At 55.7% G+C, this 265,616-nt stretch overlaps 88 protein-coding genes across 88 annotated transcripts; 41 read left to right on the top strand and 47 right to left on the bottom strand.

Annotated features, from left to right (window-relative positions):
* Positions 1-26,299: 26,299 nt before the first annotated feature.
* UV8b_07318 (uncharacterized protein) lies at positions 26,300-28,468 on the bottom strand (the record flags this gene model as incomplete). The annotated part of the gene is made up of 2 exons (XM_043144815.1): positions 26,300-28,068; positions 28,156-28,468. The coding sequence occupies 2 exons, from the start codon at positions 28,466-28,468 to the stop codon at positions 26,300-26,302; spliced, it is 2,082 nt and encodes a 693-aa protein (XP_043000750.1).
* Positions 28,469-30,013: 1,545 nt separating this feature from the next.
* On the top strand, positions 30,014-30,509 carry UV8b_07317 (uncharacterized protein; the record flags this gene model as incomplete). Its single annotated transcript, XM_043144814.1, has 2 exons — positions 30,014-30,033; positions 30,134-30,509. 2 exons carry the CDS (start codon positions 30,014-30,016, stop codon positions 30,507-30,509), a joined length of 396 nt encoding a protein of 131 aa, XP_043000749.1.
* Positions 30,510-30,777: 268 nt separating this feature from the next.
* Positions 30,778-31,185, bottom strand: UV8b_07316 (uncharacterized protein; the record flags this gene model as incomplete). Its single annotated transcript, XM_043144813.1, has 1 exon — positions 30,778-31,185. The coding sequence occupies one exon, from the start codon at positions 31,183-31,185 to the stop codon at positions 30,778-30,780; it is 408 nt and encodes a 135-aa protein (XP_043000748.1).
* A 3,066-nt stretch (positions 31,186-34,251) lies between these two features.
* UV8b_07315 (uncharacterized protein) lies at positions 34,252-34,738 on the top strand (the record flags this gene model as incomplete). The annotated part of the gene is made up of 3 exons (XM_043144812.1): positions 34,252-34,314; positions 34,499-34,631; positions 34,731-34,738. 3 exons carry the CDS (start codon positions 34,252-34,254, stop codon positions 34,736-34,738), a joined length of 204 nt encoding a protein of 67 aa, XP_043000747.1.
* A 2,670-nt stretch (positions 34,739-37,408) lies between these two features.
* Positions 37,409-38,405, bottom strand: UV8b_07314 (uncharacterized protein; the record flags this gene model as incomplete). Its single annotated transcript, XM_043144811.1, has 3 exons — positions 37,409-37,554; positions 37,662-37,856; positions 37,955-38,405. The coding sequence occupies 3 exons, from the start codon at positions 38,403-38,405 to the stop codon at positions 37,409-37,411; spliced, it is 792 nt and encodes a 263-aa protein (XP_043000746.1).
* A 1,644-nt stretch (positions 38,406-40,049) lies between these two features.
* Positions 40,050-41,798, top strand: UV8b_07313 (uncharacterized protein; the record flags this gene model as incomplete). The annotated part of the gene is made up of 1 exon (XM_043144810.1): positions 40,050-41,798. One exon carries the CDS (start codon positions 40,050-40,052, stop codon positions 41,796-41,798), a length of 1,749 nt encoding a protein of 582 aa, XP_043000745.1.
* Positions 41,799-42,420: 622 nt separating this feature from the next.
* On the bottom strand, positions 42,421-42,723 carry UV8b_07312 (uncharacterized protein; the record flags this gene model as incomplete). Its single annotated transcript, XM_043144809.1, has 2 exons — positions 42,421-42,477; positions 42,544-42,723. 2 exons carry the CDS (start codon positions 42,721-42,723, stop codon positions 42,421-42,423), a joined length of 237 nt encoding a protein of 78 aa, XP_043000744.1.
* A 2,341-nt stretch (positions 42,724-45,064) lies between these two features.
* UV8b_07311 (uncharacterized protein) lies at positions 45,065-47,180 on the top strand (the record flags this gene model as incomplete). The annotated part of the gene is made up of 3 exons (XM_043144808.1): positions 45,065-45,574; positions 45,668-46,136; positions 46,342-47,180. The coding sequence occupies 3 exons, from the start codon at positions 45,065-45,067 to the stop codon at positions 47,178-47,180; spliced, it is 1,818 nt and encodes a 605-aa protein (XP_043000743.1).
* A 497-nt stretch (positions 47,181-47,677) lies between these two features.
* UV8b_07310 (uncharacterized protein) lies at positions 47,678-49,320 on the bottom strand (the record flags this gene model as incomplete). The annotated part of the gene is made up of 2 exons (XM_043144807.1): positions 47,678-48,435; positions 48,495-49,320. The coding sequence occupies 2 exons, from the start codon at positions 49,318-49,320 to the stop codon at positions 47,678-47,680; spliced, it is 1,584 nt and encodes a 527-aa protein (XP_043000742.1).
* A 1,766-nt stretch (positions 49,321-51,086) lies between these two features.
* UV8b_07309 (uncharacterized protein) lies at positions 51,087-52,332 on the bottom strand (the record flags this gene model as incomplete). Its single annotated transcript, XM_043144806.1, has 2 exons — positions 51,087-51,995; positions 52,087-52,332. 2 exons carry the CDS (start codon positions 52,330-52,332, stop codon positions 51,087-51,089), a joined length of 1,155 nt encoding a protein of 384 aa, XP_043000741.1.
* Positions 52,333-54,747: 2,415 nt separating this feature from the next.
* Positions 54,748-55,082, top strand: UV8b_07308 (uncharacterized protein; the record flags this gene model as incomplete). The annotated part of the gene is made up of 2 exons (XM_043144805.1): positions 54,748-54,792; positions 54,897-55,082. The coding sequence occupies 2 exons, from the start codon at positions 54,748-54,750 to the stop codon at positions 55,080-55,082; spliced, it is 231 nt and encodes a 76-aa protein (XP_043000740.1).
* Positions 55,083-56,931: 1,849 nt separating this feature from the next.
* Positions 56,932-57,930, bottom strand: UV8b_07307 (uncharacterized protein; the record flags this gene model as incomplete). The annotated part of the gene is made up of 2 exons (XM_043144804.1): positions 56,932-57,789; positions 57,910-57,930. 2 exons carry the CDS (start codon positions 57,928-57,930, stop codon positions 56,932-56,934), a joined length of 879 nt encoding a protein of 292 aa, XP_043000739.1.
* A 760-nt stretch (positions 57,931-58,690) lies between these two features.
* On the top strand, positions 58,691-59,475 carry UV8b_07306 (uncharacterized protein; the record flags this gene model as incomplete). The annotated part of the gene is made up of 2 exons (XM_043144803.1): positions 58,691-58,906; positions 59,083-59,475. 2 exons carry the CDS (start codon positions 58,691-58,693, stop codon positions 59,473-59,475), a joined length of 609 nt encoding a protein of 202 aa, XP_043000738.1.
* Positions 59,476-59,669: 194 nt separating this feature from the next.
* On the bottom strand, positions 59,670-62,066 carry UV8b_07305 (uncharacterized protein; the record flags this gene model as incomplete). Its single annotated transcript, XM_043144802.1, has 3 exons — positions 59,670-60,990; positions 61,120-61,860; positions 61,921-62,066. 3 exons carry the CDS (start codon positions 62,064-62,066, stop codon positions 59,670-59,672), a joined length of 2,208 nt encoding a protein of 735 aa, XP_043000737.1.
* A 473-nt stretch (positions 62,067-62,539) lies between these two features.
* Positions 62,540-63,810, top strand: UV8b_07304 (uncharacterized protein; the record flags this gene model as incomplete). The annotated part of the gene is made up of 2 exons (XM_043144801.1): positions 62,540-62,650; positions 62,827-63,810. 2 exons carry the CDS (start codon positions 62,540-62,542, stop codon positions 63,808-63,810), a joined length of 1,095 nt encoding a protein of 364 aa, XP_043000736.1.
* A 696-nt stretch (positions 63,811-64,506) lies between these two features.
* On the bottom strand, positions 64,507-67,306 carry UV8b_07303 (uncharacterized protein; the record flags this gene model as incomplete). The annotated part of the gene is made up of 6 exons (XM_043144800.1): positions 64,507-65,346; positions 65,423-65,772; positions 65,839-65,918; positions 65,987-66,322; positions 66,388-67,163; positions 67,256-67,306. 6 exons carry the CDS (start codon positions 67,304-67,306, stop codon positions 64,507-64,509), a joined length of 2,433 nt encoding a protein of 810 aa, XP_043000735.1.
* A 727-nt stretch (positions 67,307-68,033) lies between these two features.
* UV8b_07302 (uncharacterized protein) lies at positions 68,034-69,721 on the top strand (the record flags this gene model as incomplete). Its single annotated transcript, XM_043144799.1, has 4 exons — positions 68,034-68,054; positions 68,876-69,060; positions 69,117-69,298; positions 69,483-69,721. The coding sequence occupies 4 exons, from the start codon at positions 68,034-68,036 to the stop codon at positions 69,719-69,721; spliced, it is 627 nt and encodes a 208-aa protein (XP_043000734.1).
* Positions 69,722-69,906: 185 nt separating this feature from the next.
* UV8b_07301 (uncharacterized protein) lies at positions 69,907-70,530 on the bottom strand (the record flags this gene model as incomplete). Its single annotated transcript, XM_043144798.1, has 1 exon — positions 69,907-70,530. The coding sequence occupies one exon, from the start codon at positions 70,528-70,530 to the stop codon at positions 69,907-69,909; it is 624 nt and encodes a 207-aa protein (XP_043000733.1).
* Positions 70,531-71,085: 555 nt separating this feature from the next.
* UV8b_07300 (uncharacterized protein) lies at positions 71,086-73,728 on the top strand (the record flags this gene model as incomplete). The annotated part of the gene is made up of 1 exon (XM_043144797.1): positions 71,086-73,728. The coding sequence occupies one exon, from the start codon at positions 71,086-71,088 to the stop codon at positions 73,726-73,728; it is 2,643 nt and encodes an 880-aa protein (XP_043000732.1).
* Positions 73,729-74,720: 992 nt separating this feature from the next.
* Positions 74,721-76,992, bottom strand: UV8b_07299 (uncharacterized protein; the record flags this gene model as incomplete). The annotated part of the gene is made up of 3 exons (XM_043144796.1): positions 74,721-74,792; positions 74,860-76,130; positions 76,230-76,992. The coding sequence occupies 3 exons, from the start codon at positions 76,990-76,992 to the stop codon at positions 74,721-74,723; spliced, it is 2,106 nt and encodes a 701-aa protein (XP_043000731.1).
* A 6,755-nt stretch (positions 76,993-83,747) lies between these two features.
* UV8b_07298 (uncharacterized protein) lies at positions 83,748-84,152 on the top strand (the record flags this gene model as incomplete). The annotated part of the gene is made up of 1 exon (XM_043144795.1): positions 83,748-84,152. The coding sequence occupies one exon, from the start codon at positions 83,748-83,750 to the stop codon at positions 84,150-84,152; it is 405 nt and encodes a 134-aa protein (XP_043000730.1).
* Positions 84,153-85,098: 946 nt separating this feature from the next.
* On the bottom strand, positions 85,099-87,096 carry UV8b_07297 (uncharacterized protein; the record flags this gene model as incomplete). Its single annotated transcript, XM_043144794.1, has 1 exon — positions 85,099-87,096. One exon carries the CDS (start codon positions 87,094-87,096, stop codon positions 85,099-85,101), a length of 1,998 nt encoding a protein of 665 aa, XP_043000729.1.
* An 802-nt stretch (positions 87,097-87,898) lies between these two features.
* UV8b_07296 (uncharacterized protein) lies at positions 87,899-88,826 on the top strand (the record flags this gene model as incomplete). Its single annotated transcript, XM_043144793.1, has 3 exons — positions 87,899-88,102; positions 88,278-88,583; positions 88,677-88,826. The coding sequence occupies 3 exons, from the start codon at positions 87,899-87,901 to the stop codon at positions 88,824-88,826; spliced, it is 660 nt and encodes a 219-aa protein (XP_043000728.1).
* Positions 88,827-88,925: 99 nt separating this feature from the next.
* On the bottom strand, positions 88,926-89,464 carry UV8b_07295 (uncharacterized protein; the record flags this gene model as incomplete). The annotated part of the gene is made up of 3 exons (XM_043144792.1): positions 88,926-89,200; positions 89,271-89,295; positions 89,399-89,464. 3 exons carry the CDS (start codon positions 89,462-89,464, stop codon positions 88,926-88,928), a joined length of 366 nt encoding a protein of 121 aa, XP_043000727.1.
* A 1,957-nt stretch (positions 89,465-91,421) lies between these two features.
* Positions 91,422-93,023, top strand: UV8b_07294 (uncharacterized protein; the record flags this gene model as incomplete). Its single annotated transcript, XM_043144791.1, has 3 exons — positions 91,422-91,550; positions 91,637-91,706; positions 91,822-93,023. The coding sequence occupies 3 exons, from the start codon at positions 91,422-91,424 to the stop codon at positions 93,021-93,023; spliced, it is 1,401 nt and encodes a 466-aa protein (XP_043000726.1).
* Positions 93,024-93,278: 255 nt separating this feature from the next.
* Positions 93,279-93,482, bottom strand: UV8b_07293 (uncharacterized protein; the record flags this gene model as incomplete). Its single annotated transcript, XM_043144790.1, has 1 exon — positions 93,279-93,482. One exon carries the CDS (start codon positions 93,480-93,482, stop codon positions 93,279-93,281), a length of 204 nt encoding a protein of 67 aa, XP_043000725.1.
* A 1,633-nt stretch (positions 93,483-95,115) lies between these two features.
* UV8b_07292 (uncharacterized protein) lies at positions 95,116-96,376 on the top strand (the record flags this gene model as incomplete). The annotated part of the gene is made up of 3 exons (XM_043144789.1): positions 95,116-95,233; positions 95,311-95,465; positions 95,609-96,376. The coding sequence occupies 3 exons, from the start codon at positions 95,116-95,118 to the stop codon at positions 96,374-96,376; spliced, it is 1,041 nt and encodes a 346-aa protein (XP_043000724.1).
* Positions 96,377-96,764: 388 nt separating this feature from the next.
* On the top strand, positions 96,765-98,339 carry UV8b_07291 (uncharacterized protein; the record flags this gene model as incomplete). The annotated part of the gene is made up of 6 exons (XM_043144788.1): positions 96,765-96,999; positions 97,080-97,619; positions 97,700-97,728; positions 97,805-97,890; positions 97,961-98,140; positions 98,231-98,339. 6 exons carry the CDS (start codon positions 96,765-96,767, stop codon positions 98,337-98,339), a joined length of 1,179 nt encoding a protein of 392 aa, XP_043000723.1.
* A 248-nt stretch (positions 98,340-98,587) lies between these two features.
* UV8b_07290 (uncharacterized protein) lies at positions 98,588-99,117 on the bottom strand (the record flags this gene model as incomplete). Its single annotated transcript, XM_043144787.1, has 3 exons — positions 98,588-98,751; positions 98,844-99,044; positions 99,102-99,117. 3 exons carry the CDS (start codon positions 99,115-99,117, stop codon positions 98,588-98,590), a joined length of 381 nt encoding a protein of 126 aa, XP_043000722.1.
* A 718-nt stretch (positions 99,118-99,835) lies between these two features.
* Positions 99,836-101,015, bottom strand: UV8b_07289 (uncharacterized protein; the record flags this gene model as incomplete). The annotated part of the gene is made up of 2 exons (XM_043144786.1): positions 99,836-99,890; positions 99,946-101,015. 2 exons carry the CDS (start codon positions 101,013-101,015, stop codon positions 99,836-99,838), a joined length of 1,125 nt encoding a protein of 374 aa, XP_043000721.1.
* A 675-nt stretch (positions 101,016-101,690) lies between these two features.
* UV8b_07288 (uncharacterized protein) lies at positions 101,691-102,597 on the top strand (the record flags this gene model as incomplete). Its single annotated transcript, XM_043144785.1, has 5 exons — positions 101,691-101,693; positions 101,766-101,870; positions 101,947-101,951; positions 102,027-102,106; positions 102,242-102,597. 5 exons carry the CDS (start codon positions 101,691-101,693, stop codon positions 102,595-102,597), a joined length of 549 nt encoding a protein of 182 aa, XP_043000720.1.
* A 1,797-nt stretch (positions 102,598-104,394) lies between these two features.
* Positions 104,395-107,383, top strand: UV8b_07287 (uncharacterized protein; the record flags this gene model as incomplete). Its single annotated transcript, XM_043144784.1, has 2 exons — positions 104,395-104,627; positions 104,770-107,383. 2 exons carry the CDS (start codon positions 104,395-104,397, stop codon positions 107,381-107,383), a joined length of 2,847 nt encoding a protein of 948 aa, XP_043000719.1.
* A 678-nt stretch (positions 107,384-108,061) lies between these two features.
* On the top strand, positions 108,062-109,654 carry UV8b_07286 (uncharacterized protein; the record flags this gene model as incomplete). The annotated part of the gene is made up of 1 exon (XM_043144783.1): positions 108,062-109,654. One exon carries the CDS (start codon positions 108,062-108,064, stop codon positions 109,652-109,654), a length of 1,593 nt encoding a protein of 530 aa, XP_043000718.1.
* Positions 109,655-110,248: 594 nt separating this feature from the next.
* On the top strand, positions 110,249-110,960 carry UV8b_07285 (uncharacterized protein; the record flags this gene model as incomplete). Its single annotated transcript, XM_043144782.1, has 2 exons — positions 110,249-110,287; positions 110,433-110,960. The coding sequence occupies 2 exons, from the start codon at positions 110,249-110,251 to the stop codon at positions 110,958-110,960; spliced, it is 567 nt and encodes a 188-aa protein (XP_043000717.1).
* A 261-nt stretch (positions 110,961-111,221) lies between these two features.
* UV8b_07284 (uncharacterized protein) lies at positions 111,222-113,305 on the bottom strand (the record flags this gene model as incomplete). Its single annotated transcript, XM_043144781.1, has 4 exons — positions 111,222-111,812; positions 112,031-112,323; positions 112,384-112,966; positions 113,126-113,305. 4 exons carry the CDS (start codon positions 113,303-113,305, stop codon positions 111,222-111,224), a joined length of 1,647 nt encoding a protein of 548 aa, XP_043000716.1.
* Positions 113,306-114,966: 1,661 nt separating this feature from the next.
* UV8b_07283 (uncharacterized protein) lies at positions 114,967-121,564 on the top strand (the record flags this gene model as incomplete). The annotated part of the gene is made up of 3 exons (XM_043144780.1): positions 114,967-115,104; positions 115,199-121,474; positions 121,550-121,564. 3 exons carry the CDS (start codon positions 114,967-114,969, stop codon positions 121,562-121,564), a joined length of 6,429 nt encoding a protein of 2,142 aa, XP_043000715.1.
* A 698-nt stretch (positions 121,565-122,262) lies between these two features.
* On the bottom strand, positions 122,263-123,336 carry UV8b_07282 (uncharacterized protein; the record flags this gene model as incomplete). The annotated part of the gene is made up of 2 exons (XM_043144779.1): positions 122,263-123,152; positions 123,270-123,336. The coding sequence occupies 2 exons, from the start codon at positions 123,334-123,336 to the stop codon at positions 122,263-122,265; spliced, it is 957 nt and encodes a 318-aa protein (XP_043000714.1).
* Positions 123,337-126,115: 2,779 nt separating this feature from the next.
* UV8b_07281 (uncharacterized protein) lies at positions 126,116-126,571 on the bottom strand (the record flags this gene model as incomplete). Its single annotated transcript, XM_043144778.1, has 1 exon — positions 126,116-126,571. One exon carries the CDS (start codon positions 126,569-126,571, stop codon positions 126,116-126,118), a length of 456 nt encoding a protein of 151 aa, XP_043000713.1.
* A 3,110-nt stretch (positions 126,572-129,681) lies between these two features.
* On the top strand, positions 129,682-130,272 carry UV8b_07280 (uncharacterized protein; the record flags this gene model as incomplete). The annotated part of the gene is made up of 3 exons (XM_043144777.1): positions 129,682-129,840; positions 129,942-130,024; positions 130,089-130,272. 3 exons carry the CDS (start codon positions 129,682-129,684, stop codon positions 130,270-130,272), a joined length of 426 nt encoding a protein of 141 aa, XP_043000712.1.
* Positions 130,273-130,414: 142 nt separating this feature from the next.
* On the bottom strand, positions 130,415-130,929 carry UV8b_07279 (uncharacterized protein; the record flags this gene model as incomplete). The annotated part of the gene is made up of 3 exons (XM_043144776.1): positions 130,415-130,590; positions 130,638-130,706; positions 130,863-130,929. 3 exons carry the CDS (start codon positions 130,927-130,929, stop codon positions 130,415-130,417), a joined length of 312 nt encoding a protein of 103 aa, XP_043000711.1.
* Positions 130,930-131,693: 764 nt separating this feature from the next.
* On the bottom strand, positions 131,694-132,410 carry UV8b_07278 (uncharacterized protein; the record flags this gene model as incomplete). The annotated part of the gene is made up of 1 exon (XM_043144775.1): positions 131,694-132,410. The coding sequence occupies one exon, from the start codon at positions 132,408-132,410 to the stop codon at positions 131,694-131,696; it is 717 nt and encodes a 238-aa protein (XP_043000710.1).
* Positions 132,411-133,589: 1,179 nt separating this feature from the next.
* On the top strand, positions 133,590-135,985 carry UV8b_07277 (uncharacterized protein; the record flags this gene model as incomplete). Its single annotated transcript, XM_043144774.1, has 3 exons — positions 133,590-133,986; positions 134,161-135,396; positions 135,540-135,985. The coding sequence occupies 3 exons, from the start codon at positions 133,590-133,592 to the stop codon at positions 135,983-135,985; spliced, it is 2,079 nt and encodes a 692-aa protein (XP_043000709.1).
* Positions 135,986-136,654: 669 nt separating this feature from the next.
* UV8b_07276 (uncharacterized protein) lies at positions 136,655-137,377 on the bottom strand (the record flags this gene model as incomplete). The annotated part of the gene is made up of 2 exons (XM_043144773.1): positions 136,655-136,760; positions 136,857-137,377. The coding sequence occupies 2 exons, from the start codon at positions 137,375-137,377 to the stop codon at positions 136,655-136,657; spliced, it is 627 nt and encodes a 208-aa protein (XP_043000708.1).
* A 12,393-nt stretch (positions 137,378-149,770) lies between these two features.
* UV8b_07275 (uncharacterized protein) lies at positions 149,771-150,100 on the bottom strand (the record flags this gene model as incomplete). The annotated part of the gene is made up of 1 exon (XM_043144772.1): positions 149,771-150,100. The coding sequence occupies one exon, from the start codon at positions 150,098-150,100 to the stop codon at positions 149,771-149,773; it is 330 nt and encodes a 109-aa protein (XP_043000707.1).
* A 2,260-nt stretch (positions 150,101-152,360) lies between these two features.
* Positions 152,361-154,733, top strand: UV8b_07274 (uncharacterized protein; the record flags this gene model as incomplete). Its single annotated transcript, XM_043144771.1, has 3 exons — positions 152,361-152,931; positions 153,184-153,316; positions 153,389-154,733. The coding sequence occupies 3 exons, from the start codon at positions 152,361-152,363 to the stop codon at positions 154,731-154,733; spliced, it is 2,049 nt and encodes a 682-aa protein (XP_043000706.1).
* Positions 154,734-156,129: 1,396 nt separating this feature from the next.
* Positions 156,130-156,327, top strand: UV8b_07273 (uncharacterized protein; the record flags this gene model as incomplete). Its single annotated transcript, XM_043144770.1, has 1 exon — positions 156,130-156,327. One exon carries the CDS (start codon positions 156,130-156,132, stop codon positions 156,325-156,327), a length of 198 nt encoding a protein of 65 aa, XP_043000705.1.
* An 854-nt stretch (positions 156,328-157,181) lies between these two features.
* UV8b_07272 (uncharacterized protein) lies at positions 157,182-159,443 on the top strand (the record flags this gene model as incomplete). The annotated part of the gene is made up of 1 exon (XM_043144769.1): positions 157,182-159,443. One exon carries the CDS (start codon positions 157,182-157,184, stop codon positions 159,441-159,443), a length of 2,262 nt encoding a protein of 753 aa, XP_043000704.1.
* Positions 159,444-160,145: 702 nt separating this feature from the next.
* UV8b_07271 (uncharacterized protein) lies at positions 160,146-161,356 on the bottom strand (the record flags this gene model as incomplete). The annotated part of the gene is made up of 2 exons (XM_043144768.1): positions 160,146-160,546; positions 160,654-161,356. 2 exons carry the CDS (start codon positions 161,354-161,356, stop codon positions 160,146-160,148), a joined length of 1,104 nt encoding a protein of 367 aa, XP_043000703.1.
* A 1,002-nt stretch (positions 161,357-162,358) lies between these two features.
* Positions 162,359-163,303, bottom strand: UV8b_07270 (uncharacterized protein; the record flags this gene model as incomplete). Its single annotated transcript, XM_043144767.1, has 1 exon — positions 162,359-163,303. One exon carries the CDS (start codon positions 163,301-163,303, stop codon positions 162,359-162,361), a length of 945 nt encoding a protein of 314 aa, XP_043000702.1.
* Positions 163,304-167,841: 4,538 nt separating this feature from the next.
* UV8b_07269 (uncharacterized protein) lies at positions 167,842-169,346 on the bottom strand (the record flags this gene model as incomplete). The annotated part of the gene is made up of 3 exons (XM_043144766.1): positions 167,842-168,772; positions 168,822-169,233; positions 169,292-169,346. 3 exons carry the CDS (start codon positions 169,344-169,346, stop codon positions 167,842-167,844), a joined length of 1,398 nt encoding a protein of 465 aa, XP_043000701.1.
* A 2,140-nt stretch (positions 169,347-171,486) lies between these two features.
* UV8b_07268 (uncharacterized protein) lies at positions 171,487-172,356 on the top strand (the record flags this gene model as incomplete). The annotated part of the gene is made up of 1 exon (XM_043144765.1): positions 171,487-172,356. One exon carries the CDS (start codon positions 171,487-171,489, stop codon positions 172,354-172,356), a length of 870 nt encoding a protein of 289 aa, XP_043000700.1.
* A 196-nt stretch (positions 172,357-172,552) lies between these two features.
* UV8b_07267 (uncharacterized protein) lies at positions 172,553-172,859 on the bottom strand (the record flags this gene model as incomplete). Its single annotated transcript, XM_043144764.1, has 2 exons — positions 172,553-172,702; positions 172,758-172,859. 2 exons carry the CDS (start codon positions 172,857-172,859, stop codon positions 172,553-172,555), a joined length of 252 nt encoding a protein of 83 aa, XP_043000699.1.
* Positions 172,860-174,620: 1,761 nt separating this feature from the next.
* Positions 174,621-178,923, bottom strand: UV8b_07266 (uncharacterized protein; the record flags this gene model as incomplete). Its single annotated transcript, XM_043144763.1, has 9 exons — positions 174,621-175,007; positions 175,070-175,093; positions 175,163-175,236; positions 175,300-175,735; positions 175,834-175,883; positions 175,934-176,708; positions 176,765-176,963; positions 177,025-177,267; positions 177,647-178,923. 9 exons carry the CDS (start codon positions 178,921-178,923, stop codon positions 174,621-174,623), a joined length of 3,465 nt encoding a protein of 1,154 aa, XP_043000698.1.
* Positions 178,924-179,523: 600 nt separating this feature from the next.
* Positions 179,524-182,712, top strand: UV8b_07265 (uncharacterized protein; the record flags this gene model as incomplete). Its single annotated transcript, XM_043144762.1, has 6 exons — positions 179,524-179,534; positions 179,624-180,660; positions 180,739-181,306; positions 181,374-181,706; positions 181,763-182,419; positions 182,478-182,712. The coding sequence occupies 6 exons, from the start codon at positions 179,524-179,526 to the stop codon at positions 182,710-182,712; spliced, it is 2,841 nt and encodes a 946-aa protein (XP_043000697.1).
* Positions 182,713-183,091: 379 nt separating this feature from the next.
* On the bottom strand, positions 183,092-184,348 carry UV8b_07264 (uncharacterized protein; the record flags this gene model as incomplete). The annotated part of the gene is made up of 3 exons (XM_043144761.1): positions 183,092-183,566; positions 183,742-183,876; positions 184,242-184,348. The coding sequence occupies 3 exons, from the start codon at positions 184,346-184,348 to the stop codon at positions 183,092-183,094; spliced, it is 717 nt and encodes a 238-aa protein (XP_043000696.1).
* Positions 184,349-184,570: 222 nt separating this feature from the next.
* On the bottom strand, positions 184,571-185,769 carry UV8b_07263 (uncharacterized protein; the record flags this gene model as incomplete). The annotated part of the gene is made up of 3 exons (XM_043144760.1): positions 184,571-184,789; positions 184,905-185,332; positions 185,475-185,769. The coding sequence occupies 3 exons, from the start codon at positions 185,767-185,769 to the stop codon at positions 184,571-184,573; spliced, it is 942 nt and encodes a 313-aa protein (XP_043000695.1).
* Positions 185,770-186,856: 1,087 nt separating this feature from the next.
* On the bottom strand, positions 186,857-188,326 carry UV8b_07262 (uncharacterized protein; the record flags this gene model as incomplete). Its single annotated transcript, XM_043144759.1, has 2 exons — positions 186,857-187,121; positions 187,281-188,326. The coding sequence occupies 2 exons, from the start codon at positions 188,324-188,326 to the stop codon at positions 186,857-186,859; spliced, it is 1,311 nt and encodes a 436-aa protein (XP_043000694.1).
* A 626-nt stretch (positions 188,327-188,952) lies between these two features.
* UV8b_07261 (uncharacterized protein) lies at positions 188,953-190,082 on the top strand (the record flags this gene model as incomplete). Its single annotated transcript, XM_043144758.1, has 5 exons — positions 188,953-188,996; positions 189,068-189,087; positions 189,191-189,241; positions 189,298-189,897; positions 189,964-190,082. 5 exons carry the CDS (start codon positions 188,953-188,955, stop codon positions 190,080-190,082), a joined length of 834 nt encoding a protein of 277 aa, XP_043000693.1.
* A 75-nt stretch (positions 190,083-190,157) lies between these two features.
* UV8b_07260 (uncharacterized protein) lies at positions 190,158-191,377 on the bottom strand (the record flags this gene model as incomplete). The annotated part of the gene is made up of 3 exons (XM_043144757.1): positions 190,158-190,620; positions 190,701-191,073; positions 191,224-191,377. 3 exons carry the CDS (start codon positions 191,375-191,377, stop codon positions 190,158-190,160), a joined length of 990 nt encoding a protein of 329 aa, XP_043000692.1.
* Positions 191,378-192,675: 1,298 nt separating this feature from the next.
* Positions 192,676-197,440, top strand: UV8b_07259 (uncharacterized protein; the record flags this gene model as incomplete). Its single annotated transcript, XM_043144756.1, has 6 exons — positions 192,676-192,975; positions 193,046-193,074; positions 193,161-193,209; positions 193,281-193,530; positions 193,592-196,045; positions 196,128-197,440. The coding sequence occupies 6 exons, from the start codon at positions 192,676-192,678 to the stop codon at positions 197,438-197,440; spliced, it is 4,395 nt and encodes a 1,464-aa protein (XP_043000691.1).
* Positions 197,441-197,576: 136 nt separating this feature from the next.
* UV8b_07258 (uncharacterized protein) lies at positions 197,577-198,494 on the bottom strand (the record flags this gene model as incomplete). The annotated part of the gene is made up of 3 exons (XM_043144755.1): positions 197,577-198,086; positions 198,182-198,287; positions 198,346-198,494. 3 exons carry the CDS (start codon positions 198,492-198,494, stop codon positions 197,577-197,579), a joined length of 765 nt encoding a protein of 254 aa, XP_043000690.1.
* A 370-nt stretch (positions 198,495-198,864) lies between these two features.
* On the top strand, positions 198,865-199,653 carry UV8b_07257 (uncharacterized protein; the record flags this gene model as incomplete). The annotated part of the gene is made up of 2 exons (XM_043144754.1): positions 198,865-199,237; positions 199,343-199,653. The coding sequence occupies 2 exons, from the start codon at positions 198,865-198,867 to the stop codon at positions 199,651-199,653; spliced, it is 684 nt and encodes a 227-aa protein (XP_043000689.1).
* Positions 199,654-200,025: 372 nt separating this feature from the next.
* Positions 200,026-201,851, bottom strand: UV8b_07256 (uncharacterized protein; the record flags this gene model as incomplete). Its single annotated transcript, XM_043144753.1, has 2 exons — positions 200,026-200,997; positions 201,162-201,851. The coding sequence occupies 2 exons, from the start codon at positions 201,849-201,851 to the stop codon at positions 200,026-200,028; spliced, it is 1,662 nt and encodes a 553-aa protein (XP_043000688.1).
* A 463-nt stretch (positions 201,852-202,314) lies between these two features.
* UV8b_07255 (uncharacterized protein) lies at positions 202,315-204,911 on the top strand (the record flags this gene model as incomplete). The annotated part of the gene is made up of 2 exons (XM_043144752.1): positions 202,315-202,423; positions 202,504-204,911. 2 exons carry the CDS (start codon positions 202,315-202,317, stop codon positions 204,909-204,911), a joined length of 2,517 nt encoding a protein of 838 aa, XP_043000687.1.
* Positions 204,912-205,244: 333 nt separating this feature from the next.
* On the bottom strand, positions 205,245-206,261 carry UV8b_07254 (uncharacterized protein; the record flags this gene model as incomplete). Its single annotated transcript, XM_043144751.1, has 2 exons — positions 205,245-205,887; positions 206,086-206,261. The coding sequence occupies 2 exons, from the start codon at positions 206,259-206,261 to the stop codon at positions 205,245-205,247; spliced, it is 819 nt and encodes a 272-aa protein (XP_043000686.1).
* Positions 206,262-206,965: 704 nt separating this feature from the next.
* On the bottom strand, positions 206,966-208,221 carry UV8b_07253 (uncharacterized protein; the record flags this gene model as incomplete). Its single annotated transcript, XM_043144750.1, has 2 exons — positions 206,966-207,616; positions 207,766-208,221. 2 exons carry the CDS (start codon positions 208,219-208,221, stop codon positions 206,966-206,968), a joined length of 1,107 nt encoding a protein of 368 aa, XP_043000685.1.
* Positions 208,222-209,513: 1,292 nt separating this feature from the next.
* On the top strand, positions 209,514-210,866 carry UV8b_07252 (uncharacterized protein; the record flags this gene model as incomplete). Its single annotated transcript, XM_043144749.1, has 5 exons — positions 209,514-209,581; positions 209,817-209,844; positions 210,115-210,312; positions 210,404-210,538; positions 210,708-210,866. The coding sequence occupies 5 exons, from the start codon at positions 209,514-209,516 to the stop codon at positions 210,864-210,866; spliced, it is 588 nt and encodes a 195-aa protein (XP_043000684.1).
* Positions 210,867-212,273: 1,407 nt separating this feature from the next.
* Positions 212,274-212,568, bottom strand: UV8b_07251 (uncharacterized protein; the record flags this gene model as incomplete). Its single annotated transcript, XM_043144748.1, has 2 exons — positions 212,274-212,393; positions 212,479-212,568. 2 exons carry the CDS (start codon positions 212,566-212,568, stop codon positions 212,274-212,276), a joined length of 210 nt encoding a protein of 69 aa, XP_043000683.1.
* A 595-nt stretch (positions 212,569-213,163) lies between these two features.
* On the bottom strand, positions 213,164-215,053 carry UV8b_07250 (uncharacterized protein; the record flags this gene model as incomplete). The annotated part of the gene is made up of 3 exons (XM_043144747.1): positions 213,164-213,192; positions 213,317-213,889; positions 214,066-215,053. The coding sequence occupies 3 exons, from the start codon at positions 215,051-215,053 to the stop codon at positions 213,164-213,166; spliced, it is 1,590 nt and encodes a 529-aa protein (XP_043000682.1).
* Positions 215,054-216,064: 1,011 nt separating this feature from the next.
* On the bottom strand, positions 216,065-217,749 carry UV8b_07249 (uncharacterized protein; the record flags this gene model as incomplete). Its single annotated transcript, XM_043144746.1, has 2 exons — positions 216,065-217,471; positions 217,564-217,749. The coding sequence occupies 2 exons, from the start codon at positions 217,747-217,749 to the stop codon at positions 216,065-216,067; spliced, it is 1,593 nt and encodes a 530-aa protein (XP_043000681.1).
* Positions 217,750-220,232: 2,483 nt separating this feature from the next.
* On the bottom strand, positions 220,233-221,309 carry UV8b_07248 (uncharacterized protein; the record flags this gene model as incomplete). Its single annotated transcript, XM_043144745.1, has 1 exon — positions 220,233-221,309. The coding sequence occupies one exon, from the start codon at positions 221,307-221,309 to the stop codon at positions 220,233-220,235; it is 1,077 nt and encodes a 358-aa protein (XP_043000680.1).
* Positions 221,310-221,688: 379 nt separating this feature from the next.
* UV8b_07247 (uncharacterized protein) lies at positions 221,689-222,619 on the top strand (the record flags this gene model as incomplete). The annotated part of the gene is made up of 3 exons (XM_043144744.1): positions 221,689-221,775; positions 221,958-222,144; positions 222,231-222,619. The coding sequence occupies 3 exons, from the start codon at positions 221,689-221,691 to the stop codon at positions 222,617-222,619; spliced, it is 663 nt and encodes a 220-aa protein (XP_043000679.1).
* A 597-nt stretch (positions 222,620-223,216) lies between these two features.
* UV8b_07246 (uncharacterized protein) lies at positions 223,217-223,805 on the top strand (the record flags this gene model as incomplete). Its single annotated transcript, XM_043144743.1, has 3 exons — positions 223,217-223,287; positions 223,419-223,467; positions 223,554-223,805. The coding sequence occupies 3 exons, from the start codon at positions 223,217-223,219 to the stop codon at positions 223,803-223,805; spliced, it is 372 nt and encodes a 123-aa protein (XP_043000678.1).
* Positions 223,806-223,997: 192 nt separating this feature from the next.
* UV8b_07245 (uncharacterized protein) lies at positions 223,998-224,363 on the bottom strand (the record flags this gene model as incomplete). The annotated part of the gene is made up of 2 exons (XM_043144742.1): positions 223,998-224,147; positions 224,220-224,363. 2 exons carry the CDS (start codon positions 224,361-224,363, stop codon positions 223,998-224,000), a joined length of 294 nt encoding a protein of 97 aa, XP_043000677.1.
* A 95-nt stretch (positions 224,364-224,458) lies between these two features.
* On the bottom strand, positions 224,459-224,838 carry UV8b_07244 (uncharacterized protein; the record flags this gene model as incomplete). Its single annotated transcript, XM_043144741.1, has 2 exons — positions 224,459-224,615; positions 224,720-224,838. 2 exons carry the CDS (start codon positions 224,836-224,838, stop codon positions 224,459-224,461), a joined length of 276 nt encoding a protein of 91 aa, XP_043000676.1.
* Positions 224,839-230,818: 5,980 nt separating this feature from the next.
* UV8b_07243 (uncharacterized protein) lies at positions 230,819-232,041 on the top strand (the record flags this gene model as incomplete). Its single annotated transcript, XM_043144740.1, has 2 exons — positions 230,819-230,838; positions 230,997-232,041. The coding sequence occupies 2 exons, from the start codon at positions 230,819-230,821 to the stop codon at positions 232,039-232,041; spliced, it is 1,065 nt and encodes a 354-aa protein (XP_043000675.1).
* Positions 232,042-232,479: 438 nt separating this feature from the next.
* On the bottom strand, positions 232,480-234,478 carry UV8b_07242 (uncharacterized protein; the record flags this gene model as incomplete). The annotated part of the gene is made up of 4 exons (XM_043144739.1): positions 232,480-232,885; positions 232,996-234,050; positions 234,180-234,325; positions 234,433-234,478. The coding sequence occupies 4 exons, from the start codon at positions 234,476-234,478 to the stop codon at positions 232,480-232,482; spliced, it is 1,653 nt and encodes a 550-aa protein (XP_043000674.1).
* A 1,300-nt stretch (positions 234,479-235,778) lies between these two features.
* On the bottom strand, positions 235,779-237,092 carry UV8b_07241 (uncharacterized protein; the record flags this gene model as incomplete). The annotated part of the gene is made up of 3 exons (XM_043144738.1): positions 235,779-236,878; positions 236,937-237,011; positions 237,065-237,092. 3 exons carry the CDS (start codon positions 237,090-237,092, stop codon positions 235,779-235,781), a joined length of 1,203 nt encoding a protein of 400 aa, XP_043000673.1.
* Positions 237,093-237,585: 493 nt separating this feature from the next.
* On the top strand, positions 237,586-238,413 carry UV8b_07240 (uncharacterized protein; the record flags this gene model as incomplete). The annotated part of the gene is made up of 5 exons (XM_043144737.1): positions 237,586-237,678; positions 237,779-237,840; positions 237,907-237,988; positions 238,136-238,226; positions 238,310-238,413. The coding sequence occupies 5 exons, from the start codon at positions 237,586-237,588 to the stop codon at positions 238,411-238,413; spliced, it is 432 nt and encodes a 143-aa protein (XP_043000672.1).
* Positions 238,414-240,277: 1,864 nt separating this feature from the next.
* Positions 240,278-241,332, top strand: UV8b_07239 (uncharacterized protein; the record flags this gene model as incomplete). The annotated part of the gene is made up of 3 exons (XM_043144736.1): positions 240,278-240,728; positions 240,815-241,234; positions 241,301-241,332. 3 exons carry the CDS (start codon positions 240,278-240,280, stop codon positions 241,330-241,332), a joined length of 903 nt encoding a protein of 300 aa, XP_043000671.1.
* Positions 241,333-244,736: 3,404 nt separating this feature from the next.
* UV8b_07238 (uncharacterized protein) lies at positions 244,737-245,591 on the top strand (the record flags this gene model as incomplete). The annotated part of the gene is made up of 1 exon (XM_043144735.1): positions 244,737-245,591. The coding sequence occupies one exon, from the start codon at positions 244,737-244,739 to the stop codon at positions 245,589-245,591; it is 855 nt and encodes a 284-aa protein (XP_043000670.1).
* Positions 245,592-246,765: 1,174 nt separating this feature from the next.
* On the top strand, positions 246,766-249,139 carry UV8b_07237 (uncharacterized protein; the record flags this gene model as incomplete). Its single annotated transcript, XM_043144734.1, has 5 exons — positions 246,766-246,927; positions 247,000-247,452; positions 247,525-248,369; positions 248,481-248,676; positions 248,759-249,139. The coding sequence occupies 5 exons, from the start codon at positions 246,766-246,768 to the stop codon at positions 249,137-249,139; spliced, it is 2,037 nt and encodes a 678-aa protein (XP_043000669.1).
* Positions 249,140-250,057: 918 nt separating this feature from the next.
* UV8b_07236 (uncharacterized protein) lies at positions 250,058-251,782 on the top strand (the record flags this gene model as incomplete). The annotated part of the gene is made up of 1 exon (XM_043144733.1): positions 250,058-251,782. One exon carries the CDS (start codon positions 250,058-250,060, stop codon positions 251,780-251,782), a length of 1,725 nt encoding a protein of 574 aa, XP_043000668.1.
* Positions 251,783-252,210: 428 nt separating this feature from the next.
* Positions 252,211-254,693, bottom strand: UV8b_07235 (uncharacterized protein; the record flags this gene model as incomplete). Its single annotated transcript, XM_043144732.1, has 3 exons — positions 252,211-254,402; positions 254,466-254,602; positions 254,680-254,693. 3 exons carry the CDS (start codon positions 254,691-254,693, stop codon positions 252,211-252,213), a joined length of 2,343 nt encoding a protein of 780 aa, XP_043000667.1.
* A 464-nt stretch (positions 254,694-255,157) lies between these two features.
* Positions 255,158-256,922, top strand: UV8b_07234 (uncharacterized protein; the record flags this gene model as incomplete). Its single annotated transcript, XM_043144731.1, has 2 exons — positions 255,158-255,570; positions 255,641-256,922. 2 exons carry the CDS (start codon positions 255,158-255,160, stop codon positions 256,920-256,922), a joined length of 1,695 nt encoding a protein of 564 aa, XP_043000666.1.
* A 477-nt stretch (positions 256,923-257,399) lies between these two features.
* UV8b_07233 (uncharacterized protein) lies at positions 257,400-259,013 on the top strand (the record flags this gene model as incomplete). Its single annotated transcript, XM_043144730.1, has 1 exon — positions 257,400-259,013. One exon carries the CDS (start codon positions 257,400-257,402, stop codon positions 259,011-259,013), a length of 1,614 nt encoding a protein of 537 aa, XP_043000665.1.
* Positions 259,014-259,379: 366 nt separating this feature from the next.
* Positions 259,380-260,849, bottom strand: UV8b_07232 (uncharacterized protein; the record flags this gene model as incomplete). The annotated part of the gene is made up of 1 exon (XM_043144729.1): positions 259,380-260,849. The coding sequence occupies one exon, from the start codon at positions 260,847-260,849 to the stop codon at positions 259,380-259,382; it is 1,470 nt and encodes a 489-aa protein (XP_043000664.1).
* A 1,360-nt stretch (positions 260,850-262,209) lies between these two features.
* On the bottom strand, positions 262,210-264,458 carry UV8b_07231 (uncharacterized protein; the record flags this gene model as incomplete). Its single annotated transcript, XM_043144728.1, has 4 exons — positions 262,210-262,597; positions 262,731-263,112; positions 263,203-263,502; positions 263,591-264,458. The coding sequence occupies 4 exons, from the start codon at positions 264,456-264,458 to the stop codon at positions 262,210-262,212; spliced, it is 1,938 nt and encodes a 645-aa protein (XP_043000663.1).
* Between the last annotated feature and the right edge of the window lie 1,158 nt (positions 264,459-265,616).

Below are 265,616 nucleotides of genomic sequence, written 5' to 3'. Positions count from 1 at the left end.
CTATAAGCCCAGATAAAGAGCCCGCGCACTATATGCGGGATTCGAACCTATAACCTTAGGTAACTTAGTACAAATGTAATAAAGTGGCTTAATTGGGCCCTAAGCGGGTGTCTGCGCATATCGCCAGGTAAAAACCTACTCTCTTAACTATACGGCCAAAAGAGTACGTATTATACTAAGTTACCATACTTAGTATAATTGATACCTATATCCCCTTGGCACTATGCTGCGCGTATACTCGAGCTTGCCCTTAGTATAATACGGGCGTAGCCCGAATCCTTAATAAAATCTAATATTTATACTAAGATTAGTTTATAGGTCGCAAACAGTCTTATACTATCTAGCTAGCTAGTAAGGCTCTGCTTTTATAGTGACCTTGAGAATTGCAATAACTATATCTTACCTATAGGCTCTATATAAAGCTCTATAATGCTTTAAATACAATAGTGCCTTCCCTATTAGGCAGTAAGTAAAGCCAGCGGAATCGGGATTTTCTATCCACTAATATAAGGGCAACAGGTCGTTTATTATATGGCATAGGTGATATAGCAAAAGTATTACCTTCTATAATATCCAGGCATTTAGCTGGATTAGGTATTGTATTCTTAGAAGGTCTTCTAATCTTTTTAGCCTGGATACAGGCTAAGCAGCGAAAATCAGCATCTTTAACCTTATTAAGGTTAGGCAGACCAGGGGTATTAGCACAAGTCTTTTTAAGCAGCTGAATACCTATATGCCCTTAGCCGTACATGCTAAATACCAGCTAATTGTAATAGCTTCTGATATTCTGTATCAGCAGCTATAGGGGCAGGAGTAGGGTTAGTAATTTCTACAGGGTCTTCGCTAGTCATAACAGCGGAAGGTTGAGTAGTAGGGCTAGTAGCCTCTACAGGTTCCTTACTAGTTGCAGTAGTAGGAGCGGGGGTAATAGTGGTATCCTTAGAATCACTATAATCAGCAGGGTTAGTAGGGCTGGGGACCTCTACTACTATACTATTAGTAGTATAATAGCTGCAAGGTTGATGTAGCAGTAGTGTATCTATTCCTTTCTGTGGAAGGAAAAAGCCGTATTTTTCAAAATTAAAAATGCCGATGCATTTACGGCTTGCTGACCAAAGCTGATTTTTAATTAGTACCCCTTTAGCGGCATAGTGCTTTACACCGCTAATAATATTAATATCTAAGGTAGGAATATATAGGGCATTCTTGAGCTCTATAATACCCTATTTTGTAGGATTAATGCCCTATAGTATAGTAAATCGTGCTGTGCCCTAACTAGTAGGGGAAATAGGGCCACCACTAGTAGTAATTACAGGCTTATCATCCTTCTTAAAATAGTGAAAAGTGGTGAAATGCTTTTTATTATTAACAATTATTGCAAAATGGTGATTTAGAATACTGTTAGAAATGTACTGGATACCGACAGTGGCGTATAAGGCGTTGCAGAATAAAACAAAGAGCTAGTTAAAGATTTAAAGCGCACAAGAGGTTAACCAGAGCAAAGATGTTAGGGAAATCTAATTCTAATTATTAGTGACTATTCTAGCTAGAAAGAGGGAATTTTAGGCATATTTCTACCATCTTGAAAAAGTAGTTGAAAATAATGAAAAACCGCAAAAATAGCGAAAAACCCAACGAAAAGTCGGTCTGCCCAACCGTGCCCAGTCTATGCCCAATATCCTACCCAGTGCCTACCCAATGCCTACCCAACCAAGCCCAGTGGCTTGTAGCGGTGTGCCGGATGCCCTATAACAGCCTGCCGTACAGGCCGGAAGCCCTATATCGGTATGCCATACGGGCCGGAAGCCCTATACCGGTATGCCGTAAAGGCGCGGTGTAGCGGGTGACTATATGTAGAAGGCCGAAAGTGCTGGTATTAGCAAGGTTTGCCCATTTGGTAATCCTGTAGAAATGCGCCGCCTATTGTGGGCCCTGTGGCCCACTATGACCGGCCGCTGTGGCCGACTGTGGGGCGCTGTGCCGGTGCCGTGACCGGCGCTGTGGCCCACTGTAATCGGCGTTATGGGGCGCTGTGCCCCACCATAGCGCCTGGTATAGCCACCGTAATATCTCAACGTAGAGACGTCGTATGGTGGCGAGACCAGTACCAAAATACAGCTAAAAAGGCGCTGATTTCAACACCCCCTCTAATTAGCAACATAGCTAATCCTAGCGTTAGAATAAAAAAGAAAGAAGTCCCGTAAAAAACAAGAAAAAAAAGTTGAGCTATAGGGATTGCAACCCTAATAGCTGCCGAAATATAGGGAATTTCGGGCTTAGGAGTGGTTTAGTAAGTCCATCCGCAGGCATATCTGTCGTGGGTAAATAAGATATTTTTACTAGGCCACCGTGGGCCTTCTCACGTATATACCGGAATTTAAGCAAGGTATGCTTAGTGCGGGCATGCTGATTTGGGTCATTTGCGTTAGAAATAGACCCTTAGTTATCGCAGTATAGTGGTATCGGGCGTTAAATATCGACCTAGATTTCTTTAAATAAATTAGATATCCACTCCACTTCGCGAATCGCTTTAAGCATTGCATTAGACTCGGCTTCAAGCGTTAATAAAACCATAATCAAAGACCGTTTTAACCTCCAGCTAATAGGCCCACCATTTAAGGTAGTAAGATAACCACTAGTGGACTTCGAAGTCAGCCGGCACCCAGCAAAATCGCTATCAGAAAATGCAGCTAATACTACGGTAGCTTTAGCGGCTTAGTGACGGTAACAAATGGCTGTATTTGCCGTACCAGCTAAGTAGCGAAAAGCGCCCTTAGCAGCATTAAGCTGTATAGTGGAAGCCTGTTGCATATATCGTGACAGGTATTGCGTTAGAAAGGCAAGGTCAGGTCTTAACATCATTATCAACCACATCGATATCCCTACCAGCTACTAGAATAAGTATTAATTACTAGCATCCAGCGGCATATCGTTAGCCTCAGCAAGTATACCGGGCTATAGCGGGATTAGATGCAGTCGTGCGTCCTTAAGGTTAAATTTCTCAAGGACTTCCGCAATAAATTGCGATTAGTGCAGCCATAATAGGCCCTTTTCTCTATCCTTAATAATCTGCACTCCTAGAAAGAAAGAGGCAGGTCCTCGGTCTTCTATAGCATAAACCTTATAGAACTTGGTCTTAAGCTGGTCAATATAGCTCAGATCCGGACCGACAATCAAGCAGTCATCCACATAGGTCACAATAAAGGTATACATCCCTTTATTATAGAAGACGGTAGCATTAGAAAGTAACGGCTTAAAACCCTCTTGCACTAGAAGGTCTTTTAACCGTAACTGCTACTCGTGAGGGCCTTATTTTAGCCCATATAAGGCTTTCTTCAATAGTATGACCTGTGATGCAGAGGGGTTATATCTAACCTTAGTAAGTAAGGCTAGAAGTCGACGACGCTGCTGGTCAGACCATAAGGCTGGGTTAGGTGAGAATAGGCTTTCTGCAAATTCTAGAAAACTAGCTAGAATCTCTATATAAATTGTCTCTAGTAGTTCACTATTTAGAAAGGCACTAATAAAGTCGATTTGCTCTATTTCCCAATTGTTTGCAGCAGTAAGAGTAAGGATAATCCTCTATATTGGTGGGATCGAAGTAGAGGCATAGGTCTCCGTAAAGTCTTGCCTAGATACCTGCATAAAGCCTTTAATAACTAATCGTGCCTTATATTTAACTAGGTTATTATTCGCATCTTTCTTAACACGAAAAACAGGCCGGTTATGCAATATTTTCCTACTAGTAGGAATACTAGTCTTAGGAATAAATTAGAAGATATTTAAATCGATTAATTACTCGAATTCCGAAAATAAGGCTTTTACCCAGCTATCCTTATATAGGCTGTATAAGACTTCCTTCCAGCTATTAGGCATACCTTCTAGGGCCTGTTTTGCAGCCTTAATCTTTACTGTATAGCAAATATCGTATATTTGCTGGTAAAAAGCATAGGAAGGGGGGAAATCCTGTGTGGAAGCCTTTAGGGGGCTGCCTAGGTATCCGAAAATCTGGTCGTTTTTCGGCTAGGTAGGTAGGAAAGCACCCTATTGGTTAGTCTGTAGGTCAGACTATTAGTCAGACTATTGGTCAGTCTATAGGTCAGACTATTAGTTAGTCTGTAGGTCAAGTGACTTATAGTATCTGTAGCTTAGGATACCTTGCACGTCTTGTATCTGTGGCTATATTCTTCCTCTAATTTTACCCCTAGTAGCCCTAACCTGGTATGGCTGAATAGGCACCTTTTCTGATACTCGAAATATTTTCTCCCACAGTCTCTTATTTAAGGCGATATCTAGACTCTTGAATTTCAGATATTCTAGTGTAGGCAGCGTTTTACTATAACGAAATGCTGCATTTACTAGGAAGCCGGGCAAAAAGGCAGAATCTATTATATCAGAAAGTCGCAGAAAATCAGTATATATAAGGCTTTGAGATTCGGACTATTAAAAATTTATTATATAGGGCGAGTCAGAATTTTCATATATGCGGGGTATGCCCACTTTTGTGATGGATTCGGAAAATCTCTATGGTTAAGATTCCTAATGACGAGAGCTTTCTGTATTTCTTAGCATTTACAGCCTTTTTGTATGGGAAAAAGGCGCATTTTCTTTAGCCGGTGAAAGCAGACCGTCTTGCCTAAGCTGAAAAGCTAAATTAGGCTGAAGCGATTTAGAATTAAAAGACAGCGAATTGCTAGGAAATATTGCAGAGTGCTATAGCAGGCCAATTAATAGGCCCACTAGTTGTGGTGGATCCGTGTGCTATATTAGGCCCATTTGTAGTGGGCCCGTAGGCTGTATTGGATCCATAGCCTATGGTAGGCCTATGCCTTCGACTAGGCCTATACCGTCGGTTTTAAACGAAATAGGCATATTTAGGCGAGGCGACTTCTAAATAGGCTCTTCTAGAGTAATTTAGTTGATATTTACCCCCTCTAAATTAGAAGGCGGTTAGAAATTAAAAGTGCCCTTTAGGCCACTTAAAATAGGGCCTATACTTTTATTTTAGTAGGTAAAAGTAATAAAAGAGGTCTTGGTGACGATCTAGCAATATGAGATATAGACGAGGTAGGTGCCGTTACCTAGCGTAGCTAGTAACCTACCTGACTCGGTCCGGGGGGCCAGCTTATAGCTAATAACCCGTTTTTCTGGAGGGATTAGCACCTCTATAGCCGCACCAATAGCCCTAAAGCTAGTAAGGTCGGGTAGGTGGTAGTGCGTAATTTCCGGAAAGTCCTTCTTTAATTCCTCGAAAGGTGATAAAGAACGGTTTAAGACTGCTATTAGATTTACCAAGGTAGTAATACTAAGAATTACTATAGACTAAAAGTAAGAAGGTAACCGAGACCAAAGCATAATAGCTCTAAATCGGTTAACAATAACCTATATAGAGCGTTCTACTAACCTATTTTGCTTATAAATGTAAAGGGAAGAGGTTAAAAAATCTATACCCTTAAGAGTTAGCTAGGCTATAATGACGTCGTTAATTTCCTTACCACCATTATAGTGGAATTCAATAGCTGATTTGCCGTAGCGATTCCTAAGACCTTAGAAGAACCCCTATAATACTGGGAATACCGTGGGCCCTTCCTTATTAGGTAGTAAATATACCCAATAGAAGCGTAATTTCCGGTCAACTAAGATAAGGCAAATAGGGCATTTATTATATAGAAGAGGATTAATTTAGAAAATATCACCCTCTATAATATCCAAACAGTATATTGGGTCTAGTATAGCCCCTGATGTAAAACGCCGAACTGATTTTGCCCTTTTATAGGCGATGCAGTTAAAATCAGAATCCTTTACCTTACTGAGATCAGGTAACCCTATAGTTAATATATAGGTTTTCTTTAAAAGTTGGATTCCAATATGCCTAAGCCGGATATACTAAAGTCTGGCTAATAATAGCAGCTTTTGATACTTAGTATCAGCTGCTGGGGCTAGGTCGAGGGTGACCGGGGCCCTCTGTAGTGGTTAGGCTATATTGGGAATAGCAGCCTCTATTAGTACCACCGAAAAACCAGGACTAGCTAATGGGGTAGCTTGCGAATTAGCTGGTGGATTAGCTTGAGAATTAGCTAGTAGATGGTCTAAGTCAGCTAGTGGGGTAGGTAAATCCTCTAGTAGGGGATATTCCTTGTATTCTTCTAGGTTGGCTAGGGCAGGTAATTCGACCGAGATACTGTATAAAACCAGTTGGCTGGTATAGTGTAAAAACGGCGAATCTACCCCTTTTTATTGTAAAAAGAAGCCATACTTCTTAAAATTAAGAAGCCCAATACACTTGTTGTTGCTGTTAACTAGGCTTTGGCCCTAAATACTGCCATAATTTAGATAGTGTTTAACGCCGCTAAAGATATTAATATCAAAAGCTGGTATAAAGAGGGCGTTGGTCAGCTCTAAGGTGCCCTACTGAGGTGGGTTGGTGGCCTATAGCACGGTAAAACGCGCTGTGCCCCACCCACTGGGCTTGATTGGGCCACCACCTATGCTAATGACTGGTCTGTTTCCGGTATAGTATTAAAAGTAGGTAAAGTGCTTTTTATCGTTAATGATATGCACCGTAGAACCAGTATCGTAGAGCAAAGAATCTGTTAGCGTTTTCCCACCGGATTGTGCACTATAGCTGGTAGCTAGAAATTGCATATATTCGCGGTCTTAGAAGGAAGAATAGGCTATCTCATAGGGTGTAAGACTTAGAGTGTTATAATTCCTTAGTACGAAGGAATTAATAGTCTTTTCCTTTTCGTCGGTCTTTTGTGGGGTATCTACTTTATTAGCTGAATCTTTCTTTTCTTTCTTCTTTTTATTTTCCGGCTTGCTTTGTATAGCTAAAGAAGACCCTTATTAGGTAGAAGACCCCTGTTTCTTTTTATTGGCGTTAGTGGTAGTGTTTTTACCACCCTTACTAGTGTTGTTACTAGCTGGCTTGCTACTGTTACTATTAGTAGCGGCACCCTTGACCTTTGCGAGGTGGGTGGTAGCTTTTGCTATTAATGACCCTTTAATGCATTATTCTTCCAGTAAATCAACTATATAAAATTGCAGGTTAATATTTGATGTATTTCCCTGAGTATAGGCGATTCTCATCATTATGCGGTGCCGTTCTGCCTACTGAAAAAAGACCCCTTCTATAGTATATAAATACTGGCTGATTTGGTCGAAAGGTTATATATGGGAGCCTAAAATTTGCAGCCTGGATAGGTAGCTATTAAAGGAGGCGTTGAAAGATTCTAAAGTACCCTTGTAGCCTATAAAATTTAGTTGATAGAAGGCAGGGTATAGGTGGGTCCGCTATACATCTAATAAGTGAGAATACTATTTGGTGAGTAACGTAAAGGCTGACTCTGGGTTAGTGCACTAGTTGATAGCGGTAGCTAGTCCTTTTGTGCAACTATTCTTAATAAGTAATAGTAAAAGTGCTTGCTTTGAGTCGTTAAATTTGCTGGCAATAGAAGGATCTTCGATAAATTTGGCGATATTAAGTGCCCTAAGTTGAATCATAAGGGCCTGTTTCTATTAGTCGAAGTTAGATGCCCCTTTTAGCTTTTGGGATTCCTGGAATCCGTTGGCTGTCTTGGCTAGTTCCTTGATAGCTATAGTGCTGATTTGGCTGCTAATACTGGATGGAACCGGCAGGGGTTGCTGCTAGGCTTTAGGTGGTAATAGTAGATTATTTCCTTTACCCACAGGGGTTTGGAAGGTATCTACATCTATTATATCCTAGGATGGTGGGCTAGCAGCAGGCTTGATTAGTCTATCCACTAAGGTGCCCACCTTATCAGCCAAAAAATCGATTTTAGAATTAATTCGATTAAATTTATAGTTGAATTCTTTTCTCATTTCCTGTTGGTCTTCCCTGAGCTAGGCAATTTCCTGGTTATTATTAGATTCTTCTACCTCTGCCGTATAGCTTGGGTTATCGGTAGGAACATTCTGACTGGCTATTTTTATTATTATTAAATTACTCTAGGGGGCTATTCTAAGCTAGAATTGCCTATCTAGTACTCCGGCGAATAATCCGGAAGGGAAAAACCCGAGGTCCGGGGGGAAAACCCTTCCTACTAGTATAATTACAACGACTGGGGAGTCGGGCCCCCGGGGGGGCCGACGGGTTTCCGGCACGTAGGGAAGGTGGGTGCGCTATCGCTTAGGATCGTACCTGGCGGCAGTGCTGGGAAGAGTGCGAGAGCGATCCAGAGAAAGTAGGTCCGGAAAAAGGTAGGTCCAGTATCCATGGGGGAGGGGTGGTCCCGGATCGGTGCCTGCGTATAGACCAATCGGGCCTCCCTATATTAACAACCCCATATAGAGGCCGCTATCGCCGTGAGGGCGAGTCGCTGCTGCTCGAGCTTTTTAGCTATTTTTGCGCGGTATTTACGCCACTAAAGTTTTCGGTGGATCTTAACCCCTAGGAAATAGGCGTGCTGCTTTGGCTAAATCGTTACGGTCCCGAGTCGGACCGGCGTCTCGTCCGCCTTATAGGCGCGCGTAAAATAGATAAGCTTACTCTTCCCTAGGTTAAAATTAAGCCTGGCTTACTTAGACTACTCTTTATAGATCGTCTATACCTTTTCGAGTAGGGTCTGGGTCTCCCCCATACTCCTCCTATATGCTATAATATTAGTATTATCTGCGAACCTTAGGGTGATAGTAGAGGCTACTTCTTTAAGCCTCTCGTAGAGTAGTATGATATAGACTAGGAAGAGGATAGGGGAGAGGGGGAACCCTTATAGGACCCCGGCGGTAATAGGTAGGTTATTAGTTAATTTGCCCTTAAAGTGAATTTGCGCTATATAAAAGTCGGTAAAGCCGCGGACCTATACCGCAATCTATAGCGGCAATCCCTTTTCTAAAAGCAGATAGGTAAGTTGAATATAGTTTACTATATCAAAGGCTATAGATATATTAAGCTAGAAGAGCGAGGCTATCCTGCTGTAGTGCTATACCGTGCGAACTATTTCCACGAGAGTACTAAGGGCTATATCTATAGAACGATTGGCTTTATTTCCTATCTGAAGGTCTAGGAGTAGGTTGCCCTCTTTAAGGGCGGCGGTAAGCCGGCGCGCTATTGCGGCTTTTAGGATTTTACCGGTTAGGTTAAATAGGGATATTGGTCTCTAGCCTCCCGCTTTAGAGTATTCCTCTAGTTTTTTTCCCGGCTTTCTTAGTATAATTATATAGGCCTCCCGGAACTAAGCCGGGTAATGCTTAATACAATAGGACTCGTTAAGAAGGTAGGTAAGGGCTATAATTAAGGGGGGGCCGTATGCCTTAAGGAATCCTATAGGTAGCCTATCCGGTCTAAGGGCCTTCTAGCTAGCTATATAGTAGAGGGCGGTGCAGACCTCTTTATATATAAATCTCTTATACGGCGGGAACTCTATATTAGCGAGTTAGGGGAAGGTTAGGTCCGGTATATTCTTAAATATTATATAGGACTAGGGAAAAAAACGTTAAGCGAAGACTTATACTTTTTTGCTATATATAGTTACTAAAGGGTGGCTAGGGCTAGTATATTTGAGTGGTAGGATCTCTTTAGACTCAGGGGGGAGGCCGCTATATAATTTAGCCTATCGTTCTAAGGACTAAAGGTCTATATTCTATACTATAGCTTTCTTTAATGCCTTTCTCTAGGAGTATCGTCGCTCTTCTTATACGACCTAAGTTTAGGTAGCTCTTGCGTCTTAGGCGGCCCTATAGTTTTCAGGGGTATAGTATGCTACCTACTTCTAGTATGCTTTCTTTATGGCGATAGCGGCTATTTTTATATGGTTATTCTACTATGGTTCTATAGCGGGGGCTCTAGGGGTTTTCTTTGGGGCTATAATATCTATAATTTCTTAGAGTTAGTAAATAAGCTATTTAGTATATATATCTATTTCTTTAGGAGAGCTAAGTAGGGCCGCGGTAGCGGCAGGCGTAAGGCGGTTTTTAGCTTTTACTTAAGCGAGGTATCGGTCGAGGGATTTCTAGCTATTTTTTAGGTAGGCTTTAGTGGCTTATAGGTTGCTAGTATCGATATAGATAAGCTATAGGATATAGTCGGACCTAGTGAGGTCTATATTACCGAGGTACTTAATAGTGAGGTCTTATATAACCTAGGTATGGTCTATAGTACTATTTCTTTTATTTGGCGTTTATTATATAATTTCGCCGCGGGGGGTCGCTAGGCTGAGTCTCTATTGCATTATAAGGTCGAAAAAGGTATTAATATTAGGTAAGGTTCTATTTAGGCTATCCTATAAGGGATAGTATATATTAAAGTCCCTAATGAATATGCTTTAGGGTTAGGGCGGGAGCCTTACGAGGTCTATAAGGGGGGTGGTCTAATTATATTTATAGCCTGGGGAGTAGATAGAATAAATATTGGTTTTAAAGAGGCGGACTTTATACTAATTAGGTCCTTTCTTAATAGTCTATATGCTAAAACTATACCACTTATAGATATATATCGCCGCTTGTCTGCTATAGGCTACTAATATATATTTGCTAAGGCTTAGGCTCGGCGGGGCATAGCCGGAAGCAATAGGTTTTTAAATCGCTATAATATCGGGTTCGCTTTAGTAGTAAAGCACTATTTATATAAGGGAGGTTTTCTTCTATATATTCTAGTAGAGGATTAATATTATATAGATAGGTGCGTAAGGGTCGGTAGTAATAGTATATCGGTAGTTATAGTAGAGGTAGAGGTTAGGGCTGGAATAGGTGCGGGCTCTAAGGCCGATAGGGTCTTAGTCTATCTTAGCATTAGGACCGGTTATAAGAATGCAGTAAGGGTATAATTTAGTCTAGCATTAAATATTCTTCTAAAGATAGAGCCCCTTCGGCTAGGGTAGCAGCTATATTTATATAAGGAGGATCCTCTTAAGATAATATATTCGATTAGTTCCCTTAAGGGTAAAACGCTAACTACTCTATATCGGTTTTATTCTACAATAAGAGTAGCATTTATAGATATTATAGGAGATACTATAAAGAGCCTAGGTCGGCTAATATAAGAGTTCCTAGCTGACTCTTACTGCTTATTTAAGGTTCTATAGAGGCGGGACTATGCTAGGTATAGGCCTTTACAGTTAAGGTATAACTGCCTTTATCTATAGGAGACTATTAGGTAGGCTTACTCCCCTTCTGGGTGCCTTTCCGCGCTGCATCGGCTATACTATAGGGCCGCTACGCAGTAAGCCGTAATATATCTAAACTTAAAGCAGTTATAGCACTATTTAGGGTATAGGGCGTTATTATAAGGTTTAGCTTCGAATATCTCTACCTAATAGATAATACTAGACTTATAGAGCTTATTAGCGAGGTTAATAGAGTTTACGCCTATAATTAGGGGCATATATATAGCGGTCCTATATAGGCGGCGGGGGGAGGCTCTAATAAAGCCTTCTCTATTTGCTTTAGTAAGGTTTCAGCAGATTTCTTTAATTGCGATATTCGCTATATAGCTAATAGGGAAATTCTTAATGATAAGACTGAATAAGCATTAGTTTAATTCTGCCTCCTACCTAAAGGCGGGTTAGACCTAGGTTGTATTAGCGATAAGACTTTTTGCTGCTTCTTCTATAAAGGTAACGATAGTATCGCCGCTATATAGCCTGTATGCCGCGACCGTAGCGTTCCTAATGGTAGCTCTATTAATGGCATCTATAATTTTGATTAGTATTTAGTTGTATAGGACCTTGCTAATACTATTGCCTTTAATTAAAATTTCCCTATAGATATATAGCGGGACTGGAAGGGGAGCGACGGTATATTAGGGTAGTATAGCAGTAGCGGCGTATCCTTATGCTGCGATATTTGCCTAGGTAGTAGCTAGCGCCTATTTCGGGATATCCTAAAGGGCCGATTTAATAGCTTTTTTGATAGTCTTTGAAATTATATCGGTAAGGGTGCCGATAGGGTCTAAAGTGGCTTTACCGCGGGCCGTATCGGCTACGGTTTCTATAATTTTTCGCATTTATCCTAGTACCGCTAGGGGGATATAATCCTAGAGCTTTTTTATCGATTCTTTAATTATAATAGCAATAGGTTGCTTCCGCTCCTAAGCAGGCTTGGTTTCGGTCTGGTTATATTGCGTGCTATTTGCGATCGTGGTGGTAGGGTTATGGCGGCTGTATGTAATGCCGCCCCTATTCCCTCTATTGATATCTATTACTTCGTTCGCGCCTACTGCGCCTACTTCTTGGACGCGATGCGCTATAGGCGAGGGGGGTAAACGGACGAGAGGAAGTGATTGGGATTATTAGAATTGATTTTTGAGGCGGTTCTGTGCCGCTACCTAGGTGCGGGCGAAATCGCGAAGAGTTCTTAGTTTGTCATAAATCAAAGAAGAATTATACCTTTGACTGGTGACCACACGTTACATGATACCACGCGCGCGACCCTATGTATAACTGGGTATACCGAGTTCCTTTCTGACTGGCTATTATAGGAAGAGAAAAGGTGCCGGAAAGTCTTAAAAATGTAAAGAAAATTAAGACTGAAAATCTAGATAAAACTAGAAGAAAGCTGCGTTAAGGAATAACCTTAGAAAATCCTGTTGCAAGGATGTGTTGCAGCTTAGTGTGGTAGCTGGGTTCCTAAATCTGGGATAATCAGTCCCTTACTGCAGATTAGTAATATCGTTAGTTAGATTTCTAGGAGGTTAGCTGCCAAATGCGTTAAAATCCTAAGTTAGCGTAAAAAAAAGTCTTAAGCTGGAAGCCTTGAGACACCGGGCTTATAACCTGTTGCAAAATGGTGATTCAGAACACTGTTGGAAATGTACTGGATACCGATAGTGGCGTACAAGGCATTGCAGAATAAAATAAAGAGCTGGTTAAAGATTTAAAGCGTACAAGAGGTTGACCAGAGCAAAGATATTAGGGAAATCTGATTCTAATTGTTGGTGACTATTCTAGCTAGAAAGAGGGAATTTTAGGCATATTTCTACTATCTTGAAAAAGTGGTTGAAAATAATAAAAAACCGCAAAAATAGCGAAAAACCCGACGAAAAGTCGGTCTGCCTAACCGTGCCCAGTCTGTGCCCAATATCCTACCCAGTGCCTACCCAATGCCTACCCAACCAAGCCCAGTGGCTTGTAGCGGTGTGCCGGATGCCCTATAACAGCCTGCCGTATGGGCCGGAAGCCCTATATCGGTGTGCCGTACGGGCCGGAAGCCCTATACCGGTGTGCTGTAAAGGCGCGGTGTAGCGGGTGACTGTATGTAGAAGGCCGAAAGTACTGGTTGTTAAAATCCTATAGTAGCCTACTAGGCTGCTGGCCTTATGCCCTACTGGCCTACTAACCTTCTGGCCCTTATACCGCCTCTTGGACTTATGGTAGTATTACCTTAGGCCTTTGCCTTTTACCTTAAGGATTTTCAGTGGATTATTTACTGTATATCAAGTAAGGTAGGCCTTGTTGAAAAGGTGTGGTATTGCTAAATTAGCGTGGTTGCCTACTAGCGTGGTGGCGGCCTACTAGTGTGGTGTGGCATTGCTAAATTAGCGTGGTGGCCTACTAGCGTGGTGGCTAGTCCACTAGTGTGGTGGTTAGTCACTAGCGTGGTGGCTAGTTACTAGTGCGGTGACTAATTACTAGTGCGGTGGTTAGGGTGGTTGGAAAGGTCGGATATAGCGGGGTTGCTGACGTATTATAGCGAGCATTACGGGGAGCCCTCTTACTGGCTTCCCTGGATGCCTGGGCCCACCCCTCCTTCGTGTATATTGCAATTCTCAAGGTCACTATAAAAGCAGAGCCTTACTAGCTAGCTAGATGGCACAAGACTGTCTGCGACCTGTGAACTAGTCTTAGTATAAATACTAGATTTTTCACTAAGTCCTAAGACTATACAAGTGCTATAAAGCAGGGCAAGTATAAAGGCAAGGCAAATATAAGATAACCAAAAACGCAGGGAAGGTGGAAGTTAAGAGGCATGTAGTGCATTAATAGGTTCGATTGTGCTACCCTTCTACTATCTAGAAAGAAGGGGAAAAGCTATCCTATATATACACGAAGGAGGGGTGGGCCCAGGCATCCAAGGTAGCCAGTAAGAAAGCTCCCCGTAATACTCGCTATGCCACGTATATAATACGTCAGCAGCCCCACTATATCCAGCCTTTCCAACCACCCTAACCACCGCACTAGTAACTAGTCACCACACTAGTAACTAGCCACCACGCTAGTGACTACCCACCATACTAGTGGACTAGCCACCACACTAGTAGGCCGCCACCACACTAGTAGGCCCACCACGCTAATTTAGCAATGCCACACCTTTTTAGCAAGGCCTACCTTACTTGATATACAGTAAATAATCCACTGAAAATCCTTAAGGTAAAAGGTAAAGGCCTAAGGTAATACTACCATAAGTCCAAGAGGCGGTATAAGGACTAGAAGGTCAGTAAGCCAGTAGGGCATTAGGCCAGCAGCCTAGTAGGCTACTATAGGATTTTAACACCCCCTCTGATTAGCTACTGTAGTAGCAAGCTAATCGTATAAAGGATAGGGAAAGAAAATGCAGTAAAAAATGCTAAGGAAAAACATAAGAAAAACCTTAGTAAAAGTAAGTTAGTATAAGTTAGCAGGCCCTAAGACCTAGTAACTCGCGGAACTTAGTAAATTTAGGGCCCGGCAGTGGCTTCGTAAGACCGTCAGCAGGCATACTATTAGTAGGTAAATAGGTAATTTTAACCAAGCCCAGCTGGGCTTGCTCCCTAATATACCGGAATTTTAATAGCGTATGCTTAGTGCGAGCGTGCTGATTAGGGTCGTTAGAATTCGAAATGGAGCCCTGGTTATCGCAGTATAGCGGTATAGGGCGTAAAATATCAATTTCTAGCTCCTTACAAAGGTTAGAAAGCCACTGTACCTCGCGGATAGTCTCAAGTAATGCATCAGATTCAGCTTCTAAAGTAGATAGCACTACTAAAGAGGCTCGCTTAGAACGCCAGCTAATAGGACCACTATTAATAGTAGTAAGGAAGCCTCCAGTAGATTTAGAGGTTTCTTTACAGCCAGCAAAATTGCTATCAGAATAAGCGGTTATAATAGGCTGTTGATTGCTTTTAGTAAAGCAAATAGCTAGGTTCTCAGTGCCTTTAAGGTAGCTAAAGCTGCCTTTCGCAGCATTTAAATGCACATTAGTTGCCTTAGACATAAACCGAGAGAGGTATTGGGTAGGAAATGCTAGGTCGGGCCTAGTCATCATCATAAGCCACATTATAGTGCCAGTAAGGCTCTGATAAAGGCTCTGATCAGTAGGGCTGAGGTCTTTTCCACTAGATTCATTTAGAATCCCTGGTTGAAGTGGAATTAGCTGAGGTTTAGTATCCTGTAAGCCGAATTTAGCTAAGACCTCTGCTATAAATTGGGCTTGGTGTAGCCACAATAGACCTTCCTTCCTATTTCGTATAATCTGTACGCCTAGGAAGAAGGAAGCCGGACCGCGGTCTTCTATAGCATAGACCTTATGGAATTTCCTTTTTAGCTGGTTAATATAAGTTATATTTGGACCAACTAATAGGCAGTCGTCAACATAAGTGACGATAAAGGTGCTTGTTTGCTTATTATAAAAGACGGCAGCATTAGATGCTAAAGGTAAGAAGCCTTTACTAGAAATCAGGTCTTTTAGCCGGTGTTGCCATTCGCGGGGTGCTTGTTTTAGCCCGTATAGGGCCTTCTTTAGTAAAATAGCTTGCTTAATAGAAGGATTAAAGCCGGCTTCTTTAAGTAAAGTTAGTAGCCGTTGCCGTTGAATATTAGACTAAAGCTTGCTATCGCTATTAGTTAGTAGTAGGCTCTCTGTAAATTCAAGAAATCCATCAGGAATATCCATATAAATGGTCTCAGAAAGTTCGCTATTTAGGAAGGCGCCTATAAAGTCGATCTGCTCTATTTCCCAGTTATTACTAGCAGCCAAAGCTAGTATAACCCTCCAGGTAGGTGGGATAGAGGTAGAAGCATAGGTATGCTGAAAGTCCTTTCCTTCGACTTGTATAAAACCCTTAATAACTAATCTAGCCTTATATTTTATAGGCTGATTATTGGCATCCTTTTTAACCCGAAAAACAGGCCTATTGCGTATAATTTTCCTATCAATGGGAATGCTAGACTTAGGAATAAATTGGAAGACTTTAGTATCCAATAGCTGCTTAAATTCCTTAAATAATGCCTTTATCTAAAGGTCTTTTTTAGGGCTTCGTAGCACATCCTTCCAGCTATTAGGCGTACCATCAGGGGCCTTTTTAGCTAGCTTACGCTTAGCTACATAGCAGGAATCCCATATCAGGTGGTATAAATCCTGATTAGGGAATAAGTCGGTAGGGCTAGTAGGGTCGGTAGGGCTAGTAGGTATAGCAGGGCCAGCAGGGCCAGCAGGGCTAGCAAGGTCGGCAGGAGTAAGGCTAGTAAGGATATCTATAAGGTCATCCTTTGCAGTAGCCGGGGACTGTAATATAGGACGGTTATCCAAGGTAGCATTAGTATTAATAACGCTAGTATTAGTAGGGTCCGGCATGCTTTCTAGGTCATCCGGTATAACATTAGTATTAGTAATATTAGTAAGGTTAGTAGGGTCCGGCATGTTTTCAAGGTTATCCAGTAAAATAGCAGGTTCTCTGCTAGATACCCCCTCTAAACCTGTATTTTGCCCTCTGTGAAAGTCTCCTTCTAGGCCATTAGAAATAAGGCCTATACCTTTATTTTGATGAATAAAGGTAATAAAAGTTGTTTTAGTAACAACCTTCTTCTTTAGAAGGTAGACTAGGTAAGTATTATTACCTAGAGTAGCAAGGAGCCTACCAGGCTCGGTACGGGGCGCTAATTTACGGCTTTTTACACGCTTTTCGTGTGGTATAAGCACTTCAATAGCTACTCTAATGGCCCTAAGGTTAATAAGATTAGGGTAGTGCTCCGGCGTAATATGGTCATAATCCTTTAATAGCTCCTAATAGGGGCTAGAAGGTCTATTAGTAACAGCTATTATATTTACTAGCATAACAACGCCAGTAATTACAGCAGACCAGAGGTTAGATAGTAGCCTTAACCAGGCCATAGTAGCACGTAGCCTATCAGCTATAACCCTAATGGAGCGCTCAGCTAGGCCGTTTTATTCATGAATATAAGGGCAAGAGGTATTAAAAGCTATACCCTATTCAACAAGCTAATTACTAAGCATTTTGTTGATTTTATTTCCACCATCATAGTGGAATTCAACAGGCGTTTTACTATATCTGACCTGTAGGCTCTGTATAAAGCTCTGTAATGCTTTAAAAACAATAGTGCCTTCCCTATTAGGCAGCAAGTAAAGCCAGCGGAATCGGGATTTTCTGTCCACTAATATAAGGGCAACAGGTCGTTTGTTATATGGCATAGGTGATATAGCAAAAGTATCACCTTCTATAATATCCAGGCATTTAGCTGGATTAGGTATCGCATCTTTAGAAGGTCTTCTAACCTTTTTAGCCTAGATATAGGCTAGGCAGCGAAAATCAGCATCTTTAACCTTATTAAGGTTAGGCAGACCAGGGGTATTAGCACAGGTCTTTTTAAGTAGCTGAATACCTATATGCCCTAGCCGTATATGCCAAATACCGGCTAACTGTAATAGCTTCTGATATTCTATATCAGCAGTTACAGGGGCAGCAGTAGGGCTAGTAGCCACTACGGGATTTTCGCTAGTCGTAATAGTAGGCTCTTCGCTAGTCGTAATAGCAGGAGAGTTAGTAGTAGGGCTAGTAGCCTCTACAGGTTCCTTACTAGTTACAGTAGTAGGAACAGGGGTAATAGTGGTATCCTCAGGATCACTATAATCAGCAGGGTTAGTAGGGCTGGGGACCTCTACTGTTATACTATTAGTAACAGTATAATGGCTGCAAGGTTGATGCAGTAGTAGTGTGTCTATTCCTTTCTGTGGAAGGAAAAAGCCGTATTTTTCAAAATTAAAAATGCCGATGCATTTACGGCTTGCTGACCAAAGCTGATTTTTAATTAATACCCCTTTAGCGGCATAGTGCTTTACACCGCTAATAATATTAATATCTAAGGTAGGAATATATAGGGCATTCTTGAGCTCTATAATACCCCATTTGGTGGGATTAACGCCCTGTAGCACAGTAAATCGTGCCGTGCCCCAACCAGTAGGGGAAATAGGGCCACCACCAGTAGTAATTACCGGCTTATCATCCTTCTCAAAATAGTGAAAAGTGGTGAAATACTTCTTATCATTAACAATATGACAAGTGGAGCCTATATCATAAAGGAGGGCATCCTTAGGGGTCCTACCGCCTGATTTAGCACTATAGCTTATAGCTAAGGGCTGGTTATCAGTGGATATAGTGGTAGAAGAAGAGGAATAGGATATATTAGTATCCTAGGTATTATAATTGCCTATAATAAAGGCCTCGATATTTTGCTGATTGTTGCTAGAGTCCTGTTTCTTCTTCTGTTGCTGCTTCTTTTTCCTATTATTAGTAGAATTATTCTTGCTATTATTAGTAGAAGCGGCATTAGTAGACCCTTTATTCTTAGAGTCCTTGGAAGCCTTAAGCTGCTTGGGGTTATTATTAGTAGCCACCTTATTAGACCCTTTAGAACGCTGTTCTTCTAGTAGGTTAACTATAAAATACTGGAGGTTAAATTTGCTGCTGTTAATAACACCCTGGGCGCTATAAGCCCTAATTATAGAGCGTTGACGTTCCGTCTAGCGGGTAAATATCCCCTCTACAGCCTATAGATACTGGTTAATTTGGTCGAAAGAGTCGATCTTAGAACTTAAGATTCTGAGGCGAGAAATATAGCTGTTAAATTCGCTGTTAAAAGCCTCTAAAGTGCCTTTATAACCGGTAAAGGTAAGGGTGTGAAAGGTAGGGTATAAGTGTGCCCGCTGTACTTTTGGTGAGTGGCAGTACTAGGCCACCAGTAAAAGGTAGGCTTCCTCTGGGTCGTTACACTAGTCTATAGCCTCCGCAGCTTCTTCACTATAGCTATTCTTTAGTATTAGTAGTAGAAGTGCCTGCTCAGACTTATTAAAGTGCCTTGCTATAGAAGGGTTGTTGATAAAATTAGCTATTTTAAAGGCCCGAAGTTGTATAGTAAGGGCCTGCTTCTACTGGTCGAAATTATAAGGGCTTTTTAGCTTTTGGGACTCTTTAAAGCGGTTGGCAGTCTTAGCTAATTCTTTAATAGCCCCATTACTAATTTGGTTGGTGATAGTTGTTGTTGGTGGCGTTGTATAAATAGGCTCTTTACCCTTATATTTTATAGGGGTAGAAGGTTGGTCGATTTCTATAACGTTAGCTTCACTATTATCATTATCTTTAGTAGTAGTCGTCCTAGTGGAAGGTCTAGCTTTAGTGGCTTTAGTAGGCTTTTTATTAGTAGCCTGGGTAGCCTGGGTGTCGTTATTTTGCCTACTAACTAGGCCCTATATAAGGTCAGTTAGTATATTCATCTGGGATTTTATATCGTCCATATCTAGCTGTAGTTGTGCATTAGTATCAACTTCAGTATCGGATTCAGGGACCTTATAGGATCCTGACTCTGCCATAGTGGGCAAAAAGGGTTTAAAAATCCGTTGAAAAATGGTGCCGATAGTTGTAAAAACAGAGGAATAACTAGCTAAATAGCTAGCAAAATAGTTGAATAACTAGTCGGATTGCCAGTATATATAGTGGCTAGTAGCCTACTATAAAAATAGCCGCAGATTATAGCGGCCGGTCTCAGTATAAAAGCACAGATGCCGTAGGCGTTGTGCAAGTCCAGAATATAGCGTTAGTATATAAGGTGCTTATGCGGTGCCGTAATATAAAGGTGCCGTAAGTGCCGTAGGTGCCGTAGGTGCCATAGGTGCCGTAGGTGCCGTAGGTGCTATAGGTGCCGTAATATAAAAGGTGCCGTAAGTGCCGTACCAAAAGTGCTATAAGTGGAAGAGTATAACAGGTGCCGTATAGTGCAGTAGGTGTCGTGCACTAGGTGTAAAGATATTATACAGTGGTATAGTGTGATAGATATCACACTATAAAATCCGTAGGTGCCGTAGGTTACGCCGAAAAATAACGTAAGGTTACGCTAAAAGTGCCGTGAGGTTACGCCGTAAATTGCCGTTAGGTATGCCATTGATTGCCGCAGGGTAATACCGTAGGTAACAAAGGGTAAGCCAAAGGTAATAAGGGTAAGCCAAAGATACCAAAGGATAGCTATATTAGTAGTACTAATAAGCAAGAGAGACCAAAAGGTGAACACAAAAGAGGTAGGGTAAAAACAAAGAAGTAAGAACCCGGGCTCATAACCTATTGCAATTCTTAAGGTCACTATAAAAGCAGAGCCTTACTAGCTAGCTAGATGGCACAAGACTGTCTGCGACCTGTGAACTAATCTTAGTATAAATACTAGATTTTTCACTAAGTCCTAAGACTATACAAGTGCTATAAAGCAGGGCAAGTGTAAAGGCAAGGCAAATATAAGATAACCAAAAACGCAGGGAAGGTGGAAGTTAAGAGGCATGTAGTGCATTAACAGGTTCGATTGTGCTACCCTTCTACTATCTAGAAAGAAGGGGAAAAGCTATCCTATATATACACGAAGGAGGGGTGGGCCCAGGCATCCAAGGTAGCCAGTAAGAAAGCTCCCCGTAATACTCGCTATGCTACGTATATAATACGTCAGCAGCCCCACTATATCCAGCCTTTCCAACCACCCTAACCACCGCACTAGTAACTAGTCACCACACTAGTAACTAGCCACCACGCTAGTGACTACCCACCACACTAGTGGACTAGCCACCACACTAGTAGGCCGCCACCACACTAGTAGGCCCACCACGCTAATTTAGCAATGCCACACCTTTTTAGCAAGGCCTACCTTACTTGATATACAGTAAATAATCCACTGAAAATCCTTAAGGTAAAAGGCAAAGGCCTAAGGTAATACTACCATAAGTCCAAGAGGCGGTATAAGGACTAGAAGGTCAGTAAGCCAGTAGGGCATTAGGCCAGCAGCCTAGTAGGCTACTATAGGATTTTAACAGTGTATATATAGGATAGCTTTCCCCCTTCTTTCTAGATAGTAGAAGGGCAGCACAATTGAACCTGTTAATGCACTACATGCCTCTTAACTTCCACCTTCCCTGCGTTTTTGGTTATCTTATATTTGCCTTGCCTTTACACTTGCCTTGCTTTATAGCACTTGTATAGTCTTAGGACTTGGTGAAAAATCTAGTATTTATACTAAGATTAGTTCACAGGTCGCAGACAGTCTTATGCCATCTAGCTAGCTAGTAAGGCTCTGCTTTTATAGTGACCTTGAGAATTGCAATACTGGTATTAGCAAGGTTTGCCCATTTGGTAATCCTGTAGAAATGCGCCGCCTGTTGTGGGCCCTGTGGCCCACTGTGACCGGCCGCTGTGGCCGACTGTGGGGCGCTGTGCCGGTGCCGTGACCGGCGCTGTGGCCCACTGTAATCGGCGTTGTGGGGCGCTGTGCCCCACCATAGCGCCTGGTATAGCCACCGTGATATCTCAACGTAGAGACGTCGTATGGTGGCGAGACCAGTACCAAAATACAGCTAAAAAGGCGCTGATTTCAACAACAATATGACAAGTGGAGCCTGTATCATAAAGGAGAGCATCCTTCGGGGTCCTACCGCCTGATTTAGCACTATAGCTTATAGCTAAGGGCTGGTTATCAGTGGATATAGTGGTAGAAGAAGAGGAATAGGACATATTAGTATCCTGGGTATTATAATTGCCTATAATAAAGGCCTCAATATCTTGCTAATTGCTGCTGGAGTCCTTTTTCTTCTTCTATTGCTACTTCTTTTTCCTATTAGTAGAATTATTCTTGCTATTATTAGTAGAAGCGGCATTAGTAGACCCTTTCTTAGGGTCTTTGGAAGCCTTAAGCTGCTTAGGGTTATTATTAGTAGCCACCTTACTAGACCCTTTAGAACGCTGTTCTTCTAGTAGGTCAACCATAAAATACTGGAGGTTAAATTTGCTGCTGTTAATAACGCCTTGGGCGCTATATACCCTAATCATAGAGCGTTGGCGTTCCGTCCAGCGGGTAAATACCCCCTCTATAGCCTAAAGGTATTGGTTAACTTAGTCAAAAGAGTCAATCTTAGAACCTAGAATTCTAAGGCGAGAAATATAGCTATTAAATTCGCTGTTAAAAGCCTCTAAAGTACCTTTATAACCGGTAAATGTAAGGGTATGAAAGGTAGGGTATAAGTATGCCCGCTATACTTCTGGTGAGTGGCAGTACTAGGCCACTAGCAGAAGGTAGGCTTCCTTTAGGTCATTACACCAATCTATAGCCTCTACAGCTTCTTTACTATAGCTATTCTTTAGCATTAGTAGTAGAAGTGCCTGCTCAGACTTATTAAAATGCCTTACTATAGAAGGGTCGTTAACAAAGTTAGCTATTTTAAAGGCCCTAAGTTGTATAGTAAGGGCCTGCTTCTACTGGTCGAAATTATAGGGGCTTTTTAGCTTTTAGGACTCTTTAAAACGGTTAGCAGTCTTAGCTAATTCTTTAATAGCCCTATTACTAATTTGGTTGGTAATAGTTGAGGTTGGTGCCGTTGTAGTATAAATAGGCTCTTTACCCTTATATTTTATAGGGGTAGAAGGTTGGTCGATTTTTATAACGTTAGCTTCAATATCATCATCCTTAGTAGTAGTCGTCTTAGTGGAAGGTCCAGCTTTAGTAGCTTTAGTAGGCTCCTTATTAGTAGCCTAAGTAGCCTGGGTAGCCTAAGAATCGTTATTTTGCCTACTAATTAGGCCCTATATAAGGTTAGTTAGTATATTCATCTGGGACTTTATATCGTCCATATCCAGCTGTAGTTGTGCATTAACATTAGCTTCAGTATTAGATTCAGGGACCTTATAGGTAGAAGACCCTAACTCTGCTATAATGGGCAAAAAAGGTTTAAAAATCCGTTAAAAAATGGTGACGATAGTTATAAACACAGAGGAATAACTAGCTGAATAGCTAGCAAAATAGTCGAGTAACTAGTAAAATAGTCGAATAACTAGCTGGACAGCCAATATATATAGTGGCTAGTAGCCTACTATAAGAGGTAACCGCAGAATATAGCGGTAGGTCTCAGTATAAAAGCACAGATGCCGTAGGCGTTATGCAAGTCCGGAATATAGCGTTAGTGTTTAAGGTGCTTATATAGTGCCGTAATACAGGAACCGTAAGTGCCGTAGGTGCCGTAGGTGCCGTAATATAGGTGCCGTAGGTGCCGTAATATAGGTGCCGTAAGTGCCGTAGGTACTATAGGCGCTATAATATAAAGGTGCCGTAAGTGCCGTACTAAAAGTGCTATAAGTGGAAGAGTATAACAGGTGCCGTATAGTGCAGTAGGTATCATACACTAGGTGTAAAGGTGTTATACAGTGGTATAATGTAGTAAATATCACACTATAAAATCCGTAGGTGCCGTAGGTTACGTCGAAAATAATATAAGGTTACGCTAAAAGTGCCGTAAGGTTACGCCGTAAGTTGCCATTAGGTACGCCGTTGATTGCCGCAGGGTAATGCCGTAGGTAACAGAGGGTAAGCCAAAAGTGATAATAGGTAAGCTAAAGTTAATAAGGGTAAGCCGAAGATACTAAATAATAGCTATATTAGTAGTACTAATAAGCAAAAGAGACCAAGGGGTGAACACAAAAAGTTAGGGTAAAAACAAAGAAGTAAAAACCCAGGCTCATAACCTATTACAATTCTAAAGGTTACTATAAAGCAAAGCCTTACTAGCTAGCTAAATGGCACAAGACTGTCTGCAACCTGTGACTTAATCTTAGTATAAATACTAGATTCTTCACTAAGTCCTAAGACTATATAAGTGCTATAAAGCGAGACAAGTGTAAAGGCAAGGCAAATATAAGATAACCAGAATAACGCAGGGAAGGTGGAAGTTAAGAGGCATGTAGTGCATTAATAGGTTCAATTGTGTTACCCTTCTATTATCTAAAAAGAAGGGGGAAAGCTATCCTATATATACACAAAGGAGGGGTGGGCCCAGGCATCTAGGGTAGCTAGTAAGAAGGCTCCCCGTAATGCTCGCTATGCCACGTATATGATACGTCAGCAATCCCGCTATATCCGGCCTTTCTAACCACCCCAACCACCGCACTAGTAACCAACCACCACACTAGTGACTAACCACCACGCTAGTGACTAACCACTATACTAGTAGACTAGCCACCACGCTAGTAGGCCGCTACCACGCTAGTAGGCCACCACGCTAATTTAGCAATGCCACACCTTTTTAATAAGGCCTACCTTACTTGATATATAGTAAATAATCCACTGAAAATCCTTAAGGTAAAAGGCAAAGGCCTAAGGTTGGTAAGACTACCGTAAGTCCAAGAGGCGGTATAAGGGCCAGAAGGTTAGTAGGCCAGTAGGGCATTAGGCCAGCAGCCTAATAGGCTACTATAGGATTTTAACAAAAACGGTTTTATAGGTTTTAAACTTGGTAAATAAGAGAAGAAAAAAGGAGGAAAAAAAAAAGAAAAAAAAGATTAGACTTTAAAAGGTTTAAATTATAAATCAATTTCTTTAAAGACTAATAATTCTTCGATTATTCTACTAATTAATCATAAAAATCGTTAAGTTTATTAACTATTCTACTAGCTTAAACTAGACTAAAGAAGAGAAGAGAAAAGAAAGAAAAATCTATCTTCTAAAAAAAAAAGTTCTCCCTTATATTTTACCTAGGTTATAAGTATAAACTTCTTCCTTCCTTCCTACTTTTTAAGTAATATAGCCTTATATTATCATACTAGGGTAAGTAGTATATCTTTATCTACAATTTCGCTACTTACCCTAACAAATTGCCCTAAAGTTTTAATACCCTATTAATACTCCTTAGTTTGCAATTTAAACTATAGGTTTCTATCGTAATCGGCAATTCTAGTAGCTTATAACTTTAAGTTAATCTAGTTCTATATCTGCCTTTATTACTAGTAGTTCCATCCTTTATCTTAAATATATCTTATAATTTTACAGCCTTATAATAATAAAATCGTATTAAATCGTATTTTCTTGATTTAACTATAGTTGAATTCTTCTAACTATAGCTAGGCATCATTCTGACCGTAGCTAGGTATCATAGGAATAACTACAGCCACCCAATTCGATATAGACCTTTATATACAGCTATCGGTCTAAAATATTTGATTTAACTATAACTGAATTCTTTTGACCGCAGTTAGGGACTCTATAGGCCTTTATGCGTAGCTATAGACCTGACCTAACCGCAGCTAGGATTTTTTTTATTGAATTCTTCTGACCGCAGCTAAGGACTCTATAGGCCTTTACACGTAGCTATAGACCTAACCTAACCGCAGCTAGGAATTTAATTATAATTATTCGGTTGTTTATAGTACTCGATTTTAAAAAAAAGGTTTATAACGTTTTGTACTAGTGTAGATGTCCTAATGGAAAGTAAAAATTTATAGATTGGATGCTTAAACCGGGTATGCAAGACCTATTAAAAAAAAACTTTAAGAAGAAGAAGAAGAAGAAGATCAAGATACCTACGATAATATCATAACGGAATATAATATCCTAGTCTTATCACTATGAATTCCTTCTACTGGCATTAGGGCTAAAAATGTGTTGTGTAGGAGGGTTGATTGTTCTCGAGCTAATCTAGTCTGGAACCCCACTATTTCATCCCTTTACAGCCCCAGCCCCCCACGCCCGAGTCAAGCGCGCCCAGCCCCACCTGTCTGTCGGCCGGCGCTGGCCTCGCTCGGCAGCGTCCAGGCGGATCCCAGCGACGCGAGTCAGCCGACCGACCCGTTCGTTACCATGCGTTACGTTACGTTTCGCCCGGCACTGCCCGCGGGGTCAACACCCGACGGCAGTTACTAGTCAGGCGCCTGGAAATTACCCGGGCATTTGTCTTCGGCAGCAGTGCACGTCGGCATGTGCGGAGTAGCCCCCCGAGGTATTTTAGTCCGGCTTGGCGCTGGCTGCTTGGCGTGGTGCGATCCAAGACTTCTTCTGTCTTTGGCTGTGCTCTGTGTCTGGTACGTTTCCGTACTTGTTTTATTTACAATGTTTTATTTACAATGTATTCCGCTATTCTTGCTGTTTTATTTTTCCCCCGTCCCTGTGGTTTTTGTAGATCATCTTGGCCGCGGTGGCACAAGACAAGACAAGACAGCGAGTCGTGGCGTGACGTAACGCGCCGCTTGGACCTGGCCGGTCCGGTCCGGGAGTTTACGCCTCTCTGCGTCCGCTTCTGCTTCTGCTTCTGCTTCGGCGTCAGGGATGCGGGCCTCGAGCTGCTACAGCTCTTTGCTGGGATCCGCGGCCGCCGACCACCCGTTTGCGTGGTCCCCAGCGGCGCTCGCATGTCCCGGCTCGCGCCCCTTGCGCCCCTTGCCCCCCATGATCCTCACCGCGAACCCGTTGGGAGAGTCGCCCTGCGCCGCCGGCGGGCGCGCAACCTCCACCACCGGCCGCTTCGCTCCCCAAACCCATACGCTGTCGTGCGTCGTCGTCTCGTTGACCACGCTGACGTCTCGCCGGTACACTACCTTGCTGTCGTCGTCGTCGTCGTCGTCGTCGGCAACGCTCCAGCCCTGCCTGCCCGCCAGCTGCTTGTACGCGAGCCTGTAGCGCTGGTGGCTGCTGCCGTGCCCGCCCGTCTGGTTGCCGCCCTCCGTTTGCCAGTAGAAGGCGCTGCTCGTCTTGCTGGTCGCCAGGCTGGATCCGTCGGCCCCGACCGGCAGCAGCGGGGCAAACGGCTCCAGCCCGTTGGGAAAGGCCGTCCGTCCCAGCACCGTCATGTCCATCCCTTGCGTCAGGTCGGCGCGCACCGTGAGGCTGTACCGGCCGTCCGGCGCCGTCTGCTTCACCCTCGCCAGCGTGGGGTACGAGTACGCCGCGTGGTAGACCGTCGACCCGTCCTCCAGCGCCCTGTCCGCGCCCCTGTACGACGCCGTGACGTTCTGGGTGTCGCCAGAGTCAGCCAGGGAGCCCCGGGCGTCCACGGCGAACTCCTGCGTCCAGGACGCCGTGACCGCCCGGCCGTTGCTCCTCGTGATCCGCGACTCTGCCTGCAGCACGCGCCGGGTGGTCTGGCGGTACGAAAGCGACGAGTTGGCGACCTGCACCACGCGCGGCTCGTAGTCGGGCGCGCTGACAAGCACCCGGGGGGGCCGGCCGCTCGTGACGTGGCCCGGGCCGTCGTCCAGCCAGACAAAGATCTTGCCCGAGAGCACCCAGTACTTGTTGGCCACCAGGTCGTCCTGCCCGACCACCTCGAGGCTGAAGACGTGGCTGCTGCCGTCGCAGAGGACACCGAGCCACGGCGTCACGTCAATCTCGTGCTCGCGCAGGTCAAAGGCCTGCGGCCCGACCATGGGCCGGTGCAGGGGCGGCGCGACCCCCCCGGTGAAGACGACCGGGTACGGCCACGACAGGCCCGCAATCTGGCCGTCAATGAACAGCCGGACCTCGCGAAAGGACCCCTTGCCGAGCAGCGTCGTGCCGTTGAACGTGTCGACGCCGCTCTCGGGGACGTTGGTCCACCAAAACTCCTCGTCCGCCTGGCCGGTGGCGGCGACGGAAGCGACGGCGCGCCTCGTGTTGCGCGGCAGCAGCACCGACGCTTCGGCCTTTTGCTCCGGGTATGTCCACGCGCTGCCCTGGCTGCTGCTGCTTCCTCTGCCAGCTGAGATGGGCAGCACGTGGTCTGCTGGACGGCCCGCGGCGCCGGACAGGTCCTCGTCGCGGATGTAGGTGGCCGCGAGGGTGGCGTTGAACGACCCCGTGTACTTGTGGTTGATGAGGTTTCCGAGATCGAAAATGAGCTTTTGCGGCTGCCTCCACAGGGCCAGGTAGTTGGTCATGTCCTTCCAGTACGTCCAGGCGATGCCCGGGTGAGCCTTGGGTTCCGCGGTCGACATGCGCCATACCTCGGCGTCGCCCAGCCACATCGTGGCCAGGCGATCAAACTGGCGGCCCTCGGAGACGACGGTCAGGTTGAGAATGACTCTGTTGTAATGGCTGGCAACGCGGCAGGTTGCGGGTGAGGGCGGTGCATAGTCGGCTATTTTTTTGCCGTCAACCCCAACGGCCCTTTGACCCCGTTCCCTTTTCTTTCACCCCCCCCTTGTGCTGGAGATGCGCAACTTACCCACGAAAGGGTGGCCGTAGCTATTGGCAAATACGTGATCCATCAACGTCACGGTGCAGGATTCGGGTTGCCTTGGCCTCGGGTTGCCCAGGTTCTTGTTCCCGTCCACCAGGCCGTCGGGCGCCAGCACAGGACTGGCAACTTGGAAGCATTGCAGCGGCGTCGCCGGGTATCCAGCTGCGTTTCTCGATGCGATCAACAGCTCCTGCTGATGAGCCTCGTCAACTGCCCTGCGGACAAGCTCGCCGTGCCACACGGATCTGGTCGACAAGGCGGGGGCCACGAGGCACGCGATCCACAAGCGGTTCCGCATGGGCACGACTCCTCATTTACGATGCCGTCGGGACTCGGTGCGAAATGTCGACCGCGCACGGGATTGCCGAGTCTTCTGTTGATGGCAGGAAGAGGCGCCGGCGACGCTGAGTCCCACTGTCCACTGACTCGACGGGGAATGACTCGACGGGGGATGACTTGACGGGAGAAGGCGGCCGAATCTCCTGGGGTCAAAAGGCAACAACAGTCTGGTGAAGGCGGGGGTAATTGCCCTACCTTACCTTACCTAATTAGGTCCATTATCAATATTGACCTGTCAGGTACCTGGGTACATTAGGTTCATATGCCAGAAAATAGTTGCTAGCATAGCCGTTTAGCAGCAGCACTCAACTGCCTTCTCTCGCCGTCTTATTGCTATGCAACGCAGCGCAACGCAATTCACCGCATCGCAATATTACAATATATTAAATACTTGAATATCTCTCATGTAAATGCATGCATTTGATTTTTTGCTCTTTCCCTCCAGGAGTCCAGGGGTCCTACGGGGCCACTGACACGGGCCACCAGCGGCTTGCTCCGCGCCAATAGCAGGCAGGCAGGCTTCTTAGTCAGAAAGCACGGCAGAACAACAACTTCTCACCGCCTTTTATTATATCCGCCTTAGGCACCCTTGCTTGTATCTACTCCGTACATATTAGTTTGATAGTGTAGTAAATTAGTAACGTAAGACTGAAGGCTATTTTGGCTATTTTTGTCGACTGACTGCCGAGAATTGATGGCTAATTAGTAAACAAGGCAATGGGCACATCTCCACCAGACGGCCTGGTCTTACTGCGTTTCAAAGCGGGAAGCGGGAAAGAGCTTGCGCTCTTCGCGCTTGCCTTCTTCGCGCTTGCCTCGACTTTCTTTGCAACATTGAAATCTCCAGGCAAAAGCTCCGCCTTCCCCTGATAAGGTATTTACCCAGCACGACCTTGCAGACTGCACGTGATGTGTGCACACGCCCTGCCCAGCAACCCAGGGGGGGTGCTGCGTAAGGTAGCTACCTAGGTACCTACCTAGGTATGCAACAATTGAGCTAAACTGTTTCGTTGAAACAAAATCACTAGTGTGCTGCACAATAGTCCTGGAACTCCAAGAAAGGCCTGGACCCGAGACGCCTGGCATCCATTGAAGAGTGATTCGTGCTGTAGAAAAAGGCTGCACACCTTACGCTGCTTCTTCTACTGCCGCTGTTCCGAGGAAGCTGTCGGGTTGTTCCGCGGAAAGCCGATGGCTTCGCGCAGCGGTTATACGCAGCCAATGTTAATGTTAGCCGCCAACAGTTGAGTTGGGCGCTTAACCGCCTAGCCTGGCATCCGGAGTTGGCACCGGCACTGTATTTTTAGGTTGTGCATTATCCGCCAAAACCTTGCCGTCTGGATACTACCTGCGGCGCGCGTGTTGATATAGTCTTGCGGGTATGAGACATGAGATAGGAGATACAACCTCTTCAATGAATATGCGTCGTTTGCCATCCCACGACTCAAAACCAGTTTCTCCATCCTGTTTGCATGTGGATTCGGTTTCACCAGAGTGCAAGATAATGTACCAGGGATTTCAGCAGTTGAGGAAAAAATAAATTATATTGAAACGTGTAAAGTACAGTAATCATCATCATATCTCATAATGCGGCTCCATCACCACTGTTCCCATGCTGCATCAGCATCAACAAAGGTCTTAGAGCCTGCGTAAGCAAGCTCCGGTCCCCTTCCTTCTGGCGGGGCTCCAGTCAGAGGCAGTACGGAGTAGTTGGTTCTGGTCGCTATCCCACTTCGAAACTCGTGGGGACATCAAGTAAAGAAGAAGCCGGGGCCCAGGCTCGGCGCGTTGTGGGACCGACGCGTCTCTCTCAAAAGTCTCCAGGCCGATATTGCCGCGGATGCAAAAGTGGCCTCAGACCGAAAGGAAAATCCCGCATCCGTGGATGGTTGCTTGAGTGGAGTGCCGACGAGTCGTTGAACGTTCCCCATCGTCGGTGGCCTCGGCAACCCGCCAAGGTTCAGGCGCAGTGGCGTGGCGGAAAAAAAAAATCTGTATAGGTGCTATTTCAAAAACATGCCTGAGCATGCCAAGCCCGAACATGCCAATGCCCAATCTCTGGCTAGGTCATCTGGTGCCCGGGCGCGTCTCCCTTGGAACTGGAGGTGTCGTGTCATGGCTGACTGTGGAAAAGACCTGGCACTTGAGCTTATCGCGGGGCTTCGCTGGCCCGCCGACCAGCTTCACGCTGTTGCAGCCTTATGGTGCGTGGTTGATGCCAAAGAGAAAACGACTTGCCGAGTTTCGTGTGTTCTCCCAGCTTTCTCTTTAGGCACGGCAGTTGTCCCAAAACCGCTTTCGAGCGGCAACAGCGTCCGTATCTCCGATGAAACGATGCTGGAAAAAGTTGAAGACGGCAAACTCGTCTCTGCTCATCACGTACGAGCTTGGCTGATCTTGCACCTTGCTCCAAATCCGCGACAGAGCATTTTCGAGAATTTTGCTGACGGTAGAGTCTGAAGCGCCGTCAATGCTCTCACGGGCAATCTCCAGCGCTTGGGCGACTGCAGCGTCATTAGTCTTGCCGGGCGTGAGCGTGTCAACACTCACGGGGCCGGGGGAGGGAGTGTCTTCGCGATGAGGCATTGAATGATAGCGCCTTGGTTGAGGTTGAGGTTGAGGTTGGTGATGGTTAAGGTGAAGGTGATGGGTATTTTGAGAAGCAACAGACAACATGTTTTGAGTGCGAGGGCTGGAAACAGCAGGAGAGGCGCCCATGCATATAAATAAACTCGCTGGGTGCTGGTTCTGCCGGTATGGTTCGGCAGGGTTGAAATCCGCGGTTTGGTTGTGGACCTTTGGTGGGAACCAGACAAGTGCTTTATTTAGGAGTGCAAGATGACGGGGCAGGGGATAGGAATGTGGTTAGGCGGCTAGGGACCGAGACAGGAGGGGGTGAGCGAGCAAGGAATTGAGAGTCCGCAAGTCTCGAGGTGTGTGCTCCCTAGGGGGGGCGTGCTTGTTTCACAGAAACCTCAAGGCCTGGCGGCGGGGTTTGCGTGATCGACTTAACCGCCGGGGTTGGCCTGCCTTGAGAAGATAGTTTCTTACTTGGGAGGGATGCTAAGGCCTGGATTGGCGCACCGCCCGACAAAGTTTGGGGGCTTGTGGCAGTTACTACCGCACGAGAAGGACGAGAAGGAGGAGAAAAGGGTAGAGAAACAAGAAAGCCTCCCGAGCCGCGTCAAGGGCTGTACGCTTTGTCGGAGGTGCGTGTTTGTTTGTTGCTAGTCTGGTCTAGCCTGGAAGCTGGGGAGTCTTGAGACCCAAGACCAAGGCGCAGCAGGCAACGGGCGTTCCAACTATCGATTGCTCTAGTTGGGCTTGAGAGAATAAGTGAAAGGCCTTGTTCTGCTGGCTGGAGCAGTCGTCAGTCGTGGTGCAGGGGCGTGCTGGCTACTTTATAGATGATCTCGTTCTGAGCTAAATCCCCTGCAATACCTCATCTCAATGACCCAACGAGGGGAAATCGACGGACGTGGAAAAAGCTGAAAGCCTAAATGCCGTTACTTACTAAGACGTCCCCAGCACAACGGTTTGCCTGCCGGAACGTTGCCGCAACGCTGGAGCCATAGCTGGAGCCATAGAACCCAGGGGCCTGGATCAGCAGATGGAACCGGATTAGCATAGTACGTCCATCTCCACTATTATGCGGGCTGAGGACGGAGTAGGGTACCGAGAATCAGGTCATGGGCCCGCCACTCTGAGGGTCCCGACTCCCAGGCTCCATGATAGGCGGCGTGGGCGTTGTTTAGGCGAGCACTTGATAATAGCACGTATCCATGTGCCGCTTGTTTTGTATTACTGTACTCCGTCTGCTGCCGGCTTTGATCGTACGTGAATGATGAAATTTGCCTGGAACTTCGTTAGCGTCAACGTAGTCTTTCCAACTGGCCATCGGTAATTTTGGATCCTGCGGGAAACTCTGTTTTTTATTCACATGACGTATACGTGATGGAAGGCTCGAGCGTTTTTATTTTCTTCAACCCTAGTTTGAGACAGACTTTGAGACATGGCAGATTCTCGATGATGGCTAAAGCGGTGATGCTTGGACTCTGGAGGGAGTCGGGGACAAGGAGAAGGTATTGTCCTCGACTTTCCAATACCTCATCCCCGATACTCACACTATGGGGGGGAAGGAGGAGGGGAAGGGGGTAGGGGTAGGGGGGGTGCTATCGTCACAGCCGCTAGCTCTTGGCCTCTAAAGTTCACCCAACCTTACCGGGTTGGGACATGGCATTGGAGTGACAGCCGACTGCCGAAGGATGACTTTCCAAAGTGATGGCGGGGGTGACAAATGAGGAGAAGCAGACTGGAGAGTCAAGCTTGCTGTGACGAAGCCGAGAGCCTGGAGGACGCCAGCCGTGGTGTGTTGGCCCATGAAACTCTGCCACCTTTTCGTTGAGGCGTGGGCAAGTGCATTGTCGGTCGATACCATACTGGGTGCAAGAGCTCCTCAGCCGCCGGTGACGCTTCGTCCGCTCAGCAGGGCTTCCGCCGAGGAATGCGTGAGACGAACTCCCTTGTCGACTTGGCAAAGCCAAAGAGAGTCCGTTTCCGGGGGTCCTGAAGCCCATCTCTCCAATGGCCACGTCGAAAAGACCATGGATTGGTAGTAGAGTTTTCGCCCGCCAAATCTTGTCTCTCTAGTCACCATGCGAGCGTGGTACGTACTGCTGAGTGCTGGTAAGGTTGTCCCCAAAAGCCTCGCAGGCCCAAGAATGAAAAGAGGTGGAGGTCCTTCGGCGCATGGAAACTGCGAACTACGGCTCGTACGTTAGCGTTGAATGAACTGGCTGGGCTGGGTCCGGAATACCTACCGCTCGACTTCCCCGCCAGCGCCGAAACAGAGTTTGCGCCATCTTGAGCCGTAGCCACGCATAAATCGGTGCAAGGTACGCACGATCGGGAATTGTCCGCTAATTACTCGCAACGCCACACTGTCGACAAAACAAAAAGCCCATGCAATTTTGTGTTCCACTTGCCTCGGCGAAACGGCGTGGTTGGGGCACAGACTGAGGTGAGGTGGAGAATGGATGGCTCTGTCTCCTCTGCTCGGCAAAGACCACGGAGTCGGAAGCACGGGAAATTAAACGGCCAAGCGCTGATCTTCATTCAATGTTCCGACTCCCCATGGTGATGCAAAAGTCCTTGTTGGACAAGGGTCTCTGCTAGATAGAATCGGATAGAATCCACCGAGTAGACGTTTGACCAAGCACCGTCTCATCTTCTCGGAAGGTGCGACGCACACAGTGCAAGCAGGCAGGAAAAGCATTGGAAAGTCCTGGCCAGATCGTCGTCGAGGCACAAACTCTACATGCCGCAGTCAGCCTTTGGGATCCCGAAATGGCTCACAGGCTCAGGTTTGCTCTTTCGGCTACATGACCCTCAGAGTCGGGACCCAGCAGTCTTGGTGGTCTCGACTCTCGGCATTCTTCCATTTACGGAGCAAGTAAGATGGAGCTCCCTTGGCACTGTGTCTACCTACGGTTGGTAGGTACTTTGTTATTCTGCTTTTGGTTTCCCCCTTCTTTCTTTTACTCCCTTTTCTGATCTTCCACTTACGACCGTAACTAACCCAGACTTTCTGCAAATAGCAGGGGTCGCAGTATCCAGGTATCCAAGTTGCGGAAGAACGATGAATGGACCGAAATAGTGGCCAGGTTGTTCTTGTGAGAAAGTTTATTTTCCGCGGGATACCCACTTCTCATTCATTTCCTCCAACGGCTTTGCTTCACAGAAATGCCTGGACAACTAAGGGCGGCCGCAAGGTTCATTAGGCAGACGCCCTTGGATTCTGAGGCTGTTGGTGATTATTCTTTTATCAGTCGCAAAAACCTTCCCTCCATCTTTCTTGAACAGCACTGCCACACGAGCCGCAATTCTCCCTTTATTTTTTTTTTTATTTTTTTGCCCTTCTCTTTGCTTCACACACCATGTTGGTGCATCTTGTCATGTGCTGACGTTCTGGTCTAAACTCAACCGGCAGGCTGAGCACGAGTATGAAACTATTGAGGATTGCTTGCCCAGCCAAGGTGGCGGCACGTACTCGATCAGTGGCGACAACCACAATTATTGTCTGCCGATTCTGCTCTGCATTGTGGTGCAACCCAACGTCGTCGGTCAGTGTTGGTCAGCATTGTCCCTTCTTTTTGTTGACGATTGATGAATTTGATCATGTCCGTTCAAAAAACTTTGATCACCGCCAACACTACGTACAGCAACTTAAAAACGAAGGCGAAGAAAGTCTATCGCGCGAACTCATGTAATATGTCACCTGGAATACGACATCATTGACACAGCCTCCCTTTCCCAATGCGGCTCAAGTCTTGCTGCGCAATGGACGTTTAACCTCGAAGTCGCCACGCATCTATGAAGAATTGTACGTTGCCACCGAGGATCTCATAGCGTGGTCTAAGTTTAGGCGGTGGAAACGCTATCAACCGTTGCAGCCGTTTCAGGAAGCTCTCTTGGATTTTGGGGCATGCTTGTTGTCGTGTCAAGTGTCTACATGTCGCCCACGAAAGAAAGTCAACTGCATCGTTTGAATGTTATACAAAGAGAGTCGAGTGCAGTTGGTTGAGAACTTGAGAGCCGGCAACATAACGCGCTCGGCGTAAATTATTCGCTGCCATGAGCCCTCATTCGTACCTTGCTGACTCTTCACTGCTGGCTTAGCTGCTCTTTTCCTCGTAATTACTTGGATTTAGCGGCATGAACTGAGAGGCTCTACTCAGCTGCGACGGTCTTCCCTCCGGATGATGCAGCTATTCAAAGCAGTCGCATTGCCTTTCCCATTTACATCCAGCCTACAACATCCAACACTGTCAGGCTGGGACGGATTGGCTCACCAGTGATATTATGGTTGTAGTCTTCAGATGCAGGTACTTTTGCCACGCACTTGGTGACGAACGTTGTTGATACCTTGCACTGCCTACCTTTGGCTTTCTCGGAATCTTCTTTTCTGGAGCTTAGTGCTATCGTCTCTCACGTTGACGGTGAGTGTGCGCCGAGAAAACGCGGCAGCCGCAATCCGACCGGTAGCATCATCATGTCTTCTCGTATCAAGAAGTTGGTAAAGTTAAAACCCATCCATCAGATAGGTGCCACGAACGAAGGCGTCATCCGCCGGTTGTAGGGCGTTGCTGAGCCTCCATGCATTCTAGCCACGACCGGAATGGTGCCCATCCTAAATGTACGGGCCAAAAACCGCCTATCTGATTTTGCCATCCTCATCCCTGGAGGCCATACCATAGGTGTTTCCTTGACTGGTAGGTGCGCCCGCCCCCTGAAATACTTGCTTTGAACAGTCAAAACAGTGCCCTCGCTGAGCGGTCCGGATTAGTAGATGATTGCCGGAAGATGACTAAAGATGACTTGTGGCCGACTGGCAAGCCTCGGACTATTGAAAGTAAAACAACAAACGGCGGGACAAAAAGCACACCATCACCCAGCCAGCTAGGCAAAAGCCAAAACCGCCGTGCCCACCCGTCCTAGCGCGGTCTGCTCTGCTGGTAACCAATCTCGGGAGTCTAAAAAGTTCGTTTTCGACAAGGCTCTTTATTGTGGCCCTGCTTGAAACATGGCTTTGCCATACGCGATATGTACTATCACCACCATTACCATCCGCTCCGCAGAGCAAGCAACGACAGATCTTCAACAGCTGCACCATGCATCAAACTTGTAGCGCGCATTGCCTATCCAGGGAACAGCCGCACGTATTGACCGTCAAGCCTGCCCGCCGTGCAGGAGACAAGTTGCTGATTGCGGCTACAGTGTCGGCGCTTGCTCGAGTGTTAATGCTGTCCAACACCCACGCGGCACGATGAGAACGAAACCAGGGAGAATGGATGGCTTCTTGCGGCATGAGGTCCGACCACCTGTCATCCCTGCGCTACTGTCCTCCGTCACGAAACCTCTGCCTGGCTTGAATCTTGGGTCCGGTGACTCTGGTCGAGACCCGTCTAGTTTGCTTTGGATATCGGCCGCCCTCTCTACCTTGACCCGGCACGTCGGTACTTCTTACAGCCACCCCCATCTCCACCCCCAACACCGACCCCACGTCTTGCTGGTTCAGGACGCTGACAACGCGGATAAAGCTGCTATTTCAGGAAGGTATAGAAGCCCCCAGGTAGTATGCTCCAACCTGCTCAGCATAGCACCAGCACCGGAGAGTTTTTTCTTCGTCTAACCTTTCGCCTCGCCGTGTGGCGCCTTGAGCTGACTCATGTTCGTCATCTCTTGCTCCTTCAAGGCTGCCGTGGCATTTGCCTTAACTCCGGAACACGCCGCGGAAAGACGGGGTTCCGCCGAAACGGGATTCGGCGGGTGATTGCAACGTCGGAATCTCTCGTGATTCGCCCGGTGCGGAATAAGGCAAGCGCCCATGCTTTTAGAACGTGTCTACTTCTGCCATGCAGCCTCAGCTTGCCCTTGCCCAGTCGCGGTGGTGTTTAGTCTCATCAAATCAACGCTTTTGCATAGTACGTACGACTGGGCAGCCACCTCGAAGCCGGATTTTAAAGTTTAATTGCCAGCCGCCCCCCTCACATGACGTCCAACTTGCGCCAATGAACGCGAATCCATATCCCTACATACAAGTGTCAGATCTCTCATCCTGCACAGACTATCAATAGCATTCCCACCGTTTGTGTGACTATGCAACAAAGTTGGATTTTTTCAATTCTAGCAATCGTACATGAGTGTTCTTTTTTTCTTTTTTTTTTTCTTTTTTTTTCTTTTTTTTTTCTTTACATGCTATGCAAGCCCGGCGGCGGACAAGCTGCCACGGCGTTTTAAGCTTTCCTTCCCAGCCAATACTGTACAGACACATTCCCAGGCTGCACCGCGATGCGACGGCATCATCATCATCTGACGGACGCCTAACGGCCATGTCAAGCTAGCGTGACGCTCGTTTCCCAATGTTCCACCCCCAGGATCTCAGGACTTTGACAACCTTGGGCGTCACCGCAGCTGTCAACGGCACCCGAAAGAATATGAAGCTCTTGTGAATGGCGTAGGCAAGAGCAAGCTGGGTCCCCAAGCCTGCAGAAGCCGAATTGTGTTAGTTACCGCTCGATTCCCGCGCCCGTGACCTCGTAGATAGATCGGGCGCTCGTAGTATAAGGAAAGAAGACACGACGTATACATACTAGCTTCTTCTTTATGGTACTCTTGAGCCTCCTTGACACCCCAGCTGGCCATTTCAACCTTGTCGGTAATGTTGTCGTCGCCCAAGGTATTTACTTCGGCATTCTTGAGCGAGCGCCAGTACTCGTGCCATTTTTGCCGGACAGCTTCAGGAATGAATTGCTTGATGCCGGATACAACGTAATGCTCAACCTTGCCTGCATCATCCCAAACAGAGAACGATCAGCATGTTTGCAAGATGCTTGTTATTGCGGCTCATAAAAAAAAGGGGGGGGGGGGGGGGGCCTGCACCGACCGATAGTGTCTGTCCCGACAATCCTTACGAGAAGGAAGCAGAACGGAAAGTCCAGAACGCTAAGAGCAAGGTAAACGCCGACTGCAGACCAGCCGTATTCCTTGGACAGCCTTTTCAACCGTTGGCTCAGCGTCAGCTTTTCTTGCGTCGCGGTGCCCCTCTGCATCGTGTCTGGTCTCCAAGCCGAGAAGTGAAATCCACGCGGGTGCGTTCGCGCAAAGAACAGGCCGGTTCGAGTGCAGGTCGCCCGGTTCAAGGGTCGTAGATTGCGAAGATGCCTCGTGTATTGATGCTGCCGTTGGCCCGGCTTGAGTCCTGTGACGAGCGTCTGTCCCGTTTCCGTGCCGAGCATACGTCTCCACATGCGTATCCATGCCGACGAGGACGTGAGCTGAGCCGTGCCGCCTCGCGCAGGGAGGCTACGGAGCCCGAGAGCTGTACGGAGGAACATTGTCGTATCGGGGGCTGACGTGGGAGGACTCCTTGGCCGCCCTCTTCTTGGAAGGCCAGAGTGAAGTCGGCCAGGACGCTCTCTCTCGCTTGTTCACTGTTGGATTTGCACGCGATGTGCTCAATGGAAGCTTTTCGAGTCGCGGGTGGTGCCAGATGGTCCACGTTGTATGCGGCTGGGGGGGTAGGAGGACCGACCGGGTACGGAGTAAGCTGACGGTGAAACCTTTTCCACAGCCTCGCCAAAGCCGCCGCCGCCGCCGCCGCTGCTGCTGCTTAGAGAATCGGGGGTTTCCCGCTATTCTTGTTGCTTGCCGTGTTGTGATGATTGCGCCGTATGTCGGTCGGGGAGAGCTTCAAGGCCTGCGGGATTTCCGTAGCTCCACCCCTTTTGTTTTCTGGTCCAGACGCAGGGGAATCTGTTGCGAATTTGCACCAAAGACGCCAGCCAGCAGCAGCTGAGCTTATCGTCACCGACAAGTCATGGGGGTCTGTGCGGGCCCGGCCAATCACGTGGCCGCTGCCATGCTAAACCTTGTCGTGCCTTGCAAGCGTAAGCATCACAGCTGAAGCATTCATCACAACTTCCCAGGCCGTGACTTGAACGAGGCAACGCTGCGGATTATCAATCCGGAATGGATTTTTCGTACCAGGGCCGTCCGTAGCTCAATCGATGATTCGTGCGTTGCCGACTTGTACGCTGTTCATCAGGCGATGAGGAACAGTGGTGTTCCAAGGTACGGAGGGGATTGGGATGCCTCTTGTCTGCATGGCCCCGAATCGAAACAGAGGGATAGGTTTTGAGTGCTCCAACGGTGGAGTGGATTTCGTGGTATTCCCAGAGGTCCAACAAGTGACTGGAGCTTCCGATGTGCATTTTCACTGCAGCGAACCCTGTGTGCCAGCTCCAAAGGAGTTTGATGCCGCCTGGTTTCGACTCACTTGGTTGCTCACACCAGATAGAGTCTAGTAGTGATTACAGTCAATAGGACCAATGGATTTGTTAAACTGTCTGGTACATGTCTGGTGCTCTCCAGGATCAGGCCAGGCCTTGAGCAGCTGCCGGCACAGGTCTGGCAGATGCCATGGCCAGCTGGAGGTTGCCTCGAACGCTCCGTAATCGCTCTTCCCCCGCGGGAAATCAAAATTCCCCAGTGCCAGCGTGCCGCAAGCCATCGTTATTCATTCTCAAAACCAAAGCCTCGCTGCATCGTGCCAGTCTTTTGAACTTTGCATCACCTTCACAGTTCTCATGCATGCCGCCTGTCGCCAAGGCTACCCACGTCGTCGCATAGGTCCCATCGTCTGCTCGGTGCCCTTCGTTCCCCCCTGGGACATGAAAACAGCTCTTTCCCGCTTCCTTTTTTTCAGTCACGCGCGTGATGCAACTGGAAGCTAGTAGAATGCATCCCGTCGTGAGCAAGCCTCTCGTCCCTTGACTATATTCAACCATAGTGTTGTCAAGTCCGTCAGGGAGGAACTCTTGAGGCTTTATCCGTAGCTGGCACTCTTTTCCTCGCTGCCCGTGCGCTCGTTTTTCGCTCGTTTTCCAGCTTTTGCCTTGCATGTCTTACTTGTTGCCGCTCGTTTCTGTCTCTGTTTGCCGTCTTGACCCGTTCGTTTCTGCTGGATGGCTCTGGCCGGCATGTCTTCTACGCCCGTCACCTGCAGCAGGAAGAGAAGCCTGCTTCGAACGTTTGGGTCTCTCCGAAGGCACAGGGACCTGGGTCCTTACTCTCCTTCTACTGCTGCTCAGCCTCAAGGTGGGTGCGTGCGTTTGTCTTCATTGCATGCTGTCGGCATACTGATTCAGGAGGCACCCCCAGCCGTGACACCGACCAAGGTGAATCACCAACGCCGGCAAGCAAACAGGCCAAGCTCGCCAGGGCTGCCGCCAGGGGCTGCAGGAGAGGCCGGATGCGTTTTCAAAAGTGATCCCGGCTCATACGGCTGCTCCGCAACTCCACGTACGAATGTCGACACCACCCTTACACGGCCGCCCACCTGTCCAGACCAAGATGTTGGCAGGCCTCTAATCTCCCCCTTTTCTATGCACCCAGTCCTTCTCTTGCATTCGGGACAAACGGACGAAAACTGCGTCAGCTCCACCACTCACAGAAGCTCGCTCAGCGTTCCTCGTTTGAATACAATGACTCGCCATTCGCGTCGCTACACCACCAACTCGTTGCAGTGGGAAAGGACGGGTGACCTTTTGAAACTTGTCGACACCCCCATCATGACCTCGGTGGACAGCTCGACGCGCGAAAATGGTCTTCCGGTCGGGGATGATGGCCATCCCAAGACAGGAACGCCGGAGAAACCCGTCGCTCAGAGAAGGCTGTTTGCCCCGAGCCCGGAGCACAGCTCTCGGGTGGCGAGCGCCGAGGAAATCAAAGACAAGGTCCAGGAAATGCTAGCGGCAATAGATGCTCTCAAGCCCAGCAAATCACCAGCGGTAATCAATGGCTCTCGCTTACTTCCGCGGATAACACAATCAAAAGTGTTCAACAAGGTCTCCCATGTTTTCGGCCGGATATGCCATAAATCAACCGAAATTGGCGTCAGGGTATCTGCCGAGGACAGCAAACCGCAAACCGACGAGATGAAGGCTCCTTTGACTCGGCCAACCGGCGCAGCGAACGCCAGCCAGGCCTCGGTCAGTTCCTCGGAAATCAGGCGCAACGAGGAGGATAACCTTGAGCTCAAAAAGGAAAAGCTCGAGAAAATGATTGGAAGCCACCTATTCCGAGGGTCGGCCGACTCGAGAGAATGTCCTGTGCTGAACCGGCAACCCCACGGGGCAATTCTTGAAGGCTCAGTGGCAAGCCAGAATCACGCTGGAGCAGGAAAACATGGGTTCCAAGACGACAACATGGCTTCTTCTGCACCATCCCCTAATCCGTTCGACGCTGAAGATGACTTTGAAAGCAATCTTGAAGAAGGCATCTTGCATGTGTCGCCGGCGGGCTCGTCAACGCCACGGATACGAATCAACCGAGCTTCCGAGTCCACCCTGGATGATGTCTCGATGGATGATGACATGAGCGCGTCAAGTGTCGGCCAAGTTAATCTCGCAAGGATTGTCAAGCTGGACAAGCAATGCCCCGAAAGCCAACAAGTGCGCCGGGTGAATTTCCGATCCGCCGTCGACGAGCAGAGAGCAGGGCGTGATGTTGGCTGGGTGAAGAAGCATCCCTCGCCGAGTAAAGGAGATCTGGAGAAGCTGGAGCTTGCGTTACGGCGCTATCAGCTGTCGCGGGAGGTAGCTCGGCATGACACGACTGATGAGCTTGCTGCCAACGACACTCTGGCTTCCGAGGTGTTGGCTGTCAGAGATCAGAACAAGAAGATGCAGACTCTGGGACAAGGCGGCGCACATTCCAAGTCAGGCTAGAACCAGTCTCGCGATGAGCCCCCACCAAGCCAAACTGCACTACCGCCCTACAGTCGACCAGCGCAAATGCGGAGAACCCGTGTTCGACTTGCGGCGGATTACAGGCCAAAGAATGCTTTACACGACGAGCTCGACGAGCTACTGTAGTTGATAGCAGCTCTCTTTTTTTTCCTTTTTTCTTTTTTTATTGTCTTTTTCTTTTCTGCCTTTTATTTTGCTTTTCTCTTCCACGACAATTTTTCCTTCCTAGACGGCGTGAATACGAGCCGTACGTGTTTGGTTGTGCTAGGCTTATGCTTATTGTTAGGAGGTGATGACGCTGCGGAGGGGCAAGCGGTATGACGAGGTACGGCGACAAGGTGAAAGCACGCATGAAGGATGATTTCACAATGGTCCGAGAAGACGGCCTAGATTATAGCGTAATATTATATTCAATACACTGACTTGGGGGAGGAAGGCTTCATGCCGTATAAGCTGGGGTATAAATACGCATTGCTGCGCCAGTAACTCCATCATCTTCAGCTCGCTCAGCAGAAAAGCGTGCAAAATCACATGGCCATAAAATCATCAAGCAAACGAGGCGGCGGCGGCGGCGTCTTCACGCCGCGCTCCCCCGCTCGAATCAGCAGCGGTGGGAGCCGCGGCCATCGGTGCCGTGCATGCGCCGCGTCCCAGCAGCCTATTCAAAAACACGGTCAGTCACGCAAAGTCCGTTGCCGGTCGGCGACGCTCTGGTCCGTCATACCTTCAGGCCAGGCCTGCGAGTCAAGCTGCCCCGGAGCTTCATCAGAGCGCCGCTGACCTTGTCCCCGATGGAGGGCTTGCGCTTGTGGTGGTGCACAGGCTTTCTGCGAGCAAAGAAGCCGCGTCGGGGGGGGGTGGTGGTGGTGGTAGCGGTATGATGGTGGCGTCTCGACCCGAACATGATGAGTGGTTATGTGTCGTTTATGTATTTTGTGAATTTTTTTTTTTTCCTTTTTTTCCCTATGGCGAGAAGACGTGCGAGATCCTGGGGTAAAAAGCAGGTTGTGATGCTGGGTTATTTGGGGGGAAAGTAGGTTGTGACGGTGGGTAGGGTAGACGCGGGCTTATATATCTGCTTGGCTTGGGGGAGGGATGGACTCGGACCACGGGGCGACGACGATGATGATGATGATGATGATGACGATGATGACGATGCCATGTAGCGAGAGCGTGGAACGGATGGATACTGAGCGCAGCTGATACGGAGCGCAGCTGACGCCATTGCGAAAACAAGATCGCCGGCGTGCGCTGCACCTTGGCTGTGCGGGCGACCTGGGGAGACGATTCAAACTTGGAAGAAAGGTGCATCTTTAGGGGACGTCGACGTCAGGGGTTGCGGGGGCTGGAGCATGACGTCATGGGGGGCGTCATGGCGTGGCGTACGGCGCAAGCTAGGGTCTGTGTGGTACCAGGCTGGGCTGTCAAGTGCTTAGCACGTGCTCAGAGGCTCCGTTTGATGCGCTGCGATGAGAAGCCTTTTGCTTGCTGCGCGCTGTTTGACTAGCCGAGCTGTTCGCCAGCCGGCCCCATGAGTCACGCAAGCAGCCTCGCATATCGGGGGAAAAAAAAAAAAAAAAGGCCTACTATATAGCAAGACATGTCGCCCGTTTTTTTTTTTCTTTTTTTTTCTAGACGGCCTAGATGGGCTGTTATCGTCGTCGTCATCTTCCTTTGCGGCTGCGCTTCACAACATGCCGCCTTTTGTGGTTCGGTTAGTGTCGGTGTTGGTGGGGGCGCGGCACTGCGCTACAGTAACATCGTGGCGCCCGCGTCGATACATGCCCGCTGACATGATACTATCCCGAGCAAGAACAAGGCTACCTACTACAACACACGGCATGTGATGAGATGATGCACGCACGATCCGTGGCGCGACGCCAAAGCCGGTTGCCGCTGAGAGCGATTTGTCGAGGAGGGCATCACGGGCGCGCGGGGCAGGTGTCTGGGCGACTAGCAAAGGGGATACCCGACCGCGGACCTCGTCAGCAAAGACATGCACCAGCCCGCCCCAGACTCCAGAGAGTCCGTGGCGCTTATCGAACCCGGCGCAATCTGACGGCTGGCCGGCCAATGCATGAGTACCCAATGGCCAACCCCTCCAGGCCCGATTTGGCAGCAACGGTAGGTTGCGAGATCCAGGCGTCGGCAGATGACGGGCAGCAAGGTTCCCCCCCCCCCCCCCAACAACCTCCCCCCCGGCAAACCGGCACGGGACAGGGAGGCACGCCAATTCCGCTCCGCGCTGGTCGTGTCGTGTCGTGTCGAGGTGAAAGGTGTAGAGGGCATGGCGGGAGCCGGGGCAGCATCGCGGCAACGGCATGCGCGGTCAGCTGTCAGCTGGTGCCATGAAGGATGCGACTTTTTGCATTCCCCCCCCCCCCTTCCCCCCTTCCCCCGGTCCCCCTCGGCGGCCCCCTGCCTTTGTCTCGCGATAACGACAACTTTGCCAGGGAGTGGCCAGGGAGGGGCCGGGCAGTGGCCGGGCAGTTGCCGGGCAGTTGCAGCCACTCGGCGGCAGTCAAAGACGCCAACCCCTGGAAAATCACGCTCCGGCCGTCCGGCAGTGCAACCCAGCTCGATGGCTCAGCCAACCGGGACGGGCTGTTGGGTAGCATCGAGTCAACATATGCATTATGCTTGCGAATGCATAGCATAGCATAGCATAGCATAGCATAGCATAGCATAGCCTCAACCGCCTTGTCAATCGAGAGAGATGGCCCTCCACCTCTTCTTCCTCTCGGACACACTCGACACTCGACGCCAAGCCCCTTGCTCACATGCTGGCTACGACCTTTAACCGCAAAACCTGGCCTTCTGCTGCGCCCACAAGCTCCCAAACCTGGTTTTCTCGTCAGTGAATCGAGTTTCAGTCGACACACCTGCCCGGCCCGAGCAGACCGCTACTGCCAGACGCATGGGGTAACCGTCACATGGTCACCCTTGCAGACAGGGCGAGGAGGCCCGCGGCTGCACGTCCACGGTCTTGTTGCTTGTCTGACGAGTTGAGCATCTCCACTACATCAAACACCATACATAAGGTCCCTACCTACCTACCTACATGCTGCATGCATGGTCCCCTGCTCCTCTTCTGATCCGGCACTCGGCACCTGGCAGACGCGCAACACTGTTCCTCCCCAGCGTCCGCCGCCTCCATGCCTGCGCCTGCGCCTGCGCCTACGCCTACGCCTACGCCTACGCCTACGCCTCTTCCTTTCTTCAAGCACCATTGCCGGAGATTCATCATGCCGTCAAGCCCGCCCCTTCGATGGGGAGCCCTCCTCTCGGTCGCAACAGCCATAGTATTCGCCTTTGTGCTGAACGCTCACCAGGGCCCCTCGGGACCCGGGTCCGGCGACGCCGCTGTCTACTGCTACGCGGGAGTCAGGACGCTCGACCGCAACCGGCCTGCCGCCAACTGCTTCTCCGTCGCCAACGGCGTCTTCACGCGAGTGTGGAGGGATGCGGCCATCGCACACGACGACGCCAGGTCCAGCGACGCCAGGTCCAACGACGGAGAGCATCCCACGCAGCACGACGGCCATGTCATTCCCGGCCTGTGGGACGGCCACGGGCATTTGATGGCCTGGGGCGAGTTTCTGCACTCGGTGGACCTGTTTGACGCCCAGGACTTGAGCGAGGTCAGGAAGCGACTTGCATCGTACCTGAAGGACAACCCGGATGCCGGCAAGAAGGACAATTGGCTGCGCGGAGCAGGCTGGGATCAGGACCTGTACGGACGCATGCCCACGGCTGTAAGACGCAGCCTCCCCCCCTCGTGTCGCCGAGCTCGCACCCCGGGCTTGGAGCTAATGCTCCAAATCATCTTTTCCAACGAAATCTCCTAGGGAGACTTGGAGCTAGACCCGGCCCTCAAGGGCGCCCACGTCATGCTCGATCGCAACGACGGCCACTGCATCTGGGTCTCCAAAGCCGTTCTCGACATGCTGCCCGGCAACATGACCGACGTGCCCGGCGGCCAAATCATCCGGGACCCCGGCCCCGGCGTCTTCTGCGACGCCGCCATGGGCCCCGTCACGGACCTTTGGCCCCCGGCCACGAAAAAGACCAGGACGACCTTTGTCCGCGACGCAATGAGGGACCTGAACCGCGTCGGCCTGGTCGGGGTCCACGATGCCAGCACCCCGCCCGCCGAGGTCCAGCTGTACAGCGAGCTAGCCGACACGGACGACTGGACGGTCCGCGTCTACGGCATGCTCGAGTGCAGCGATCAAAACCAGTACTGCCCCGGCAGCGCGACCAAGATCGCGAGGGACGACGGGCGGTTCTGGGTCCAAAGCGTCAAGCTGTTTGCGGGTGAGTTTTTCCCTCAAGGCCCCCCCTTTTTTTCTTTTTTCCTTTTTCCTTTTTTTTCCCCCCCCCCCCATCTCCGAGCTTTTCAGGAGGGGGCCAAAAAAAAAAAAATGAAGAATGAAAATAAAAATAAAAAAAAACAACCACCGCCACTTCCCCCTCCCACGCGCCCGAGCGAGCTGATTCAAAAACCCTCCCTGGCACACAGACGGCGCCCTCGGCTCCTGGGGCTCTGCCCTGCTCGAGCCCTACGCCGACCGCAAAGACAAGACCGGCACCCTGCTCATCAACGCCACCGCCCTGACCGACCTCGCCAAGCTCTGGGCCCAGGCCGGCTTCCAGGTCAACGTGCACGCCATCGGAGACCGCGCCAACCGCCAAGTCGTCGACGCCTTCGTCGCCGCCCTCCGGCACGTCTGCCCCGGCGCGACCACCGACCGCGGCCTGCGCGCCTGCCAGGCCCGCCGCCGCTTCCGCATCGAGCACGCCCAGATCGTCCACCCGGACGACCAGGCCCGCATGCACCGCGTCGGCCTCATCCCCTCCCTCCAGCCCACCCACGCCACCGACGACATGAGGTTCGCCCTGGCCAGGCTCGGCGCCCGGCGCACCCGCCACTCGGCCTACCGCATGCGCTCCTACCTCGACCTCCTGCCCATCCTGGGCAGCGACTTCCCCGTCGAGCCGCCCAACCCCCTGCACGGCATCTACGCCGCCGTCACCAGGAAGAGCCCCCGCACGGGGCTGGGCCTCGCAAACTCCACCCTGGGCTGGCACGCCGACGAGGCCCTGACCCTCGACCAGGCCGTGTGGGGCTTCACCGGCGCCCCCGCCCGCGGCGCCTTCCTGGAGCACCGGGCCGGCGTCATCAAGCCCGGCGCGTTTGCCGACTGGCTCGTGCTGGACGAGCCGCTGGAGCGCGTGGACATTGAGGACCTGCGGACTCTGACGGTGCGCGAGACGTGGGTCGCTGGCAAGAGAGTCTACAGCAGGCGGCGCCAGGAGGAGGAGGAGGAGAAGAGGAAGAAGGCTGCGCGGCAGCCTTGACTTGACGGCTTGGCGCCGACCCGAACGAAATGTTACGGTTTAAAGAAACTCACGCCGTGAACAAGTCAAAGTAAGCTAGCTGGCCGGAGGGCGGTGGGGATTTTTTACCTTTTTCATGTTTCAAACTGGCTGCCTGCTGATAAAAGAGGTTTCGCGATGGAACAAAGCCACAATCTCGCAATAGTTGCGTTGCAATCTGTCAGCGACAGTGACCTCCCTGACCGTGACCAGTGATGCAAATAGTCAAACTTTATTTTCATTTCACAAACACCTCTCCGAGTGTCGCGTTCTCGGGAAGCCAACATAATCATAAGAAACGGGAAGCGCATTTCCGAGCCCATCCATGCTCATGCAGATAAACGGCCGGCCCTTTTGCCAGAAAACCAAACACCCAACACCCCACCCCGCACGCCACCCCGTCTGCTGTAGGTGGTGCATGGTTGTGTTGTGCAAAGCTGGGGCAAACCATCGTCTTGCTCCGTGTGACAGTGCAACCTTCAGTGTTTGGCGTTGCTCTTGCCTTCCACCCATTTGGCCAACTTGACGCTTGGCATGTCCACCGCCCTCCAGAATACATCAGCCCACCATATCACGCTCGGGACGCAAAACACTGCGCCAAGAGCAAAGCCGGCATTGTACCAGTATCCCTGGACCCCGCTGACACCATAAGCCATCCTCTCCCACAGGTAGCCAACGGTGTGCATGGCAGGGCCGTGCACAAGGTACAGCGAGTACGAGATTTTGCCCAAATACTGGACAACGGGCAAGTTGAAGAAGCGCTGCCACGTCCCTGAGTGACCGACGGCGAGAACAAACAGAACCGCCCCGCAGGACTGCCAGTATCGGTACTTCTCTTCAGCCCACCACGCAGGTATGAGTGAAGACAGGTACGACCATCCCGGGGCAATTTCACCGCCGTCATCTGGCTGGGACATCAAATACAGGCCGAGAACCGACGTCGCTGTCCAGCACAGTCCCTCCAGCCAGTTGCAAGTTCTGGACGGAGACTCCTCACTTTGGGGAAGCACTGCAGCTGACGCATGGACCCCGCGAATATGGTCCATCTCTGCCAGAAGCATTCCGCAAAAGAACAAGCATAGTTCCCATCTAGAATGACGATATGTGAACCACATGATTCCCCCGACGGTCAGAAAACGCAGAATTGTTCTGAGCCGTGCGGTCCCGATGATTGTGAGAAACAGGTAAAGCGAGCACCGGAACTCGACAGGAATGGTCCACAAGTGCACATCGTATGCTAAAGCAGTCCTCGTAAGCCCAAGTTGAATCAAACGCCGTCACGAGAGCATGTCTTACAGGTGCTTCCCCCAAACTTGTCCCAGTCAAAGACATGTACAAATCTATACATATGGAGCAGCCAGTCTCTGAGTTGGGCGTACAACGATTCCATCCTGGCGGGATGCGGCTCAATTATGTTCTTCATATACGTGCGGTCTTGGGCGAACTCGCGAGTCCATTCATAAGCACCGATCCTCAATAAAAAGACAATCATCAAAGTGGAAATGGCGCTTGGTAAGTAGAGTCGAATCCCTCGGCGGTAAGTCAAAGAAGTCATGTTGGCTGAAAAGTCGGAAAATGCGCCCCTTCGCATGAGCAGCAGGGGACGGTAAGACAAGGCATATCCGGAGATGATGAAAAAGACGCAAACCGCAGGGGGGCCTTGATACCAAAGCCGAAGGAACGGAAGCTTCAAAATGTGGTAATTATCTTCCCCAGTCCCCCAACTTTTGGCAATGGTGAAAGCCTGGTAGAAATAGTGACAGAAGAAGACGAAAAGGGCAGCCAACCCTCTCATTCCATCCAGATATGCAGTGGGGGATACTTTGGGAGGGCAAATCTGATCTCTGGCGCGCCGTCCCTGCAGGAAACTTGGGGCGAGAAAGATGAGAAGACGAATGAAAATCACCCGCCATGGTACTGAGCAGAGACGATGCCAGGAAGCTGAAACAGCAGATGTATCCCAGGAGAGACTGGAGATTTTTGCCGTTATGCGAGTTTGAGACTCTACTTCATTAACGATGCTCTCATTTTCCGAGTCAGAGGTGGATCTGTCTTCCAACAGCCCCCTTTTCTCCTCTTTGAAAATAATCGGTGCCGAATTGCCGTCGAAACCCATCGTCATGCAGCACAAAGATCTGAAAGACAGTTCAGGCCATTCGCGTGGAATCGACTATAAGGAGACGAGGGCTAGTCAACGATAAATCGACAATAGGTGGGGATTCTCAGGGGGGACGTTTGCAAACACACCAGTCTGGTATCGTGAGTTTGATTGCGAAAACGAGCGCAGAAGCACGATTGATCGACAGACTTGCGGGCCAGAAAAGAGGAATGGGAACAAAGGTGGGCAGAAAGGTGAATCACAATTGACTACACCAACTATCTTCACGCTGAAAACTGCGAGATAGATACGATGATTACGGTAAAGACTCTCTGGAAAGCTAGATAGGCCATGGGACTCGGGAAGGAAAGTCAGGAGGCGGCAGAGGGACACTCCCACGGATAAGCTGGCACGATTTACCGTATGAAACGGAGCTGTACTGTGTACAGTGCTCCCATGTGTATCACACATTTCAGTAGGCATTCTTCCCCCAAATGACTCGACGACTTGCACTCGGCTGGAAAAAAAAAAATTATGCCCAGGGGGCCGTGGGCACGGTGAACATACTGTGCTCGAGAACGCAGCCGTCCGTGCCTTCCTCTTTGACTGAATATTTGGCACCTGGCTGAAACAATACGGACCAGTCACTTGGGATTTCAGCCTGATCCGCTTGACGCACCTTGAGCATGCCTACATTGGAGGTGGCAGGTGCGATCCGTATGTTGTTTGCAGGAAGGAGGGAGTCTGGTGAGGCAGGCTCTTGCATTCCGAGCTGTTTTGCTCGAGGTCAGCATGGATGGGAATACCCGGGGTCAAAGACAATGATGGGCGAGCCGGTACGCGTTTGTCACATATTCTCCTGGCGTTCAACGGGCTTGCTTCGCCCGCCTGCTCCCGGGTCGACAGCGGGCTCGCCGCCAAAGCACGGTCTGCCGTTTGCTTGGCTCGCCCTGCTAGGGGCAAACATTTCCGCCACGTCGCAGAATCCAAGGGATCTCTCTCACCGCGACATCCCGCTTGCCTTGATGTAGGACCAGCAATGCTGGCGTTTGCTCACAGCCTCACACGAACCGTCGAAGCATCGACGCCGCCGAAACACAGTGCACTCGGTACGCTTGCGCACGCTGCGCGCGACTTTGATCATCGGTGGCCGAGAGTGATGTTGCCGTTAGTCCGTTCGCTGGATGAGGTTCCTTTGCCTTGGAATGCCCTCGGCTACAGCGTTGTCTACGTTGGTGCGCTGGGATGTCGCCGCGCCAGGCGGGTTGCGACGAACCAGACAGAGTTTGTACGGACCGAAAGGGCTCAAAACCTCGTTCGTCGTGATATTTCAAAACGAGCACCTGTCAGTGCCTACGTATTTCTTTCTTCCGTAGCACAATGTTCTCGGCATATCGTGCGAGGGTTACAAACGCTCATTTTCTCGTTGGCATGAATCCATCTCGATGCGTCACATTTTCTTGATTTTCAGGAGGTGGTCATTGCACTGTCGGCAAACTTTGGAACAAGGTTCATGAGCTACAAAGGCTCTGCTTTTATGTTACAGAGGTTCATCTTAGTTCTTTATTTACGCACATCCTGCCTCGTTTCCATCGTTGGCTATGCGTACGATATCGTAAAAAAACACGTCGTGAAAATCAATCCCAGGCTTACATAACGTCCGAAACATGATTTTCCATCCCGGCGCCCAAGCCCTCGCATACGAAAAATAACACCACGCCCAAACGCCACGGCTCATGATTTCCCACTTTGCTCCACGGGGAGTAATCCCTTTCCCCGGGCCCCCGCACCTAGTTCTCCAACCAGTCGAGGAACTGCGGAGTAAAGTAGCTCACGACAATGGTGGCACCCGCCCGCAGAATGCTCTCCGTCGCTTCAAACGCAGCCGTCCTGAGGTCAAAGACACCGGCTTTGGCAGCGGCGTGGATCATGGAAAATTCCCCACTGACTTGGTACGCTGCAATGGGCAGGTCCTTGCCCAGATCCTTGGCGTCGCTGATGATGTCGAGGTACTGACCAGCGGGCTTGACCATGATGATATCAGCGCCTTCGCTGATGTCACGCGCGATGGCCCGACGAGCAAGGCCGCGGCCGCTGGGGGGAAGTTGGTAGCACTTGCGATCGCCAAAGGATGGAGCCGAACCGGCAGCGTCGCGGAAGGGGCCGTAGAGGCAGCCGGAAAACTTGGCCGAGTACGACATCAGGGTGGTCTTGTGTGCGATACCCTCCTCAATCAGCTTGAGCTTGATGGCTCGAATGCGTCCGTCGTTCATGTCCGAGGGAGCGACACAGTGGGCTCCAGCTCTGGCGTAAGCAACGGCAACGTCGGAGATGCGGTCCACCGAGAGCTGGTTGTTCAGGCTCCCGTCGTCGCGCAGAATTCCGCAATGGCCGTGGGAGGTGTACTCGCAGAGGCATACGTCTGCGCAGATGTACATTTGCGGGAAACGACGTCGAATGAGGCGGATTGCCTGAATGACAGGACCCTCGGGGTCATCGGCAGCACTGCCAAGAGCGTCCTTGGTACCGGGCTTCATGGGAACACCAAAGAGTATCACTGAGCGAAGACCTTTGCGAACGAGGGGCTCGAGGAAGGAAACGAGCTTGCCGAGGCCAAGCTGGTACTGTCCAGGAAGGGAGGGCACTAGGTTCATGTCGTCGGTTCGATCGGTGACGAAGAGAGGATAGATGAACATGGACTGGTTGACGCAAAGATTGCGTTAATAAATAAATAAATAAAAAAGCGCAAGGGTTGGGGATGAGCTCTGGGGTGAAGTGGGCTCTTCTTACCTTGGTCAGTTGGCGCTCTGCCTGCCAGGAGCGAGCAAGAGGATGGAAATAACCACCGTGCAGCTGACTGCCAATGTCGCCAGAGATACTCACGCTGGTTGCAGCGGTGCTGGTGTAGGACACGGCTCGAGACAGGTGCGAGTTTCGATCATCGAGAGTAGAGACAGAGGGGGGGGCGAGGCCGGGGCGGCGAGAGTCATGGCTGTCGCGCAGGCTGAGGTCCTGGACAAGGCTGGAGAAGGACATGTCGATGTACGAAGGGGGGTTGAATATTCCTTGACGGTTTCTAAGCACGTCTCGCGACGGAATGGTGCTTGAGAATTCGAAGGACACAACCGCGGCAACGCGTTTGGGGGCGGGATATCCAGCAATGGAGGGAGTGCGACAAGGAGAGGCGCAGAGCTATGCTAGCGAACGAATCTCGGTGAAAAGGTCGAGGAGAACTTGGCCACCCCAAAGACTCGAAGTGAAGGATGGACCAACGTTTTGGGAGCGGCGGTTGGGGCAAAAGTTGGAAACCTGTGGCGTGCTGCAGGCGGGATGCGGTTTTTGGCGAAGCTGAAACAAAGGCTAGGCCACCCCGATGGCGCAGCCAATAGAGATGACGGGCCCTGGGCCAATCAGCGGCGTGTCAATTCTAAGTGACCACGGGCAATAGGATGAGACTAGACAACCCCGCCAATTTCGCAACGCATTTACATTTTCCCGCCCATAGTGGAGTTTCCCGTCATGGCCGTCCAAGTCCCGAGGCCAAAAAACGGACGCCGGATAAGGCCAACCGGTGGGTCATGCACATGCACATGTAGTACGCCGATCACGGCGACCTTTTGCCAGGGCTGAAGACACGCACCTTGGATCAACAGATCAGCACAAAGGCATTGCACGATTCGTCCATGTATAAGTTTCCATCTCTCGCTGTAGATGCGGTACAAAAATAGCTCAAGCATCTTCTGCTTGGATTTCGCTGAATGTCGCCTCTGCCGCATCTTCATCAAGAGCGGTTATTATTCCCTGCTAATCCCGCTCCAGTATATCGAAATCCAGCAAGACCATGATCCTCTTATTAACGCTGGGTCAGGTGACTTTGTAGCAGCAGCTGCTTTGACCCACGCCGGCTTCGCTTTCGACCCGCCGCCCGAGATGCACGGGACTTTTTAAAATACATGGCAGAGTCGTGCAGGACGAGCTTGATGATCAATCCGCAGACAAGCTGGGTTCGAGCAGCTCCTCGAAGATGGGAGGCTGTGCCGAACCAACCGGTTATGTCGATGAGAAACAACAAGAGGAGCAAAATGCGGCGTTTTATAATTTTTTTTTTCCCTTGCACGAAGCAATAATATCCATTGCAAACTGCCAGCTGGCATGCGTTGGAAACCGGAAACCGGTGGCGTGCTGCAGGCGGCTCCAGGCCCCGGACTTGGAGCCCGGGGCCCCGCAGTCACCGCTGCGCGTCTCTATTCGCATCTTTCAATGTTCTTTTCCCCGCCAGCACGGAGTCGCCGAGACGCAGACGCCGAGTCGCCGAGTCGTGTTTTCCCAACAGGCGCCTAGGCGATTGACATGTCCATCCATGCCCAGGCCAGCATCGCCATCCGCCCTGACGCGTTGCCATTGCCCTTTGCAAGCCCGCATGCCGCTTTTGCCCCAGCAGATCTACATACCCATCGATGCCCATTCCCAATCTGCTGGGACCGACCCTCTAGGACCGACACTCTGGCACCAGAATGGAGACTCTCCGCATACACCCGAACCTCTGACAGGGCCGTGATCCAAGTAAGTGCGCCTCGCGATACATATGACTTATGAAACAAGGGGGGGGGTGGGCAACAGTTTTGTACTGTCGATACCCTCATCACTAGCACTTCTAGAGATCAGATAACCTGTGAGCAATACGCCTCGCTAGCTAGCAATATATATAGCGATATAGTGTAGGTACATATCAAGGCAGACGGCTATAGTAGCTGCTGTAGCCATAGAAGCAGCGCCATTGCAGCTATTGCTACAGAAGAAATCCTGCTGCAATATTATACGCAGATTTTAAGCGCCAAAGTTTGAAAGACTGCGCCAAATGAATTAGCGCACTAGCGTACTGCCGCTACGCGCCGAATCGGCGCACCTTCTTGGCAACTATTCCTTTTAACAGGCATAGAAGCGGCCCCTGCTGGCGCGATACACGGTTTCTGGTGTTCTAGGACGCTTCTGTACAATCGTGTTGCCGATCGTTGCTAATTCTAGTAAAGCGCCAGGAGTTTTCCACGGCCTGGACGTCGTTGTAGCCGTGCTGCCGGGTCCGACGTCAAAGGGGCCGAAACACTTTGATTCCAGACGTGAACTAAGAAGCCTCTCACGTGTACAATACCGTCGGATAATTATGGTCAAGTACAGTGGATTTTTTTTCTATCTATATAGAGGACTAGATTTCTCGCCATAGATGGATAAACCAAAAGACAAGCACCATCCTCTTACTTTGATTTCCCCTCGGTCGCACTTTCTTCTCGAGCAAAAGGCAGGTCAGCGACCAGTCCCTCTCTGCCGAGTTTCAACTGGACAAAGTCTGTATACTATTAAACTCGGCAAGTCGACGATGCATGTTCAAGCCCGGTCGCTCTTGCAAGCAGTCGCTTTGGCCCATGTTGCCCTCGCTTTCGACCGCCACCCCCAATGCTATGGGCTTTTAAACACCATGGAAAGCGCCCGAGCGATGAGGTTCATTATTCAGGCGCCGATGCATACTGACGCAGAGACTGGCTGGCTTGATGAGCTCCTAAAAAAATGGGGAGCGGTTCTGCCGGAACTGCGCGAATCTAAAGGTTTATGTCAATGTTCAAGCGTACGAGTTTGAGATGGGGAGGCTTCTCTACGCCGACCCTCCGTATGAACACGCCTGGGATGACGAGGAACTGCTCGGCAACGCGATGGATGCTGTGTGCAGCAAGAAATGGGACAGCCCTTGCATGGCATGCGGCTACACGCCAGGGACTGGAAATGGAAAGTAGATGGCTGCCTCGCGTCTTGAGCTCCTATCGCGCAAATAGTTACCGGCACGGTACCTGTTTTCCCTTGCCAAAATTAACACATGTATCAATATAACTGCCACCTAGCATGCGTTGTTGGAAACCGGTGGCGTGCCGGGGGCGGCTCCGGGCCCCCGGACTTGGAGCCCGAAGCCCTCCGCAAAGTTGAAGTGTTAAATAGCCCCTGCAGTTACCGCTGTAGCATCTTTATTTTCCCCGCTAGCACGGAGTCGCCGAGTCGCCGAGTCGCGTTTTCCCAGCAGGTACCTGGCTGGGTCTTTCCGGAAGCGACACTCTTGACACCAACGGAGAACTCTCCACGTACACCCGCACCCCTGAACGTCGTGTTAGCCGTGCTGGCTCCGGGAGTCAAAAAGTTGCCTATCAGGTCACCCGTGCCGAATCATGGCGACTTTTGACTAAGACGTGAGGCCCAGATGTTGCCCGAAAGTGTGACGCCACACCATGTGTGACTTCATTGGGTATTATATACTGCGATGCCAGAAGCCTCTTATGTATTCAGTACAGTGGATCCCATCTACATAGAGGAGTAGAATTCTCGCCACAGATGGATCCAAAAAAAAATGGAAAAAAAAATGGAAAAAAATCAAGCCTCTTGGTATTCGATTCTGCCTCGATCGCGCCTTCTTCTAGAGCGAGGGGTATAATCGACCAGTTCCGCTCTACTTATATTCATACTGAAATAAAAGTCTACAACATCAACCTCGAACAGTCGGCAACGCATGTCACGGCCAGGTCCCTTTTGCAAGCAGCCGCTTGAACCCATGTCAGCTTGGCTCTCAACATCCAGCCCCAGTGCCCCGGGCTTTTAGACCCCATGTCAAAAGGGAGAAAGATGGACCTTGTCAATGGGCCGCCGCTAGACGCTAACGGATTCGACTGGATCGAGGACCTCCTCAAAAATGGGGGGCTTGTGTGCAATGCCTGCACGAAATGGCTCGGATATAATCGTACTAGGTACGAACGGGAGACGGGAAAGCTTGTCTAGGCCGACACTCCGTGCGAACACGCCTGGCATAGCGTGCAACAGCTCGGCAAGGCGACGGAAGAGGTATGCCGCCGTAAATAGACAGCGCTTGCACGACATGCGGCTGCCCACCAGGAACTGGACGTGGAAAGTAGATGCCGTAGACGCTTGGCTTGGCTTGGCTGGCGGGCGACATCGACGGGGGCAGGGTCCCTTTTGTATCCCTTTGAAAGGTGCCGCGGTGCAGGCGTCGTAGCAAACCAGGGTTGGGGCCGATAAAGAATCTCATATTGAAAGGTAGATCGGCAGACTAGAACTTGGTATAGTATTACAGGTACCGGCAATTTGCAGAACTGCACATAAAGAGCTACAGGGCACTTATCGCACCCGTAGGACACTTCGGGCGCGGTGAGGCGATTCCCGCTACCTCCTTGGGTACCAGGTAGGTAATCTGCCCACGGGCTTGAAAATAGGCCTCGTTATGCCCTCGTTAGTAGGCTGCTTAGTTGCGCAGCTCGGGCTGCAGCCTTGTCTGAATCCTGGCCGTCGTGGGATGTCGTGCTTCACCACAAGAGTCAAAGTCTCTTGACGCGTTGCATCCCCTGCGCCGGCGTCCGCTGGGCCCTCTCGGAATCAGCCTGTGAGCCCGGCTGCGCCCAGACATGCGTGCTTGGTACCGTCGGCGACGCAGCGAGGTCAATCCTTTGATATGCGACGCCGTCATCCCATTGTTCCCTTCCCTCCCTACACTGCTGTAGTATACAAATGCCCGCCCCTTGCTCCATCCTCCCCTCAGCAGACACACAAAGCCTTGGAAATCTCCCCGACACGTTTTTTCGACAACTATAGTCCCCTCAGCACGGTGTTGTCCCGCCTGTCCATCGGCGTGTATCTTTGCGTCAGCACCTCCGCCGCCGTGCGCTTGTCGACGCCCCTCTTCTCGAACCGCTGGTCCAGGGCCTTCCGGACCGCGTTGGCGGCCGAGACGTCGCCTCGGCCCGCAGCAGCAGCAGCAGCAGCAGCAGCAGGAGCGGCACGGCCGCCAGACAGACCAACCGCCGACCCGACCTTGCCGGCCACCTCGGCAGCCTTGTCGCCGACGGCGTGGAGCGCCGCCCCGACCGCATCCTCCGCCTCGGACGCCTTCCGGAGAGCCTGGTTCTCGGCCCGCTGGGCGTCCCTCCACGCGGCCATCCTGGCCTGCAGCACCTTGTCCTGGACCTTGGCCTCGAGATTCTCCGCCTCCGCCGCAGCACTCTCGACGGTGCGCCTGCTCCCGGATGCGATTCTGCCGGCGGCGTCACGCGCCTCCGCTGCGGCCTTGCTGGCCCCCGTCCGCAGCTGGCTGCCGACAGCCTCGGCGGCGCCGTCGTGCGCCGCCTGCCCAAAGGCCCTGCTCCAGAGGGCGGCGACGCGGTCCTCCAGGCCCTCGCGGACGTCGTGCCAGTCGGTGCGCTGGACCCACCGGACGGCGTTTTCGACCTCGTGGTTCCACCGCTCCTTGGCAACCTCGACGGCCTCGGCGCGCTTGGCCGCGGCGACTTGGGACCGGGAGGGCGGCAGCGGCGGGGGGACGGGGTCGATGAGGCTCTGGACGGCCAGGGCCTGTGCGCGCAGAGAGTGGCCCTGGTGCTCGCGGTTCCTCTGGTGGGCGAGCACGGAGAGGTACGCGACCGAGAGGGTGAGGGCGACGCCGCCAGTCTGCGTCCAGCCGGCTTGATTAGCTTGTTTCTGGCACGATACTGTACCACGAGGCGGGAAGCTGGGAGCTGGGACAAGAAGAAGGGGGGGGGGGGGGGGGTTTCAAGATTCCAAACGCACGAATCCGGTGGCGAAACCCATTGTGCGGGTGGTGGCAGGCAGCCGAGTGGTTTGAAAAGGGGTGCCTCGTGAGGCGGGTTTGACAAGTCCGCGACGAGATGTACCCGAGCGGACGGATCAAAAGGGCAAAAGATGGGCGGGTGGGCGGAGTCAATGCGGGCTAGTGGTCGATTCTCATGATGTGATGCGCATTGGAACTCGGCAGCACCGCAGCGGGTAGACAAGCTCAAGCTCGGTCAAGCAGCACACAAGGAGACGGGGGGTCGTCGATGAGGCGGGCGATTGATGTGCAAGGTTCTCTGGGGGGGGAGCTGACGGCTGACGGCTGACGGCTGACGGCTGACGTCAATAGCTCCTGGGAAGCCTTCCTTTCGTCTCGTCGTGGCTGCTTGCTGCTGACTGGACCTTGGCAGTTGGGCCGTTTGGTTTCGACTTTTCCGCCGCGAGGCTGACCAAGCTGCAACCTCGAGGCTGGCGCCCCACTTTCCGTACCGACCAATCCCGAGCCGCCAATCCTCGATTCCTCCCTCCCCTTCGAACCCACCGAAACGAAACCTCCATCCAGCATTTTATTCTTCATCATGGCCACGAACCGCTGGACCTGAAGCCACGCCGCCCCAGAGAAACAAACAAACGCCCAAGCGAAGAAAAGGCGCGCACTCTCCTCCACCTCCTTCCCCCGAGACTCGGACTCGGACACGGACTCGGACACGGACTCGGACACGGACTCGGACTCGGACACGGCCACGGCCCCGGCCACGGCCCCGGCCACGCATCCGCAATGGCAGGCGGCCTCGTCAAGTACCGCCACCTGAGCCGCAATTCGTCCGCGCGAAAAGCCCTGCTGCGCGGCCTCGTCACCCAGCTCGTGCAGTACGAGCACATCCAGACCACGCACGCAAAGGCCAAGGAGGCCCAGCGCCTGGCGGAGAAGCTCATCACGCTGGCCAAGAAGAACAACGAGCCCTGCAGGCGATCAGCCCAGGGCATCCTCTACGTACGTGTCTCGTGTCGCCCCCCCCCCCCCCCCCTCCCGTCGACGTCAACGAACGGGAAGGGGGTTTCCCCCGCGCAACAGAGGGAGCGAGAGAGAGAGAAAAAAAAGAAGAAAAGAAATAAAAAAGAAAGATCGCCGGCAACACTGGCGCTGACACACCCGTGCTGTGCACGCAGACTCCGCATATCCTCCTCCCCAAGCTCTTTGGCGAGCTGCGGAATCGGTACCTCGCCCGCGAAGGCGGCTACACGCGCGTGACCCGCACGGAGCCCAAAAACGCCTACGACCAAGGCGAGAGCGCGGTCCTCGAGTTCGTCGACGGGCCCAAGGACTCGCGTTTCATGATGACCGCCAAGGCGATTGCGAGGGATCGCGTGCTGGGCCGGGAACCGACGCCCCTGACGATGAAGAACGCGAGAAAGGTGACGCAGTTTAGGGGGGAGCAGGATCTGGAGGATATGGTGCGGCGGTTTGTGGCTCTGCAGACGACGGAGGGCGGCGCTGCGGGGAGCTCGGACTCGCCCATGGAGGCGAAGGCGGCGGCGGCGGCGGACGAGGCCAAGGGCTGAAAGAGGTTGACGCGGTTGCCAGGCGCGGGGGGAGCTGAGCATCACGACCGGCTTGTACAAAACAGTTGGACCGCACGTTGTACGCGGTACGTTGTATCGATATTCATCATGACCTCTTTTTATTTACCTTACCGCACACACCACCCAACGTTCCTTTTTGGTCCTGTTTGCTGCAAAACGCACCCCCAACGCTGCTACAAAAAGTCAAACGTGTCGCCACGTTCCTGAATCATCTTTGCCACCCGTCTGGATCCAACAATCCTCTCCAGCTTCATCACGTCGTACTTGGAAAACATGACCCTCACAGCCCCCCGCCCGGGCTCAACCTTGAGGTCCTGCTCGCTCCTGCTCAGGAAATCGCCCGCCACCTCGCGGTAAAAGACGTGGTTGTCGGGCAAGCCGTAGAAGACGACGCGCTCAACCCCCCTCAGCTGATAGCGCCGGAAGTGGTGGGCGCGCTCCGTGTACAGGAGCACGCGGTGGCGGCCGCACAGGAAATGCGAGCGGGCCCTCGACGCGTCGGGCACGTCGGTGTACTCGGACACGGCGCCAAAGGTGACGCTGCTCATGGTGGCCGAGTTGGCAAAGTAGTTCCTCACGCGGACAAAGTCGAGGTAGGAAGGGATGAAGAGCAGCGTGCCGGTGGCGTCCCTGGCTCTCTTGACCAGCGTGGGCACGACGGCCGACACAAAGTACGCGAACCTGGCGTCCGGGTCCTTGTCCACAGAGCTGGACTGGAACCGGGAGAAGGTCTGCCTGGCTTTGACGCCGAGCTGCTGGATCACGCCCGGGTACTCGGGCTGGAGGCGGACCTTGCCGGCCCAGTTGTGGCAGTGGCGTCGCTGGAGCTCGGCCAGCTCGGGCGTGTTGAAAGCCGACAGGACCACCGTCTGCCTGAAGAACTTGGCCCAGTCTTCCAGGTACCAGCTCCGCAGGCGGCTAAAGTCGCAGCCGTGCGCGTCCTTGGGCTGCAGGTTGAGATGCTCAAAGATGTACTCGACGTGCTCCCAGTTTTGCATGAGCAGCGCATCGGCCTGGTCGACGACGACCATCTCGACGGAGCTGAGAAAGTCGCAGTCGGGCTTCTTCTTCTTCTTCTTCTTCTCCTTGTCCTCTTCGGAGCCAATCGCCATCCGGAGACCGAGGGGGCTGGCAAACAGGATGTCCGAGCTGTAAAACTGCGAAAAGTACTTGATGGTCTTGCGGGTGAATTTGAATCCCAGCCGAAACATGTCGTCGTCGTTGCCCTCAAACAGATGTTTGAAATCGTCCGGACGGTCATGGCCAAAGCTGTTCTCCTCGTCAATGTACGAGTCCTCGAACCTCTTGCGGTTCTCCTGCTGATCCGGATCACACAGATCGCGGATGATGCCGACGATTTTGGCGCACGAGTTTCTGGTTGGCAGCAGGAAAAGAACTTTGGGCCGGGTGAAGCCTTGGTCGCGAAGCTCTAGCTCTGCGTCCTCGCCCTCTTTGGCGAGTCTGTGGTTGTTTTTGATGACGCGATCGCGCGTCCTGCAGCGGTGTTAGCAAACTTCTCGACAACAACAGGAATAAAACGAAACCTGGAAAGAAAAAAAAAAAAAAAAAAAAAAAAAAAAAAAAAAAAAAAAAAAAGGGAGAGGAAGCAGCGAGGATCCTCACTTGAATACGTGATTCAGCGCATGCAGACAAACAGCTTGTCGCAAGGTTGTGGAATTCTTGACCGTTCTGTCGCAGTAGAGAATGTCCTTGTATTCAAACAGCCATGGAAGAATTGCCTGCTGCGTAGCATCCAGCTTGTCCATCTTCTTCAAAGCCGCCTCTTGCAGCTTCTGCTTCAACCTCAGCCCCTCGTAGCCGCAGGGCGCGGGGGTGCCAAGCTTGCTTCCTGAGCCTGCCGACATGGTGCTCGCCCAAAGAGATTGGACGAGCGCCCTGTTTGTGACCCATTCCTCCTTCTTGATAGCCGTGATGGCTCTGCCAACTTCTGCATCGTCCGGGTGCGCAAAGTGGGCGTCGAAGGGATCCGAGAGCTGCTCGTCTTCGGAGTCTGGCTCGTCTTCAAGCTGCTCCTCTTGGTCCTCGGCATCCTCGGCCTCGTCCGCTTCATCAATGTCCCGCGGCTCTTCACCACTGGCCTCGTCCATGCTCTCGTCTCTGCCGTCTCCGGCTGCGGATGCGGCTGCGGCTGCGGATGCGGCTGCGGCTGCGGCTGGAGATTGGTCGTGTTCCAATTTCCTTCTCTTAGCCTTGGGCCCGCTGGATTCCTTGAAGCTCTGCAGCAAGGCCATGTATGGGCGGACGGCAGGCGCATCATCCTCGTCGTCGGAGCCGCTGTCCTCCTCAGCAGGTGCACTGCCCTCGTCTTGAGAATCATCGACGTCGGGCTCAGACCCGGCCTCTCTAATGCTTCGCGTGAGTTGGGTGCGCCTGTAATTCCACATTGTCTCCGCAAACACTCACTCTTCTTTCTCTGCCAAGCGTGCATTGTCGAATCGTCTTGTTGGTGGTCCCCATCGATTTGATCCTCCTCTTCCTCTGCCTCTTGCCCCTCGCCCTCCCCTCCCTCCTTTGCCTCTGAAATGGCCTCCTCTCCCACGAGAGCCCATGGTGATTCGAGGATCCGAAAAAATCGACCAGTAATCACCCCCCCCTCCTCTCTAGGAAAAGAAAATAGCTATTCTGGTTTGAAGAATGGTCAGTTGAAAACGTTGCGACATCTTACCCGGCGCTCTCATTCGTTGACCCGCTAAAAAGTCGAAACTTCCGTTCCGTAAGGCTTAACCTGCAGCCTCGTGCGCTCAGCCACATCCATCGGCTTCTTCGCCGTGCAAGCCACAGCCCGAAAAATCTCCTGCCGTGGCTTGACGCTGCGCACAACTCCCGAGACCCAAACCCATGCAAAGCGAAAAATCGGCCAAACTGGCGGGCATCGCGAAACACCCAAGCAAAGCCGCGGACCCCTCCCATCGCCCACGACAAAAACATCGTCCCGCATAACGCATACGTACTTCGTACTCTTTGCACAACGACCGCCTCGTCGCCTCCCCCCCCCCCCCTCTCCCTCCCCGACTTGCCCAGCATGGCCGCCGCCGCTACCGAGCACTTCATACATCTCGCGCGTCCTTTGACGCACACCAATGCTGGTCTTCAGTCGAGCATTGCCCCGCTTACCGTCAACATTCAACCTCAGGTACAATAAACATCACACAACTCCTTTTCGGCCCCCCCCCCCGACAACAGTACAAACGCACTCGACCCCAGATAGCCCCTAGACCTGAATTCTTTTCTGATTCGTGGCTTTGAATGGAAATCCATCATTTCTGCGAACCAGTAGATCTAATCTAACGCTTCTGTTTCCATTAAAAGGCCGTCTTCTCTATCCTCGATCATGCCGTTCGAAGAGACACTGGTGAGAACGCCCAGTCTACCCGCGTCATTGGCGCCCTGGTAGGAACCCGATCCGAAGACGGCACCGACGTCGAGGTCCGCTCTTGCTTCGCCATCCCCCACACCGAGGAGGAGGACCAGGTCGAAGTCGACGTGGAATACCAGAAGAACATGCTCGCCTTGACGCTCAAGGCTTCGCCCCGCGAAACCCTCCTCGGATGGTACACCACCTCCCCCGAGCTCAACAGCTTCAGCGCCTTGATCCAGAACTTCTTTGCCAGCGCGGAGACCGGCACTGCCCCTCACCCCGCCGTCCACATGACCATTTCCACCGAGCCCGGCGAGGACATCCAGACCAGGTGCTACATCAGCGCCCCCGTGGCCGTCAACGCTGAACGCGCCGCGGAAAGCTGCCTCTTCATCCAGGTGCCCCACAAGATCCTGTACGGCGACGCGGAACGAAGCGCCCTCGAGGCCGTCGCCAGCGCCCAGGACAACGAGAACCGAGCCGCCCCCCTCGTCTCGGATATCGAGAGCCTCGGCCGATCCGTCGAGCACACTCTCGGCCTGCTGGACCGCGTTAGTGAATGGATCAACGGCGTCCTCGACGAGGACGAGGAGCCCAACACCGCCCTGGGCCAATACCTCATGAACGCCCTGTCTCTGACACCCAAGGTCGATGCCTCTCAAATTGAGCACGACTTCAACAACCACATCCAGGACGTCCTCATGGTCAGCTACCTCGCCAACACTATCCGCACTCAGATTGACCTCTCCCAACGATTGGCGACAGCCAACCTCATCAGCAACGACAAGGATGGCGACAAAGGTGACGGTGACAAGGGTCAGCGCGGCAACAAGCGAGGTGGCCGTGGTGGTGCCAGAAGCGGTGGTCAGCAAAGGGAGCAACGAGAGCCAAGAGAACTTCGGGAACCCCGAGAGCCAAGAGAGCCAACCGAGTAGAGAACAAGGATACATCGACTCAGTTTCGTAGCAACGAGGAACCACGTTGGCGATCTTTCATATCATTGAAGCTCGTTGTTCTACGGCAAAGCACATTATCAACCACGGAGAAGATAATGAATGTGGAACCCGCTACAGGTGGGCGATCCATGGGAAGGGGGGGAAAAACAATCTTGTCGAAAAAGAAGCGGAGAAGAAACAGAGCAAAGGCACCCCGGCACATTTGTGTTCTTATCACACAATCATCATGGCGTTGTGGTCGGTCCAAAGGTCGTTGGTTGGCTTTTACAACTTTTAGAACCAAGACATGTCAAAGAAAGAAAGAACGCAAAAAAAAAAAAAAAATTGGGAATTGTTTTATCAATTTTGTCCACGTGTTGTCGCGCTGAAGAACAAATGCAAGGCAGCAACAAAGACAAAATGACTATCGATGAAATCAGCTTGTTTTGATCTAGTGACGGTTCGTTTAAAATAAAGAGCAGAAAGAAAACGCGTGGAATATTGAGTTCTTTTTCTCTCGTCATCCTGACCACCAGTAACGCCAATATTGAAAAGAAAGAACCAGAAAAAGTGGGTCGAGACATGGAGCGAGATTGTAACGAAGCTCCCTCATTCCCGCCTCTCCTTCTGACTCATAACCCCCCGATACGCCTATTTTGCTGGACTGACTGCCCTTGAACACCGTATGGATGCATCCTAAATTCCGGTAGCTGGCTTCTGTGGCAGAGTTGCCGGGTTGCCATACGTAGGTAAATGCGTGAACATCTGGCTGGAACCCAAGGACGCCGGAACTGGAGGGCGGCCGGGGATATGACCAGGTGGAATTTGCGGTAGATGTTGCTGCTGCTGCTGCTGCTGCTGCTGCTGTTGCTGCTGATGTGGAGGTGGCCCATGAGGCGGAGGGGGGGCATGAGGGATAGATTGTAGGCCTGGCAGCGCGGTCATGCTCGGTAGCTGCGGCTGCTGCATGTGTGGCGAGGGAACATGCGGAACCGTGTGGTAACCAGGCGTAGAGCTACTCGAGCCTTGACGTGCCATGACGTATCCCCCCCCATACGGCTGAGACGGCGGGTATGCTCCGTACGCCAAGTGAGGAGTGCCGATTTGCGGGCTGCCATGGTGAGAGCCAGGGGCAGTGAAGGGCGGCTGAGGAGGCGGCACAGCTGATATGCCGTTCCCGCCAGGCACAAACGACTGAGTCTTGGGATTAAAGGCATGGTTCCTGTTATAGCTGCCAGGGATGGGATGCTGACTCTTGGGGTCATGAGGGTTCACATTGACAGGTAGCTGTCCGTATGGATAAGGAATACCAGCATGACCCGGTCCTGACGGGGGTGCGGCACCGCGGGCAGGGTAGGTAGGCTGATTATAACCCGGTTGCGCCCAGGCCTGTGGTTGTGCCGCTGCAGGAGTACCGTAGGCTGTCATGGGACTACCGCCACCAGGTGGATATCGCTGCGGCGGCGGCGGCGGCGGCAGCTGTGGCTGCGGCTGCGGCTGCGGCTGCGGAGGAGGAGGAGGAGGAGGGGGATATTGCTTTGGGCACGTTAGCACATCCAGGTCACCGATTCAGAGGTTTCATCATTAGTGAGGGAGGAGCTCATTGCCTCACCTGAGGTATGCCATAGATTGTTGCGTAACCCGAGGCTGGAGCTGGCATTACGGCAACATTGGCGTAAGCGGGAGGAGTTTGCTGCGTGTAGCCGGGGGCAGCATGAGGCGGACACAATGCCTGTGGCTGAGCATTGAACTGACCAGGCGCCGAAGGAATGAATTGTCCCTGAGACTGCGGCACCCATGTCTGCTGTTGAGGCCCCCAGTATGGAGTGTACTGATTCCTAGAGTCGAAGCTATCAGAATCATCCCGACGTTGCCTGCCGGATTTGCCTCGCTTGTTGGCGTTTGCTCTGTTGCTAGCCGATACGGAGCTCGTGCGAGACATTCCGGCTCCTCCGTCATTCTCTTTAGCACAGGATTAGCAGCCGACTTCCTTGGCATGCAGGCAGAAATTTTGTTTCGTTGACTTACCAGGAATGCTGTCCTCTGAATTTCCAAAGATGCGTTCGCGAGCTAGCTTGTACATTTCTTCACGTTCTTCTCGTGATAGCCTGATCATTGCACTGGTCAGATACAGGGCGCAACATTACCCTCCAAGAGTTGGAAAGGAAAGACATACTTTTGGCTGGCAGCCAACTTATTGCCGTCCTTCAGTTCACTACCCGATTCGGATGTGGGCTTTGAGGCATTGCCACTCATAAGACCATCGCCGTCTTGACCGCGGCGCATGATTTTCCTGGGCAAAACAGCGGGTGGGGGCGTGCTGCTCGTAGAGACGTTGGGTTGCGGCGCCATATCGGCTAGCGATGGCGGGACGCGACAAAAGGGGGTTCTAAAGATTCGAACCGACCCGATGTGAGGCTCGTACGAGTGCGTCATGTGGTAGTAATCGGCAAGCTTGTGGGTCAGCATTCTGCAAAAGGAGTTTGACGGAGGTAGGTCCATATACGGTTCCCTATCATAGACGGTTAGCCAGCTTACTCGTACGAAATTTTGTTTTATTCTTGTCAGGGGACATACTTGGAGTCCTGGACGAAATCGATAACCTCCTTTTCCAGCCTCAGAAGAAAGTAGCGATCTCTAGGGCTCGCCAGAGCGTCGAGGAGCTTCTCATCCGGTGCTTGGCGGTAGATGACATTGAGAGCGTCTGACGATTCCTCAACGCTTAAAGGGGTAGCGGCGCTCAGAGGCGGGCCGCGCTCGGATGAGGCACTTGGGGGAGTGAGGATGCCATGGGGCAACGGAGCTGTGGCCATCTGAGCAGCTCTGCGCTCGGCGAGGTCGCCTTGGGCAACTGTCCTTGCCCTGAGAACGATATCCGAGCTCATACGCGATCCCGCAACAAGGGAGCCGCGAATAGAAAAGGCGTCATCATCTTCGGCTGCAGCCTTGACGCTAGCACTATCATCAGGACGGAGCGATTCCTTTTCATCCAACGCAAAGGTTGTCCCAGAGGTGATGCTCTTTCCGTCAAGGCTTGGGGGTTTGGTATCCAATTCTGAGCTGGAATCACACTTTTGAGAATCGTCTGATCCACTTTCCTTGCTCAAGTTGGACCGATGATGGTCTGGAACGGTGCCGCGCCCACTCAAAGCCAAACTTGGGACTTTTGATGAGAGACTGAGATGGTTGAGAGACGAGGCGACAGCGGCGATGGTGATGGGTCTAACCGCGGTTGGTCGTCGGGACTCAAAGTTGGAAGAGCCATCTGCGATGACAGCCTTTGAGGCAGACTTGGGATCTGTTTTCGCGCCAAGGGATGCCGAGGCACTTTCTTTGGTAACGGAGGCCGCGACCTAAGGGGGTTCCCACGTGCATTGTCAGGGCATTGGGGTTTCCAAAGCGAAGAGAGAGGGGGGTGAGATGAAGACGACGTTTGTTGACGCACCTTGGCAAAAGAAGGTTTGGATATATCCGCGGGAATTTGTGCGGTTGTCATGGTAAGGAGAATGAGAGCGCTGGAATATCCAACGCAAGCCAACGCTGATGATGATCAAAGTCTAACAAGAGGAAATCTGCAGATGAGTCGCGCCAAGGATTTGGTCAAACAGGAATCGCACTTCACCGGACCAAGTACACAGAAATGGACAGTGAGAGAATCGAAAATCAAAAGGCAGAATCGATCGACACGGAAGGGCAGGAGATGATGAGTGTGTTGGCAATCATTGTCGTGACGAACTTGACGAGGCTTCCGACGTTTGTGATGTTGGGAACTTCTGAATCGGGCACCAGTGCGCTGCGTCGTCTGGTCGCAGCAGCAAGATAGGGGGCAGCAGCCTCCTCGCTTGTCACTCGATAGACAGACCTAGAAATGCAGGGCGTCAGAAGTCATGGACGGTAATGAAGGACGTCGTGTGGATGGCGCAATGGCGAGGAGGTGAGGTTCAAGCGACCCGACACCAAGGTTGTGTGGTGGAGAGGAAGGGAGGTTTTGCGGTGGGGGGGGGGGGGGTTGTTGTGTTGTTGGATTGATAACTGCAGAGCAAAAAAGGTCGGGTCTGGTCTGCGCGACCAGCGGGTTTGGTTTGGACAAGACTTACAGCAGCAACAGAGAGAGATGGTCTGAAATTTGCACTGCACGACCGCACGACTGCACGACGGCGGAGCCCCTCGAGCCCGACGAAATTTGGTGGAGGTACCCAGAGGTGCGACTCGAGCCGATGCCGATGCCGATGCCGATGCCAATGGTATGGTCAAGACACCCAGCAGGAGCAAGAAGACGGGGGAGGATGCTCGAGGTTGCCAAATTTCAGAGTCAGGCGAGGCGAGGCGAGGCGAGCTCGAGGGAGCGGGCTGGGACTTTTTTAGTTGGTTAGCCCAGTTTTTTCGTAGTGTATCCGCACGCACCTGCTACATACGGCTGTAGTAGTGTAGGTACTATGTAAGGTATGTACCTAGGTACCTACCTATGTAGGAGGTGTAGCAGGCAGGCTGCACGTGCACGGCGGGTCTTTGAGACTTTATTGATGTCAAGTCAACTGCTTACTCACACAAGCAGGCGTCCAGGTTCGTGCAAGGCCGAGTCTCGCCTTATTATGGAGCACGTTTGGCGGAAACGCTCGTAGAGAAACCAACCAAACCGAGCAAGAAGAACGTGACGACGAAGAAAAGAGGCGAACCGAGTCTTGTTTTTGGTGGTTCGACCACTCCCCGACAGCGCAGAGTGGTGAGCAATTTTGAGACATCCTTGCACAAAATCGCACCACCACGTTCCCCCAGCCGCCTCCTCCTCAAACGGATTCTCTGAAAATCACGTGAGATCCTCACCTCTGGACAAAGACTCGGGGCCATCCAGTCAACCATCACGCTCAGGACCCTGCAAAGTAGTCTCTCTCTCTCTCTCCCCTTGAAGCATAGCGGCTGGGTTCCATCAAACCGGAAAAGGACCCTAATAGCGATAAAAGAAACGGGCGTTACTCATGCACGCATACAGAGGGCGAGCCGGGCCTTCCCGCTCAACGCCCGCCAATGTTCAGTGTCAAAAGTGCTTGAAACGAGATAAGTCTAGCCCGTGGTCGATATTGTTTACGGTGCTCCCGAGCTAACAATCTCCCCACGTCACTATTCGTATGAGTGCAAGGCGTCTTCGCAAGAAAGGCCATACGTATCGCGTCCGTCAAGATCGCAGCAGCTGCGGAATCCCCAACTTGTACCCAAACTCACCAGCGATACTCTGAATCTCCTGGAAAAGAAGTCAGTTCGTGTTGATGAAAGGCTTGTCATCCCTCCCTACTGACAGTCTGTCCCAGGCAAGGGGTGGCGGATGAGATTCTGGCCAAGCAGGAAGCTGAACGTGCTCGGCAACGGGACCTCGACGGGCGCGACGAGGAAGATGCGCCACCATCGCCCAAGAGACGTCGCTCACTCTCGTCTGGTCGTACTTCTACCATCTCCTCGAGTGCCTCGAGGGACCGTCCTTCACCTAGGCGTGGTGCGAGGCCCTCACCGCGCCAAAGAAGCAGACGCAGCCACTCTCTAGATGATGGTGACAGGAGGGGGCAGAAGGGGCAGAGGGTGCAGAGGGTGCAGTCAGGGCAAAGGCACAGTCGCAGCCCCTCCCCTGTTCGGCGTCATCCTTCACCGTCAAGAGACAGTCGTTCGCCCCCGCGGAACAGGACTCGGGCTCGAGTTTACAGGAGTCGCGGGGAATCGCATGACTCCGAACGGGTGCGAAGGTCGCGCCGCGACCTTGAAGATGCTGCAGAGACCAGGCAGCGCGTATCCTACGCATCACAGTCGCCTGAACGGCCGAAGGAAAGGGAAGAAAAGCGTGTCAACCCAGAGAGGAGGCGTCGCAATGACGGCCCAAGGACGCAAGACTCGAGACCACCGCCACCTCGTGAGCGCAGCCTGAGCCCCTTTAGTCGGAGGTTGGCACTCACGCAGTCCCTGAATCAAGGCAGGTAGGTCGCCCATGGGTATCAAATTTTACTGTATAAATTCAGGATGTATAAACACCAGGGGGCCCCCTAATGACCAATATGCAAACTCCAACCGGAAAACCCAAGATTCAGCAAGGCGTAAGCAAAGTACACGACCTCATGCCACCAGGGCGTCCTCCTCTTGCCGCTCCCTGCTCTCCTCCTCCTTTTCCTCCCGCTCTCTCACCCTCAGCCCCTCCACAAGAGCAACGCCGTCCATGCCGACCGCACCCTCCTCGCCCTGGTCTTGGTCCGCGGCTGTCGAGCCCGTAGCTGCCTTTTGCGCGCCGGTGATTCTCTCGCGAACAAGCCTCGCCACGGCATTATCGGTCCGCACGTTGAGCATCTGCATTTTTGCCTCGAGGTTTCGCTTCAGGTCCCAGTTGGGTTTCTTGGGCTGCAGCTTGAACAGGTCGAGTCCCTTGTCATCCTGCGCGTCTTCGGCCGCTTGCTGCCTGATCTTGGCTTCCACCTCGGCCGCCTGTTCCTCCAGAGTCGGCTGCTCCAAGTTCTCGCTGGGGGCTTGGTCGAATCCCAGCTTGGGACCCCGCGTTTCCGGATCGTAGTTTCGCCCGGAGAGATGGGACCGTGCGACGTCGGGCTCTTCCGGGCGAGGTTGCCCTGCCGGGTCGTCCGAGGGAGCACCCTCGTCAGCGGGCTGCTTCCGCTTGAGGCTTCTCAAGGCAGCGAGGCGCGATTTGCGGGCCTCGGCTTGCAAACTCAGCGTGTTTAGGGACGACATGGCGGGTCGTGCGGTGTCGGAGCGGTGGATGACTTGTCTCCGGGCCAGAAGTTGGGTGAGTGGAAGCCGTTGCCGTTTTTGGCGGGGGGTGGGGGGAGGGCAGCATTTAGCACTGCATTTGCCGCGTTTGCGTTGCGTTTGCGATTGCGTTGCGTTTGCGTTGCGTTTGCGATTGCGTTGCGTCGCGTTGCGTTGCGGTTGAAGAAAAAAAGAGACTAGCAGCAGCTGTCATGTAGCGCGGTTGACGCCGAATAGCCGCCGCCGGCGGTTTTGGCGCGCGGCGGCTGGCACCTCCACTAAAAAAAAAGGCACCGTTCGTTCACATTGATGTCACTCAAGCCCCTACGAGCCGCTACATGAAAATATTTTGAATCGGCGTCAAACTCCCCCCCCCCCAAACCATTGCCTGCTGAAAAGCAACCTTTTACCGACAAACCAACCCGGGCAAGAGCCCCGACGAGCGAGCGACCCCCGGCAAATAGATCCTCTTCGCCCCCAACTGGTGCCCCGAGCAATGCCGCCGGACTTCTCCGCCATCGGTTAGCCGGTCCGACAATGCGTGCTACTTGTCTTTGCCGCGCGAGCGCCGCATGGCGCAGTGCTCCTCACGGGCCGCAGCCGTCGCTGAGCAGGTCGCGACGACGTCTGCTCTCGACCAGTCCCGCCACATGCCCCCCCGAAAGCAGCGCCAGGGCGATGCCGAGCAGATTCCGCGACGATGCAGGCCCGGATGCCGAGTTTGCGTACCGTTTCGCAGCAGCAGCAGCAGCAGCAGCAACAGCAACAGGCTCCTGCAGACTCGTCTCGACGCCGGCTGCTCTCCCACAACCCTCGAGCCACGCAGCCGCGGGAGAGGCGTCGTATTCTCCCCAGCACGCCGGCACGCCGCTCCTGCCGTCTCGCGGGGAAGCAGGCCCTGCCGCGCAGAGGAAGAGAAACCTCGCCGGGGCCCGATTCAGAGGCAAACAGTCCCCGGACCGCGCAGCCACGACGGGAAAGGAGTCGCCCGGTGCGGCGCTGCGCAGGAAAGCGATGCCCGCCACGCAAAGGACCATGACCCGACCCAGAGCAAGAGTCGCGCTAATCGACAAGTGGCACGCAGGCCAGAGGTGGTGTCGTCGTCGTCGGAGACGTCCGCCCGGCAACGTAAGGGCCGACGTAAGCAAGCGCTTCCAGTGGGGTTACCTGCGGCACCAGAGCTCCGGGACCGAGCTGCTGTCGGTGCGGAAAGCGTTCAACGCGTGGAAGGCGCGGTTCCGCAAACTCGCGAGCTGCCGCGAGCGGCCGCGGCCGTGGAAGCGCAACGCGGAATGGCTGCTGGAGCACGCCGGCGTGGCGGGCATGCGCGCGGCGTGGCGGGGGCTGGACGAGCAGAGCCGGAGGAAGCAGTGGCCCCTGGTCATGCTGTCGGCAATGTCCCTGGACCCAGGGAGGGCGGTCGGCGTGCTGGACGCGACGCTCGACCCCTGGCCTCCCGGGTACGCCATCAACGACGTGCTGCTCTTCGCAGCCCGCCACCTGCGGCAGCGGGAGGCGGGCGGGGCGGCGCGGGAGAGGGCCCTCCGGGCCGAGGAAACCATGGACGTTTTGCGCAGGATCGTCTCGGGCTGCCCCGCCGGCCACGTCCCCTTCAGCCAGCGGGTGTTTGGGCTGTTTGCCAAGGCCTTGCCGGGCGCTCAGGCGCGCGAGCTGTACGAGCTGCTCCGGGCGTCGCGCTACAAGCTCCACGCCAACACGCTGATCCAGTTCGCCAGCAACCTGGCCGCGGAGCCGGCGCACAAGGACGCCGCCCTCGGGATCCTCAAGGGCCTCTCGGACGCCGGGGCGGATCTCAGCGAGGCGCGGCCCTCGAGCGTCATCACCTCGCTGCTGCACTGCAAGGCCCCCGAGGGCGGCGAGGCGGAGCAGCAGCAGCCCAGCTTCACCGTGGACGATGCCAAGGCCGCGCTCGAGTACTTCATCGAGAGGGGCTTCACGCTCAACGTCCTCAGCTCGACCGCCTTTCTCGACTCGCTCTGCCAGCACGGCGAGGCCGAGGAAGCCATCCGGCTCGCCCTGCTCTTCTCCGAGTCCGGGGTGCGGCTGGACCCCAAGGCGTGGAGGACATTGTTCCGCGGAGCCAAGGCCAGCCTCAGCGTCGACGCCGTCGCCAGAGCCGTGGACGTGGCCAAGCTGGCCGACGTGCCCCTGGTGGACGTTCTCGACAACACCCTCCACAGCGTCTTCTACTTTGCCGAAGCGGAGACGAGGGAGAGGGGGGCCTCCCTGCAGCAGCGGCGCGGCGCGGCCCTCTTCGCCACCCTGCTAGGCCTGTACGCCAAAAGGTTTGACCTGGAGCCGCTCCAGTGGTGGCTGCCGGACTCGCTGCCCTTTCTCCTGGGCAGCAGCGGCGGCGGCGGCGGCGGCGGCGGCGACCCGGCCGCCCATCAGGAGGAGGAGGGGCTGGCGCCGAGCGCGACCGCCGGCGGCCGGCCGCCGCGGCCGGCGTGGGACTTTGAGAGGACGATTGTGCCCCTGGCCGACCGCGTCTTCTCCGCCGGCACGGCCAAGCTGCAGCCGTCGCTGACGAGCGTCGCCATCCTGCTGCGCGCCTACATCCGCGGCCTGCAGCAGCCGTACGACCTCCTCGCCTACTACGGCTTCTTCAAGTCGCGGCTGGAAGACCAGGCCCGCAACCCCTCCCTGGCCACGGCGTCGCAGCTCGTCCGCAACCAGGGCACCCTCATCCACGACACCCTCATCCTCGCCATGACGGAGCACCGCGGCCTCACCAGGCCGGCCCTCGCCGTCCTCGGCGACATGCTCAAGGACCAGCTGCGCCCGGGCCCGGGCCCGGCCCCGGCCCCGGCGCGCGTCCACCCCGCGCCCACGGTCCTCACCTTCTCCATCCTCCTGCGGGGCCTGATGCACAACCGCGAGGCCGCCCTCGCCGAGCAGGTCCTGCAGGTCATGCGCGAGAACGGCCTCCAGCCCAACCTGGTCACGTGGAACACGCTCACCAAGGGCTACGCCTCCATGCAGGACCTGGTCCGGACGGTCGGCGCCCTGCAGGACATGGAGGCCGCGGGGCTGCAGCCCGACATTTACACGTTCCGCGCGTTCGGGAAGCTGCGGAACCAGGGCCGGGCGCTGGAGATGATGGAGCACATGATTGACGATAACATGAGGAAGATGGAGCAGGACGCAGGGGTGTCATGAGGAAGATGGAGCAGACGCACGTGGGTTCAGGAAGAAGACGGAGCAGACGCAGAGCTGCGAGCCTGGGTGACGGGCGGCTGGGCCGTGCGGACCGTCCATTTCCGCCTACAGAGCTGTTTTTGTATACCATATGTATTGCAGAGAGGATATGCAGTGTGCAATATTGCTCGAGGGGCCCTTCCTCTCGAAGTTTCTCAACCGAGGGACGCGTCGTCAGCTATTATAACTCGCTCCTCGGATATCCTTTATAAGCATTAATATCCTTACCTGGACCTCTCCGGAGCTCTCTTATACGTAGCGGGTCGTCAGCTATTATAGCTCGTTCCTCAGACATCCTTTATAAGTATCAACATCCTTACCCAGGGCTCTCCGAAGCTCTCTCGACAAGGGGCGCGTCATCAGCCGCTGTGGCTCGCTTCGTCAAACTCCCTTTGCAGGCCGTGATGCATCGTTGCCCAGCCATCTTGGCGGCAACACGTCACCAGGTACCAGGTAGGCATTGTACCGCGGCCAACAACAACCTGCGTGAGCAACAGCGTGTCGCATAGTCGGCATGCTGTGATTACAAGCTCAAAGCACTTGGTTATTCAGTCACACAACCTATTCCGCCCAGCATCCGCCAAAACCACCTCCCAACTCCCAAGAAGAAACCCAGAAACTCGCGACGAACCAGTCGCCACGTAAAACACTTTGGTTCCTGCTTTTCTGCTTACTGCTTTGCTATGAGGCAGCTACTATTACACAAAATTTGGCATGTCGGTCGTACACTTGGGTATCATGGCACGAGATGAACTAGGAAAATAACCAACCCCCCTTTTCCTTTTCCTTTTCCTTTCCCCCCTCCAACCAGCTTGGAAAATAAAACAAATAAATAAAATAAAAACAAAAGACAAAAGACAAAGGAGCAAAGAAAATGAGAAATCTCTCTCTCAAAAAGAAAAAAAAGAAAAAAAAAAAAAAAAAAAGCCATAGCTCCCACAACATGCGAATCATCATGGTGCAATGCCAATTCCTCGGAGAACTCGCGCTGGGTTGCCTGCCACAACGGTAAAGGGTGGAACATCCTTGGGTCACCCAGTTAGCCATCGGCATCTTCAACGTCCAAAGAGGTGGGTGATATCCTGCGCTTACCTTGGTAACGATGGATCCAGCACCTACCGTGCTCCCCTTGCCGATGGTGCGACCCGGAAGAATCATGGCGCCTCCACCGATCCAACAGTCCTGCTCAATGGTGATTCCCCTCCCAAACTGCGGGCTTTGACCTCCTTGACGCTTCTTTGGGTCAATGGGAAGCGAGGCCGTAAAGAGGCTAACGTTGGGCCCAATCACGCAGTTGTCTCCAATCCTCACCTCGCAGACGTCGTTGATGGTACAGTTGCGTCCAACGACAACATGATGACCAATCGAGATGTTGTAGCCATAGTCGCAGGTAAAGGGGGTTTCGACAGCGACGTGACGGCCGACGCGGCCGACATTGGTGACCGGAGAGGCCTCGGCTGGTGAGATGCGCACTGGGTCTCGCGGTTGAAGGATTTCCAGAAACAGTCGGGCTCGTTCTTCCGGAGATACTCCGTTCGTAGGAGGCGTCGTCAGGTTGTTAAACCTCCAGCACGCTGCCGCACATCGTTCCCGTTCCAGGCACAGCTCCTTGTCAAAGGGATAAAAGTGTCGTCCAGATAGCATTTCCTCCTTTTGCGTCCGGCGTTGGGGGTACGGCGTGTGCGACAGGACCAACTGAGCGGCGACTTGGGCATTTGACGACGACGACGACGACGCTGGCGGCTGCTGCGGTGGCGGTGGTGGCGGTGGCGGTGGATGAGGAGGTGTTGGACTGCTGGTGCGAGTTGGGTGCAAGATGTTGATTTGTGGCAGATGATTGCTCGAATGCGGCGTCTCTGGCTCGCTTCCTCTGCTGAGATCATGCAGGGGAGGTACTCGCTGATACTCCTTGCTCATCCTCTCTCCAAACGGCGGAGGCTGCGGGTTCGCACTGACAGGCGTGGGAAAGGCATTACTATTGCCGGGCGTGTAGGCCATCGCTGACAACTTGTTCTCCGGGCTTGTAGCAGACGCGCTCGTCATTGTCGAAATGGTTGATACCGTTGGCCGGTCATCCTCCGTCACTGCCAAAGGCCGGCCTTGGGGGGGGTCTATGCGGAGGACCTGGCCGCGATAATGCGGTAGGGGTTCCCGCTTCACCGGCGGCGGCGGCGGCGGCGGCGGCGGCGGCGTCGGCACATATGCACCATGCTGCGGCATGCCATACGCGCCGGGGGGGACGTATGATGGATCTTTGGACTCGAGCGGTACAGCAGATGCTTTCGCGTCCTGCTTTGGCCAGCCAGCTCCTCGCTGTGGAGGATATCCAGCACAGAGGAACCCTCCCCTGATACAATTGCTGCCTAAAACCACCCAAAATTTTCGTTAGCATCATGCGCCCTGCGCAGCCAAAGGGGCTAGCCATGCATCCATCGCCCGACATCAAGCGTCAAAAAACGTACATTCAGGCTTTTGTTCGTCACACTTCTTCTTCCGTTTACGGCAAGTCAAGCAGCCGGTTTTGGTGCGGTTGCTGAAGTTGCGCTTCCTCTTTTTGGGGTCGTGCTGTAGAATAGACTCGGGTATTTGTTCGCTACCATAAGGGCTTCCAAAAGCGGCTCCAGGCCTCTCTTCGGCATCTGGGCTGTTGTTTGTGTAGTCGCTGTGGTCCGCCTGCTCTGCGGCCCTCCGAATAGCTTGACCTGCGGCCCTCTGGATGGCATCGCCAATCTGCTCCTCAATCTGCCCGCGGGGAGAGGTGGCTGAGCTTTGTTGTGATTCATAGCCGTTTCTCTCCACTCGAGGTGGTGCTTGTGTTGGCCAGGCGCTGTCCTTTTCTCGTGTTGCCTCCCCGAAATGCATGCTCTCTCGTTGAAGAGGCCCATACACCTCTCTGGCGTCATTCTGGGATCCAGCCAAGGCCGGCTCCGGCGTTCGTTCCCGTGTCGACGTACCCTCACATCTCGGCTCAGTCGAGCTTGATCGTTTGCGCTTCTGCGAGCTCTCCCCATCAGGAAATCCTCCCGACGGAAGTTGTTTTCGTTCGGAATTTCGGCCTTGCCAACCATCTCTATGGCTTGAAACAGTCTCAGGGGACCTGCGACCATAGGATTTATGCGCAATCTGGTTTCTTTCATCAGAGGGGAGGAGGGCCTTGGCAGCGTTCTCGGGTGGAGGATCATGTGTCTTTGGAGAGCCACCATTTAAAGCCGTGAATGCAGACATAATGGTATGTATGTCCAGGCTGGCCGGGTGATTAGACCGCGAAGGTGTTGTTGACCCACTCCGGATGGCAAAAAAGGGGAGGGGGGGACAAATAAGAGAAGGCAAAGGAAAGAGCAAATAAATGTCGCCAGTCTTGTTTGTCTTTTTGATGGAAGACCAACTGGAGGCAAGTGTGGTGGTGCTTGCAGCTCAGACTCGGTTCAGCGCAAAGCCAACCAATCAAGCCGAGGATCCAGCCCACGTCTTGACTAGTCTTGAGCCTCCTCTTAGAAATGTAGCACCTGGTGATGAGCCAGTTTTGAGTCCTACAGTTGCGCCTCCCAATGTCTAGCAGCCTAGCCCCGCCTCGTCGCCGCTCTCACCTTGGGAGACCAGCAATGGGATGAAGAGGTGATGTGCAAGGATGCCAGTTCGATACAGCGTGAAAAGGGGATTGCTGTTCACTACCAAGGTAGCATCTGCCCCCAAGACGTGCTTACGCTCCCGGTTCCCGTGACCGTCGATTCCTTGACGATGTGGTGGCGGAAAGTGAAGCCTGACTGACTTTCGAGTCCCTTGGCGCGGGGGGGGGGGGGGGGGGGAGGGGGGGGGCAGATGTTTGAGCCGTTGTGATCGAGGCAGTTGACCAAGTCCAGTCCAGCAAGGGCTTGAAAAGGCTATGTTGTGCGATGTCGACGAAGCAACGGGATCAGTTGGGCTTCGAAAGACGGAAATTCCACATGGTGATTGCCGACCGATGGGACAGGTCTCGAAGGAGATGAGAAAAAAGGGAAGAGAGAGCAAGAGGTGGAAGAGAGAAGGAACCATCGATGCAGGGCGAGGATGAGACGAGACAACAAGCGACCAGACAGGGCCCCGAGGTTGGCGGCTTCTGATCAAGACGCGGGTTGCGAGGAGGGAGGGGCGGACGCTGGAATCTTTACGAAGGGAACAGGAAGCCCAGTTGGCCAGCCCCTTGCAACAAGCACGAGCAGGCGGGCATGGGAATAAGAGAAAGGAAAAGCCAAGCCCCCCGTACACATACGCAGGAGGTACAACCCAAGTACAGCCAGTACAGCCGCATGGGCAAAGGGGAGGAAAGAATTGATTGATTCAATGTTGGCCTTGTTTGCCGGTAGGGCGCCGAGACGATCGCTAAGCCCGGAAGCCGCGCTTTTCCCTCGCTAGTTTCCAGGCGAGCAAAGTGGGCGGCCCACCTCGCTGTCATTTGGCGACCAGACCCCCTTGTGCTCCGTTGTGATGACGAGGCCTAGACTCTTCTGGGCAAGTACTTGTTGGGCTTTTTTTATTTTCTTTTTATTTTCTTTTTATTTTCTTTTTATTTTCTTTTTTTTTCGTCTCTTTTTCTCTTTTTCTCTTTTTCACTTTTTCACTTTTTCTCTTTTTTTTTTTTTTTGTTCCCCCGTCGCCCCCTTGTGCCCCTCAAAAATTTCTCTAGCGGCATGGCGCTTGGGAAGGAAGGGACGAGACAGGGTGAGGGAAGGCACAAGGTCTACAAGGGAGCAAGGGGTCATTGGACAGCGAGCGGGTCGTGGAGGGTGTAGGCGGAGAGGAGGGCGGGGGGGGGGGTGGCGTCATCAACGTCCTAGCGTCAACTGCGGGCTTGGAGTACTTCCGTAGCGGCGTCTGGCGCCTGGCTGACCTGGTGCGATAGGGCGAATAGGCAGCTGGCAGCGCCGAGACGCGCAGGTCAGTCGGAAAGGCGGCGGCGCGTTGTTCACCCGTGCTTTGCCGGTCGCGTTTGGCGCTGCATTGGGAAGAAGTGTGGGTGGGCGGCATTGGCAGCAGATGCCAATGCTTTGGATTGATGCTGGGATTGGACTGGATACCGGATTCCAGCGCCGGCTCGGAGGAGGGAATGTTTGGGGGGGGGGGGGGGCGGGCAGGGAGCACAGTCACGGCAACGTCGAGTCTGGTGCTCTGGTGCTCTGGTGCTTGTTGTTGGTGTCACGCAACAAGCCCGTTGGCTGCGACCGCAACCAAACAAGATTGACGACGGTTCGACGCGAAAAGCGGCAAAGTTTCGCCGCGTGGGATTTGTCGAGCTTTTTGCCGAGCTTTTGTCGAGCGTGTATCGCTCCTTTTTGCCGACTTTGCAACGTTGTATGACAGAGTTTCTCTCGTTTCATTTGTGCAGACCCGGGTAGCAGCCCGGCGACTCGCACGGCAAGCAAGCTGGGAAGGTACCCAAGTGCCTACCTACCTTAGGTAAGTAAGGTAGGTACCTAAGGCCTTGTCGACCAGGTCAACTTTGTTCCTGGACAGCTGCCAAGAGAAGCCACCCCTTCCTTGTCCTGGTAGTACGTCTGGCGCAAAGAGTCAATGGAGTCTGAGTCTGGGTCTGGGCCTGGCCTGGCCCCACGTCTCCACCCCAGGCCGTCATGCTCGTCCCCCCCGTCCGTTCTCCCATTCTCCGGTGCTGTTGGCGGGTTACATAAGGTAGGTACCTACGTAGGTACCTAATGTACATGGCACCCCAAGCTCACCCCAGTCTGCAGGGCAAGAATGGAGTGCTGCGCGTGCAAGCTTGCAGCTTCCCAAGGTTTACCTCGACTTCCGCACGGAGCAAGCCCTCTCGTGCTCGGCCGAGAACGGCGGAACGGGAGAATGCTCCTGGTCAGTCATTCACGGTCATTGCTACGGATAACCAGATCAACCTCATGTGAACTCTGAACCCAATGGCTGCAGCAGCCTCGTCGTGCGCAAATTTGCCCATCGATAGAAAAAGTTCCCGAGTCTGCAGACCCCAATTCGCCAAGCCCAAACAAAAACGCTTTTTCCCGCCTCTCCCCTCTCCCCGGTGCGTACGGAGTAGTACGGAATAGTCAGTTGCGCGAATGTGCAAGCGGCCCCGAAGACGAACCCGACGAAAAGGATTTGCCTCGCGCGTCGACCAGACACGGACGGATGGCTCCATCCCCAAAAAAGCCCCCCCGGCTCATGGTGAGCCACACAGCTTGTGCACAAGCCCAAGACAGACAATGCAAGACATTTGACCCAAGCAAACTCAGCCTATGGAAACCCCCATCATCCTCGTTCCCTATGCATATCCCATATCCAGCCTGGGGCGTGGCCGCAGTAAGCGGTGTTTGCCGCGACAAGGGCCCGCTCGGACCTGTCCAGCCATGTCGGTTAAGCTGTTGCAGTCTGGTGTGCAATGTGCATGACGACGCTGATGACAGCACGAGCCTACCCGAGTTTGTAGTTGTTTGCAGTCAACTTGATATTTTCTTTTTGAACTTTTTTTTTTTTTTGGGGGCGGGGAGGGGGGTGGGGGGGAGAGACTTTATTCCAGCCGCACCCCCTTACTCAGTACCTGCATTGTTTGCTAAATTTGCTATGTACGCACCGGCTGCTTATACATATGCGGACGGGAGATAGTCGGACAAAACTCTATTAGTAGGGCGTGCACGACGCACCTTTCCGGCAGAGTGACTGGGACATGGCAGAAAGAAAAAGGGAAAAGAAAAAGGGGAAAAAAAAAAAAAAAAAAAAAACATGAGCCGACTGAATTCTCCTGATTGAAATTGAAAGCCCCCCCCCAGCAGCCTTGTGCGACATGACAGATCCACCAAGTGAAAATACGCGGATGCAAGCTTGCGTCCGCGTAGACTCGGTCCCGACTCCCCGTAACAGTAAGGAACCTTTTGCAAAGTCAGACTTGATTTTTTTTGGAAAAAAAAAAAAAAAAAGAAAGAAAAGCTTCATCTTAAGTTCTGTTGCGACTCCGCCCCGCTGGCTGCTCCCTGAGCACTCCGAGACACATGTCGTGGCCAAGTTTATTTGCCTATAGACGCATTTATTGTTTCTGTCGAGGCTCCTCACCGTCCAATCGGCATTGATGCGTGCTGACGTTACGGCAGCAGCCTTTGGACGAAGCCTGTGGCGACGGCAGATTGATTGTTTTATCATTGCAGAATTTGGGGGGATTTAGAGCCTCAGAACGGAGTATTTAGCGCAGGGCAATGCCATTACCAGACGTCGAGGCCAGGTGACCGACCACACACAAAGAACAATAAGAGTACGCCCCTGATCCATGCCATGCACTTCGAGGCAATGTTTCATCCTGGTCGGTAGATGGGCTCATGCCTAGGCACGTTCTGTTCCCTTGCTGGTCGAGCAACTTAATCAACCGACCTAATCTGAAGCCGGCGGCTGGCCAATGACGAGACTGATACCGGGAGGTTGGCATGGTGTGGGCTGGGTTGTTCCTATGTATTAACGCCGCGTCTAACACCTCGTACCCATTTTGTCGCGGCTGTGCTTAACCAGTCTTTGGAGGATGCATTGCGCCCAAGACGCCAGTTCCGTCATTGGCCCACATGGACAAGCCTGGCCCTGGCACGGCATGGCACGGCATGGCACGGCACGGCATGGCACGGCATGGCATGGCGGGTTGGAACAAGTGACTGCTTTTGTGTGCTCCCGTAGTGCTCGAGAAACGCACGTAGCTGAGGCAAAGGTAAGCCATCACAGTCTGCAGCAACAACGAGTGCCATCATATCAGTAAGCGATTCTTTGTTCACAAAAAGGACGTTGACCTCTGGGAAATCCACGGTCGGCAAGGCTGGTTTGGTTGGTGCTAGAGTATGTGCCAGACGCCGATGGGCTTTGGGACTGACGAGTTGGAAACCAACGTCATGTCATGTTGAACTGAAAAGCAAGGCTAGCCTCCTCGATAGAGGCCTTTGGTTGCGCTTGTCGCGCGAATGGACGGAAAAAGCAACCGTCTCGTCTCATTGAACCAAAGGTGATGATGCTTAGCGCCACACGGGCATGCTCCTAGGCGGGCGGTTATATGATGCCCCTTGGAAGACAACCCTTTGAGAGGACACGGCAGTCAGCTACCACATAGCCTCAGGCTGGCACTAGCGCAGCACACGTCTTGCGATGCTCTGCCGCGGTGTCCTGCCTAGTGATTGCTTGTGGCACTCCCGTCGAGCACGAGAGCAGCTGGGTTTTACCGGGGTTACCCTAACAGCCGTCAGCAAGCAACCGCAGTCAGCAACCGAAAGGGGGCTTCGCACACGGAACGAGACATGGCAAGACGTTACGAGAAGTACCAGGAAACCAGGAAACCAGGAAACCAGGAAACCAGGTGTCAGGAGGCGCAGCTGACCCTCGCCCACGACCTTTGGCTGTCGATTTGCGGTGGTCACTTGGTTTGCGGGACGATGCGATGCATGCATGGTATTACTGCGTCCAGATGGAAGACTATCAGGGATCGAAGCGTTGAAGTCGGTCGGCTGGAGCGACGAACACTATGTACTAAATTTCCACTAAATTTCCACAAAGGGGAGGTACGTGCTACATGCTGCATAAGTACCTAGGTACTGACGGGACATGGCGCCTACTCGATGCCAAGCCTTTTCAATCTCGCGGTTGAGAACGCCCTCGACGCCCTCGGAGCCCTCGACGACCCACGACCCACTCCTTTCCGACGGCAACGCGCGGTTGGCTCGGTTGGGGTGACGGATTGGGAAGCTGCTAGCACTCGTTAGTTGCGGCTGGCGACTGTAGAATCTGGGTCTCGCCAGCTGGCGGATGCATTGAAGCGAATCACGGCGAGCTCTCTCGCTTCTTCTCTCTCTTTTCTTTCTTCTCTTTCATCATCATCATTATCATCACCACCATCATCGTCTTCTTCTTCTTCTTCTTCTCTTCATCTTCATCATTCTCATCCCACCCAGCCAAGGCGCTCAATTGTAGCAGCTTTGTTTTTCGGCCAACTCGTTGCAAAGACTGCCCAGAAGTGGGTATCGAACAAGGCGCCTGGCAGCTTGAAACAGGAAACGCCCGTTAGGTTCGCCGACAGCATCGGCAAATCCAACCTTTGCAAGGGCTGTGCTGCCTTTCGCCTGGCTGTCCCGCTCCCTACGCACTGGAAGCGCGCATGGGACAGGGGTGCCGCGGGCGTCTCGTCTCCCGTCACGGGCCACCCACGTTGTTTTCCCGCCGCATTGGACAAAAGCCCCCCCCCCCTGTTCATATTGCTGGAGCGCGTCTGCGCGCTCGGGACCGCTGGAGGAGGAAGTGGGGGTGGCCATCGATGGGGCGTTGACGAATATCGCCCTGAACAGGAGTTCCAGCGGGTATGCGGACCACCACATGCAGTCAACTGGTCGATTTCCGATTTTGCCCCAAACGAACGACCCAGGCCTTCTTCACTAGCCTCTGATCTGAGCTGCCAGGAATAGAATAATAGCACAGCCCTTCGCTTACAGTGCACACCCGGCCGCTGGACCGTCACTGAGCGAGCACCTTGCGTTTATGCACTGACACTGACGCATAGAGGCCCATTGCGTCAGGTTGGATCTATAAAAAGAACACAAATACAGCAAACAGACTACCGAGTACATGAAGAATGGAATTAGGCTGGTAGGACGGCGTCAGTCCGCCCCATCGGAGCCGAGTCGCACCATTGTACGGACTATCTGGTCAAGCTCCAGGCCCGGCCGTATGTGCCCCCAGCCCGATGCGATTCGACCACTATTCATCTTGGGCCAGCAGAAACGACCAATCACACCTCGCGTCACGGGATACCCGCCCGTGCTCACTGCTAAGCGCTTCCCAGAAATCTGCTGATGCTTGCCACGCGAAGACGGTGGCATTTCACTCGGCATGCAAGCTCCACTCTCCTTCTCTCTCTGTCTCTCTCTGCTGGCAACGCGTACGTGCCTTGCGTCTTGACGAGCAACCACCACCCAGTCACCGCGTAAAGTCGGGTTTTGTTTTGTCCTCTGGGCTAAATACCCATGTACCTCGTCGACAATCACTCACATCTTCCCCAGGTCCAGCATTTAGCGTCCGCTTCCTTTGCCGCTGGACACCTGAATCCTGAAACCACATGGACCATGGGCCGCCGCACCCGCCACTTCAAGGTTAATTTGCTGAGGGCGCCAAAGCACGCTCCGCCTGCGCCCGCGCCTGCTCCTGCTCCTGCTACTGCTCCAAACGATAGCCTCCTTGCTCTCGATGGCTGCACCCTCAAGGCCGGCCGACATAACGGAGAAAGCCAGCAACTGCGGGTTGACGCCCGACCTTCGAAACCAGTCACCGCTCATCCCATACATGGTCATGGATGGCTGGCCAACCCTTCTAACATCGACCCGCGGGGACATTTCGTTGCTAGGACTCGTCCATCTTGCAGCCATCCATAACAACCCCTTGTTCCTACGCGGCGGGTACGTGGAACTCGCTGTCAGCCTCGTTATCGATATCCGTCCCACGCAGTTGTTGGGCTGGCATTGCCTGCCGCAATATCAATCAATCATCTCATGCGTGAATTGCCTTTTTTTGCCCCCCCCCCCCCTTCTCGACTTTCCCCTTGGTGATTCCGCAGGTAGCATGGCTGGGCAACTTTGGTGTGTTTGCACCTCCATCCCTTCCTTCGTGGTCCTCGTCACCAATTGACAGGCCAAATAGCATTCACAATCCCCATCACGTAGTAAGGCGCCCAAGGGGTGGGACAAACACGCTTTCGGTGTGGCACCCAAATTAAATGATTCTTCAAGCACGTGTAGGCGCATGCCCAAAAAGTGGTAATTTATCATCCTTCGCGAAGTAATGTATCTGCATTGTAGACGTCGAGGCCCGGCTAGGAAGCCGCTGGCCGAAGTGAACCGAGAAAAACATTTCCTTTCTCGCCTCACCATGAGTCTCCCTCGCGCCAGCCCCTGGACGTCGCACAAAGACCAAACCCAAGGCTGGCCACTTGACGCCGGCCTTTCCCTGGCCTCGAAACCCAAGTCCTCAAGACATGCTGCCCGGGCAGCCCCGTACCTTTGAGGGTCCACCAGTCCCCAAGCTTCGGGTGGCTGCCGGGGAGAATGTCTTGACACGCAGCTCTTGAAGCCCTCCAGATCTTGGTCATGATGGAAACAGAGTTTGGTGCTCTTGCTTCAACGAAGAATAGCGCCCACAGCCTTTGTCCCCCCCCCCCCCCTTCCCCAAACATACGACGCCGCGGTTCCTTGGCATGGATCCTTGTCCCGACTGGGTAATCAAACGCGCGCCGTTCGAAAAAAGAACCGAACGAGCTTTTAAGGGTGAAAGGGGGGGGGGGGGCACGGGGCCACGTAGAGCGGACTTGTGTGCAGAATTTCGTTACTGCTTCTTTTGCCGTTTAGCGCTCTTGTCGCTGACGGCGCTGAGCACACTCGCACTTCGTTTGTGACCACCACTGCTGCCGCCCGGCCTGGGGGCGCCTTTGCCGTTGGTTCCATCATCCTCGGCTGGCTTGCCCGCGGTCGGTCCATTCCCCGCCGGTTTCGCGCATGAGTCGCCTTGGGCAGGCCCGGCTTCTTCTTCGCCTCCCCTGGGAGCCGGCCGAGGCCGATCCCTGGGCCCCTCGCTCCTGTTGGCGGCGGCGGCGGCGGCGGCGGCGGCGGCCGGTTGAGCTTCCGGCCGCGCCAGGCCAGCGGGAGCTCTCGCCTCTGCGGCGCTGCTGGTTTCCGAGGGCTGGCTCTTGTCCGCCGCCGGCTTCCTGCTGGACCCGGCCGACAGCGTCGGGCCGGGAGCCTGCGTCCTCTCCCGGTCCGCCTTCTTGGCCTGCTCCATCTTGATCTCGGCGTCGAATTTGTCCGACACCTTCCTGGCGTCCAGCAGGCTGTTCACGGCCGCGAGCAGCTGCTCGTACTGCAGCGTCGTGGCGGCGGTCGGCATGGCCAGCTTGGCAGGCACGTCCAGCTCGTTGAGGGTATTGTTAATACGCAACTGCTGCTGGTTGGACTTGTGCGAGAAGAGCTTGTTGATTCTCTCGGTCCGAAAGGTGGGGCCGGAGCCGAGTCTGTCGTGGTGCGTGACGCCATACACGGCCTCTTCGTGGCTGCTGAGCTTTCGCCGAACCAGGGGCTGGTGCTGGTGCTGCTTTTCCAGCTGCTGCGCCTTCTTGCTGGCAGCGGTCGGTGTCGACGTGGCAGCAGTGGACTCGCGCGTGGCGGCGTTCGAGGCCGCGTTGCTGTCTCTCTTGCCACCAAACTCGGCGGGTGCCGCCGCCGCAGCGCTCTGGGCCGCCGTGGCCGCCGCCGCCGCCGCCGCTGCTGCTGCGGCCGGCGTGCTGGCTCCCTCGGTGCCCAGAATGGACTTTCTCTTCTTGGACTTGTCTACGCTCATGAGGTTCTGCAGCAGGGTTTGCAGACCGGCCGAGGACTTGAACGAGCTGATGTCGGCCTCGGCCCTCGGGTAATCCAGCCTGTTGTACAGCTCCCTCCGTTCCTCGTTGAACCGCTCACTCCTCGCCAGGATGCGCTTGGTTTCGAGGAGCAGCGACTCTTCCTCGCGGGCTTCCTCCTTGGACCTCGACAGCGTGGTCATGGCGAATTCCTTGCGCAGCTTTTCCTGCTTAGGGTTGAACTGCGCCATGAGCTCGTGCAACGAGTATTCCTGCTGCGTCATGTATTGAACGGGCTTGTGCGCCGCCATCATCTTGGCAGCGACCTCGTAGTATCTGGCCTTCAAGTCCTCCATGGAGCGGGGCCTCGCAGCAGGCACAATGGCCTTGCCCTCGTCGCCGTCTGCGTCGGTCTCGCCGTTCGTCGCGGCCGGTGTCCACTCGTACCGGTCCCAGATGATGGTCCAGCGGAGATCAAAGTCGCTCGCCATGTCCATCAAGTAGTCCGTCTCCTCCTTGGTCCAGTCGTCGTTCTCGAGCGAGACCCGGTACTGGTCCGCGCTGTACCGGGGGACCTGCACCTTGACGTTGAACTTTGCAAACGTGGAATCTTCCACAGCCTCCTCGGGCTCGGTCGCCCCTGCGCCTCCCGCTTGCTGCCCGTGCTGCTGGCCCGCAAGGCCCGCGGGGGGCTCTTTCGCCTCCTTCCGTCTCCAGTGCCTCAGTATCAAGCTTGCGTCCTGGCGCCCCGAGTTCCTGAACGGTCTGAGTTCCCATCGAGCCGTGGGCTTTCGGCTGGCCAGGCGCCGTTTTTTGAAGTGAGAGGCCTGGGGAACAATCGCGATCGGGTTGTCGCCTCCGAGGTTGAGCACTTCGCGGGCAAGGCCTTTGAGACTGGGCCGAGACGCAGACGTCTTTTGCTTCTTTGACGGTCGAGGTCCAGACGACGAATCTCCTAGGTTAAGAACATCGCGGAGGTCCGAGGACGTCATGTTTCGCCGATGCAGTCGCGGAGTTGATGTTGTTGTAGGCCTTTTGCCGATTGACCAGGAGAATGCGCTGCGAGTTTGTAGCTGGTCGAGATGTTGAATTTGGCCGGGTTCAATCCATCCGCGTCATCGCGTGCGGACACGGATCAACTTGAAACGAGGGCCGAGATTCTGAGAGGGAAAAAAAAAAAATAAAAAAAAAAAAAAGGGAAAAGGGAAAAGAGAAATCGTCTAGATCAGAAAAGAGAGAACGTGACCCCCGATGGGCGCATCCGGAATTTGACCGGTTGTCTGCGGATCCGATGCGAAATAATGCGTCTCCAAAATTTACAACTGGGGTGGTTGATGCAAGTCACCATGGGCTGGGCTGTCTGGACTCTGGACTCTGGACTCTGGAGTAGTTTACAGTCGCGCGGCAAGGCAAGGCAAAGGCATTGATAACTTTACTTGACGGGGCGTACTGGGAAGAAAGCGATCACGTGATTTCGCCCTTGGCCCCCCTTGCCTTGGGTGCACATGCTGGCAGGCTGAGCCAATCACAGCGCAACCCACCCGGCGAATGGGAGGTGTCCCTCTCTTCTCTTGAACGTGGCAGCTTTCTGAGCACGTAGCCCAGATAGGGAGCATCGCGAACCCCCTTCCGACGTTCAACACTTCGTCGCTGAACGCTGCCTACCCCATCGCAAATCCGGCTCTGGTCTGGACGAGGTCTAGGGAGATTTCCGCGTCTCCAACGGATGCCTTGGATTGGAAGCGTCATCACGTAAAGCTATCCGCCAGCGAATCGACAGCAGTCACAACAATCATGAAGGCCTTCCTTTCTCTCCTGTCGCTGGCATCGGCCGCACAGGCTTTGTACTTTTACGTCGATGCTTCGACGCCAAAATGCTTCTTCGAAGACCTTCCAAAGGATACACTGGTCGTGGGACACTACTCTGCTGAGGAGTATGACGACCGTATCCACGCCTGGCAGCAGCATACTGGCCTGAACATCTACATTTCTGTTGATGTGCGTGTGATATTGCCTCTTTCTCCCATCCTCCCCGTCTTTCTCTGTCTTTTTTTTTTTCCTATTTTATTTTTTTAAGCAAAGCACATCGATAAGCTTGCTTAGTGCGAGCTTTGCTGCCTCTTCAAAAGGAACAGGTCTACGCCTCGTAATGCCTGACTGACCGTCCTAACAGGAAGTATTTGACAATGATCATCGTGTCGTCTCCCAACGAGGCTCGTCCTCCGGCCGCTTTACCTTCACCGCCCACGAGTCCGGCGACCACAAGATATGCTTTACGCCCTCGTCAACGTCCGGTCGATCATCGTGGTTGTCCGCTCACGGCCCTAACGGCGGCATCAAGATGAAGCTTGACCTTGTGATTGGCGAGTCGGGTCAGATTCAAAGCAGCGACAAGGACAAGATGGAGGATATCGCGGGACGCGTAAAGGACCTGAACAATAGGCTGATTGACATTCGTCGTGAGCAAGTGTTCCAAAGAGTATGTTTTGCTAGTTTGCCAACTCCCCTACGCCTCGTTTCTCTTGCCACCTGCATGACTATGATCACATGACTGACAGGAAAAAAAAAAAAGGAACGTGAAGCCGACTTCAGAGACCAGTCTGAAACGACCAACGCCCGTGTTATCCGGTGGATCATCATCCAGCTTATCGTCATTGGCCTTACGTGTGCTTGGCAACTGTCGCATCTCCGATCCTTTTTCATCAAGCAGAAGCTCACTTAGGTGTCGTGTCACATTTCGGGGGCCTCGTCTCACCTTCTTACGGGGAGCGATCCATTGGTTGGAGAGTCGACTCGTCAAGCAGCGAGCCACGGTCATGTACTAATGAAAAACTAGGTCGTGTGGAGATTTTTGCGCAGAGTTTAATGAAGCCTGGAGGCGACTGGGCTGGAGGCGTTGGTTCAGGTACCCGCGAACTTTAGCATAGAGGCAGAAGCCTGCAATACACTTGTTGGGGGTTTCATGCAAAACGTTTCCCGCGCTTCTGCAAGGTACTGGAGTATACTTTAAGAAACCGTGCCCCGTGTGCCCGTGTGGGAGAGACTTTGGCAACAATTGTGCAATATGCATGTGAGTTTGTTGTTGCACCGAGGGATCTATATTGCGCCACCACACGATTAGCAGCCTGTCCATAACATCATGACTGGTTTGCAGCGCCCTTGGTACCTGATTGCCGATGCGTTTGGCATCCCTGTGAAAGGTATGGAAGCTGGGGAGAGCGAATATCGACGCAACTGCATCGGTCATGGATGTATATGACGACGCCGGTTGGAGCTACATGAAGCTACACATACACAGCCGGATTGCAATGCAGGCTGCTGAGGCTTCGCCGAATCTTCACAGCCGTAACTAACCTCCATCTGGTCTGGAGCGCCACAAGTCCACCGTCCATCTTCTTGGCCCATTGCTGCCTCCGCCTTTTTTTTTTTTTTTTTTTTTTTTTTTTTTTTTTTTTTTTTTTTTTTTTGAAGGTCCAGGGGCTCTACCGACGGCGACGACAGCCTAAGCTGAGCAGGTCGGGAAACTGCGAATGACGGTCAATAGGTACTCATTGACGGACGACTTGGGAATGACTGAAGGGGCACCACGAGGTCGTCTCGTCTCCACGACAAGACAGCGAGCTTATGGGAGAGGTTGTGAAGACAACGCCCATGCGAAGATGGGTAGTGGGATTTGGCGAATGGGCAGACCGCACCCCCGATTGACACGTTCTGGCGTGAGCTTGTTGTTGGCCTGCAACTTGCGGTTTTTCCGCAAGTTCAATCTGTGCTGAATCTGGTCGCTGGCTGGTCGCTGGCTCGTTGCATGTGGCTTTTGGCCAGCCAAAGTCAAAATGCCAAAGCGGCCAACTTGCGCGGGAGAAAAGGGTGGTAGCACACGCAGTCACAACGCAGGCATCGACTTGTTCCCAATTGCCACTGGCAATACCGGATTGCTGCGCTTGACTTCTTGGCAAGATCAGGCTCCTCGGACGTGACTCGCAGCCGCCTGGGATCTTCCATGCTCAGCAATGCGATTGACTCGGGGCGGTACCAATGTTTGCCTCATCTCATCCAAGCCTAGGAGGTACCTCTCCTCCCTCCTACTTGCCTCCAGGAGGTGAACGCCGCCATTTGTTGGCCGTCTCGCCTGGCTTGGGCTTTGGCTTTGGCTTTGGCTTTGGCTTGGCTTGGCTTGGCCTAGCCTGGCCTGGCCGGCGGCGCTAGCTTGGCTGCATTGGGCAAAGAAAGAAAAACAACTTAGTGACCTGGTGCCTCCTGGACTCTCATGTACCTGGTAGGTTCTCCACGTCCTGCTTCTGGCTGAGAGTGACGTGCTCGGTACAGTCGTGTCGGCAGCCGTCGAATGTAACGTGCCTAGCGCCATCGAGCTACTACTGCTCGTACACCGTGGACTGTTTGGTGGCTGAAGGGCCGGAATTCGCGTATCCAAACGATCCAAGGTACCCGGAATATACATGCGAGGCCTCAAGAGCTGCCTGGCCTTTGGAGAGATCTCCACACCTGGAGATGCCCGTCCAAGTCACTCTACAGTTCGTCCGGGGTGACCACGACGTCCCCCCCCCCCCTTCCCCCCGTGGCTTGTTGATCCCTGCCACCGGACCTTTCCCTGCGTCCATGTACAACCGCTGTACCCGCACATCAAGCTGTGGTTTCTGGTACCGGCTGCGGCCCTGTTGGTTCCGTGCCTCCGTCAGCAGACTTTTCGCTTTTTGGTCGCCCTAGAAATTGGCCGGGGCAACTTTGCCCAAAGACCTTGCCTGCCTGCTCCCTCCACCAACGGTATCACAGGTACTCCGTAGATCTGGTCGACTTCGCATACCAGCCCCCCAACCCCTCTCACCTCAACCTCTCTCGTCTCCTTTTTCTCTTGCACAGGCCCTGGGTTTTGGTAGTCGTTGTTCATCGCCGCCAACCTGCCGCTCCGACTTCTCTTTCCGTTGCGTCTGCTTACCGACAGGCCGCCACCGCTCGGAGATGGTAGGAACCAGACCGGTCGTGTCCATCGTCGCTGACTTACCGCTCCGACGCTTTTCTCGGTCGTGCCTTCTGCCAACTGCCTGCTGCCTACCGCCTACTGCCGACAAACTGCCCTTCTCGACCAGACCCTTTTATTCGTCGTTTCCCTTCTCCACCAAGCTTCTGCTAGTTCTTCCTATCCCTGTTCCACCACCCAACAACACATCCTGATAACGCAGCATTATTTCCCTCCCCCAATTCCATCATTCATTTCCATCGACGCTTTTCTATTCCGAATAACAGACTTGCCCGCCGACGTACGGGGTCGGCCCAAGGCAATCGTTCCCGCCGCGTCATCATGGCTTCTTCGTCGTCAAACGTTGTTGGCGTCCACTATCGTGTAGGAAAGAAGATAGGAGAGGGCTCGTTTGGCGTCATTTTCGAGGGGACCAATTTGCTAAACAACCAACAAGTGGCCATCAAATTTGTATGTCTTTGCCAAAACTCAATTCACATGGGCCCTTACTACCTTTCAGGTCCAAGCCTTGGTCTCCCTGACACTTGTGCTCACAGGAACCTCGCAAAAGCGACGCTCCGCAACTTCGAGATGAATATCGGACGTACAAGATCCTGGTCGGATGCCGTAAGCCCTGCCTCCTCTCCTTCAGCCCCTGGTTTTTTTTTTTATTTTTTTTTTATTTTTTTGAAATCCCGTCCGTCACGATGCTAATTCATTGTTATTTTTTTCTTAATTTTAGCTGGCATCCCCAATGTCTATTATTTCGGCCAGGAAGGTCTTCACAACATTTTGGTAATCGACTTGCTAGGTCCTTCTCTTGAGGACCTCTTCGACCACTGCGGACGCCGCTTCACCATCAAGACTGTCGTCATGGTTGCCAAGCAGATGCTGTCCAGAGTCCAAACAATTCATGAGAAGAATCTCATTTATCGCGACATCAAGCCCGACAACTTTTTGATTGGACGTCCCAACTACAAAACAGCCAATGTTATTCACGTGGTCGATTTCGGCATGGCCAAGCAATACCGTGATCCAAAGACGAAGCAGCATATACCTTATAGAGAGCGGAAGTCGTTATCGGGGACTGCCCGGTACATGAGCATCAACACGCACCTGGGCCGCGAACAGTCTCGACGTGATGACCTCGAGGCTCTAGGCCACGTGTTCATGTATTTTCTCCGGGGCGGTCTCCCCTGGCAGGGACTCAAGGCCGCTACGAACAAGCAAAAGTACGAGAAGATTGGGGAGAAGAAGCAGACGACGGCCATCAAGGACCTTTGCGAGGGCTTCCCCGAAGAGTTCTCCAAGTACCTGACGTATGTCCGAAACCTCGGGTTCGAGGATACGCCCGACTACGATTACCTGCGAGAGCTCTTCACGCAGGCGCTGAAGAACACGGGCGAGGTGGAGGACGGCGAGTATGACTGGATGAAGACGAGCAAGGATTCGGGAAAGGGATGGGACGCGATGAAGAGCCACGGGGCTGGATATCTCCACAACCCAAATGTGCGTCCCGGGCCGTCTCAAATGGAACTGCACAGTGGCCATCGTCCTGGGAATACTACCAACTCTCATCAGCAGCAAGCGCAGAACCTTACTGTCGGCCGTTTAAACGCCGCACAACCCCCCCCTCCCTCACCGATCAAGCAGATGGGCAGCAAGAGAGATCGGCCAAGCGGCCCAGGCGCCATACCGGCGCAGCGGGCCAGCGGAGTGGGGGGTATCCGAGGCGACCTGGGCACGTCTGCGGGCTCGACTCAAGCCCAGTTCCAGAACAGCACGCAGAACCTGCCGCCGCCGAGGGGGCAGCAGCAGCAGCAGCAGCAGCAGCAGCAGCAGCAGCAGAGCCCCATGGTGGCCGCGGGCCAGCCTAGTGCGAGACCTGCGGAGCCCCAACCCAGCGGCTTCCAGAAATTCATGAAGACAATCTGCTGCGGCTAGGTGTTTCAGGATTGCTTTTGTATATAGTAATGTGGTAGCATTTTCAAGAGGACGTTGATTATTAGGTTTTAAATTTCATCCGTATAGCCCTGCGATGGACGGCATTTGCACAAGACGTGGTTGGGGGGGGGGGGAGGTTTTTGCGAGTTGTTTTACGTGGCACATGCTGTTACGTACCTAGTCGAGTGCCGCCAGACTTTTATTTCCCCAGGCTTGGTTGGTTGTGCACAGGCAGCTAGGCAGCTAGGCAGCTAGCTAGCTTTCAGAGGAAAGTTTGATCATGGCGGAGTACTCCGCAGCATGTCGGGGACTGATGTCGTCGGCCTGCGGATTCGAGGCCTCGACCAAGTTTAGTCGTCCAGTCTCCACCGAGGACAGCGGCGGAGACGATGGATCGTGAGGGGATGCCAGGCAGGCATTACATGGGCGTGCCCGGCAGTGCGGCCGGCCTCTGTGCATGCTTGATTCAAGCACGGGCAGCAAGCAAAGCACGGGCAGCAAGCAAAGCACGGGCAGCAAGCGCGGTTGTCGAGGCAATGACATGGCAATGGCAGCGATGATGGGGATGAAGGGATGCGGCGGCTTGCGGACGGGTAGGTACAGAGTAGCGCGCGAGTCGGGGAGCGACCAGACCAGAACCGCCCGGATATCAGGGACGCGCGCGCGGCTGGGGCGGTTCCTTGGAGCAGTTTGGTTCATGTGGCTGTTCGTGTGGCCGCGGGGCTAATTATCCAGCCTGTGGCGGGCTATGTATGTACGCAGTAGGGAGTATGAAGAGAGGACGTCAGTTTTCAAGACACGTCAGGGACGGGACCTGGTCCAGCCGGTCGTGGTGGCTGGGGAACCTCGCACCAATCAGGTACCTAAGTAGCAAGATGGGTGGGGTCTCGTCGTGGGTGGCTTTGCTGGCACGGCATGGCTGAGCAGGTTGAGGTTGATACATACATACGTACGTGCTGGGAATCCGGTCTGGTCAAATCCGTTGACGTTGGGCATTGAACGACCAGACCAGACCAGACCAGACGCTCGCTGTATGGAGTACGGAGTACGGAGTACGGAGTACGGCGTACGGCGTACGCACGGAGTAGACGGGGGCGGGCTGCGGCGGGACTTTGCAGCGGTGACCGTGACCCTGCTGTGATGGCTACATGCTACATGCATGTTTTTTGTTGTCTTTGTTTGTCTGGGATGGCGGACAGAGGGCACGCACTGTGCGGCACTTGTTCCTGGCACGGCCTGCGGTGAAGGTGAGCGACCGCCATGTCATGTTGGTGGTGATCCGAGACGACCGGACCAACGGTGATGGTCGAATGACAGCTTGAGCACGACCGAGCACGAAGCGGGAACAAGCCGGAGCGGGTGCTTTGACGATGGCTCTTAAGCACCTGCGTGCCTGGGAACTTTGCACGACGGCAAGGCAAGGCAAGGCAAGGCAGGGAGGCCGTCCGATGGTTGGGACAGGGTCTGTGACGGTTCGCTTCCGGCGACATATCAGATGGGATGGGTCACGGCATCCCAGCTCCCTCCCAAGCGCGTCGAGCCGAGCAAGCAAGCCCTCGTCGTTTTTCAGCTGCGTCTTGCGTCTTGTGTAGCCGGCACAGACTCCTGATTGGCCGGAGATTTTTCACCGCCGACAAACGTGACCTCGGAACGACGCGACAGGGACCGGACCCTCGGCCTTTGCTGCTGGCACAAAGCCACGGCTAGGAGCTACTGTACGACTCCTCCCATTGGCCGTGGGTTTTGGTGGGGGGGGACGGGTGCGTCGCGCCCTCCAATAGCAGGCCAACTTCGTTGACGCAGCAGAAGTCTGGCGACGAGACAATCATTGACGCCTGGTTTGAACGAGGGAGCACATCGAACCCAAGAAACCCCAGCTCCCCCGGCTCTTGCGCACAAAGCGGCCTCTCTCTCTCTCTCTCTCTCTCTCTCTCTTCTTTTTCTTCTTCTTCTTTTTCTTCTTCTCTTCTTCTTTCTTTTCCCCCCCCCTCCTCTTCGCATACATTGCGCTGTTCGGGGCAAAAGAAGGATCGAGCCTCGACACACCAGAAAAGGCAGCCTTCCTCAGCGACCCAAGTTCGTTTCGCCCAACATGTCCAAGCCGGCCGACATGCCGCCCATGACGTACAGATTCCTGGGCCGATCCGGCCTCCAGGTCTCTTCCGTCTCCCTGGGCGGATGGCTCACGTACGGCGGCCACGTCGACAGAGGTACGGGGGGGTGGACGGTTTCGTCTCGCGCAAGCTGCAGGAGCTGACTGGGGCCGATACATGTCGCCGCAAAACAGAGGGCACGTTTGCGTGCATGAAGGCAGCCTACGACTGCGGCGTCAACTTCTTCGACTGCGCGGAGGGCTACGCGGGGGGCGAGTCGGAGATTGTCATGGGCGAAGCCATCAAGAAGTTTGGCTGGAAGCGCAACGACATTGTTGTTTCCACCAAGGTGAGAGAGAGCGGGAAGAACACCGAACCCCCCCCCCCCCCCCCCCCCCCCCTCCTTCCCAGCAGATCCCGTCCGTCCACTGACAACGACCTCTCGTTTTTTTTTTTTTTCTGTTTTTTTTTTTCCCTCTCACCCTACCCCAGATCTACTGGGGCCAGGCAAACGGAGAAAACGCAGTCAACAACACCGGCCTCTCCCGCAAACACATTGTCGAAGGCGTCAAGGCCTCCCTCGGGCGCATGGACCTCGAGTACGTCGACGTCATCTTCGCCCACCGCCCCGACCGCCACACGCCCATCGAGGAAACCGTCCGCGCCTTCAACCACGTCATCGACACGGGCAAGGCCTTCTACTGGGGCACGTCGGACTGGAGCGCCGACGAGATCGCCCAGGCCTGGCGGTACGCCGACAAGCTCGGCCTCGTCGGCCCCGTCACCGAGCAGCCCGCCTACAACATGCTGCAGCGCGAAAAGGTCGAGGCCGAGTTCGCCCACCTGTACCGCGAGACCGGGCTCGGCCTGACGGTCTGGTCGCCGCTGCGCCAGGGCATCCTGTCGGGCAAGTACCGGGACGGCATCCCCGAGGACTCGCGCTTCGCCCAGACGAGCGTCGACTTCATCCAGGGCTACTGGAAGCGCACCAGCCAGGACACGTGGGACGGCATCGTGGCGCAGGTCAACAGGCTCGAGCCCGTGGCCGACAGGCTCAACATGAAGCTGAGCACGCTGGCCCTGGCCTGGGTGCTGAAGAACCCCAACGTCAGCACCGCCATCACGGGCGCCAGCAAGGTGGAGCAGGTGTTCGAGAACTGCAGGGCCGTCGCGGCCGTGGACCAGCTGACGCCCGAGGTTATGGACGAGATTGACAGAGTGCTGAACAATAAGCCTCCTGCCGTCACGATGCGGTTCTAGGGGGGGCCTGGTTATGTATGTTTCCCGTTTTAAAACGCTGCCAATACAAATTGCTGCAGTACCTTGCGCCCCCCCCCTCCGAGGATGTTCAAGGAGATGAAAGGGAAAAAGGGGAACCTCTACTGGTTGAGTAGTATCTGAGGTACCTGCCCTGCAGCAAGTATAGGAGTAGGTACCTAATGCATGTAGAAACAAAGTCCCGTCATGTCATGGCAGTGCTCACGGCGCAAAGTTCAAACCCGCCCGCCCGGCACATCAAGCCGTGGAAGTTGCCGAGGGTCCCGTGAGAGGCTGGCTGCACTTGTCTGATTGGTTATTTCCAAACAACCCAAACAACCCCCGCTGGAAGCCGTGCAAAAGCGTCATGTCACCATGCCACCATGCCACCATGCCACCATGTCTCACTTCCCCTCAGCACCAAAACAAAACCCTTTCCAAGGCCAAAGGCTTCAGGCTTCAGGCTTCAGACCAACCAGCACAACGCGTCGACGTACTAGGCATGCCGTCCCGCCTGCTCCAAGCCTGGTTCCCATGGACCCAGTCCCCCGTGATTTGCAACGGGCCAATGCTCGGCGCCGCGACACCCAAGCTAGCCGCGGAAGTCACCAAAGCCGGCGGCATAGGTACGCCCAAACCCCCTGCTCACCACCGGCACGTCATTCCTTTCCCGTCGATTTACTATTTCCCCCCCGCATCCAACCAGGCTTCCTCCCCTCCGTGTACGACCTGACCCCGTCCTCGGCGCACCTCGCCACCCTCGCCTCCGACCTGCAAGAGAGCCGAGCGCTCCTGGGCACCGCCCCGTCAGGCACCGCCCGCGTCGGCGTCAGCTTCATCACCGGCCACCAGAGCATCTCTCGATTCGACGAGACGGCCCTGCCGATCCTCGCTGAGCACCGCCCCGCCGCCGTGTGGCTCTTCGCTCCCGACGGCCAGGTCAAGCCCCACGCGAGCATCATCCGCTCGCTCAGGGCGTTGAGCCCCGCCCCCCCGAGGGTGTTCGTACAGGTGGGCAACGTCGGCGCCGCGGTGGAGGCGCTGCGCGACGGGGCCGACGCGCTCGTCTGCCAGGGCGTCGACGCGGGGGGGCACCAGTTCCGCCGGGGGATGGGGGTGGTGAGCTTCGTGCCGGAGGTGAGGGCGCTGCTGGAGCGGGGGGGCGAGTTTGAGGCGAGCGAGGTGTGCGTCTTGGCGGCGGGGGGGATCGCGACCGAGAGGGGGGTTGCCGCGGCTCTGGCCTTGGGTGAGCGCGCGAATCCTGCGCCCGGACGGGACCGGAACGACGGAGCGCGGCGGCAGATGCTGACGACGAGTCGTTTGTAGGCGCCGACGGCGTTGTCATGGGCACGAGGGCAAGTACATGCTTTACTCCCGGGGTCGCGTGGAAGGCGTGGTTGCGCTGACGTCTGGTCTGGTTTGTGCTGCTAGTTTGCCGTCGCGGTGGAGTCGAGCTATCCAGACTTTCGGAAGCAGATTGTCCTCGACACCGTCGACGGCGGCACCCGCACACTCAAGTAAGTTGGAGCCCGGACGGGGCTGTCGCTCGCCAAGTCAAGCCTTGGCTGACTCTTTGGGCGCCTGCAGATCGCCGTTCAACGACCAGGTCAGCAGCCTCACGCTGTGGGGACCGCTGTACGACGGCCGAGCGGTTGTCAGCTGCATCCATGAGCGGTTCCTGGACGGCGCCACGGTCCAGGATTTGCAGACGAGCTTGAAGGAAGACTACTCGAGCGAGGAGGCCGCGAAGCTCGTCAAGACGTGGGCGTAGGTTTCCCCTTCCCCGTTCACCTCTTCCTCCAAAAGCACTTCTGCCTAGGACGGCACGGGACATGTTGACTCACGATGCTCGGGCAGCGGCACCGGCGTCGGTCTTGTCAAGAAGGCGATGCCGGCGGGGGAGATTGTTGTGGAGGTTCGCGAGGGGGCCAAGCAGAGGATCCGGATGCTCGCAACCGAGCTGTGACGAGGCACGCTCGGCCTGGCACACACGAGGGGGGGGGGTGTGCAACACCGACACGTGGTATATTACGTCTATGCGCGCAGATACAGCCCTCCGTTCGCCCATGTTACAAAGTGCACCATCGCCTCCCTCAGCCCGCGCAGCCCGCGCAGCCCTCGTAGCGTAGTGTTTTTCCCCTCGCCCGCTGCTCCCTTCTTTCCAGCCCACCCCCTCTCCCTCTTTTTTTTTTCTTCTTTTTTTTTTGCCCCCGTTTACAGATTAGCCTGGGCCTTGGATTTTTTCAGGATCGGGTCCAGCTTGGTCGCCTTCATGATGTCGCCCTTGATCTTGAGCTTGCCCGACATAAACAGGCGCTGCGCGTTGGCCTTGCCCTCGACGAGCTTGCCAAAGTCCTCATCCGACAGCAGCAGGGTGACTATGCACAACGGCGACGTTAGCTCGTGCCCTTCTCCCCCCCCCCCCCCCCCCCCCCCCCCCCCCGCGGTTCGAGCTGCAAAAGAAACATACCGGAGGGCTTGGCGCCGGTGCCGTTGCCCACGCGCCCCGCGTCCTTGAGGTCAATGTGCCAGCTCTCGGTCTCGCCGGCCTTGTTCTTGAGGGTGAAGGCGAAGACGCCGTTGGCCTGCTTGATGGCGGCCCTGCGCTCGGAGTCGGAGGCGCCCATGGCGGCGTCGATGAGGTCGAACGCAGTCGACGCGGGGAACTTGGCTGGCCTGGGTTAGCATGGGGGGGGGAACCTGCAGCAGGGTGGCAAGCGAAACGCACCGTTGGCGAAACCCATGGTGGTGATGTTGGTGATGTGGTTCGGCGGGTCGGTGAGGGGGTAGTTTTCCAAAAAAAAAAAAGAGAAGCCGTAAAGGGGGGGGAGGCCGGGGCAAAAAGGAGAAAAGGGAAAGGGAAAGGGACGTGGATATGGACAATGGAAAAGGGTTCGTGGTGGTTGTTTAAATGGGCGGCGGAGGACGGGCAGGCATGTGACGGAGCCTCGGCCTGGGCGTTTGCGTCTGGTTCCAGCCGGGGGGGCGGGTCAACTGTCTCTGGGGGGGGCGGGGGGGGGGCTAGGGGGCTACAGTACTGTAGCGGCGTGGGTTTGCAGGTGCTGGGTCCTTGCGCCTAGCCTCAAGTAGCTTCCAGACTAGTTCAATGTTGTGTGCTCCGTACCAGTTGGGGTCTGGTCTGGACTGGTGGGGGCGTTGGCGACTGGAGGAATGCAGAGGGCCGGCCGCGGCCCGGATACGAGGAGGGACCGCCTGGTGCCTCTGCAGGCACGGGGGTCACGCGTTTTCGGTGCGGCGGCAGGATGCCTTGACCACGGATTCGTCATTCTGATCCTAGCCTAATGGTCCGGAGGAATGGAAAACAAGCGGCCATCAAATGCGAGCCGTGGGGCCGCGAGGCCGTGAGGGCCAGCTTACATGACCCCCCCCCCAAACCGAATCCGACTCTACCGCACATATATTGCCCCAGCTGCGCTGCACTGCCGTCGTCCCCCCCCCCCCCTACAGCTCCCAGTCTGGCACGGCAAAGTCCCGCTGCAGCGGCCAATGCTCCCGTCTGGCGGAACGCGTCGTCAGCACGGCAGTCGGGCCGCAGGGGTTCCCGGACTCACCTCGTCATCAGCAGCACTGCCACCCGCCTCCTCCTCTCGGCCGCGTCCTCGGCGGCCGTCAGCCGCAGCCAGTCGCCCAGCCAGGTGCGCAGCTCGGCCTCGCGCCGGCCCAGCACGTCGATGCCTCGCTCCGCGCACGCGATGCGCAGCTCCTCGGGCTCCAGGCCCGTCGGCCCGCCGTCCTCGATCAGGCCCCGGTCGTCGCCGTCGAGAAAGGCCATGCGCGGCCGCCCCTTGAGCCGCCACAGCAGGGCGTGCGGCGCCGCGGCCCCCAGCCGGTCCCACAGGCGGCCCGACAGGTGCAGGCTGCGCAGGACGTGGCGGCGCGCGACGGCCGGCCCGACGCGCGGGCTCAGCACGCCGTGCGGGTGCCGGGCCTCGAGGTCGTCAAACGCCGCCCGGCGCCGCTGCTCGGCCCTCTCCAGGCCCCGCCGCAGCTGCCGCGGCACGCGGCACGTGTGCGGGACCACGCCGTCCACGTAGACCACCGCCAGGGCCGTGAACTCGCCAATGACGACGAGCATCAGCCCGAAGAGCGGCAGCCGCAGCAGGTCGTGCCGCACCCGCCACAGGAGCACCCAGTCGGCCCGGGAGAAGGTCCGCGGCACGCGGGGGGGCGGCCGCCGCCAAAAGACCGACGGGCGCTCCTCGCTCGGCGTCCGCGCGAGCTTGTCCCGCAGCAGGCGCCGGTTCGCCAGCACGGCGCGCAGGCCGTCCTTGTAGAACCGGAGGTAGCCCTTGCCCAGCTGCAGCAGGTACCGGAACGTGGAGGGGGCGTCGCCCCGGGCCGGCACGTCGAGCGGCGGGGGGCGCGTCGAGGCCGGCGGGTTGAGCAACGGGGACTTGGGCGTTGGGAATCGCTGGCCGCGGCGGCTGGGCGGTGCGTCGTGAGCTCGGCGTCGTTGAGGACGGGCGGCGGAGGCAGCCGGGGCGGCGAATGAGGCGCGCGTAAGGAAGGTGCTGCGGCTGATGCTGCTGATGCTGATGCTGCTGATGCTGATGCTGCTGATGCTGATGCTGCTGATGCTATGGGAGGCTGCGCGTTGCCTCCATGGAACTGGCGCCTTCATGTCGGCGGCTTGGTTCGGGCAGGGGATCGGTCGGTTGCGGGTGGCTTGCCGTCCACATGAAGAAGGGGGGGCTTCAAGACATCAATGTTGGGGAAAAAGTTGCACCAGTCCTGGGCCAACCTAGGTCACAACATACATACTGTAGGTAGTCATGATGGCTAGGGGGGCTGGTGCTTCTCTCCGTTCTGGACAGCTTGCAGCGACGCTGATTGGCTGAGAGCAGTTCCACCACTCCCGTGTTTATGAATGGCTTGCTGTAGAATGACGGTGAGAAAAAGTCCATGGCAAAACGATCGACGTTGGGTTCAAATAACGCAGGAATAGCTCGTTCCAGCCCGGCCAACATGCACTGCATTGCATGTCTGGGCGGCGGAAAAAAAAAAAAAAAAAAAAAAAAAAGACGAGATGGAACAACTTTTGCCGCGAGTAACATGAACCTGGTCCATGTACAACCTACCCTCTACAAGTTTGTGTGGCCAGTGAGCTTACAGTTTACAGTGGGTCTGCTCGGTTGACCAGACCAAAACCCTCGGCCGGGCACCGTCTGCCCATTTGGACCAGTTGACGACGACGGGTAGGAAAACCACCAGACATCAACAACACCCGCAGGCTCGCCACGTTTCTGCCCCCCATCTGCGCGGATTCCCAGCCGGCTGGGCTCGCCGTACTTTTGCAATGGTACCAGTCCCCAATGCCCTTGCTGGCCCCCCCCCCCCCCCCCCCCTTCCCCGGCTAACGGCAGCGACACAGGTCCACGCTGATGCGTCCCGCTTTGCCGACGGCGTCACCAAAAGCGACGCATACGAGCAAGTCTTACTACAGGCCGAGGGGTTGATGACGGATCAGCGCAACTGGGTGAGTCGGCACGGCAAAGCAACCTGCTTCTCTCTTCGCCGCTGATTCCACCCCCCCTTCCACCCCGGGGCACAAGGTTTGGTAAGTCGTCGCGTGCTGGCGGGGGTTACCAAGGGCTGGCGACAACGCGCAACGGCTGATTGAGTCCTGCAAAAGCAACCTGGCCAATGCCGCGTCGCTGCTCTGGCACGCCTACAGGTCCCTGCCGTCTCCCAGCAACGCGGTCAACTGGGCAGGTAAGACGAATTGACCAGACCCGAACCCAACCGCCCCAGCGAGAACCGCACCCGAGCAAAGGGGGAAAAGAGCTGCAGCCCTGACACGAGGCATTTCGCCCCCTCCAACCCTTTCCCCCCCCCCCCCGCCTCCAGGCTTCTACGTCGTCGACCCGTCGGCTGCAAACGAGCGGCTCATTCTAGGCCCTTTCCAGGGCAAAGTGGCGTGTCAGACCATCGCGTTTGGCAGAGGCGTCTGCGGCGCGGCAGCGTCCACCGCGGAGACGCAGCTGGTGTCCGACGTGGGCGCGTTCCCTGGCCACGTTGCCTGCGACAGCGACAGCAGGAGCGAGATTGTCGTGCCTGTTCTGGCCGACAGGGGCGGCGGCGGGGTCAAGAGCGTCGTCGCCGTCATCGACGTCGACTGCGCGGTCGTGGGCGGCTTCGATGACTTGGACAGGACGTATCTGGAGAAGCTGGCTGAGATGCTGGGCAAAGGGTGCGATTGGTGATGGGGGCGACGGTCGACGGTCGGCTGTCGGCTGTCGGTTGTCGACGCCGACGTTTCAGCCGTGCTTTTGCGCCGTCGGCTGAGTTGAGCGTTTCGGCCAGGGGGAGTTGAGACATGTAGCTTTCCGGCGATGCCTGTGGACGATACCCGGCGTCCAACAGATCCATGCTCAGAACGTTCTGGTGGACGGTGTTTTGCCAGCGAAAAGAGAGCATCGGCCAAGGTCAATGCGACAGTCTGCAATGTGCGTGTCTTCATGCTCGACCGAATCATAGCTGCATAATCCATGGAGAGGGTACCTACTTCTTGTCAAAAGACGTGCCCTGGCTTAGCCTCTTCTCACCTTGGCCTTTGCTTTCCTCTTATACACCACCGTCTCCCACTACTCGCTCGGACGGTCCCAGCCGCCCAAGACGGCCTGTTCATAGTGCATACTTGACGAAAGAGCCCCCGCAAGGAGAAGAAACCCCGGGCCTAGCACAGGCAGAGTAGCCGCGATGGACAAACGCTTGTCCAAAGGAACCGGAGCAACCGCCCAAGCAGAGAGCAACGGGGACCGCCTCGCAGGAATGCAAGCTGCCGTCTTTGAAGCGCCCGGCTTGATCGTCCCAGAAAGAGACGACGACAAGAGGGCTGATTATTCTTTTCCAGCTTACCCTCAGTCAGGTGCGTCAACTCGGAAGCGACAGCCGTAGGAGACGTCTGGTGGAATCTGTTTTCGGTAGTTTCCTTGAGCTGCCGAGAGGCCCCACAACGCCGACGTGTAAGGTTTTGGCCCGTCGGGTTGCCGGGGGATTTTCATCATTGAGGCTTGCGACTTTGGCCCTGGCAGCTGGGCCAGCTGAGCTGAGCTGCGGCTTTGCATCTTCAGTGGACCTGTTGGGAGTGGAGAACCAATCGAGCCAAGACACGAAAGGCATTGAGTGCCTCGTGCTGCTGTCTCTACCTTGTGCATGGATCAAAGTACGGAATGGACAGTGGGCGTGATGAAGGAATGATTTCCCGCCGCAGCACCGAACCTTGTTGCTGTTGCGCGCAAGAAGCAGGGACGCCGCCCTTGCGATTCGCAAGGTGTGGCTATGTAGTTCCAGGGGTGGCTTGTTCCAGTCGATACATGTAGCTTGCAAGGATGTGGAAACAACCAGCCAGCCAGCCAGCCACCAGATCTAGCAAAGGCCAACGCCTACTGGTCAGCTATAGACCGACCCGCCCGCACTGTCCGGCCAGCCCACATACCCACATAGGTACCTAGGTAGGTACATGTAGCCAGCCCCCGCCATCGCTGCGCTGCGCCTGGGCATGCCGCAGCGCCACACGAGTACACCTCATGTTCCCAGATACCTGCATGTGGGTACCTAGGCTTGGCTGGGGCCTCGCCGCATCCGGATTCCCAGCCTCTCCAGCTTATGCAAGGGCTTGGGAACAGCTTCCCGGGTTCGCGTGCCAGCCAGACAAAAACAAAGCGTCACCCAGCTTTCTTCCAGATGCCTTTCCTTGGACTTTGCTCGCTCCCTGCTGCTCTGCTTTCCGCACCACAGCATCCATCATCTGCGCTGCTAGCCCGCACTCGCGACAAACTCCCGAGTCCGTCCGTACCTCCCACCGCGCCGAATGTAAACAAGCACCAAGCCATCAGTCGGAACAACTGTCGAGCAAAAGTTATCGGCCTCCCCTGGACTTTGCCGTCCCAGCCGGGCCCGGGCTCCAGCTCAGCATCATCATCATCATCATCATCCCCCCCAACCCCCTTGTCCCTCCCTCTCCCTCCCTTCAAGAACCCTGGACTGGCGGCCGAACAATGGCCACCAAGCCAAAGACGTTTGCTCTCAACGGAGGCCACACAGCGGGCATCTTCGCCGACATGTCGGTCGACGGCCCCATCATTGGCACCTTGGTGGCTGTTGTCGACAGAGCCAAGAACCTGCCCAACAGGAAAACCATCGGCAAGCAGGACCCGTACTGCGCTGCGAGATTGGGCAAGGAGGCAAAGAAGACGACGACGGATCTTCGAGGCGGCCAAACCCCGAAATGGTACGGAGCACAAAGCCTCTCTCTTTCCCTTTCCCCCGTCGTCGCCCAGTCGCAAGCAGCTTTTTTTTTTTTTTTTTTTTTTTTGGGCCAGTTTGCGAAACCGCTCGCTTGATGCTTACTTTTTTCTTTTTCCCCGTTGCAGGGACCAGGAACTCCGCTTTACGGTGCACGACTCGCCGGATTATTACCAGCTTAAGATGTCCGTCTTCAACGACGACAAGAAGACGGATCTGATTGGAGAGGCATGGATCGATCTGAAGACCATCATTGTCCCCGGAGGTGGCCAGAGCGACATGTGGCAAGGCTTGACGTGTCGAGGCAAGTACGCCGGCGAGATCAGGGTCGAAATCACCTTCTACGACAGCAGACCGAGGCCGGACAAGCCGGCCGTCGCCAAGCAGAAGCAGTCGGTCGCTGCCGAGCAAGATGGCGCTGCCTCGCTCCAGCAAAGAACACCCGTCAAGCGACGTCCCTTGCCCTCGGACCCCGTGACTGGCGAGGCGGCCCCGGCTACTCCTCCTCCTCCTCCTCCTCCTGCGGCGGCACCTCTGCAGCAAGAGCACCATCATGCCCAGCACCACACGCCTCGATCTCACGCCAAGCCGGCGTCGCACCCGGCCTTTATTCCCTCCCAGTCGCCTCTTCAGAGCGTGGAATACAATACGCCGTCGCCTCAGGGAGCCAGGCAACAACCGGACCGGGACCATTACGGCACCCACTCCCCGCTCTCGGCGCAGCGCCGCGGCCGTCGTTCTAGAGAATCGCTCGGAACTCCCTCACGGTTTCAAGACGACCGGTGTTTCCATCAGAACCGACAAGCTTCTTCTCCTTACCAGCACCAGCACCAGCACCAACCCGATCCTTCCAGTGCATATGGCCATGGCTCTGGCTCCCCCCTCTCGGAAGCCCATGAGCTGCCCGACGACTTGGTAGGAGCGCCGTCAGCATTTGATTACGAGGCGTCCCCCCCGCCTCCCCCCCCGGCTCATCGATCGAGACAGAGTAGCGCTGGCCCGGAAGCCCCCATGCGCACCCCCCACGACCTCTCGCCCCCAAAGTCCTCGACGCCCATGAGAAATGACGTCCTGAAGAGCGAGGCTCACAGGCACTCCATCTCTGCGTATCCTGGTCAGCCTGTTTTCAAGCAGTACGATCCAGCAAGCTCGACTCTGACCCACACCGCCTCCCGCATTGACTCGCCATGTGAATCTCCCTCTTCGCGTCATCAGCCGCGTAGTCCTGGCTACAGTCCCAGCTACAGCCCGCACCACAGATCCATGCAACCTACCGTCGAAGACGCCCCCGACTCGCCGACCGCAAACTACAGGCAAAACAGCTCGCGGCCAGCCGCCTATCAGGATGACACGGGCTACAACTCTGCATCAAGCGTGGCAGCAGCCCAGAACGTGAGCCGCCCCTGGGGCGTCTCCGGTCACTACGCCGGCCATGCTCATTCTCCGCAACGCGATCGCCGGCAGTACTCGGATCACGGAGGCCATCCCTCTTTGGTCTCACCATCGTCGTGTGTGGACTATTCAACCAGTTCCTCCCAGGTTTCCTACAATTCGCAGTCCGGTCGGCCCTCGCGGCCCAGCGGACACTGTCAAGCTGAGCCGCGTCAGCATCGCCATTCGATAGGCTACGAACCCGCCGCTGCGCCCCTGTCGTTATCCCCAGGCGCTGATCCGGCAATGCCTCGGGAGTTTTATGAGGGCGCTTTTCCTACTTCTCAATACAGCAACCGATACGACAACAACCACGGTGGCCAGCAGATGATAGCGACGCGTGGCCGTCACCGAAGCGAGGACCCGCCGTCGTACAGCAGCTCACCTCACGCCTATGGCTCGCAGCCACAGGATCCTCGATCCGTCGTGACCTACTCCGGCCGATCGGATCCACAGCAAGCGAGGCCGCGTAACTCTCCGAGCCCCAACCCCAACCCCAACCCGCAGCACACCATCCGGAGAAAGTCTGTCAGCCCAGCGCCTCCCCCATCCGAGAACCGCCGGCTCTCCGACATACCTTTTGGCCCGGACTCTTACGACGCGTTTAATCCAATCATGAGCTCTCCTGGCGCGGGCAATTCTCGGGAGGAGGTGGCGGATGCCAACGCAAAGATCATCACCCACGATGGCCGAGAAGTTGATCCGTCTGACCATCTTCCCGTGGAATCGTGGGCTCCAGAACCCGACCCGAAGCCCAAGCAGGCGTCCCCCGAGCCGCGGGCGAGGCCGTCCCTATCCGGAGCGCAGCCCATGCCTCCAAGCGGCCGACGACCGTTGCGCATTGCTACCCGGCCAGAGTCCATGCCAGCGCTGCCACACCAGCACCAACACCAGCACCAGCACCAGCAGCCGCCCTCCTACATGTCCTCGGAGAGCCCGCGAACTCCCCAAACGGGAGGCCGCAACCGGCTCCAGAAAAAGATGCCGCGCGGATCGCCCGGCCACTCGGCGTCGGCGTCGGCGTCGGCGTCGGCGTCGAGCCCGCTTGCTCCCATCTCCCCGGACAACTATCAGGAGAGACAGGGGCAGTACACCCCCACCCGCGGGCCCCGGCGCGGCAGCTCGTACGACTACCCCAATGAGAACTACGCGCCGCACTACGCACACCATGGAGCAGGGCCTGCTGTACCTGCCAAGGTGCCGCTGCCATTGATGAGCGGAGCCAACGGCGGCGCGGACGCGTCATTGATGGAGGAGATGCAACGGATTGATATCGGTGCCGGCAGATCCAGACGGCGGGGGGGATACTGACGCCCGGCTTTGTCGGTGGGGCGCGGGGTGTGATTTGCTGCATGTTGCAGGAGCATATTTGGATGTTGCGCTTTGCATTTCTTGTCTTTTTTTTTTTTGTGCCCTCTTCCGCCTCGACGGGGATGCAGCTGGCGTTTTGAAGCATGAAGCCACGGGCGGACTGAAGCCACGGACGGGCTATATAGACTGAGTTTAATTTCGACATTTCAAAGAGACCGGTTCTCTGACGCGTTGACGGTTTTTGTCGTCGCAGCCTTTGCAGTTCTTTTCCTTTCCTTTCTTTTCTTTTTCTGTCCGTATTCTTGCTCGCATCTTGTTGTGTTGTGTTGCCCCGTCTTATTCCGTAAAGCCTCACCTTGTCCACGGTAAATTTCCTGGCATTGGCGGCGAGCACAGCCCAGGATTAGACATAGCGTCGCATGACAGGTATAAGTACATAACATGACTTTATGCAAGTGCTGTCTCCGCTTTAATGTGGGGTCACCCCGCGGTGATTTTTGATTTTCCGTTTTGCTTGACCGCACTCCTCCCATCCTGGAGCTGGCAGAAAAAAAAAAAAAAGGAAAGAAAAAAGGGAAACAGAAACGAGCAAACAAGTTGGCAAACCCGCGGCTCCAGAGAGAAAAACACGACACAGACAAATTTGCAACCCGCATTCCTCCGCAACGGGCTGCGACAATGGCAGCGGCTCAGGCGGGACCTCTCCCCCAAGTCAAGCTGCCCTCTGGCCCGTCGCCAGTCACGGCCGAGCAGCGGTACTGGAAAAGCTTCAAGAACCAGCTGCTCATCCCGTCGCCCACGAGCTACCCCGTCACGCACATCTCGCACAATGCCGACAACTTTGTCGTGACGACGGGCACCCGGGTGCAAATCTACTCGACGCGCACGCGCAAGCTGCTCAAGACAATCACCCGCTTCGGCGACATTGCCCGGAGCGGGGACATTCGCAGGGACGGCAAGGTGGTTGTGGCGGGCGAGGACAGCGGCCGCATGCAGGTGTTTGACGTCAACACGCGGGCCATCCTCAAGACGTGGACGGAGCACAAGCAGCCCGTCTGGACGACCAAGTTCTCGCCCACGGACCTGACGACGCTGCTGAGCGCCAGCGACGACAGGACGGTGCGGCTGTGGGACCTGCCCGGCGACGAGGCGACGGCGACGTTTGCCGGGCACGGCGACTACGTGCGATGCGCCGGCTTCATGCCGAGCACCATGTCCGGCATGGTGGTGTCGGGCAGCTACGACTCGACCGTGAAGCTGTGGGACCCGAGGACGGGGGGCGGCAGCTCGGCCGTCATGACGTTCAAGCACGCGGCCCCCGTCGAGGACGTGCTGCCGCTGCCGTCGGGGACGACGGTGCTCGCCGCGGCGGGCAGCTCCGTCACGGTGCTGGACCTGGTGGCCTCGAGGCCGCTGCACATGATGACCAACCACCAGAAGACGGTGACGTCGCTGAGCCTGGCGTCCAACGGCCGGCGCCTGGTGACGGGCGGCCTCGAGGGCCACGTCAAGGTGTTTGAGACGACGGGCTGGAACGTGGTCAACAGCGTCAAGCACCAGTCGCCCGTGCTGGCCGTGCAGGTCATAGCGTCGGGCGACGGGCCCGAGGCCGGCGACCGGCACCTGGCGGTGGGCATGCAGTCGGGCGTGCTGAGCATCAGGACGCGCCTGACGGGCCCGGAGGCGCAGCGCGAGCGCGAGCGGGAGAAGGAGATGGCGGCCCTCGTCGGCGGCACGATAGCGTCGCACGACGCGCGGACGTCGAAGCGCAAGCGGAGGATCGAGGCCGCCAGCCGCCTCGACGCGGCCGGCGAGGGCGCCGACGCGGCGATTGCCGACGAGCCGCGCGCCGGGCGGAAGAGGGAGCGCCCGTGGCAGAAGGACCTCCGCCACGCCCGGTACGGCCGCGCCCTCGACCAGGTGCTGGACCGCGCGTCGCCCGAGCACTCGTCGGCCAACGTGCTCACCCTGCTGCTGGCCCTGCGGCACCGCAGCGCGATGCGCGACGCGCTGGAGCACCGGGACGGGGCGGGCGTCGCGCCCGTCCTGCAGTGGGTGTGCGGCCACATCCGCGACCCGCGCTACGTGAGCGTCTGCGTCGAGGCGGGCCTGCACCTGCTGGACCTGTATGCGGAGTACGTGGGCGAGTCGGCCGAGCTGCTCGAGGGGTTCATGACGCTGTGGAGGCGGGTGAGGGCGGAGGTCAAGGTGGCGCACTGGGCGTGCGCGACGGGCGGCATGCTGGAGAGCATGATGATGGGCGTCGTGTAGGAGGGGCGTTGCGTAGGAAGGGCGTTGCGTAGGAAGGGCGTTGCGTAGGAAGGGTGTCGTGTAGGAACTGGGGGGGGGGGGGGTTCAAATTGTCATTGTCAATGGTCAATGGTCTTTTTTCTCTCGGTTTTTCTTCTTTTTTTCTTTTTTTTTTTTTCCCCATGCTTTTTCATCGCAGAGGCGTTTCAAAGCGGCGGCCGGCATCTATATAGAATCGTAATCCAACGTGCCAGGCATGCACAAGACTCCGTTCTCGGCACCCGGCAATAGACTGGCCGCGAAGACGGGCGACTTTTGATGGAGTCGCGCGGGCGCGTCCTGCCGATTTGAGCCGATTCGAGCCGATCTGATTGGTATTTTCCCATCTCCTACTTTCCATCGTCTCCCACCGCACACGCACACGCAAACACACAAGTCTGCTGCTTCCAAGCTCCGCCAACGCAACCACCAGCCCTTTCCACCTCATCACCCGCTCACCCGCTCACCCGCTCACCCGCTCACCCGCTCACGGCACGCACGCTGACCCTTCCCTCCTTGCAGCTTCCGCCCCGCGCGCCGCTCCAACACTACGCATCCGCACCTCCACCACTCGCCATGTCGCGCCGGCCCCCCAAAGGCGACTACATCGAGACGGTAAGCCGAAACCTGCTCCAACTGCTCCAACTGCTTCAACTGCTTCAACTGCTTCAACTGCTTCAACTGCTTCAACTGCTTCAACTGGTGCAACCTGCTCCATCCTGCCCCATCCTGCTTCAAAGCTCACGCGTACACCCCCCAGGACACCGGCAACAAGGTCGCCCGCCGGGCCATCCTCGTCGGCACCCAGAACATCATGCTCGGCGGCAAGACGGTCATCCAGCCCGACGTCATGATCCGCGGGGACCTGGTGCGCCCGGCCCCCCCGCCGGCGAGCAGCACCGCCGTCGCCATCGGGCGGTACTGCTTCCTCGCGCGGGGGGCGCTGCTCCGCCCCCCCGGGCGCGTGTACAAGGGCGCCTGGGCGTACACGCCGCTGCGGCTGGGGGACCACGTCTTCGTGGGCAGCGGGTCCGTCGTGCAGGCCGCCGCGGTGGGCAGCCACGTGCGCATCGGGAGCGGCTGCGCGGTGGGCGAGTTCGCCATCGTCAAGGACTACGTGCGGATACTGGACGGGGCGGTCGTGCCGCCGTTCATGGTGATTCCGAGCTTCTCCGTGGTGGGGGGGAGGCCGGCGCGGGTGGTGGGCGAGGTGCCCGAGGGGGGGGTGGACGAGTTTGAGCTGAGGGAGCTGTATAAGACGGTGGGGAATAGCCCTGTGGGGGGGTGATGGTGGTGGTGGTGGTGGTGGTGGTGGTGATGGTGGTGACGATGGTGACGATGGTGATGGTGGTGACACATGGTGGTGATCCCGATGGGCGTCTTGGAATGCTTCTTGCCGACGCAGAATGCAAAACGTACATGCAGACACACGACCCTGCGGCCCGAACCTCCTACAGCAATGGCATTTCTAGTGCAATGGTTCCTAGGGCAAGGCACCCCCAGAGACGACGGACGGAGTGGTGCGCCCCTGCACGCGTCGCCTTTCCTCCTACGCCACGGCCCTCGATCGCGAGTACGCCTCGCGGATGCGCTTGCCGACCATCTCTCCGCTCCAGTACGCCCCCGTCGCGGTGCCCAGCGCCACAAACGGCGCCGTGTGCTCGCCCGCAAACCAGATCCCCTGGTCCGGCAGCCCCTCGCGCATCACCTCAACGTCCTCGTCGCCCTTGTCCAGCCCCACGGGGAAGTTGCAGTAGCTGCCGAACCCGGCAAACTCGTCGCTCGACCACTCCGTCGCCAGGAACCCGAGCGGCTGGCACTGGCGCGACTCCTCGCGATAGTTTGGCAGGCGGGAGTAGTACGGGTGGAAAGAGGCCCGCAGGAAAGCCGTCTTGTCCTCCGGCGTCGCCAGCGTGCGCAGCTTCGACACCACGTGCTGGGACTGCTCGCCAAACATGTAGAATAAAAGCGTCGGGTGGGCTTCGCTTGTGTCCAGGCTGGCGAGATCTATTGCCTCCTGATGCCACCCGGACGGGTTGGTGCTCGAGGCGTACTCCGGGGCGAGCCATTGTATGAAGCCGTTGACTTTGCGGCCTCGGCTGTCATCGAGCCAGAACGCTGAAGGGAAGCTGACGTAGACCTTTGATGCAGTTAGCCTCGTTCGTACCTATACCGCAGGCAGAAGGGGGGGGGGAGGGGCAAGATGCATGGCCGGTCGGTTGCGCAGCCGCCCGTGGAGGCATGTAGTGAGCTAGCCATGACTCCAATGACGCACACACAAAAAAGACAAAAAAGAAAAAAGGCAAAAAAAAAAAAAAGAAATAAAAGAAATGTCTACACTGCTGTTCCCGGCCGTACCTTTTCAAGGCAGCCGTAGCCTATCGAACGGATCGCCTTGGTCAGCCGTGGCGGGAGAGGCGGGTTGAAAGCATCCGGATTCCTCTGCAGCCAGCCAAGAGGCGTCGTGACGACGATTTCATCAAAGGCGAGACGCTCTTGGCTATCAAGCTCGACTTCTACCTTTCCTCCCCTTGCCATTTGATAATGAATGCTCTTAGCACTGGAGCTGAGCCTCAAGACTGCTCTTTTCAGGGCCGGAGCTGCGATATGGCTGAGGATCCTCTTGTATGTGCCGGCACAGAACAAGTTTTCTAGCGGGCGTCAGTACCGTTGCGTCTGAGCGACCCCTGGGCGGAAATGCGTCGTCATACCCCCTTCTATGCACTCCTCCAACCAGAAATACTTGAGGCTCTGGCGGGAAATCGAGGCGCCAATAAACGCCCCCCAGCCCTCGGCCATCTTGAGCAGAATGCCTCGCTTCCTTTCACAATCCGGGTCCGTGTCAGGAATCATGACTGGCACCTTTTCGCAAAAGAAATCGAAGAGGCTCTTTTCCGCAGGCGTGTCGGCGCCAAAGTTGTTGGAGTGCTCGAAAGCCTGCTGCATGATTTCCCACATCATGCTGCTGTACATTTCACCTTGGCCGAGAGGCAGCAAATCGCCGTCCGAGGTGAAGATGCAGGTGTTTGTGTCCCAGCTTCCGGCGGCGGTGTCTGTTTGCCTGGCCAGCTCAAGGATAGGGTTATCGCGCGTTCCGTGAATCCAGTTGGGACCGAGATCGACGCTTCGGCCATTGGAAAGCTGTTGCTGGTGAACCCTTCCGCCAATGCGATCCCTGGCCTCTATAATGGTCACGTCGAATCCACCTTGAAGCAGAATGTCGGCGCACCGGAGCCCGGATAGGCCCGCACCAATGATGCCGACGTGAGGATTCGACGTAATCGGACGAGTACGCTGCGAGAGGGCCAAGACGTAAGCAAAAGGGAGCTTCTTTGAGGTGGCCGATGCTGTCGAACCAGCTGCTGAACCACTTTCTGAACACGGCTTTGCTGGCCAAACGTCATCAAGCATGGGGGGGCCAGGTGTGCAGAACTACATTACTGATTGCAGTACCTTGGGGGTAGTTGATTGCATTGGCGTGGTTTCCGGCGCGGTTTCCGGCGCGGTTTCCGGGGTCTCGGCTGTGCCGTCACGAGCAGGGCATCCAGAGAATAGGGCTGCCCTGAGGTCTTGATAGATTCTGGACGAAGTGCGAGCAGATGCACTGGTGCGGCATATCGAGTAAGCGTCCATGCTGTGCTGTGAATGAGAAGTGATTTCCAACTCGGGGCCACGATGGACGACGATGGAGGAGGAGCCTTGGTTATTGGCCAGAGATGCTGGCCAGAGATGCTGGCCAGATGCTAGATGCTGGCCCCCTAGGGCAAGCAAAGGAAAGGCGCGAGAAGCCAACATGGCAACAGCGCTAAATCGGCCTTGAAACACACATCCTCATGCCACACTTGTGTTGATTTCCGCGACTAGACGACAAAAAAAATGGGCCACATTGCCGTCGGGTTGCGGAATGGGTGCGGAATGGATGCGGCGCCGGCACATGATGTTGCGGCATGACTTGGCCCCCAGAGAAGGGCTGGGGGGCTAGGGCTGAATTTGTTGTTGTTATCTGGTCCAAATTGATGTCAAGGCCGACCTCGCAGCTGAATTCCTGCACGGATGGCCAAGACCGGTGGTCCTGGCCAAGCAAGCCGCTGGGAGGAGGTGGAAAGCTAAATGGGAGGATTCGGTGTTTTCTGCACGGGCAAATCTTGGGGGTGCGCGAACCTCGGGCGATAAAGGCGCGTGCGTGGCAGGGGCAAAAGCCAGGGATGGATGCAAAGACGACTATGGGCCAAGACTTGCCAGAAAAAGATGACCAACGGATTACTCCGTAGGTTAGCATTGATGCTCTCAACCTGTCGGGGTCGTTGTCGGCTGGATGCTATCAATATCTTGCTTGCTGGTCAGCGGTCAGGCGGTGTCGCATCACGAGCACGGGGCAGTTGGAAAGGCGCAATTGGCCGGCCAGACCAGACTCTCACTGACTGGTTGGATGCTGACGAAGGCTTCTTGGTGGGTGGTTTGCCGCGGGGTGGGGTCGGAGGCAGTCCCTCGGTACTAGACGTACTAGACATGTACTAGGCTAGGTACCTAGTTCCAGCCATATAGCCCTTGCCGATCTTGGGTACCTACATGTACCCACCCAGGTAGGCAGTACCTTTCAGGTAGGTGCACCAGACGCTGCATACCTCACAGTGCATATTTTGTTGTTCACGAGCGGCAGCAGAGGGCACGGCTAGGCTAGCTCGTGCTGGTTGACCCCGTCTGGTACTAGCTGACCCCGTAATAACAGGCAGTGGCCACATGTGGTTGGTGGTGGCACTGGTGGGCGCTGGTGCATGACCCTGGAAGCTTGCACGACCACGCGCTGGACGGGGCTGGTTTGATGTCACCGGCAACCTGCAAGTACCGAGCCGTGGCCCATCATCCCACAGTCTCCTCTCTACCCTGCCGGCCTCACTCTCCGACAACGCCGCACTGTCAGCCAAGTCCCCGACCCTCCCCCATGCGTGGCTCCCCCGGGATCGAAAAGACTTCCAACCAAAAGCCAGCTGGTGGACAGAGTTGGAATACCGTCTTCGAGCCCAGTCAAGCAGCTATTCCTCCACCCCGTCTTCATCTCGTCAAATGCTTGATCCTGCAGCATGACTTGCATCCCCGCTTCAGGTATCGAGCCTTGGTGATATTGTACCGACAGCACCGCTGCCGGGCCTGAAAGGGACCGCCTCCCCCCCCCCCCCCCTCTTCAGGCTGGGCTCGCAAGAGGGATCGCATCAAACCGTGTAAACACAAGGAGCTCCAGTCCATCATTAGCTACCAGCATGGCATCGCTATTCCCTTCCTTCCGAGGCTCGGGCATGCCCAAGCGCCTACTCCGTTATGCCCTTTCCCGCTTGGACCTGTTGGATGACGAAGCCCTCGACATGGAAAACCTAGATTTGGCGCTGGGAAGAAAGACCGTCTTTGAGTTTAGAGATGTAGGGATCAAACTGGAGGTATGCCTGGCTCTTGACAGCCCAGCCTTTTTGCCGCTTTCCCCCTCCCCCCTCCCCACTTCCCCTACCTCGCCTGCTAACACGCCCGCTTCAGAAGCTTCAAAAGTTACTCAGCCTGCCTCCTACGTTTGGACTAGAAAGAGCAAAAGTACTGCTGCTCCGAGTCACGATACCCATGGATTTTTACACAAGTCCCATCATCGTCCAAGTCCACGGCGTCAACGTGCGATTGAGAATAGCTGCTGGGGATACAGCCAAGCCAGACCATCCGGCAAGCTCACAACCTCAGCACCCGAGCTCGGTGGTCCCCAACACGGCTGATTTGGCGCAGTCCTTCTTGGAGACGGAACCGCTCTCGGAAAGAAAACAGCTGGAAGCTGCTCTTGCCGCCGAATCTGCTGATCTTGGTGCCTCGGTGACGACGAGCGACGCCGGAAGCGAAGATGATTTGCAATTGGGCACAGGCCAGCCCTTATCATTACCGGGGTTCCTGACCGACTTTTTGCAGGGCATCGTGGACAGAACGCAGGTGACGATCGAGAATGTGGCTTTTCAGCTGGATCTGGAAGTACCTGCCGAGTTCAATTCGTCGAGAATGGAGCCCGTCTCTTTCCAAGTTGTTCTTGGGCAAGTTGAAGTCGAGGGGATCACTACGGGTACACAAACGGGGCCAGAGGGCACGCCTCCAATGGCTCACCAAGAGGGCGAACGGCACATTTCTCTGACAAGTATCCGGGCTTGTTTGATATCTGAAGCAGAGGCCTTCGCTGGGTTGACCCGTTCACCTTCAACAGCCTCGCCCTCTCTCGCTCCTTCGCCAACAATGACACGAAATCCTCCTTCGCGGCAGCCGACGCTGCTGTCCCAAGGCAGCTTTCATGAGCGGCCGATGGCAATGCCGAGGGAAAGTTTTCGTGAGCGCCCATGTGATGACGCCGCCTCGGACATCCACGACCATCCTCTGGTAGACAGCGAAGATGCCCTGGCGATACCATACGACCTGTCAGAGGTGGAGAGGTCGCTCGAAGAATATTTTGAAGGTGACCTTGATGATCAAGAAGAGCCTTCAACCCCTCGAGCGTCGACCTACCTTGACTCCAGCGACCTGCCTCATGCTTCGGTCCTGTTCCACTCCACGATTGAATCAGGGCATCAATCGCCGACGCAGTCACGCACTGCGAGTGCACTGCTTCGGACGGCCATGGCGGATGCTCCCGATAACCTAGCACACGCAGAGTATTTTCACGACACCAACTCCCCGAACTCCATTTTCTCTGGGCCGCGTGGAGAAACGGCCGCGGATGTGGCCGCCCGGCCGAGCTCCGTGGTCGCCTCTGCGACTGATCTAAGCCACTCGCATCTTTACAGCCACGAAGAAGCCGAGAGTATGTACATGAGCGCCTTTTCACAAGCAGATAACCGACCAAGGTTCAGGACGGGGCAGCAGTTAGGGGAAGCCGAAACTTTAGAAAGACCCCAAGAAGACTCGATGGGCTTTGCAGGTGTTGACGAATCCCAACTTCTGGGCGACCCTCAAACAGCAGAGGATTCTCAAGTCATCGACAAAGCCGGCACCCCGCAATCAGAAGCGACGCCGGACAACACAGGAGGCCCCGCAGCAGGGGAAGCTGAATCCTTGACTGAAATTGACGCACCTGAGGAACCCAGACCGCGAACGCCAGCAATGCCAGGAGCCTGGGATGATAGCGCGGATGACATCCCCGATGGCTCCCTGAAGTCAAAAATAAAACCGCCTGAAAAAGAAGAGGCTGGATCCGATACCGACAGCACTGTATCGTCCCCTGCCTTTAGCAGAGCCTCGTTGTTGCAACAGCCTCCGAGATTCCGTGATTCCATCCGTGCTTCTGCGTACCACGGCACAGAAACCCCGAAAAGCCCGCCAAAGCTTGTCAAGGAGATTCTACAGCTCGACAAGATTTCGATTTACATTCAATCACCTCAACATCATATGTGCCTCCAGACGGACTCGCCCGAATCATCGCGTCGACTTTCGCAGTCATTGGGACATTCTACATATCCGCAGGCGCCAGGGGCGTTCTCGATACACAGTTCTTCGCCGCCCGGGCATCCCCAGCCTGCCTCCCAGGAGACCGACGACTCTGAGGTTTCTGCATCAGTCAAAGTCCATCTGTCACCGATCCACATCAACCTCGATGCGTCTATTGCATTTTTGTCAGCAATGGTTGTGAATCGGTTACTGAAAGCTTTGAGACCTGAGAAGCCGCGGGCAACGCAAAAACCACCAGCAGCAGCACAACAAGAGGGAAGGCCGACGGCCACGCCTCGCATCGACATTGTGGCCGAGGCAGTCGCCGTCAACTTTCTGAACAAACTACACGGCATGTTTGACCCGCCGCAACAGCGGAGGGAGTTTTCCGCGTTCGGTGCGGACCAAGAGGCCCTCCTGAACCTAAGCCTTTTGAATCTTAGAATCTCGTCCTCGCCACTGCAGCCAAATAGCACGGTTCCCACGGCTGCAAAGGTGTCGCCTAAACGGGGCGACATCCTGACAAAGATTGAACTAGAAAAGCTTCGATTTGGATATGCCAAGGGCGATATTCTGTCGTTTGGCAGTGCACGGCAGTTGAGCTCATCTGTAAGAGACTCTTTCATCTCAGCTGGCCATGACATTGGGGTCGAGATTTTGCAGTCTGACGGCGCGATCCGGACAAACGTAGAGACGCTCCCTCTGATTGTTCAAATCGACCTGCAACGACTTGACGAGACCTTTGGCTGGTTTGGCGGGCTCAGCAGCTTCCTGAATATGAGCGCATCGGTGGCATCTAGTCCACTGTCGCCAAAGTCAGCAGATACCTCCTCTCTGCCGAGAACACGAGGTGTACGATTCGACACCCCCATTGATCCTCAGGACAAGTCGGACGCATCGCAAAATAAAATCAACATCAGGGTCGGGGCAATGGTCGTCGAGCTTGTGGGCAAAGATTGCAGTGTGGCTGCAGAAGCAAGCGCGCTGAAGATTGTAAGCCGAGACGAAGGCATAGGGTTTGGCTGCAGCAGACTCCGGGTTTCCGGGCCCTATTTGAAGAACTCTCTGGCAGACCCAGCCATAACCACAGATATTGGTGGTATGCGACTCGAGTTTCTCCTGGCACCGAAGGATGCGGACCTGGAAAAGTTGCTGGAGCTCATCATCCCATCCAAGGTCAAGTTTGACCACGAGAATGACGAGGTCATGGTCGATACTCTTTTGCGTCAGAGGAGAAAGGGATCAGTGTTGCGAGCAACCTTGGAGACGGTCAATGTGCACGTGAAAAATGTCGCTCAGCTGTCTGCCCTTCCCGCACTCGGGGACGAAATAGTCAAACTGGCCGCTGTCGCCAAGTATCTTCCGGAAGATGACAGGCCTGGCTTGCTGACTCTGACGCGGGTTCAAAAAGCATCGATCAACTGCGAACTCCCTGAACCTATCGGACACTTGGCTTGTGACCTTTGTGAGCTTGAAGTTGGCCAGATTACGGTACCCTCGCTCGTGGCGGTGGCGGTACACGGAATCCACATCCGGAGAAACAAGACCGAGGAGCTCGTCAGCTCCAGCCTATTTGAAAGCTCGGCGGGATCGACGGCCGCCAACGGCCCAGTCCTCATGGTGCGCATGATTGGAGACGAGATGGAGCCCATCATCAAACTCAAGCTTCAAGACCTGAGATTCGAATATCGGGTCGAGACGATCATGGACTTTCTCCACCTGGGAAGCGATGCCACCCCACAGGATTTTGAAGCTGGGCTAGCAGCTTCGGTGGCGAATCTGGGTGATCAAGCTCACACGGCTCTCGGACGACAGCAGCCGCCACCAAACGCAGCAAAGGGCGCGACTCCAAGCAAGCCTCCGACTCTGGACGTCGGGCTCAGAGATTGTGTGATTGGGTTGAATCCCTACAAGCTGCCTTCCAAGTTGGTAGTGGCGCTGACTGATGCCCATCTCGAGGCTGTCTTGCCGAGCAATGGGCGAACCAAGGTGTCCGTTGGCATCAGCAAAGCATCTGTTCTTCTGACCGACGACCTGAAGCAAATCGTTGCGACGGGAGACCGCCCTGGGGTGCCAAGAGTTCGATCATCCTCGTCGGTGTCGCGGCAGGTAGAGGAGATGTGCGCGCGTGGATTTGTGGATATATGCTACATCTCCTCTGCACGTATCGTGGCGCTGGTTTTCCCCGGCTCGGATGACGATGCCCGGGTCGAAGTCGAAGTACGAGACGATCTCCTGGTGCTCGAGACGTGCGCCGACTCCACCCAGACGCTCATCACGCTGGCCAACGCGTTGACACCGCCAACGCCGCCTGCAAAGGAGAACAAGTACAGGACCAAGGTGCTCCCGGTGCAGGACTTGCTGGCTTCCATCTCCGCAGAAGCGTTTGGCAGACCGGAGGGCGACTACGACTTTGATCAAGACTTTGCTGGCGCCAGGGAAATGGCCGGAAGCGGGTCAGAGGACGACTTTGGCAGTGAGAAGATGCTGCCGGTCGACCTCTGTTTTTACGGCCCGCAACCTGCGGGCGAGGAGCTGTTCGACGCGACCAAGAGTATGCACTCGCCGCAAGACGCGCTCATGGAAGACACGGACGAAGGCGTTTTGCTCACGGGGTTGAATCAATCGAGAAGCGTCTCATCTCAGAGCACCGATGATCTGGTCATTCACGACAACTTTTACGAGCAGGCTGCACCCGAGGAGCGCACAGCCATGGTTTGGAACTCTGGCAGCAACTCTTACGACCTAGCGCCAGCCAGGTTGGTACGGGATAGCCCTCTCAAAGTTTCGGTGCGCGATGTGCACATCATCTGGAATCTTTTCGACGGGTACGACTGGGTGAACACGCGCAGCATCATTACCAAGGCGGTCGAGGACGTTGAGACAAGGGCAACGGAGCGTCAATCCCGCCGACCTGGCGGCATGCAGGTGTACGAGGAGGAGGCGGAGGACGAGGAGACGATTGGCGACTTTCTCTTCAACTCGATCTACATAGGAATCCCCTCCAACCGTGACCCGCGGGAGCTCGCGCGCGCCATCAACGAAGGTCTCAACGACAACGGCACAGAGACAGAATCCGTCGTCACCACGACCGTGACGACGAGCACGAATCGAACCGCGCGGCCGCCTCACGCCAAGTCGAGGCGCCTCCGCCTCAACCGCAGCAAGCACCACAAGATCACGTTTGAGCTCAGGGGGGTCAACGTGGACCTGGTGTCGTTTCCTCCCGAGTCTGGCGAGACGGTAGGCAGCATCGACGCGAGGATTGAGCATGTTGACATTTTCGACCACGTGCCGACGTCGACCTGGAAGAAGTTTGCCACGTACGACCAAGATCACGGAGAGCGCGAAATGGGAACCAGCATGGTTCACATTGAACTGCTGAACGTGAAGCCGATCCCGCAGCTCGCAGCCTCCGAAATGGTGCTGCGAGCGACCGTGCTGCCGCTCCGGCTGCACGTGGATCAGGATGCGCTGGATTTCATCACGCGCTTCTTCGAGTTCAAGGACGACGGCGTGCCCGTGCACGCCTCTCCCAGCGACGTGCCGTTTCTGCAGCGCGCCGAGGTCATGGACGTGCCCGTCAAGCTGGATTTCAAGCCCAAGAGGGTTGACTACGGCGGCCTCCGATCCGGACACACGACCGAGTTCATGAACTTTATCGTGCTCCAAGAGTCGCGGATGGTGCTGCGCCACGTCATCATCTACGGCATAGCAGGCTTTGACCGTCTCGGGAAGACGCTGAACGACATCTGGATGCCGGACGTGCGGAACAACCAACTCCCCGGGGTTGTGGCCGGGCTGGCCCCGGTGCGCTCCCTGGTCAACATTGGCAGCGGGTTCAGGGACCTGGTGGAGATTCCGCTCCGCGAGTACCAGAAGGACGGCAGGGTCATACGGAGCATTTCCAAGGGCGCCGCGGCGTTTGCCCGGACGACGGGCACCGAGCTGGTCAAGCTGGGCGCGAAACTGGCCGTGGGGACGCAATACGCCCTCCAAGGCGCCGAGGAGATGCTCACGGAGCGCGGGCAGGCGGAGGGCGGCCGGGAAGGAGACGACGTGGATGCCGAGGACAGGAAGCAGATATCGCTGTACGCAGACCAGCCGACGGGGGTGTTGCAGGGCATACGCGGAGGGTTCAGGTCCCTGGCGCGAGACGTGAACCTCGCCAGGGATGCCGTCATCGCGGTGCCGGGGGAGGTCATGGCCACGCAGTCGGCCGTCGGGGCGGCCAAGGCGGTGCTGAACAGAGCGCCGACAATCATATTCCGGCCGGCCGTGGGCGTGACCAAAGCCATTGGGCAGACGCTGATGGGAGCGACGAATGCTCTCGATCGCGAAAACAGGAGGCGCATTACCGAGGTGGGTGCCCAGGCCCGGCCCAGCCGTGCGTGTGGTTTGCAACTGCCAAGGATGTGAGCTAACGGCGGGCAACAGAAATACAAGCACTGAGATGTGCTGCGCAAGCGAAGCGACGATCGGCGGGCAACAGAAATACAAGCACTGAGATGTGCTGCGCAAGCGAAACGACGATCGGCGGGCAACAGAAATACAAGCATTGAGATGTGCTGCGCAAGCTAAACGACGATCAACAGGCCCAGGTTTTTGTTTTTTTTTTTCCTCCTTCCTTCTTTCTTTTCTTTCCTTCATCGTTATCCTCTGACTTCTCTTCTGTCTCTTCTTTTATTTCTCTTTTTTTCCCGCGCATTGTTTGGCGTTTTTGGACATGATTCGGAGGCATTGCAAAGATTTACCATTTACCACAAGGCTCACATACAAGGCTAGACTGAAGAAGGAGCGAGGCACCGCCGGATTGGACATTTGTTGGCAGCCAAGGAGGCGAATCATCAAGATTGTATGTGCGGAAGCGAAAGTGTCTGTCGTCTTTGGCTTGATCCCGGTCCGGGGGGAACAAAGGTTTTACTCGGGACCATGGCTGAGTACAACAAGCTTGTTGGACAATGCGGCATGCGGCGTGCGGCATGCGAAATGTCGCGTTCTGCATTTTGCCTGCTCTGGGACTGGAAGGCTGCATCATTTTTACAGCATCTATTGGCCATTACTTCCGTATATATCAACAAGTCGCTTTCATCATGGAACTCTCGTCGTGTACGGCCGGGGGGGCGGTCATGTGGCCACCGATGGATCCGTCACGCGTCTTTTACCCCCGAGCCGCCCTTGCCCTCCTCCTGCCGCAGCCTTTCCTTGTTTGCCTCGACCCACCACGCATGGGTCTCGTCTGTCCCCGTCCAGTTGCCGCTCTGGTCCAGCTCCTCCCACGGCTTCGGGCTGAGGATGTAGTGCACGTTCTTGATGCTGCCCGGCCTCCAGATGGCGTCGTGCACCCCCCGCGCCGGCATCGTCTTGAGCGCGTTGTACACGTACGGCAGGGCTACCCACCTGCCGCGGTACAGGTCCGCCAGCAGATCCTGGTCCGGGTGGGTGTACCGGTCGGCGTTGGCGTGCATGTGCCCGACGATCTGGTCAAACAGCCCGTGCGAGGGCCGCACCACCAGCAGCCCGCTGTTGAGGGCGCCCAGGCCGGCGGCGGCGTCGGGCGCGCGGACCTGCGCGGCGTCCGGGTCGGCGTGCTGCGCGGTGAAGGCGCAGTTCCGGGGCACCCAGGCGCGCGGGTAGTGCGGCTTGCCGAGGGGGTTGCAGACGCAGGCGTGGGCGGCGGCGAAGACGCGCCGGTCGGCGTCGAGCGGCAGGTCCATGAGCTCGTCCATGTTGCGGAGGGGGAGCATGTCGGCGTCGAGGAGGACGAGGCGGGCGAAGCCGACGAGGGAGAAGACGACGAGCTTGGTCCAGCAGTCGTCGAAGCGGGGGTCGTCGGGGTACGACTTGCCGGAGCGGGGGGAGAGGGCCGGCACGGCGAGGGCGGGGATGGCGCGGGCGGCGAGGGCGGCGAGGGCGGCGGCGGAGAGGGACGGGGTGTAGAGCGCCACGAGGGGGTAGGAGGAGCCGACGCCGCGGAGGGCGTGGTTGAGGGTCAGGAGGCCGGGGAGGTAGGCGTCGCTGGTGATGAGGGATGCCCAGGCTGTTTTGGTTGGTTGGACGGGTTGGTTGGTTGGTTGGTTGGTTGGGGGGGGGGGGAGCGGGTTAGCGAAGAGGTTGTGACGAGAGATGCGGAAGCTGGGTTGGGGGGGGGGGGTACCTTTGTCGGAGGGGACGGGGGGCCGGGCTACGGCGGGTGAGGCTGCTGCTGGGGTGGTGGGATGCATCGTCGCCGGCGCTGCGAGCTGGTGTTGATGAGGCGATTGGGGAGGAATGGACAGGACTGCTTGGGGGTGATGGACGAGGATTGGCGCGGGTAGATGGGAACCCTGCGAGGGAGCATTTGATGGAAGCAAGCAGTCGTTCTGCTCACGTACTGCGATTGCGATAGTAGGCGCTAGATCCAAAGTACCTCGACATACATTTATCTCTGTTGAGCGACCTCCCTTGGTGTGTCCCGCTATCTGAGGGTGGAGCAAGTACCGCTGCATACATTTTGTTAACTTTTCTACCGTTTTCCCCTCGCTTACGGTGAAAGACGAACCCTCGCATATAATTTTCCGCCCTATGTGGTACTTGGAGCACACATGTACCTAGCCAACCACAGCAAACTGTATCTGCGGACGAAGCCTTAAAGACGGGACGTGATTATTAAAACTAGATCTTGAGACATACGGAGTACAATATGAGACTACATATCAACCGACCTATGCCCCCCCCTAGTCATTCGACCCCCCCATAATAACTTAACAGACCTGACCAATGCTCTTTCCTAATATAGAGATACGCTAATAAATAGTAGTAGATCCTTTAATCTATAGTAGCCACTAGACTATAAGTATCTTTATATATATTTTTCTATAGTGAGTGACTTCCCTTATATTTTTACTAGGTATCCCTACCTAAGAACCTAATATTAAAAGTAGATAAAGTACCTTTATATAGACTTTTGTATCGAAAGTGACTGCCTTTCTTTTATTAGGTACCTAGGTAGGTACCTAGGTCCTTAGGTACTATACGTAGAAAAAGTACCTTTATATATATTTTTCTATATAAAGTGACTTCTTATATTTCTACTAAGTACCTAGGTACCTAGTATCTAGGTACTAGGGATAGAAAGAGAGGTTTCTTTATATATATATTTCTATAGAAAGTGACTTCTTTAATATTCTTACTAGGTACCCTTACATAAGAACCTAATAAAACAGTGGAGAAAGTACTTCTCCCTATATATTTCTAAAGAAAGTGACTTTTTTAATTTCTTTTACTAGGTACCCCTACCTAAGAACCTAGTAAAATATCAGAGAAAGTACTTCTCCATATAGTTTTCTATACAAAGCGACCTGACCCACTATTCCCTAGTAAACCAATTATATTAAGAGTATAGCCCACAGCAATGGTCAGGTCAGTTAAGTTATGATGGGGGGGTCGGATGACAAGGGGGGGACACAGGTCGGTTGACCTGTACCCTCGTATGGCGGGGGCAAACGTCGTGACGGTATGTGCAGTGTAGTGTGGAAAGGAGAGACGCGAGAGAAATTGGGCAGCATGTAGCTGCGAGCAGAAAAATGCGTGCAAAGGGGACTGCTTCGGCCGTGGACCCAGTCACTACTTACTCACTGCCGGCCCTGCAGGCTTCGAAAATCCACTGCGACGTGCTTGCTTGCGTGCTCGGAGCGCGGAAGCAGGCGGGGACGGATGTTCCCAACGCGCAATACTACGAATCCTGAAAAAGAACTTGTACTTTGGCACAACGTCTTATCAGCAGCAGTGACCTTTGTTTATGTTTGCTGCCGCAAACCTCTGGAGTGTGCACATGGTACGGGAAACTGCGATTTAACGCCCGCTCGTGGTGATGGTGTTTGATGAAGGCCTGCAACATGCCTATTCCAGGGCCGGCTAGAGTCTCCCTGCGAATTCACCTGCGAAGATGAGGGACCTGGCCCTAGGCCGGGATTGCGCGCAACGCGAGGTACTGGTGCTATTACGCGAATGCAAGGGGATGCAGCTGGCCAATGTGCTGTTAAAGGGCCCACTTGGTGACGCTGTGGATGACGCTGCTGATGACGCTATGGATGATGCGTAATGTATGTGGTCACTGGTGTTGCGCGCGCAATGGCACAGGTTCCATCTAGGCTTAGCGCGTACTGCATGTTCGGAAACCCCTCCGACATTGCTGCGTCGTTATGTACGTACTCCTCCAGCAGCCAACTGACGCTGGGAAATGAAGACCCAGTTGGGGCTGGCCTGCCAACTCACTCCCCCTTGCCCCCTCCAAATCATGATTGAGCAAAATGTGATGGGGGAACAAAAAAAATTAAAAAAAAAAAACAAAAATGAGAAGAAAGAAAAAGGGGGCACCGGTATCGTGGGTGCTTTCGTGCGCGCCACGCCACGCCCAGGGATGCAGGCCAATCGACGCTCGGCCTGGGGCGTGGTTGTGTCGGGATTCCCAACATTGACCGACGAAGGGGGTATTTATCGTCTGCTCCTGTCCATTGCATATTGTCGCATTAGCTCATGGAGCGTGGCAGAGAACTTGTCGTCCGATGATGGCGAGGGGCACGGAGGAGTGCGCATGGCATGGCATGGCATGGCATGGCATGGCATGGCATGGTGTGCGTGGTGCCTGTGAGCGTCCGTCCATTCTGCTGCGACTTCATGTGCGGGCCAGCAACCGAGCGAGGAGCAACAAACAGGTGGCTGATTACAGCAAGCCATCGTCTTCAGCCGTCGCCGTCTTTCTTTCATCTCCCTCTTTAAAGTTTTGCCTTGCCCTAACAAGGCCCCTAGCCGCGGGGACGACGCACGCAGCGTTAGCGTCGGGCCGTTGTTGGCGGACGGTCAAACGGGACGGCTTGGAGGGCGACGGAGGGCGTTTTGCATCCACAGGCCCAGCCCGTCGTCGGTCCCATGTACTTTTTGCTCGTTGATTTTTTTTTTTTTTTTTTTTTTTCCATTTCTTCATCACAGCAAGCCCTCGCCCCGCCGGCGGGGGGGACGTTCTCATCCAGCGAGGCCGTCGCGTCTGGCAGCGGCTCGTCTTGTCCAGCCTGCGCCGCCCGATGCCAAAGCCCAGGAACTGCCCACCGACTTTGGCTGTGTCGACAGCTTGGTTCGTCGGGGGGGGAAGCTGAGAACTTGATGCTTGCTGGTGGCGCTGGGGTCGCTGACCAGGCTCGCTGACCAGGCTCGTCGGGCGGCTGCGACGCCCGCTGCAGCCAAGATGACAACGGATGAGATGGATGGGCTGTGCTTGGCCTGGGAGAGCGCCAGCAGGGAAAATCGCCGGGAGGCCATCCCGACCGGAAATGCAAATGCGTTGGATGCTGCTGCTGCTGCTGCTGCTGCTGCTGCTGCTGCTGCTGCAGGGGCCGCGTAGTTTTCCGCTCTGCGACGAGGTTGCTCTGCACAGGTTGCTCTGCACAGGTTGCTCTGCACCCAGCAGAGATGGCCGGCCATAGTGCAGCGGCCAGCCGACCAGACGGAACAAGGCGCGTGCTTTCCGCTGGAAGCGGACGGGGGGATGGATTCGCTGGGAAATTGCAGCTCGTGGGGGGGCGGGGCCGGGCGGGGCGGCCAATTTGCGAATTGCGAATGGCGCGACAGGAGTCAAGGAGTGACCAGACCAGACCAGACGTACGTAGGAGCGAAAAGCTGGCATGATTTGGGGGACGGGGGCCACTGGTCTCGTCACCACTTGTCGCACCTTGCTCCGTGCCCCGTACAGTGCCGGGGAACCCATTCAAGCACGGAGTTGTTTCCCAGGCGCGGAAAACCAGTGCAGATAGATACATAGATACCTGATGGATGTGATGGATGTTCCAGTCTCGTTCGACGTTGGCGGACGGACATTGGTTTTCGCAGAGGCTGGGTCGGGGCAGGAAAAGACGACAACTCTGTCCAGCCGCTCCAGCCGCTCCACCACCAAGTCGTTGTCGTTGCGTAGCCCCGTGCATCTTGACAAGTCAGTCACAGTCAGCCAGCCAGCCTTTTGCTCTTCTAGCTACTCCGTACTCCGTGCTCCGTCCGTCCTCGGGGACCAAAATCTCGCCTCCCGCCTGCCTCCTATGCTCGCTCGCTCGCTCCGCAAACTGGAGACGGACGTCATCGACGACTGCTACCGCTGCGCTAGAGGCGCTGGGTGAGACGGGCTGCATCAGCGTTTTGACTGCCGAAGGCTTCCTTCCTTCCTTTCTTCCTTTCTTCCTTTGTTCCTTTTTTTCTTCCTTTTCTTATTGCCATGTCCTCCCGTGCGACTCGACTCGACTCGGCTCGACTCGACTCGACTCGACTCGACTCTTCTCGGCTCGGCTGATGCTGGTGACTTCGATTTTTGGCCTGCCAGAGAGAACCCCGGTGGCGCTGGGGTGAGCGCGCTGCTTTGCCAGGGGTTGCGGCCCAGTGACGAGGATGAGACGAGACGGCTTGACCTTGACGCCTGGCCATGGCAGGTTTCAATATATCCCTTGCTGCCTGGGCCTGGAGATTACGGCGTCGAACGGTACGGTACGGTACGGTACGGTACGGTACGGTACGGTACATCTCTCTCCAGTCATGCCGGGTGGCCCAGGCCCAGGCCCAGGTGAGACGGACGGCCTGGTTTGGGGGCTGCCTCCCTTCCCTTGTCGTCCTTTTCGCCGGTTGCTATGTGTGCTGCTGCTGCTGCTGCTGCTACTGCTGCTGCTGGCTGCGTCGGCCCAGCACGTTTGCGGCCGCAGCCTAATACTTGCCCAGCCCTGTCAGCCGGCTGGCCCCCCCCGGTTCAGTCAACTCACGTAGGATGGATCCGATTGAACGCATTGTCAAACCGTCTAGGGGTTATTTTTTTCTTTTTTTTTTTTTCTTTTGGGCACGGCTTTCTCTCCCCCCCCCCCTGGCGCCTGCTCGTGGCTCCCGCGAGGGAAAAGAAAAAGATAGCTGAGCTATGAGCTGCCTGGTGCTCCGTAGCTCCGTACCTATGCAGCAAGCGTCAATTCTCCCCGCAACCATCGAAAACCACAAAGAGTCCGTCAACTCCCATCCCTCGCTGGGGAGCGCGCCATGCTGCTCAGCAGAGTCATGTTCCCCGTCGCAATCTTACTTTTCCAGACATCAGGCCCCCCATGGCGGACCAGCTTGACGTCGGGTTGCATCCAGACTGGGCCTGGTCTGGTCTGGTCTGGTCTGGTCGGGTCTGGTCTGGTCGGGTCTGGTCTGGTCGGGTCGGACCCACGTCGCCACCCGCCGCCCCATCTGGCCCCACCGCGTCGCAGCGTCCATCACGTCGCAGCGTGGGGGTTTCGCAGATGGACGCGGGTGGGGCTGGCTGCTGGCTGCTCCATCGCCGGCCTGCGAATGGACTTGCCCGAAGCTGTCTGGAGTCGGCTGTGGATCGAACGAAAGCCCGGCGCGGGCTGGGGCTGGGGCTGGGCCCTGCAGGGCGCAGAGGCGATGGGCGGGTACCTTGCATCTCACTGGCGCATGGGGCGTGCCGGCCCACTTGTCGGACCACCATTGCTCCGCCAAGGGGCTGGCATTGTCTTGCTTGAACCTGGCTTGACCTGGCTTGACATGGCTTGACATGGATTGACATGGATTGACATGGCTTGTCTTGCTTTCTTGTCTTGTCTTGGCCCTGGCGGCGGCCAACTCGGACAGGTGGTGGTGTGCTGTTGTTGTTGTTGCTGTTGTTGTTATTGTTATTTGTTTCTGTTGTCGTCGTCACTGCTGTCCCTGCCCTTCCTGTCTCTGCTGCTGGGAGACAGACGTCTCTGCTGGGAGACAGACGTCTCTGCTGGGAGACAGACGTCTCTGCTGGGAGACAGACGTCTCTGCTGGGAGACTTGGCCCCATCCATCCACTGCCAAGTCCCGTCTCCCTGGCCCCTGTTCATGTCAGCTCTGGTTGGCTCGGAGCACAGAGTTGCCTGCCTCGCACGTGCAGACTTTTCCAGTCCCCTCCCCGGCCCGACAGTGCGCGTTACGCCAGCCAGCTACAGTCTGGCACCTGCAAAACAGCTACAGAGCGCACAGTACGTGCTACTGGTACATGGTGCATGGTGCATGGTGCATGGTACGGTGCATGGTACCACGCAGTGCCTGGCTTGTCGGCCGTTGCCCACGCCACGCCGTTGCTTGCCCCTAGGGCCCCAGGCAGATTGGCCGGCGCTGACCCCCCCCCTCTCCCCTCCCCTGCTCACCCTCTCCCCTTAATTATTTTCCTTTTTTCTTTTTTCTTTTTTCTTTTTCGTCCCTTTTTGCCCTTTCTTCTTGTTTCCTTTTGGCTGTTTCACTCTTCATGCGCAATCAGGGCTGACTTGCCCACGTCCCCCCTTGCCCCCCCCCCCCCCCCCCCCTTGTTTGTCCTTCTCGACCGCCTCGTCCTCCCCCCCCCTACATCCCCCGTGGTTCTTCAGTCGCCTTGTTCCGTATAAAGATGCTTCTCCTCCGTGGTCCGTTCTGCTCCTCTTTTCTTCCTCCTCCTCACCCACACTCCCACACTCGCTCAGCACTTCTGCATACACCCGACTTCCAGTCACCTTCCACTCGTTAATCAACATTAGCTCTTCCGAGTCCTCCCAACCCGACAAAATGAAGTTCTCTCTTGCTTTCCTCGCCGCCGCCGCCGGCGTTAGCGCCCACTCCAGCTTCAACGGTACCGTCGTCACCGAGGTCGTCAGCTCCTACGTCACCTACTGCCCTGGCCCTACTCAAATCACCCACGGCAACAAGACCTACACTGTCACCGAGGTAAGAAACTCCCGCCGGCCCCATCCAGCCTGCTCGGGTTCTGCCTCCGGGTCTGCGGCTTCAGGTTCCACCACCCCAGAGCAAAAAGCTGACATCCGCAGGCCACCACCCTGACCATCACCGACTGCCCCTGCACCATCCACAGACCAGTGGTGACCACCCCCGTTGTCGTCTGCAACACCTGGTAAGCTGCCCCTCTGCCGATTCGCAGCATGCTCCCCGACGACGTCCAAACTAACTCCGGCCAGCGGCGTCAACTACCCCAACACCACTGCTCCCATCGTCAACCCCCCTGCCAGCGCCACTCCCACCAAGGGCACCACCGCTCCCAGCGTCACTCCTGCTGTCCCTACTGCCGCTGCTGGCAAGGTCGTTGCTCTGTCTGGTGCTGGTCTGGCCGGTATCGTCGGTCTTGCCGCTTTTGTCCTGTAAATCAACCAACTTGGCATGCCTGGCCTCGCATCCACGCCCCGGCCCATGTCCGCAGCATGAGCCAACAAACCGAGCAGACAAGTCTGCAGGCTGCGCCGTGACTGGAGGAGCTCTGTGGGGATTCAGCGTTGATTAATTTTCTTCATTTGGGGATGTGATTTGCGAGTTTCGGATGTGTATAGAATTTAATCTGGGTTTTTACGAACATACGAACCCGGAGAACTTGTACATGAGTTCGATGGGCGCCTGCAGGTCCCAGCCCAGGAGGATTACTGAAGAGGCTTGTTGTGTGTGGTCCTAATGGTTTTTTTTTCGGCGCTTGGAATATGATGTGGCTTTATCAGCAATAGGATTTTGGTTCTTACGACCTATTTTTTTTTGGACAAGATCTATAAAGACGCCGTTTCCTTCCGATTGATTGTTGATATTTTTTTCTTATTATGTACCATTATTAATCGTGTTCAGGACTTGCGGTCGACCTTTCTGCTTCCCCTGCCCCCCTGTCTGAGCCAGATCCCAGCAGCGCACGTCTGCATGATGCTGTCTTGCAAACACGGACGTTGGTCCGGCACGACATTTTGCCCACCAACCGGCGTCGTGCTGGTGTTGTTGGTGTTTTGTTTCTGATGGCGCGTCACCTCGCCTGGCTGAACCCATTGGGCATCCGGCCGTCGTGCCTGCCCCGATGCTCACCCGCCCGGACCGTTGTCGGCTCGCCGGCACGACTGGACCCATGTCGTCTGTCTTGCATCGGCCCGGGACCAGTCGTGGGTTCCTCCCGATGGGCTGCGCTCGTTTCCAGACGTGCACGGGCTGAGCGGGACGGGGTTGGCCCTGCCCTGCCGCCGTGACACGGTGCCGGAGCACTCTTCCGCCCTGGTGAAGCATGAGACGGAACTCCATCCGAGCGATTCGGCGAAACAGCCCAAGAACTCGAGACGGGAAGATGCAAGTCCTCCCCGGTGCGTGGAGCAATGGCGCCTAAGCCAGGCAAGAAGGGAGAATACGTCGGCTCAGGCTGGTGAAGTCAAACTCGACGGGGAAACCCTAACAGCTAAAGCTAAGCTGATGGGGAAAGGGAGTAAGTAAGCAGAACAGATGCTCGTGTTCACGGAGCATCCACCTGACGTGGCTACAAAAAAGGTAGGTATTTGGTGGCGAATGTATAACTAATTCAAGTCGACGCAACTCGATGCGCGCTTCATCTTGCGGTCCGCGAAGAGTTTTTCACGAAAAATCAGAATCGTCTAGTAACGGCGTCGCTTGTGCGTGCGCGCTCGTTGGGGGGGGTTTTAGACCGGTCTGGCTGCCAGGTCTCGCTGGTAAGATACCACCATCACCGTACTAATGGCCACATTGCCACGCAGACAAAAGTCTCTCCCACCGCGGGGGCCCAAAGTTGAGCCTTGCTGACGAGCAAGTCAGGCGGGCGGAATTCCCACGGGCGCAGATGACGCAAGCAAGGGGCCGGCGTGGAGTTGTGGCTCGTTCGGCGGGCTGGCGGCTGGGTCCGGCAGATGGGGGGGGGGGATGGATGATGGGTGTGCGGGGGAGCTGGGCCGGCGTGATTTTTTGGCGGGAGCTTGTTGAGTTCGCATTGTGCATTCCGGTTGGGAGGGAGGGAGCCTTGCTCTTTGTGTGGAGGCTGGTCGGGATGGATGGGATGGGCGCAGTTGAGGTGTGACGTTGGGTGTGGAATGCAAACACGGGCACAGGCAGGCACAGGCAGGCACAGGCACATGGTGCAGGGTAGGCCAGCCGCGAGGGTCGGTTGAGGCTTTGGTTCGATCCCGGGTGCGCAGCTGGTCAGTGTTTGGTGTTGCAGCAGCAGCAGTTGGTGAATACTGAGCTGCCAACTGTAGACAGCAGCTGCGAGGAGGGCACATCCAGTCGACACGTCCCGGCAGCTGGCAGCGAGCTCGGACAGGTGGTGGTCGGGACACCCCCTCGCTCGCCATGCCATGCCAACCCATGCCATGCACCACCACCCGTCGACACGGCGTCGTCGTCTCTCCAGATGCCCTCGCGCTGATTGTCGTCGTCGGGGCACGGAGACGAACAAGAGCTACTCGGTACTTTGAACGAGGCGCCGCTGCATCATCCGCCCCACAGGCAGCCGACATGGCTTCCGGGGCCATGTCGGGGGGGGTTCCTTCACGCTGCAGACGACGGCATCTGCCGCCACCACGCCCGTCTCCCAGAAAAAGCCGCCAGTCGAAGCCGAGCCTCGTCCCACGCGCCGCCGTCACGCTCCAATTCATTCAAAACAGGCCCGTTGATGCGAGATTCGACCCGCAGAGAACGCCCTGCAGACGCAACGTTGCCACTTTCCAACGGAGCCCCGCGGGGGGGAACGACGACGGCAGGGCCAATGGGGGGCGCGAAATTACGGCGAAACACGCGCTGTCTCGGATGCCTCGAGCTCGATGCTCTGCTGCGCGGGTAATGCCGCCAAAAATAGCAGAACCAAAACGCCCCGGCCCGCTGCTGCAGAAGGAAGGGGGCCGTCGCTGATGGGTTGTTGTTGCTGTGTGTTGCGTCTCCCGTCCATGGGGGGGAAATGCAGGGTGACGGGGGGTTTTTTTTTCTGCAGCGCCAAAACCTTGCTTACGCGATGCGACGACGATGGGAACAAAGCAGGTTTCCCGCTTGCCCGGGCCTGGAAATGGGCCGTCCGCAGACGACCCTCATGTGCAAACGGCGGCGGGCGGTTTTGCGGCCTTTTATCGCCACGAAGTTCTCTCTCTGGCGGCCTCTTGTCGAGCCTGGCAGCATGTGGGATCGCGTCGCAATGGGAAAAAAAAAAAGAAACAAGGAAAGAAAGAAAACACGCTTGGGGGTTGGGGCCGTCACTTCCTTGTTCAACGCCTCGAATGGCCGAACATGTGTTGACTGCGGCATCCGGCCCATGCCGTCCACGGATCTTCGGCAAAAGAGATTGGAGCCGCGATAGGAGCTGGAGAACGTCAGAACCGGCAGTTCGTCCCCCTGCTTCTGCTTGATTGAAAACTGCTGATTGTGGGGTGACCGGGGCTGGCTGGCCTTTGATTTCCGATTCTAGACCCCGCCAAAGCCCTCCCTCCCGGTGGAATAACCTCGCAGCTCCGCCGCGCTCGATAGCCGAGGATGAGCTCTGGCCGCCCCCCCGACCCCGACTACTAAATATCCCGCTCCGGACCAAAGGCGCGGCTGGATTCCTCGCATCCCTCGCATCCCTCGCACCCGCGAAACCGACCGCGAAACCCGCATCCCACCCGAAACTGAGGGCCTCGCTGAGTACATCCGGCCCGGCACGTGCGCACCCCGTGCGCGTCATCATGGCATCCAGAGAGCTGGGCTCCCATCCCCAGGACCACGTCCTCCGGCACAGCTTGCAAAAGCCCGACGAGTTCTGGGCTCGCCAAGCGGAACACCTCCACTGGCACACCAAGCCCGCGAGCGTGCTGCGCCGCACGCAGCGGACCCTGCGAGACGGCCGCGTGTCCCACGACAGCTGGGAATGGTTCCCGGGCGGCGAGATCTCCACCTGCTACAACTGCATCGACAGGCACGTTGAAGCGGGCCGAGGCGACAACGTTGCCATCTACTACGACAGCCCGGTAACCGGGACGAAGGAGACGTACACCTACCGCAAGCTTCTCGACGAGGTGCAGGTGCTTGCGGGGGCGCTGCGAGCCCAGGGCGTCCGCAAGGGTGATGTCGTCATGCTATACAGTATGTTTGACTTTTGTTTCTTTTTTTTTTTTTGTTGTTTGGGGGGGAGGCCAGCCAGCCCCCCCCAGTGTGTGTTGAAGGGCAAGGAAAGCAGAAAAGAAAAAAGACCCAAAAAGTAATCAATAAAATACGGAAAAAAAGAGAGAGAGAGATAACAGCCGAGCTTCACTCCAGTGCCCATGATTCCAGCCGCAGTCATCGCCATGTACGCAGTCAACCGCCTGGGCGCCGTGCACGCCGTCGTCTTTGGCGGCTTCGCCCCCCTCGCGCTCGCCCAGCGCATCGAAGCCTGCAGCCCCGTGGCCATCCTCACAGCCTCGTGCGGCATAGACGGCAACAAGCCCCCCATCGCGTACCAGCCGCTCGTCGAGGAGGCCGTCGCCCTCTCCGCCCACAAGCCTCGGCGGACGCTGATCTGGCAGCGGCCGCAGGTGCGCTGGGACCCCGACCGCGCCAGCGGCCAACGCACCTGGCAGGAGGCCGCCGCCGCCGCCGCCACCCCCCGGCAGGCCCGGGCGGAGTGCGTGCCGGTCGCGAGCACCGACCCCGTCTACGTCATCCACACGTCCGGCACGACGGGCGCGCCCAAGGGCGTCGCCAGGGACGCCGGCGGCCACGCCGTCGGGCTGCACCTGTCCATGCGCTACCTGTTCGACGTCCACGGGCCCGGCGACGTGGCCTTCACCGCGTCGGACATTGGCTGGGTCGTCGGCCACTCGTACATCGTGTACGGCCCGCTGCTGGTCGGCGCGTCGACGGTGCTGTACGAAGGCAAGCCGGTCGGCACGCCGGACGCGTCGGCGCTGTGGCGCGTCGTCGACGAGTACCGCGTCAGCGTGCTGTTCACGGCGCCCACGGCCCTCCGCGCCGTCAAGCGCGACGACCCGGGCAGCGGGTTCCTGCGCGCGGTCGGCGGCCGCGGCGGCCTCCGCTCGCTGCGGGCGCTCTTCCTCGCGGGCGAGCGCTCCGAGCCCTCGCTCGTGTCCATGTACCAGGGGCTCGTGGACAGGTACGCCGCGCCCGGCGCGCAGGTCGTCGACAACTGGTGGTCCAGCGAGTCCGGGTCGCCCATCACGGGGCGCGCGCTCGGCCACCGCGCGCCCGCGACGGTGAGGCCCGGCAGCGCCGGCAAGGCCATGCCCGGGTTCGACGTGCGAGTCGTCGACGACGCGGGCCGCCCGGTCCGGCACGGCACCATGGGCAACATCGTGCTGGGCCTGCCGCTGGCCCCGACGGCCTTCCGCGCGCTCTGGGGGGACCGCGACAGGTTCTACGCCAGCTACCTGAAGCGGTTCGGCGGCAGGTGGCTGGACACGGGGGACGCCGGCATGATTGACGGGGACGGCTACGTGCACATCATGAGCAGGAACGACGACGTCCTGAACGTCAGCGCGCACCGGCTGTCGAGCGGTAGGTCGCCCCTGGCGTTGGGAGTTTCGTTGCTCAACTTTTTGTCGACTGTCTACTTGTCAAAACTGTCCAAGCTGCCGCTTGCTTGCTTTCTTCCCATCTCCACGTGGTTTTCCACTGCTCACCCATCATCTCTCTCACAGGCGGCATCGAGCAAGCCATCACGTGCCACCCCCTCGTCGCCGAGGCCAGCGTCGTCGGCGTCCCAGACTCCATCAAGGGCCAGCTCCCCTTTGCCTTTGTCACGCTGTCGACGGCCGCGCACGCCGCCTCGGCCGTGCCGGACGACAAGCTCGCGGCCGAGATCCAGGGCCTGGTGCGCGCCCAGGTCGGGCCCATCGCCTCGCTGGGCGGCATCATCCAGGGCTCGGGCATGATCCCCCGCACGCGGTCGGGCAAGACGCTCCGCCGCGTCCTGCGGGAGCTGCTCGAGAACGGGGTGCACGGCGAGTACGAAAAGGAAGTGGCGGTGCCGAGCACGGTGGAGGATGCCTCGGTCGTCGACGTCGCGCGGGCCAAGGTCAGGGAGTACTTTGTCAAGAGGGAGGGCAAGCACGTCGCACTGGAGGCGCCGCGGCCAAGGTTGTAGCGGTCGGTTGTAGCCAGGACAAAGAAAAAAAAAAAAAGAGGGAGAGCAAAGAAAAGCACGCGCCAGGACCACCTGGGGAGGGGAGGGGGGAGGCCAAACTTGTTGTTGTCTCGCTCGCCGTCGTGTCCAAGCCCCGTCCAAGCCCGTCTTGTCAAGTCTTGGTAATCAACCACCACGTCTGCCCAACATGACGCCCCCCCCCCCTTTTTCCCCTCCCGTGGTAGAGCAGGAGCACCCCGTGCGTGGTAGAACACGGCCAGGGGGCGGCGGTCTGTGCAGTTGGCAAGTCGTCGCACAGGGCCGCTACATGAACCGTCTGGCAGGAGGGCCGACCTGGTTGCAGAGGGGGGTTTTCGTGGGACGGGACGAAAGCCCATCTGGCGGTCTGGAAGGAATTCGTATTCTCGAGGTAGGACCAGTTGAAAGACGGTGAGGCGGTAGCACAGCGCGAGATGAAATGGTGCAGCGTCGCGGCGGCCTGGTCCGCTTCCTGTCCCGGGGGGGTTTTTTTCTGTCGCTGCTGCTGCTCGTGACGTCTCTGCTGTCTCGGGTCTGCCTGCTTGGTCAGAGCACGATGAATAATGAGAATAAAAAAATAGATATATATAAAAAAAAAGGGAAACACAGACCACGTTGCCACGCCATGCCACGCACCCATCCATCTATCCATCACTTGCAGGCGTCGTACACGCTCCCCTGCCCGCTGGCCGCCGCGACGCCCACGGCAAACGGTCCTTCCGGCAGGCGCCTCCCCGCCGCGAGGCTCTCGAGCACCCTGGAACAACGCGTCAGCGGCCCGGCACGGCAAAGGCACGGCAAAGGCACGGCGGCAGAAAAAAAAAAGAAAAAAAAAAAGAAAAGACCAACTCACCACTCGGCCCGCACGTAGCGCACGCGGCTGCGCAGGCGCCGCACCTCCCGCTCCTGCTTGCCGGCGGCGAGGCCGGCCCCCAGGACGACGTGCGTGACGGCCCGGCCGCCCGGCCGGAGCGACACGGTGGCCCCGTTCTGCGCGAGGAGGTGCCTGAGGCGGTGGTCCGACACGAGCGGCAGGGTGCTCCCGCTGACGTGGACGGTCGTGCCGGCGAAGAGGCCCCTGGGACGGGGGGGCGGGAGCGACGGCGAGACGTCCCGGACGGCCGGGGTGGCGGCGGCGGCGGCGGCGGCCATCAGCCCGGGGCGGTGGAGCATGGCCAGCACGCTGACGGTGCGGCGATTGGCGGCGGCGGGCGCAGGGAGGCCTCTCAGCTGGGTGTTGAGTCGGCGGTCGCGGAGGTCTCGCCAGGCCGGGTCGGGGCGGCGATCGGCTACCTGGTGGCCGGTGGAGGCGCAGGTCCAGGGGTCGAAGGGGGCGGCTCTGGGGCCGGGTTGGGCGCTGCGGGACGACGGCATGTCGGGTCTGTCAATGCCGCTGTGCGTTGCCGCCGTGCGTGGGCGGAGTGCGTCAGCGGGATGCAAGGCTAGGTTAGGTAGTGGTAGTAGTAGTGTTTGTTGTTGTTGTTATTGTTGTTGTTATCGTCGTTGTTATTCTCGTTGATATTCTCGTTGTTATTCTCGATGTTATTATTCTCGTTGTTATTCTCGTTGTTATTCTCGATGTTATTATTCTCGTTGTTATTCTCGTTGTTATTCTTGTTGTCGTTATTGTCGTCGTTGTTGTCGTCGTTGTTGTCGTCGTCGTCCTTGTTGCCAACTGCCAGCTGCCAGCTGCCGGCTGCCAGCTGCCGGCTGCCAGGTTGCCAGCTGCAGGTTGCCTACCCGGCAGCGCAGCAGCACGGTGCGTTGCGTTGCGCTCAAGTCACGAGACCCTGTCCGCACACTGACCTGCCCGACCCGCGGCGGCAAAAGACGTTCCTCCCTCGTCAGACTCGTCAGCAACAGACGACAGACACCTCGTACCCTTCACCACTGCACCGCTGCACCCATTCCCGACATGAGCATCATGCGACGTGGTCAGTTGCAGACCCTACATACATACATGGGCATGGGCTTCCGCGTGTGCCGCCCCCAACGACGCAGCCCTGCCCGCCCCCCCCCCCCACCACCTGACGTCGCGCAGCGCATTACCGCCCGCCCGCCCGCCGCCGTCTTTTGCGTCTGCCCTCTCGCGGCAAGGTATTGATGTTGTTACCACGTAGTTAACTCGACGACTCGTTGCCGTCGACAGAGGAGAGAGGCACGGCTTCGTTCGGGCCCGAGGGTTATCCCGACGCCGCCCAGCCGGAATATCCTCACAAGTTGCAGCCAAGGCATGGGGCCCAGCTTCAAACCCCCCTCCCCACCATGCCTGCCATGAACAACAGCAGAGTCGAGAGACTCGAGCGAGACGAGACACATGTACAATTCGCTGCAAGACACCGGACCGACATGGACCTGGGCTGCTCGCTTACGCCGACTTGTCGCCGCCGTCCCATCATCCATGTCAAGGATCGACCCCCTGCCTGGCGCTGGTTTTCTTTTTTTTGCCTTCCCAGGGTTGCTGAACATACTCTCTGTTAACTATCCATCCACGGGCAAGAACGTATCCGCCCCAGCGAAAAGCAATCCGAAGTGGCAGGTCAGTCAGACGCCGGTTTTGGAATAACCGTAGGTTCCGCTTCGCTGCAACGCAATGCAACGCCCTGCAATCATGATGCGCAGCGCCCCAGCCAGATCCCAAGATGCGGCAGCTCGGCCCCCAGGCCCATCCATGCGAGACGCTGCCGCGAGAAAACAAACGGGAGGGGGGAGGGAGCCTCTGGCGGACGTGAATCTTGCCGCCCGTTCGCATGGGCTAGCTGCTAGCATGCCCGCCAGATCCTGCCGTGCTTGCCAAATGACGACGCGATGAAAATAAAGACGAAAAGCGAGGGGGCAGAAAAGGGAGGGAAAAAAAAAAAAAAAGTCCCTGCGTCAAACGCCCGTTTGCTCACCGCCACGCCCACTCTCCCCAAAGGGACTAGAAGGGGAAACGGCTACTACTAGCTCTCGTTTGAAAGGGTGTCAGAGGAAGGGTATTACTCATCTGAAATAGGTCCCCCCCCCTCCCCCCGGCCGTCCCGTGGGTTGTTTTTCGTTTTTCGTTTTCCAACCTCCCCCCCTTCCTCCCCACCCATGTCCCATGTTGGGCATGGGTATGTACTGTATCCCCTGTGGGTTGTCCCGCCTGGGTCCTGCGGCCAACCACCTATTTTCGGGGCCGACGGGATATTGATTGCGAAATGGCTGGCCGCGAGACAGAATTGGACTGAAAAGTCGAGCAAACGAAAGCCCATCCTTCGTGCTGTGGTGGCGGCGGCTGGGCTGAGGGAGGGGGGGGCGGAATATGGTGCTTGGAGACGAGCGAGCGTCGGGTTGCTCGTCCGCGGCACGAGCAGTTGAGTTTCTTGTTTCTTGGGCGAAAATCAAGCTGTGGCTTGGCTTGACAATGATGAAGGAATTCTGCCGTATGCGCATCATACCTGCACTGCAGTTGGGTTGTCATGTACTTCCGCGCCTTGGTTGGCTTGAGCACTTGTGCTCCGACAACGCCTCGGTGAATCCGTCGCGCCCTCCCCCTTCGCTTTGCCGCCAACCTTGTCGTCGGGATCTCCTTTATTCGATTCTGATTGTGATTTATTATTCGGTTTCCTCGCTTGGAATAGAATCGCATCCTGCGGGCAAAGGAAACTCGGAAAAAAGCAAATCTCTGCTGCCTGGCCCCGTTCCATGCCAGCCTGCCATGCCATGTACAGCGGCAGCCTAGGACCCCGAGATAGATGTATGTAGGTCCTTTGCATACGGATCGAGTCCTGCACTGGCCCGTCACGCATTTTGCATGGAGCGGCAGCCTTGCAGCCGGATGGCCCAGACTGCAGACTGATGCTTCCAGCGCAAAACAGGCGTTTTTTTGGGGAAGAGAAGGGGGGGGGGGGGGAGGCTGGGGGGGAGGGGGGTGCCGTTCGATGAAGCTCGACTACCCCAGACGGCCCAGTCACCCAGTCCACGGACGGTTACAAACTTGCAACGTCAACTGGTGTTGTCATGGCTCGCCCGGGCGGGAGAGCTAATGCAGTGATGCACCCACTGCCCAGCATGCTGCAGGCGCCAGCATTGGCAGCTTCATAACATCTGGTAAAGGGCTGTCAAACTTCCCGTGAGAGCACTCTTGCTGAGTCAAGCCCGGGCTGTGACCGCTGTGCATGCTGTTTCTCTTCCTTCTTCTTCTTTTCATGGTCTCCCGGTTGTGGATTCGTCTTCTTCATCGGCGGCTCCCTTCACATGTGGCATGACGGCAAGACAATCTTCCAACTTGTTCCGCTCCTGCGTGCGTAGCCGCTCCGTGCCAAAAGGCCAATTGATCCTCCTGCGCATGCTCTCCTATCCGTTCGTCACAACCCTTCCGCCGTCTGTACGTAACATGTAATCTGTAACCTGTATCCTGTAATCTGAGCAGATCTGGCTGGCCCCCTGCCACGACCATGGTGGAGGCATAACCCTGTCCACCATCACGGAAATCTGCCGCGAGATTTTCAAAGGGACGTCCCGGGTACAAGCAGAATGCCCCCTGATAGTCGTTGCCCGTGTACTTGTACTTGTAGCAGTCGCATGAGCTCTGGACCATCCATGTTGGGCGAGCGGGTTGCTCCCCACCACACCCCCCCTCTCCTTTCTCGACGCTTTGCATTCCGCCCAAACTTGTTTCTCGTAACCGGCATCGACCGGCTTCCATCCAGCAACGGGAACTCAAAACGATTAGAGAGTGCATGCTATATATATCACCTTTAACACCTTCAACACCGTCTCCATCGGCATCGACATCGACATCGACATCGGCATCGGGCATCGGGCATCGACATCGGCATCGGCATCGGCATCGGCATCGGATCGGCGCCGGGGACAGGTCTACGAGACATTGTGATGGACCTCAGTTTCGACGTCAACTTCCTCGTGCGTGCGACTTCTCGTTTCATAGGCTCAAGCGGGAAGCCCCTGCAACATGATCCGAGTACAACTCTGTTCATGATTGCTGATGAGAAAGCCTAAGAGCAGGGCCGCCATGCTGGTTTCCAGGCCTAGGCATAGATAGCCTGGAGCAAATAAATAATCATAGCCTTGGGCTGGCTCAACTGAGGTTTGGCGACGGCTCCATCTGCCCCGGGATGCAGGTTGACCGTTATGGGGGCTATCCCAGGTCAAGGGAGGAGGCGTCACGCTAGCTTCAGGCGAGACATTTCCCACCCGCCTGTCCAGCGGGAGTGGAGGCAAGGAAACAGGCCGGGCCTTCCATGTGTGGCGGGACCGTTCTTCCACGCAGGCATTCATGTGTAGGCCCGAGCCGACCTGTGGAGGAGCTGGTTCTCTGTCTCGTTAGTGGGCTCCAACCAGTAGTTTGCAGCCCGTAGTCCAGACTCCCGTAGTTTGTATACATGAGTCTGAAAGCCCGCACCTAGCCCCAAGCTCAGCCCACAGGATTTATCAAGCTTGTTTTCAACACAGACCTGTTCCGGCTTGTGTGACCGGTCTAAAAAAGCTCATCTTGTACCTCGGTATCGGAGGTTTTGTGTGGCTAGCATGACTCTGATACCAATGGCAGAGGACGAGTCGGCAAAAACATGGCAAGAGCCCATTGGCAGAGAGGATGAGTATTTTCATGCAGCTTCTTTAAGGCGTTGTAATGTAACCCTCCTGACGGAACAGAATCTCTATTGGTGGCCCCGGAATCAGCACGAGCACCACACATGATTTGCTCATGGACTGCTCCGTGACGCAGAGGAATGGCAAGCTGCGCCCCGACAGGGACTACTTACGGACTAGATCATCCGGAGATTGACCCGTCCAACTTGCCTGGGATAAGTTGAATTGAGGGACAATGGCAGTTGCGCCGTGGGTGTGGCAGAAGACGTGGTGAGCGTTTATTGGCCCCAACAGCCGTCGGCGACTGGCCAATTCCGACTTGTTGCAAGGTTCACGCACTTGGAGACTGGAGTCCTGGTCAAAGTCGTCCAGGATGATGCGTTGTTCAAAGAAACAGGCCATCCATTTGTAATCTCGGCCCCGCATAGCGCGCTCCGAATGTGCGAGACTTTCGACCTCGAATCTTCAATCGCCGGCCAATCGCTGACATTTATGCTCCGTATGACGGGCTCACTCGACAAGTGCGCAGAATGAGCAAGTAAACCTTGGATTCCTGGTCAGTGCACGAGCCGGAAAGCTGAAAATGAAGTAATCGACAAAGGTAAAAGAAGAAAAAAATCACCGGAAAAGAAAACCCAAAAAGAAAGGGCTAGGATTTGCTTGGTGGGATAACTCCGTGATAATCATGATATTGACACCCATCACGTTACCGGAATGGTCATCGTATGGAACACAAATGGTGGATTTGCTTCAACAGCTGGTCAGCAGAGATAGGCCAGCGGCTTGAACCTTCCCACCTCGTTTCGCTGCGACTGCGGACGGAAGTGCCACCCTCACATCCGGCATCAGCAGAAACGGGAAAGCTAATGTACGAACAACGAACGAACCAGACCACCCATCTCCACCGAGACTTGCACAGCTTGCTGACGAGGTAATCAATATCGGTGTGGCTGTATGTGGATATTTCGAGGGGTGGTGGGCGGATCTCAAACTCTGGATATCTGATTCCTACCTGCGCTTTTAGTCAGTTGCGATTATCCCGCTTGGTTTCATAGCAAGTTGCTGGCCGCGCCGAAAAAGCCTGGATGTTCTTCACGGCAACGAGAGCTTGCAGGTATACGACCCACGGAGTAATCTGGCACGGCTGGGCTTGTCACTGTACTTTGGCAATTTCCACAACCACCAGCATTCGAAACGGCCGAACATGGAGACCCTTGTCTATCGTGGCTGCTGAGAGCAAGATTTTTGATTCGCCTTGTTTTAGACCTACATACCCGCTGTGCGTGTCATGCAAGTGCTCGAGCCAATATCGTCTTCATCCCGGTTGGATGACAGGAGGGCTTGCAAGATGCGTGCCCTCCTCAAGCTGACCTTGGGTTGGCTGATGGAGAGCGAAACATGTAAGCCGCAATTTTATTTATTTTTTTTTTTTTTAAAAAGTGAGAAAAAAAAGAAACGGAATGGTATAACCATGAAATTGGTAACCCGTATTGTGGTTCGCATTAACATCCATGTCGTGTTATCCGCTGATACACCGGAAAGAATCCGTTTTTGTTAGGGCGGTGGCGGTTTTCCATCCAGGACCGATACTTACAAGGTATGCTATATTTTTCTGATATCAACACGGTATTTGTGGTGAGCGACTGAACGCTTTGCGTTTTTGATTCGTTCCATTCCTCGCAGGTTCAACGCCAGAAATACACTTGTTGCCATATAATAATGGATGATGACGACGACTGCTTGCTTTAGGGAGGTAACGGTGCGTCCACATTGGACGTGTCGTCATTTGATGCTTGCCTCTTGCACCATGCGGCCCATGCCATCGTATTTGATCGAGGAGGTACGGACAAAATTGGCACTGCTTCGGCGCTAGGCAGACCAGGCTACGGCCTGGCTACAACCGCAGTGGGAGGTTGGGGACTGCGGTACGGTGCATGTATGAGATGTCATCGAGACAAGATTACCAGATCTATACGTACCAGGTTGTCTTTCTGTTTATGGGTTGATTTAAATGAAATCATGAACCATCTCAAATATCCTGTCGTCGCATTGGCTACTCGTCCCTGCCATGCTGTACTCATAGATGGAAAGGTCGTTCAAGATTACTGCCACTGTCGACGGCACCTAGATTCATGCGTGGCTGTGGTGTGAGACAATGCCAGTCCTTGGACGGATGTTTGGCCATGTGTTCGTAAATGAAACGAGCTGAGCTTGAGACACCTTGGCTGCGGGTCTGTGAGCCCGTTGGTTGCACTTGCACTTGAGTTTGACGATGGACTTGCAACTTGCGATCGTTCAGTTGAAGGGGCTGGCTCCTGCCGCGTCTTTTGACATGCTGGTTTGAGGCGGCTGTACGGAGTACTGCTCTAGAGAAGAGTCTCCCCCAAAGTCGCCTGAGGCAGCTATTCAAAATTTGCCTTGTAAACGACAGACCTCGAATAATTGGCTGCAATAAGTCCGTGGGCCTGACGGGCCAAAGGAAGGAACTGACAGTGTTCTCCAAGGGAAGGACGCAAAACTACGGACAGTTGACGCGGAAGGAACGTCCATACTCGGAAGTTTGTGAGCGTGCCTCCATAATTTCGAATCTTTGCCTCATTGCCGTTGCTCCATAACCTGACAACTGCCCGGAGCACGATTAAAACATGACACGTGCTTAAGCGATTCCGTCTTTACATTTCGAGACTTTAACCCACTTTCCACATCATCTTACAGTGACTGATTGCTCTGCAAATCAGCCAACTATTCATTCGCCCCACAAGGTGCCAACCTCTCACGGACTGCTGCCATTAACGGACCCAGGGCGGATACCAAGAGAATCTTCACAAACTTGCTATAGGGCTTGCATCTGGGTGAGAATCGCATGCTGCCTTGAGAAATCAGGCCAAGCGGTTCGGGCGCCACTGATGATAACCGGGACAGGCCCAGAACATGGTCCAGTGACAGTCAAGTCATTGAAACATTGGTCCCCTCAGAACTGAAGCGTGGTAATCCGTGGAACCGCGGCTCAAGAGGCTCAAGAGGCAGCTCGAAGTGGGTGCATGGATTTCCGGCTTTCGTTTACAGAACAGCGGTGAGGAAGCGCGCCTGGACATCCCAGCTGCACCGTCTCAGCCACAACAAACCCTGGCCAACTGGACTGTCATACGCTACTCCGTAGTAGTACGTACATACTGACATAGTACAGACCAGAGTCCTTGCCGCCTACCTGCTGACGTCTCGCTGTAGTCCGGGGGTTGGCCGACTGATAGTCTACTGCCACTAGTGACTGATCCTATTCGGAGGAGGAAGAGACGTGACGAAGAGAGTTGTGTACCGAACGCTACGAATATGCGAAATAATTGGTTCATGTGTCAGCACCTGTGGTGTTGCCGAGGGCTTGGGAGCGAGAATGTTTTCCACGGAATTCAAGAAGTGGCCACGGATCGGATCGTACAGTCTGTGGGCGTATCTCACATCTGCGTGGAACTGCACCTTTCCCGTCGTGCGCACATGTGCATGCAGACGGACAGACTAAACGCCATCACCAGAATCGTTATGCAAGATTGGCGCTGATCTTGATGAAGCGACGCGCGACGTTGAGACGTGCAGCGACCCATGGCGCGCTTTTCTCTTCTCTCTACGCCGCCCGGTACTCATTAAACTGCTACCTGAAAGAGGTAACTGGAGAGACGGGCATGGTCCCAATGAGAAACGACGGATGGCTGTATCAACGTAGCCACATGGCCAAAAAAAAAAGGAAGAAAAGAAAAAAGAAAGCAACAAGACGAGAAAGGTTGGTTGACGCCCATTCATGCGCTTACGGCAGGGGTTTCGCGACGTGCCTCGAGCTAGTCTTGCCAAGACAACTGAGACTTATGCTGGTCAACTGACGTTATCATTATCAGAACTATTTTTTTTTTTTTCATCTCGGATCTGGTCCGTACTCTACAGTGTACGGACTACACAGCAAGCATACTACAGCGACCCACGCAGAGTAACGAACTGCGTCCGATACTCATCTCGGAAGCTTGAGGATGTTGAGCGGGTCGGTCCTCGAGCCACCTGAAACGGCCACCCTCGTTCACTTCTTTTCCTTTCCCACTCTGGATGCATCATGCACGGCAGTTACGGACATACGGGTATCGAAACGACACGGCAAGCCAGGACAGGCATAACCTTACTCCGGCTTGTGTTGCATGCATGACCATTACGGACTACGTCAGTAGGTAGGTACAGAGGCACCTCCTTGCCATCGACTTTGATACCACGGTGCCATACATGTATGTAGGTACTGGATACCAGGCACCATGCGACAGTGCAGGAGGACGCATCTTCAAGTCAGATCCGTCCCAGGTAGTTTTCTTCCTGTCCTGCACTGTGTCGATGTTGGATCAACTAATAACAGTAGAGAATGAGTGCTCTCGCAACTTTGCCTGCATTTTTTTCTTGACATTGGTCTGTTTTTAGAAATTTTTCGACCATGTCCAGGTGGCGAGCCCCCCACTTTTGATATTTTGTTGGCTTCTGTCCAGCCCCATGTTTTGCTGACAAGCCTCATATGCTGGTAGGAAGATCCCTGACGAGATGCAAGATTCAAGTTTAGAATGCACGCTCAACCGATGCTTCAACTGCAGGATTGATAACCCCTTCCAGATGGCCACGGGTTAGCAACAAAGTACAGTGTACAACCGCAAATGGCCAAGCGGCCAAACGCACCAGTTAATGTCGTGCGGACGGATGTCGGACCTGAAAACCTGCCGGTGGCAATACTGGCCGTGGTGATTGCAAGGCACCACCAGCAGCGTGCTGTACGTGCTGTACCGCCTACAGGTTCTATAGCCGCCATGCATGACGCGGGGAACATGGTCAGACGGGGAGCTAGGTCTAGCTAGTACATACTACGATGCACTCTCCCGAGTCCCGACTGGGCATTTGCCGACGGCCTCTCTCCCTGCTCCTGGAAATAAAGGAAGGCCCCGGGAAAGCACCAGCAAGGCTCATTTAGCCCAACTTCTATTTTGGTCATCGCCATAACGAAAGCTGCGTTTGCGGCTTTTGAGGTGGGGATTTTGCGCGGTTGATGAGTTGCATCAACTATCGGATATTATCTCATCGCCTCCCTTTGGAGAATCAAATCGTCGAGCTCTGCATAAAACCGTTGTATGACGAAGACGAAAGCTGGGTACTCTTGGCCTGCAGGCTTTGCGGGGTTGATGCGTTTACAAACTACCGGACATTATCTCCTCATCTGTCTTGAACCAGAGATTTAGGAGCTCTGCATGAAACTGGTGGGCACCAAGGCTTGGTCCCCACACTCGCCAACCTTTCCTTTGGAACATTCACGACAGTGTCGGGATGTCATTTACGGAGTAGGAATTGTCGATTCACATATCATCTGGAAGCGTTTGCGACTAAGCTGTGTGTCCCTGCGGTCTCCGCAAAGAAGATGGCCGAAGGTATATCTTGCATGGATGGGCAGAAGCAAAAAGCGAAATGCAGCCAAAAGCGAAGCAACATAGCCATAGCCGCGAGGTAAGACGGCAGGGTAGAGGCGGGTATAGCGAGGCGAGTCAGGGAAATCGAAGTGGGGGCGATAGATGAATGGCCGATTTGAAACATGGTTAGTATCTGGAGCAAAAAGCAACAAGCTGATTCAAGGCTTGGAGTCAGCCTAGGTTATTTCCCCCCCCCTTGTTCCTTTTCTTTTGCTTTCCTCTTTGCCCTTGTTTTTGCAAACTTGTTTTGCTAAACGCCTTTAGGTGCTGCATTTGTAAAGTCAGGCGACAAGTAAAAAAAAAGAAAGGCATGAAACCTAGCTCAGCATGGCAGATTCGCTACGTCGGTTTCACGGCGGTCCCTCCTTCATGGACCGTCTCTATGTGGTCCGAAACCCTAGAGGTTGGCGGCAAACTGCTACCCCGACATAGATACGGGCTACAGCTGGGTTGACGCATGTAGGGTCGAGCACAATCTGCTTTATCTTGCAGCATAACAACAAGACGCACAGTACACCCATCAGGCCATGATGCTTGGAACTCGAACTTTTAGTTGTGCCCTCAATCACTGAGATCCCTGGCAGGCCGCCTGGACCCCATGCCGGTTGAGAATGCGCGTAGTAAGATATTGACCCCCCCCTCCCCTGCCGTGTCGCAAGCCAGTTGGGCGTCTCGTCTCGCGCCTTGCTTGATCGATTCCGGCCCGGCACAGTATCTGCTTACTCTTTGGGCAGCGTAGGACGTGCGATATTCACATCACCAACGGAAGCCATTTTGTTGAGTGGCTTTGCTATGGTGTTGATGGAGCAGCACTTGCGCTCTCCGCTCTCCGCTCTCCGCCCTCCGCCCTCCGCCATCGCCCATTGACCACCCCTGCCACTTGCTGCCATTTTCGACGACGGCGGCAAGTTGGCAGCGCGATGGCGAGAGATGACGGGCGCCCAATTCCCAATTTGTGGAGCATGATCCATTGAAACTCGGCCCTTATGGGCGCAGCTCCAAGGAAACCCAAATGGGGAAAGCCAACATCCTCCGCCCAGCGCCAGCGCATCAAATAGTAAGCATGTGGCTAGACGGAAAGCCCAAGGTCACGCCGACTTGGTCCAAAACTGGGGACACTGAGCCGGCAGCCAGCCGGGTGGCGGTTGGGGGATGGGGGATGATGTGGGTGGGGGGGGGGGGGGGGGGGGGAAGAGGAGAAGGGAGGGGGGGCAGACGTAAAGAAGTCGAGACAAACCATTTCGGAGAGACAACGCTGGACGGGAAACACGGCGGCACCCGGGTTGTGGTTACGCTTATTACTTTGCACAGGGGGCGGCATTTCAGGATTGCGGGTTCGCTGGCTCGAAACCGACGTCGACGTTATCAAGATGCCAAGCAAGTCGCGCAAATCGCCCGCTCGAAAGCTGGATGTCGCACTGTCTATAAGCACTGGGCCACGTACTCGGCACGTTGACGTTTGCTGGCAAACGAGGCTTCCCGGGATCTCTGGCCGCCAATGAGCATCGGTTGCAGACGTACAAGGGGACCGGAAGGGTTGACCTGATAGCGCCAAGAATAGAAAAACTCTGTTGACAGAATTGAGCATCAATCGCCAGGAACGTTTCGTGACCTTTGTCACACTGGATGGGATGGGGTTTGCAGGTACATTACGGAGTACATGGACCGCTAACCAGAGAATGCATAAAACAAAACCCCCCCACAGACCGGACGGGTAATTTGCTACATGTGCCTCGGTACGGGCCTGGGATCTGGATTCTATTCTGGACTGAGCTGGGTGCGTGTGCGTGTGGACGACGACGTGCCTTTTTCCCCCTTGGCAAATGACGGGGCGACCAAGCAAGCAAGCGAGCGAGCGAGCAAGCAAGCAAGCAAGCATGGCAATTTCAGAAGAGTACCTACCCATGGAGCAGGCCCGAAGAGGACTTGTACCCCTTTTTGTCGTCAAAGAAGCCATACACGGGTACTGGGGAACTTGGGGTGGTTGTGTACGGATACGCCATTGGGTTTTCCTTTTCTTGTTGACAGAGCGGGTTGGACGGGACGGGACGGGACTTGGGAACAACCAGAACTGTTTTGACAAGAGGCAGAGGCAGAGGCAGAGGCAGAGGCAGAGGCAGAGGCAGAGGCAGAGGCAGAGGCAGAGGCAGAGGCAGGCTCGGCTGGACGGCTCGACACGGCTCGACACGCCTCGACCACTCAAAGGCGATGATGCAGGGACGGGAGAGGGCCCCACATGAGCGGCCGATAGCCCCAGCCCAAAGCTCCAACCAACCCACCACCAGCCAGCCAGCCAGCACACAGCGCGCGAACATCGTTATCATGGCTGGCGCCGTGGGGAGCCCAGGTTGTCCTGTCCTGTCCTGTCCGTCTGTCAGCAGCTCGTCGTGTTTGGTCCTGGGCTGGGCTGGGCTGGGCTGGGCTGGGCTGGGCTGACCTGACCTGACCTGACCCGACCCGGCCCGGCCTTGTCGTTCGGAGGATCAAGGGCACAGAAACACGGAATAATGGCCTCGGTCGTCAACGTGCACTCACGCTTAGCAGCATCAGCACTGATTTGACAGACACTGGGCCATCCCAGCCATCATCCATCATCCATCATCCATCATCAGGGGCGGGGTCGAGCTTTGAGGGCAATGAGGGCAATGAGGGGCAAGAGAACCAGACCTCAGACCACTAACCAAGTCATGCACGGAGTACCTACCATTGAAGTCTACCAGACCACAGCTGGAGCCACGCCACTTTGCCGTGCCTCCCTCCCCCCTCCTATCAATCCCCCCAACCTTTTCCAGGCCCTGGACCCCTTCCGTACTGTACATGGCTGCTGGCCTGTTTCCCCTGCTCTTTTCGCTACACACCAGCACCACGCACCACCACGCACCCGCCATTTGCCAGTTCCAGCCGCCAGCCAGCCAGCCAGTTCCAGCCACCAGCCAGCTGCCAGCTGCCGGCTGCCAGCCGCCAGAGTTGCCAGTCGCCAGTTGCCAGTCGCCATGCCATCCGCCATAGCCAACCATCCGCCATCGGCCTTTCCCACCCCCATGATGATGATGCAGCAGACAGCAGACAGCAGACAGCAGACAGCAGACAGCAGACAGCAGACAGCAGACAGCAGACAGCAGACAGCAGACAGCGTTGTTGAGCGAATAGAGTATTTTGTATTTTGCTCGTGGGTAGGTACCTACTTAATTCCCTGCAAGTCAGCCAGGCCGCAACGAGGGCTGGCCGAGGTCAACCGTCAAACCAAGAAGACAGAAAAGGACGGACATTGGCGACATGGTCCACAGACCCAGCTGCGATCCACGCTGCCTGGACACGCTTACCTTGGATGGCAACAAAAGTTATATAACACATGGGCGATTCTCTCCGGCTCACCGCTCGTTGTTTGCGTCTTGTTGCCCCAGCCTGCTGCAAAACCCAAGAGGCTCTCGTATTGTATTGATGCGGCGACGGAATAAAAGGTTCATGTTGGAAGCCAAATCCTGACTTGACTCTCATCCACTCCCATCTTTGAAAAGCTCGGCCGAGAGTTTCGGCAAGACCTAAAGTGGGAACTTTTGGAACAGTGCGCCGTCGTCCCATCCATATCATATCCATCGGCGCAGGCCTCGGTTGTTGACAGTAGCATCATGGTACACAGGTACACAGGTACACAGACTACACAGACTACACAGTCGCGCAAAAGGCAGAGATGGCGCAACTTGAGAGTTCGAGGCAACTAAGGTACCTACCTACCTTAGGTAGGTAGGTAGGTACCTAATGTAGCTTTGAGCTGGTGGGGGAGAGGGGCGGGCGCCTGGAGGCACGGGGTATGTAATCATGGCGCCAGGCGCCTCCCAGGGAGGAGAGGGAGGGCGGGGGGGGGGAGGAAAGGAAGGGGGAGACGAGGGGAAGGGCCCAACTAAAGTCGAGGTACTTTTTCACCTTTTGACGTCTCTGCTCTGGAGCCTGGAGGTGCCTTGGCTGGTTTGGTTACACAGGGGGGGCTGACAAGACGCCACCCCCCTCCCTGTCCATGCCTTCAAATCGAGCACCTGGGCAGGCAAACCCGCTGTAATCCAAACAGCACTCTGCTCTGCTCTGTCACCCGTGCAAAAGTTACATGTCAACGTACTTTTCTTTGGTCCAGAAACTCCAGCACCGTGACGGCAAATTGCCTGGTCCGGCGGGCACGGCCGGGTCGCGATTGCGCAGCTGGATGGCAAGAATTAGGTAAGGCATATGTACCAAGCTCCATATCCAAGGTACCAGACCTTGGGTCAATACCTCTTGAACTACTCGCGTACCTACTACCAGACCCAGAGCTCTCTTGGCGACCGCAGTTGACGCCCCCGGAGGGCAGCAAGGCGGGCGGGAAGGAAGGCGGCCGTCCAGAGCACCACAGCAGAAACTTTCATGTTGATTTGTTTTTTTTCCCCTCCTTGTAGTTTGCACTGAAGCGCCGTGATGCGGGGCCCGACCTGACCGACCCACTTTGAACACCTAACCTTGCTCAACATGGCCTTGCCTGTCTCCATGGGCCGTGGGCAGTGGGCCGTGGGCAGTGGGCCGTGGGCAGTGGGCTCTTTCAGGTACTTGGCCCTGGAGGGGAGGGCTTGGGTCTGGTACTTGGACGACCGGGACGACTTGGCGCTGCTACCTGGCTCGTCATAACCCTACCGCCATTCCCCCCTGTTCATCCTCAATCGAACCTAGCTTGATGGGAACCTGACCTGACCTGCCTCCTCTAGTAGGTCTCCTCTTTTTTTTTTTTTTTTTTTTTTTTTTTTTTTTTTTTAAAGCTCCAAGCTCCCAGCACCACCACTGCCGTCAGCGCAAAAGCTGTTCCCCGTGCTCTACATAGGTCTAAAATGCTGTCCCTGTCTTTCTCTCTTTTTGACAACTCTTGACTGATTTCTGCTAAAAAAAAAAGAAATAAATAAGACGACAAAAAAAGACGAAAAAAGACGAAAAAAGACGAAAAAAAAAAAAAAAGAGAAAACACCACCATCGACCACCACCGACCACCAACGCACCCCCCCCCCCCTCCCCTTCCCCCTCCTCTCTCCCCCCTCTTCCAACCTCTCCATTTCACTCTTAAAACTCCCCCCATCAATTCTTTTCTTTTCTTTTTTTTCTTCCTTTATTTTTCCTTATTTGATTTTCGTTTCGTTTCTTTTCTTTTTCTTTGCTTTTTTTCCACCACCCTCCCGCTTCCCCTTCCCCAACCTCTAGATCTATCTTCCCTCTTTTTGTCTTCCTTGGTCAGCCTCCCCAGGCGACCCGAGTCTGAACAAAGTCGAAACGAGAGGCGAGGGAGGTATATGAAGTCGGGTGCGTCTGTCGCCGGCTCTCTGCTTTCTTCCGGCTCGGCCGCTTCTTCACACGGCCCCAAGTCAACGTCGCCCAACCTCTGCTTGCCTGTCAATGCCATTCTAAGGCCGGCGACGAACATCTTCAGCTACGACACCATGAATCCCGCGCCGGACATGTATTACTCACAGCACATGTCGGGCGGCCAGCCGGCGCCGCCGCAGACAGTCACATCGGGCAATATGCATTACCCTCAACACCAGACCACGTTGATGCACCCCGGGCCTGCCAATTACTCGAGCAATCCATATGGCCAGTACCAGTACGCCAACGGCCTCACTTCACCACCAGCCGCCCAGCCAGTTTCAAACCCAATGGCCGGCGGGCCCTCGACAGTCCTGCCGCTCCCAGGAGTCTCGGGACCTCAAGCACCTCTGCCCAGCCAATATACTGGGTTCGACACTACCGGCCAACATCCACCGCCCGGGATGAAGCCGCGAGTAACTGCTACTCTGTGGGAGGACGAGGGCAGTCTGTGCTTCCAGGTCGAAGCTCGCGGCATCTGTGTCGCTAGACGTGAAGGTGAGCATAGAGACTTTTTTTTTTTTTTTTTTTTTTTTTTTTTTTTTTTTTTCATTTTTGGTAAATCGTTTTGGCTTTTCTGGAGAGACATGTGGGGGAGGGGCTTTATAGTCACTGCAACTGCAACACTTGACCTCTTTTTTTCTTACATGTATATATGTCCGTTTCATCTTTTCCTTTTTGCAATTCTTCCGCCTTTTGGGATGAATCACAGAGGTCCAACTGACTTTTGAGGCTGTCGAAAATCCGCAGATAACCACATGATCAACGGCACGAAGCTGCTTAACGTTGCTGGAATGACCCGCGGCAGAAGAGACGGCATTTTGAAAAGCGAAAAAGTTCGTCACGTTGTTAAAATCGGACCAATGCATCTGAAGGGTGTCTGGTATGTTGAACAGCAGTTGTCTTCTGAGACAAATACAATGCCATAGCCAGCTGAGACAAGAAACCTTTTTAGGATACCTTACGAGCGAGCCCTTGACTTTGCCAACAAGGAGAAGATTACGGAAATGTTGTACCCCCTATTCGTGCACAACATTGGAGCGCTCCTCTACCACCCTACAAACCAGAACCGCACGAGCCAAGTCATGGCCGCTGCTGAGCGTCGCAAGCAGGAACAGGGCCAAATAAGGAACCCGCCTCCTGGACTTCCGTCGATTCAACAGCATCACCAGCCAATGGCCCTTCCCGGCCCGCAGCAGCCTCTGCCCTCACACGCCAGCATAGGCGGCGGCCGTCCACCACTGGACCGGGCCCATACGTTTCCCACCCCCCCCAACGGCACCTCGGCAGTCCTGGGCAGCATGGGAGCATCCGACAACTTCGGCTGGCAAGGTCAGGGGATGAACGGGGCTCAAGGTACCAACCCACTTGCCGTTGAACATGGTTTAAGCAATGCTCGTTCCATGCCAAACACACCAGCTACCACTCCTCCAGGCCAGTCCATCCAGAGCATGCAGTCGTACCCTCAGCCCGCCCAGGGCTACGACGGCGCACGCCAGATGTACGGCGACTCGGCCTCCCAGCAGTCGCCCTACCAGACGTCCAACTCCGCAAGCAGTGACCGCCTGTACTCGCAGCCCAGCCAGTATCCCAAGAACGACATGGGCCCTCCCTCGAGCAGGCCGGCCGGCGCCGGCCAGCCTGCCGAGCAGCACGAGGCCAAGTCTTCCAACGGCATCATGGCGCCTGACCAGCCCGCGCACCACGAGGACGAGGGCGACCATGAGCACGAGGCCGAGTACACCCATCACAGCGCCGCCTACGACGCGTCCCGCTCGTCCTACAACTACACGGCGCCGAGCGTGGGCTCGCTGGCCGGCGACGCCAACATCAACCCCAACATGACGGGATCTCCCGGGCACCCCTCGGCCTCGGGAAGGGCGACGCCTAGAACAACGGCTCCCCATCAGTCATATTACCCCCAGAGCTCGGGCTACAACACCCCGCCTCGAGTGCAGCAGACCTCGAGCAGTCTCTACAGCGCGGTCGGCAGCGACCGAGGTTCGGCCGGCGGCTCTGGTCCTGGCGGTGAGGTGTACGCGCCGACCACGGACATGTCCAGCACCATGACTAATGGCTATAGCGCGCAGCCGTCTCTGATGAACGGAGCTGCGGCGGGCATGAAGCGTGGCCGGGAAGACGACGAGGACCTTTCTCAGTCCAGCCATGACGGTCCAGGAGGCATGGCAAACCTCGACCTTAAGAGACGCAAGACCATGATGGAGACGTCGGTAGCCGCCCCCGCCTACGATACGTTGAGCCGACCTGCTTCTGCCATTGCGGCTTCACGGCGAAGATGAGGTCTCTTGGTCGTGTACCATCCCGGCGGGACCATGTTTTTTTTTCTCTTGGGTCCGGGACGGTCAAGAGATGATGATGTGCTCCGTATCATGTTGAAAGATTTCACTCAATGGCGTTTCCCCCCCTCTTCTTTTCTTTTCTTGTTTTCTCTCTCCTCATCTCTCCTTTTTTTTTTTTTTTTTTTGGAATTTTCCTGGCATTGAAGAGAAGTTCCTTTTTCTTTCACTGGGGCCTCGACTCACGATGAAGTGGCACTTTGCCCATAATGAACGGAACAGAATGGAATGCTACGCCGCCTCCAACAATGACTGCCAACAGATGGTTTTGTTCTGTCCCCTTGTTTTTCTTTCCTTTTTTTCTTTTACTTTTGCTCCCTTGTACTTTGGCAGTCTCTTTCTCCCCCCCCCCCCCTCCGGTCGGCGCTTGCACCAATGGCACGCTGATGTGCCACGTCCCCCCTACTTCCATGTTTAGCATGCCCTGTTACGGGATGTACACGGCTAATGAGATGCGGACGGGGAATTAATTAGTGTTTCCGTGATTGGATTGGTAAAGCTCTTTTTCCCGTCCTGTTTCTGGCTTGTTTCTTGTTTCTTTTTGCTTTGTCTTTTTTCTCTTATTTTTTCCTTGTTCTTTTTGGATCCATTCCAAGGTTTTGCGCGACTGTCAAACTGCAAACTTTGGGCTCCAGACGCACTCGATGCAGTAGGCTAGCCCGCCGGGACGAAGACGACGCGCACCCACTCTCGGTCCCGGCCTGTTACGATTCCCAGGCGGCAGACGAAGCGTGGGTTTTTTTGTTTTTTGTGGGCGCACGCATGCGGCCGCGCCACTCGAGCTCAACAGAACTCTACCTGTTTTCACCTCTTTCTCCGTTGAGCCTCTTTTCCCTCCCGATGCAGCGGATGGCGTGTTTGGAAGGGGAAGAGGATGGACATGTCGGAAGAACGCTGATGACTTATGACGGATGCTTTTTGCCATGCTGTTTTCCTTTTGCGTCAAGACCAAGAAAAAAAAGCGCTAAAGAGGCTGTGTGTTGGACAGGATTATTTTTCTTACGCCCAAGTAACGACTTTATGAGATGAGACCAATAAAAGCTTTTTTTTTTTTTATTTTATTTTATCTTGTGTACGTACGCTCGCGCGTTTGACCCAGCGAATGCACAAGTTTGCCTCCCGGCACTCGCGTTTCCTAGGTTTTCCCATGTTAATCGGCATTGGGGCAGTTAGATGCTGGCCTGGTCGGGTGAGATGTGTGTATGATAACTAGACCACGTAGAGTGAGTGGTAATACAGACGCTCGCGCGACGTGGTGACGCCTCAGCTGGGCGGGACGCGTCGGCCGACATGTGCACGCAGCCACGAGGTGGCGGCACCCACTGACGTCGCGTCTGCAATGCAGCCTCAGCAGCAGCAGCAGCAGCAGCAGCAGCAGCGGCTTTGCTTTTCGTTGCCTGCCGTCTGGTCTGGTCTGGTCTTGTGCCCAGGCCGATTGGGTGTCCGCGTAGCGGTAGCTGTAGCTGTAGCTGTAGCTGTAGCTGTGGCTGTGGCTGTCGACCTTGTTTGCACTTTGCGTGTCGGCTTGCCCGCGTAGCTGTAGCTGTAGCTGTCGACCTTGTTTGCTGTTCTTCGCGTTTAGCTTTTTCCGAGCTCTGGCCCGTCCCGCATGCGAATTCTTGCCCTGTGGGGAAGGGGGTGCGGCGGTGGCGCCGCGGGATGTTTAGAGTTTCGGCCTGGGCGTCAAGGTGTAGTGGCGTTTGAGTTTGGTGCCTGGCCTGGGCCTGGGCCTGGCGGGAGGCTGCCGACGGCGAGGTCGAGCGCCAAAAGGTTTGTCACGATCAAGCTGGAGGCCAAGGGCAGATGTGAAATGTAAAGGATGGCGGAGTGTTGGAGGTGGGTGAATGGGTGTTGTTTGCTGGCAGCTGGCAGCTGGCTGGGGGTGTGGCAGCTGGGAGGGATGGACGGCCTTGACGGATGGGCTTGGCTTGGCTACCATGTGCTTTGGAGGAATATGACGACCGCGGATGGGCACTGGATAAGCCACGGCAAGGTATCATGGGCATTGTTCAGGCAAAGCGGCGCTTGTAACCCCCAAGATGCATACAGTACTCCGTACTCGCACGTTCCCGCCGTCCGAGAAGCCCACGTGACGCGGCCTCGTTGCCGGGCCAACCACTCCACTCGCTCAAGTGGATCTGTCTCGGGTGTTTTGAGTGACGGATTAACCGACCGCTTCTTGCAGACCCTTTGACGAAAGGACCGAATAATAACAACAACAACAACAATAGCAGCAACAACAGCAACAACAGCAACAACAGCAACAACAACGCAGATCACCGAGGATCAACACAAGCTCCCACCGGACTGACTGCATGGCGCCGTTGGCTACCAGACGTGCGGACCGACTGTCTTCTTTTGCTGCCTTTTCCCCTTCCTGCCCTGCTCATCATGGAATCGCCGCTCTCGCCCGCCACCGAGGCCAGCCTTAACAGAGCCACGCCTCCGAGCAAAAGAAAATACGACCAGTACGAGGCCCGGGCCTCTGCCGCTTGCACGAGCGCAGCCGCAGCCGCAGCCGCAGCCCGCGAGGCTGCTCCGCTGGGCTGCTCGCCGCGCGTGGCGGCCGCCGACATGGACCAGGAGAATGCGGCCTTGCCGCCCAAGCAGCCCCGGCACGGTCGCGTGCTGTCCGGGACCGAGCTGTCGCCGCTGAAGATGCTGGCGGAGCAGAGGGGCGGCGGCGACGGCCTGCCGCCTCGGCAGAGAAGCCCGAGGAAGCTGTCGCCGTCGTCCCGGTTCCCCGTCAAGATCAACCCTCACGAGGGCGAGGGCGAGGGCGAGGGCGAGGACGAGGACGAGGACGAGGTCAAGTGCGGCGACGACGCGCGGCGAGCGAGCAAGGAGCGCAAGAGGCCTCTGGACGGCTTGGAAAGAGCCGTGGAGGTTTTCAACGACGAGCAAAGTGATTTGCTCCATTTCCAAGGGCCTGCTGCAGAAACAGCGGCGGCGGATGCCGATGCAGAGCAGAGCCCCGACGCCGACGCCGACGCCGACGCCGACGAGACGGCCGGCCCGGACGATACCGCCGTCAGCACTTTTAGCACCTTCTCGGTGGTGCCAAACATGACGGTTTTTGCGACGCTGGGCCAGGGCGCGACCAAGCACTCGGCCTTTGACGGGCTCACGCCCCGGATCAAGCAGCATCAGCAGCAGCAGCGGCCGCCGTCGTCGTCTGGCAGCACCGGAAGCAACACCACCAACCTGCTCATGGACTTTACCGACCAGCTGCGCTTCCCTCCGCCAAAGTCGCCCGGCAAGCGTGGCGGCCTGTCCCCGTCACGGACCATGCCAGCCGTCTCGGCCACGCCCAGCCGGCGACAGCTCACCGCCAGCCTCATCGACTTCGACATCCCGCCGATGCCGACTCCCCGGAGCCTGCCCTCCATCACGCCGCGCGAGCTGGAGTCCCTCAAGTCCGGCTTCCTGTCGGAAATCAGCTCCCTCAAGGCGTCGCTGAGCGGCAAGGAAGCCGAGGTGCACTCGCTCAAAAGCGCGGTCGGCGACGCCGAGAAGCGGGTCGGCGAGTCTATGGAGCAGCTGCGCGAGGAGCGGGCCTTGAACGAGCGGCTGTCTGCGGAAAAGGGGGACTGGGAGAAGCGTGGGCGGGACATGGACAAGGTGCTCCGCAAGATCAAGGATGAGGTCGCGACGTGCCGGCAGGACCGGGAGGAGCTGGAGCGCAAGCTGGAGGAGAGCGAGAAGCGCAGAGAGGCCGCCGAGATGATGCACCAGGAGGCCGAGAGCAAGATGGCCGGCATGCGAGCCGGCAAGGGCTGCGAAAGGGGGGTCAAGGACGGCCCGGCGACGGCGGCATCAGCGGCGGCGGCGGCGTCAAGCCGCGACGTGGAGATGGCCGTCGAGCGGGTGGCCCGGGAGCTCCACGCTCTGTACAAGGGCAAGCACGAAACAAAGGTGGCCGCGCTGAAGAAGTCGTACGAGGCTCGCTGGGAGAAGCGCGTCAAGGAGCTCGAGGCGCGCATCGAACAGGTGGGCAGCGAGAACGATGCGCTGCGCAGCCGTCGGGACGCGAGCACGCCAACGAGGCCCGAAGATGGCGGCGCCACGGAAGCAGCAGCGGCAGCGGCGGCGGCAGCGGCAGCAGCGGAGGAGCGAACAGCGCAGGCGGCCAAGGACGGAGCGACCATCAAGGAGCTCAGCGCGGACGTACAGCGTCTCGAGGCGATTGTCTCGACGGTGAAGCGGGACAACAAGGAGCTGAGGACCATGCTGGAGAAGGAGAGGGTCGAGAAGGGCGAGCTGGTGCAGCTGGCCGAGGAGATGATGAGCATGCAGAGCATGCAGAGCATGGCGGCGGCGGCGGGCGGCGCTCCGCATCACGGGCGGGCCGAGCAGGCTGCCGCGGCGGCGTGGGGCCCGGCGCAGCCTCCGGAGCGGCAGGACCACCAGCGCGCGGGGGTGAAGACGCCGAGAGCAGCGGCAGACGGCGCGCGCATCCCGGGTGCCGGCAGGGGGGGGGTAGGAGCAGCGGCAGGGGCGGGAATGTCGGGGCTGCGGGGGCCGGGGTCGGCGATCCGCGCGCCGGGGCACGTGAGACGGGGGAGCGGGGGGCTGCCGCGGCCGGGGGCCAGGAGCGGCATCATGAGTTCGATTGAGAAGATGGGCAACTATCGGGGGCGAGGGCAGGAATAATGACTGACGAGGCTGGGCTGTAGCATGAATGACTGATGTGTTATGAGTAGAAGCGGGCCGGAAACTGTAGCATTGTGACTGTTGACTGTTGTGATGCTGACTGTTGTGATGTTGACTGTTGTGATGTTGACTGTTGTGATGTTGACTGTTGTGATGTTGACTGTTGTGATGTTGGCTGTTGTGATGTTGGCTGTTGTGATGTTGACTGTTGTGATGTTGACTATTGTGACTATTGTGACTGTTGACTGTTGACTGTTGTAACTGTTGGGCTGTTGTTGTGATGAGTTGCGACTGTAGTGTGGTGAACTGCAGATACTACACTATAGATGTTGTGAAATATCAGTAGTATAAAATACAAGTATTGTGAGATATAATTATAGCATATAATTACTGTGAATTATAATCAGTGTAATTGTAGCTGTTATAAACTGTATATATTAATCGCCTTGACTTTGCGCTGTATACTATAAACTGCATCGGCGTTGTGGACTTGATTACAGTACGGCAAGTTGGACTCGATTTCTGGACTTGATCTGGACATGATTATGGACATGGTTCTGGACTGATTCTGGAAATGATATTAAATTGACGAGATTGCTGCCACCATGGACAACAACATCAACACCGCCAATGCCAACGACACCCAACACCAACGGCCAGCGCGCCCGGCCTCGTCTCAAACGGCATCACGCACCATGCAACTCACCCCAGACCGTACGCTTGCCGGGCGGTGCCGCCAAAGACCATGGCGCGCTCCTCGTCCGACAGGCTGGCCATCCAGCACATCTTGTCCACCACGTCGCGCCACTTGGGCCAGGCGTCGTCGCCCAGCCCGCCGAGCGTGCAGACGGGCCAGTCGCTGCCGAACATGATGCGGGCGGGCCCAAAGGTGGCGAGCACGACGCCCAGCCAGGCCAGGACGGAGCGGAACACGTGCGCGGCGGGCTGGGCGCGCAGCGCGTCGGGCATCTCGGCGAAGCCGCCCGACAGCTTGACGTACGTGCGGGGCGCCTTGGAGAGGGCGTACATGGCGGTGCGCCAGGCGCGGAAGCCGGGGTCCGAGGCGACGTTGTAGATGGCCAGGTCGGGCTTGCACAGGTGGTCTGGCAAGAGTTTCAGCGGGTGAAGGGGGATCAGCGGGGGGGGGGGGGGGGGGGGGGGGTTTGAAGACGAGGCCAAGGGGAGGGGGCCCGGGACGGGGGGGGCATACTCAGGATAAAGGTCAGCTTGTGGGCGTCGTCGGCGACGCCGTCGTGCGCGCGGCCTATCATCTCGGCCACCTCGTCGAGCTGCCTCTTGCCGCGGCGGTGCTGGTCGACGGCGACCTCGAAGACGAAGCCCCGCCGGCCGAGCAGCTTGAGGGCGTCGACAAAGGCGTCGGTCAGCATGGTGCCGTGCGGCTTGTCCTGCAGGAGGTAGCGGAAGCCGCGGACCTTGGGCCACGCGGCGCCGGCGGCGGCCTCGACGCGCTCCAGGTAGCGCTCCAGGAGGGCGGGCCCGCTGGGCACCGGGGCCCAGGGGATCATGGCCAGGCACAGGCGCGCGTCGGCGGCGGCGTGGCCCTCGCCCGGCCGGGGCTGGCCGAGGGCCACGCGGCTGAGGAAGGCGACCTCCCGGAGGGGGGCGTCCCAGCCGGGGGGGTGGTGGGAGTCGCGGTCCGGGTCATGGAGGGGGTCCAGGTCCAGGTCGGGGTCGTCGAGGGCGCTCGTACGGTCGGCCTCGACGGCGACGAAGCCGGCCAGAGAGGGCGCCGTTGCCGCCGCCGTCGCCGCCGCCGTCGCCTGCTGGTACTCGGCGACGGAGCGCTGGCCGTGCAGCGGGTGCTCGGGCGGGCACCACGCCAGCGAGGCGGCTTCGCTCGCGGGGTACAGGTGGACGTGGGAGTCGATCAGGGGGGGCGGGGGAGCCGCCATGGCGAGGGAGAAGAAAGTCTGGTCAAAGTCGAAACGTTGCAAGGGTCTGCAAGCACGCGGCGTTGGGCGTTGAAGTCGCGGGCTTCTGCTTTTTCTACTCTTGGCTGGAGTTGTTGACCCCCTTGGTGCCTGGCTGTCTCTGCCAACTGGCGGGGTAGCCGTGGCAGTTGCATGCCCGACAAATATGCGACGGCTAATTGAATTTTATGCACGCACGCCGAGGGGATAATTTTGTGTGAACAGATTCAATTCAACCGTCGTCTGTTCGACCAGAGGTCTAACGCCTAGCCTACGTACCGAGCCGAGTCTACTGCCGACGTGCGTTACAACCTCTACTGACTGACGCCTTGTGCCCACGGCAGCAAAGGCCCCCTCTTCCATCAGCAGCTGGTCCCCGTCTGTAAAAACCAGCTTGTAAAAGCCCAAGGTGGAAAAAACAACCGGAGCGCTGTCCTTGCCATAAGGCCGCCTTTTACCGTTCAAAGCCAACCCCCGCGTCTGCAACTCAAAACGGAGCGCTGTCCTTGCCAGATAAGGCTAACCTGTGCCAGCCGGTCCCTGTCTGCCAAAAACAAACCAACAGAGCGCTGTCCTTGTCTGGAGCGGCGGACGGGTGCAAGCCCAAAAGCAACCTCGGCTTGCTTGAACCCGACAAAACAAAAAAAAAAAATTCGCCCGCAAAAGACGTGCCGCGCCGGGAAACGTCTATGCGGGGGGCCGCAGCATCGACCCATTAGTCTTCAACAACGCCGTCGGGAGGGCGCGCAGACTAACCCAAGACCGGCTTGGTGCCTGGCTCCGCTTCCTCGTGCGCGTGAGGGGATCAAGGTGAATATGATGTAGAACTGAAACTCCCAACGCAACGTGGCGGTGGCACACAAGTCCTCTTTGCCGACATGTAGCCAGAATGTAACATTCTGGGGCCGAGCAGGCGCCGGGTCGGCCGCCCTCTTGGACCGCGACAACTCACTTTCCAGCATCTCTCCTCTTTTTTATTGCTCCTCAAGTGACAATCATGCCGTGGCGGCGGGAGGGGCTGTGGGCGTAGGCGCCGTCTTCATCCTCGCTGTCGCTCGTGTAGCTGGAGCAGTCGGAGCTGTCATCTCCGTAGCCGCATCGTGAGCCGCCGCAGTCGAGCTTGACACGCTCCCCCCTGCGGGTGATTCCGTAGCGCTCGCACGTGCAGGAGCTGCAGTCGGAGCTGGGCGTGCTGTAGCCGGAGAGCGACGAGTTGGGCGAGGAGCTGTCGGAGCGGTACGACAACGAAGAGCCGCTGGAAGACACGGGGGACGTGCTAAAGTTGGTCGTGACGTAGTCGTCGTCGTCGTCGATGCCGGCGCTGCCGAACCGGGCCGTGAGCTCCTCAATCTGTTGGTTGCCGTAGTAGTCCGAGTTGAGGATGTGCTTGGTGGCGTAGGGGGACACGGGCTTGGGAGCCTGAATCTGCGACACGGAGAGGGGGCGTCCCTTGGGGATGTCGACCGACAAGGACGCCCGGCTGCTGCGTGAGGACTTGTGGGCATCCTTGGAGGAATGTTGGCGCGATGAGCTCTTGCTGCTCGGCTTGGACGACGACTTGTGCTCCTTGGACGACGACGACTTGTGCTCCTTGGAAGACGACGACTTGTGGTGACGGGAAGACGACTTGTCTGACGGCACGTCGAGAATGTTGAGTTCACGGCCGGTGGTGGGCTCGACCGTCGAGCTGACACTGGGGTTGTGGGCGACGTGGTAGCCGTCGACAATGTAGTAGTACCAATATCGCTGGCCAGGCTCCAGGGTTGAGTTTTGGAACCGAAAGGTTCCCTTCCAGGATCCGGATTTGGAACTAGACTTGTCCTTGGACAGAGGGAGCTGACCAACGTAGTTGTCCCATGAGCCGAGAAGGTGCACAGTCTTGACGCCCGAGGAGACGCGAAGAGAGAAGGAAAGTTGAATAGCCGACATGATGGCAGAGGTGGCGTGATAATTTGATATGCGAAGGAATTAAGCAACGATTCAGCCAAATTTTGGAGCGTGGCGAGCAAGTAAAATCCAGGTAGTCCGTTATTACAGGTGTATTAAGTCGGTGTATGCAAAATAAACGTCAAAAAAATAAATAAATATGCAGCAATAAATTATTGATGGGGTGGAATTCGCCTCTACAAGCTGACCCGCAACTTTTTTCGAAAGAGATTTGTGAATCGTGGCTGTGGATATAAAAAAAGATATCACAACTTGCAGAGACGACGTAAATTAAGAAGGGAAAGTAGAGACCAGCTCTACGACGCAATGGCAAACAAGCAAGGGGAAAGAAAAAAAAAAACACACGAGGTAAAAACAGAAAACGAGGATTTGAGTTGAAGGAACTTGCTGAAGAAGAAAGAGAAGAAGAGGAGAGGAACGGACGAGGTCGAGGCGTCGGTGGGTGTTATATGGCGTCCCGTGGCCAGCGCGGCGGGTCTCGACGGGAGTGGTCAGCCGCATCCTCGATGTCGGTGGCACTCGTCCTCTGCATCTTGCAGGCTGGGCTGCACGCTGCACGCTGCACGCTGCATGCCGCCTATGCCCATGACCATGCCCATCAAGCTGGCGGGCGTGAAGAGGGGGAAGAGTTGAGTCAAGATGGTGGTTGACTGCAGGCCTGTCGGGCGCTTACGCTGCATGTCGGCTGGGCCAGTGACGGGGGCGCCTGCCGACACACTTTGCACTTTCCACGCCGGCCGGCGTCTAGCACCCGCGCCTGATTGGGTCGCGCGCCAGCCGGCGGGGGCGGCATCCCTGCAACGTCACCTCGCAGGGCCCCAATGGCGTGCAGCGCGCATCGCTGGTCGAGCTATCGAACCTGCTTGCATCCGGCTTCTGTGGTACAGAGCAGCTCCGCACGGGGGGATTTGGGGGGAGGGGGCGGGGAGGGGCATTTGAAAAAAAAAAAAAAAAAAGACAAAAAAAAAGAAATCGCTCGGTGGACCAAAGACTTGTGCGGCGATTGCGACCGGACGTACAGTACGTGCAGAGGAGTACGCACGGACTGCCTGGGGCATCACTTGCCGCGCAGGGCCTCGACTAACTTGGGGACTCGGGAGGAAGGCACGACCTGGCGGGGTGAGAGAGAGCCGTTGACCGGCCCTTTTTGCTTCGCTTTGCTTCGTTTCTGCTCCGCACCAAAACTCGTGCCTCGTCCTCGTAAGAAAAAAAAAAAAAAAAAGGCGGCACAAATTTTCAAGAACACCCGTCTAATCCCACGAAAACGCCCGCCCGCTCGGCCAAGCACTCATGATGCCAGGCACGTCTTGCGAAGCAGCAGCCGCCTTGGTTTAAGCCTCATTGTCATGGCCACCGTCTCATTCTGCAAGGCCAGGCGTTCCCCACCTCCAAGAACGACACACAGGAAAGACAGACAGACAGACAGACAGACAGACGTACGGCTCCCCGATCCAAGCGGTCGTCGTGCGCTCGAGCAGACCTCTGCACACCATCTTTTGGAAACTACTATGTACATACAACTACTCCGTGCGTAGGGATGCAACCGGCACAGGGAGACGCTGACCATGGCGTCATGCGTTTCTCCGCGCAGTGCACACACCACCGCTTTTTGGCCCTCGGCGGGTATCCATCAAGCCCCACGTTCCTCTAGGACCGAGATTCAAACCAATGGCACAGCCGATTGGCATCGTCGGATCGACCCCCGCCCGTGACCAGGGCCGACCAAGAAGAGCATTGCGCCGTCAAGGCCGTGTCCGCTCGCCTGACTTTCAAGGTGTCCGTCGCGGTGACGGCGCATAAGTTGCTGCTGCAGCAGTCGCGACAGATGTACACACGTAATAACCCTCGGATATCCCCCTCCGTACAAGCCAATCGACAAGTCGATCAAGCTGTATATAGGAGTAATCGTATCTACTTCTTCCTCGCTGTGATTGCGCGCGAGCTCCCTCAACAGGCAATCTCTTCTTCTTTGACGCTACACACCACTGTGCAGAGGCTTGGCTTGTATGAGCTCTATGAGAATTGCGAAGCTGTCAGATCTCCACTAGTTGACCCTCTACGGATCATGCACGACAAGAAACTTGCCCCTACCGCCATGGCTGATCGGACTGAAGCGCTCAGGCGCAGACTAGGAGATACCGAAGAGCCCCTGTGATATCCCTACCTATACAAGGGCTAAGTTTTACGGGAATGCACGGGTCTTGCGGTAAATCCTCCAGCAGCTCTACGGTGCATCGGAATTGTCCAACAAGTCTCTGCTAGCGATGAGATGAATAGCCTCTTCAAAAGGCCCAGGTGCTCTACCTGGCGCAAGCTCTGGCTGGCTTGCCGTGGCCAAGGCGAGCTCGGGATCGATGCCATCATGCCCGAGGCCTTGAAAAGACAAGGGCTCAGCTTGCTGTCAACGACGAGGCCGCGAAGCCGCGCGTATCGAAGTTTGGGATTGTGGCGCCTGCAGCACTGCAGCCGCCGGCATCATCAGTAATCCGAGCATTATGCTGTGTGACTGACAATACCGAGCTAATATATAACGGGATGCTCTCGATATCCTACGGAGCAAGTTGGCATATTTTACTTTTGCCGCCCTTGCCAATGGGCGCAAGCCCAAACCAACCTTAGACTACACCCAATTCCAAAGATGCTCAGCACATCGCCGTCGAACGCTCGGCTCAACAGGGAAAGCATCGCACAATGGCTTGGAAGCTGTCGAGATTTGTTCACAGGCCCTCGTGTCTCGAGGCGCACAAGGTACAACTGCGAACCCCGGCCAGTCCCTTGGGACTTCATCGCTTCTGTCACAGTGTCCAAGAGTTGTGGACGGTGACGTATACCCTTCTCAGCGTTTGGCCTAGCAGCACGAGTATTTGTAAGTGGCGGCCCGCAAATATGCGTCTCCCTTTCACATCATCAGCAGTGCTCTCTCGCACCGACCAGCAGGGGCATCTCCATTTCTCCCTGGCGTTATGGCGGTCGATTGGAGGATGGTTTGTGCTCTCCTCTGGGGTTAGTAACAACCCAGGAGTCATTTCATCTTTACGCTTAATCGGAATCCTCCAAGGCCAGAGTTGGTTTTTGACCGTGCTGTCGGCGTGGAGGTTTCAGCCATCGGTACGGCGCACAAGCATAGTGTCTGCTGGTGAAGTCGCCTGTAGCCTTCCAAACAGATAACGCGTTGGGTCATGTGAAACCCGTTGGGCCTGCTTGGCTGATTCCAGGTCAGAAAGGCGCGACTCACGACGTCGTCTAGTGTCCGCAGCTTTGTCGTTCTTGAGTATAGCTTCATGTTACGATTGTCTCAAAGAACATCGCTTGCCCTGCCCACCGTGGAAACAAGTTGGCACATGAACCAAGCACAGGGTCATCAGCAGCAGAGTGAGCATCATTGACAACGAATGGCATGGTTGTGCGTGAATCCTTTTCCTCCAAGGGACTGCTGCATCGACATGTGGAAAGGCCCAGGTTATGTCGATAGCACGCGGCGGATGCGCACCAAAGTGTAGTGTTGCGAGGTGCGCTTGTTTCCATTCCAAAGCAAGCAAGGGATGAGAAGTATCCTTGACCGTGCCGGAGAAAGAAATCAAGCTTCCCTGGGACGCACCTTGGGAAGATGGTCGAAGCGATCGTCTGGGCCAAGCGCCGTTGTTCAGTCTTGATTCCTGATGGGCCCTTTCTAACGTCGTCAGTGCCTCGCCTTGCCTCGCCTTGCCTCACGGGTATAAATAGAAAGCCCTCCTCTCGCCATCTCGCTCTTCTTCTCTAAACATGTCGCAACTATGTATCTTCGACCTAAAGCCACCACTTCCTCCTCGCCCACCGTCGGACAGCACCGTGTTCGTTTCGCGCAAAATCCATCCCGTCCCTCCCCATTTTCCTCAGCTTATTCCCCTCTCGCGGTCCTCAGAACTCGGCGTCTCAGCGGAGCGTTTCCCGCGGCTTCCTCGGGCTCCCCTTCAACCGTGCGCCTCTGTACGTCTCATCTCGCCCGTCGCTCTCTGATCCCCGACGTCCATCTTGGCCCCAGCTGCACTGCGCGGTGCTCGCCAGCACGCTGTGCTCCGCGCTCCGCCGTCGTGGTGGTTCCGACGCTATTTATCGAGCCGATCCATGATGGCTCCCGCCCTTCCCTCTCCATACCTCCTTTATCCCCCCTTCCCGCACAAGTTTCCCTTCGTCCGTGATATCTGACTGTCTGCCTGGGTCGATCTTTGAACTCGACCAACATGGCCCTGCCCGGCCGAACCAATCACACAAAAATGCCGCAGATGAATAATTCATGCGCCCTGGTCTCTTACACCCGGCTTCGTCTAGGACCAGACGTCTGACGCAGCAGGCTACTAACCCAGTTGGTTGTGGTCCGGCCCCGATACACAGCTGCAGTAGCAATGAGAGATGCAGGGGCCGCAGCACGTCGCTGGGGGCCACACGGTGTCTTAGAACCTGATTTGACTATTGCTCAGCCGTGCCTGGATCGCAGCTGGCAGAGACGGCAAGGAGGAGCCGGACACGACGCCTCTGGCGATCTAAGCCAGCATAGCCTTAAGAACCTTGACCTGCTCCAGGACGCGTGCCCGGCTAGTCCCCCCCTTGACTGATCTCATCTCGACGCTTTTCTCGTAGTCAAACGTGTGCGAAACATCCTCCCCAAACCGGCTATCAATAGCCTGCAGTTGCTCCAGCGATAGCTCGTTCATCGGAATACCTAGCTCCTCGCTCTTAGCCACGCATCGCCCGGAAATATGGTGCGTCTCACGAAAGGGTACACCCTTTCGTACGAGATAATCAGCAAGATCAGTAGCCAGCATGAATGGATCGAGGGCAGCCCTCATACGCTCTGGCTTAACGGCAAGGGTAGTGAGGATACCCTTTGCAATCTGAAGGCTGTCAGAGACAGTCTTCACATGATCCAACATGGGTTCCCAGCTTTCCTGCAAGTCCTTTTGATATGTGCTCGGTAGGCCCTTCTGGGTCATCATGAGGCCAGCCATATGGCCAAATGCTCGACCGGCTTTTCCTCGCAAAAGTTCCAGGCCATCTGGGTTCTTCTTGTGCGGCATGAGAGAACTTCCGGTGGAATAAGCATCAGCAATAGAAATAAAGCCGAACTCTGTAGAGGAATAGAGAATAAGATCCTCGGCCCATCGAGAAACATGTTGCATGAACATACTTCCCCATTGCAGGAATTCAGTGACAAAATCTCTGTCACTGACAGCATTCATCGAGTTCCACAGAAGGCCTGTAAAGCCCAGCTCCTCGGCCATCATGTCGCGATCGATACTGAAGCCATTGCCGGCGAGAGCACCACAACCAAGTGGGCTCCTGTTCACACGCTTCGCAGTCTCGCGCAGCCGCTCAAGATCGCTCGCAAAGTAAAAGCCGAATGATAGCAGATGCTGCGACCACAAAACCGGCATGGCACGCTGGAGGTGGGTATACCCAGGCATGATGATGCCGCTGTCAAGGTCAGGAGGGTGGCTAGATTCGGGAGCATGATCAGACTTACCACTCGGCCTCGGCGCGGTCGGCAATAACCTCAATCAAGGCAACTAGGTGGCTCTCAATCTCCTGGATCTGGTTGCGAAGCCACAGACGCATGTCGCAGACAACCTGCTCGTTGCGGCTGCGACCCGTATGCAATTTGCCAGCAATGTCCTTGCCAATAATCTCGCTGAGCCGGCGCTCATTGGCAGTGTGAATATCTTCATCGTTGGGCATGATAACAAAGGCACCTGCCTCCCACTCCTTCTGAACCTCCCGGAGACCTCTCTCGATTTCGGTGAACTCGCTCTTGGATATGATGCCAGACTTGGCGTTTGCGCGTGCAAACGCAATACTGCCGAGGATATCTTCCTTATACAGGAGCTTGTCATACGAAATACTCGCATTGTATTTGAGCATGAGGGGATCGAGGCCGCCTGTCATTCCGAGGTCAGCACATTCATTAGTGCACTTGAACGTCCACAGAGAACCCACCTGTGAAGCGCCCACCCCAGAGCATGTTTTCTGCAGGTGTCTTTCCAGTCGTCATGATGTGCAGACTGCCTTCTTATCTGCCAGGGTTGATGAGCTTAATAACTTCAAAAGAACGCATGGTGGTCAATTTCTGCTGGATACCTTGAGAAGAGTGGAGCTCCGAGTGATCCAGGTCACGTGGGGGCCGTGACCTAACCCAGTGATAACCTGCCTGCTTGTATTGTAACGTTGATTAGAGATTTAAACCTTGGATACTGTTTTAAATCGATTTAATCTTGACGAAAACACAATAATCTCCCTTTTCACTTTATGAATTATTCGCATGTAGTAACCAGCCTCCGCGGCAGTTAATTAATCAATGGGTGTATACGTTAAATGATTCAATCGCGATTGCTACAAATCAATTGATGCGACCGTGAGCCGTCAATTGCGCCGTAGCGCAGCGCGCTCCCCTTTTGTGGTGGCGCAATGGTGTTGTCGACTTGACCGGCGTTCCGGATCGTACAAATCCGAAAGCATATGAACTTCCCTATTATCCTCGTGAACTGTTTTCAACTAGCTACGCCAGTCTAGAGCTGCTGCTATTGCTAGGATTTCGCCTGGCGAGATGGTAGGTACTGCGCGGGGGGATAGTATAGAGCGACGACCATCTCTATATCTATATCTTTTCAATAGCACCGATCTGGGCCGTGATCAGGTCACGCTTAAGAGTATCCCTGGCGAGAAGGCAGGTGTTTACGAGTTCCGGGGTCAAGGTCCCCTAGTTAAAGGAAGGACTGCCGAACTATGGATAAGACAAGAAGTTGACCAGACATGTCGGATTCTTACGATCCGGAACGTCCGGTCCATCTGATATGCCTACCTATAAGAATTTTCTCTTCTGCTAGCCTTTACCAGCCGTCCATTAGATCCTACGGTAACCTTGTCAATTCTGACTCCTCTTAGGCCTTCGGTACCGGACCAGCAGGCAATGCTAGGTAATATGCTGATTCTTTAAATGTCCACCACAACTAGTTCCTCGTTAATACAGCGGTCTGTAACGAAGCAACTGCCCGCTCTGCTGTCTTGGAGACTGGTGCGAACTGGTAGGCTAGCATAACATTGTCCAAGAGCTGTGGGTGAGATTGCCAATGGGCAGCTGAGTCCCTGCCGTGTGTGTCCTGTGTTGTTTTTATACTGCGTGTGTATTGATTCAGATGCTTCTTCTTTAATGCAAAGAATTGAAATGCGGCAAGCAGTAGCATGCGATGGATTGGTGTAATACATGGGACAATGAAAACCAGAACTCATCCGTCTTATATACTCAGCTTAGCAGACTAAATAGCCTCTCTTAAACTATCCTGACCATCTCAGACTCAATAGATTCATAGTATAGAAACATTCTTAGTCATCTGCCTATTGCATCTACCATGTTGCCATCATGCTTAGCTCGTGCTCTTATCAAGCCCAGGCATGACAAAGTATTCGCTAAAACACTGGAATGAAGCGACTAGCCGGGGGGGCACCGGTAGGGAAGCGGCAGATCTAGGATCCAAGCATTGCGTATAGTACACTATGTCACGGACTCATCCGGCTCTGCATGTAACAAATTGCAGATCAAGGACGGCAGACAGAAGACGCCACACGCAAAGCATTAGCCGTTTAATCCGCCAGTCCGAGTCGCATGGAACAACCGCCAAGGGTAAGCCTTGATGCATGGAACCGAGCCGACCTGTCATATCGAAACCATGGTTGAGAATGAACCAATATCAAACGTCAAGTCTTTCAGGGAAAGGCCGGTGTTGGGCGTAGAGAAGTGACAAGATCTTCACAATGTTCACCACGTGTCTTTCATAATGACTACATCACTCGCTCGCACGGCCGATTGCATGATCAAGCCGTATCCGTTGGCGTGGTGCTTTGAACGGTTTCTCCGGTTGACGCCGTACTGGGTTGCTATCTCGAAGCGATGCCTAGCGCTCCAACCTACCGGTTCCGAGGACGAAGGCACCTTTGCCGCACGTGGCCCTGTGACCATTAACTGCAATAAGCGCAGCTGCCTGAGAAACAGGACCTAGTGTGCCATGATAATGGTGCCCTGGCCTCGGCAGCCGCCGCAAAAACTCGTTGGTCGTGTTGACGTCGCCACGTGACCGTTGAATTGCTCTTCCGAGTCTGCTTCTTCCATGCGAATTTTCCTCGTCCAAGATGCCATGATGCCAGCAAAGTCCCTCCCCAAGAGGCCACAGCAAACGTCTCGAGAGCACTGCACCACCGGAGTTGCGATGGACAAGATCATCGGCAAGCGTCAAGTCTTCGCCCCCACAAGCCAAGGGGGGATCCGATTCAGTCATCTGCAAGTTCTCTTCCAAAACGACAATCAGTTCTTCTTGGGACACCTCCGTCAGCGGCAGTGCACTGAAGTAGAGGAAAACGATCTTTACAACGTCACAATGATACCGCCCGACTGTTATCGTCCAGCCTTGCCCCCGCACACCACATTGCTCCATTGCGCGACGCCCTCAGTCTACATCAAGACGCCCAACCTGGAGCACTACACATCTCCAGCGAGCATAAGCGTTCCTCTGCTTCGCGAGATTGAGGTCTGCGAGGTGCTTGCCAAGCATCCGCATCCAAACGTGGCGACGTACCTAGGTTGCAAGGCTTCGGGCGGCCGTCTGGATGGCATTTGCTTTCAGCTTTACCCTCGCAACCTAATGCGTGCCGTCAACCCAGGCAGCTTGAATAAATTGGCGCTTCTGGAGCAGCGCAATTGCTCCGTCGAGGCCGCAGAGAGGTACCTGGCTGGCATCGAGGCCGGCATAAAACACCTACATGCCCTGGGCTATGTGCACAACGATATTAACCCGATGAATGTCATGATAACGGAACACGATACGCCTGTTATTATCGACTTTGATAGCTGCGTCAAAGTCGGTCAAGGCTTGGACAATGTCAAGAGGACCTATGGTTGGCACGACAGGGAAGTAAAGGTGGCGGTGGAAAGCAACGATCTGAATGCACTGGAGGAAATGCGGATCTGGCTGACGGGCACTTGTGCAGATGATTTCCAATATCCTGCGTGAAAATTAAGATATTATATACAGCTGAAAATAAAGATGCGCAATACGCAGACCTGAGCAGAACCGGCCCCTTTGATTACTATGCTCGGGTTTGCAAGAATCAAAGGCCCTGAGCAAATCCCGCCGTATCGAGAGACTGCGTGATTGCCCTTCCATTGAGAAAAAAAAAAATTGCCAGATTAGCCACTCGATCGCCAAATTACTCTTTATCAGGGTTGGCCTCGGAGTTGGGGCAGCTAGGGCTGCCACAGTCGGAGATTTTGATCAGCCCTGTCTCGGTGCTCGAGCTATAGACGCAGTTGTTGATAGGAGCGGAATTGAATTCCACAATGTTGGATTTAGCAGCCATCTTAGTCAGTGGTCAGAAATTGCGGAATCGTGCCCATTCCTTTGTGGGTGCTCACTCGATGTGCTGTACGTGGAGTTTGGTACAAGGCAAGTGGTTGAAAAGAAGTATAAAAGTACCGAGACAGTTTTCCAGTTGATTCCTGGCAAGAAGCATCCATCGTGGCACCGCCGACATCCTTTTAGGCTTGTAAAATACCGGGACGATTTGTAGAATGGTATTAGCGCTTCTGGATACAAACACATGGCCATGTCGGAAGCATCGTCCCACCTACAAACAACTCAGCTTGACTTCAGCCTCCCCACCTGGACCCGATTAGTCGTAAGTGCATGCTTGCTGCTTCCTCGCCAAGCGGATTAGACAAGTGACTGGTATTATCAGACGTCTTAAATCCCATGTTGCAGACGCCACTATACCCACTACTAACCAAAGGGGCACCCCAGTAGGCTCAGCCAAGCACGCAACATTTTCATATGCGGCGCGTGTGGTGTCATGGCGGGAATGTATAGATGTTCTTATATGGGAGGATGTCTAAAGCTTTGAATAAGAGAGAGCGAGGTAAAATCAGAAGCAATAGCTTGCAGGTCTGAAATGAGTACTTGACCTGTCTTCCGGTTTGTGTAGCACTATATATCAACATGGTGCAAAGCAGACGCTCTCTTACTGTACCAACTATACATATTGTACCGGTAATTGGCCGCCGGCCTCTCGACCGGAAGAAATGGAGGCGTGGGCGCCGATTCGCAAACCAGGAGGAGGCAGGCAGTCATGTGTCATGCGCAATCGCTGGATACATGTCAAGACGTGCCAGGACTCCGTAAGCTATACCAAGTTAATTAGCCACGAGTACATGCAATTCTTCATTCCACGCTGAAGTATGTAGTGTGACTGCTTGACGCGGTCGTTTTACTCGTTGCGTCGTTTGCTGTATCAACGCCGTCAGCTCTGAACGCGGCGTTCTGTTTAAAATGCAACTGGACGGATGTCCCCGACAGCTGTAGGACGAAGCTTGAGTATGAGGCTGCCAAACCTGCACGGGCGGGAGTGTCAAGCTAGGCTCTTGCAGCATATCAAGGACATCCTGGAAAGCATCTCCGCATGTGAAAGAATCAGCCGGACGCTGCCCCAGACGGCCGCGGTCAAGGCTGCATCAGCACCAAAGCAGAGGGCCAGGACTGCAGAGAAGTCGTCAACAAACTTGAGCCTTGGAGCAAGTCTCTTAAGAGAGAGAATCCCGGTGTAGATGCTTGGGGCAGAGTCTTAGATGGCAGAAACTGATGCTATCAGCTAATCTAGGGAGTGCACTTTTTGTATATCCTGGTAGTCAGCTGCTGCCTGCAATTCTATTTCACAATGCTCCGGAGGTGCCACATGGGCTCGAGGTCCGGGCTGAAACGACGAATGTCAGCACCGCACGAGGTGAAAATGGCAAAATTACTGGGAGAATCGAGATAAGAATCCCCTTTCTGCTAAGAAAATCCGGGTATGCTTTCCACCTGGGCTAAAATCAGGTCGATCTGCGGCCGAGCTATCATGCGTCGGCATGAACGTCCAGTGCAACTCGACGTCTCTGGGGGGCATACTACCCGTTCCCCAATGGCTTCTTGATAGTATGGCTTGTTCGGCGACCGACGCAGTGGAAATGGTCACATTTTCATATCAGGCGCAATCCTCTTCAGCAAAAGTAAATGCGCGGTCCACTGGAGTGAGATGGACAAGGTTCCAGGGCCGTGTCAGTTGGTCATTTTCAAGTCATTCCTTGTCATATTACCGTGTGCAATACGTCGGGGGATTCTGTAACTTGCAAGCGAGAAGCCTGAGATAATCATGTGCAAAAATGAGCGGTTCGGAATGTAGTAAATGTGGTAATGGTCTGTCCCACTCCTGTGCAAAGGTACTTGTTCATCCTGCCGGACTCTGTTCAAACCTGCCGTTCTGCCCAGCTTGCAATCACGCCCTCCACCGTGGGTTCGTACTCCTTCAAGGTGACAGTGTCACCGTCGAGAAAGGTATTAGCCTGCGCAAAGATGAGTGGAGGTGGTTTGGTCGCGAGCACAGTCTCCCTCCACTCGAGATGCTCGCCCTCAACGCTCGATAGCTTCTCGTAGTATGTTCGACAGCCTTGGACATCGGCTGTGCATCGAAACATGTGCAGGTGCAAAAGCATGTTGCCCAACGCGGGTTTCCCGTGAGTACGAATCTTGGCTCGGTCCACTCGCACTTTCAAGCTTTGCTCGAGCCTGCTGTGGGTCACGGTTACGACGCCGCCGCCACTTTGAAGCAAGCACTTCAAGATGGCAAAGTGTGCCTGCGCAGCTGTTAGCCAACCCACGCAGAAACTGGTATCCCACGCACGACTGATATACTTGCTCGACTGTGAGCTTGGCCCCATTTCTGCAAGGTAGACATGTCAGCGAAACCCCCCCCCCCCTGCGCTCAATCAAGTCCTAAACGACGGCTTACGTTGCTTTGTACGTTGAAATTCGAGAGCCCGCGTAATCCATCCACGCCTAGCTGCAGGTATAAATTGTACGTTACTAGAAAATGGCCCGCGATCAGTGCTGCTCCTTTGCCGGAATCCTAACGTGGTACCGACGTACAATCCTCGGCGCAAATCTCAGAGCTGTCGGTGAAGCCAAACAGGGCAAGAAGCTCTGGATCATCCATCAGGTAGGCGCCAACGAGTTCAGCCCTGCATTCATCGACGGTAGTCGCCAGATCGCCAAACTGGCCGGTCCAAGTCTGACCTGGCTTGTACCAGGTCGAGATGGGTTTCCCATCAAGGGGGTTGATGGGCGGGTTCTCGGCGTCGAAATTGAACACACCGTCGGCACTCTCCACCATCATCTGCCCCGTGCCATGGCCCAGCAGCTCATGGAGCACAACCCACCAGTAGTAGGCTTGAAATTTGTGCTTCTTGAATTGTTCAGCTTCAGACTCTTGTACGAAAGGGTACTGCATTGCTTGGCTCTCAGCGATCATGCGATTCGAGATGATGACATTCTTGAACCCATCTTCTTGGCGAATGTCATTATACTGTGACTTGGGATGATTAGCTCCCGGTGAACCGTGGGTTTGATGCCTGTAGCACGCTACGGGCGACAAGATCCGACGAGATGGGAAGAAGAACTGACATTGGGCAAGTTTATCCCTGGAAAGATGATGCTGGAACAGTACGCCAAAGCTGTGGGGGTTTAGCCGTCGGATTTACAGCTCCGCGTGTTTGCCACTCACCGTGAATGCTCGAAAAGTCCGGCGGCTCAAATAGACTCTTCTCAAACGGTCCTTTGCCATCATTCTCGGGCGTTGCCCAAGGGAGCCGGCGAATAAATCTGGCAGAATTATCAACCAGTTTGGTGAGAAGCAAAGTCTCCACGTCGTCCGCAATAGCAACCACGGCCTCGAATTCGGCTCGGATCCCCTGCGGATCACGATACGGCTCGACAAACCCAAAGATATTCTCCACCCTCGGTGCTTTATCCTGAACCCAGAGGCGTTGCGATTTGCGGTACGCATCTAGACTGCCCGCTTCAAAGCTTTCGATATACGCACTGATGAGACTTTTCTGCAGCTCGTTGGCCGCATATCTAGATGCTTCCTTTAACTCGGCGCAGATGCGTTGTAGGTCTGACGAGTGGTCTCCCTTGACAAGTCTCACGTGCCCTTCCTGGCCGCTCGGCAGGGGAAATTGGGCAGCGACACCAGTTTCAACCGAGGCGATGAGGACATCGAATCCCTGATTGGTCTTTTCAAGTCTTGTGTTTTCAGGAAAGATGGTGTTTTGCTCCAGGATCTTGGACACGGCGTTTGCGTCGGATTCGCCAACGGCATCCCCTGGGTAGTAGCTGCTCTGCGCCGTGTCGCTTGGGAAACCGAGATTAAAAGGCGGCATGGCGTGCATATCCCAGGACATGTTCTGATACAATTCCTCCAACACCGTGGATCTTGCTGTCAGCTTGTGCAGAGCCGCCTTGTCCACGTTGGGGATGAACTTTTGGTCCCCGGAGCCCTGTAGCGGGTCAGCAATGCCTGCGGCCGCGACGATTCAACCACTCGGGGACGCACGTAGTAGTTTCCAACGTTGGACAAAAACGTGGCCATGTATGTCAACAAGGCTTGGAGTTGAACGCTGCTGAGGTCGCTCCCAAGGAGCGAGTTCCAGTTACATGAACAGCTGCGATGGAGCTCCGTGATGAAGTCGAAAATGGAGGAGGCTTCTGGGGACACTTGCCGGAGAATGATTCTTGCTCCAAGCCATGCAGCGCTAGATTGGGATGTTGAGCATGTTGGCCATGTTCCGCAGCGTTGCAGGTCTTGGTGCTCACCGAGCCATGTGATGCGCATATCGCTTCTCTGTCTCTGTCAGGCGCTCAAACTGGGTCTCGATGCCCAGCTTGAAGACTTGGACGGCGTGTACCGCCATGGCAAATTGAAGCCGCGTTGGGCTACAGCTGGATGGGCGGATGAGTTTGCCCGGCGACAGATGCGCAGTTGAATTGAGGTCTCCAGTCTCTTCAGCAGACGGCGTGATCTGGCGATGTTCAGCTTGGCGGGGGAATCTGGGAAGTCTGTGCTTGGAATCATGTCCAATCATACGCACGAATAGCAGCCTGAAAAGGCTCCTTGACGGTACGTACTGAAGGAGTCTTTTCAGGCTGCTATTCAGCACATTGACTGCACCTTGTCCATCTTCTCCTTCTTTTGGGGCCATGGCAAACTGCGTGGTTTGACACACTTCCCAGCAAGCTGGACAGAACGGCAGATTTGAACAAAGTACAGCAGGACGAAGAAGTACCTTTGGACAGGAGTGGGACAGACCATTACGACATTTACATTACTACATTCCAGGCCGCTCTTTTTCAAACATGATTGTCTCAGGTTTCTCTTGCTTCCAAGTTGAGTTGCGGAATAATACATACCAAAGTGTCAGCCAGCTTAGGTACTTACTTATTGACCTCTTGTTTTAGCCCCTGGACAAATTGCAGAATCTGAAAAGCTGTCTGCAACACACGCAGGAAAATGCTTGCCGACCCGAAAATCAAAACACTCCAGAACGCGATCCAAGCCGTAGAGTCACGCTTATCCCGCCAGAGCTGCAGGATCGAGCGAGGCCGCTTACCAGATGCGTAGCTGTTGAGCAGCACCAACCTGCTTCGCAAATGGGGAAAGTCTCCAGCCATATCGTACTCGTCCCGCTCAACGAGTGTGACGGGACACGGACACTTTGATTTGCCGCAAATTAACGGCAGGAACTGATCGTGTCCTTGGCTCGGTATACCTGCAAATGGCTGCAGCTGGCGGAACAAATGCCTCGACTGACTGCTCTGACCAAACAGCAAGCGGTACGAGAGCAGTATCTCCTTCAGCAGCTCCACAATGTCCCTTTGGCTGGCCCACGGAATATCAATAGTACCGGATTCCTGGAGCCCGCAGCGGTGAATAACGTCATCCGGCGGTTGTTTTGTGCCTGACTGCTTTCGGCGCCCAAGAGTCGACACACAGAACGAAGGGTACCGGAAAAGAAAGAGAGTACCGGAATGCCTATCCAACTCCAGGTGGCAGGAAAGACAGTCGACCCATTGGATTCGGAGCCCGCAGACTTTGGTCAAGACGTGGGCATTGAAGTCCTTGGCGGTGATTGCTTTTGTTTTTTGAAACATCTTCTTATCATCAGGGGCATCGACGACACAGTAATCCCGAGGTGGGAGCATCAGGCCAAACCCGAGCAGAAAGCTTGGCAAGTCCTGCTTACTCGAGTGCGGCAGTTGAACGAGGCAGACTTGCGATCCGCCTCTGTATCCGTCTGTTTCGTCGAGAATGGCAAACTCCCCGGCCGTGAAGTTCGACAGGTTAGGCTTGTAGAGCATTGTTAGCCACCCCAAGGCAGCAAAAACGAGCTGCTTTGCTGACTGGTAGGCTTCGCAACGGTCGTTGACGGAGAGCATGCCCAGTCCCGCAAGCGCATCTGTGATGCTGTCGACGGTTGCAGACTCTTGTGCCGCCACAAGATCCTTGACACGCTCCAGCAAAGGTAGGATTAATTCCGCTGCCCCGTTCGAGTCGTCAATGCCTTCCACGTTTGGCAGACCCAGCAACAGCAGTCGCTGCGGCTGGCTGCGGATTTGCTGGGAAAGCCACCATCGGTACCACGGAAGTTCGGTGAGAGGGGCGTTCCAAGAGCTTTCAACAGACACTGCGCTCCTTTTACGGGCCAAGTAATTCATCTTTGAAAAGGTTCGTGCAAGTCCAATGGATGAGAACTTGGACAAGTCGACCAGTTGAGGTGCTACGCAGGCTGACCACCTGCATGGACCGCATTGGGAAGACAGAGACGGCGAGGTAGGCTCATTGAGACGAGAGGGCAGGAACGGATGCAGCGTATGTGCAGCTGTTTTATGCCACGCATCCGGTGTTCGGATTGTTTGTCTGAATAGCGTCTGGCACGGGGGGCAGGGTTCCGGCCCGCAGCGGCGCAGCCCTCGTTGGTGCGTCGAGCCTTCTCGGCTGAGTGGCTTGCAGGGGTAGGTAGAGCTGGTATGAAAACGATGTGCGCATGGGCAAACTGTCAAATTCAGCAAAGGACTTGACTTGAATCATGACCAAAGCAAACAAGGCCCGGAGCCCTGTCCGTCTCGCAAAGCGCCGCATATCCTTGTGCTGAGGAAGAGGATGGATGCGCCTGATTTGACAAGGCGAGTTTCCTGGTTTCCCCGCCTTTGATCCCCAGGCAAAACAGTTAGTTCAGCATTTCTTTTTTACCGAGTCGTTTCCTCTCAACACTTCCACTGCGTCGGTCAACGCTCAAGCCGCAATATCGAGCAGCAATGGCGGAACCGTGAGTTTGCCCCCTCCTCCCCCCTCCTCCCCCCAGAAGTCTCGAGTTTGCACCGGACGTCGAATGTTGACAGACAATGTCGAGCTCAGCCGGGCCTCGAGCCCATTGTGGCACAGGGCGTTGGACAAGTACCGTGAGGAGTTGCAGGCAGCAGCCGACTACCAGGATATACAAAAGGTGCACTCCCTAGATCAGCTGATAGCGTCGGTTTCTGCCATCCAAGACTCTGCCCCGAGCATCTACACCGGGATTCTCTCTCTCAAGAGACTGGCTCCAAGGCTCAAGTTTGTCGACGACTTCTCCGCAGTCCTGGCCCTCTGCTTCGGTGCTGACGCAGCCTTGACAGCGGCTGTCTGGGGCAGCATCCGGCTGATTCTTTCGCATGCGGCGTCGGCCGCAGATACCTTCCAGGACGTGCTTGACATGCTGGAAGAGCTCAGCCTGACCCTCCCGCGTCTCCAGGTGTACGAGCAGACGTTGCCACTCGACCGTCAGTTCCAACAAGCCTTGTTGGATGTCTACAGCGACATCGTCTGCTTCTACGCCAGAACCATTCACTTCCTGCGCAGCAACCCGCACCCCGTCTTGAGAAGGAACGCGTGGCAGACGTTTCGCAATGACTTTTCGCGGACAAATATGCGCATCAAGCGCATGTCATCCATCGTCGAGAGTCAAGCCGAGTCCGCCAGGATGCGCCGGAATGAGACCCATTACAAACAAGTACTGGCGCTCTTGAATTCAATCGTGGTTGGCAAGGACACCGGCGAATCTAAGCGGGAAAGCTACAGCAATATCCCGTTTGGCGCCAATGCCAGGTTTAGCGGCCGCGAGGACATACTGGCGGCTATACGCTCGGCCCTGGACCCGGAAAGACAAGCGTCACTGCCAAAGTCCATGGCCCTGTTTGGCATGGGCGGCGTGGGGAAGACGCAGATTGCCGCTCAATACGCGCATCTCGCGCTGGGATCCTTCGACGTTGTCTTGTGGATATCAGCCGACAATGCCATTTCCATTGGGCAAAGCTTTCGCACAATGGCTGACGGTCTGGGCTTGCTCGAGAGCGACGACGAACGAAAAGACGTAGCAGTAGCCATGTACAGGGTCAAGAAATGGCTCGCCACCACAAGTTTGTTCTCACACCCGGACCACCTTGTCGATGCCTTTTGGGGGTTTGGGCTCCTCGTCTAACTTTTCCGGCCTGTAGCCTCGGCGTGTCTTGTGGTGTTGGACAACGCGGACGACCTTGCGACTGTGAAGACGGCTTGGCCAACCGCTGCCCGTGGCTCAGTGCTGGTGACAACGCGAGATCTCGTGATTGCCACGTCTCTGGCGACCTCGTACGCTTCCGTTGATACGCTTGGCGACAAGGACGGCAGTCGGCTGCTCCTGAAGGCGGTTGACCTCGACCATGGTTCCCTTACCGACCAGCAGCAGACTGCCGCCATCGCCATCGCCAGAACTGTTGGTGGACTGCCTTTAGCTCTCACGCAGATTGGTGGGTTTATCAAGCAGCGGGGACTGACCTTGGGCGAGTTCCTGCCGCTTTACAAACGCCATTCCTTGAAAATCAATGCCCGCAGAGCCCCCGGGAGTGATTACGAGCACACTTTGAGTTCAGTGTGGAACGTCTCCTTCGAGAGGTTGACGGAGAATTCCACCCGCTTGTTGAATTTGCTATCCTTGTTCCACCCCGATGGTGTCTTGGAAGAGATTTTGCTCAAAGGGTCCGAGAGTGTGGACGAAGAATTTACCTTTTTGTCCGACGAAATGAAGTAAGCGTCTCCTCTTCTGTGCCACCGCGACCCGTCATAAAACTGTACTGAATGACATTATTCACAGCCTTGGCGACGCCACCGAGGAGCTTCTCCGGGGAGCTCTCATCAACAGATCTGGTCACCCCGCTGCTCTATCCATCCATCGTCTGGTGCAGTCCGCGGCTCGGGAGAGGCTGAGCGGGACACAAACGGCCAAGTACTTGGACGCCGTGGTTCGCATGCTATGCTGGGGCTTTCCAGATCACTCAAGCACAGACATAGGCCACCAGGTTTCAGCCTGGGCGCGCTGCGAGAAGTGTCTTGCACATGTGTACAACTTGGTGCAGCTTGCAAAGCACCAAGGAAAACATGCTGGGGACGGACAGCAATATGCTAGACTCTTGCTTAGATGCGGCTGGTAAGCGCATCTGATCCGTTCGGCATCGTTTTCGCTGACTAGAACCCGCCACGTAGGTATCTATACGAACGGGAAACGTACATGGTTGCGAGGTCAATGATAGAGCAAGCCGTCTCTACTTTTGAGGACACGACTAGCCTGGAGTATGCAAGCGCCATTGATCTAGGCGGCCTCATCGAACTGGACTTGGCTCAGCCTACCAAAGCCCTGGCGCCCTTCACGCGGGCGCTGCAGATACGCAAGGCCAAACTCGGCTTGCAAGACCACTTCATTGCCTATAGCCTGAACAATGTCGCTCTGGCGTATACCGAGATGGGCGAATTGGACGACGCCTTTGCGGCTCACCAAGAGGCGATCCGCATCCGCCTGCAAGCCAACAGCGACAGAATCGGCAACTCCTACAGCAACCTGGCTAGTCTGCTTCTGCGCATGGGTCGCCCCGAAGAGGCAGAAGAGACTCTTGCCAAGTGTCCGTCCTTGAAAGACTTTACAGACGAGACTTTTCTCAGCACTGGCAACCCGCGTTTCTCGGGCGACATGGTCTTGTTATCTCGCATTCGCCGGGCGCAGGGACGATCAACCGATGCCCTGAGACTAGCGTCGAAGGCTCTTGACTTTCGTCGAAAGGTGCTGGGCAACCGACTCAAAACGTGTGATTCTCAATACGACGTGGCATCCATGCTATTGGAGGAGGGCCATATAAGCTCAGCGATGTAAGCGCCCTGATTGCTTTGTGTGGAGTGGGCAAACTGTCGGACTGATTGAAATCAGGAAATTGCTCCAACAGATTGTCGACATATCTGCGACCTTTGCCGAAGGAGACGGCCAACGAGCTCGCGCCCTATACAAACTTTCGGAAATCTATGCAAGTCGGGACATGTTGGCAGAATCGACGAGTTGCAGAGAAGAGGCAGTAGCTACACGGCATGCGCTACGACCGGATCTTGACGACTCTCCGTTTGAGGAAGCAGGGTTTTCGAGGCTGTGCTTATGGATGCTGTGGTGATATTCCGAATGAGAAGCTCTGTAGTAGAGGGGGTGCTGATCAAGTAAGAAGCGAATGTTGAATGTTGATAGTTTAATAACTCGCCCCATGTTCTTTGTATCAGCAACGACCGACAGAGTTGGACGCCTAATCGAGGTCCGTCATCTCGTCTGTTCTGCCTCTCCCCCGTTCAAGAACGAAGCGATCCCACGTATTATAGTCTGTATCCAGCGCAACACGGTTTCGGCAATTGGGGTGGTGACGGAGAGCTCAGCAGCTCCAAGCATAGGCCTCGCTGACTGTGCTGGCTTGAGGTCTGAGCCATGGTACCTTTTGTGCAAAATTCTCATCCAGGGACGCTCCGGGATGCAGACTGCTTGCGTCGCGGCATGCCCGAGCGCTACAACACAGCGGCGGGGACAAGCGAGAGGGCCATTCTATTGCCGATTCGGAAAAGAGAAGCTGATGAGCTGTGCCGTAGAACTTCGCCCTGGGGGTAGACATCCGAGGCGAACATGCTTGGTTTGTCAGTAAAATCCAGGTTAGGGATCGAGCAGTAGGGGCGGGTACATAAAATCTGGCTGGCAGAGCCACGGACGACAAAGACGTCAGGGCGGCGCGTAAGTTGCCGTCCGAGAGTCTCTGCCCTCGTGGGCTTCTTGCACAGCGTCTCGCTCGTGCTTCGCGTGCTGTTTTCCGTCATCTCCCGGTCAGCCCTACAAGCGTCTGGTGTCAAAGCCGTTTCCCTTGAGCCAGCTGTTTCAGGACCTCCGGTCACAGTGTGACCAGTCCAGGAGAGCCGTCCGCCACGAGAACTTGCTTCGGCTGATTTGGCGCTGGCGGTGGCCGTAACGCGGCACGTATCTCTTCGCTGGCTACCCGACGATGTCAACAAGTTGTTGCGGGTGGCCAATCTCCATTGGCACCTGGCACCAGGCACCAGGAACTTGCGCTACTCTGAGCCCCCAAAGCAATGCATCCTGCATGTGCTTTGCATGCGGAGCGCAACGGCCACAGCCCGCCCCAGTCACACCCACGAATGTTACGTACGGAGTACCGTGCTGAAACACGCCTGCTTGCGGCACCAGCTGTGCGTTAACCATCGTCATCGTGCTTCTCGCCTCGTCTTCGCCTGCGGCCGCGGCGCAATGTCGAGAAGCAATTGCGGTGCTGAGGAGCGTCTCGCTGAAAAGAAAGCAGGCAACGCCTTGCGAACGCGGCTGTCACGGCTGACCATGGCGTTGCACCCAAGATAACCGTCAACACCAGCAAGCATAACCTTGACAGAACCGACGATGAACAGTTTCCTCGGAAAGGTGGTTTCGACTTGCGGTGCCTTCACCTCGCAACCGAGTCATGACTGGAACGCGCGATCAGGAATAGTCCCTCCCGGGTATTATGATGTTTCTATGTATATAATACACCCACCACCATCTTTCCGTAAAACGTTAATCCAACATACCCAGCCTGCCGCGGGCGCAACCACAAAGAAAAAAAAAAAAAAAAGTAAAATAAGCCAAGAATGCACAACTATATTCCCCTCCTCCCACCTTGTCCAATCCACATGCAACTCGACAATGGCTTTTTTTCTGCCCTCTTCCTCGTGGCTGGCACAGGTCGCTGCTCTCCTAGCTTTCTGCCTGGGGTCCCGTTGCATCGCAAAATAACGTCGTTTATTCAACCCACATAACGCCTTGAATCCACATTCGTTTGCTCTGGTCGTTGTTGTTTCGTCGTCTCTGCTGCCAACTTGTTTTGCTTTTCGTCTTCTTTTTTCCTCCGCCTCGGCAAGGGGTCGGGATCCGGCAAGTTGAGATTTCCAAGCGTGACTCGTCACCGCTGGCAATTTTCCAAAAGTCCTGTCGACGGGTCCCTTGCTTCATGAGATGCCAAATGCCTTCTTCATCTTCCCCCAGTAGCGTGCTGATTCGGTTTGGCAACTCTGCTGCCCTGTCTTGGAGCACCCTGCAAACATGACGACAAAGTCGCCTTCCTGAAACTCTTCGCCGCTGGTGGGTCGTGAATACGAGGCCAGGGTTCGCTGCGGCACGAGTGCCAGTTTCGACAGGATTGTAGAATGCCATTGCACGATGTGTTCCTACATCTCGGCGTCAGCCAGCCGCACACACACACACGCACACACATCGTCCTCGGTCGAATCCTCGTCCCATGCTCGCATGGTGCTTGTCCACTACCATCAAGTTAAAACGTACCAGTGCATGTCTTTCAGCCTTTTGGAAGTTGTAGCTCCTGTACAACGGGTCGAACCAGGTTTCAATGAAGAACTTGGCCCATTCTCCGTTGCGGATCACCACGCTCTTGTGGACCAATCCTTCTTTGTCTTGGCTCACAATAAAGTCGATGTTTTCGCTCTTCAAGTGGGAAAAAGTCTTGATGATGCTATCCGGCGGTACGACAGGATAGTCCTTGATCATCAGACTCTCCAATCTCCTGGGATTTGTAACCTGTTCGTCCAGGCTCCTGGTAGGATCCATAATATAGGCATCCTGGTCGAGGTACCAGATGAATTTGCAGTCGGGATACTTTGAGAGTGCGTGCCGCATCGCGAAGATTTTCGTCCAGGACCCTGGTGCGCCTTCCGTGTTATAATCTTGGGCGTTGACAATCATTGCCTGATAGCCTAAGAATCTTTTTGTCAGCATCGTGACCCCTCCCCTCGAATACCTCTTTTTCCACCCTCTTCTTTTTGACAAAGTAAAATAAAGTAAAAAGCATTGAACGGAGGCCTTGGCTGGTTACGCCCGCGGATCAGAAAAGCTCACCATGCCTCGCCGCATATTTTTCACGATTCTGCTTTATCGTGTCCAGATATGCGCTGTTCCACTCGACGGGGTCAACAACAGTCACAAGGACAACGGATGGATGACCCGATGGCACATGCTCGCGGTAGGGATCGTCGTGCTTGCCGCCAAAGAACCAGTAGAGGGCTCCGAGCAGCAGCAACGAGCCGATGACCAGGTTTTTTAACCGGCTTCTCCGTAGCGAAGGGATACATGACGACCTCGGCCGAAAAGGCGGCGGGCTCGAGCTCTTGCGCGAAGGATATGCAAAGTGCATCTTCACTGGCTGCAGTTCCCCGATCCCAAGAGTGCTGGATCAGGTTCAATCAAGTACGAATCCGAACGCGTTTGTTATCGTGGACGAGAGATCGCATGCGAAGCAATGAATATTTCCAACCGGGTGTTTTCGATGTCTTTCCGTCTCACAAAGGTGGCGATCCTTGTTTCTGTCGCAGACAGACTTTGTCGCTGAGCTGCTAGTCGTCGGTCGTCGTTTGTGTTTGCGCTCAGATGGCCAAGCCAACGGTCGAAGATGACGCCGTCAATTGCAGCGGCCGAAGCACGGTACGCCTGGGGGGGGGGGGGGGGGGCGAGGACGGGACAACTCAGGGACAAGGCACGCAAGATCAAACCCGGGAGAAGGCAGGCCTGCGAAAAGACGCGGTGGTCTTTAAAGAGTCGAGTCAAGTGCTCGAAGAACCCGACGTCGTGAGAGGCCCACGTCAGGAGATGTCAAATTCCTTTGGGGATTTGCTGGCACAAATCAATGCATAGCGACTGAAGTGAGCCCCAGTCCAGTCAAGTGCAGCGGAGTCTCGGACCGCGGGCTTGCGGCTGGGCCCACTCGACGGGCGTGAGCCAGGGCCTAAAAAAATCCAGTGTCGTTCCAGGCACTGGGTTTACGCGAATGGCTCAGGCGGGGCGGAACTGATGTTATAGGGAGTGATAGTCTGGTGTGATAGGCTCAACGCCATCGCAATCGCAATCGCAATCGTAATTGCAAACTCACTCGCAGACTTACTCGCCGCTGAACCTATTTCTGCATACCAGATGCAAGCCTACGGGTAGTTAGGCACTACGTACCGAGGCAGTTCATCTTAACACTCCATGAGGCTTACTGAGGTCGGGACACAGCTCTGGCAGCACTGCTATCTACAATCTAGATACATACCAACCCGCACTGCTATCCTCCCATTCGCAGATGTGAACCTTATTGAGAGCAATTTCCCAGACGATCGCAATCTTGTTCAACACCTAGGTACCTTGGGTAATTTTCATCAACCACATCATGCCCAAAAGCCATTTTGGGGGCCAATCTTGCCTTATGCCCCCAGCGCAATCTGGTCAGCAAGACACCAAGACACTCAAGACATGCACCATTTTAGACCATGTCTCGAGATTTCCATGAGCAAACTAAGCAAGGTAACCGCATCTTCAAGCGCAAAATGTATCAGTTTTCTTTTCTTGCAACCTACTTGTGACTGTGTATACCAAGTAGGTGCTTCAGGCAACAACACAAAAACAGCGAAGGCCAAAGTTTGAATCACTGACGATATCATGTCTACACCCGACAAGCATGAGAGACCAAAACGGCCCAAGCACGAGTAAATCAGACAAGATGGTAAATATCTGCACACAGACTAGTTGGCATGACATGGAAGAGCAAGTGTCAAGACAACTTAAGAGTGTGCAGAAACAGGCGCAGCGCATCACGGCAAAGAGGTACAGCGCAACGCGCAAGGAGGCGCCCTGGAAAAGTAGATGCGGCTCAAATTCTTGCCTTGCTACCTGTCCTTTCTCGCTTCTTCGTTGGCCTGTTGACGCTCGGGATATTGCCTTGTTGCATCATCGTCCGCGTCTTGGTCCTCGTCGCCGCCTATGTCCAGGACTATATTGCTAACGTTGGCGAGGATTCGGGCGCACATCGCTTGGACAAATCTCCAAACGGCCATCATGAAGGTGAAGGCCCCGATGGCTACAAAGAGCAAGTTGAAATTGCCCATCCTGCTCCTCCCAGTGCCACCTCTGCGTCCGGAGCCAAATAACCCGCCGGCGCGGAAATTGATCCAATGCCAGGGACCCATAGCAACAAAAGACTTGAGAGCGCCAATCAAGCCCAACGAAAAGAAGCCTTTGCTGAAGTGTTCTAACCATGTGACGGGCTCTTCGTAAAAGCGCGACGGTGGCTGGACAGCATCCAGATCCGATACAACGCTCGATACCGTGTCGGCTATGGACCCTACTGGATCGAACCAAAAGTCCAAGATGGGGTCTGCTATGAACCCAAGAATGAAAAGGCTAGCGATTAAGACCACCACTGTCAAAGCGATTTGCGTCCATTTGCTGCTCAATCTGGTAGCCCAATGCAGTCTGGCCAGGCGATAGGTGAATTTGCAGGTCGGACACTGCCAAAAGTTTCTCTTTGCAGACGGATTAGCCAAACGCCAAGAATCGAGACACCCTTCGTGGACGTATTTGGCCGAGCCTTTGCATTTGCATGGCGAAAGAAGCCTGCCCATCTCTGGATCATCAGACTCGTACACAGGGCGGGATGATGCTGAGGCGATGCCAAGTGTGCTGGATATTCCCCCGGGAAATTTGGGATGCTCTGTTTCCAGGCAGATACGGCAAGTTCTTGGCCCGAATCGCCGTCTATCTGTCCTCGGCCCATGTCTGCGAGTTTCTTCCTCTGCCTTTGAATTTGCATCTCGTGAGCTTGCTGGCACTGCCTGTGGTCTGCTGGAGGATGCATCACGGCCGTGCGATGGTCCCGCCGCCGCGTAGGGCGTACGCTCACGTTCGAAAGGGAGAGAGGAAGCTGAACCTGAGTCCATGGTTCAAGTTTCGGCTGAAATAGTAAATGGGGCAAGAAATTACCCCTTGACCTGTCTTGTAGCGGATGAGGCGGAAGAAGCTGAAAAGGCAAGAGCAAGTCACCCACTGTAGGCACTTGACTCGAAATGCACGTCACATCATACGCCTTCCAAATTGAAGGCTAGATGGATGGTGTCTGCAAGAAGAAGTATTACCGTGTATGGTTCGAGCAAAGTTTGATGATATTCACCCAGCAAGGAGACGAAAAGGCCATTTCATCGATTCGGTGTGTGAGCGTTTGCGGAGTTTCCAGCCGCAAGCCCGGAAGACAACTAGCTCACTTTGACTTCAGAGCAAAAGTTCTTTTCTGGTGCCAAGGAGAAGCTGGCGCGGAAGGGAAGGCACGACCAGGTGGCGACTCGGAGCTCGGACGAACCTTGTGCCGGATGGGTCCGGGAGCTCTCTCGCCTGGCAACTCGACGCGCAGCTTCGCCGTGCCTGGGCTGCAATGAGTGATTGCGAAGATCAAGCTCACCCGCTGTGATTATCGGACTTGTTCATCTTCGCCGACTCAATTTCTCGCCCGCTGGCTCTGCCAAAACAAACGCCTTCTTAACTGAGCTATTCTCAACTTTCCATTGCAACCATGGCGGACCGTTATTCTTTCTCTCTAACCACTTTCTCCCCCAGGTAAACAGGCCTGTTGATGTCACTCTTGCTAGATGGAAGCGTTTCCAACTCTGCTAACTTCCATTGTACAGCGGAAAGCTGGTTCAGATCGGTATGGACTCCTTGAATTTCTTTGTCTTTCTTATTCACACTTGCTCCAAGGATACGCGTGGCAAATGACAGCTTCCGAGCATGCTAACCTGTCTACCGCAAAGAATATGCGTTGAATGCGGTTAATCAAGGCATCACTGCACTCGGCATCAAAGGTTTGTGAACATGGCTGTTGCGCCGATAAACTGTGACCGATGCTCATACCCGATAGCTACCAATGGCATTGTTCTCGCGACAGAGAAGAAGTCGTCGTCTCCCCTCGCTGACCAGAGCTCCGTATCCAAAATCAGCAACATCACGCCCAATATCGGTGCTGTTTACTCTGGCATGGGTCCCGACTACCGAGTTTTGGTCGACCGAGCACGCAAGGTCTCTCATACTGGCTACAAGAGAATCTACAACGAATACCCCCCCACCAGAATATTGGTTCAAGATGTCGCTCGAGTCATGCAGGAGGCTACGCAGTCTGCGGGTGTTCGGCCCTATGGTGTGAGCATGCTGATCGCTGGCTGGGACGAGGGCATTGAGCCTGAGGAGTCTGGGACAGCTGCTGCCGAAGCTGATGAGAAGAAGGCCACTTCAAAGACTGGCGGTATTCACAAGGGGGGTCCCATGCTGTATCAGGTTGACCCTACTGGAAGCTATTTCCCCTGGAAGGCCACCGCTATTGGCAAGAGCGCAACCAAGGCCAAGACGTTTTTGGAAAAGAGATACTCGGAGGAACTTGAGCTCGAGGACGCCATCCACATTGCTCTGTTGACCTTGAAGGATAACATTGAGGGAGAAATGAACGGCGACTCTATCGAGATTGGTTGGTGTCCTTTGGCCATACGATTTTGCATCCCCCGTTTGATGATGCATCGCTAATGAAATGTAGGTATTGTCGGTCCTCCTGCTGATCACTTGCTGGGAATGGAGGGGGTGGAGGGGGCAACCGGTCCGCGATTCAGAAAGCTTACTCCGGAAGAGATTGAGGATTACTTGACGAGTCTATGATGTGGCAATATTGCTTGATAACGAAGGGGAAAGCCTGCTGTATTATATAGAGTCATAAAGCCCAATAAAAGCCTTCTAAACGCCATTCTTTGACTTGTCGGATCGACTTGTCAAGATGAAGGAGGATCTCGGACCTGCAGCTACGCCTACAACATTGTGATTGATCGGTAGATCCAACTCAACCATGGTCCAATTGCTAGTGCTGGATTCGCAATGCCGACCCAGACCAAGCTGTCCGTTTTTATTTTCGCCAGTCACGTATACCCTGCCGTCCGTCGTCAACGCTATTGCATGAGACTCCCCCAGCGCGATATCCTGCACGTCTTTATCGCCATCGACCTCCCAGTAATTGGGAACCCCACTAAGATCTATTCCTGTGTTATATGGCACGCGTCGTGCTGCACTGGACTGGCGGCCCCAAACGTAGACGCTCCCACTCTCGGTGAGTGCCCCCAGGACATAACCTCCCGCAGTGACGTGCTTGACCGGATCATCAAGGTTCATTACATCCGTAGCTAACCCCGGTTCGTCTGCCGGCCTTGAATGATTGCAAAAGTCAGCACGATTGTTCTCCCTTGCCGACGGTCTTCACGCTTTGACAGTTTGAGGTCATCTTACGATTCCTGCGTCACCTCCCGCGCGAGACACTCCGGATAACGGGGGTCTCCCACAGTCATGACCGAGCCGTCTTCGTGGAGGACCAGGAACCCGGCCTCGTACGGGGCTATATCCCGGACGGGGCTCTCACATGGCCACTTGGTCAATGGGGTTCTGCGCCTCCAATCCTGATGGCAAGCGTACTTTTCTAGGAAGCATCGAGGTGCCTCGGCGGGCTCGTCGGGGTCTGGGTCTCTCGATCGTGCGTCGGGGTTGACGACGGTGACAATTGATCCGTTTCCTGCTCGGAAAGAACAGAAAGCCTGCTCGAATTCCTCGCCGCTGTCAATGTCAGTGCTGATACCGGCAACGTAATGGCGGCTTTTTCCGCGGGCTGCTCGGAGTCCGGGAAGTATTAGTACTGCTCGGGTTTACGTTGGGTAGTATGGCGGACTTGGGTGGTGCCGCTTGCCGAGATGGGTGGTGATGGGCACGAGGTTTTGGGGCCCGAGGCATCTGTCAAGCGTGCAGTGATTATTCGTACCTAGGGTGGTGTATAAGCTCGACCGTGGTCGTTCGAGGTCTTGGTCTTGCAGTACTTGTGAAAAGGTCCACAAGTCATCCGGTTCCGTATCTTGGGGCTCATGGTGGAATTCTAACTGGTTCCAAGCGTTGAAGCCGGTGGCGAAGAGCGCCATTCGGGGTCTTTTGTTGCGTCGAGACGCAAGAGGCAAGAGTCAAGAGTCAAGAGTCGAGACAACAAGTCAAGTGGGAAATAAATGGCGCAGTGTTCCGTCACCCCGCAAGGGGACTCGGCGGTTATTCGTCTGGAAAAAGCGAAACACGAGGTCATTGTTGTAGAAAGCCGGGACTTTTCGATTCTGGGATTCAAGTTGTGCTCTGGAGCTGCGACCCATACTTTGTGAACCCCATTTGACTGATGTACTTCGCCAGGCGATGTCTACACAGCGCTGGCGCTATACCGAGTAAAATAGCCCTGAAATCAATAGTTATTTTACAGTCATACATAACTTAAGTACCACCTAGGTAGTTGCTTGAGAACAAACATCATGGCTGGAATTTCTTCCAAGATCACATTCAGCTCTAGTGCCCAGCAGCCATCAGGCGGGGATGCTTGATACACAGACCTGTTGACCCTGAAAAACGAGGCATCCCGCTTGAGTGATGCGGATGCATCGCTCCTTCCTCCAAACACACGGCGAGTCGAGAGGCTGTTGTTTCACTTTGTCGTGACCCAGCATTGCTCACTTTTTGCAACGGCAACGTCCTGAGCCGTAATCATCGCCCACTACCTCCCAAGTTTACTATTGATGAATCTCGTGCCCAGCAGCAGCCAGTCATGCCGTCTGTCGCGACTCTCCCCAACCTTGCATTATTCTTTCTTTATTTTATTTCCCCCCCCCTGGTGAGAAGAGTGGGCTTTGGATAGACAAAAGGAAAAACGGTTTTTGGCGAGCCGAGTCATGACGGATGTCTTGTTTCTTATACAAGCTTCTACCTCGCATTTCAGCACCGGCTCACTGCCTCGGAAACTTGCAATGAAGCCGATGCGCAAAATCCTTATTCATGGAGACGCGCGCCTCATCGCCTCTTTCTCCCTGAGATTCATCCCTAGCTTTACGCCTTTTCGCCGAGTCCTGAATGGCCAATTGTGTGCTTGTTTCCCTTGCGCTTTTCTCCCTCGGCACTGACAGCCGCACAACGGGTCGCAGAAAAAGCTCAATAAATCGTCTTCCCTTTTCCAAGGCTACTAAACGCATGAGAGGATCTTTTTTTTCTCTCTTTTTGTTGTTGGCGACCTTTCAGACTATAGAGCGAGTGAGTCGCACAAATCGCGGAACTCGCACCTCCCCCACTTCTACGGCGCCAACCTCTGTGTCCCGCCCTTCAGAATAATCGAAGCAACGCAATGCGATTTGGCAAGTTCTACGAGCTGCTCTGAACGTCGCCACGCTCTGCGGCTCTGTCAGCCGTTATGTGTTCGACTAGCGACGATGACAGCGACTCCGTATCGTCGGACGAATCGCTCGAGATCAACTCAGACATTGGTCTTGAGCAAGATGTTGCCCGCTCAAAGTCTCCCATTATCACCGAGATTATATCCGATGATGCTGCCGCGGAAGCCTCTTTTCAGCAGCATCTTCATGGGTCGCCAGACTCCAGCCCAGAGTCTGAAAATGACGCCCTTGGGAACTCCCGCTCTGCTGTCGTGTCTCCTCGGGCTTATCAGGTAGAAATGCTCGATGCGAGTTTGAAGCAAAATGCAATTATTGTTGTAAGTACTGATGGCATTTGCTTTCTGTAACGGCCCAAATGACCTAGAACGCAACTAACTCTCTCTCAAGATGGACACGGGAAGTGGCAAAACTCATGTGTAAGTCATGCGCCTATCCTCAACTCCAATCGCAACTGTCTAGCAGCCTTTCCTTAAGACAAGCCGTGCCCTGATATTGCTCTCAGTGCCATCCTGCGTATTAAAGCCGAGTTGGATAGATCCGATTCCGACAAGGTATTGCTGAATGGAATAGTCGTTCCCAACATTGTGTGTGAAAATATCATTGACAACGGCTTTCCACCCAGATTGTATGGTTTCTCGCTCCCACCGTCGCTCTCTGCGCCCAACAGTCCGAAGTGATACGACTACAAGCTGCTTCTGTATCCATCAAGATGCTCACGGGCAATGACGATCTCAATACCTGGTCAGGGAGTACATGGGAAACTATCCTGGACGGAGTACGCATCGTGGTTTCTACGTACCAGGTCCTTTTCGACGCTCTCTGCCATGCTTTTGTCACAATGGACCATCTGTCTCTCATTGTCCTTGATGAAGGTTGGTTGGGCACTCGTTTACAACGCATTAAGAGATATGGTTATTAAAGCATCGGCTACAGCGCATCACTGTACTGGGAAGAATCCAGGCAGCAAAATAATGAGCGATTTCTACCATCGGAGCAAAGCGTCGGGTCAGTATACACCGTCAATTCTGGGCATCACGGCCACACCTAGCATGACGGAAGACGTCCAAAACATCGAGGCGCTTGAGGCATTACTTGATGCCAAGTGCATCACGCCGACTATACATCGCCAAGAACTTTTAAAGTGCGCCAAGAGGCCGCAAATACGCACCGTTCAGTACGACTCATCACCACCCCTTCCTCTGACTCCGTCGATGGAGCGGTTACAATGCGAATTTCGCAATCTCGACATCACCCGCGATCCGCACGTCCTCAGGCTTCGAAAAGATCCGAGTGAACGGAATCGCCGTGCGCTAGTGAATGCCATAGAAAAGTACGACACCTTTGCCCAGAATCAAATCAAGGGTCTCTGGGGTCGCTGCATCCAGACATACCATCAGCTTGGCTCCTGGGCTGCTGATTTGTACATTTGGAAAGCAGCCACCTCTTTTTTGGATCGTATCGACAAAAATAACAACGAAATGTTTCAGGATTGGAACGATGCCGAGAGGCAATACCTGGCAGAATTTTTACATCGAGTCTCTCCGTCGCGCCCAACCCTTATGCCTCAAAATGGGGACGAAATCTCCGGGAAAGCGAGCGCCCTCGTGAGCGAACTTCTTTCCATGGAAGACGCGATAGTCTGCATAATCTTTGCGAGAGAGAGGGCTACCGTGAGTCTTTTGCGCGACCTCCTTGTCTCATGTCCCCGAATAGCAGAGCGGCATCGCATCGGATCAATAGTTGGCTATTCAAATCATCTTTCCAGGAAAAAGGCCTTGTACGAACCCTTGGCAGACATGGACCAGATGGCACTCCAGAAATTTCGAGCTGGTGAAATTAACATCCTCATCGCCACCTCTGTTTTGGAAGAGGGAATCGATGTACCAGCCTGCAACATGGTGATTTGCTTTGATCACCCTGCTACGCCTAAATCGTTTATACAACGCCGAGGTAGGGCCCGAATGAAGGACTCCCAACTGCTTTTGCTGAGCCATTACTCTTCATCAACCACGGCAAGATGGGAGGCTCTTGAAGAAGATATGAAGGCCGTATATCAGGATACACAGCGCGAAATCCAACAATTACAGAGTCTGGAGAATTCTGATGAGAAATGCTCTGCCTTTTTCCAAGTGGAAAGTACTGGTGCAAGACTTGATCATGACAATGCCAAACCTCACTTAGAGCATCTCTGCAGGATATTGAGCAGGGGAGAATTCGTCGACAGCCGCCCTGATTACATTATCCACCGGCATTGGCATCCTGTCCAGGCCACTTTGAGCGCCACGGTGCTGCTTCCTTCTTTCTTCCCTCCCGAGCTACGAAGAGTCGATGGAGAGTTTAACTGGCTCTCTGAAAAGGCCGCGACAAAAGATGCGGCCTTCGTGGCATACAGAGGACTCTATGAAGCCGGCCTGATGAGTGAACACTTGTTACCGCTGAAATATGAGGATGCTCGTGGCGTTGAGAGCAGGGTCGCAGAAGCCGAGGTGGACGTGCTTTTCAACCCGTGGTGGAACGTGGCTAAATTGTGGAAGAGCGCGCAGCAGGCATGGCTCTATTCGCTGACTCTTTATGACGAGGAATTTGGGCGGCTTGACTTTGGTATCGTGCTTCCGAATGAAATGGAGCTGAAGCGGCCTATTCGAGTCTTTGCCGACCGGCGGGCGAGCGGCCGGATTCGGTTCAAGTCACGCCGCCTTATAACGGCTGCCGAAGCCAGTTCTCTGCCGGACCATACGTCGACGCTGCTGGCACTCCATTTTTCTCATCGATGGCCTGTCAAAGAAGAAAGCCACGTCGTCAAGCTTTTTGTCGATGGGCTTGACATGTCAATGAAAGATATCGGTGCCAGGATGTTTGACCCGAGCGACAATGAGGTCACTGGAGGTGGGTTCCTGGTTCGAGACAAATCAAACAAGCCATTTCACTACTTGGGCATCACATCTTGCAAGCCACCTGCGGAACAAGTGCAAAGAAAGTTCTTAAACTACGAAGATGCGCCGCAAGACGTTCCTTATCTGATAGTGAAACGATGGACGAGGCAATCAGACTTTCTGCACCGAAACCGGTCAAAGATGCAAGCTTCAGCATGCCCCAAAACTTATCCGCAAGTTCTTCCGCAACCTTGGGCAACAGTAGACCGAATTCAACTTCGGTATGCGAAACTTGGAATGCTCATCCCTTCCATTCTGCATGAGCTGGAGGTGACATTGGTAGCAAAGGAACTGTCCTCAACCCTGTTAAGAAAGATCGATATGACCGATCTGGGACTTGTCAGGGAAGCGATCAGCTCCCGGAGTGCAAACGAACCTGTCAACTATGAAAGACTTGAGTTTCTGGGAGACTCTGTCTTGAAGTATTGCGCCTCAATTCAAGTTTCAGCCATTCGTAAGTCTTGCCTGCCCCCCACCCCTTCCTTGTAACCCGAAAAGAAGTGAGGTGCCCGTTATTGACAAAACTTGCTTAATAGACCCCACCTGGCCTGAAGGGTATCTGTCCCTGTTTAAAGACCGGCTGGTGAGCAACTCTCGACTGTGCAGAGGCGCCAGCGAGCAGGGGCTGGCTAAATATATTCTCACCAAGGCATTCACTGGCCTGAAATGGCGGCCGCTCTACTTGTCCAATCTAGACACGAAACCACAGTCTGCAGAGCCACCCCGCAAGCTCTCTACCAAGGTTTTGGCCGATGTGGTGGAGTCGCTCGTAGGGGCGTCTTTCGTTACGGGGGGTATAAAAGAGGCCCAGGTTTGCATTGCGGAATTCATCAACGACATCGAGTGGCAAGATGTCAATGCCTGCCGCGACATGTTCTTCGCCATGGCTCGAGATGCAGACGTCCTTTCTCCCGAACTACGACCTTTGGAGGAAATGATTGGCTATTCGTTCCAGAAGAAGGCGCTACTGATTGAAGCAATGACGCACCAATCCTGCTTATTCGACCGCGACCGGCGCTCATACGATCATTTGGAGTTTATCGGTGATGCAGTCCTTGACCTCATCGTTGTTCATAGAATGTTCTCAGTCAAGCCACCACTGTCCCATCATAAGATGCATGGTTTGAAGACGGCCGTGGTGAATGGAGACTTTCTGGCCTTTTTGACCCTAGACTACAAAGTGAAGCGATTCGAAGCGGCCCTGACAGACGACCTTCACGTCTACAAGAAGGAGACGACTCCGACGTCGCTGTGGAAATTCATGAGGCACTCTTCCGTGTCCGTGGGGATTGAGCAAGCCGCGATGCTGAAAAGATACGAGCTTCTTGGTCCAGATATCTTGGCGGGGCTGCGAGGGGGCAGTCACTACCCTTGGGCTCTCCTGGCTCGCCTGCAAGCCAAGAAATTCTTTTCCGATATTTTCGAGTCGCTACTCGGAGCCATCTGGGTTGATTCTGGGTGCATTGAGAAGTGCGAGTCCATGTTGGGGACGTTTGGCCTGCTGGCATACTTGGATCGTTTGATCGACGACCGGGTTGAAGTCGAACACCCCAAAGAAGCCGTGGGAAGGCTTGCGTCTTCGGAGGCTGTCACTTATGAAGTCGACGTTGAGAAGGGGGCGGGCGCCGGCGGCAAGCGGTTTACTTGCCGCGTACGTGTTGGCCAGCGAGTTGTTGCTGAAGTTTTTGACGGAGTGACAAACGAAGAGGTGAAGACAAAGGCGGCAGAGGAAGCCGTACGAATCATGACGATGGAAAAGACGAAAGCCATGCGCGCAGACGAGAACCTGGGTAGGGCTGCTGAAGAGCTGGGGGAGTGGGAAGAAGGAGGAGACTATGTGGTGGGCTGATGAAGAGACTTGGGAGTGGGAAGGTGAAGTGAAGGAGTTGATAATGGCGAATTGGATAGATCCGTATCTGACAAGGGATCCCCACCCATAACATCTGCTCCTTTGCTTGACCGACCACTCGCACCGTTTATTTATTTCATTGATGCTTCTTCAACTCGTCCAGCACAGACTCGACCATCCACACCAGCGTCTGCTCCAGACTCGAATCAACCGCCGCCTCCCCCAGCACCCGAATCCCCTCCTTTTCCACAGCCGCCTCGTCGTAAGCACCCTCGACATCACCGCGCTCGAACATCCAAGCATGCTCCCGTACGTAGTTGGGCCACACAATCTTGTCCACATAGCCAGGGGGGTCTTTCCAAAACCCCTCGAGGGTGACGTAGCCGTCGCGCGCTTCGCGTCGAGCCTTGGCGCTGGCGTACGACGTCCTCACAAACAGCTTCATGTCGAAATGGGCCTGCAGGGCGGCCATGGACGGCGAGTACAGCAGGAATCCGTCCAGGAAGCACAGGCGAAGCTTGCCGCTCCGAAGGGGGTGCGACGCGGGGAGAGCGTCGTCCACCCTGGCCTTCAACGAGGCAACGGTGGACTCCGCGACGGGGCACTGGCCGACGGAGTTGTCGTCTTCTTTCGATTCCAGGGTGGGCTGGAGCAAAAGAGCTGCTTGTTAGTCGGCGGACGGCGTGGCGGGCGGCTTGTTAGTGGTGGTGGGAATTTTTTTTATTTTTTTTTTTGGCGTACTGGGAAGACGGCGTGCTGCCGGATATGGGACAGGGCGTCGGACAGGGCGGCAATATCTAAGGCTTGGGAGCAGTCCCAGTCGATGAGGCCGTCTCTGGAGGGCAGCCTGCGATGGCGGGTGAGCATTGGACACGGCTTGTTCTTGATGGGGGGGGGGGGCGTACTCGGCCTCGGGCTTGTAAAAGTCATCTTGGTGGAGGATGAAGGTGCTGGGGAATATGTCGCGCAGAAGACGGGCGAGGGTGGTTTTGCCGCTGGAGGAGCACCCGGATATGCCTGCAACGAGGGCCTTGGGCCCTTGGGTGCCGCTCATTCGTAAAAGGCAGTTTGACTGGCCGTTGTAGACCCGTTGAAGCGGTGACCTGGTCAGCTTCAACGGCAGCTTGAACTAGACGATGGCGGCGGGCAGACCGGAACTTTCATCCAGCTCCAGCCACGCACGGGTGGTGTGTGTGGGCCTCGGCAAATGACAAGCCCAGGGTAGCCAGTTACGCGGGCGGCTAGCGCGGTTACGTGACGCGGCTACGCGGCTGGCTCACGTCACTCTTTCGATGGCTCGGACCCCCAAAAACTCGCCGTCAAACTCTGCCAGTTCATCGCTAGACGAAGAAAGAAAAAAGAAAAAAAGAAGAAAGAAAAGAAAAGTAAAGGAAAGCAAAGGACGACACACACCCAAAGCCGTCATGGCCGTCGTCGACCAGGGCACCCAGACTGGCATCGTCCTCACAACAGCCCTCGCTACCTTCATCACCGGCTGGCTCTTCGGAGTCTTCACCACCAGAGGCTACCTCATCTCGCCCGCGCTGGCCGAAGAACGACGGCGCAACCTGTACGACCCGGTCGAGAGCGAGGAGAGCGACGTCGACGAGCGCGACTGCGTCCTCGACCACGCGCCCAACTGGGCCAACGGCGAGGCCGCCGACCGCAAGCAGGGTCTTCGGGCCGCCCCCCGCGCGGGCGGCCTGATTGAGCGCACCGCCCTGCCCATGCCCGGCGACCCCGGCGAAGAGTGCAAGCTCGTCCTGGTGGTCAGGACCGACTTGGGCATGACCAAAGGTAAGCCCTAGCCACCTTTTCCTGCGTCAAAAAGTCGTTCGGCGCGAGAACCAAGGCCCAAGGCCCAAGGCCCCGGCTGACTGCTGTGCGCCGCGGGTGAAAAAGGCAAAATCGCGGCCCAGTGCTCCCACGCCACGCTGGCCTGCTACAAGGCCCTGTGCGGCGGGTCCAAGGCGGCCGGCGAGATCCTGCGGCGCTGGGAGAGGGGCGGCCAGGCCAAGATTGCGGTGCAGGTGCGGAGCGAGGCGGAGCTGATGGAGCTGCGGTGGCGGGCGCTCGAGCTGGGCGTCACGGCTGAGGTGGTTCAGGACGCGGGCAGGACGCAGATCGATCCGGGGACGCTGACGGTCCTGGGGGTCGGGCCGGCGCCGAAGAGCGTCGTGGACAAGATTACGGGGCACTTGAAGCTGTTGTAGCGAGGGCGAAGCGGCTCGACGACGACTCGGGTGATGATGCTGGAACGGGGGGCAACTCGGGAGGGAAACGGACTTTGGGATTGGCACTCGTTTATTCATCGATTTCACGGTGACGGCTGGAAAGAGAGAAGGAGGCAGGCAGGGTTGAATCGGACGCGGTTTTGCAGTGAAAATAATGGGAATAAACCGGCTGATGCGACAAGAGAACAGGTCCGCAAAAAAAAGGGGGGGGGAGAAGAAGACGAGTAGCAGCAACAGGCAAGACTGAAAGTAAAGAAGAAAAAGAACCGTCCCGGGTACGCCGCAAACCGTATACATGCATCGTCGTCTCTGCCGCAGGGTGGGCATCATCATGCAGCCGCCCCCGTCGTCCTACTCCTTCCTGGCAAATCTGGACAGCGCCGGTCCGAGGTCCGCCTCCGCCTCCTTGCGCCTGGCATCCTTCAGCCTCTGCCGCTCGTTCCACAGCTCGTCCACTCGCATCCTCTTCTCGTCAATGACGTTCTTCCTCCTCTGCTTCCGGAGGTACTTGCTCAGCGCGCCGTTCTTGCCTCGGGCCCGCTTCCGCAGCTCCTCGGCCACGTCGGCCGCCGGGGCGTCCAGGTCCCGGTCGGCCCGCTTCTGCGCGTCCGACCGCAGGTCCAGGCTGCCGATGAAGTTGGGGTCCAGCGCAATCATCTCCGGGGCCAGCTTGTTCAGGAGGCCCTTGACCTCGGACTCCTGCCGCTGCCGGGCCGTCTCGAAGGGGTTCGCCTCCAACGCGTCAAAGTTGGCCTCGCCGGCGCCGGGGATGATGAGCGACGAGAAGCCTTGGTCGTGGCCGACGCCGAGCACGTCCTCGAGCGGGCACCACCGCACCCGCTCCATCCGCCTGCCGTCGCCGCCCCAGGCCATGTAGGGGGCCTGGACTCTTTCCTGCGCCGCGGCGTTCTTGTCGAACAGGCCCTTCCAGATGGTTGTGCGGGTGCCCCCCGCGACGGCGGTGAGGCCCGTGTCGGAAATGGCCACCGAGCACGCCGGCTGCCGCGTGCGGTAGCTGCTGACTTCGCGGAACATGCGGACGTCCCACACGGCCATCTTGAGGTCCTGGCCGGTGGAGACCATGTACCGGCCCTCTCTGTCCACGGCGAGCGATCGGACCGGGCCGCGGTGCGCGAGCAGCTTCACCAGGGGGTCCTGCGAGTTTGGCGACCACAGCGTGACGGTGCCGTTCTGATGGCCCACGTGGAGCACCGCGTTGTACGGATTCTGGGCCATGGACACGGGCTGCCCGAGCCGGCTGGGCATCTCGGCCACAATCTGCCCGGTAGACGTGTCTTGGTACTTGAGCACCCCGCCGGTTCCCTGAGAAGCGCGCAGCCGTCAGTCTCTGATCCAAAAATGTGCCCCCATGATGATGAAACATGAGAAGAAAGAAAAAAAAAGGAAAAAAGGAAAAAAAAAAAAAAAAAAAAAAAAAAAAGGGTCCGAAAAGTGGCCGTGCGCGCTCTGCTCTTTGGCCGACTTACAATCGTCGCCAGAAGAAAGTGGTACGGCAGAAACTCCATGTGCGTCACTTCGTTGTGCTTGCGCAGGCTGTGCAGCTCCACGCCGTTGCGGTCGTAGATGAAGACGTGCTTCTTCTGCGCCACGGCAAAGTACTGGTTGTTGTGCAGCCACTTGACGTCGCGGACCGTCTCGCGCAGCTGCAGCTCGCACCCGAGCTTGCCCTCGTGCCAGTCCATGGTGGCGACGTGCCCCTTGCGCCCGGCCAGCAGCAGCTCGCGGCCGTTCCTCGTAAAGTCGCAGACATACGGGCCGAGCGCGTCGAGCTTGAGGTCGAAGCGGTTCGCGGCCGTCGCCACCGACACCTCGGACACGATGGCCTCCTGCCGCACCTTGTACGTGCGTTCCAGCTCGCCTTCGGCCTCGAGGAAGCCGCCCGTGTTCTCCAGCAGGATCTCGGCGTCCTTGGCCTTGAGGGCCGCGTCCTGGTACTTGTCCTCGAGCTGCTTCAGGCTGCGCCGCAGCTTCTTGTCCTTGATGTGCTTGGTGTTTATGCCTTTTCCCCGGCCGTAGGCCTTGTTGGCTTCGCGCAGGCGGCTCAGCCTTGCCTTCTCATGGCTCGACGCCGCGAGTTTCGCTCGAGGCCTGCGCACGGCGACGGCGACGGCGCCGTTGTCGTGCGCCTTGGCGGCTGCTTCGTCGGCAGTGTCCATGTTCCGTGACGGGGCCCGGTCCTTTTCCCCGCGGCTGCGTGTGTCGAAATCGAAAGGTTGGTGAGCCCGGAACAAGGCTGCCGTGGCTTGCCTCCTTCTTCTTCCTCTTCCTGTTCTTTTTGGCAAACAAAATTTCCACCGCGCAAAGTCGCCCGAGTCCGCTATCGCTCGCCACCTATTGGCTAGACGCCCCACCTGCACGGCCCTCCGCCGTTTATCGATAAAGGGTTCCCGCACAAAAATTTCCTGATAACCAAAACAACCCCTCGCCAAACCGATTCCAATTCCAATCCCTCCTTTGCGACCTGCGCAGAGCCAAGGACCATCAGCGAAGTGGGAGAAGAAAAGGTGCCCGATCCCCTCCTTCACATACCGTCTCGGCATCACCGCATGCTCCCACGGCCTTGGCCACAGCACGCTGGAGTCCCTCCCGTTCCGATTCAAAGCCGGGCCCGACAGCAAAATGCCCGGCGCCGTTGCCAACCACTCGCACCGCCCCACCACAAAGGTGTCTCACAAGCCTTTCAAGTCAAAGGCAGCGTCAAAGCACGAGCTGAGGGATCGCGCCAAAGGTACGTGTTCGCCGATCGGGGTGCGTCTGTTCGCGCATGACATGCGTGGAAAAATTCTGACGTCGAAGCCTTTTCGGCAGGACGAGTCCCCGGCGAACGCGGCCAGCGCAAGACTCCGCACCAGCAGGTCATGTCCAAGTTCGACAGACGGAACCAGGCCAAGCAGGCTCGCTTGACCAAGCACAAGGAGCACCTCAAGGACACTTCCGTCTTCGCAGGCAAGGATGGAGCCCCCCGGATCGTAGCCGTCGTGCCGCTCTGCGCGGACTGCGACGCTGCTTTCGCCGTCAAGCAGCTGAACGCCAGCCTCGACATTGCCGTTGACGTCGTCAAGGGCAGCGGCAGCAGCAGCAGCAGCTTTCGCGTGTCCGTCGACCGGTTCAAACAAAAGATCCAGTACATACCGCTCCAGAGGGACCTCACCGCCTGCTTGGACGCCGCCCGGGTCGCCGACTTCGTCGTCGTGATCCTCTCGGCCCGCGAGGAGGTCGACCCTCTGGGAGAGTTGATCCTTCGAAGCATCGAAAGCCAGGGCTTGTCCACGCTTTTCACCCTCGTCCAGGGCCTCGACAATGTCGAGACGGCTAAGCAGCGAACGGCCACTGTGGGGTCCCTCAAGTCCTTCATCACTCACTTCCATCCCGAGCAGGAAAAGGTGTACAGCCTGGACAGCAGGCAAGATTGCTCCAACGTGATGCGGTCTCTGTGCAACACAACGCCAAAGGGCGTCCGTTGGCGGGAAGACCGAAGCTGGATGTTGGCCGAGGACGTTCGGTTTGCGCGTGACGAGTCGGAGCCCACCGTCATCACGGGCGTCGTTCGCGGCCGGGGCTTGAAAGCCGATCGACTGGTTCAGATAGGCGACTGGGGAACGTATCAGATCGACAAGATTGTGGCCGCCCCCTTGTCAAAACACCCAAGGAAGGGCGAAGAGGACGCCTCGTCGGACGCCGGCCTGCAACAACAGAGGCTCCTGGAAGAACCATCCGCGGACCGGGACGATCTCAACCAGCTGGCCCCGGAAGACGTCGTCATGGGCGCCGACGACCACGACGCCGAAATGGCCACCGAGCCTGCCCCGAAAAAGGGCGTCTTGCTCGACGAGCACCACTACTTCTCCGACGAGGAAGCCGAGGCCAAGAAGATCAAGAAGAAGGTCCCCAAGGGCACGTCCAACTACCAGTCGGCCTGGTACCTGGACGACGTATCCGACTCGGGCTCCGACCTGGAGGACATGGAGGTCGAGCAGGACGGGCAGGATGGCGACGACGCAGAGCTTGGGGCCGAGGACGGCGTCGAGGGGTACGCGCAGCCCGAGCCCACCGAGGCCGGGGGCGGTGCCTCGGAATACCCCGCCTCCGAGATGATGGACGTTCCCGACGAGGACGAGGACGCCCAGCAGCTGGCCCAGCACCGGTCCCGGAAGCGAAACGAGGCCAAGGACGACCTGGAGTTCCCCGACGAAATCGAGCTGCATCCCCACGTCCTGGCCCGCGAGAGGCTATCCCGGTACCGCGGCCTCAAGAGCCTCCGCACCAGCCCGTGGCAGCAGGACGAAGACCGCGCGCACGAGCCCGACGCCTGGAGACGGCTCCTCCAGGTCCCCGACTACCACTCGTCCCGGTCGCGGGCCGTCCGGGAAGCCCTCGTGGGCGGCGTCGCCGCGGGCTCCCGGGTCCAGGTCCACGTCAGGGGCGTCCCCGCCTCCGTCGCCGCGTCCCACGCGCACAGCGCGTCCGTCGTCACCCTCTTCTCCCTGCTCCGCCACGAGAACAAGAAGACGTGCCTGAACTACCTGCTCAACCTGAGCGGCGACCACGACGGGGCCATCAAGTCCAAGGACGAGCTGATTGTGCAGTGCGGCCCGCGCCGGATGGTTGTCAACCCCGTCTTCTCGCATCCCGGCTCGACGCCCAACGACGTCCACAAGTTCTGCCGCTACCTGCACCCCGGCCAGAGCGCCATCGCGTCCTTTGTCGGGCCCATCACGTGGGGCGCCGTGCCGGTTCTGTTCTTCAAGCGAACCACAGCCACGACCACGACCACGACCACGACCACGACGGCCGATGCCGACGCCGCGGGTGGTGTCGGCCTCGCGCTCGTGGGCACCGGCACCGCCCTGCCGCCGTCCACGTCCCGCGTCGTCGCCAAGAGGGTCATCCTCACCGGCCACCCGTACCACATCCACAAGAAGATCGTCACTGTCCGGTACATGTTCTTCAACCGCGAGGATGTGGACTGGTTCAAGGCCCTGCCGCTGTGGACGAGGCGAGGCAGGACCGGCTTCGTCAAGGAGCCTCTCGGCACGCACGGCTATTTCAAGGCCACCTTTGACGGGCGCATCAATCCCCAGGATGCGGTGGGCGTGAGTCTGTACAAGCGCATGTGGCCCCGAAACGCGACTCCCCTCGACGGACCGCTCTTGGAGCATGCACATGGAAGGGCAGCGAGCAGTGACGGGCAGCTTGAGGACGTGACGATGGCATGAACGGACGACGAAAAAAAAACTTAAAAAAAGACTTGTTTCAGCTTTGTGCGAGAATCGGACTGTGTGTAGTCGAATGAGGCTGGCCCAACCTACGGGGTTTTTCAACGTAAGAATTTTTTCGACGAGGCGCTTCCGCCATAGGCGCTCATGTGACAATTTTTTTTCTTATTCTCTGCTCCCAACTAGTTGCACAGAGCTTTGCCCTCGGCGCAGGGGACTCGCCTTTTCTTTTCCTGCAAACGGTAACGAATGTCAACAGTCACTGCTCACTGCTCACTGCTCACTGCTCCCTCCTCCCTGAAGCAGCAGAACACTTCTCCCCCACGACCTTTTCTATTTCCTCTCCAGAGTGTCCAAACCTGGCGTAGGTTTCGGGCCTCCTTGCTTCACTCTCTCTTGCTCGGCACCACTTGCCTTCCAAGCACTCAAGATCAGATTCACAATGTGGTCCACACCCACATCCTTCTTGACCTGCGCGAAAACCGTCGGTCCACCTTCTCTCATCTTGCGGGCGTCCCTCTCCATGACCCCGAGATCGGCACCCACAGCCTCGGCCAGGTCGGTCTTGTTGACCACGAGCAAGTCGCTCTGCGTGATTCCCGGTCCTCCCTTGCGAGGCACCTTGTCGCCGCCACTGACGTCAATCACGTAGACGATGAAGTCGGCCAGCTCGCGAGAATAATTCGCGGCCAAGTTGTCGCCGCCGGACTCGATGAGCAGCAGGTCGGGGGAGAACTTGGCATGGAGATCCTCCAGAGCAGCCAGGTTGGCCGAAATGTCCTCCCGGACGGCGGCGTGAGGGCAACCGCCGGTTTCGATGGCCCTGATGCGCTCGGGCGGGAGGGCGGCGTGGCGAGTAAGAAACTCGGCATCTTCGCGCGTGAAGATGTCGTTTGTAACAGCAGCGAGGGAGTACTTTGACCGGAGGGCCAGACACAGCGCCAACATGAGGGCTGTCTTGCCTGATCCAACAGGTCTGGGAGGGGACAGAAAGAAAGCGGCTGTTAGCGGGCAGACTTGGCCAGAGAAAATGAACGAAAACAAACGCGTAGTAAATAAAAATAAATAAAAAAATAAATAAAAGGGCAAGGCATGGAGAGAGAGAGAGGTCGTCTTGCTATGGAAACAAGGGCGGCTTCTTCCTCAACCGGATGGGAGGACGACAAAATCATACCCTCCGATGCCAATGGTAAAGGCCCGATCAGACCAATTTCTCCCTTGTACTATGGGCATTTCTCGGCCGATGTAGCTTCCGGGCCCGTCCAGAATCTCATGCGAATGGCCGTGTTCCTGTGCCGAGAAGCCATCATGTGAATGCCAGCCGGCGCCCTGGGGGTGAGTATGGGCCATGGTCAAAGTTTCCCAGGGACAAGGTGAAGTGCCACGAATCGCGACGCAAGCTGTGCTGTGCTTTCCCCGCCACGCTTGAAAAGAGCATGAGCGAATTGGGGCGATGGTCCGGCCGACTCTCGTGCGCCTTTACGTCCACGGGAGGTAATGTAAATGTCACGGAAGAAGCCAGTCGATCGAGGTAAGAGAGGGGGAGGGGAGGGGAGGGAGGGGGAGAGAGGGGCAGTCGAGACTGCCGAATGGCGGCACACAGCTCCTTCCCTGCATATGTAGACGGGCTTCCTGGCCTGCACGGCACGGCATGGCATGGCATGGCATGGCATGGCATGGCGCGGCGGGGTTGAAGAAGACCACATGCACCAACCCGCTTCTCTGGTTTGCGCCTCTGCCAATGCCTCCCGGATGGGCAGTGTGATGGTTTGGCAAGCGGTGGGAATGGGAAATGGGGGCGGTGCTAACTGGACGCAGTTGCACCCGGCGCTGGAACTATGTAGAATCGCAGGCTACATACGGTGGGTTTGCGAAGGGACTTTGAGTCTGGTGTCTGTTTCCGCTTCATGATTGTACAGAAATTTCCCCCCAACTCTCGACTTGCAGCTGCAAATTCTTTGCTCTCCCTCTTCACCCCACCTGCGTGTAGAATACATTCAAGACCCGGCACTGCTTATACTGGGTTGCACCATTCCACTCCCATGGGCGCGGCGTTAAGCAGCTGGTTGCCGTGAATCCTCCGATGCACCGATTTGGTCCAGCACGAGCGCCTTCTTCTTGGCCATGTGCTCTCCAATCTTCTCCAACATGTCGTCTGAAAGCTCTGGCTCTCCCTTGGCATCCCGCAGCTCCCTCTGTCTCTGGTGGAACTCGTCGAGGGGCGTCTGCATGGATTTGACGGACTCGATGCGTCCCTTCTTGGCAGCTTCTTCCATTTCCTTCTGCTTGATGTACCAGGGCTCGTGGCGCGTTCGGAATCTCGAGTACTTGTTGCGCAGCTCATCCAGCACCTGGTCCGGCATGGGCGGCGACAGCAGGTTGTAGTAAAAGGTCCGCTCCTCCACTTGTTGGCGGACCGTGTCTGCCTTTGCGGCTTCATACTCTGGGACTTGGACCTCGGGCCACGGGATGACCATGTTGAGTGCGGGCACAAGCCGGTCCCATTTCTTGCCGTAGTGCCAGCGGTCGAGGGACATGTTGGGAGATTGCATGTTGGGCGGCACCGCCTTCAGCTGGTTGATGACGGCATCCTTGGTGACGCCCGTCTCGGGATTCGTGATGGGGTAGACGAGCCGGATGGAGCTGATGGCTATGGGCATGGATTGCGATCGAGGACCTCCACCGAACATGCCCTCCGACAAGGCCTGCGATACCACGCGTCAGCAAGCACTCCTCCAGCAAGTTTGCGTTTGGGGGGGGGGGGGGGGGAGGGCTCGGGAGAAGGAGGAGGAGGAGGAGGAGGAGCAGGAGAGGAAGCAGAGCGAGCAAGGTGGCCTTGGTTTCGTAAGCGTACCCTGTGGCAGTTTTGCAGCGTCACGGTCCCGTTTTCTGCCTGGACATCCTTGATACGATCGATCTTGCCCTTGTCGGGGCCGTCCATGATGAGAACCCGGTCTTGAGGGACGAGGTTGAGCTGTCGCACGCCGCCAGCCCAGGCGCACCGCTGCTCGACAAGCTGCGGTTTCGCCTGATGCAGGCCACTGTTTGTCCAGTCAAACCGCGCCGCCTCCTTGAGCACGCCGTAGTTGTTGAATCCCAGGTCTCGTTTGGGCGCAAGGGGCCCCATTTCCCAGTCCTCCATCCTCGCCTGCCGGGCATCCTTGAGGTTGCGTCTGATTTCGGACAGGGCGCCCTTCAGAGCGTCACGGTTTTGTATTCTATGGTCGATTTTCTCGTTTTCCACATGCTGCCGTGCGCGGCGAGTCGCCTGACGCTGAGCCTGGGCAGCTCGCTTGGCCAGCTTCTGCATGCTTGTCTGAGCGGCAACTGATAAGGTGGAGGGTTGTTATAAAAAAAAAAATAAAAATAAAAAAAAAAAGACGGTCGTTTGCCAGGCGGTGGGTGATTCACGATTGTCTGCAAATGATATGTTGCCTGCTACTTGGGTACCTGAGTGCGGGAGCACGGAGTAGTAGGCTGCCACCAGACTATTCCTGGGCCGGAAGGCGGTGGCTGAGGTGGAGCAACTGGTAATTGTCTTGCACTTGGCTTTTCCCCTGCTGTGCTGCTACGAGGTAGGTACATGTACCTCCCTCCTCCGTACCTGTACCTGGAAACCGAATCAAGTCGTGCTCAACCTCTCCGAACAAACCCAGTTGACACGCAATTCCATCCGGAATGGCAGTGTTGGGCGAGGTCCCCGGCTCGATGAGAGTTGACGAATCCGGGCTTGCCTCGCGCCGCCACTGTCGGACAAAAAGTATTGCCGGCCCCCATGACTTTTATGAAAGCTGCGCCCGTAGGGGGCCAGGGCCAGGGCCAAGTGAAGAGTGAAGAGGCAGACTTTGATGCAATGCCTGCAAGTACGGGGCACGGGGCTGCATGTACCTCGTTGCCTGGATGCATGCACCGGTTGGTGGAGGCAAGTACCTGTTGCCTGGGCGCTTGTACTCCGTACTGTTCAGGAAAGAGCCAGAACGCAACTGCCAACTGCCTGCAAGTACCCTGTGGCCCGGGTACGGGTACGTGTGCTGCGCTGTGCGGTGACTCCGGCTCACATCATGTCTGGTGCATTGCACAGCCCAGCGAGGACCAGCTCATCAGGCCTCATCAGGACGCAGCAGGAACTCGGCTGGAACTCAGCGGGACTCAGCGGGACTCAGCGGGACTCGGCAGGCATTGATCAATGCTAGAACCCAGCACGTCAACCGGCCTGCCTGCCTGCCTGCCTGCCTGCCTGCACCCAGCCTAGCTCCCAGCCTCCAGCCTCCCAGTGACTGACTGACTACTCCGTACAGCTGACTGCACGACTACAGACAGGTCGCAGCCGCTAAACCGCCTGGTCAACTCAGTACTCCGTACTCCGTACTCCGTACTGGTCACATCTTGCCCCCTTCAGTCGTGCTCTGCCTCTTCCTTCCCGACCAAGACCTTTTCCTTCCTCTTCCTTCACTCTCCTGTCATCATCACTCCTCCGTTACTCCCCCCCCCCTTTATCCAGCCCATTTATCAGCGGCCGCCCCTTTGCCTCTGTCCATCTCAACAGCTTCAATCTCGTTTTCCCCTCAATTGTTGCCCATCGTTTCCACGCTCGCACACACCATGGCTGAAATCCGTCGAAAGCTCGTCATCGTCGGCGACGGTGCCTGCGGTAAAACTTGCTTGTTGATGTAAGCTTCCACTTTCCATGTTCAGCCCGCTCCTCTGTGCTGCAGCTCAGCAGCTGAGCTCCTCCGGCGTACGCACACGCACACGCACACGCATACACACACGCATACAAACACAAATCGACGCCCCAGACCATTGCCCATTGCCCATTGTACCCATCCTCTCCTCGTCATCTTCGGCCTGCCTGCTGTGTCTCTCAAACCCACCAGGATCATCTCGACTAACTCATCTATGCAGTGTTTTCTCCAAGGGCACTTTCCCCGAGGTAAGATGCATGATTGGACTCAACCACCTCGTATCGAAATCTGGGCTGCTGCCCGTCTCCGCTCTTGACCCCATCATGACAAACCAGCCTTGCGACGCATCGAACAACGACTCTTGCCACCTGTCTACAATGCCAACGATTGGCTCCCATCATGCCATTCCCCCCCCCCCCCCTGCTTTTTCGCTACCTTTGCAACCCGGCTCGCTCGCGTCTGCCTGCAAAAAGTCGAAGCAACCTGCCCACCGGATGGCTTGCTGATTCTTATTTCAGGTCTACGTCCCCACCGTTTTCGAGAACTACGTCGCCGATGTCGAGGTCGATGGCAAGCACGTCGAACTGGCCTTGTGGGATACGGCTGGCCAAGAAGATTACGACCGTCTCCGCCCTCTATCCTATCCCGACTCTCACGTCATTCTGATCTGCTTCGCTATTGACTCGCCCGATTCTCTTGACAACGTCCAGGAAAAGGTATAACCCTTTGATGCCCATACTTGAAATCAAGCTTGATGGGTATTCTGAAACGGAGCCGAACAAAATGCCAACTAACGCTGCTTCTCAGTGGATTTCCGAGGTTCTTCATTTCTGCCAAGGCCTCCCCATCATCCTTGTTGGCTGCAAGAAGGATTTGCGATACGACCAAAAGACTCTGAGCGAGCTGCAGAAGACCAACCAGAAACCTGTCACTCCTGAAGCTGTAAATACTCCCCATGCTGTATCCTTGTCGATTTGGACAAATCCCGCCATACCAGACACGCCATGTCTCGCAATGCCTCGACATGGACGTGCATCAGCAAATGGGCGGGATGATTGATGATGTCACAATATGTGCTAATATGTCTTTTTTTTTTTTTCTTCTTCCGCAGGGCGAGGAGATCCGCAAGAAGATTGGTGCTTACAAGTACCTCGAGTGCTCGGCCAAGACCAACGAGGGTGTTCGAGAGGTGTTTGAGCATGCTACCCGTGCCGCCCTTTTGTCCCGCAACAGCCGCAGCAAAAGCCACAAGAAGTGCTTGGTTCTGTAATGCGGCCCGTTTTCGAGTCCAACCCGTACCGAACGCGACCAGGCCTCATTTTCTTCCTCTTTGGCGTAATCGCCCTTGTTACGCGATTCTCTTTGCAGTTCAACTCTCGACTTTTTCCTTGACGGCTTGTTCGGATGACAGGGGCTGGAGGCAGCTTTTGTTAGTGCACGTTGCTCTGTCCACGTCGGTTCTCGAAATTTGGAGTTTGATGTCTCGACTTGCCTGCGCCTTCCTGAATCGGTGCACAGCGGCATGGTTCGATGTTTGCACCTGCACAAGTTTGATCACATTTGTGCGAGACTTTCCCCCCCAAAGGTTTCCTGGACGGACGGCTTAATGGTGGATGGACGGAGATTGGGAGCGCTGGATGGGACGCACAGCGTTTGGGTGCTTTCGCCCCCCAATCTTGATGCCTCGCCACTCGGGACGATGACGGGAGGTAGGGAGGAAACGGGAAGAGCGGGTTTGTCAAGCAGGACCATGGGTCGGGCGTGACGGGCAGACAAGAGGGTGCCTAATTATTTACTTGAGCTTTGTCCCTTGCCAAGGAAGGCGGGGGTTGGGCTCTGGGTGTTTATTCTGACTTTGTGTGCCTCTTGCAACTCGAGGATGAATTGACCAAGGAGGGCACGTAAGAAGAAGAAGGGGGGGCAGAGGGAAGAAGGAGCGTAGTTTTGTGGAAAGGTCGCGTAATGAGCGGTGCCGGACTCGGGGGCACGCTGGCGACTTGCTACACTACAGCTTGCGTTGTCGGTTTTTCCTTTTTTTTTTTCCTTTTTTCTCATTTTGTTTTTTTTTTATTTGTTCTGATGCTTTGTTTATTGGAATTCCTAGAGCACAATGGTAGTTTTGCAGATTCTGAAGTTGACAGCGTTGCACGTGGACAGCTGGGGACAGCTGGGGACAGCTTGGGGGAGGTCTACTGCGTACTGTCCAACACTGCAACCGAGATGTGTATGCATGTGTGTGTGTGTGTGTGACGGGCTCGGTCTGGCAGTCGTCTCAATACATACTTTGCATGGGCAGGCGGGCAGGCGGGCAGGCGGGCAGGCGGGCAGGCGGGCAGCGAGAGTCGGGGTGTTTTTCTGGCGACTTGGTGCGTCGCCCCATGCCGCGACGCCGCCAGCCCAAGACCGTGGCAAAGCGCAAAAGGCACAAAGCAAGGCACAAAGCAAACGGGGGTCAACTCATCGCTTGAAATCGACAACAACTAGGTGAGAGGAGAAGAAAAACCCAGGTCCGCCCAGACGCCGCCTCTCTCTCCATCGCGGGCCCCTTTGACAAACGGTCCACCTTGTTCCCACGACTCAACCAGCAAAAGAAAAGAAAAGAACAACAGCAGCAGCAGCAGCAGCAGCAGCAGCAGCAGCCCGGTTCTCGGCAGGACGCCCATCTCCCCTCGGGGGGTCAGCCGGCCTCGTCAGACCATCTGTTTTCCTTGCGCGTCGGCAAACCCAGCTTTGCGGACAGGAGCGACGGTTCGGGTTCGACGCGGGGCCGGGCGACGGGGGCCCGTCTCGGGGGGGTCTAATTGGGGCATTTCTGCCAGAGATAGGGGGGGCGGTTGGGTTACTGCGTGAGGGGCGGAGGGGGGGAGAGAGAGGGGACTTACAGCGCCGCAGGAGGAGCAGGTCTTGGAGGTGCCCGAGGCGGCGACGCCGCATTTGGGGCAGGAGGAGTGGTTGGCGTTGACGAGGGGCATGTTGGCTGTGGGAAGATGGATGTGGGAAGATGGACGTGGGAAGACGGATGTGGGAAGATGGATGTGTGAAGCAGAGGATGTGGGAGAAGAAGAAGCAGAGATGAAGGGAAGACGAACTTGTTGGTGTTGAGGGAATATAGGAAGGAGGTGCTGTGCAGGGTGCTGGCGAGCGGGGTTGGCTTTGTGCATCCAAGGCGGCTGCAGCGCACGTCGTGTGACTGACTGACGGACTGGCCGGCTGACTGACGGACGGACGAACTGACGGACTGACGGACTGACGGGCTGACTGACGGACTGACGGACTGACTGATCAACTGGCTGGTTGGCTGGTTGACAGCGGCAGCAGCGGCAGCAGCGGCAGCGGCGGCAAGTGGCGGCCTGGCCTGGTGCGCGTCGGGCAGCAGCAGCACCCGCCACGCGGGCCATCGCGGCCATCGCGGCCATCGCGGCCATCGCGGCCGACGCGGCGGGAAACAGGTGAAACAAGACAGAGACAGAAACAAAGAGGAACAAAGAGCACACACAGCACTCCAGCCCGCAGCCGCATACGCATACGCATACGCATACGCATACGCATACGCATACGCAGCACTTCTCACACACACTGCGCCGCGTCGTTGCTACCTGTTGCTCGCCACACACCAGTTAGCACTCAAAGGGGGGGACCAGAACTAAAAGAAACAAATTTGGAAAAAAAAAAAAAAAAAAAAAAAAAAAAAAAAAAAAAAAAAAAAAAAACACCTCGTACCGTTGACCATCTTGCCGACCGCCTGGGCGACGCTCGTCACCATGACGGCCAGGCCAAAGGCCACCACCGCGCCGGCCGCGTAGGTGCGCCAGCCCCGCGTCGCCAGGCGCATGTAGCACAGCGGCGGCAGCACGTACGCCATGGCGACGGCGCTCGTCGCGCCCACCAGCTCGAACACGGCGCCCAGGTCGCACGTCAGCAGGCTCGCCGCGGCGGCCAGGGCCACCAGCCCCGTGCTGAGGGCCACGTGCCGCCCGCGGCGGAAGCCCTCCCCCGGGAACCAGTACGTCAGCATCACCTCGCGGCACACAAAGGCCTCGAGCGGCAGCGTCGTCAGCATGTTGAGCCCGAAGCACAGCCGCGCCACGTTGACCATGGCGTTGTCCGGGGGGAAGTTGTTGAGCACGTTGCCGAGCGTCTTGTCGCCAAAGGCGAGGAAGCCGGCGAGCGCCATGGCCAGGCAGGCCAGCAGGGACACCCCCGTCGACCAGTGCGTGACGCGGGAGAAGTTGTCCATGGTGGGCGTCTTGAGCGAGCCGTAGATGAGGAGCGAGTTGTGGTGGCACACAAAGGCTGTGTGTTGTGCGCATGGCACGCAAGTCAGCGACGGGGGGGGGGGGGGGGGGGGGGTGGTTTGGTTCCAGGTCAAGGAGGTCAAGGCTGTTGCTGTTGTTGCCGGTCCGCGTGCCGGGGAACAAAAGGGGCACAAAAAAGGGGAAGCAGGCAGTTGATCCCAAAAAAACACTTACCAAACGATATCACCCCAATGGCCTGCAGCATCCCCCCCCCGTTCACCGTCAGCTGCGGCGCGCCCAGGGAGCCCCGGGCCTCGGGCGGCACCAGCAGGCCCTGCACCAGCACCGTCGCCACAATCACCAGCATGCCCGCCAGCGCAAAGGTGCTCGCCTTGGCCAGCTTGGCCATGTCGCGGTACAGCGTCAGCGGGTAGCTCACGCCCATGACCAGGACGGCGATGGCGACCCGCCTGTCCGTCAGCAGGCCCACGACCGGCACCGCCGCCGCACCCGGCCACGCCGCCGCCAGCACGTGCGGGATCGTGTCGCCCACAATGACGCCAAAGGCCACCATGCCGCCAAAGGCAAACACCCACTGGGCCGCGCTGATGGCCACCAGGCCCGGCCGCCCGAAGCAGTGCTCCACGGTGCCCTGGAAGCTGCTCCTCCCGCTGAGCTTGCTGTTGACGACGATGAGGCGGATGGTCCAGTCGATCACCACCGTCAGCCCGGCCAGCAGCAGCACGCCCGCCGCGAGGCCCGCCTGCCGCATCGCGTACGGCTGCCCGATGATGCCCGCGCCGATGATGGAGTTGGCCATGTTGACAAACGCCGACCGGAGCCCGGACTTGGGCCGCCGCATCTGCTGCTCCAGCCGCTCGCCGTCGCCGTCGCCGCCTGGTCCGCCCCCGAGCGCGTTGGCGACCGCAACGCTGGGGGCCTCCATGTCGGTCAGGAGCGGCACCCGATGCGAGTGCTGGCCACCACGACCGTCGTCGTTGTCGTCGTCGTCGTCGTCATAATCGTCGTCATCATCGTCGCTGTCGGGCTCGCCCATGACGGCCGGGTGCAAATCAAACTGCACGCGATTCGGCGTTCGCGGCGTCTTTCGGGACGCGTGCTTGCCCGCGTAGACGACGAGGTCGTCGTCACCGTCCGGCGCGTCGTCTGCCAGAAACGCCTGGCGCTCTGCGTGCCCTTTCGGCTCGAGGTTGTCCGCCATTGTTTTCAATTCAGGGGGCCGCGCCTTCTCGCCAGCGACATTGTTAGAATGCAGCGCGTTTGTTTTTTTTTTTTTTTTCCTTTTTTTTTTTCGAGCAGACGACGAGCAGATGACGAGACGAGCAGCTGAGCACCCGAGGTGTTTCAACCTTGGGCCAGCGCAGCGCCTGGTGGGTGGGTGGTGGGTGATTTTAAACGAGCAACGACCGGGTAGGTAGGTGCGTAACGGCGGAGGACGGAGGCGCCAGCCGGTGTATGGCTATCGACGTGCAGGATTCGGCGGAAGATGGAATGACGGCGGCCAAGCTGTCCTGATGCCGTGCGATGTCCGAGCTGGTACGTGGTGGTAGGAGGTGGGTGGTTGGTCAATAAGGAGGTAGGTAGTAGCGGATAGATGGTAGGAGGGAGGTTAGGTGCATGTGGCAAGGCGCGTAGGATTGAGGTTAATGGTTGGTTACATGCAGGTAGGGAGGTACTTCCTAAGGACTCAGGAGGTAGATGGTGGGTGCTGCACCACCCACTGTTGGTGGTGAGGTACATAGGACGTACACACCTCCTGTTGCTGCTGTAATTGATTGCCGCCGGGACAATAAACAATGAGCCATTGAGCCCGGGGCTAGGCGGCCTGGGCCTCAACTGCCAGCTAGTCCCTACATGCCTGGTAATGCCAATGCCCTGCCATCGCATGCTTCACAAGACGGCCTTCCAGTCGCGTCAGGCAATTCGCACCTCAAGTGCTCGTCCGTTGTGCGTCCGAGAATATGTATATGCATGTATTAGATATTAAACAGGTATGTACACAACTGCTTCCCAAAATAGAGTCGTCGGGTCCACCTCTTTTCCTTTCCGTCCCGTCTCAAGCCTTCACACCCCACCCCGATAAAATGCGCCGTCGTCGTCGTGCCGCTACATGGGTATCGCAATGTCGTCCTTGCACTTGTTGTGTTGTCCTCCCCAGATCCGCAAAACGGCTCCCCTCTCCCGCTGGGGCCGACGTGGGGTTTCGTCGGCATCATGCGCCCACGACAGCCAGGGCCACCATCAAGATGCTGCTCGCGACTTGTGCCCAACATCGGCGGCCGGCACTTGCAGCAGACGACTTGGACGATTCCGTAGGCTTTGCTGCGTCGCGGCCAGACCCCGCTGCGCCTGTTTCATGGCCCCCGAGACCCATGGGCGACTGGTTGGACGGGGTAGAGCTGCCGGACGTGCCCGAGACTTGGCCGGTCAGGTTGGTTGCCGTGCCGGTCGTCGGGCTGGTGGACGTCGACGTGGGCGAGCCGTCGCCCGAAGCGCTCTGGGAGCCGGCTGCAGCGGCGAACCCGATCCGCTTCCGGTCTCTGTCGAATACAGCGTAGACATTCTTCAGGAACGTGTCTCCCAGGAGCCAGGCTCCCTGGACGACTTCGTGCCCATAGATGTTGCTGGTGCACTTGCCCGAGCTGTCCTTTGGCGAAATCCAGTCCCGAGGCGAGAGTTGGTAGTCGACTCCGGAAAAGGTAAACGTCAGCGACTTGTCGCTGTCGCATGGCACCTTGAAGGTCAACCCGTCGTCGCTGCCCGAGCCCGGAACCACCGCGTGAAGCTTCTTGACCAGATCCGCCGGTCCAAAGATGAAGGAAGTGCCCGTGTCGATGTAGCTCAGCACCCCTCCCGTCCCCGCCTTTTTACCGTCATAGGCCATATCGTCAAGCTGGATGGCCCAGTCGCCGTCCTTGCCCACTGCCGTGTAACTAATGTCTCCCGTGTACTTGTCGGCATTCGTTGCGCCAAACCTGATTTCGCCCTCGTTTGTCCCGTCCGAGGCACGATTGAGCGAAACGCCAAAAATGTTCTTGTCAAGCTTCTTGGCATCGGCCAGCGTCTTGAGAAAGTTGGCGCTGGCTCCCTGACTCATCGACATGCCGAGAATGCCGTCAAACGCAAAGTAGGCAAAGTCATCAGAAGTCTTTGAAGCAAGGCCGAACGAGTACTGGACGCTAATGCCGGCTACGCTGATTGCGTCGGAGACGATGCTGCCCTGGACCGTTCCAGTCCCGTACGAAATGGTGAAAGACTTCTTCGCCTCGACCAGCGTATCAGAGTCGCCCGATCCAAAGAGATTGTGCATGGTGCAGGCCTTGTCGGTACAGCTCGATCCCATCACCCAACTCGATCCGGCACCGGTATCCAGCAACATGTAGAACTGCCTGGCCTTGGAACCCAGCTGAGCTGTGATGAAGTATGAATAGTCGGTACCGTCCTGGTCGATTCCCGCAGCCATGGACTGAGTTGGTTGGGTGGCATTTATAACATGATACGAGTTTGCGGACCTCTTCTCCAAATCAACATTTGCAGCAGCCGCCGAATTCGCGTGCCCATATTTGGTCCTCAGCCAGATGGCTTGTTTTGAAGCTCTCGAAGCCGGTGAGCCATTGTTCTTTTGTCATGATTAGCGTGAGTAAACGGGAACAAGACTCCGTCGCAGGGGGGCATATGAAGGCGACATCTAATGATCCCGGATGCACTAACCCGGCCTGCTTTCCGCTCGAGGGCAAAGGAAACCCCACGATTGACCGCATACGCAGCAGCATTCCGCTTCGCCTCAACCGGCAAGGAAAGCTCCTTTTTCTCTTTCAACCATACGGGGGTGTACGGGAAGAAGGCAGAAGCACAGAGGGTCCATAACGCCAGCGGCAGCAACGCAACAGCAATCATAATTGAACGGTGAAGAAAGACTATCCAACGTCGTGCTGCATTCGAAACGTATCGAGGATCGGCCAAGAGGGCGAGAAGAAGGGTAATGAATCGTGGCAAGCGACGACGACGTATCGCACGAGGCCGGCTGAGATGCTATCATGCAAACTCTTTTCCAATTCAGCAGGGTTGGGGTGATTTCCGTAAACCGAGGGTGAGACTCGACGATGGGGAGAGCGTTGTCGAGGAGGATGGATTAATCGACTATAAATTACACGAAACCATGGCAATGCTGAGAATGCAGTGCGGCGCGGCAACGACAAGACCGAGAGGGAAAAGATAGAAAAAGAAAAAAAAAAAAAAGGCAAGATAATCAACGCGAATTATCTTCTGGTGAAGTCCAATGGCTGATTCGTTCCAGATCCTGAACAATTAATGAAGGAAACACACAAGGGAAGAAAAAAAAAGGATGACGTCGACGGCAAAGCAATTAAAGGAAAGACGGAAAACCAAGAATTAAGAAGCTGGCAGTACTCGGTATGCAAAAGACGACAGGAACCAGGAAAAGAAGGAAGAGATCGAAAGATGTCGATGGACGAGGCTGAAGATGAGGGAAGGGGCAGGAGACCAACCCTGCGGGTCAGTCATGATGTACTCCGTACGCCGTACTTGTTCTCGGTACAGTAGAGTAGCGCTCCACGGTCCGCCCTCTGGAGTCCGTGGGCATGGGCGCGGGCGATGGGACGAAAGGGGTTCCTGGGAAGCTGCCAATCCTTTCCGGACCGGGATATGACTGCATGTGGGACCAGGGGGATGTGAGTGGTTGGCTGGCTAATGGCTGGCCCACCGGCCGGCCCGCCTCGAGAGCAACCAGCTGCCAGGTGGAGTTATCGAACCGAGTCCACCCAGCCTTCAAGCCCACGGCCAGCCCACCAACGCGGCGAGGAATGAAGCACGGCGCTACCTGACGTCAGCAACGGGCTAGCTTAGGTTAGGTAAGGTAGGTACCTTATTCCTCTGTCCTCTGTTGAATGCCGGTCACTTGTTGATGATGAGCATCAGCCGGTTGCATGTGAGCTTCGATCCCGAGCCGGCCAGCTGGGCTTTCGTCTGCTGCTGCAGCCAACACTGGCACCGCTACCGCCAAGACTGAGCCTCTGAGGGATGAGACCTGAGGGCTGGGAAGCCGCTCAGCAGCAGATGTTTCAAGTTTCTAGTGACCACAGACATGCAGCTCGCAGCTCGCTCTGCCCCACCACCCACCATCGCCACCACCGCCACCACCGTAGACTGTAACCACCAGGCACCAGCGTACACTGTACGGAGTAGACTGTGGACTTTGTTTCCGTACCTTAGCTACGTTAGGTACGTCCGTACATGTACTTACCTGACGGCAGACTGCCAGTGCCCTCTACTAGCCGAAAGGGGTAGGCCCAGTGTTTGCATGTGGTATAACGTTGAATGAACATGAACTGGAATTGACCCCTGGGCTATGAAGCTCGTCTCTGCGCCGAACCTCCAGTGTCAAATGCCGTCGGAAAGTGATGCTGCGTGCTGCGAAGTCCGCGCCCTGTACGGAGTACCGAGTATACAGATTCCCGTCTCGGCCTGTTCCTCCTGCGCAAGCCCGTCAGCATTGCCGGTCACCAGTGCAGGGAAGCCGTTTGAGTACAAGAGTGTCGACGTCGGGCCCTTGTTTCGGGCGTCCTGCCGTTGGGATCTTTGGGTCAGTCGCGCCAGACTAGGAAGAGGCCGGCGCTTTGTTCGTCTGTTGCCCCCTCAAACCCTGGCTCCCTGTTGGATGGAGATCAGCGCATCAACATCGTCAACAGGTCAACAGAGGAGAGAGAGGCTGTTGGCAGAAACCCCGGCCGCCACTTCCGATCACGGGGTACGCCTGCTGATGACACCACGACACCACGTCCGGGCCAAGTGGTCATTGTTGAGGAGCTTCGGTTAGTCGGCGGTGGCCTCGCTCTAGTGACGGCCATGGCATTATCGTTTTACCGTCGTGGGAAGTCTTGGCGCGGCTGCCACTGGCCTCTTCGGCAGCCCGAGCTCAGGGGGGAGCCGACGCGGGTTAACTTGTCCGTGTGCAACTGTTCTCTCCGCAAGGGCCCGCCGGGTCGCTGCTTAAAGTTGGTCTGTGGTATTTAGAGTTTGATGGCAGTTGCCGGACCTGCTGCCAATCTTCTTCATCAGTGCACATGGGCCATGCTAATCTCCAATTTCCTGCTGCCTCGCCATTCTCGACGCGACAAGGCGTTGGCCAAAGATGTAGGACATTCTGGGAATCTTCAAAGGTCACACTTCCTGTGTTGAAAGTACATGCAGAGCCGTCTCGTCCAGTTATGAGCCCGAGCTACAGAGTAGCTGTGCTGAGATTTCAATATCCCAGTTGCCTGGGTGTACACCCCATGCCCGCGGCTCAACCCTCCCGGAAAGCCGGGAAGCCGGAAAGCCAGAGAACGAGAAAGCCAGAAAGCCAAAGCCGTGCAGTAGTGCTATGCCCTCCAACTGTCCGGGTCGACTCCAATATAGCCTGCCGCTCTATCCAGGATCTTGGCCTCCAGCATGCGTGCTTCCAGATCCCCCTCCTCTGCCACCTCTCTTCTCAGCATCTTCCACACTCGAGTCACACGCGCCTCGTCCGTCGGCTGGACTTGGACTTGATGAACACCCGGGACCAGAGCAGCATTTCTGACAAAGTGCCAGACCGACTCGTTGCGCCATCTGTACTTCTCAGTCAGCGACACCACGTCGTCAAACACCCCCGCGGCCCTGCTCGGAAACAGCAGCGCAAGGTGCAGCAGGAACGACCAGCCCGATATGTCGTCGTGGTGAAGGCGGCACCACCTCGCAACCAGGGCGACAATCTCACCCGCCCCGGTATCCGGCTGGCCGGTGCCGCGTCCCTCGCGCGAGGTCCGCAGCGCCATCACATCCCTCGCATACGACCAGGCGTGGTAGTTTCGCGCGTGCCTCTCTGCCGCAACGCATATGACCCTCTCGAACTCGTGCGCCGTGTCCACCGGCAGCTCCGCCTGCTCCATCTGCCGCAGCAGCCATCGTTTGTGATTCCACAGCACGGGCGACTTTGTGTGTCGGTGCAGCCTGCTGGTCAGCAGGCTGTTGAGGACGAACGACTCGCGGGCGAGCCTCTCCCTGTATCCGGCGCTGCCCGCCGCCTGGCTCTGCCGTTTCCGCAGCAGCAGTCTTTTCCTGGTGTTGGCTGCCGTAAGATGTTCCGGGTCCATGAGGAGGATGACGGCCGTGGAGCTTTGCAGCTCGTCGTCATCGCCGGCGACGGGTTCGCCGCTCTGCGACAGGGAGCTTGCTAGGATGCGGCGGGCGTGTAGGAATGCCTGTGCTAGCCTCAGCCGGGGGATCGCGACGAAGCGCCCGTCTTGCAGAAAGTGCGCGCTCTCGTCCACGGCGTGGCTTCGCGGCAGTATCTCTATCTCGAGGTATCCATGTTGCTGTTGTGTGGTCGAGAAGACGGTTGCCACCTGTTCAAAGACGTCCGCGTGACGGCCGTTTCCCAGAGCTTCCTTGACACTGGGATCAAGCGCCCTTGACATTTGACCTTTGACATGCCTCGGTGGTTCGGTTTTCGGTTGCGGTTGGTGTACGTTTCCAATCCCGAGCAAAACATATCGAGCAAAGCATATGTCATGCAGGGTAAGCCCAGACGGGTTGGTGGCAGCCGCCACCGCCAGCCAGCCAGCCAATCCAGCGGGGAGAATTCCAGCATGACATAATCGTCGTAGCCTTTTTTTTGCATGAAACGTGGAGCCTCGCCCGCCCGCAGAAGTAGCTCTGTAAAACAACCACGCGACGGCTACGTTTCCTGCTCACCCCCGCGCAACGGTCGGGCAGCCACATCTCTTTCCTTCATTAATTATTTGCAAACAATCTTGCTTACCCCGCGCGGAGCCCGTGAGCCCCCTTGTCCGGAACATGGCGAATATACTCGTAGTCATATTTGCCATTGAGGTCCTGGCCCAGCTCATCAACGCCCTTGGTGCGGCACAGATCAACGACCTGGTATGCAGAGTCCAGCCCCAGGAATCGTGATATAACCTCCAGGTTGTCAGTTGCAAAAAAAACCAAAAAACCAAAAAAAAAACCACCCCAAGAAAAAAAAGGAAAGAAAGAGAGAGACAGACAGAGACACACACACAGAGAGAGAGAGAGAGAGACGGCTTGCTAACTACAGGCGCTACTAGATCTGGACGATACTCAACCATCTCCCAATCGCCACGTCCAAGGCTGACGCCGAGCAACGCCAGCTACAGGCCGAGTACGTCAAGGTCCGCCAGGAAATGAACGCAACCAGCAGCCAGGACGAGTTTGCGAAATGGGCCAAGCTTCGCCGCCGGCACGACAAGCTTCATAGTAAGCTGGAGGCCACAAGTATGTGCTGCCATGCCCATCTGTGAATTCATCGAGACGTGAGGACCGAGATTGACGGCTGGTGATTTCGTGTGTTTGCGCTACAGAAAGAGAACTGGAGGCTTCCAGGTCCCAGTTCGACAACTACCTCACGGCGATGCGGATGCTGGCGATTAAGGTGCCGCAATACGTCATTCCCTACTGGTATGGAAAGGAGCCCATGTTCTGGCTACCGTACGGATGGTTCCCGTACTACGCCGAGTGGATCATCTCGTTCCCTCGCGCACCGCTGGGCAGCGTGAGCGCGCCGTCTTGGCAGTTGGCCTGCTCGGGCGTCATCGCGCTCGTCATCGAGATTGCCGTTCTCGTTGCAAAGCGAATCCTTGCCCCGTCCGGGACGAAGCTGGCTGTGCCTGCCGCGAGACCTGCCAAACAACAACAACAGCAGCAGACTGCTGCCTTGTCAGACATGCCCCAGGCGAAGAAGGAGCTGTAGACTCCCTGTATAGAAACGCTCGTGGTAGCCTGGGTAAAAACACCGTTGCACTAGTTTACAAAATGGCCAGACAGCAAAGCGTGCTACGAAACGGAACGAGTCCAAAAAGGGGTGACATGTATCTCGTTGAAATTTGACGCAAAGTTCCTCATTGCAAAACGCTGAGACTTTGTAACACGACAGAGAATGACCCTTGGCAGGGCACTTGGGGATTAATCTAGGCTGCATTTTGACTCTGGCGACCACTGAGAGGTGGCCAGAGCTTCGAACGCGCCGGATCACGGGTCCCGTGCAGTTTCGCGGCAGTTTCGCGGTGGGAAGCGGGCCAAAGCCTTGCGAGGCTTGGCGAAGCGCAGGACGTCAGGATGTCAAGTTAAGGGTTGAGTGGTATTCCTAGCTGGAGCTAAATGTACATGCAGAGCCGCGTGCTGCGCCAACACGCACGGGCAGTCGCGGGGGGTTGGATGAGGATGATGATGAGGGTGATGAAGTTGCAAAGAAGAAGAATCGGGAGAGATGAGTTTTTTTCAGCGGGCCGTGGTTGATAAAGACGCCGGCGCCCCACCTGACACGAGGATGGACAAATGGAACACGAGAATGGCTGACCGCAGGCCGTCGACGGAGCCGGAGAAACTACAGGTGCAGCAGCAGCAGCAGCTCAACTGCACGTGAACATGAACGGGTCTATTTCTTTTGCGCGGGTCACCTGACTCGACGTGGAGTGGGATGCGTCTTCCGTCGTCGGACTTGTCCCAGTGTATTCAAGTCATGTACGGAGTAAAAGGGCCTGCTTCAACAGGACGGCGAGGGAAATTTCCGTCGTTGGATCCAATGCCAAGTGCGCATCGGTATGTATGGCCTGTCTAGGGCTAACCCTCGTGCACTGGCTGGGCACTGGGCATGGTCTCGCCAGACTGCACTGAACCTCGTGCAGTTGAGAGAGCAGCAAACGGAGGCCCGTCGCCAAGAGACCGGATTCAACATTGAAAAATACTCTGTACGTACGGCAGACAACCGCTATCGGAGCAGCATCACTGGCACTGGCATCGGCATCGAGCTCTCCAAGCTTTCCTCCGCCCCAGACAGCCCCAGCCAGCATGTCGATGAAAACCTTCCCCTGAGCCCTCCGTATGCAGCAGGCTTACCAGCCTTGATCAACGCTGAGCGCCTACTTCATGTCCAATAAACCCCGCTCCTGCGTGTTTACGTGTTCTGATACAGTGTGCAGCGTGTGATGGTATGAAACGGAGACAACAACTTCTGCATGTAGTGCTAAAAGAATGCATTGCTAGTGGAAAGAAAAATGGGTGGACAAGTACAACTTCCGCTGGGTTTAAGCTCCCACTGCGTGTTTATGTCTTCCCCGGGCGGCATTGTTTCACGGCGGTCCCAGCGGGTCGGTCACGCAGTAAATATACCCATAGTCAAGGTATTTGGCGGTTCCAATACACGGGAAATCGTTGCCAGGCGAAAGTCGTTCTGCCCGTGTCCTGTAAAGCGTGAAAGAACCACTTGCTTTGGGCTGGCACTGTCGGGGACGCATTAGCATACGATACTCGGAGGAATCTCGCGTGTTTCCGGGAAGCAGGACAAAACTCACGCAAAAGCTGTAGACTTTGTGGTTTTTGGTTGACTTTTTCTCGCAACGGCCCCCGCTATCATCTGAACCGGCCCTGCAATATACACCGGCGGCGGCGGCGTGGGCCACGGCTGTGGCGGTAACGACGAATAGATGCAGTTTCATGGCCGCGGCTGCGTGCTTGAAGCTTGCTGGGGTGGGGGGGGGGGGGGGGGGGGGCGAGTAAGTTGGTCGAGGTCGGTGGGAGGAGGTGGCCAGAGTCATTTGCTTGGTTTGCGAGGTGCGACGGCCGGCTTTATATACGTCGTGTCGGGGAGATGGTCACATATGGCACGCGTGGGAGGTTTTCGCAAGTAACGGGATCCATCTGGCGAGATAAGCAAGGATATTCGCAAGCAGAGAGATCGATCTATCTGGCTTTGACGAGCTTTAGCAAGGGTATTCGCAAGCGAAGAGACCTATCTCTGCCTGGATTTGAGCGACATCAGCAAGAACGTTCGCCAGTAAAGAGATCTACCTGCCTAGAATTGACGAGATAAGCAAGGATATTCCAGAGAGATCCATCTGGCTGGCTTTGACGAGATTTAGCAAGGGCATTCGCAAGCGAAGAGACGTATCTCTGCCTGGATCTGAGCGACATCAGCAAGAACGTTCGCCAGTAAAGAGATCTACCTGCCTGGAATTGACGAGATAAGCAAGCACATGCAACCGGATAAATCAAGTAGTTGTGCAGCTTTGACCCTTTTCCTTCTTCTTTTTTCCCCCACACGTGCCATGTGTGTATGCAATGATCACATGGTAAACACCTTGGACCCGGACAACGGAGAGTTTAGCCAGCGTTTCACGGAGGTCTAGGCCGTGTTTCGCGAATGCATATGCCGGAGACGGAGGCTGGATCGCCGTCGTCTAGCCTTGCATCTGGTGCTTATGACTTAATTATCCCTTTGAAGGGGGGGGTTTCATCCTTTGGGGCAGGCCCACTTTTTCTGCCTACCGAGCTGGTACTCCGTACTCGCAACCAACTGGCCCAGCCGAGGGTACAGGTCAACCGACCAGTGTCCCCCCCTTGCCATCCGACCCCCCCATAATAACTTAACTGACGTGACCTGTTGGTTTTACATCAAGGGGTACCCAGTTGTACGTAGGGTCGCGCGCGTGGTATCGTGTACCGTAGGGTCACCGATCAAAGGTATGATTCTTCTTTGGTCATGACTAACTAAGAAAGGTAGGAAAGGAAGCAAAAGAGGGGGAATTACACGATGTGGCCTTTTTGTGCGTGCCGTAGTCACGTGCATCGGCGCGGTCGGGCCGGGCTGCCCGCGTGCCCTACCGGGCACAGGGGCACAGGGGCAAAAGTGGCCACATCGTGTGCAACGGTGTGCGCGGCACATTCGTCGCAATATGCCCAATTGGGCACCTTGCGACAGCGATTCCGACACTGGCAGCTTCTCTTTTTATAGAAGCAAACATCGGAATCGCTAGGATGTAAGGCGCACACATAGAAAAGAAAGTGCGGCGCGGTCTCGGCAGGTTGTGCCGCCGATAACGTTGTCGCGCCGCGCGGCAGCATCATACCGTACATCCGGTATGTTGAATATCGTAGCCAAAAGAAAAGGGGCAGCAGTAAATGCAGTAACAACGGCAGCATTGAACATAATATTGAACATAGGAAAATCCACCCACTTGCCATACATGATATCACCAATACTTCCCAAATTCAGTCAGATATTGACCGGCCTCTTCACCCACCCTTCAACGCGTATAACAGCCTTATTGTAGTCGACGAAGGTCTTAAGGGCTTTATTAGGCGTTCCCTTAGTTATTGCGTCAGCGAGATTATTATTCCCGTTGATCCAACGGATCTTATAAATCTCCCGGCGCTCGTATGACTGTCGCAGGGCCATAATATCTATCATGAGCCTCTTTTCCTTGGTAGTGCCTAGCTTGACAAGGCATTCATATAACGAAAACGAATCCATACACACGACTATAGGGATCTTCGGCAATCCCAGCCTACTAGTAATCATGTTAAGGGTCGTGCCTATCGCATATGCGATATCAACCCCTTGCACCATGCTATATAGCTCTGAAGCGAGTGCGCTTCGCGTTACACGCTTGCTTTTTGTAGAGCTGTAAGTGATGATATTACCGGTCAGCTTAAAGGCATTATCTGTAGTATCTTCCTCGTTCCCTAGTATAATCACGTAACCAATCTAGGAGCTTAAATCTTTATTGTTGGCAAAGGATCCGTCAACAAATACAAAGATCTTAGCTGTAGTAAGGGCCAAATTGATGTACCGTAGGCCACGATCCTGGTTATCGAGCTGCCATTGAAGGCGCTTGTTCAACCTCGCGATATCCCTAGGGTCAGGTTGTTGATGTTGTGCCGCAACAGACAGGTCAAAAGACGCCTCGGGTTAGCAGACCGTAGCCACATAAGCACCGCGAGCGCGTTGCTCGACATAATTACGCTGGGCTATAGGCGCATTCTTGTCGATGGTCGCGATCTTTTTGCTTTGGCCTTTCTGGCATAACGTCATTATGCCATCGGTCTTGTTAATTGTGAGCATACATCCGTTGAATATTAGGGGCACGGTTGGTGATAGCTTCGTCTTGGGCTTGGCGTTGAAGCCTGCCTTGGTAAGCTCCAATTCTTCCCATTGGAAGAAGGCATCGTCACTTAGGCCGAGGGTATCGTCAGTCTGCATACCTACGATACCGAAGCATGTGGTATCGCTAGTATCGTTAGTACGGTCAGTATCGTCATTACCGGCGGATATCAGCAAATAGGGGTCATAGGTCGATGTGGTTATGCCCAACTTCTCGCGATGGTGCCGGAAGTATGTCGCCCACCAGTGGGTGCCTGCCTCAGCTATTCCGTACAGTGGCTTCACCACTTCCATAATAGTGTTATTGGGGTATTAATACGCTATCTGCTTAGGTAGCTTGGCGATAATCGATCTATTGAGGGTGGTGGATAATTGCACGTAGGCTTGCGTAATATCACGTATCCAAAGGAACAGGCCGTGAGAGCGTTGTAATGAGGGGGCCAATGATATTAGTAACCGTTAACTAGCCCGTTGGATTATAGGGGACTGAGTTAATATCAATTGTTTCTCATCATCGCTATAACCTTATATGACAAGCCTAGATTTCTCATACGGTGTATCCATGCCTTTTCCTTTGACTTCCCGTACTATATGTGAGTTAAACAGGCGTTAGGCTCTATGTTTACCGATATTAAAGGTAACGAATCGGAACACATCGCGGGCTTGTAATGCTTCTATCTCTGTATAGTTAGACTGCTCGAAAGGGTCTCCCGGGGTCGTGATCTTTCCTTCCCAGCGTAATTGGCTAGCAAGCTGTAGGTCGGCTTGCTCTTTCGCGGTTAGGAAAGAGGTGTCAATGATAGTATTGGAAGCTATAGCGTTGACGATAGCCTCTTCTTGGTCCTTATTGATCATGACGTCGGATACCACCCTTGCTGGTGATAGTGATACTGGCCGTAACGCCGGTATCCTAGCTGGGTCAGGGTCAGGGGTTGGCGACGATAATGTCGCGGCTGCAGGTAGTCTGTCAGGGGCCGGCGATAATGTCGCGGCTGCAGGTATCATCGCGGCTGGAGGTGCGGCTGCAGCCGGTATCCTGACTTCTAGCCTGCCGGGGCGGGCCGGGCCTTCGGCATAGACGATATCTTCAGGATCGTCGGCATCAAGGTTAGGGTCGTGGTTATATGGCTTGACGACCGTTGACCGGAACTTGACCGGGCCATGAGGCATTTGCACAATACAGGTCTCACCATCGAGGCTGACTAGCCGGTACGGCCCGTGCCAGCCACCTTTCTCTCGCCATACCCGTACGTCGGACTATAGGGGTAGTCGGTGGATAGGCCACGTGTCCGGGCCGTTCCGTTGGGCGAGGGCATCGCGAACCTGGCGCCTAGCGCGAGGCATTTCCTAGCTTCGTCAGTAGCCTTTCGTAATGTCAAGGCACGTTGTGATACTGATAAGCTAGGGGGTGAGTCATCCGTGAGTCGGGGATACGCTCCAAAGACTAGTAATGTGGGTACTAGGCCGTTAGGCCCAGCAGAATCATTGACGGCTTTAATAGCTAGCTGTAATTTCTGTTCCCTTGTTAATAGGTCGCCTACTTCTTCGTTGACAATGGTATAGGCTCTGCGTAATAGGGCGTGATATCTCTCGACTTTGCCAATACTGTCGTGGGCTTCGACAGGGATTTTATCCATATTAATAGATAAAAGCCGGGCATTGTGACGGAATTCGGCAGAAGTAAAGTTTGGTCCGGCATTGTGAACTATCTAATCCGGCGGGCCGAGATATGTATCGATCCAGCATTCCTTGAGGGCATTCTAAATATCTCGGGCCTTCTATCTTTATGGGTTAAGGAATCTAGCTGCCTAGAAGCTTGTTGCGGCATCCATAATGTATAATACCGGCCGATTATCAATATAAAGGATATCTACGATTATCTCGTAATTAAATTGGCGGTCATCCTTTAGGGTGAATTTAAATCGGCTGGGTGCTTTTGCGTTCATCTGGCATTGATGGCATATGTGGGTGATACTCTCGATGATGTTGCGGTCGATATCATTATAACCAGCCCTTTGAAGCAATTTGGTAAGCCTGTTGATAGAGGGGTGCCCGAATCGACGATGTAGCTGACGGATTTCCTGTGACGATAGGTGGAAGGCTGCAGTATCTGTGGTATTGAGAGTCCACTATGGATGTCCCTATTTCCTGATAATAGGGACCTTGATATCCCCTTTAATAAGCAGGTTATTAATATTATCAAGCTTCACGCCCATCCTATCCATATCCGTGATAGAATAAAGGAAGGGGGTGCCGCTGTTAAGAACGTGGAAGGGGATATTGCCGAATATCGTCGGAACATTCAGTATGCCGGAAGATGTGGCAGAGCCTGCGCCGAAATTAACGGTATGCTGTTTATCTGTTGACTTAATCGTCAAAGATTTCATCAATCTCATTAGGGCTCTTGCTTGACCTATGCCTGCTGTGGATAGGCCGGAGGCGCCGGTATCCGGTAGGATTCCGCGGAAGGTATGGTCACCCCGGCCCGACCGCGCCGATGCACGTGACTACGGCACGCACAAAAAGGCCATATTGTGTAATTCCCCCTCTTTTGCTTCCTTTCCTACCTTTCTTAGCCAGTCATAATCAAAGAAGAATCATACCTTTGACCGGTGACCCTACGGTACACGATACCACGCGCGCGACCCTACGTACAACTGGATACCCCTTGATGTAAAACCAACACTGATCGGGGTACCCAGTTGTACGTAGGGTTGCGCGCGTGGTATCGTGTTACGTAGGGTCACCGGTCAAAGGTATGATTCTTCTTTGATTATGACTAACTAAGAAAGGTAGGAAAGGAAGCAAAAGAGGGGGAATTACACGATGTGGCCTTTTTGTGCGTGCTGTAGTCACGTGCATCGGCGCGGTCGGGCCGGGCTGCCCGCGTGCCCTACCGGGCACAGGGGCAAAAGTGGCCACATCGTGTGCAACGGTGTGCGCGGCACATTCGTCGCAATGTGCCCAATTGGGCACCTTGCGACAGCGATTCCGACATGACCATTGCTGTGGGCTATATTCTTAATATAATTAGTTTATTAGAGAATAGTGGCTCAGGTCACTTTATATAGAAAAATATATAAAAAGTACTTTCTCTGCTATTTTACTAGGTTCTTAGGTAGGGGTACCTAGAAAAAGAAATTAGAGAAGTCTCTTTATATATAAAAATATATATAAGGGTACCTCTCTTTCTATTTCCAGAACCTACCTAGGTAGGTACCTAGGTACTTAGTAGAGGTGCTAGAAAGTCACTTTATATGGAAAAATATATATGAAGGTACTTTTTTCTGCTATAGTACCTAAGTACCTAATCTAAGTACCTACCTAGTAAAAAGAAAGGAAGTCGCTTTCTATAGAAAAGTCTATATAAAAGGTACTTTCTTTACTTTTAATACTAGGTTTTTGGGTAGGGATACTAAATAGAAATATAATAGAAGTCACTTTATATAGAAAAATATATATAAAGAAACTTGTAGTCTAGTGGCTACTATAGATTAAAGGATCCACTACTCTTTATTAGCGTATCTCTCCATTAGGAAAGAGCATTGGTCAGGTCAGTTAAGTTATTATGGGGGGGTCGAATGACAAGGGGGGGGCACAGGTCGGTTGATATGTAGTCTCGGCCCAGCCGCCAAACCTTCTTCACCAACAAAATCCTCATACTTGAGATTCCGCCCCACAGCGCCCTTGTGCCCTACGGGTGCGATAAGTACGCTGTAGCTCTTGTGAATCTAGAAATAGAAATTGCTATTACCTTAGGTACCTACCTCCTACTAACACCATCAAACAGGTAGGTACCTAGGTACCTAAGTTGATGTAGCTGTCCGTACAAGGACTTCTACCGCCCCACTCAGGCCCACCGGCGCCCAGGCACCAATCTCGCCCCCACCACGTGCCTGCGCTCCTACTTCTCAAACCATGACGACAACCTGTGCCGTTCCGTTTTGAGCCTTGTCAAGATCCTCTGTGCCTGGCCGAGATTCGTCGTCAACCTGCACCCGCCTGACCGCCATGGAGATTTCCTGGAGCTCGTGAGTCTCTACAATCCCGTCCTCTTGGCATCCTCCTACCACCTCCTCCGCCAAAGAAACCATAAGAAGAAGAAAACAACAAAAAAAGATACCCCGATTGCAAACACCGTCGAGAAGCATCAAAAAAACATCAACTCCCACCGCTGACCCCTTCGCAGCCTCCAGTCCCTCCTCATCTTCTTCGGCCCCATCCTCCTCCCCAAAGCCATATCGTGGTACCGGTCCATCCGCGCGTCCTCGCACGGCCTTCCCGTCCAGCCGGCCCCCCCCCGCGTCCGCATCGTCCTCTTCCTGCTCTTCCTCCTCGCGACCACGTACCTCTTCCGGACGCTGCCGCCCTTCGCCCCCGAGAACCTCTTCGCCCGGACGCAGAGCCGGCTCCAGATCCCCGTCGACGTGCTCTTCAACCGCGTGGCCACCCTGCGGCCCGGCGGCGCCCTCACGCCGCGCGACCACGCCCTCCGCGCCAAGTTTGTCAACCTCGAGAGCAGGCTGCTCTACCTGCAGTTCGGGCCCGACGCCCTGGCCGACTGCCCCTTCTGCCACGCCGACGAGCCCCGGAGCTACTTCTACTACGCGCTGCCGTCCATCCTGTGGCCCCATCTGGCCAACCTGGTCGTCGTCGCCGCCGCGACCAGCCCCTCCGCCACGGGCAGGCCCGGCGCGCAGTGGCGCACCCTCGCCACCATTGCCTCCTTCACCCTCGCCGGCCTGGAGGCCTACGCCGTCAGCTCATACAACTACCAGGCCAACGCGCGGGCGGCGCGCCTCGGCGACCTCGACTTCTTCCACTGGTCGGTGCGCAGCTGCCGCCTGGTGGCGCTGGCCGCGCTGGATGCCGCCCTCGGCTGGGCCCTGCACCTGTCCGCCACCAACAGGGCCTTTGCGCAGCTGCCCTCGGCGTCGGAGCGCGTCGACGACGTCGCCAGGGGCTTGATGACGGTCAAGAGCCGCCTCGGGGCTATAGGCATCATCAACAACACCGCCGTGAGGGACGACGAGCTGCGCAACCGACGCCAGAGCTACTGGGCCCACGAGGTCCTGCTGATGAGGGACGTCATGGAAGAGAGAGACGTCATTGAGGGCGTCAACGACGCGCTGAGCAACAGGATCAACATTGATGCCATTTCCAAGGACGCGGAAAAGTATGCCGATAGTGTGCTGGAGCCGTTGTGCCACGCAGACGAGGAGGGCACGTGGTGACGTTTGAGTGGATGACCCAGTAGAGCCGGCTCGTAGGGCTCCAGTTCGGCAAACGTTTACATGTATACATATGTATGTGTGTATGTGTGTGTGTGTGTGCGCGTGCGCGTGCGGGTGTACGTTGCCTGCTCCCTTCCATTTCCATCGTCAGCAAAGCCTTGTAGCACACGTCTTCAAACCAGGCTTGTGACCAAGACAGCCCGACGGGCTCATGCATCATCATTGTCGCATGTCTACAAAGACTCCTACATAGTCGCTACTTCCTCATCATGTATTATACGGGCCACTTGGACGCCCGCACTGCGCGTGTTGTTCTTCGCCTTTCTTCGAGGCCACTGTACAGTACACATCGCATTCCCCCGCATGGAAATCCCGACCATGCATGCATGCGTTCCCTATTCCTGCTCTTTCTGCTTCTTTCCCACGCCGGCAAACACTTCAAGTCTTGGCGTCGGCTTGTCCTGCCGCCGACGACCGCGCTGCAGGCACGCTGCTGACGCTGGCCGACCGAGACGCCGCCGAGTTTGCCGCGCCATCGGCGCCTTCCTGGGCGCTTCTCTCCAGGAAGCTGGCCCACAGCTCCGCCAGAGACTCTCTATCCTTGGCGGACGTGGGTTCCGAGAATATGTCGGTGTGGAGCGACGGCGAGCTCGGGGTCCGGTTGAAGGGGCTGGGCGGCAGGCGTAAGCTGCCGGCTGACCCGCCGGGCCGAGCGAGCCCGGCCTGCTCTCGCTGCTCGTCCGTCCAGTTGAGGTAGCCTGCCATGATTTGGAGGACCTGGAAGCGCTTGACGTCGCCGCGGTCAAGCGTGAGGAAGTGTAGGAGGTGGTTGGTGACGACTTGTCTAGGCGTTGTCGTCAGTAGCGGGTCGACTTGGCAGGTTCAACTATACGCAGAAAAAAAAGGGGTAGGTGTGGGGGGGGGGAGGGATTCGTATTTGCCCATTGTTCATACCTATCAACGTTGTCTTCTGGCTTCGTCTTTTTGAGATAGCGCAATGCCTTGGTCAGGTGGTCGTTTAAAACGATGGCCTCGTGCCTCAGTTTGCCAATGAGCAGATTCTTCTCCTTGACCTCCTTTTCGAAAGGGGCTGTTCGTTCCAGTTCCCTGGCCGTTTCGTCCTTGGCTTCTTCGGCCTCGGCAGCCCGCGTCTCGGCTTGTTGGGCGAGCTGCTTCTGTGCTTGCAGCTGGGACTCGGTGGTCTCCACCATGTCACGGAGCTCCTTCTTCCGGGCGTCCTGGATCTCTCGAAGGGCGTTTTGCAGGTTGTCGACGAGGGTCGTCTGGCTGTCGCGCTCTGCAGCGGCAGCTTCGTAGTTTTGCCTCAGCGTCGCCAGCTGCTCCTCCAGATCGGCCACCTTGTCGGTCAGGTTCTCCTTGATGGAGCGCTCTTCCATGGCCAAAACCTCCCACTCGCCCATGGCGTTTGCCGTATTCTCCATTTCCTCCTTGAGATATTGCACCGTCCTGGTGAGCTCCTCCTTCTCCTTGTGCCAGTTGTGGGCTGACAAGTTGTTGCGGCTTCGGAGCATGGCTAGCTCCCGCGTCGCGTCCTGCAGCTCCTCCTTGAGCTTTTCCACGTCATCGCCGGTGGATTGGGCCGAGCCCTCGAGGTGCTCGTTCTGCGCCTCCAGCTCCTCGATGCGCTTCCTTGCCTGCTCCAGCTCGGCCTTGTCGCGCCTCAGCCGGTCGCTCAGCGATTCTTTGATCTTCTCGATGCGGCCGAGCAAAGACGTGTACTGTTCCTCGGCGTCTTCCTTGGCGGCGTTGCTTTCTTCAAGATCCGCCTTCAATTGGGATATTTCTTGCTCGTGGGTCGTCTGGATGCTCTCGAGCTGCTTGCGAAGCTGCTCCACCTCTGCTCGCAGGGCCTCTCTCTCCTTGCCCATGGCCTCCAGCTTGGCCGCCGTATCAGAATCGCCTCCAGGCCTTTCTGCTCCACTGCCGCCATGCTCTCTGACATGTCCGTTGCCGCTCGAGTCCAGCTTCTGGATGTCATCGGTATCGATCTTTGGCGGTGGAAGGGAAGGGGGGGGGGGGGGGTTTCGCAATCAGCCATCACATGGTTTTTGTCGAAAGAAGAAGAAGAAGAGGAGGAAGAAGTACGCGAAGGAGATGGATTTGGAGATTTTACGTACGGTTTCTGCGTCGTTGGTTTCGCCGTCGATGTCGCCGTCGATTTCGGGCTCGTTATCCGCATGACAGGCATCGCCGTTGCTCAGAGGCGCCGCGCCCTTGTTCTTGCTCGCGTTCTTCTTCTTCTTGTTGTTCTTCTTTTTGGACGCTGCAATGTGCGCCCCGAAGAAGGGGAAGGGGGCCGTAGTTAGAACACACAGAGGCAGCCCCGGCGGCGGAGGTGCAAAAGCACAACAAGGAGCAAGGGCGACGAACCGGAACTGGCCGTTGGCAACGACTCTGCAAAACCCGTCGAGGACATTGTTGCAGCAACGAGGCACGGCAGTGAAGCGGCCGGGACATGCGTGCTGAGCTGATGCGGTTGTTAACTGGTCTAGTTTGAGGTGGCGAGGCGCAGATGAACAGTTGTCAAGTACTACAAGGATGCGACCAGCCGGACCACGGGCTGCGGTAACACCAAAGTCCAGACGCCAGCAACCTGCCAGGGGGTACGTTGCCCTGACGCTTGGGGGGGGGGGGGGGTCGCGGCTGGGGCCTGGCCTGCTGCGTAATGAGCAGTGGGCAGTGGGCAGTGGGCAGTGGGCAGTTACTTGCCGGCCCCCACTGGCTTCAGTAAGTTAACCAGACTGACTGCATGTGGTGATATCAATGTAATAATGATATGACTGGTCTGGCAGCAGTCTCCTCTGCAGCAGCTGGGTACAGGTACAGGTTAGGTACCGCCGACGAGGCAGGCGCTGAAGAGTAAACTGATGGGCAGACTTGTGCCATGTCGTTTACAGGCGTGCTTCTCGTGGTTTTGCGGCATTCAACCCCAGCCAACACGACAACCTTGTCAAATGGGCTACCTGGGTTTGCAACGTTTGAGATTTGATGGTTTTCCTATCCGCCCAGCACTTTGCTCTTCCTTGTGGCCGTGCCGATTGCATTCATGTTGCCAACACGAGCAGATTCTAGGGACAGAAGCAGTACTCACTCAGTACGTACCACGGAGGCTGGTTACGGCTACGGAGTACTCCCACCCCTGCTTAGTCAGAAACGCGCGTGGTGGGGCACGCCACCAGAATTTTTTCCCTCGCTAGGTATGGTATGTATCCAGGTATCCAGCGGCAAGGCTCCTCCTTCCTTCCTCTTCATCTTACAAACATCTTCGCCATCACACAGTAATGAATGAACAAGGCCCTGATCATCGTGGCTTCTTCACAATGTCGTGCGAAGTAGAGAGTATTGCCTTTCATAATCCCATTGCTTGCTCTTTTGGACTTGAATGTGTCTTTTCGCAAGGTACAAACAGGTTCGTCTATGAGTGCCGTGGGTTCGCTTATGCGCAGACATTTTTATGCCCAAACCCCAAAAAAAAAAAAGAAAAAGAAAAAAGAAAAAAGAAAGAAAGAAAGAGAGAGAGAAAGGTAGTTGGCATGCAAGAAAATAATATAGTATTGTATCCCCTGATTGAGCAAGCTCAACCTTCAATCACATCTTCATAAAACGATACAAAGTCAAGACGTAGACATTACTACCTGTTGCGCCGTTGCCAAAAACATGAAATATGTGCGTCGCAACGCATCAGTGTTTTTTTTTTTTTCCCTGCGAATTGGCTTTCAAACCTTTGCCTTCTTGCCTTTGCCCTTGCCAGTCTTGCTCGTCTTTGTCTTGGCAGCGGCGGCGGGAGCAGACACAGCCTCCGTCTCCGGTTCTTGCGTCAATGGCTTGTCGCATGCACGGATACTGGCCTCGGGTTTAGCTGCCCCGTCATCAGACGGGGCTGCCTCGATGGCTTTGAGCTCCTCGGGTCCCTCTTGGCCATTTTCGCCATTGTGCGGCGCCGGCACGTCTTTCAGATCAAACGCATCGTATTCGTAGCCCATGTCCTTGTACTTGGCGGCTTGTTTTGCTCTCCTGCCCTTCTCGCTGGAAGCTTTGAGCTTCCAGGCGGACTCACTGCGTGGCTTCTGCAGCTTCAGACCTTCCATCTTGTTCCTCGGGACCGCCTTGAACCGTCTGTTCGCCCCCTTGAACAGATCCTCGTGCACCCGCTCCTTGGGAATCGTCTTGCACTTGAGGATGTGGCCGAACAGCAGGTAGTTGTCCATGGTCTTGGCGACGATTTCCGCAGTGCTGGCTTCCTCAAACTCGACAAAGGCAAAGTGCTTGCTGGCGCCGGTCTTCTTGTTCCTTGACAGACGAACGCGCGTGACGGTGCCGAACTGGGAGAGGTACTGTCTCATCTCGTGTTCGTAAAAGCCGTGGGGAATGCGCCCGATGTACACAACCCCGGGTTCCCCAGTAGCCTTGGCCGCGGCTTTCTCCAGCTCCTTGGCCGCTGATGGGATTTTGCCAACGTCTTGTCCGCGCTTGAAAGCCGGGCCCTGATCGACAGGCGCCTCATCCTCCGAGTCTACCTCAGCAGCTAGTTCTTTGACGTTGTCGTTGTCCTCGCCGTCTGAGGCGTCGGATTCATCGACTCGCAAGACATTGCCGTCCTCCTCTTCTTGGGCCTTCTCTGCCGGTTTGGCGTCGTTTGCCGGCTTGGGTTTGTTTCCCGGCTTGGGTTCGTTAGCCGGCTTGGGTTCGTTTGCCGGCTTGGGTTCGTTTGCCGGCTTCGGTTCCTTGTTGGGCTTTTTACCGGGCTTGGTGGCAACGGGGGTCTTCTTGACAGGCTTTTGTTTCTTAACCGCGGCCGGCGACGCTTCCTCAGTCGCTATGCAGCGCAGTCAGCATTGTTGCGGGAGGAACATGCCGCAATCGAACGGCTCTACCTTTTCTCTTTCCCTTGGGCGCAGGTTTGTCCGCGGCTTTGGCAGATCCACTGCTCTTTAAGGCTTCGGAAGTGGCTAGAAACAGTGTTCAGCAGGAGTCAGCCGTGATGATAATATTGGGCACTCACATTTCCTCTTCCTCAGTTCTGGTGCCATTTTTTTTTTAAAAAAAAAAAATTCCCCGCTGGTGTGGTATTTGCAAGCCCAACTACTTGTCAGTGCAAAGCAGGGACAAAGTGGCTCCAGTGGGCGACGATTTTAGAAAAGGCAGAAAAAAAAAAAAAAAAAAGGAACCAGCTCTGCCGGGCTGGCGAGCGGTGAGGGGCGCTTATCAGCGTATCGGCGGTTAGTGGGTGGCGGGGGCTTTCAGTGCCTATCTAAGGACTGGAGCGTCTGGGCTGATGGCCTATAATCGGCAGCTACAGCACGTTAGCGGGCCCGTGTTTGTTAGTTCAAAATTCCAGTCATGCATGTATGTTGCCTTGCTCACTTTCGCTTTAGGCATTTACAGCCTCAATGAGAACGCCGCCATCCGTCAAGGAGTCATCGAAACTATCAAGACTTGGTGTTGCGCAGCAGAGGGGTCCGGATCGACAGACAGGCCCTTCCACGCCAAGCCGTCCGTGGAGGCTATAGGATTCCCCGTACCATGAGTGAAGTTCAGGCCGAGCTCTCTCAGGAGGAGATTTGGGATGACTCTGCTCTCATTGACTCTTGGAACGAAGCCCTAGCAGAATACAAGGTATTTGGTTTTCTTTTCTTTTCTTTTTTTTTTTAAAAAAAAACTGCTGTTTATTTTGGGAGCCTAGGCAAGGAAAGAGTATTCACTGATGCGAGGGTAGAAATATCATAGTATACACGTCAAAGGGGGAGGCGTTGGGGATCTCGAGCCCGAGAACTCGCCGTGAGCATCAGCTGCATAGATTTTCTTGGGACCACAGTAACGGCAAACTGACCGAATCCGCTGCAGGGAGGACCAGCGTCTCAACCCAAGCAAACAGCTGCCGGCGGCTGAAGGCGTCCCTGCCCGCAACCGAGCTTCGGATGGCACCGTAAGTGTGTTCGAGGATCATGGCGAGCGGACCAAGGCTCGATCATGGTCGATCCGGCAGGCATCGCCGAACCTTGTTTTAGTTTTGAAGCCCTTTCCTCTCCGTTCTCTTTTACATAGGACTTGTTGCCTGATTATAAAAACTCAGATCTCTCCTGCCGAAAAGGCTGATGCGTCACAAGATGCTGCAAAGACACCCGTCCCCGTTGCTCCTCCGCCTCAGGCACTTTTGGGCTCGAGTAAGTGTTCCCCCGGTGATTGGGACATCAACAACACAAGGCGGAATGGACGTGGGCTGATTCGCGGCAACCGCCTGGGATAGTACGAGACGAGGGACTCAGGAAATTATTAATGTCGTGGTACTACGCGGGTTATTATACGGGGCTTTTCGAGGGACAGCAGCAAGCCCAAGGGCCGCATCCTTGAAGGGCGGGTATCGCCAGACCTGTTCTTTCCGTCTTGCTCCCCAGCGAGCGGCCCACAATGGTGGTGAGAGCGAAAAGGGAGGCGAAGCAGCCCCGAGAAAGCGAGAGAGAAGGGCGCATCGGCAGCCCGTGGCAGAGTGGGGTAGGGCTGCGGTGATGCGACATCGTCTGTTGCAAAACCAGGGAGGGGGTCATGGAGCGTGTTCGCCATGGCCCGGTGCCTCTTGCGTGTCAGATGTTGAAGCACACGAGGGTAAAAAGTCAAGCCGTAAAATGCCGCCCAACGCCGACGCCGACGCCGCGGCGAAATGGCGTGGCAGGACGCCAAAGCCACACGTGTCTGCAACTTCGAAAGGACATTGAGCATGGGGGTTTTGATGATGGAATTTTCTGATTCTATCGCAGCTGGCTAGATCTGAAGTCGTGCGCTGCTGCTGTCGCGAATCCAGCATTGGCAAGGGCAGCTGGTGTTGATATCGCCAAGGATGGTACAGTAGGGACACGAGCTTCTTGCTCCTTGCTGCTGAACTTGTCGTGTTTTCCGCTGGCCGCGCAAGGCAGAATGCTGTTTCTCGAAAACACATGTGCTGCGACCCGGGAAATGTGATGTCGCTGCTACTCCGTACATTCCATGTAGTTGCTTGCATGTGGTTTCTGAAAATGGCTTCCAGGGTTTACAGGTTTTGTTGCACCAGGCTATTTAGGAGGTACTTGGGGTGGTGCGGGGCGCCGCTGTCAAGGCGGACGCGGCCCCGCACTAGTCCGCAAACGGCAGGAGCTGGGAAAAGCCTTCGTTTCACCGTTTGCGTCGGCGGTTTGAGGCGGCGACATGCCAAACCCGACTGACCGTTTTGATTCCTGGCCCGGAGAAACACCAGCGTTTGCCCGCCATGATGCAGGGCCAGGAACAGCAGCCATGAAGGACCTTTTGGCTCCAGCTGCCTCCCTGCCAAGCTGCCCCTCAAAAGCCGCGGCTGGGGCTTCACGTTCCAAGTTTCGGTCCCGAGTAACCCAAACGGGCAAGGACAGGAACGGCTGCCTCAGACGAGACAAACTCTCCGAAACGGCACCTGAGACAGATCCGTCACAGAGCCCACGCCGGCCATTCCACCTCTGTATTCATCTTTTGATGTCCGTGACAGACTAGCCCCCCCCCCAAGACGGGATGTGTTATCCAGTCGCGGCTTCACATACACGTGCGCCCCAGCACCACCTCTCGACTTGGAAAACGCTCGCCCAGCATCCTCACACCTAGCCTGACGGACAGGAGGCATCGCCGCCGCCATTCATGTCTTGGCCAATGGCCCCTCGGATTCTAGTGTAAAACCTGGGAACCCCCCCCCCCCCCCAGCTGGGGTGGGGAAGGGGGAGAGCTTGCGCATCTTGCAAGACTCGTGGTGAATATAACATGTATCAAGCTTCCCCGAACCTCGAACCAGCCGTCTTGTTTCGTCTCGTATCTTTCTTTTCTCTTCTTTAGTCTTTTGGTGCTTTTCCGCTTGTAGGTTTCTTTTTCATGGTTGCCGCTGGCTTAACCGTCCTTCTCTCTTCTCCAAACGTGATCCAACGCCAGCCGTCGTCCAACGAGCAGGTCCTCCGTGCGCATCCTTCTCTCGTTGCCCGCTCGCCCATGAACAAACGTCTGTGAGAAAGAAGCGCCAAGGTCTCTTCTCCCCGTCTCGCCACGATTTTAGTTGGTCGTCATTGAAACCAACAAGGCTTCCATAATGAAGCTCTCGTCGACAATGCTTGTGGTGGCCGCTCGGATGGCAATGGCCGGTCGAGTGGCCAACTTGTTTTCTCCGCGGATTATTCCTCGCCAAGACGAGACCGAATTACATGATCGGAGCGTCGCCATTCAAGGAATGAGTGGGTACAGAATCTCCCCGAATGCTCTCTCCGAGGTCATCATCATCTGGGTAAACCTTGGGAATGGTTCTCCTGTCACGACTGTCAATCAAGCCATGACGGTCACAAAGACCGTCACTGCTGGTCCCGGAGGAGCAGTCACTCCCCTGCCCGGGTACGGTGCCAGTACCACTGCTGCTGCGCCTGCCAAATGTGCCACTCATACCGTCAAAGTCGGTGGCCCTGGGGTCCTTACGTTTCAACCATCGGAACTGAACAATATCCCTGTTGGCGATATCGTGGTGTTTGAGTTCTTTGCCCAAAACCACACCGTTACTCAGTCTTCCTTCAACATCCCTTGCAAGGCTTTGGCTGGTGGAATGGACTCTGGATTTCTCGCCAATCCCAACAACACCGTTTCGCCCCCTCCCCAGGTCGCCATGCAGGTCATGACTGCAAAGCCCCTCTGTAAGTCGACGAGAAGCATGCCCCTCGCTACCTTTCCTGACGAGAAAAGAGTCCGAGGCCGGAGTCTGGACTGACATCGCGTGTAGGGTTCTATTGCCGCCAAAAAGGTCACTGTGGTAAAGGGATGGTCTTCTCCATCAATCCCACCGCCGACAAGACCCATGCCATGTTCCGAGAATTGGCCATTGCTCAGAATGGCACTGGTTCCGCCACCCCCGTTAGCGGTGGCAAGTCAAGCGTGGCCCCTCCGGTTCAAGCTCCTCAGCAGACCCCAGATGGCGGACAGAGGTGTTCCGGGACTTCCGTTGCCGGTCCCCAGTCGAGTGTGGCTCCTCCAGGTCCTGCTCCCCAACAGACGCCGTATGGCGAACAGGGAGGTTCCGGTCTGACTTATGGTAAAGGAACTGTGGGAGCCGATGGATCCTGCACGTGCGTTGTCGCCTGCAGTGCTGGATCATTCCCTGCAGTCCAACCGCAGGGCGTCGGGGCATGTGGAGGGATGGCGGGTGAGTCTTTGTGTTTTTCCTCCAGCCATGCTTCTGGCATACCTGGTTTGCTGACTATCTGATCAGGCAGCCTGCCAGTCATGGACTCCATGTCATGAGGGGGTTGAAAGCAGGAAAAGAAAAAAAGCGGCTGCCTGGACGGATCCGACTCGGGTTGCGGTCGTAACAAGAAGCAGCCTGTATATGTAATGGACGAAATGACTGAAACTTTATTCTAGAGGCGTAAAGGCATGTAGGCCAAAGGGATGGAATGGCCATTTCTCTTTGTTTGACCATGCTTCCTCGTTTGTGGAAACTCGATGGATTCTGGGCGACATGCAAACCGGAGTTGAACTCTGCACATCAGAGATTACAAATTCTGTGCGCAGCTATTTGTATCCTTACTTTTTTTTTTTTTGATATACTCTTGGAATACCCGGAAACCATTGTCTTGGAGGGATAAAGAAGCTTTTCAATACTGTTCATGTTGCTGCTGGGGCAATAGCGGATCCTTGCACTTGTGTTGAGTAGGAACAGTGCCAACAGCAGATAATGGTTAGTTTATTAAACGCCTAGGGCAAGATGATTTGAAGCGCCATTTCAGACAAAAAGAAAAAAAAAATGTCACACGCCCGGCTACGCCATTGCTATCCTTAATCAAATGTGTTACCTCCAGATTCTGAGCACGCCGTGTGAACAAGTGCGAAGGTATGAGTATCGTGTCATGTCGTGGCAGTGGCCTAGCAGACCAAGTCGAGATTTCTACGCCGCTGTCGTCTGATTTCAATTTTTGCCACCACCAGCAGCCTGGGCTTTCTTGGCTTCAGCTAATTGTCGAGATGAAAATGTCAGCCGTTGGCTCAACACCCAACATTGGCTTGAGGGCTACATGTACTGCATTTTTTTCAGGAAAGAAACAAAGGGCGTGCGGTAGGGGTGCTTCTTCTCTTCGTACCGGCTGCCTGCTTCGCTCGCATAATGTCAGCGGCGCTTTCCTTGGCACGCTGCATTTCGGTGCCGCTCATGTTGTTTGCCTTTTTCTGTGTGCAGCCATTAGCGACCGAGTCCTTGGCCCCTCATGCTCGCAGCCCTGAAGGCCGTTGTCGCCGCCTTGCAGTCAGTTTGCCAGAGGGGAAATCTACGCACGACAGCAGCTTGCTTCTTCTGGTTGGCCTCGCGAGCCTTGTCACGCTGATTGCCTCGAGCCATATTTTTGTCTTGCTGCTTTGCGTCGGGAGCCGGGGAGAGGCGTGGGATCGGCGGCCAGAGGGGGTTAAGAAGCGCTTGTGCAGAGAGTAGGGGGTAAAAAATTCGCAAGGCCAAAAGAGAGGGAGACGGGGCAAAAAAAAAAAGAAAGAAAAAAAAAAAAGAGATAAAAGGCAGAGAGGATGGCGGGGAGGTGAGGCTGCGGGTGGCCGACGATGAGGGTTGGCGCAGCCAGGACGAGCCAATCGGGCTTCGCGTGTCGAGGTCTCGGACCTGGTCCATCATCGTGGCGCTTGGTTAAGCGCAGCCGCCGGGGCGGCATGTCGCGGTGGCCGGAGAGGAAATGCAGGATCAAGTGGGCATGGGAGGTTTTTTCATTTTCATTTTCATTTTTGTTATTTGATGCAACTGATGGTTTTATGCACGGATTTGTTACGAGTGGTTCAAGACAGGAACCGTGGCAACATGACGGAGACGACCAAGGTACGGATACCTTAGGTACTTGGCTGGCCGTGATGGGGGTCGCCACTCGGTGACTCTGTGAACAGGCAGTCTGGGAACTCCATTGGTGAAGCGGGAATGCAATGGACAGGAATAAGCTTTTTGCAGACCAGCTATTCGCATCCAAACGCAGGAGGCGTAAAACAGTGATGCTGTCTTGTCAAAGGTTCAATGTTGTCTCCACCAAGTGGCCTGGCCCAGGATCAGAACCAGCCATGCTGGCATGGCATGATGCCGTCTTCACTAGGCGCCGTCGGGTGGCGCCAGAGCGTCAGACTTATTAGCCTGATGTGGTGCCAGACGTGCCTGATGCCGGCGTGTATTTGTCCCAGTCAAGGGGGACCACGAGCTTAAAAAAAAAAAAAAAAAAAAAAAAAAAAAAAAAAAAAAGAAAAAGAAAAGAAAATGACGGTTTGACCTAGCCTAACAGCTTCGGGGCCCTTGTCATGCGCTTCCGCTTGCGCTGGTCGGTTGCATCATAAGCAGGCAGCTGCAGGCACCTGCCTGGCAGCAGCCGCCAACTCCTGCCGCTGTAGCGCCCTTTGTCTGTTCTGGGCTTAGCTCCAGGTGCCCCATCCCCTCCATCCCCTTGCTCATGTCGGCTGCCATTGATAGCCGCCCTCGGCGATGGACTTCATTGAATTCTTGTCGACTGTGAAACAGCGCACCAGCCGCTCCGAGCCAGTCGATCTCGACTGAACGGCAGACACATGAGATTCGCTTGATTTGCTTCTCGCGCGTCTGGCCACAGCCCGTCTCCATTCCCGCCACGCATTCGCATTCGCATTCATTCATTGGGTGTTGGGAAACCCGCCGTGCCGCGCCCGCTTCACTGTTTCCATCCCCCTCGAAAACAGAACGCGCCCGGGACGGAACATAGAACATGGACCATGCCATGGACCACGGACCTAGCAAGGGGCGGGCACCACAGGCTGGACGCACGCACGTCACAAAGCCCTTCTGCTGCTCTGCTGCACTTGCTTGCCGCTCATGACCAGGGCGCCGACACTTTGAAACAAGGCACCCTCTTCTCGCCGTACGTCCGTCATGGTCATGATGCTTCTTCTGCCGCCGTCCACGTCGTTTGCTCCCCCGATCCAGGGGGTTGGGCTACGGCAGCCCAAGTCATGCGCTGCTCGCCCTCCCTCGTCGTATTACGGGACGTGTCACAGACGCTCAGCTGTGGTATTTGCCTGGGCAGAACAGTCCAGCGCTTCTGTCGAGAGCACGGCCCCGGCCTGACACGGGTGCGAGAGACTCCCCGTTTGCTATGCTGCCGGTTCTTTGATAAAGCACGCTGCCATGTGCATGCGTTGCGTTGCGTTGCGTTGCGTTGTCAACGTCGAAACAAGTAAACGAGTGACTTGTTCCCGAGGTTGTTAAAACCCATTCACCACCAGCTGTCGCAAACTCTTTTGGACTTGTTCATCTTTCCTATTCAACTACGTCGACAATGGTATACTGACCAGCAACCCCTGCGATTCTTCTTTTCCTTCGTCTTTTCCCTTTCCCCCTTCTCTCACTTCAAACTTCTGCTTCTCTCTAGACACCGTTGCTGGAGCTGGCTCCTCGCATTTCTCCCCGTTTCTATAATCTCTGGTTGATTTTCGCTACGCCTTGGCAATCGTTTCCATCAAACCACCAGGACCCTATCTCGCTGCTCAAATTTAACTCGAGTTTTCTTTTTCTTTTTCTTTCTTCTTCTTTCTTTTTCAACCCCGTTGGTAGGTAAAAGTCGATGCTAAAATGCACCAAGTGGATGTTCGCTTGCTGATCCCACGTTAGGAGCACCGCGCCCCAGCACCCTTGGAGCGAAATGCCATGGATGATCGTCTTTAAGCTGATCAAGATGTTCAAGCCCGAGTACATTCAGGGTGTTGGCATGGTCGTTTTGCAAATATTGCGCGTATTTACCGTCATTACTCTGGCCGCCATGTGTGCCTCCTACTGGGTTTTCATCGTCAAGGTGGACAAGCAGCGTGCATACTTTGTCTTTGAATGCACGTCACTCTTCTTCACATCACTGCTCCCCATCGTCCTCATCGTCTCCGAGTTTCCCCTTGTCAGATTTGTCCGGCGATACTTCAGAGAAGCTTGGCCGATGTTGTCCGACAGCTACGGCCTCGCATGGCTGGGATTCTCCATGGTCTTGCTAAGTTGCAACATGTTTGGCAACCTCAACAAACCAGCGAATGACGCAGACAAGCTGGGACCGCACTTCTCCAAGCTTGTGCTCGCATCTGCCATCCTGGGATTCACCTTTGGCGTCCTGAACCTGGTCTGCTCTTTCGTGTGGAGCGACGCCAAAGAGGGCATCAACTCGCGCGACATTCGCGCCAACGGAACGCTGGCGAACAACCGTCGACAGTCTCTGCCAGACTACTCGTCGACCACACGGTCCAACTCGTTCAAGGAGCTTAGAGACGAGAAGAAGAGAAGCAAGATGCTGTCTGGATTCTTCAGCAAGGGCAAAGGAACTGGTGAGAAGACATTCAACCGTCCCATCATTAGCGCACCTATCCAGGCTCACCAAGATGTTGAGCGCGACGCTGGCCGTGTTGATCGAGGAAGCCCAATCGCCCCGAACGTGCAGCGGCCGCCCACTGCCTTGCACCCGGCAAACAGCCGCCGAAGCAGCGAGTATTCAGTGGCGGACATGAATCGCTTCTGAGCTTTGCTGTTCAGAGCTTGACGGGCAAGGCGAGCCGCCGAGACTTGCGTACGGGGTCGCCTTGGAGAGTGAGGGGGGAAGGGGGAGGATCGCTCATAGAGCGTTGGGCTTGCAAGCACGAAAATACCTACGCAAATACTTGAAAGGCTTTACATTATGCCCCTGTAAAACCATCACGTTTCCTTTGTTCAATCTTCTCAGTTGCTGCGTCGGAGGGCGATTTAGGTTGTGTTTAGCACCACTCTGAATAGGAATTGCAAGGTGAACAAGCACGAAATCAAGCAAGTAATGGAAGTGAATCTCATAGGCCGTGGCATGGACTCCACTCAAGCCCCACCCAGCCTCCCAAGCACGTGACCCTGCCCGTTTCCCTAATTCCAACGTACGTGCCTCCGCGGTACCGAGTAGGTAGGTAGGTAGTTGGCCAAACGTCTTCTCTTGCCGCCTCCGCAAACACCTCAAGTTCCCTCGACAATTACTCCCCCCATCTAACCGTACTGAAGTGACATCGGCTGCTCCGTCAAAAATCCCAAGGATAGCGTTCGCGATCCACGACCCTCATGGCTGCTTAGACTTGTCTTTCTGTGATTGCACGCACTCAGACTTCCCCATTCATCCGTCCGCCACGCGATCGCGCAGATACAAAACTCATCGCCCTGCACTGTTCTTTGGATACACCACATCTTTATCTAGAGCTACGGAGTCGACTATCCAATAACTCTTCCAAAGAAAAAAAAGGAGACAAATGGCCCTGACAGCCCATTAAGCATGACAGTTTGAGCCGCCACACCGTGAAATTCGAAAACGCCGCAGCGGAGAGTGAGGAGATTTCTTGCTGTCGACGGAGTGGATGCTGCTTCGGGGGAGGGGAAAATAGCCGATTACAAACTGTCCCCGGCTCTACGTTTCTGCTCCTTGTTTCGCGCTTCGCTCTGGTCCTTGTCTACCCTTCCCTTTCTTCCCAGGAACCAGACTGGTTGCCTTGGGGAAGGCGGCCGACTCGGGGGTTCAGGTCTGGAATTATCGGTGCCTCGTTCCAGAGTCACTCCCTTCTTCGACTGGCACGGCATGCGTCGTCATAGTTGTTCATAAAAATCAAGATTCAAAGATACATATATCCCAGACAACTTTCTTTTAAACCAAAAAGAAAAAAAACCCCCCCCCCCCAAAAAAAATGGCGTCAGAAGCCGACGAGGTTGCGGAGGATTACCGTCATGCTCTCGAAGATCTCTCTTCCAACATGAGATTTGAAATCAGCAACTTGACGGTGATTGCGCGCGAGAACACGGAACATGCCCTGGCCATTGCCGAAGTTTTGCAGCAGCATATTCTAAAGGTACCACTGATTCCATCACGGCGCCATCATTGCCACCAAGCTGTCGAACATGTGCTAACAACTGCTGTTCAGGCACCCCCAAGCAAAAAGCTACCGTCCCTCTACGTTTTGGATTCCATTGTGAAAAACGTCGGAACACCGTACACGCTATATTTTGGCCGGAACTTGTTCAAAACCTTTATGGAATCCTATGCCGTCGTGGACGGTAATGTGCGCAGAAAGATGGAAGAAATGCTCAAGACATGGAAAGATCCCGTGCCAGGATCCATGGACACACGGCCAGTCTTTTCCCACGAACTGGTTCGCCCGATAGAGAATGCCCTCATGAAAGCCAGGGCGGCAACGATGCCTCAACAAGGCCCGATCCCTGGACGACCTCGATCCTCCTTGTTGCCTCACAGAGATACCCCTACACCGCCAGGAACGCGAGGGCCAAACGGCCCGCCCGGCCCTTATCCTCCGCAGTTCGCCTACCCCAACGGTGGTCGACCGGGTGATCCGGTTCCCTATCACGCACAACCACAGGTACGTCGTCGCTCCTCTCCCCCCCCACCAGCTGACTATGGGCTTTGGACTAATCGTTTGGTGACGCGACAGTATTCCGGAATCCTTCCAACCCCTCAACTGCATGGGTCTACCCCGGCCATCTTCCAACCACCTCTTGCTGGACCGTATGGGTCTATAGGGGCAAGGGCATTGGCTGGAGTAAGCGTAGAAACACTGAGTAATGACATTCAGAATTTGATTGTTGCCGCCAAGGCAGAGTTCACTCAGAACCCACATGATGCTAGTATTCAAAACAGACTAAGAGCTCTGCTCGATCTTCAAGGGCTTGTGCAACGCGCTAGCTTGCCTCCCGATCAGCTTGAGCTCATCAAGAACAAAGTAACTGAACTTGCTGCCGTGACGAGGAAGGCCCCATCATCTCATACCCTCCTCGCTCCAGTTCCAGCATACATGGCGCCTTTAAGCCAGCCAGCACCACCACCAGCACCACCACCACCTCACTCTGCATCTGTAACCCCAAACCCAGTGTCAGCGACGGAGCCGAAGCCTCAGATTACCCTCGACTCTCTCTTGGGCCCGGGAGCCATGGCAGCGTTGATGGCGAGGCACGCAGCGGCGTCGCATAGCGCAACATCTACACCACCTATACCGGACGCATCTGTCCGATCGTCGACTTCTCTGCAGACGCAAGCGCCCAAACCGGCGTCTTCAACCCCAAAGGCTTTGTTGGAGCAACTGCGGCAAGCTGGCATGCTCCCGTCTAGTGCGCCAGCGAAACCGGCACCGCCAGCGGCCGCTCCTCCCGTCACGCCTCAACCAATCTTGCCGCCGAACATCACCAGCATATTAGCTTCAGCCAAAGCAGCAGCAGTTAGCCAGCAGGGCTTCGGTGGCGTCAGCACAGGCTCGATAAACGAAGCTGCGTTGAAGCAGCAGTGAGTGTCCCCCCCCCTCTTGCCCCCCCTTGAAGAATCAGAAGAAAAAGAAGGGAAAGAACAAGTGTAACCATTGAGGTGGTGTCATCGTAGCTGACATGCAAATCCAAGGCATCGCCCTGATGCTGTTGCGGCCCTTTATGATAATCTTGGACCTCCATGCACACAGTGTGGCCGCCGGTTCAAGACTGACGAGCAGGGGAAAAGGAGGAAAACGGCTCACATGGACTGGCATTTCCGCGTTCACCAACGAACTACCGAAGCCGAGAAGAGAGGCACGCACCGGAGCTGGTACGTGGATCATCAGGTACGTTTGGGATGCTTTCTCTTCAGCCAAGGGTAATCCGCAAAGCACTTTAGGTGCCAGCGTGACTAACACGTGCGCTTAGGAATGGCTCCGCTCCCGTGAGATTGTGGACTCGGATCACGTCGCACCGCCGGATGAGGGACGGGAGCAGACGGCGGAGGATGAAGGCGAACCGCAGTACATCCCGGTACCCGATCCGTCCAGGGGCATCAGCAACGTGTGCCCGATTTGCCAGGAGAAGTTTGAGAACAAGTGGCTCGACACGGCGCAGGAGTGGGTTTGGCTTGACGCGATCCTAGTCGGCAACAGGGCGTTTCACGCCTCTTGCCATGCCGAGGCAGCAAGGGACCGCGAGGGCACCCCGGGCTTCCCTCGAAGGACTCCAGAGCCCGTTCTAGGCAAAAGGAAGGCCGACAGCAGCATTTCATCAGTCAAGGTTCGAACACTGAAGACGTCGGTCTAGCAGGAGGCATCGGCATTCGGCGGGACGCGGCACATATACGACAAGACTTAGGCACACGGCATCTGGCACCTGTCAAAGACGGCATCAAAACACACCGGGTGGGGATACTGGGTTGGGCATGCATCACGGCGTTTTGGGATTGCTCTGGAGAAGAGGGGTTTTGGTATCCGGGCCCGCGCGGTTGAAGTGATGCGACGGACGTGGACAGGAGGGGAGCTGCCGACAAAGGAACAAGGGAGCCAAGGGGGGGTCCGGTTGACTTGGGAGATAAAGTGGCATCTTTTCATCTCATCGACAGCATGGAGTGAGTGCCTGCCGTCTTTGCGCACGAACCGACGTGTTCCGGCGGGCGACGTTGATGTTGTTGCGTTGTAGAGGAAGATGACTGCGAATAAGCCAGAGTTTACCGAGCATTCGGGGTCCCCTAGCAGCTAGCAGCTAAAGTTTGCCCGGGAGATTTTCAAACGTCGAGTTTGTTTTGCGTTTCGTAAATGGCAAGCCAACGGGGCCAGCGCAGCGCGTCAAAGTTTGAGCACACCGGAGCTGCGTCTGCGGCTCAGCCCGGCGTGTTCGTAGCGTGCAGATTGCCGGGGCCCACAGCGCGTCATGGCCGGCACTCGAGCTGGGCTTGACCGCCCGGCAAGCGCGAGGCGCGAAGCGCGACCCGCGAAATTCGAGCCAGCTCAGCTTGCCTGCTTGCCTGCTTGCTTGCTTGCTTGCTTGCTTCCCCCAACCAGAACTTTTAAAGGCACGAGTTCCCCTTTCCGCCGGCCAGCCAGCCGCAGTGTCGTCCCCCTGTCGCGCTTCCCGAGCCAACTTGCTCCCCGAATTTGCATAAAGTCCCCAGGCCCTTTCAAGTCAGCCAGCTCAATGACCACGGAAACCCGCTGCAGACCCCTCGTCAGCATCCATGGAACAATGGCGGTCGACTGCCCCATCTGCAACAAGCCCGTCAAGCCGACCGAAATAAACAGCCACATCGACTCGGGCTGCACGCTCTTCACGCTAGACAAGGAGCCTCGGCTGTCTTCGCCGCCGGCGTCGCAGGCCCGGGCCGGCGGGCCGACGCAGTCCTCGTCGTCGTCGTCGTCATCGTCGCAGCAGCAGCCGAAGCGCAGCGCCTCGGCATTCTTTTCCACCCCTGCTCGGAAAAAGATGCACGGCGACGGCAAGGGCCCGGCGACGGCCGCGGCCAGCAGGTCGTTCCCGCCGGTGACCGGAAAGAAGCGGTCTTTCGAAGAGGGCCCCGGCGGGGAAAAGGACGACGGCAGCTCGGGCGCGAACCCGCGCGCCGCCCGCGAGGACGGGGAGGACGTGGAGGATAACAAGGGCGCCGGCGCCGACGGCGTGCAGAGCGGCGGCCTGGCCGTCAAGCGGGCCAAGAAGCAGGCGTCGGTGCCGTTGGCGGAGCGGATGCGGCCGAGGACGCTGGACCAGGTGTGCGGCCAGGACCTGGTGGGCGAGAACGGGGTGCTCCGGTCGCTGATCGAGTCGGACCGGGTGCCGTCCATGATCCTGTGGGGCGCGTCGGGGACCGGCAAGACGACGATTGCGCGGTGCGTAGCCGGCATGGTGAGCGGGCGCTTCATCGAGCTGAGCGCGACGAGCGCCGGGGTGGCCGAGTGCCGGCGGCTCTTCCAGGAGGCGGCCGACGAGCTCGGCCGCAGCGGCAGGCGCACCGTCGTCTTCTGCGACGAGATCCACCGCTTCAGCAAGGCGCAGCAGGACGTGTTCCTGAAGCCGGTGGAGGCGGGCACCATCACCCTGATCGGGGCCACGACGGAGAACCCCTCGTTCAAGGTGGCCAGCGCGCTGCTGTCGAGGTGCCGCACCTTCACGCTCAAGCCGCTCAGCACCGGGGACGTTGTGGGCATCCTGGCGCGGGCGCGGGCGGCCGAGGCGCCGGCGCACCCGCCCGCGCCGCTGCTCGACGACGAGATGCTGGCGTACCTGGCGGCCTTTAGCGACGGCGACGCGCGCACGGCGCTCAACCTGCTCGAGCTGGCGCTGCCGCTGGCCTCGCGGGCGGGCGCGACGCGCGAGTCCGTCAAGGCGGCGCTGACCAAGACGCTCGTCTACGACCGCGGCGGCGACCAGCACTACGACTCCATCTCGGCCTTCCACAAGTCGGTGCGCGGGGGCGACGCCGACGCCGCGCTGTACTACCTCGCGCGGATGCTGCAGTCGGGCGAGGACCCGCTCTTCGTGGCCCGGCGCATGGTCGTCATCGCCTCCGAGGACGTCGGGCTCGCCGACAACTCCCTGCTGCCGCTCGCCACGGCCGCCTTCACCGCCGCCCAGCAGATCGGCATGCCCGAGGCCCGCGTGCCCCTGGCCCACTGCGCCATCGCCCTGTGCCGCGCCCCCAAGAGCGTCCGCGCCTACCGCTCGCTCAACAACGCCTACGCGGCCCTGCGCGAGCCCGGCGTCGCGGCCCTGCCCATCCCGCTGCACCTGCGCAACGCGCCCACCCGCCTGATGCGCGACATGGGATGCGGCGCCGACTACAAGTACCCGCCCAACTACCGCGACGGGAGGGTCTCCCAGACCTACCTGCCCCCGGAGCTGGCAGGCCGGAGGTTTCTCGAGGACAGGGACCTGGGCACCGAGATCGATCCCGACGTGCAGATGGATGAGGGCTGAGGGCGTCCGGCTGGTGAAAAGGGAAAAAAAAAAGGGGGGGAGGAGGAGGAGGAGGAAGGGAAGGGACACAAGGGACATGGGCGGAATTTCGCATTGACGGGCGTTGGGACACAGGGAGCATCGGCTTGGCATTCTTGGATTCTTGGACAATGGATAGATAGATCATGTACAGTACATGGCAGCGAGCACGGAGCTCGCGGCACTCGACGACGGGGTTGGGCCTGACTCACGCCGCCCAAGTTGATGCTGTAAGATATGCATGCTCACTGCTCTTTCGACCCACGTGCCTCGCTACACGAACATGCTGGCAGGGCATTCAGCCATGGCGGTGAAGACACACGTCACTCTCGGGCCAGTCCTGCGTGCTCATCATGTTTATACCATGTTCATTTACTAATGTACATTGCGCGCCGACGAGTGCCCCTGCTCTACCTGTCGTCTGCCGTCAGATCTATAATGGAGACGTCGCTCCAGCGCACGCCGGTGCTCCTGCTTCCTCCCGCGGCGGACTGGCCATCGCCTTGCTCCGCGTCCGGCCTCGCCTCGTCGAAAATGCCGTCGCTGGAGATGAGCGCCTTGGCAGCCGTTTCCCTCGGCAAGGAGGTGTTGCCGCCAGACCTGTTTTCTGCGCTGCTGGGTGTGTTTCGAGAAGAAGCCTGCTTCTTCAGAGGGTTTTTCTGCAGGATTGCCGAGAGGGGTTCGAGATCAGAGTCACTGTCCAGGTGCGACGACGCGCCTTCTCCTGGGGGAGATGCTGCCGCTGGGACTGCTGCAGGTTTCCCGACAAAGGCGTCCAGGGACGATTGCTTCAGGCCGGCCGCAGATTTGGGCTGAGCCTTTGGGCTTTGCTGCAGCCGAGGTCGAGGCTGAGGCTGTCGGCGCGGTCGGGGCTGTTGCCCGGGCGGGGCGGGACTCAACTCTTGAGGGCTGCTAGCCGCATGAATAATGGACCGTATTGACCGAGGCATCTCAGCGGGTTGAGGACGCCGAGGAGCTCTGCTCGAGGCGTGCCTGGGAGGCGAGGAACAAAGGGGCGGTGGAGGAGAGGCGCGGCTTGCCGGGCTAGATGGGATGTGAATCGTCTCTGGTCGCTTATGGGCTTGACGAGATCTAGGCGGGACTGGTGAGCTGCCGATTACCTGAAGCGCTGGCATCTTGACCGGGCTCCTCGCGGGCGAGAACGAGGACTGCTTACTTGGGATCGAGGGGTTTGCGGCGCCGACAGGGCTAGGGCTGCTGGTCCGGGGGGCGGTGCCCCGGCCGAGCCCCGTCTGCTGAGACAGGCCCTCGCTGGCGGGAGCCTTTGTGGTGCGGACGTATCTGTCAAGCGAGCCGTGAGGCATGTCGGACGCTTTTCTCGTGGCCGCCTTGGCAGCTCCAGCCCTCTTCTTGGCAGGGGACCGTGGCGTCATCTTGAAGCTCTGCCTGTCCTGCCACGCCTGAAAAGCGTCCGAGGCAGACTTCTTGACCAGGCCCTCGAGCACCCAGGCCAGGTCCGGCTTGGTGACGTCAAACAGCTTCGGGGTGCTGGCGGGGACTTCCTCCGAAGCGTCGAGTCCGTCAAACTCTTCGTCGCTGTTCAGCGCCAGCCCGTTGCGGTCGTAGCTGATGACCTCGTCCGCTTCCCGGGCCAGGTCGACGGGCACGACCTCCTCGGGTATGTACGCTACGCGAAGCTCTGGGGTGCCGTCGGTGCTAAAGTGTGTCCGCCGGCCAGAGATGCGCTTAACGTGATGGCCGTTTACCGTCTCAGACATCTTCTGCACCAGTACGGCTTGGCCTAGGACGCGGATGAACTTGATGGCGCCTATGCGGTAGTCCCAGTTGAACGTCTCGCGCGTGAATTCGCGCAAGGCCTCGATCTGCAGCGGCGTCTTCTGCTCCAGCCTCTGCTGTATGCTGGGCATGATGGACTCTGGTGGCGACACAACCGGATGGGTGTAGTATCCCAGCACGTCGAGGTTGGGGAAATCCTGCGGGATCGTCAGGGCCTTGTGCTTGGTCCGAAAGTGCCCGCTTTCGTTGGTATGAAGCTCGTGCATCAGGCCTTGTCGCCAGGCCTGGATGCCGACCTTGTCAGACGCCTTCAGGCGGCAAACCGACCTGCCAAAGCCTGCCTTGGCTGCCTCGCACGCCACCTTGACGCCGCAGCCCGGTATGCCGTCTGGAAGGTAATCGCCCCCGCTCATCAGCGCGACCAGCACCATGCCCTCGCGGTCGAGGCCCAGGTCCCCCAACGCCATGTCGTCGACGTCGTACAGCGACACGTGGGTCGGCGTCTTTGACGTCTTGCCCTCGGATGACCAGTTTCGCAGGGTTTTTGTGCATCCAAACATTATGGTGTCGACGTCGTCGCTGAGGACAGCGTCCACCACTCCATGCTGCTGCAGCAAAGCACATTCTGCCTCGGCCTCGCCCGGCGCATCGTGGATGGGGAAGCCGAACAGCCGTATGAGCCGCTTCGCCATTGCCGTGGCCACGCCGTCGCCGCGGCCTGATCGTTTGCCTCGCTTGAACACGGGCTTGTTGGGGCCATCGAATACGAAGATTGGTTGGATGGGAGTGCCCAGCAGGCGGACCAGACGGTAGAAGAGAGTGCGGATGGCGGGATTGGTGCCGCCTGCAACACAACACACACATTAGCAAGAGGCTGCGCGACGACGGCGGTGATTCAAAAAAATACCTCGCGCTGCTTGGGTCTGGAATTGCCATATTGCAATGTCGATGGCGATGCGATACGGCCGGTTTTGGGACTCGAGGCTATCGGCTGCCAACTTGGACAGGGAGACGCGCTTGCCCTGGCCGAGCTCCCGATGAAGGCTGCAAACGATTGCTTGTCAGTAAGTTGGCCCGAGAAGAGGAATGGGGGAGCACGAGGAGACAGGGGGCATCATTACCCTTTGATGCCCATTTCGGGCAGAGTTGGTACCGTAGTGATCCAGACTTGCGCGGTTGGGAAAGTGATCCAGGGAAGCAGGAGTTTTGTCTGTCTCTTGTACTCCCGTACTTTCGCATTTCACACGGCCCAACGGCCATTGGCCGGTCAATGACGATGACGATGCCGCTTGCCTGTCCGGTTGACGGTCGGTTCACAGTTGAGTGTGTCACCTGCATGCAACCATGTGAATGGGAAGGGGAAGGGGAAGGGTTCGGGCCTGGCGCCTGATAGACCGATGCAGCGGCTTAGTTGCATCCGGGGCGTCAACCTTGACACCCTCTAAACGCATAAACTCGTCGACATCTTGTCCGGCAACCAAGTCGTTTTGCTGCCGCAACGGCTGGCTGGATGACTGCCAATTGCCAATTCAAATTGGCCCCGGGCGATGAGATAACGTTGGTCGTCTGCCTGGGTATACAGATGAACCCTTTGCAGCAATGTCATCCAGTGCAGGCGCCACGCTTGCCCACAGGAGCGTGGCCAGCATTCGGTCCTCGACGCCACGGGCCTCGGCTGGCTCTTCAACGCCAAACACGCCACCCAGGTTGATCACGTCGTCATTTGGCTCGCCATCCACGATCCGCGCCGACGATGAATTCATCCTGCTAGAGATAGGCTCGCGCTATCTTCGCGCGGGGTTTGCTGGCGACTCGTTGCCCAAGGCGTGCCTGGCCTGCGGACCCGAACGGCAGAGGCGGGTGGGCGACTTTCGGGCCTGGCTGCTGCCGCGGCCGAGCAACTCTGCCAAATGGGCCACTGATCACGAGCTGTGGCGCCACGACTTGCGAGACGTCGACTTGGGACTTTTTGCGGACAAGCTGGATGGTTTGTTGCGAGATGCCTTCACAAGGTACTGCCTGCCAACCGCAGGAATCGACAAGAGTCCACAGAGCCACATGTTGATTGATGCCGATTCCCAGATTCCTGCTCATCGATTCCCGGCCAAGAAGGGTCGGGGTCGTTTTAGATCCTGCTGTGCCAGTCCCCCTGTTGTCCGCAGTTCTAGACACGCTGTTTCGCAGATTTCAAACCCCCATCGTTTCTCTCATGTCGATACCGACCATGGTCGCCGCTGGAGCTGGAGTGCGTTCTGCGCTGGTCATAGACATGGGCTGGAACGAGACGGTCGTGACGAGTGTGTACGAATACCGGGAGGTCAAGAGCACGCGGTCCGTCAGGGGCGGCAAGAGCCTCCTTGAAGAGGTTTACGGGCTGCTCCAGGGCCTGATGCCGGACGCGGGGGACGACGACGAATCCGGCACCAGGGCAGTCTCGTTTGAAGAATGCGAAGACATCGTATGCCGGTTAATGTGGTGCCGCCCATCGGCCTTCAAGTCAAGCCAGCGACAATCGACCCAGCTGGACACGGTTCAGGAGCAAGACGAAACCGAGGCGGAACCGAGCCAACCAAGCGGTATTGCCGAGGTTCCTCTGCGATCCACGGACCCCCCGTCGACGGTGCATATACCTTTGCACAAACTTGCCGACGTCTGCGACGACGCCTTTTTCGATCCCTCGGCGGATCGGGCTGCGTTTGACGACCACGAGCTGCCCGTGCACTGGCTGGTCTATCGCCACCTCTTGCAGCTGCCGGTGGATGTACGAGCTACCTGCATGTCACGGACAACTTTTACGGGGGGTTGCTCACGTATTCTGGGCATCAGGGAGAGGATAATGGACGAGCTGACCAGCCTCGTAGACCAAAGGGGATGGGAGGCCGTCTTTGGCAAAAGCGTCGAGCAGCTACGCAGCAACCAAAAGAAGCACACGAGGGCAAGCACGCAGAGATGCAGCACCTCGTCCGCTGCCACGTGTGAATCCGGCGGCGGCGGCGGCGGCGGCGGCGGCGACGAGTCTGACGGGCCTGGCTCCGATGAAGACGCCGCAGAGTCCCACCAAGATGCGACGGAAGCCAAGATTGCCAGGAATCGCCCGGGTTTCCAACAACTCCAGGGGCAGCTAAGGGCCATCGACTCACTGGGGCCGTGGACAGGGGCAAGCCTGCTGTGTCAGCTGAGAATTCCCGCCATGGCCATGGTGGACAGAGAGCTCTGGCTGCAGCAAGGGGCCAACGGGGCGGGCCATCCTGGCGAGGTGGATGTCAAGGCTCAGCAACGGCTAAGCATGGGAGCGAGCAATCTGATACGAGGCAGCGGAGGTCATCATACCAACTGGACCCTGGGCGTATGGGGAACCTTGTAGATGCGATGGACGGGACACATGGCAAGTGGGAAAGGCGCGCGGAGACGGACGGACTACGACGAAAAGCCCAAGTTGAACGGGATGGCATTGAGTCTGCCATGCCAAGGTACACCTGGCGGATGTAAAATGCACAGGGGTGCAGCGACATGATTATGATATGTATGTAATATGTTTGGGCCTCGGGCCCTTCACCTTCCGCCTCTTTCCTTTTTTTTTCTTACTTCTGCTACTTCTTTTTTTCTCGGGAATGTTTTTGTCTTTTTTTATTTTGTTGAAAGCGCGCAGATGCAGTCAGTGACTCGCACCGTTTACATATACGGTTCGGCTAATTGCATCAGCAGCTACAGGGGTCCAGCCCAAGCTCTCCTGCCCCCCCCCCAAAGCCTTGACCGGGTTGACTCTTCATGACAGCCGTCAGTCAATGCCGGCAAGCTTCTTCTCCCAAAACCGCACCAAGCTTGACCTCGAGGCGGGAAAATGAAACGAGGCCTGGCGTGCCTGCGCTGTCGGGCAGCAGCATGGACGCCCCCGCCAGCAACAGCAGCATCAGCATCAGCAGCAGCATCAGCAGCAGCAGCAGCAGCAGCTCCGTCGCGCGCGTTTGCAGACCACAGGCGGCCGCCGACGGCCCCCAAGCCCATCATCGACATCAAGCACATCCGCCAAAACCCGCAGCTGTACGAGCAGACGTGCGTGGAGCGCAACTACAAGCGGCAGGCGCAGAACCCGGCCAAGATCCTGCAGCTGCACTCCCGATGGCAGGACCTGCAGCGGCAGGGCCGGTCGCTCCGCGAGCGGTCGAACCTGCTGCGCAAGTTCCTCGCCAACCCGGCCACGAGCAGCGGGGACGACGACCTGGCCGACATACGCGCCATGAGCAGGGAGCAGGTGGTGGAGCAGGCCAGGGAGCTCAAGGGCCAGCTGGCCGTGATCGAGAGGGGCGAGGCGGACGCGGCGGCCGAGATGGAGGCGCTGGCGCTGGAGATGCCCAACCTCACCAGCCGGGACACGCCGCGGGGGGGCGAGGCCCGCCTTCTGGGCTGCATCAACGAGGCGCCGCCGGCGGTTGACGACGCCGCTGCGGCGTCGGCGTCGGCATCGGCATCGGCATCGGCATCGGCATCGGCGCAGGAGACGCCGGCGTGGCGGTCGCACGTGCACATCGGGTCCGAGCTGGGGCTGCTGGACTTTTCCGGCGCGGCCACCGCCTCGGGCTGGGGGTGGTACTACCTGCTCGGGGAGGCGGCGCAGCTCGAGCAGGCGCTGGTGCAGTACGCGCTCGCCGTGGCCGCCCGGCGCGGGTGGACGCCGGTGTCGCCGCCGACCATGGTGTACAGCCACATCGGCGCCGCGTGCGGGTTCCAGCCGCGCGACCACCACGGCGAGCAGCAGGTCTACACGGTGGCCCAGTCGGCGGCGGACGCGGCGCGCGGCGCGCCCCCCATGTGCCTGGCCGGCACGTCGGAGATCCCCCTCGCGGGCATGAAGGCCGACGCGACCATCGACCCGGAGGACCTGCCGCTCAAGCGCGTCGCCGTGTCGCGGTGCTACCGCGCCGAGGCGGGCGCGCGCGGCGCCGACGCCAAGGGCCTGTTCCGCGTGCACGAGTTCACAAAGGTCGAGCTGTTTGCCTGGACGGCGCCCGACGACGCGCGCGCCCGCCTCGTCTTCGACGAGGTGCTCGGCCTGCAGGCCGAGATTGCGCGCTCGCTCGGCCTGCGCTGCCGCGTGCTGGAGATGCCCGCCGCGGACCTGGGCGCCTCGGCCGCCCGCAAGGTCGACACCGAGGCCTGGTTCCCCAGCCGGCAGCACGTCAACGGCGGCTGGGGCGAGATCACCTCGGCCAGCATGTGCGCCGACTACCAGGCCCGGCGGCTGGCCACGCGGACCCGCGTCGACGGCGCCGTCACCTTCCCCTGGACGCTGAACGGCACCGCCCTGGCGGTCCCGCGCGTCCTGGCGGCGCTGCTGGAGGCCGGGTGGGACGAGGAGACGAGCTCCGTGGCCGTCCCGGAGGTCCTGCGGCCGTGGATGGACGGCAAGACGAGCATCGGCAGGACGGGGAGGAAGAGGGGTGCCGTGACGCTGTGAAGAGCGCGCGGCTGTGGTTGGTGAAGGGGGGAAAAAAAGAGGCTCTGCTCTGCTTTTTGGGGCCTTTTTTTCATGTATCAAAACACCCTTTGTACAAGACTGTATAACGGCGTAATCACACGATGCGTATTGTAGCAAATGTTTGCTTCACTACCCACCACATCTCATGCCAGACGCCAAAATCAGTCCAACCACCACGTCAATCACCACGTCAATCACCATGCCATCCACCATATCAACACCATGCCATCCATCATATCAATACCATGCCATCCACCATATCAACACCATGCCATCCATCATATCAATACCATGCCATCCACCATATCAGCACCATGCCATCCACCATGCAACCACATCGCCCCGTCACGCAACCCGCCGCTTCCCCTCGCCAGGCCTCCTCCCAAAGACCAGCCCCGGATCCCCCCTCCATCTGTAATACCCGCTCATCTTCTTCAGCGCGCCGCTCCACCCCAGCCGGCCTCTCCTCCACCCGCTCCCCTCGGACCCGGCCGCCCACCCCTGAACGAAGTAGCTCGCCGACTGCAACGGCAACGGCAACGGCAACGGCAGCGGCAGCGGCAGCGGCAGCGGGGGTGCCTCGTCGTCGGCGTCGATCCTGAGCCACACCTCCGCCCAGCGCAGCTGGTCCGCGTAGATGACCAGCACGGCCAGCACGCTCGCCGCCAGGCTCGCCACCCAAAACACCCAGAACCGGGACCCCTGGGGCCCGTAGTCGCCCTCCATGCCCAGCACGCTCGCCACCACAGTCAGCGGCAGGAGCAGCCCGCCCAGATACGCTATACGGTCGAGGCTGCGCTGGTTGTCGGTCCTGGCCTCGGCCTCGGCCTCGGGCGCGGGCGCGGGCGCGGGCGCGTCGCCGTGCTGCTGCTGCCGCTGGGCTGCCAGCACCTCCGGCGGGGAGACGGCCCCGCGGAGCTGGGCGCGCAGGTGCAGCCGGCGGATCAGATCGCTCCATGCGGAGGGACCGGCTGCGTCGAGACGCGATCCCCCCCGGCGGGCGAGACGGCGCGCCTCGTCGAGGTTGGCCTCGAGCGAGAGCAGTGCTCGGAAGAGCGGCTCGTGCTGCTGGGCGGGGGGGTCGGCGCCCACGCCGCCCAGGTAGTCTGCCCAGCGGTCGTGGATGAGCTCGCCCAAGAGGTCCTCGAGGCGATCGTCGTCGTCGCCGCCAAGCGACGCCAGTTCCTGGAGGTCTTGCTCGAGCGACGAGGGTGTCGAGTGCGAGTGCGTGGTCGGCGCGGATGAGCGGCTGCGCGTCTCGGGCGGCTTGCTTTGCACGACGGCGGTGTTGGTGTTGCCGACGAGGAGGATGGGGGTGCCCGACCCGGTCCACACGCTCGCCCTGGATATCGCCACGGTCCGCGCCGAGTCCCTCCCGGCAGCAGCTACCTCGGGATACTCCCAGCACTGCCAGCTAGCATGCCGGCTCTGCGCCGTCCTCGGCCTGTACGGCTTCCCCGCCGCGTGGGCGTCGATAAAGGCGCCGTCCACGCCGGCCACGTCGCGCAGGGCGTCGCGCACACCCCCGTCCGCATGCGCAGTCCGCAAGATGAGGGCCCGGCACGGCCCGCCTGCTTTCATCTCCGCGCGGAGCTCTGCTACATCCGACAATGCATGCCTGCGCTGCCGAGTGCTCGCCAGGCCGGAAGACCACTCCAGCACGTATCCCGGCGAGGGCGAGACACTCGCAGCCGGTGGCGGAGGGCGCTCTCCACCACCGCGGGTCGGGCAGTCGTCATGGCGGCCGACGCTTTGGGATCTCGAGTACCGACGCAGACGTTGTTCTCGTGCCAGGTCTTCTGGGGTGGACTTCATGGCCGCGGTTTGTCCAAAGAAACGAATGACGGGAGTCTAGACGTCCACCTTGAATGCTTTGAAGCGTGTTAACGTGTTAACTCGGAGATCAGGAAAGGCGAGAGCGAAAAAAATCGAACGAGGAAGCAAAGTGACGGATGGGATTGCAAAGTGCGTGCATGCGCAAAGAAATATCAGGCAGAAAAAGTCCCAGGATCACTATCGTGCCGCTCTGCCGTGATGATCGTCTCCCCCAACCCGACCCGACGCGTAAACGCGGATGCGCACAAGACGCACCGCACCTGCCTCGCCCTCGGCAGTCACGCGAACGCTTTCCGCACTAAGCTCCCCATCTCCTGGACGACTGGCCGTGGTCTGGCGGGCGCAGAGCATGGGCTGGTTGGAGCCGCTCGAAGAGGTCAGATGTCGGGTCTGGGGGCGAGCCCGTGGTCATGCGCGTTTCTAGACCCCAACTACCTCGACTGCCTAATGCATCCCCCTCTTGCTGCGAGTTGCAGATGACCGACCATGTGTGCAGAACTCGCCAAACGGCGGGGTTGAGTCTCAAGTCTCGCGCTTACATGGCTCAGAGGCAGCCGGCATGTCGCTTTCATGGCCCTTGTTTCTTTTCATCTCCCCTTTGGGTGCGAGAAGGCAGGGAAATCAGCGAGCGCAGGAACAGAAAAGAAGGGGGAAACCAGAAACAAAGGTAAAGAAAAACGGGAAAGAAAGAAAGAAAACGAAACAAAGCAAAATAATATACCTGCTCCCTCTGGTAGGTGCAACGTCAATTCTCATTATCTGGTCACAGTTACATCAAACTTTGCTGTTGATACCCCTAGCCTATCCGTAAACGCCAGACTCAAGCCCAAGTTTGGGGGGGGGAGAAAGGAAAAAAAAGAAGGGAAGGAAAACAGAAATCAACAAACATACAAAGCACCGCTTCTTTCTATTGAAACCAACCCAGGCAAAAAAAAGAAAAAAAAAAAAAAAAGGGCGGAAACAAGCAGCAACCGGTGAGGCCGGCTGAAACAATGCCAGTGAGAAAACGTCACCAACAGCATTTTTTTCTTTTTTTTTCTTCTTTTTTTTTTTTTCTTTCTTCGCTGTGTGTAATGAATGCAATGCTGTCTTAGAACAAGAGACAGAGGACACGTCGCCTCCAGCCTCGGCAGGCTGACAGCAACGCCGAGAATGAGCAGCAAGTCCTTGCATGCAAAGCTGCACACCGTGCGCAAGCCTCCCAAAGACATGACGCACTGAATCAAGCAAAGTCATCGTCGCTCTCTTTTTCGACGAGGGGGCCGGAGGGGGGGCGAATGGCTCCGTGACAGCCTCGGCTGTCTCCGTCTCTGTGCGTCCGTAGGCAGCATCTTCATCTCTATGTAGAAACCCTGGCATTTTGCGGGGCGGCTGGATGGACCATATGTTGGTCATCGTCGCCGTCGTGATGCAGGGTGACGCTGTTGAACTCGCTGAAGGGATCATCCACCTCCGCTCCCGGCGTGGCCAGGCCGCTATCCAGAGGAACACCTTTGAGCCTAGACCCGCTAATGTCCACGCTCTCGCTCTCCTTTACATTGCGAAAGTTGACCGTGTCAGTTCCTTTCGTGGCGTGGGGGACTATGGGAGGTTTCATATGACGTATCAACGCCCACTGCGTCGTGCGGAAGAATGGATGCGCCTTGATGTCGGAGGCGCCAGCTCGAGCTCCTAACCTGCGGTTTTCATCCTTGATCAAGAGTTTTCGTATCAAAGACTTGCAGAGGCTGCGGCGTTTGAGTCATTAGCCCTCAAACAGTCCCCATGCCATGTTTGGTCAAGATCAAGAGGGGGAGAGAGGGAAACAAAAGGAAAGGAGAAGGCAACCAAAAAAGAAAAAAAAAAAAGAAAAAAACATACTTGGAAACCTGAGGCGCGCCGGCATGATCGGGAAAGGGAATGTCCTCCCGCAGAATATTGGCAAATGTTGCGTTCCTATTCTTGCCTTTGAACGGCGTCGTGCCATACAGCATCTCATAGACGAGAATGCCAAGGGTCCACCAGTCGACAGCGCTCGTGTGCCCGCTTCCCTTGATAACCTCGGGGGCAATGTATTCCTCGGTGCCGACAAACGAGTTGGTCCGGAAATTGGCGATGCATGACCTTGTATCAATCGTGGGCAGAGCATCTGTCCTAGCACCATTCTTGCCAACAATCATTGTGGGTTTGCCGCCGGGATCGGATTGCTTGGACAAGTCAAAGTCTGAGAGCATGATGTGACCAGATTGATGGAGCAGGATGTCTAGCACTCAGTCAGCCAACCCTCGTTTGTTCATTGCACGCAAATTCGACGCGGACGAGACGAAAACACTTGCTGCCGGGCACTTCTTACTTTCCGGTTTAAGATCACGGTAGATGAAGCCCATGAGATGGAGGTACTCCAGGGCGGCAGTGACTTCGGCAGCGTAAAAGCGAGCATCATCCTCGGCAATGCATTTCCCGGGGCGGGTTTGCAGCGCCCTGAAGAACTCTCCTCCACTGCAGTACTCCATGCACAGATACAAGTGGTCCTCTGACTGGAACGAGTGATACAAGGTGACGATGAAGGGGTGGTTGCTGGTTGCCAGAATCTCTTGTTCCGCCAATGCTCGCTTGATCTTGTTCCGCTTGATCATCTCCTTCTTGCTCAACACTGCGGGCCAAAAACGGGGTTAGATACGAGCTGAGCTGTCTTTGCCATTGTTTCGTTTTTTTGCCACCTGGGCGGATGCTACACATACCCTTCATGGCGTAGAGCCTGCTGCTCTTCTTTTCTCTGACCAAGTACACCTTGCCAACATCGCCCTTTCCGATGAGCTTGATCTTGTCAAAGCTTGACGGGCCAACTTCGACATTGCGCACTTTGATGGAATTGGAGCTGTACGTTCGCCGGAAAGCGAGAGAGGTGATGGGAGCTGGCAAGGCCGACAAGACGTCCTCGCTGGTTTTAAGCTGCAGCTCAACCTTGGACGACTCGGAGTTTGCCTTGGTCAGCGAAGCGGAGCCTGCGGCGGCACCGTTGATGATGAGGGGATCTTTGCCAAGCTCTGCGGTGGCGGGCCGCTCGCTGTTGGGTAGCGGAGGGACGGCTTCGGCTGCTACGCTGCTGACAAACAGGCCTTGAGCATTGGGGGCACTAGCAACCCTCCGCAGGCGACGAGCCAACTCCTCCTTGGTTTCGCTGGTGGCCTGATCTACCGGTAGACCATCAGGACCGCAAACCTTCAGGTCGGGGGTGTCGGGAGGGCTGGGTGGCACGGAGCCTTCGTTGTGATGTCGCAGGCCGGGCTGGCCCTGGTGGGCAAAGTAGGGATTGGCGTGGGCGGTTGGGCTCATGGCCTCCTCGAGCTGGTTGCCTTCGCTGGCAACGGTGTGGGCGCGGAGTCGGCCGACGGTGTTGCTGAAGAACTTTGTGTGACGAGAGGGTTTGGGGCCGGAGAGATCGGAGCCAGCGGCATGAGCAGAGAGCGACGAGACAGAAGCATTGTTGTGAGAGGTGGTCTTGTCCTTGTCGCTGCTGCTGCTCGTGGCGCTGTTCATTCGAAAGAAGTTGCGTAGGCGGTGGCTCACCTGGCCGGCAGAGGAGCCATTCGACTTGGAGGGAGGCATGATTGAACGATGTATGGTTTGGAGGGGGGCGGTGGTTTGAACGGCAGGTGCTTGAGATGTGTCGTGTCGTTTTGTTGGTCGGTACAGTCAATCAGTCAATCAGTCAATCGCGGCCATGGTCCAATCGTGGTTTCGGGGTCAAAGGGCCGGAAAAAAGAAAAAAAGGACAGACGAGGTTACGCTGGGGGGGACGGCAGACTGTGGTTCCCGGTTGAGGAAGAAATAGAAGGGGATTGATTGATGAGTTTGGGGATGTAGCAGCACCGGTGGTCACTGGTTGACTGAGAAGAGTGAGGGGGGTTAGTGGCTGAGAGGAACGTGAACGGATGGGGGTGGCAGGCTGGCTGGCAGCCGGGGGCAGGTGGTGGTGATGCGGCCTGGGCCCAGCGAGAGCGGCGGACGAGCAGGACGAGCCAGCATTACGTGAAGGCACTGGGGAATGGGGAACGGAGAATGGAGAATGGAGAATGGAGAATGGCGTACGGGCTAGTGGTGTCCACTGTATCAATCCGCCGACCACGTACGACGTACCACGCGCAGCGCCCACGGTGCTTCTCGAAGAGTTCAATGTTATGTGCATCATACCTACGGCAGCTATGTAGCAGGTGCCAGTTGGTGCCAGGTGGTGCCAGGAAGTACCAGTGGGGGTCAACAAGTGCTCGTTCACGTTCCTGCCAGAACAGGCACAAAGCGCATGGCTGGCGAGTCACGTCACCTGTCACTTGTTGGGCTTGTCTGAGGCAGCATGACTATAGGTACCTACCTTAGTAGGTACCTATCCTAGGTGGGTATATTAGGTAGGTAGGTACCTAGAAACATCCGCGATGTTGTGGTGCAAGAGCCCAAAGGCCACATGGCACTCTTCTGTCGTTGGACTCGCAGCGCAGAACGCACCGCTGTTGGCTACCTGGTAGTAGGTACATGCATAGTACCAGACAGTATCTACTGTGGACGACGCTCGTCAAGGCGCTGATGACGGTTGAACCTCCAAAGGCTGCGTCGTGCCGCCCTCGCTGCGCCAAGCCGCGCTAACCAAGCTGGTCCGTGGGCCTGCCCCACTGGCCCATTGCTTAACACGTACTCCGTACATACGTCATTTCGCCAAAGCTGTTTTTGGGTCTGGTGGCTGACAGGTTGGTGTCCCGAGTCCCGACTGCC

Source organism: Ustilaginoidea virens, chromosome 6 (genome assembly GCF_000687475.1).
Source record: "Ustilaginoidea virens chromosome 6, complete sequence".
Lineage (NCBI taxonomy): Eukaryota > Fungi > Ascomycota > Sordariomycetes > Hypocreales > Clavicipitaceae > Ustilaginoidea > Ustilaginoidea virens.
The sequence above is the reverse complement of the archived record's forward strand: the minus strand, read 5'-3'. Positions and strand labels throughout refer to the sequence as shown.